This window comes from Vulpes lagopus, chromosome 1 (assembly GCF_018345385.1).
Source record: "Vulpes lagopus strain Blue_001 chromosome 1, ASM1834538v1, whole genome shotgun sequence".
Taxonomy (NCBI): Eukaryota; Metazoa; Chordata; class Mammalia; order Carnivora; family Canidae; genus Vulpes; species Vulpes lagopus.
The window spans coordinates 143,606,586-143,881,180 of record NC_054824.1 but is presented as its reverse complement, the minus strand read 5'-3'; the positions used below and the strand labels follow the sequence as shown (position 1 = coordinate 143,881,180).

General features: G+C 55.4%; 11 protein-coding genes and 3 long non-coding RNA genes across 27 annotated transcripts in view; 9 read left to right on the top strand and 5 right to left on the bottom strand.

Annotated features, from left to right (window-relative positions):
* Positions 1-3,832, top strand: part of LOC121485186 — a 7,561-nt gene extending 3,729 nt beyond the window's left edge. The window contains exon 3 of the long non-coding RNA XR_005986228.1: positions 3,698-3,832. This is a non-coding gene — a long non-coding RNA (uncharacterized LOC121485186). The remainder of the gene's footprint in view (positions 1-3,697) is intronic.
* DCST1 (DC-STAMP domain containing 1) overlaps positions 1-9,351 on the bottom strand; it is a 13,100-nt gene extending 3,749 nt beyond the window's left edge. The window contains exons 1-12 of one of the 3 annotated variants that reach the window (XM_041745258.1): positions 9,291-9,351; positions 8,814-8,939; positions 8,668-8,742; positions 5,144-5,272; positions 4,673-4,812; positions 3,815-4,031; positions 3,588-3,731; positions 2,942-3,063; positions 2,409-2,566; positions 545-644; positions 323-418; positions 64-190 (exon numbers count right to left, since the gene is read on the bottom strand). In XM_041745258.1, coding sequence (XP_041601192.1) covers positions 64-190; positions 323-418; positions 545-644; positions 2,409-2,566; positions 2,942-3,063; positions 3,588-3,731; positions 3,815-4,031; positions 4,673-4,812; positions 5,144-5,272; positions 8,668-8,742; positions 8,814-8,939; positions 9,291-9,351 — 1,495 coding nt within the window. Of the gene's footprint in view, positions 1-63; positions 191-322; positions 419-544; positions 645-2,408; positions 2,567-2,941; positions 3,064-3,587; positions 3,732-3,814; positions 4,032-4,672; positions 4,813-5,143; positions 5,273-5,703; positions 5,875-8,667; positions 8,766-8,813; positions 8,940-9,290 lie in introns of those variants that run through there. The other 2 variants (XM_041745251.1, XM_041745243.1) reach the window with 2 other exon arrangements.
* Positions 9,352-9,654: 303 nt separating this feature from the next.
* DCST2 (DC-STAMP domain containing 2) lies at positions 9,655-18,637 on the top strand. The gene is made up of 15 exons (XM_041745229.1): positions 9,655-9,922; positions 10,251-10,421; positions 10,707-10,808; positions 11,018-11,215; positions 11,433-11,498; positions 11,874-12,087; positions 12,244-12,401; positions 12,865-13,029; positions 13,806-13,973; positions 14,069-14,169; positions 14,847-14,977; positions 15,216-15,343; positions 15,643-15,736; positions 15,837-15,972; positions 18,452-18,637. The coding sequence occupies exons 1-15, from the start codon at positions 9,655-9,657 to the stop codon at positions 18,452-18,454; spliced, it is 2,103 nt and encodes a 700-aa protein (XP_041601163.1). The 3' UTR covers positions 18,455-18,637.
* Positions 18,638-18,665: 28 nt separating this feature from the next.
* ZBTB7B (zinc finger and BTB domain containing 7B) lies at positions 18,666-37,212 on the bottom strand. 3 transcript variants are annotated; one of them, XM_041745131.1, is made up of 5 exons: positions 36,534-37,212; positions 33,814-35,724; positions 33,557-33,656; positions 21,192-22,354; positions 18,666-20,807 (listed from the first exon to the last, which is right to left on the bottom strand). In XM_041745131.1, the coding sequence occupies exons 2-5, from the start codon at positions 33,855-33,857 to the stop codon at positions 20,342-20,344; spliced, it is 1,773 nt and encodes a 590-aa protein (XP_041601065.1). In that variant the 5' UTR covers positions 33,858-35,724; positions 36,534-37,212; the 3' UTR covers positions 18,666-20,341. The 3 variants fall into 3 exon arrangements, with proteins under 3 accessions (XP_041601065.1, XP_041601079.1, XP_041601071.1); XM_041745145.1 differs by lacking the exon at positions 36,534-37,212 and having other exon boundaries at positions 33,831-33,968; XM_041745137.1 differs by lacking the exons at positions 33,557-33,656; positions 33,814-35,724; positions 36,534-37,212 and adding an exon at positions 27,676-27,929.
* A 2,739-nt stretch (positions 37,213-39,951) lies between these two features.
* Positions 39,952-41,972, bottom strand: LOC121485090 (lens epithelial protein). The gene is made up of 2 exons (XM_041745121.1): positions 41,372-41,972; positions 39,952-41,290 (listed from the first exon to the last, which is right to left on the bottom strand). The coding sequence occupies exon 1, from the start codon at positions 41,598-41,600 to the stop codon at positions 41,415-41,417; it is 186 nt and encodes a 61-aa protein (XP_041601055.1). The 5' UTR covers positions 41,601-41,972; the 3' UTR covers positions 39,952-41,290; positions 41,372-41,414.
* Positions 41,973-42,095: 123 nt separating this feature from the next.
* Positions 42,096-47,088, bottom strand: FLAD1 (flavin adenine dinucleotide synthetase 1). 2 transcript variants are annotated; one of them, XM_041745086.1, is made up of 7 exons: positions 46,957-47,088; positions 44,690-45,434; positions 43,954-44,101; positions 43,450-43,548; positions 43,172-43,369; positions 42,396-42,469; positions 42,096-42,310 (listed from the first exon to the last, which is right to left on the bottom strand). In XM_041745086.1, exons 1-7 carry the CDS (start codon positions 47,035-47,037, stop codon positions 42,276-42,278), a joined length of 1,380 nt encoding a protein of 459 aa, XP_041601020.1. In that variant the 5' UTR covers positions 47,038-47,088; the 3' UTR covers positions 42,096-42,275. The 2 variants fall into 2 exon arrangements, with proteins under 2 accessions (XP_041601020.1, XP_041601014.1); XM_041745080.1 differs by having other exon boundaries at positions 43,180-43,369.
* Positions 47,089-48,023: 935 nt separating this feature from the next.
* CKS1B (CDC28 protein kinase regulatory subunit 1B) lies at positions 48,024-53,626 on the bottom strand. The gene is made up of 3 exons (XM_041745109.1): positions 53,097-53,626; positions 51,345-51,472; positions 48,024-50,499 (listed from the first exon to the last, which is right to left on the bottom strand). The coding sequence occupies exons 1-3, from the start codon at positions 53,153-53,155 to the stop codon at positions 50,447-50,449; spliced, it is 240 nt and encodes a 79-aa protein (XP_041601043.1). The 5' UTR covers positions 53,156-53,626; the 3' UTR covers positions 48,024-50,446.
* A 1,852-nt stretch (positions 53,627-55,478) lies between these two features.
* Positions 55,479-62,907, top strand: SHC1 (SHC adaptor protein 1). The gene is made up of 12 exons (XM_041745068.1): positions 55,479-56,967; positions 57,554-57,624; positions 58,185-58,248; positions 58,407-58,526; positions 58,770-58,823; positions 58,996-59,047; positions 59,211-59,337; positions 60,098-60,296; positions 60,384-60,453; positions 60,536-60,667; positions 60,826-61,064; positions 61,371-62,907. Exons 1-12 carry the CDS (start codon positions 56,473-56,475, stop codon positions 61,497-61,499), a joined length of 1,752 nt encoding a protein of 583 aa, XP_041601002.1. The 5' UTR covers positions 55,479-56,472; the 3' UTR covers positions 61,500-62,907.
* Positions 62,908-62,980: 73 nt separating this feature from the next.
* Positions 62,981-67,028, top strand: PYGO2 (pygopus family PHD finger 2). The gene is made up of 3 exons (XM_041745099.1): positions 62,981-63,371; positions 63,712-63,761; positions 64,332-67,028. The coding sequence occupies exons 1-3, from the start codon at positions 63,269-63,271 to the stop codon at positions 65,394-65,396; spliced, it is 1,218 nt and encodes a 405-aa protein (XP_041601033.1). The 5' UTR covers positions 62,981-63,268; the 3' UTR covers positions 65,397-67,028.
* A 586-nt stretch (positions 67,029-67,614) lies between these two features.
* Positions 67,615-77,505, top strand: PBXIP1 (PBX homeobox interacting protein 1). Its single transcript, XM_041745060.1, is given in 12 exon segments — positions 67,615-67,738; positions 69,782-69,867; positions 71,460-71,604; positions 71,859-71,923; positions 72,035-72,200; positions 73,645-73,878; positions 73,980-74,003; positions 74,243-74,319; positions 74,418-74,549; positions 75,050-75,550; positions 75,552-76,255; positions 76,703-77,505. Coding segments are annotated over 11 exon segments (2,145 nt in total). The 5' UTR covers positions 67,615-67,738; positions 69,782-69,816; the 3' UTR covers positions 76,749-77,505.
* A 9,246-nt stretch (positions 77,506-86,751) lies between these two features.
* Positions 86,752-94,319, top strand: PMVK (phosphomevalonate kinase). 3 transcript variants are annotated; one of them, XM_041767649.1, is made up of 5 exons: positions 86,752-86,897; positions 88,261-88,324; positions 90,935-91,087; positions 92,893-93,022; positions 93,858-94,319. In XM_041767649.1, the coding sequence occupies exons 1-5, from the start codon at positions 86,803-86,805 to the stop codon at positions 93,992-93,994; spliced, it is 579 nt and encodes a 192-aa protein (XP_041623583.1). In that variant the 5' UTR covers positions 86,752-86,802; the 3' UTR covers positions 93,995-94,319. The 3 variants fall into 3 exon arrangements, with proteins under 3 accessions (XP_041623583.1, XP_041623591.1, XP_041623598.1); XM_041767657.1 differs by lacking the exon at positions 88,261-88,324 and having other exon boundaries at positions 86,766-86,897; XM_041767664.1 differs by lacking the exon at positions 86,752-86,897 and having other exon boundaries at positions 91,054-91,087.
* A 4,844-nt stretch (positions 94,320-99,163) lies between these two features.
* Positions 99,164-112,522, top strand: LOC121501519. The gene is made up of 3 exons (XR_005990622.1): positions 99,164-103,118; positions 103,293-103,432; positions 111,341-112,522. It is a non-coding gene; the product is annotated as an uncharacterized LOC121501519 (long non-coding RNA).
* A 454-nt stretch (positions 112,523-112,976) lies between these two features.
* LOC121496656 lies at positions 112,977-125,397 on the top strand. Its single transcript, XR_005989307.1, has 5 exons — positions 112,977-114,365; positions 115,148-116,551; positions 123,476-123,733; positions 124,179-124,390; positions 124,481-125,397. It is a non-coding gene; the product is annotated as an uncharacterized LOC121496656 (long non-coding RNA).
* A 1,062-nt stretch (positions 125,398-126,459) lies between these two features.
* KCNN3 (potassium calcium-activated channel subfamily N member 3) lies at positions 126,460-252,386 on the top strand. Of its 7 annotated transcripts, none has more exons than XM_041760641.1 (9): positions 126,471-127,661; positions 162,459-162,554; positions 202,343-202,761; positions 232,325-232,466; positions 238,564-238,674; positions 246,324-246,451; positions 247,154-247,223; positions 251,501-251,740; positions 251,986-252,386. In XM_041760641.1, exons 1-9 carry the CDS (start codon positions 126,789-126,791, stop codon positions 252,016-252,018), a joined length of 2,112 nt encoding a protein of 703 aa, XP_041616575.1. In that variant the 5' UTR covers positions 126,471-126,788; the 3' UTR covers positions 252,019-252,386. The 7 variants fall into 7 exon arrangements, with proteins under 7 accessions (XP_041616584.1, XP_041616565.1, XP_041616575.1 ...); XM_041760656.1 differs by having other exon boundaries at positions 127,536-127,661; positions 202,343-202,451; positions 202,591-202,761; positions 251,501-252,386; XM_041760665.1 differs by lacking the exon at positions 126,471-127,661 and adding an exon at positions 142,936-142,957 and having other exon boundaries at positions 202,343-202,451; positions 202,591-202,761; positions 251,501-252,386.
* Positions 252,387-274,595: the final 22,209 nt, after the last annotated feature.

Genomic DNA, 274,595 nt, shown 5'->3' with positions numbered 1-274,595 from the left:
TGGGCCCCAGAAGGAGGTGCCAGAACTAGAAGAAGTGGCCACATGTGGATGGGCATCACTCACTGCGGAAGGAGTACTGTAGGAAGGAGTGGTGGCGGATGGTGTCAAAGATTGAGTAGAGAGCCCAGTCCAGGCCGCAGAGAAGCAGCAGCAGGAGCAGAACAGGCACTGTCTCCACGAGCTCTCTCACCTGTCAGAGGAGAGCAGGCCCTGAGCTGGGCAGCACCGCCCGCCCTGCACAGAGGCCTCCTGATGCCTCTGCCTTCACCCTGCATGTCCAGCCTACAGTTGGCTCCAGGGGCCTCCCCCACTCTATCCTCACCACATTTTTTGTTTCCAAGGCCTGCATGGTGGGATTATAGGGGAAGATGATGGTCTTCTCCTCGGCTTTGCGGAGTGGCAGTAAAGTCCGTTTGCCCTGGATAAAATGTCCACCCTGTGAGGGACACCAGGGCCCTCTCCCCTTGGCCCTCTGCCCTTCTGGAGCCTGAAGCCACAGAGGGCACACAGCAAGGTGCCTGTGGTCAGGGCTGTGCCCACTCACCAACTTCTTCCTGCGTTCATCAATCTGACAGAAGTAGGTGCTGATATAGATGTTGTCAAAGCGGATGTCGCCATTGTAGCTGTCCACATAGGAGAAGGACCTGTGCATGAAGACATCTCCATGTCCTCCAAGCTCTCTTCACCCACCCCCAACCACGGGCTTCCTGGATGCTCGGTCATTCCCCAGACCACTCAGCATGGCAGAGACACTCTGTCAGCAGCCTGCAGTCCGGTGCAAGGTGGTTGGTGGGTACCCATACAAGCGAGGAGACACAGGTGAAAAGGCAGGGAGGATCGTGTGCCCAGGCGAGAGGGGAGGTTTCCCAGGTGTGGATCCAGCTGGCGGGATCTCAAGCAGAGGAAGCAGCAGGAGCAAAGGCAGAGAGAGGCAGGGAGCCCCTCAAGGCTACAGAACCACCAGCCATTACGCTGGACTCCCACATCCACCTCTGGACCCAGCCGGCAGTACATCTGGAGGTCACTTCAAACAAAACTCATCCCCCACCTACATTTCCCTCCTTTCCCGTAAACCCTTGAGAAAGCAGTGTTTTCTGTTGTGTGCTGGTAAGGGGCTCTTCCGGGTGCACGTCCCAAAGTCCCACATGATGCTTCGGTTTCCTAAGGAAAAGATGTTAATTACTGGGGATGTGTTTCCCCAGTGAAAGTTGAAAGTTACTTCAAATACTCTCTGTAAACTGTGAAACATGAGTTCCAGCGCCAGTGGTACTAAACCCTGTAAAGCGCAGTAAATGCCGAGGCAGCCCGTGAGCGCCCCCGTGTGGCAGCCGTCCGCTCGCCCGCCCCGCCCTCTGGCCAGCTCGGGCCTCGCCGCCGCGCGGCCAGGGCCCTCGCCCAGGCTCAGAGCCTGGAAGCCGACTCTGCCTCCTCCCTCTCTCCCCACCTCGCTAAACTGGCTTTGAGACCTGCAGCACCTTTCCTCTTCCTGCCGCCATCTCAGGCCAGCTTCCTGCCACGCCCTGCTCCCCTCCAGGCTCTCTAACCCCTGACCCACCTTGGCCTCCTAGCCTGCAGCCTGCAGGGCTTTCCAGACTCTTCTGGCCACAACTGCTTCAGTCCCGTCCTTTAGCCCAGCCTCTGCCATCTACACCCCACAGAAGCAGTGATCTCTGCCCCAAAAGAACTCCTTCCTCTCCTTGACGTGTCTCCCCACCTGCAGCCTTTTGAACCCCAATGATGGCCGTTGCAGGGGCATGTCCTCAGCTCCCACCCCTGTTCCCAGAGCCAGGCGGTAGCCAAGCCCTCCAACCATCTGTGTTTCCTGGGTGCCTCTCTGGCCTCCCCTAGACCACCAACGTCTTGAGAGCAGGAAGACAGTGCCCTCATCTCTGTCTTCGCACTGGGCCCTCGGCACACACCTGCCCCACAGACGGGGCTCTGAGCAGGAGCCCCACCCTCCCCGCACTCCCCTTGCCCCGCATCTCAGGACTCTGGGGGTGGAGACAGGAAACAGGGTCCAGAGGTCAGCAGGGAGACCCAGTGAGGCCCAGGGCAGCCCAGCTGGACAACCGGCTGGGTGGGGTTGAGGACTTTGGTCCAAATGGAGGGAAAGTGGCTGCCAACACAGCAGGCGGCAGAAAATGAAAGCAGGGTTGGACGATAAAAATGGGCAAAGTTAGAGCCAAGGGGAATATGAAGGGCAAGAGAAAAATCAAAAGTTAGAGCTGAGAGTAAAAGAAGTCAGTGCTGCGATGAAGGCCGAAAGAGGCAGATGAAGGGAGGCCGTCTCCCTTTCAAGGTGGTGGGAGCACTGGCAGTGGGCAGCATGTCTCTGTGCTGCTAAGCCCCCTCGGTGGGGGCGGGGTCTTCTGTCAGGGACCCTGGGGCATCAGGAATGGAGGGCTCACGCGTGAAAAACCAGCAGGAAAGTGCAGGACAACAGTACTCGCAGCAGCCCCAGCGTCCACTCCAGCTGGGCCTCCTGCTGGAGGACATAGTCCTGCAGCTCCGCGCTCACGTGTTCCCAGCTCGTGTTGAGGCCCAGCATCCACGCCTGCTTTTCTTCCTGGTGGAGGGCACAGGTGCAGGCAGGACCCTCCTTGCCATCTGCGCCCAGCTGCTGCCCCACCCCATGTTGCCCTAGCTCTCCCCAGGACCTGCAGGACCCCCGTGTGCAGAGACCGAACACCCTGGGGCGCGGCACCCTCCTCCGCCCGGCCCCACTCCCAGGCTGACGCCTTCTCACACCTGGCTGACCTCCGGAACCCAGAGTCAGGCCCGGGCAGACCGCAGGCTGGCACTGCCCCCTTCCTGTCACCCAGCACCAGCCCCGTTCCGGCCTCGTTCGTTCACTCCCCTACCCCTTCATCTCCTCATCTGCTCTGGCCATGCCCTGTGCCCTCCACCCACTCCCTCGCTCATCCCAGCCCCTGCCTCCTACCTTGAGATCAATAGTGGCTGAAAACTCCCCACCCAGGTCATGGATAGACTGGTTGACAGAGTCATAGGTCTGCCCGAAGTTGCCTTCCACAGGGATGCGACTGCGGCACCACACCTCCATCGCTGTGGGGCGGGGGTACAGGTCAGAGTCTGGGGGCCTGTGCCCGCTTCCCACCGCCCACGTCCCCACCTGCGTTTCCTCTGTCCCGCTATGTGCCTGTCTGCCCATGACCTCCTTCCTCACTGAGGCTTTCCCCTTTCTGCTCTGCTTGGATCTTGGGTCCCGGGAACAAAGGCCAAATTTCCCTCACTTTTCTCACCTATTTGTAACCATGCCAACTATGAATAGTGATGGCAACATTTATAAGAGAATTCCTTTGTATGTTACTTGCTTCACATGTATTGCTCCCTTAAATCCTCAGAACCCCCTAAGGGGATAAGGACTATTATTATGCCCATCCTTCAGATGAACAGACAGATCTCAGAGCCTGCCTGAGCACAAGCTGGGGGGCAGAGCCAGCCAGCAGAAGGGTTGGGGGTGCTGGTGCCCTCAACATCTGTGCCCTGCCCATTTAGGGCTTTCCTACCCATATGCCCACCCAGCAGTCCCCGGCCTGGTGTCCCCACCCTCCCCTCACCCCACCGACCCCTGGCGATGCTGCAGAAAAATTTGAACTTCATGGGCAGGCAGAGCAGGTGGTTGAGCAGTGGAACCCAGATGCGCTGCATGCACTGTTTGTGTTTCTGGTCAAACCAGCGGCGGCAGCTGAGGATGGCCTGGTCCACCACATCTGCAGGAAGGGGCAAGGAGCAGGTGAGGACCCAGCCCCAACCTGGAGCCCCGGCCCCAGCCTGCGTCCCTCACGACCCTCACAGGAGCAGCGCAGCTTGGTCTTCAGCTCATACATCTTCTGTGTGGAGAGGTGGTACCTGGATGGCACAGCTCGGTACATCTCTCCACCTCGGGCTGTACCCTCCAAGCCCATGGAGTTCTCCAGTGTGTAGCCAGTCTCACTGTTCACCTGGTCATCCAGGTCCTCAAAGGACTTGGTGATGTTCTGGGTCTCGGCTTTCAGTGAGTCTTTGCTGGCCTGGGTTTGGAGGGCAAGGAAGGAGCTGTGGTCAGCGGGGCAGCCGAGGAGCCCAGGCCCCTGAGAGGCCTCTCACCCTGTGCTCCACTCTTCAGTCCTCAGGGACCCCCGCTTCCTGTCACCAGTGGCCCCAGGTTCTGCCCCTGCGCAGCTCCCAGCTTCTCGCAGGCCCCCGTCTCAGATCCCTGCTAGTGACAGAGGATTCCCAGACCCTTGGACTTCACACTAACCACCCAGACCCTATGCCATCTCCATGTCCCCAGTCTCCCCAACACCAGCCCGTCCCCCCAACTCTCCAACTCTCCAATTCTCCCACACCCCAGCCTCCAGTCCTCCCAGCTCAATTCTGTGATCCCTGGGGCCTCAGAGCTTCCTGGCTCCTCAGGCCAAGGCCCCCGGTTTCCAGCTGCCCAGAGTACTGCCTACCCAGGTGTTTGGAAACGAAGGGTGGGGATTGTGTGTCCCATGACTGGGGGTGGGGGCTTCCCGGCAGTTAGTGCCCAGGGCACATCCTGCAATGTTTAAGGACTGTCCTGCAAAAAATGCCAGTGGTGCCCCATTGGGAAACTGAGTCCAGGATCACAAATCATTCCGGGCCCCTGGGGAGTGGGGCCCAGGCCTTGCCCGTGCAAGGTCCTGACCAGCAGGTCCTTGAGCACTGCCCGCAGCGGGCCCACGGAGATGCGCCAGGCTTTGCGTGTGTTGTTGATCTGCAGCTGTACAGTGCAGCCCAGCGACGAGATCACCTCGTTGAGGTTGTTCCGCAGGTTGGCCGCCGGTCCTAGGGGAAGATGTCCTGGTGGGTCTCCCTCTGGAGCCAGCCACTTCCTGAAGGCCCCCTTTGTGCCTGCTCTGCATACATTGACTGCCTTCTAGAATTGTACCATGGTAGGACCCCAGAGCCTAGAAGCGGTCATGCCCTCATCTGCTGTTTGTGTTTACCTGGGTGAGGCATGGGGACCCAGAGATGCAGAGGCACTGTCTGGGGGCACACAGCGAATTGGAGCAGCTGGGATCAGACTCCCACTCTTCCTCCTTCCCTGGGTCTCACCGGATGGCCCCCTGGGATCCTTGCTCAGGTCACAGACTGCTACCCAGGGACACAGACTCACCCTCATAGATGGCAGCCAGGGCGTATCCCAGCACGAAGAGCCTGCCCTCTTTGCCCAGCATCTTAGGGACAAGCAGGAGGCTGGCACAGCGGATGTGCGGGGAGGTCCCCCAGCCCACGACCCCCAAGCCTGTTGGGAGAAACCAGCGGGTGCTGAGGCCAAGGGAAGGATGCTGCCTGACTCACCAGGCTTAGCAGAGCACCCACACCCTAACTTCTTTCTAGAACCATCACCACACTGCCTTTACCCCATTTACCCCAGCTCCACTCATCTGTGTACTGAGTGAACAGCCGTTTACAGAGCTGAGCTGTGTGGTGGCTCTGGAGGGGCTCAGAGAGACACCAGAGGTCCAAGAGCCCTGGTCAGTGACTGCGGGTGTGTGTGTGTGTGTGTGTGTGTGTGTGTGTGTGTACGAAGGAAGGGGAAGCCGTCCTCTGTGCCAGCGAGGTGCTGAGGGAGCAGAGAGAGCGAGAGAGTTCTGTAGACAGTCACTGGTACTCGGAGCCACCTTGTGGTTCCCGGTCCCCCCCCCCCCCCCCCCCGTTTCCCCGTGCTCTTACCCCTGCCCCGCTGGCAATCGCCCTCCCTAATGTCAGCCCTTAATCACGTCCCTCTCTGTAACACTCTGTGTTAGCAGTTTCATGTGTGTCTCCCTGTGATCTCTGCAAGGAGACACAGAGAGCTCCTTGGAGCTCGTAATGCAGGGAGAGAGACGGCGAATAAACAAATGACTACAACTCCGAGTGTTTCTCCTTCTCCGGGGCTGTGGGAGCAGAGGACACAGGCGGTTCTGCGGGGAGGGTGGGGCCAGGAAGGCTGGACAAAGCAGCTGACGTGTCAGCTAGGTCTGGAAGATGAGTAGTGAGGAGGCAGGACAGCATTCCAAGCCAAAGAGACAGCAGAGTTGGGCTTGCCCACTCTGGGATGGAGTGCTTGCCAGCACCCTCATCGCCTAAGCAAGGTCTGTCCATGCCCCTGGCCCTCGCACGGTCCCCGTCGCCTTTCAGGGGGGCTACCTGGCCCTCTGCTTCTGTTCTCTCACTAACTTGCAGCCAGAGTGACCTTGTAGACACAGAAATCTGACCCTGTCCCTTCTCTGCTCCAAATTATCACTGATGTTGGACCACACTTGGGGACCAGTCCAGGCTCCCTCAACATGGTACGCAGACCCCTGTGCTGGGGCGCCTGCCTAGCTGCTGCCAGGCTACTCAGCCCTTTGCCTACCCCGTCCTCCCACACAGGCCTGTTGCTGGGCCTGGAGTGTGCCAAGCTCATTGTGCTTCTCCGGCAGCTCCCTCTGCCAGGAGCGTGGCTCTTCACCTGGCCAGCTGTACCTCGTCATACAGGTTTGCTATGATCCCTGTCTGGTACCACCCGACAGCTTGTCTGCCTCCTTCCTTACTAATACAATTTGAGTTTAGTTCAAGGGCAACATCCTGTCCCTGCCCCACACCTAGGAGTGAATCTGGATCTGTCGAACCCAATCATGGTATAACCAGACATCAGAGGGGGTTTGTTCTACTGTCTCATCTTCTGGCCAAAGACTCAGGCTAAGGATGGAGTTGGCAATAGTTGCCCTATACTCTACAGAGAGCCCCGTGGGGCTAGGTACCCTCTCTGAGCTCACCCGAAGGACATAACTAGTCTCTGGGATTTTCTGGAAGAGGAGACGAGCAGTTGGAATAAGCAGACATGGCAGGAGAGTCTAAAGAGAGGACGGGTGTCCAGTTTCAGGCCCAGGGGGAGACCTCATGGGCACCCGGCCGAGACTAGAGCAGAGGGGGAGGTGGCCTCTGCTGAGCTGCACACCTAGAGCCCACAGTGGGAGGAGAGGTCACAGCAGTGCTGGCCAGGCCTCTGGGGATGGTGGGGGGAACGTGATCTAGAGCCTGCTTGCTCTCCATGGGGGTAGGGGGGTGGGCAGCTGCACATGCCTGCTTTCCCACTTTGGCAGGGCAAGGACGTGCACATCTTCCCTGGGACAAGTGGACGTTTTGGAGGTCAGCAGGCCTTAAGCCTTCTGTGAGGTTCTCTGTCCAAGAGGGCAGCCCATTTGCAGACAGCGACCTAAACATAAGGTCTGTGGGTGGCAGGAGCTACAAGACATGAACAAATAGAACTACTCTCCGCAGGAAACTGGACCTCAAGGTCCACACAGAGCCTCTAAAGAGAGACCACAAGAGACCCCGAGGCGGGACAGCTCTGCTGCCCAGAGGCAGTGGGGCTTTCCCAGGATTGAGGACTTTGGCTTTCTGTCCTTCTAATCCCTTCTGACATCAGAAGAACCAGAAGGATAAGGAAGAGGAGAAAGGAGGGTGGGCCATGTGGAGACCCCCCACCCTCCTGCCAGCAGCCAGGGGCCTGGGGATCGTGGTGCCAGGAGGGAAGATGCTGGCGAGTGCCATGAGGTGGGATTTGCATACACACAGCATGGGACCTTTCCAACCCTAGAAATAGTCATAATTATTGAAGCAGGACTGGGTCTTGTCAATGAAAACAAGCAGTAAGCAAAGGGTGCATGGGAAAGGCTGCCCGTGGGGGTAGGTTGTGGGTGGTTGGGTGTCCACACAGGTCAGTTCATTGAGTGAGCTAGCAAGGGCCCTACTAGGCAGGCGCGGGATGGACAGGATAGGCAGGCGCGGGATGGACAGGATGGGGAAGCTAGCTGGGGGTCTGGGAAAGTTTTCCTCCTTCTTAAAAGAGACCTAAGGAAGGAATGTTCCAGTCTTCCAACACTGGGTATGAAGATGAGATGCCTGGACTTGCTGCAGCCACTGCATGACCTGAAGACAAATGGTCACCAGGTCAAAGATGGCAGGGAAAAGAGGCTGGCCCCTGGGTCCTTGGGGGGTGAACTGAGTTGCTGAATTATCCAAATTCCAAAGACTGCTCAACCTTGAAACTTGTTGTTACATGAGATAATCAACTTTCTCTGTGGTTAAACCACTTTCAGGTGGGTTTTCTGTTCTCATAGCCTGACAACTGCTGACACCAGGTCCTCGGCCCAGTGTCACCTCCAAGAACCCTTTCCTGACTACGCAGCCCCTGCCTCCCCAGCCCCTTTCCCCTACGCCCTCAGCTTGCTCTCTTTGTGCCCAGGGGGCCTTTGTTCCTTTCCTGCCCAAGTCTCTCCACTGCCTCCTCTCCCTGTGACCCTATCGGCTGGTGAAGCCTTAGCTTGGTGCACACTGAATGAATGAGCAAATGAGAGAATGAATGGATGGAACCGGGAGGAGCAGGACACAAGGTCAGAGAGGTCAGCAGACTCCGGCCCTGGGGTTTGAGGGCATCACGTGGCTAACTCAGAGTCCTTCTCTGGGAAGGCTCCTGGAGGACAAAGACTGGGTTTCCTTCTGTAGACCGGGGGCCTCTTCTCCCTGGATCTCCCCTCAGAGCCCAAGAGGAGACTTGGGCCATGAGGGCCACTTGGGACAGAAGAGACAAGGCCAGATTCCTTCCTGGGCACCTAGACTCTTGCGGCCCCACAGGCCTCTGGAGAGTCCCTGTCTGTCGCCAGCACTCACCCACCAAGCTGTACAATGTCACCATCTTCTGGTCCTCATAGATGTTCATAGGGTTCACCAGGAGCTGGAAGAGACCTGAGAGTGCATGGTCAAGCCAGAGGTCGAAGGACAGGTCTCCCACCCACCAACCTCTGCCCCCCACTCACCCACAGCCAGGAGCCCTCCAGTGCTTGCCCCCAGCAGAAAAGCAGACACAGGGAACTCGCCCGGCTGGCGCTGCAGGAATCGGTTGCCCATGACAGGCAGCCCCCAGCTCAGGAGCTTCTGCAGTGCTGAGGGGTCAGACAGGTTAGCCCTGCAGGGCCAACTGCCCATCCCTCTGGTGGGGATGTGCTTCGTTAGGATCAGGGGCCTGCGGGGAGGGGGGGGAATGGCAGGAACAGGGTGGGGGAGGAACTGGATGGGGGGCATCCTGAAGGAGCATGAGGGACCCTGAGGACTCAAGGAAGGTGGGATGGAGAGAAGAGGAAAGGGCTTGGCTGGAGGGGGGCACTGCGTCAGAGGGCTGGATGCTGGGGACCCATGGTGCAGGGGGAGCGTGCAGGTGCAAGAGGAGAGACGGGGTGAGAGGCCCAGAGGGGCTGGGGCCCTGGGACAGAGAGGGATCTCTGTGACCCACTCACTGGTGTGGGGGACCTTCCCTCTTTGCCCGGTTGCTCTGTCCTGAAGAAGTCTGATGGCCATAAGTCTGCTCTGGGGACCCTCTGCTGTCCCACAAGTGTCCTCAAGGATGTCCTTGGGCACAGAGGTCTGCTTCTGTCCCCTCAGCCACCCCCACAGCCTGAGTGAGGTCTGTGTCTTCTGCCCTGAGTCTTGGGGAAGGAGATTAGAGTCTCCTGCCCCCTCCCCAGTCCTGAAGCTGGCTCAGGCACTCCAAGACAGAAACAGTCTGAGCCTCCGGAACTTTAGAATGTGGTGAGGAATTCCAGGACCCTGGAACCTGGTGGGCATCTCCTGGAGACAGGTCGACGTTTGGTCTCAGTAGCCATGCCCAAAGTCTCAAAGGACGTGGTGTACCCCCTGGGGGCAGAGGAGTCCAGCATGACGCGGGCTGCAGTCCGCAGCATGGGGGCATTTAGCCTGGGCTTGTCCTTGGCCACAGTCTACGGTCTCCTGGAGCTGCTGGTAGAAGGACATAGCCCCTGGGGCTGCCTGGTGGGCACCCTCACTCTGGCCACCTTCCTCAGCCTGGGCATGGGATTCTCCCGCCAGGTCCGGGTCACTGTCTTCCTGCTGCTGCCTCAGGCATTCTCCAGTGAGCCTGGTCCCAGGGGCAGGGTCTGGGGCAGGAGCAGGGGTAGGGTCTAGGGCAGGGGCAGGAGCAGGGACAGGGTCTAAGGTAGGGGCAGGGTCTGGGGCAGGGGCAGGGTATAAGGCAGGGGCAGGGTCTGGGGAAGGGACACGGTCTGGGGCAGGGACAAGGTCTGGGGCAGGGTCTAGGGCAGGAGCAGGGCCTGGGGCAGGAGGGATCTTGGGGGACAGGAGATTTGAGGGAAATATTCTGGAAGCTTCTGTGAGAGACTTGCAGATGTTACTGTGTGTGCGGGGCTGGGGTCCTGGTTCTGATAAGCTGTCCACCCCAGAGCACGGCCGGACACTGCTGTTGGTGGCTGCCTTTGGGTTGGTGCTGCAAGGACCTTGTGCCAACATGCTGCGCAACTTCACACAGGCCAGCGAGGCTGTGGCCTGTGGGGCCGAACTGGCCTTGAACCAGACTGCTGAAGTGCTGGAGCGGGCCAAGCAGCCTCTTGTCAGTAAGGCCTCCCAGCCCCAGCCAGCCCCCATGTCCCCCTGGCTTTTGCATCCTGCAGCTCTCTGGCTCCATTCCTCTCTGCTCTTGGCGCTGGGCCCTAACCTCAAAGAGTCCAGTTAGATACCCTGATCCTTGCTCACTGGTCTGCTCTGCTGCCAGCTTGTCCACTTCCCAGACACAGGTGTCCAGGTGTCCCAGCTTCTAAGTGTCAGCCTCCTCTCCACTTCCTACCCCAGGAGCAGTGGTGAGAACCAGCCCCATATGGGTCCTGCCCTTTGCCTCTCAGGTGCTCTGAGCAAGATTAAAGCCATTGCCCAGAAGACCAAAGCGGTGGCTGACCGGGTACGCAAGTTCTTTCGGTCAATCATGGATGGTGTGAAGCATATAGGTCAGCACAGTTAGCATGTCTATTGGGGGGTGTGGTGTCTCTTCACCTTGTCCCTGACCCGGGTGCTGACTAGTCCCCACTGGATACAGCACAGCCAGGCCTCTGCCCATAGGCCTCTCTGGCTCAGGGAGCTGTCCTGCTGTCCCCGAGTGCCCAAGAGGACACTGCAGGACTGCAGGCCTGGGTACCAGCCCCGCCACTGTCCCCAGCCAGGGCCCTGAGGAACGTGTGGTATTGGCTCCTGCATATCGGTGATGTGTGCAACTCAGAGCTAGGCAACCCGTACGTGAAGTGTGCACATGTCTTCGAAAATGCCAAGGACAACTGCATGATGCTTATACCACGTGCCCATCACCTGTGCTATGTGTTCATGCCCTTCAAGCTAGTGCTCTGTGGACTCGCCAGTGGTGAGACAGCCAGGACTTGGGCAGTACTGGGAAGACAAGGGGGGGGTTCAGAGGGCGGGGCCTGGGGGTGGTGGGGGTGGTGGGGGGACGGGGGGGGGGGAGTTCAAAGCCAGTGCAGAGGTGAGCGAGAAAAGTGAGAAGCCTCTGAGCGCTCAGTCTCAGAGGCAGGAGGGGCTGTGTCTCTTGGCCCTCCTGACACTCAGTCTCTGGGTGTCAGTGGTTCAGGTGTTCTGTGTCATCCCCAAGTACATCCAACCCTTCTTACGCAAGACCCTGGGCACCCGTGAGTGGCCCCCCAAGCTCCTCTGCTCCGGGCAATCTCCCCAAGTGCTCCTGGGACCCAGGGAGAAGGCGGGGTGGGGGCAGGGAAGGTGCCCAGGAAAGTGAGGCTCAGCCAGGGGGCAGTGTCTCAGCAAAAGTTGGACTTTAGAGGACAGAGGAGAGGGTGGAGGGGCTCCTGTGCCCCCCCTCCCAGCCCCCCAGTGTGAAGGGCCTTGGGGTCAGGCATGGGGCACTATAGACTGGGCGGTGTGGACCTCGTCCCCTCCTCAGTCCACAGCAGGTCCTGGCATGGGGTCTTGGCTGGTGGGCGAACTGTGCCAGGGCCCCCTCCCCTAAGTATCCTGGTTCTCGGCCCCCCTGCACCTGCTGGCCCCAGCCGTAATGAAGTTAATTAACCGAGTGCGACAGGAGTTTGAGTTCAACGTGACAGTTGCCCACCACTTCTCTGTGGATCTCAACGCCTCCCGGAGCTTGTCCCAGGTGGCTCTGGACCTCAAGGAAGCTGTCACCCTGAAGCTGTACCACATCCGAGAGGCTCTGGCTCTGATGGGCTACACCACACCTCTGCTGCTCACGATTCTCTACCTTCAGTGTGGGACTGGGGGACTCGGGCTGCGGGGGGCCAGCCCCTTCCCGGGCCTCCTGAAGGGCTGGAGTTTGGGGATGTGCCTGGAGGGTGGGGAGGGGGGTACCCTGTGGGTTGGTCTGGTCTGGGTGCTGAGGTTGCCACACGTGTCCTCCTTCAGAGCTCTGCTCTACCGGTACTGTTACCTGAACTGGATCAGTTATGACAACGTCTACATCACCAGCCGATTCCTGCACATGGAGGCTGTCCGCTCCAGGGCAGGACTGCCCACGGTGCTGCCACTCAGTGCCCATGAGGCCAGGCACTACATCCAGCCGGGTGAGTGCCCTGAGGCCTGAGGACAGAGGCCCTGATACCTCACAGGCCTGACCTGAGGTCCCAAGCTCAGGGGGAGCTGTCTTTGGGGGGTCCTCTTTCCACAAGGGGAAAGGAGAGCCCCACATGGCATGCACGCATACATGAATAAGGGCACATGATGCTTCCAGGAGCCCCGGACGTCCAGACAGAGGGAAGCATAGATGGGGAGTGGATGCCAACCAAGGGATGTGTGGACATGTTCACATGGAGAAGCAGCCTGGGGGACAGGGGGGCAGGATGCCCCAGGAGGGATGGTCCCTCCAGCCTCAGAGCTCCTGCCCACCCTTGCCCAGAAGTCCTCACAGCTTCCACAGCAGGTGGATAAGTAGGCCCCAGCTCAGTGGGAGGAGGGAGACCCCTCCAGGACCTAGAGTCTGGTGGGTGGGGGGTGGAGTAGCGTCCTCCTGACTCCCATCCCCTCCAGGTTCCATCTTCCTGTCCCGGTGGGAGCAGATATTTTATGTTTTGGCAATCTTCAACCTTGTCCGACACCTCCTCCTTGTGCTGCTCCTGGTCTTCCTGGATTATGCCGTCTTCTGGGTGCTGGACTTGGCACGGCACCAGTTGCAGGGGGAGATTGTGGCCCGCAGTGAGTGCCTAAACCTTCCTTGGCCCTCCCCCTTGCAGCCCCTTGGTTGGCGTCCTGCCTGGTCCTGGGAGAGTGCCTGATGTCCCAAGTCACTGTCACTCATCGGTCCTTGACTTTTCCCCTTGAACTCTGGGCTCTGCCAGGGGACCCCAGTGTCCGGTTCACGGTCATACCATACAGAGAAGTTAAAAACACAGAATCAGGAGTCGGACTGGCTGAGGCTCCATCCCTATCATGTCCTCTGGAGGTGGTAACTTCGGGCCTGTTCCTTAATCCTTCAGAGTTGGAGTACTAGCCTCAAGCCCCTTGGGTTGCTCCAAGGGGCACGTGAGGCCGTGTGGGTGAGTGCTGGGAGTCCAGTGGGTGGGAGCATGCAGTAAACCACAGGGTATAAGTAATCTCGTCTGTCCGTGTGCCCGAGGTTCAATATAAAAGTTTTGAAAAGGCCCCAAACAATCAATAAAGCACTGAGTCTAGTGCCTGCTACACAGTTGGTATTTAGCAAATGCTTTAAAACCAACGCTTCTGGGCCATTGTGGAAGCAGCGATGGACTCACTGACCACCAAGGCTGTCTGTAGTGGGGTAGCCAGGGCAATTCTGACCCCTGGAGCCAGTCCTGGGGGCCAAGGGCTGAGGTTAGATCCTGCGGCACTGCAGGTCCCCCTGGCTGGAGGTACAGGGCTGTCCACAAGAGCCACACTGCCCACCGGTGCCATTTGGCCCACATGGCTCTCCTGCTGCTGTCATAGTCCCTCACCGCGTGCCTTTACACCAGGCCCCGTGTTAGTATCCATAACCGTGGAAGGCACCGGCTATACTGGGAATGTTTACCGTGATCTGGTGTCGGCGTTCGACGTCCTGCAACAGAGCAATATCAGTATCTTGTCCCAGCACTGCCTCCTGCGCCCCTCTGAGCCCAGTAGCACCGGTTATGTCATCATTGGTAGGAACCACGCTGCCGGGAGGGTGGATAGACAGTGTGAGGGGCGTGAGGGATGCAGACCAAAGAGGGACTCCCTGCCACTGCTGTACCCGCAGGCATCATGTACGGCCTCTGCTTCTTCGTCACGCTCTTCGGCAGCTATGTCAGTAGGCTGCGGCGGGTCATCTGTGCCTCCTACTACCCATCCCAGGAGCAGGTGTCCCTGCTGACCTCGGCGCCCCCCGTGCCCACCCGTGAAGCTGGAGGCTGTCTGTCTCTGTCTTGGTTTGGGGAGCTGAGGGTCTCAGCAGCACCAGTCCTCTCTCTGGCTGAACTCTAAGCAAACCACCCAGTCTGCTGGTCTTGTGCCTGATGGGGCCGGGGGAAATGGCATCCCTTGGCGCAGGGTTTGCTGAGAGGATCTGGCCCCCAATGTTTTGTTGAAAGCTTGTGGGGTGGGGGCAGTGTCAGCATGTGCAGGTGTGAATGGAAACTCAGCACTTGTGGACTCATTCACTGAGCACTTGGCATAGGCCTGTAGCGGCACTGGCCAAGGGTGAACCAGACAGGCTGGGGTGCCAGGGGTGAACCAGACAGGCTGGGGCTCACAGCCTCAAGCCAGGCCAGATAGGCTTTTGACAAGGTATTACAATTAAAAAGTGTTTTTGTTAAGGAATGATTGAAGTGCTATGAACACCTGGAGGAGAAAATAGGTAATCCCGCCTAGGGGAGCCCAGAGGCTTCCCAAAGGAAGGGGCATTTGAGCCAAGCCTAGAGGGTTCCATAGGAGTTCAACAGAAGGCAAAGGTAGGGAGTGGGGATGCAGGCAGAGAGCATTCCAGGCAGATAAAATGGGATCAAGGGGGATCCCAGCCCCGATCTCCCCTCCACCAGGAGAGGATCTCCTACCTCTACGATTTACTTCTGAGCCGCCGGAGCAGTCCGCTGGCTGCTCTGCACCGAACCGTGAGGCGGCGGGCAGCTGACCAGGGCCACACAAGTGTCCTCCAGGAGCTGGCCACACGGTGAGCCCACTGTTCTCCCTAAGTGTCCAGAGGTTTGGTTGATGAGGGTGCCAATTGCATGAGATCCATGTCCTGAGAGGGAGAGTCTCAGATGAGAATTCCAGGGGTTGGGGAGTGAAGGGGGGATGAGGGCTGGAAGCAGAGGCTGCTGCTGCCCCACTCAGAGGAATGGAGGGGGCATGGGGTGTGGGGTCAGCTGGTGGGGCTGGCCAGCTCAGTGTCAGGGTCCCCTCTTCAGGTTCTCCTGCCTGAATCCGGTTGTCAGCCACTTTTGGCAGCACCAGGACTACTGCCTGGGCTGCGGGCAGCCCCACGCCCAGGAGGACATAGAGAACTTTGTGTCCTGCAGTACTCCAGGCTGCCAAGGTGAGACTCCCGGGCCTCAGGCCTCTCCCTGATGGGATGTGACAGTCACCCAGGGTCCTTCCTTTGTGGACTTCCGGGCCCGTCCCTTCATCACTGTGCATGTTCTCGTGGGCTCACCTTCACCCAGTTTGCCATAATTCCCCCGGTGGTAACAGAATTCATTCATGAATAGCCATTCATTGCGGCCGCCCCTGCGTGCCCCTGGACAAGGACAGTTTCTCCCAGGGCTGGGGGCAGGGGAGCTTGGTGGGTGGGTGGGCTAGTTCAGATTCCCCTCCTTCTCTCCTGGCATTTTGCAGGTCTCTTCTGCCCCACCTGCTTCCGTCTCCTGCACAACACCTGCTCGGTGTGTGCAGCTCCCCTCTCCCACCAGGGAGACCTGGACCTGGAGCTGTGAGTGTCCAGTGAGACAGGCTGGCTGCGGTGTGTGGGGGCGGGGGGTGGCCACCCTCCCCCAGGATCTCTGTGGGCCACCTGATGGGAGGCTTCCCAGGGACTCCAGTGATGAGGAAGGCCCCCGGCTATGGCTGGCAGCCGCCCGCAGAAAGGATCGGGAGCAGGAGCGGTTACTGCGCAGGCGGCTGCAGGAGGCCCTGGGCAGGACCATCTCTTCTGAACCTAGCCCCAAGGTAAGGTGAGCAGAAGCAGGACATGGAGCCTGGGAGGCCTGAGCCTGTTGTCACATGTGCCACGGGCTTCTGGGGTGCCTGGGCCTCTACCAGAGCTGGGCACAGAGGTGAAAGGCAGGGGCGGAAGATCTGTCTAGCGCCTGCCCTTGGCACAACAAAGCAAGGGTGATAGCAGTGCACAGGGGTTCCAGGAGGGTAGCCGGCAGGGCAGGCAGCAGGCAGAACGACAGGTTTGGGACGGGGCTGTGTTAACGAAGGCTTCAGTGAACAGGTGAAAAGAGAGGTGGGTTTGGGGGCTACCTGGGTGTCCGTTGGGCTGACGGGCAGTGGAGAGCCTTCCTGGGGAAGCCGGTGTGAGCTTGGAGAATGGGCAATGTTTGGGGGGGGCAGGGGGAGCCTAAGGGAGGACATGAGTGTCTGTCTGCTGAAGTCGGAGGGCATTGAGAGGAGCTTGGCAGTCAAGGGGCAGAGAGCTGGCTGAGTGCCCCACTTGCCACCTGAAGATCTCCAGGAAAGGGACACATTTATAGTTGTCTTCTAAGACAATGAGCTAAGAAGGCAGGGGGAAGCTGATGTGGCCTCAGGACGGAGGCCCTGAGGATGGGGGGGTGGTAGTCATTGGATAAGGTGGTGCTGGTGGAGAGGAAGAACAGGTGCCAGGGCGAGAGCAATTGCTCAGTTGGAGAGCTTTGGGGTATCTGTAGGAAAGCCTGCTGCCGATGCCCAGGGCCTCTGACGCTGTGGTTGACTTATTATTATAGGCTCTAGGGGAGAGGCAGGGAAGCAGAAGGCAAGGGGGAGGGGCAGGACCCTGGGGGGGCTCAGGCAAAACCAAACAAGGAAGAGGCTCCAGCAGGCAGCAGGTGGGAGCCAAGCACAGTAATGCTGTGAAATGGGGCAAGGAGGGGGCGGAAGCCTGGTCAGTGAATTTGGCGGCTGAGACATCACTGGAGTGGCTGTGGGAACATTTCTCGTGGTCCCAGGAAAGCCCAGACCAGACTGTAATGGGTTGAAGGCTGACAGGTAGAGAAGATGCAGAAAGAAATAGTATGTGGCTCTGTATCACAGCCACGAGAAGCTTGATCACTCTCTTTGCAAATAGAACTGTTGGTGTTAAAAAAGGAAGCTTTGCTGATGGAGAGGAGGGAGTTAGTGCAGCATAGCAGAGGCAGAGCTTGCCCTAGGCGCGCAAAAGGGCTTAGGGTTACCGAAGTGAGGGAGGGCTGGGCTTTAGAGGTGAAAGAGGGGCCCCAGAGGTGGGGTCCAGGGCCAGGCGGCCAGGGGACCCCTGCGCAGGGGGGAGCGGTGTTCCTCTGAGCAGAGCTGAGCCTGCTCTGGTCTGGCAGCCTTCCTCAACTCTGAGAGATGGGGGGAACCCCGCTGAGAGAGCAGAGAAGGGGCTGGGAGTGGAAGAGGTCAGAGGGAGGGGGTGGACAGCAGTCGTCCTTGGTCCTGTGAGAAGAAGCTGTCTGGAGGTGAAGGGATTGGCAGGTGGCTCTCAAGCCTCAGATGATGTACGAACCACAACCTGTAACGACTGACTCCTATATGCTCAAGATGCAGCTTTCTTCCGGAAAAGTGATCTCTTGAACAGGACTCGAGGGCTGAAGGCTTTTCTGGGTGGGTCGGGGGAGGGATGTGATGGGGAAAGAATTGAGGTATCTTCAGTAAGAATGATAGGACTGGCCTGGGGGCAGGAGAGGGACTGACACCAGTGGGGAGTCCCTGGGGAGTCCATGGCCTCTGTTTTGATGAAGCGTTAGAACAGGGTTCGTGGCCAGGAGGGACACAGAGAACAGATTGTGGTTAGGGAAGATTCTGGGATAGATGCAGAGGGCAACCAAGGTTGAAGGGGTGTCCCAGTAGGAACAGAGGCAGAGGCCTTGACAGCCACAGTGGTCAAGGATGGAAAGCCTGGAGAGGTGGGTGATGATGAGTGTCTGGTACTGGCACCCTAGGTGGTGTGGCAGGTGTCTGGGGAGATAGCTGTGGCTTCAGGGGGCGGGGGGCAGCTGCCTCCAGGGGCTGGGGGTGCAGCAGCTGGGCCTTTGCCGTATACCATGTACCAGCCAGGTACTTGGGCAGCCTACATACCAACTGCAGTGGGCATATGTGGTGTGAATGCCGCAAGGATTCGATGGGCTGAGAGGTTGGAGGGGATGTGAAGCTTTATTTTCAGAACTTCCTAAGGGCTCACTGAAGTTAAAAGTGGGGTGGTGGGGAAACTTGAGCCCTGAGCAGGTAGATGTACCACCCAGGTCACTGTCAGTTCTGCCCTTACTAGCCATGTGACCTTGAGCAAGTGACTGCCCACAGGTCCCTTGGCATCAGCCTAAAACTGCGGATCTCCAGCCATGGGCCGGTACCCCGAGGGGGTCTGTGAGAGCCACAGAGGCTGGCAGATCTGGGCAGGGCAGGGCAGGGATGTGCCTGTGGAAACAGCCTCGCTGACAGAGCACTCCCTCGCTGTCCTTACTAGTGACCTGGATGAGAAGGGCTGTTGGCAGAGGACACACAGGTGGCGCCCACCTGGGGTCCAGTCTCTCAGGATTCCCATGCCCCCTGGCCCCACAGATGACCTCAGAAATCCTCTGCTCCCAGTTCAGGAGCCCAGCCTCTCAGCTTCTAATCTCCCTGCTCCTGATCCCTCCCACCCACCCCTGAAATAAAGGAACCGAAGGCAGACACGACTGTGAATCTTAAATTATTATTATTTCTTCCTGTCGCTTACACCCAAGGTGGGGGCAGAGGAGAGGAGGGAAGAGGAGAGGGGGGAATCGCCTCTCCCCCTAAGGCACTGAGTGGAGAAGCCGCAAGGGGAGAGGGGGAGGTCACATTGTCCTCACTCTGTGGGGCTAGGCCCCTGGTCTCCCCAGCCCCAGGCTCCCCCAGCCCCTGAAATGCTAAGATGAGGCCCAGGGCAACTGGACCTCCCCCAACCCCAATATATTACATCATCACTTTTTAAATAGATACAGGGACTGGTCCCGCTACCCCCTCCCTGTGACGCCCCCCTCACTATTGGGGGCACCTGGGCAGCTGTGCAAATGGGCATGAGGGTGCATGGGAGGAAGGGAGAGCACCGGGCCCCTTAGCCTGCCCCTGCTAAGGAGGGGGAGGGGCCGCCAGGCCGGGGAGGGGGATAGTGCAAGGCAGAGCCCAGGCCACCACGGAGGGGGGGGGCAGCACCCAGCGAGGGAGGGGGGCAGATACCCCCACCCCCAGCAGAATTGGGTAGTTAAAAATCTGAAACTAGATTTCAACAAGACCGACAGAAGAGGCTATGTACAGAACCGGGGTGTACTCAGTCCTAAGGGAGGGGGGCGGATTCCTCTCCGGGCCCCAAGGGACGGCCGGGGGCCGGGCCAGGGCCGCGCTTCCCAGAGGGGCGCCCGCCGCTCGCCCGAGTGGCCGCCAGGGGGCGCCCGTCCGCCCTCGCCCCCTCCGCCCCTCACCCCGTCCCCCAGCCCGCGCCGCGCCAGCCCGGGGGCGGCGTGAGTCAGGGGCGGCCCGGCGGCGGCTGCGGCTCGCACCTGGGCGGGAGGAGAGCAGGGCAGGAGCCACCCGGCCCGCCCTGCCCTCTGGCCCCGGGGAGGGAGCGGCGGGAACAAGACATTCCCTGCCCGGGGACGCGGGAGGGGAGGGCAGGGACAGGGCGGGGAGCCGAGCGGAGCGGGCCCCTCCCGCTGCCCCCAGGGGCGGGCGAGCCGCTCAGGCCACCCCGCCCCCTCTCCGTCAGGACCCCGTGACTCAGCGCTCGGAGCCCGGCGGGGGGTGGGGAGGGGTGAGGTGGGGGGGCGAGGAGGGCTCCTTCCTGCGGGCCCAGTCCCCCAGGCTTTCCAGCTTCTCCCTCGCCTTCCCCCACCTACCCTTCCTTCACCGGTCCCCTTTGCATAATTCACTGCCAGGAAAAGAGAACAGAAACCAGGAAGGAGGGGTCTCGGAAGGGAAGGGAGGGGCGGCCCTTCACCCCCGACACAGCCAAAACCCCTGGGGGCGTGGGGGCGGGGTGAGGCTTTGGTCCCGAACCCCCCAACCCCTAGAAACCCGCATAGCCGAAGAGGGACACCACAAGTCAGAAATACATTATTGCTTCTACTCCCCAGGAGCAGTCGGGTACAGGGACCCCACCTTGACGATAGAGCTGTAAATAGGTACTATCCCGTATCACTCCTCGGGAGATCACCCCAATCTGGGGGGCCTGACCCCACAACATTTGCAGCTTGGAACTGGAATGAGGGCTCTGGGGGGAAGGGGTGGATTTCTGAGGCCAGGGAGGCCCAGCGCCCTGACCACAGCTCTGTGTCCCGCATGCTCCCACTGCTTGGCATGGGTGCCTCACTGCTCCAGCCGGGCCGCTCTGCCCTCTTTAAGAGGACTCCATGGCCCCTTCAGCCTGAGGCGTACTGGGTGCCCCCTCCTCTTCCTCCTCATCAGGGTGCCCCAGGGTGGAGACAGGGGGCCCAGTCGGAGCTGACTGCTCCCAGAATCGAGCCAGAGAGAGGCGGAAGGTGTCCAAGTGGCCATTGGAGAGGTCGAGGCCAGCAGGGGAGGGGGCGGTGGCAGAGGGCGGAGGGTAGTGGGGTGGCGCATCGTCCTTGCGGCGCCTCCGGGTGCGCACCTCCAGGCAGTTCTGGCCCTTGAGGTGGCGCTGCAGGTGGTCCTCCTTGGCGAAAGCCTTGTGGCACAGGTGGCACTCATAGGGCCGGTCCCCCGTGTGCAGGTGCATGTGGTTCTTGAGGTCATAGCTGTGCAGGAAGCGGGCTGGGCAGTGCGGGCACGAGTAGGGGCGCTCTCCCGTGTGCTTCCGCATGTGGATCTTCAGCTTGTCATTCCTGGCCGGTAGGGAGCAAGTCAGGATGGGACCACCCCACTCACTTTACTGGCCAGGTTCCCAGGTCTTGTCCCATTCCTGCTGCTCCCCCACCCCCGCCCATTTGTTCACCTCTTACTGCAGGATGCCCTGGTTGACTTCCCCAGCCTCCGTTGGCAGGGCCACCCTCTCCTCTGCCTCCAATACTGAAGTTTTCGTGCGCCAAACCCACCTCCCTTGCCTCTTTCTCCCAGACTCCCAATTTTGGTGTCTCTGGTCACTCTGGTGACCCCTGGGCCCCCCAGGCCTTCCAAGACCACCTGCTTCCCCAGCTCGGGTCTCGTAAGTCCTCTCTCCCTCCCGACCAACCTGGTCCCCTCTTGGCCCCTTCTCCCCTGGTGCTCACCGGGTGAAGCGGACACCGCACACTTCACAGGCGAAGGGCTTCTCCCCCGTGTGGGTCCTCATGTGGCGTGGCAGCTTCCCTGCCCCATGGATGATCTTGTGGCAGACTGGACACTCCTGGGGCATCTGGGAGCGGCGTTTGCGCACCAGCTTGTCCTGGCCGTCTAGGCCCGGTGCCAGGGCGTCCTGGTGCAGTGAGCTTAGGTAGGCCATTAGGTCAGGATCGATGGCATCCTCATCTGAGCCCAGCTCCTCGGGGGACAGCGGGGGCCCACCTCCCTGTGCCATCCCATAGGCAGAAGGGTACACCAGCTCCTCTTCTTCTTCCTCACCCTCATAGGCCTCGTAAGTCAGGGGCCCCTCCGGGGGGGAAGCAGTCCCTGCTGGGGGGCTGTAGCTCTCCCCCAGCCCGCTGCCCGTGTTGCTGCCCACTCTGCCAGCCACCTCGTCCTCCTCGTAGGTCAGGGGGTGGGGGGCGGGCACAGTGGGGGCTTCGGGCACTAAGTGGTTTGCCCGGGCCCCCTTGGTCTGCAGGAAAGCTTTTCGGGGCTTGCGGCTGCGGCGGGCCACTGGCCGGGGCAGGGGCGGGGGCGGGGGTGGGAGGGGCACCTGCGGCGGGCTGTCTTCACCATTGGGCACCCCCGAGGCTGTGGCCGTGGCGAAGGCCTCCAGGTACTGGCGGGCTCGCTCGCAGTCGTCCTCATCAGGGCTGGGAGCTTCTAGCCCACTGCCCTGCAGGATCTCCATGCAGGCTGCGATCACACACGGGATCTCCAGCAGCCGTGCGGCCTGCAGCACCGCGGGCATGTTGGCGCTGCTGGTGGTCAGCGTGGCCGTGTAGGCAAACTCGAGCAGGGCACCCAGCGCCTCCGGCCCCACAAAGTCTAGCTCGCACACGCCAGTGCCTGCTCCCCCAGCGGCTGTACCGCCGCCCCCAGCCCCCATGAGGGCTCCGCCACCGCCCTCAGTGAAGAGCTTCTTGAAGTAGTGGCTGCAGGCGGCCAGCACAGCACGGTGGGTGCGGTATTCAAGGCCCTGTGTCCGGATGGTGAGGTCGCAGAGGTGGCCCAGCTGGCGCTGTTCATTGAGGCAGCTCAGGAGCTCACTGCTGTGGTCTGGGAACGGGATCCCGATTAGGTCGTCCTCGGGGCTCCCCATCTTTTCCTGCAGGGTGGAGGGGGGAAGAGATTAAGAGCTCCCAGGAAGGAGCCCTGGTGTCAGCCAACACTTACTGACAGTCTTCTACGTGCTTTGTAGCCAGGTTACCTTCCACAACCCTCTGAGGGACTGGTTAGCATCCATTCCACAGACAGAAGTGCAGACAGAGGAAGTGTCCGGCCAAAGTTAAGTGCTGAACAGTGCTCAGACCTAGACCCCAGACCCTGGTCTCTGGGTCCCGGGCCCAGAGGCTGTTCCCACTGTGGTCCTGCCTGCCTCTGTGCTGGGAGGGCCCCCAGGGAGCTGAGCCTTTGCTAGAGACCCACTCCCCATGCCTTTGCAGGGAGTACTGGGCAGGGAGGTGGGTACCAGGGTCCTGGCCCAGGCTTCCTGAGGTGGCTGAAGGCATCAGGGCTCAATTGTCTGTGAGTAGGGTGACAGTCCATGCTGGAGCCTCCCCACAGCCAGAGAGGCCAAGGACAAGAGCTGGGATTCACACTGGACCTAGGTCTGCTCCAGGCATGGGTCAGGTACTTTCACTGTAGGGTCTGGTGCTCTGTAAGAGGCTATGCAGACTCACCAGGCAGCTTCCCAGCGCTTCACCTTCACCCTCCTCCTTCTCCCCTCCCCCACCTACTAAAAGTTCATCTCCCCTTTTAGATTCCAACCCCCCCCAGGCCAAAAGGGAAACACAGCTCCCAGCGTCTCTCCCCCCCCCCACATCCTCCCCTCCCCCAGGGGGCCAAGGAGCAGCCACCCTTTGCTGGGGTGTCGCTGGCTGGCTCGGGTGCTTCCTGCCCCGCACAGATAAGCATCATCCCCGCCCCATCCCCCACTGCCAATAGGCCCAGCTCCAGTTCCAGCCCTCCCCACTACAGTTACCACCACCAGCTCTCCCTCCCCATTCTTGGCTAATGGGGAGAGCCCCCCACCTTGCACTCACTGGCCCCTCCAAACAGCACCCCCTAGGCTGGTAGAGTGAGGAGGTCTGCTTGAGTCCCAGGTCTGCTGCTATCTTGCTGAATGACCTTGAGCCAGTCCCTTCTGTCTGTGCAAGGGTCTCCTCAGCTGTACAAGCCGTTGGATGGAAGTGGAAGTCCCAAGAGCTCAGCCCCTCAGCCCTAACATTGTGTGGGTGGGTCTGGAGCCAGTGGAGACAGACCAGGGTGGGCAAGAGCTGGGCTCTGGAGCCAGCCAGGCTCAACTTTGAGCCCGCACTCCCTGTGACTTCAAACATACCATCTCATCTCTGAGCCTCGTTCCTGGTCTACAGCACCTGGTCTATAGCAAGGGATAATCCCACGGCTGTGGTGACGGTGAATGAGAGCATGTGGGGCACAAGGGCTAACATGCAGTAGGGGCCCAATAAACATTTTGGCCTTGGGAGGGAGAGACAAGGCCTCGCCCAGGGGCAGATTCCACACCAGCGCAGATGGCCTCTACTGAGAACCTGCTTTGGGACAGCTGGGTCTCCCTCCCTCAAATCACCCCAGAGTCAGCTTACTACTGGCTAAGCGACCTTGGATAAGTGACTTCCTTACCCCAGGAGGCCACCTTCCTCCTCTGTAATATTAAAGGCTGACCTACATGGGTCCTTAGGGAGAGTCCCACTGACCCTAGTCAGTGTCTTTGACGCTCCCCAAAACTGCTCAGCCCTGAGGGGAAAAGGTTTTTTTCAGGGAGCTGGAGGAGTCAAGGGCCACAGCTTTGAAGTACAAGAATGGCATTGTCTCTGCCTGCCTCCAAGCCAGTCACCTTCAGTGGGACATGGGGGCTCCTGCTGGGTGTGTGTGGGGGAGGGGACTAGGGAGCAGCACCCACATGTCTCCCTTTTCCTGACAGGTGCCCCCAGGTGCTCCCAGCACCACCGCTTGCTCCCACCTGCAGTCCCTATATCACTTCTCTCCCAGGAGTGATCCCAGTTCCCTTTGGCTCTCCTGCCCGCACTTTACAAACAGAACAAGTGGCCAAAGGCCCAGGTCTTGGGAGCAAACAAAAACCGGGTGGGCAGCAGCAGTGGGCACCCTCCTGGGCCTAGGCAGGTCCTGGCCCTCCCTAAGGGGATGGGTGGGGCTGTCCTCGCTGTCCATTGGCCTGGAGCTGGGCACCCGCAGGCACGTGGCTTGCCCCATCCCTCTCCCTCCTTCCCTCCCCACCCCACCCATTCCTGCTGCTAAGCCCGCCTCCTTTCTCCCACCCCAGGGCTGGTCTCCGCGGCAACTTGGTGTGGCAGGGTGCTGATTGGCTGACCTGGCTGTCAGGTCACAGGCTCAGGCTGGTTCACCACGCAACTCACACAGGGCTTGGGCAAGGGTGGGTGTTTAACCCCTTAGGCCCAACTCCAGTGCCCATGGCCACGAGGTAGCAAGGAAGGAGGGGAGAAGCACAGGACACACGTAGGAAGGAGAGGTATTTGTGAGGTTCTCTAGCTTCTGGGAAACTCCCCCAACTCTTACCCAGGGCTCCAGCGCCCATGCCAACTGAGGTGCTGTCTGGAAATGATGCTGGTGCCAACCAGGCCAAGGGGGCACTCCTCCTGGTCCCATCATCTGGGGGTGGGGTGGGGCACCAGTGCCAGGATGCCCACCCCACCTTGGGCACCCTTCCCACATCTGCATCCCAGAGTGCCCAGCCCCCTGACGCCCCATGAGGGCGGCCCATCCCCACCCAGCCTGGCATGCCCCCTCTTGCTAAGGCCTTGTGGGCATGGGTGTGTGTGGTGGTTGGGGGGGCAGCTTGTGCCAGGGAACCAGGCAAGGTCTGTTTGCCTGGTAGGGGGAAGAACTGGGGGCCCCACCCCATCGCTCCCCCTTTCCTGCCACCCCCCCAGGCTCCCCTCACTGTCAGGCCTGCTAGACCGGCCAAGCAGGTGGGCAGCTCTCTTGAAACTGGGCCCTGAGTCAAGCCTGCCCCATCTTTGGTGGGGGGAAGACTTAGGGGTGAGAAAGGTAGGAGGGGGGCCAAGGTGGGAACTCCTATGGTGTACCTCAGTGCCCTAGGGCACCTGCCAGGGTGTGTCCAGCACTGTGGAGCACACTGGGCCTGAATTGGAAAGGAAGGGTCTGGAGCTCTTTTTCCAGGGGCTGACCTCAGGCAGTATCCAGTGAGGGCTGGGGGCACCAGCACCCCAGATGCAGAGGCTTCAAGCAGCCGGAGAGCAGGGACATAGCCCCCAAGGGGCAGATGAGTGAGGCTGGCCCCCCTTCCCCACACCCTGGGGATTAGGGGAGTGAGGCTTAGTGTGGGGGGCAGCGGGCGGAACCAGGATTAGCAGCAGAGAAAATAGATATGGGGCTGAGATGCAGGCACACAGACCCCCCCCCCCCCCAATCCCACCAAGGGCTTCTCCTTCTCCAGGTGCAGCAGCTCTGCGGAGGGAGGGTGAGGTCTGGCTGTGACATCCTCCTCCAGGGTGATGGAGGCCCGGGGCATGGCCTGGTGCCCACCCCCCACCTTGGCTAGCTACCCTCCCTCTTACTTCTTTCTCCTTTCTGCCCCCCACCCCCACCCCAACTCCAGCCTCAGGTTCTCTTCCTGTTTTTTTGGAGCTAAGTTTGCACGCAGCCAGGGTTTTGGCCTGTGGCTGGACCAGGGGGTGGGGAAGTAGGGCAGCCGGTCCAAAGTCCTCAGGGACCCAGGAATCCTAGCTCCTCAGCTTCTCCTACCCTTCCCAGGGCCCCTGGAGCCCAGGGGCTAGGGCCATCTGGACTACCCAGTTGGGAAGGCCAGACGAGGGGCTGACGGAGTCCCCTGGAGGACTACGTGGGTGGGCATGGAAGGCGGGCATGGAAGGCGAAGCCCCCTGGCCAAAGATGTAGGGCCTGGACACGCCCTCTATCTGCACCCCAGCCCCTCTCCGCACCCCAGCCCCTCTGGGCCAGTGCGTGGCCTACCCATCCCCCACACACCGCTTCCCCCTCCTAACCTCACCACCCCCAGCACTCACACTTCCTGGGGGCCAGGCGGGGAAGGGAGACCGCAAGCCACGAAGGGGGAAGGAGGGCAGGGGAGTTGGCTGCTTCCCGGTGCTGTGGGGGTTAAGCCTCTCCTCCCTGAAAATCCCCAATTCCTGATGCTCCTCAGTACTCTCCAGTGCTCCCCAAGATGAAGGAGATCTCAGTGCCCCTGCATGTTTCCTCTCCCTGACACCCGCCCTCAAGTGGCCAGCGGGCCACACTGGGGTGGGGGGGAGGTGGTAGAGGAGGGCATGGGCCACTTCCCTTCCCCAGCCTTGCCCCTTACCCCTTGGGGACTCCTGCCCACAGTCCCCCCATTCCTTGACCTCCTCTCCCTGTCCCCTCTCTGCCAGACATCCTATGCTTCCCTTCCTTCAGCCTCGGCCAGCCTCCAGCCTCTGGCCTCCGCTCTAGGAGTCTGTGGCTCATGGCCCCCAGGAGCCACCTCGCCCTCTCCTTTCTTTTTCTTCAGGTCTAGACTCCAGCCTCTCCCGCTTCCTCCATTCCACCCTGCTCGGAGCATCCCTTCCCTTCTCCCCAGGCAGGTGGGCAGGCAGGCAGAGAGAGAGGCCCAAGGAATCAGATCAAGGAGCCAGGCCTGCCTTTCGAGCCCTGGTCTTGCCATGGGATGGCCACATTCAGCACACCCATGCCACCCTTCTGGAAGAAGCACAGGATCAAAATTTGGGGGCCAGCTGGGGAGGATGGGTGGCGGGGGTGGGGGCAGTGCGGAGAGAGCGGATGTGGGGTGGGGTGGGGGGACAACCCAGGCCTCTCTGCCCGTCAGAATTTCCAGCCCTGGAGCCGCTGGGCTTTCCCCAGAGGGCACCCACCCTGGGCCAGGCGACAATGCACCTGGACAGACCCTGGACATTAGGGCTCCCAGCGGGATCTGCCTGGGCAGTGCCGGCTTCCCGTAGGCCAGAGGAGCCGGCACAAGGTGCCAGGGTCTGCCCGGTGCCCACCCCCTCCCCCCAGCCTAGCGTCTCAGGCTGGGTAACCGAGCTGGCTGGTAACCCCACACCCGCCAAGCCGCGGACAGAAACCTGAGCCCCCCAGCCCCAGAGGACACCCCAGCCCGATCCCCAGAGCCCGGCTCCCTGCCAGCCTGTCCAGCCTCCTGTCCTGGCCCAGCAATCCCTCAGCTCCTGTCAGCTCCTTCTGCTCCCCTGCCCTCTGGGTCCCCTGAGTCCTGAAGCTTCCACACACTCCAGCTCTCGGGACCCTCAGCTCCCTAAACCTTCCCCAGGGGGAAGCTTGGACACCCTCTTCCTGGCTTGTTTTGCAGTCCCTCTCTGACCCTTGGCCAATGCTAGGCCTCCAAGCCTCCCCTGAGGCCTGTTCTCCCAAGGCAGAGCAGGGCCTACTCACCTGAACGCGGAGGGGCCTTGCCGGCAACTCCTCTTGGCCCCTGGGGGGAGCAGGTTGGGAGGGTGGGGGAGGGCGGGCTGGGGGGGGGGAGGTGGGGTGGCTGTTCCCCGCTCCAGCTCCCTCCTTCAAAGGGGCCGCCCACGACCTGGCCCAGCCCCTCCCCCCTTCAGCCTTAACCCTCTGGGTGCTGTCCCCCTCCCCCAAGCCGGGAGGGAGGGGTTACCAGAGGGCTGGCAGCGTGGGAGAGGGCCTAAAGTTTTGCCTGTGGTGCCCGAAGCCCCAGCTGTACCCACCCCCGCTCGTCCTCACTCAGTCCTGAAAGGGGAAAAAGGTGAGCGTAGGCAAGGTAGGAGCTGGGACAGTCCAGGAGGACAGAGGTGAGGAGGAGCCACGGGAGAGGCTGCTGGAGGTGGGACCAGGAGAAGGAAGAAGGGAGGGGAGGGGACAGGAGGTGGCCATGGCCAGAAGAGGGAGGAGGGGAGCCCTTGGACAGTCAGTGCCAGGGGTGACAGGTACCCAGGCCCCTGCCCCCAGGAGTACACGGCACTACAGGGGGCCACAGGGAGGCCCTTCAGGCCCCTGTGGGCCCCCGAGACCCCTGGGAGCTGACCAAATCCTCCCCACCCTGTACTGGGCTGGGGCCCTCAGGGGCTGGGCAAGGCAGCACCCCGCCCTCCCCATGCCTCACCCCAAACCCACTCACATACCACAGTTCCTTGCCCGGGCGCCAGCCCCTGCCAACCAGGCCAGGGGGCAGCCCTTGTGCCAGCCCCCAATGGCCAGGGGGATCAAGGGGATGGAGCTGGCCCGAGAGGGGTGGACAGATGGGGGGGAGCTGTGGGCACGGAAAGAGGAAGGAGCCAGGAGGGGGCATTTGCTGGGAAGCCTGGCCCCACCCCTTGCGCAAGCTGCTGCCACCCTGGCCGGTTGGGTGGGACCCGCCTGGGCCTGAGGGGCAACTCAGGAGGGCTCTGAGCCCAGAGATGGGTGGGCCATGAAGTTCCACTGAAACACCTCCTAGGGTCTCTTATTCCTGGAATGAGAGGTGCCCAACGTGCCCTAGACACGAGGCCAGTCCAAGTCCTCCTGGGTTGAGGAGGACCATTGAAATGCCCCCTAAAACATCTCCTCCCCTTTCCCCCCAACAGCTGCTGGCTCTACGCCGCTGGCCTGCTGCCCCTCACCAGCTCCCGGCCCGGTTGGCACCTACCCACCAGGATGCTGGCAGTCCTGCCCTCCTCTCCCTCCTACCCTCCTGCTCCCAGCGCCCCATGCCAACTGTCGGCCTGGGGTGGGGGAGGGTTACCCCTGCGTCGTGGTGCCAGTCAGGCGGGTCCAGTCCCAGGTCCTACAGAGAAGGCCCAAGACACTGTTCTGAGCCATCTCCTCAGGAGGCTGCACACAAGTCAGGGCCTATACAGAGAGCCCAGAAGACGATGGCCAGCCCAGGAAGCACTTACTGAAAGCTCCATTCCCCAAGGTGGGTGCCAGCCTCCTAGCATTCCCTCTGCCTCAGCATTTGCTTGGGCACCAAAGTCCCCATGATTCCTGAGAGCCCTGGTGCCTGTAGCCTGTGAGGGCCTGGGGTGGGGCTGCTCTCTGCCCTTTGATCGCCATAAAGGCAGGGAACCAGCCTAGAGGGCAGGGAAGGGGTTCATGGGGCCCCTCCATTTTACTCCTGCCAGGGGCAGCAGGGTAGGATGGGGGCATCTCTTGGGTGGGGCTCTAAGGTAAGAATGGTAGCATGTCCTAGCAGAGGAGAAGAAGGCGGGTGGGCATGAGTACCTGGTGTCGCATGGACACAGGATGGTGAGAACAAGGTGGGGACTGGGGTGAGATGCAGAAGGTACCCATGTCCCAATTCATCCAATCCCATCCAGCAATGTTTCCAGACTTAACCCTATTGAGAGAGCAAGGAGGACTACAACTCCCAGTATGCACCACAATTGTTCTGCATGTACCCTGGGAGTTGTAGTTCCCAAGAGAAGTCGTGTGTTCTCCCTAGAGCCCTGCTGATGGGGTGGGGATGGCAGAGCAGTAGATTTGTTCAGAAATCTCCAAGGGGACTGCGTTTAGAAGAGGTAAAAAGCTAAGAGGTCCACGGTGGAGGGGGAGAGGACCCCTTCTCCCAGGCAAAGGGGAGGAAAGGAGGAAGGAAGGAGGAGAGGATGTCTGTTGAAAGGGGCATATGGGTGGGGAGGGGTGTAGGGGGGTGGAAACAGGAAGGAAACTGAAGCCAGAGACATGAGGTCGAAAGCAAAGGCCTGGTAGAGCCGTACTCTGAAGCCTGGCAGGGACTGGGAAGGCATAAGAGGAATTAGGGATGCCAACTGGTGGCAGATCAGTGCGTTTGTTGGGGTCCCGGGGCCCCTTCGGCCCCTGGATCTGGCACAGGTACTTGCTGGCTTGGCTCTGGGACACTAGCAGGCAGAGGAAGAGGTGGTAGGGAGAGGTCAGGCCAGGCCTAGTGGGCCACGTGCTGGAGGGAGGTAGGCAGGGGTTAGGCCCAGGTGTGAGGTCAAGGAATTATGCCCACAGAGGAGGGTGCTACCTTCAGGGCCAAGGCCATGGCATCTGGAGGCCTCAGCGAAGACAGAATGACATAGCCACAGGCACCAGCCTCCCACCCAGCCCTACAGAGGGGCAGGGGTGCAGTGAAGAGGGCAGCCCTCTTTGGTCTCCTTGTGGAATGTGTTAAAGGTAGCTCTCCCTTGGCCAGGGAGCCTGTGAACATTAGAGGCGGCAACTCGGCAGCCCAGACAGCACTGAGTGCCTTTCCTTGGAGGGGGGTGGGGTGGGGTGTGTGGAGGTCAGAAGTGGGCAGAGGCTGTGTTTTGAAGCAACTTTCCCTAGGCTTCCCAAGGCTCTGAGACAGATGCTTACAGGCCCCAACTGAGACTCCTGCCAAGACCTGAGTATGACGGGGTGTGCTTGGAGGGGGTGGGGGTCTTCCTCGCCCCTCCAAAGCCCTTGATAGTGGACGACAGTAGCTCTAACCCCTTTCCCCCAGCCCCCCAGGCCCGCCTTGGCGCTTGGCCTCCTGTGCGTTGGCAGGACTGGGGGTGGGGGGGCAGCAAGGCAACTTCAAACTGTCCGGGCAAAACGTCAAGTTTACTCACGAGTTTACTCAGCAGAAGGAGGGGGGAAGAGGCTCGAGAGGGCACACCCCATGCCAGGGTCCTATCCGTCTCCTGTCCCCACCTTCCTACCCCCATTCTCCTCTTCAGCCCTGGGCCAAAACAGCCATAGGCCCCAAGGCTTGGTGGCAGGAGAGTCTCAACTCTCAGAAGGTCACGGAACCAAGTAGGCCAGAGGCAGGAAGCCCCGAAGCAGAATCAGAGGCTCCTGTCGGAGGGCAGTACTATGTCCAGAGCCCAGTGACTGCCCATCTTAGGGCCTTGGCCTTGGACTAGAACTGGGTCTCTCAGCCACCAAGAAGGGGGCAGTACCAGGCCAGACTTACTGCATTTGAGTGGTCCCCTGAGCAGTGACTTCTGACCCCAGATGACCAGTCATAGGCAGTGCCCCAGGCAGCATGGTGCCATCTGGGAGGCCATAGGATCAGGGGCTCGTTCTCTCAGCCTTGGCTGGGAATGGGGGGCCAGCACCCTATCTGACCTACTTCCCTTTCCTCCCCACCTGCTTTCATTCTCTGCTGCTCTCCCCCAGCCTTCACTGTCCCCACCCGAGAGGCGCTCCACCCCCCATGCCCGCTGGCCCCCTCCCCCACCCTCCCCCAGGGTGCCAAGTGCAAGCACACAAAGGGCCCGATGGTGCATTGTTAGCCCAGCCCCCGCTGCCCGCCGCACCCTCCCGGGTCGGGCATGAGGCCAAGGAGGAGCTGGGGGCCCTGGGTGCCAGGGGGCACCACGGGGAAGGGGGAAGAGGTCAACACCTGTCTCCCAGCACTAGGGTCCATATCAGCCAGAGCTGTGTGGTGATGAGAGTGCCCTGGGAGAGCAGACCTCTGGCCTGACACCTGAGCCTGGTGGGCACTGCCTTCCTCCCTCCCCAGAGCCCCTCTGGAGGACAGTGACCCCTTTCTGACCCCTGTGCTAAGGCTGGGGGGTGTGGTACCCAAGGGAGGGGATAGCGCCTGGGGGTGCCAGCAGGCTGCATCGTGCCTGCAGCAACCATGTAACAGAAGCACGCTGGGGGAGCTGGGGTCCCGGGGGCCGGGGCCAGGACGCAGTGACAGAGATTTCTTCTTGTTTCATCAGCTACTCCGGGGGGAGCCCCCTGCCCTTCTCCCCAGTCACCACAGGCAAGGCGCAATGAGTGCTGCCCAGGCGCAGTCACAAATTTGGCCCTCCTGGGCCTTGCATGGCCCTCCAGGCGCCCACTCTCCCCCACAACCCAATGCCCACCCCATGCCAGCTCTGCTAGCAGTGCCAGGCAGGTACAGGGGTGACCAAACCAGTTGGTGTGTGGCGGGGGAGCAGGAGGCAACCCCATAATCCTCCAGGCCTCACCCTCCACAGCACAGACACCCTCAGGGAACAGTGAGTCCCCATCCTGGTTTAACCCCTCACTGCTGGGTCTGGCTCCCCCCCCCCCCCCCAGGAGCTGCCTCCCTCCTCCAGGGATAAGTTGGGGGAAGGGGGAGTCGCTACGCTGACTCACTCCCATTCTCAGCTGCAACTAGGGGTCTGCAAGGCGTTGGGGCGGGGGTCAGTTCAAGAACGCCCTCCACCTGGCCCGGAAGCCAGGACAGCCTGCTGGTCTCCCCCTCTCCTCGGCACCCACTTCCGGTGTCCCAAACTAGGTCAGCAGCGCTCGTTTCCTGTGGGTCAGCTAGCACCCGCGCCTCTGCCCCTCCCCTGCTCCGGACCCAGGCTCCCCGCCCCCCCCAGGGCGCCCCGAGGTCTCACCACGTCTCAGCCGCCCTTTGATACGTGGGGGTTGTGCGGGGCGGGGGGCAGGGGACCCGCCCTCTCTCCAAACAGCAGCAGGGCCGGGGCGCCTGGGCAGGCACGTGTCCGGGCACAACCCGCTGCCCACGCCGCCCCCCCACTCCTGCCCCCCCCCCGCCCCGCTCTGGCCGGGACACGTCGCTCTCTTACTTGGGGTGGGGTGGGAGGAGAGAGCGAAGGCTGGGAATGGAAAGCAGCCCCCCCACCCCTTTGAATGGCAGCCCTGTGCCAGCGGCGCTCCCAGTAGCTTCCACGACTAAACAGTAGCGACCCCCACTCTGGAGGGGCAGGTGCGCGGGCGCCGGCGGGGGGGCGGGGGTGGTGGTGTAGAAGTCCTCCCGGCCCCTCGCCCTTGCTCCGGCCCGGGGAGGGTGGCGGCGGAACCGGCGCCCGCGAGAAGGGACCGGGACCGAGGGCGAGCCCCACTACTGGACACGGAGCGCGGCTCCGGAGGCGCAGGAAACCGAATAGTCCAGCCGGTAACTTCCCCCCCCCACCCCGGGCCGCGGCGCCTCCTGCGCTCCCCCCGCCCCCCGCGCCCCTGGCCCAGGTCCAGCCCACCGCGCCAGGGGGCGCGGGGGAGGGCGCCTTGTCCCAGTTAGAGTCCGTCAGCGTTTCCATTCCCTCAGCCCGGGCGGATCGGGGGTCTCCCCGCAAGTCCCAAAGGAGACGGGGGAGCGCTCGGCGCCGCCTCACCCTCTCTCCATCCCGGAGCCGCCGGTCGGTCTGGTCCCAAAAGTGCAGAGAAAGTTTCTGGGGGCCCCTCCGCCCACCTTTCCTCGCACTTAAAATCGACTCCAAAGACGCGGGGTGCGGGGAAGGCGCCGGGAAGAGGAGTGGTGGGAGTCGGGTCTGCATGCGTGTGTGCGCGCGTGGGGGGGGTCCCACTCACAGGACAGACGAAGGACACTGCAGTAGTCTCGCGTCCGGGGGACCCCGAGCCGGGGACAAAAGTAGGGTCCACTCACCTCTCCGCCTTCGGGTCCGCTGGCCGGAGCCGCTGAAGCACGGGGTGTGGAGAGAAGCGCGTCCCCCGCCGGCCCGGGGGCTTGGGGCCCTGCTCCGGTCCTAGTCAGAAGGCCGCGGTCAGTCGCTCGCCGCTCTCTGCTGGGGGGCTCCTCCTCCGCAGCCCTCGGCCTCCTCCTGCCGCCCGCCCCCCCCTCGGCCGCCGAGAGCCGTACATTCACCTGGCTCCCACCCGCCCCCCCCTTAGGGCCCGCCTCACCTGTCCTGCTGTCTCACCTGTCCTCCCGCTGGCTTTCCCCCCATCCCTCCCCTCCCTCCCCCCGCCCCCTGCCACCCCCCAAACTCCCCCCCCAACCCTTAGCAACACCCTCTGTCACTTCCTGGTTTTTCACCCGCCCCCCAGGTCCCCCTCCCTCCGCCCAATAAGGATATAAACTTCAACCCCTCGGTCCAGCCAGTCCCTGCGGGGCGCAGATGGGTCCCTCCCTCCCCTGGCGCTCCCTTCCTCTGAGCTTCTACTCTGCTCTCCCAGCCTTGGCCACCCTCCTCGTTTTCCCTCCTTCTCTCCTGCGCTCTCTTTCTCCCTCCACCTGCCGCGGTCCCTCTCCCCCTCCCTCTCCCTCTTTCTCCCCTAGCCCCTATCTCTAGCAGTCCACCTTAACTCGGGCTCCACCCCCGACCCCCATCCAGCCCTCCGCGGCGGCCCCGCCCCGCCCCCTGCGCTCCGCCGCCCTACCCGCCCATTGGGCTGCGCACCCGCCCGTCTCAAGTGGGTCCCGCCCCGCGTTCCGCCAGGGAGGGGGCGGAGCCAAGGGGCTGGCCTGAAACCTGGAGGAGGGAAAGGGGGAGGGGCAGTGTCCGCAGTGGCCCGGGAACCCAGCGCCCCCATCGTGGGCTCTCGGTCTCCACGAGGGGCTTTGGTGCAGTCACCCAGTCGGGAGGGAAGGGTCTGAGAGGTTAAAGATAGGCCGGGTGGGGGTGAGGCGGGACTTAAGGGATTGAGGAAGGGGGGGTCCCGGGAGGGGCTATAATCAGGTCAGTGCCCCGGGAGGTAGGGGGAGGGGAGCCGCCAGGCCTTGGCTCCGGCTCCTACGCCCCTCCCCGACTCCGAGGGCGCGGGGGAGTGGGGGCTGCGGGCACTGTGCATCCCTCCCCACGCGTGACGGCGCCCCGCGGGGAGGGAGTGGCGCCCTGGGCAAGCAGCCTCTGCGCCCCAGCCGGTGCCCGCTGCGGCCTTGGCATTGTCGGAGGGGAGGGGCTGGGCCCGCAAAGGGGGAGGGGAGGCGCGCTCGCGCGGTTGCTCCCCGCCTCCATTCCGCCTGCTCCCTAAGTGGAGAAACTGAGTCTCCGCGAAGAAGGGACCTCTGGACCGGGATTCATTCGGAGACCCCGGTGGCCAGGGGAGCCTGGGCGTTTCCAGATGTGTGTGGGGGGCGGGGTACGTCCTCGACGCCCCCGCCGGTGAAGAAGGCAGCCTGGGGGAACGCGTCCAGCAGTGGACTCGTCCAGCGGCGCCCGCCGCGCTCTGTACCCGGACGGCCCCTCCCACTGGTGTAAAACGGAGTCAAATCCTGCTACCGCGAGCCAGGTTCCGTTCCCCGCAGCCGGCCGGGCCGAACCGGGGCCGACTCGCTCCCGCTTCCCCAGCCCCCTCCGCGGGGGGCCTCCCTCCCTTTCCAGCAGGTGGCTCCGCGCGACACCAGCTCAACCTGTTGGACCACAATGGGCGGCGCCAGGGGGCCCTGGCCCTCACCCGGGCTGACCCGGGATCCCCGCGCAGGGGGAGGGGCGGAGTCCCGGGTCCTCCCTCCCTCTCCGGCCGTGACTCAGCCTCGGGGCCGCTACCCTGCGCCCCAGCCAGGGGCGGAAAGTGTGAGGCGCTCCTGAGGGCCCGGGCCAAGCCAAACAGCCCCCCACCTCAGACATTATCTCACTGGAGAATTAGGGGGGCTGTAGGAAGGAGGGGGTAGCAGCAGGCCTAGGGCGCTCCCGCTCGCGAAGTCCGCTCCAGGTTTTTCTATCGTCCCTGTTCCCCTTGGGCCCTGCGGCCGGTCACTGCTCCGGGTTTTCTTCTCGGCCCCGCCGGACTGTCTAGTCGTTGAGCGCCGGGAGCGGCGGGGTCCAGGCCAGGGTTTCTCCCTCCCTCTCCTGCCGTCGGGATCGCGCTGGCCTAGGGAAGAGTCGTGCTGGGGGATAGGCGGCAGTGCCACGGAGAGGGGGCTGCTGCTCGGAGGAGGGGGCAAGGCCCAGGCAAAGGAGGGCGGGAAGGTGGCTCTGGCAGGGCAGAGCCTGGGTGTCCAGAGGCAGCCCAAGGGCGGACGCCTTGGCACCAGACCCTAGGTACGGAGAAACGAGGGGCGCCCCGGGCCTCTGGCCGCCCCGTCCACCCTCGCCTAGGGTCGTCTCCGGAGTCTTGCTGGACCCGGGCTGGACCTGCCAGCAGCGGGACCTAGAACCTCCTGTCTGTTCCTCCGCGACAGCCTGCCCCCGCTCCCGCCAGCACCCACGTTTCTCTTCTCGTCCATACAGCTTCCTTGCAGGCGCAGAAGTAGGAGGGGGGATCCCCGACTCGAAATTCCCGCCTTCCCTCTAGCTCCTGGCTCCTGGTTAGAGACTGCAGCAACCCAGAAAGCCCGACTGGGGGCTGCGCCCCCTTCCAGGAGCACTCCCCACCCCCTCACCCCCACCCCGCCCCCAGCGGGGCCCCAGGGGGCCTGCTGCCACCCCCGCCCTGCCACCAGGCCGGGACTGGCACCGAGGTCTGCAGGGCAGGTGTGGGGCCTACAGGGGCCTCCCGGGGAGGGGGCGGGCATCCCAGATTCGCACATGCAGACCTAAATCTCAGGCGACCAGCCAGCCCTTAATTTTGAGGGCAACGTCACAGGAGATGGGTAAATCCCGGAAAGTGAGACGTGCTTGACGGTGCGAAGGATGCCAGCCCGGGCTGGGAGTTCATCCCTCCTCGCGAGGGCTGTGTACCTGGGGCCGGGGGCGACGGCTCCGGTGACAGCCAGGTGTCGGACTGGCCACGTGCGCTCAGGGACAGCTGCAGGACAGTTAGGTGTTTGCAGAGCGCGCTTCTGGCGGAAGAAGGGCTGGGCTGTCTGGGCAGGGTCCTGAGTGAGTGGGTCTGGGGGCCTGTGTTGGAAGATGGGCGGGGGTTGCTGAACTAGAAGCCGAGCGTCAGCTTGCCCTGGGCGCCCACCTCTTCCCCGCTCCCCCCGCTGCCCCGGCTGCCTCCGCTTCCCTCGAAAAACCCGCCGCCCAGGAAACCGCTGGGGGCGCTCAGACCGCAGCACCCCCCCGCTCGCCGCCCCCCGGCGCCCCCACCGCGACCGCCCAACCCACCTGAAGGGGCCGTGGCTGCCAGGGTTGCCCCTCCCGCCGACTCCCCCCCACACCTGCGGGCGCACTATTTATAACCCAGCGCCTATTCCGGGCCTCTGGGCGGGAGCCGGCTGCGCCTCAGCGCTAATCGTCTCCGGGATCTCTGCGCCCCTCAGGGCCGGGGGAGATAAATTTAGCCTCAGGAAGCTCGGGGAACAATTTCCAAAACTCCACGTCCCGGAACAGGCGAAACAGAACCCCTGCGCCCTCGGCCTCGGAGGGGCGGCCAGCAGGCGGCGCAGGTGCCGCGGCCCCGCGAGCCCGGCGGAGAAGCCGGGGCTGGTGGAGGACGCGAGGGTCGGGGGGCGGCGGCTCCGGCCGGGAGGGGCCGGAAGGACGCGCAGGGCAGGCTGTACAAAGTCTTAGCTGGGAGTAACCGAGAAAGGGCTTGGGGACTTCTGCCCTTCGAAGGGGAAATGACTGCTATGCAAACGAGATGCAAATAGGAACGCCAGGAAGCGCTGGTGCCCTTGGGGGTCTGCGCTCCCGCGTGGGTGAAACCACGCCGCACCCCTCCATCCCTCGGCTTCGGGGCGTTGCAGGGAAAACGCGGGCCCCTACCAAGATCGTTAGTAAAATAGCTGGTTTAGTGCGCTCGGCTCACAGACCCTGTGGCCAGGACCCCTGTCCTCCACTTGCCTTTGGCACACCATGTCCGCCGGAATCCGCTGGGAATCCTGGCTGTCAGGCCGCTCCTCCCAGGGCTGTCGCGTTTAGGGGTCCCTTTCAGCTTCGCGGAGGCTCAGGCCCGGTTTTATCCCGCCCTTCCCCTACCTCCATGTGGCCACTAGAGGGCGCCCGGGCGCCCGGGGTAAGATCTTCCCTACCCCTCCCCTCTTCTGCCGCCCACGCCCTGCCCTGAGCTCCTGAGAGTGGTTTGGACACTCCAGACCTGAGCTTACCCTCGCTCTTTTTCCCATGGAGAGGAGTGGGCAGGTGTAGAGCAGGAAACCATCTCCTGGCTTGTGTGGACGCCCACAGGAGCTGGGGAAAGCAAGTACAGGAGCTGTGTGGAAGTGAAGTGGAAGTGGGGGTCACCAGGTGGGTGCAGATCATGGCACTGGTCCTCTTCATGCATGGCCTTCCTGGCCCCATCTCCCAGGCACCGGTTCAGAAGAGGAAGGCTGGACAGTGGAGAGAAACCCTGGACTTGAGATGAAGAAATCTAGGTTCACCGCCTGACCACCCCATTGCAGTGTGCCCTGGGCATGACCTTGACGGGTCGCTTCTCACCTCTCTGGGCCCATTTTCTTCAAGGTGGCAATGACTGACTGCCCTCGCCCTGCCACCTTGCAGAGTGGGCCTGCGTAAGTCTGCAAGTGTGTTGTGGAGTGAGGAGGGCTCTCAGAGGGTGCACAAGCTTTTCGTTATTCTCCCACCCTCTCCTCAGCCTCTCCACCTTCAGGACACTCTTGAAAGTTGACCCTGTCCGTGGACCACCTCTCGTCACTCCCCTTTGCCCTCTTTCAACGTCCCAGGCCCCGCCCCCTTCCATCCACCACTGCCAGGGTGCTCTTTCCTGGACGTCCCCACCCCTGGCAAATGCCCTTGGACTCAGGACCCTCAGACTCCAGGATCCACCTGCAGGTGCCATCCCAGCTGGTGGGTGTGGGGGCTAGAAAGGAAAAGGAGGCAGAAGGCCAGAGCTGGAATCAGGGTGGGGCTCACCAAGCAGGGTTCAGGCTACTGAGGGGGAGGTAGGAGCTCCATATTCATGTGGGAAGGTGAATTATGTGCCTCCTCCACTGCTAACTGCTCTGGTTGCATTGAGGACTTTACCCCTTCCCACTGCTGTGCTCTGGGGGTTAGGTGGGCTCAAGGGACCAGGAAAGAGCACTGACTTGATTTTGTGGGGGCCTAAGGAGGGTGGCTAAGCTGCTGGGGTGAAAAATCACCTTGAGGTACACCTGGCTGGCTCAGTTGGTTGAGTGTCAGGTTTTTGGTTTTGGCTTGGGTCATGATCTTGGAGGCGTGAGGTCGAGCCTGCGTTGGGGATACTTGGGATTCTCTCACTCTGCCTACCCACTGCCCCCCCCCCCTTACGTGCGTCCTCTCTCTCTCTCTGTCAAATAATCTTTTTTAAAATAAATGAAAAGTGGAGCACTGTGGAGTACTGTTCTATTGCCAGAAGGACGGAGGCAGGCTCCACGTATACTGATAGGAATCCTGTATGGGCCATGCAGAGGGAGGGATATGGGGCCATGTGGAGAGCGTGTTGTCAACTCACAGAGTACCAGTGGGTGGGGGTGCCTGGCTGGCTCAGTCTGGGGAGTGTGTGACTCTCTCACTCTCTTTTTAAGCAGGGTCCACACCCAGCATGGAGCCCAATGCAGAGCTTGAACTCAGAACCTGAGATTAAGATCAAGAATTGGACGCTTAATTGGGCCACCTAGATGCCCCAAGTGTGTGACTCTTGATCTTGGGATTGTGAGTTTGAGTCCCACACTGGGTGTAGAGATTACTTAAAAATTTTTTTTAAAAAAGATTTTATTTATTTATTCATGAGAGACACAAGAGAGAGAGAGAGGCAGAGACACAGGCAGAGGGAGAAGCAGGCTCCATGCAGCGAGCCTGATGTGGGACTCGATCTCAGGACTCCAGGATCATGCCCTGAGATGAAGGCAGATGCTTGAACGCAGATGCTTTAATTGTTGAGCCACCCAGGCATCACCCACCCCCCAAATAAAAGCTTAAAAAAAAAAAGAATGTGTATGCATTCAGGCCAGCCACTTCTCTCCACCACTATAGCTAAGATACCTGCTCTGAGCCCCTGACATGTTGGCCTCCTGATGGGGCTCTCCTGTCCTACCCTTGCTCCTTAACGTCTGTTCTCAACACAGTAGCCAGTGTGAACACCTTGCAGTGGCGTTTTCATTTCACTTGGCACAGAGTTCGGCCCTATGTCCCCTGGCTTAGAGGCCCTCAAGGACCTGGCCCACAATCTGGCCCATACCACCCCAGTCAACTTGTCCTTTTTTCCATACACCTATCACCTAATAACATCTCCACACTTATTTTATTTGTTTCTATTTTATTTTCTGTATCTGCCCACGAGAATATAAGCTCCGTGAGTACAGGGACCTATTGTGCTCCTGCTGCGTTCAGAGCGCCCAGACCAGTGTGCAGCGGATGCTCAATGACATTTGTTACATGAATGAACGCATGGAGATGCAGTATGTGTGCAGACTATCTCTGGAATGTTCTCCAGGAGCCTAGCAAAAGCTGACTAACTCCTGGGCAGAGAGCTGGGGGTGGGTGGGGGTGTGCACTTCTCACCAGCATAGCTCCTCACTCGTCTTTACAAAAGGAGGTGTATGTCATCTTTACAAAAGGAGACAAAACATGCCCAGAAAAACTGAGTTAACTCAGAAGTTGGGGGGGAACTGGTCTCTGGGAGTGGGGAAAGTGCCTGGTATAGCATCCCCAGGCCTGAGCCCCAGGAGAGGAGGGGGAAACAGCCAGCCCCAAGAGGGCCCGGGGCATGTGAGCTCAGGCTGGGGTGGGGGGTGTGCGTGGGCCATGAGGTCTGCTCAGCTGGTGTGTACTAGGATGTCCTTCAGGGAAGCATGTTGGTGGCTGCCTGGGGGAAGTGGAGCACCTCTGTGCATTCTGGCTGCTTGTGCCTGTGCTCTGTGCTAAGCCCGAGGCCACCCAGGTCCAGGTCTTTTCCCAAGATCTCCAGAGTCAGGCAGCAGGCCAGACTAGGTTTTGGATTTGGGTTCCCAGCCCCAGGCACAGGACTTCATAGACCCCACCCAAGCTGGATCCCTCCCTACCCACCAGGCCTTTCCACCCTCTACCTTCCCCACCCAGGTATCAGTGAGTCAGAAAACCTGGTTTTCAGTCTCAGCTCTGTCCAGGACAACCTCCTTCCCTCCCTGATCTGTACTCTGGCTCCAGACCCTTCCAGGACTGAGTTTTTCTGACATTTAGGACTTGAGGCCTCAAGGCCTATTTATTTTATATGTGTACACACACACACACACACACACACACACACACACACACTTCATTGATTCTCAAACACAGATATTAGGGGACAGGGGACAAGCCCATTCCTGGCACTGAGAGGATGGGAAAATCAACCATCTGGGCTGGTGGGCTCCCTGTGCCAGGCCTGGAGACGGGCCAGGTCCTGCAGCAGTCTTCCTGGGGTCGCAGCCAGCAGGCCAAGCTCCCGTGCCCCGGAGGTCTACTGGAGGTAGGTGCGGGGAGCGGAGGCCTAGGGACGCAGGACTGGCAGACAGACGGCACAAACTGGAAGCAGGACGCATATGTCACTCGATGCTGTGGCCCATCCTTGGCCAAGCAGCTGGTCCTGGGAGTCCTGCTGGGGGCCAGGCTGGGTGCTAGAAGAGAGAAGGGGAAGCTGAGGGGCAGGCTTCAACACAGTGGGGTAGCCAGGCCTCCTGTTTGCCCTGCCCCCCTACCTGAGCATTGCCAGCTGCCAGCCTCAGGGAGGTTGTCCCCCTGTCAATCCAGCAGCTCTTTGATACACCAGCAGCAGAGGATGATATAGGCAAGTTCCTTCAGGGTCTGCTGCAGGCCCTCCCACCCCGTGCCCAGCTTCATGACAGGTACCCGGAGACCAGTGTCTCCCAGGACTCGTCTGAAGGAGAAAGGCAGGGCGTGGGCCAGGGGCTGTGTCTGGGGCTGCATGTGGCCAGCAGCTCTGAGGCATGTGGGAGCCGCCTCTAGTGCCTTTTATCCATGGCATCCCCACCCCCCAGACCTCATGACTGTGGGGACAAAGGCCCCGGGGTCTAGCACAGGGAAAGTTCTGGGCCCCAGAATAGGCTGAGTCAGCCTCCCTGGACAGGGATGGAGGCTGGGCTGAGGAGGCGGAGGGACTGGCCACCCCATCTTCCAGCCCCCGCGCCAAGCTCACTTCCCTTCCTCCAGCCTGGGTCTGGAAACTGGGGCCCTGCCATTGCCGCCTCCTCCCCCAGTGGCTGCCAGGACTCCATGCTCCTGCCCTCTCCTGTCCTCGGCAGGCTCCTACTGGGGCTGGCCTTCAGAATCACCAATGGGAGTGCCTTTCCAGTCTGTTCTGCACACGCCCCCACCCCTGGCCCCACTGACCTGACAGGCAGAGCCTGGCCCATGTCTACTTCTCCCATCCCCAGAGCAGGAAGACACAGACACAACATCAGCCCAGGAGAGGCATGGTTTATTGACAGGTTACACCCCAGGAAGGCCTCCCTCCCAGCTCCTGGAGCGGATGAGTGCGAGGTCATGTGCGGGAGTTCCGCTCCTCCTCTTCGTTCTCAAGTAGGTAGGCAGGACGGTAGGTGGGCTGTCCCCCTGGGCTCAGGCACTTCAGGGCCGGGTTCCTCACCGTGTTCTCCTGGCCCCCCAGGGACGTGTAGCTGAACCGGGAGAATGGAAACAGGTGGTGGGTGGCTCTCCCTACCCCACGTCCCCCCCACACCCACACTCTCCCAGCACTCTTACCCTCGGTCATATAGGATGCAGTACGGGACAAAGAGCTGACGCAGGAAGTCCCAGATGTCTCTATAGGTCCAGTCCTGGGAGGTGAGAGTGTAATCACCCATACCCCCTTCCCACACTTAACCCCTGCCACCTGGGGAGGGGTCCTTCCTAGGGCTCTTCTGCCTCTCAGCCTGATTCTCTGCCACAGTTTGTTCCTATAAGCCACGCCACATGCAAGACCAAGCCTGCATCCTGGCCCCTCCAGCCCCAACCGACAGGTGTGTGTGTGTGCCAGGGCAGGGACGGGCTGTCTGTGCAAGCCAGTATGGTGCAGCACACATTGTGTGGTCATGGAAATGGTCTCTAACTGTGTTGTCTGACATGTGGACACCTGGAACATGGTTAGTGCAAGGGAAAAAGTGAATTTTGAATTGTACTTAATTTTTAAAATGAAGATTTAATTCACATGCCACAGAATTCTTCCTTCTAAAGTATACCATTCAGTGGTTTTTAGTAATTCCCTATTTTGTTCTAGTAAGTGACAGTCTGAGTATAGTAAGTGGCTAGTGGCCACCACACTGGACAGCACAGAGCTGGCAAAAGAAAGCACAAGCCTGCCTTTAAATCAGTGCTAAATAAGGCCTGGTCAGAAGGCTGACCCACCAAGCAGCACAGCCTCCCCTGGATGCTGGGGTTCTTTATCTGAGCACCCGGCTCCGACTTCTCCCACACCCAGAAGCCAGGGTGCATGACCCACAGGGATCAGGGGACTGGGCTGGAGGCACCACAGCCTCTACCCTGTTACCAGCAGCGGGTTGACACGCATGAAGGCAGGCCAGCCGGGGTCAGTGGGGCTGAAGGGGCAGAGGCTGCAGGAGTAGGGGTCCGTGCGGCGCGTGCCCATCAGGACAGCCTCCAGCTGGGGGTGCCGCGCCTGCAGCTCGCTCAGGGCTTGCTTCATGTCGCCCTCAGCCTCCAACACCTGCAGATTATACCTGTGGAACGAAGAGGGCTGGGGGTCAGAAGTGGGCACTGCCAAGCTCCCCTGGAGCCCCCATCCCCAGGCCCCTAGTACCTCTTGATGGTATCCTGGAGGAACTGCTCCAGCTCGGGGAAAGGGGAGATGCTGCGGATATACAGGATCTGCAGGGGTTCCTGAGCATCGGGGCATTTCCTGGGGGGGTGTGTGGAGGAAGGATGCATAGGCTTTTGGGGAAGGCAGGGAGATGCTTGCTTGAGCTTGCACTGTTCTCCTTGGTTCCCCGAAGGACCCTTATCTTTCTCATCCATGACAACCACTTCCTATGTAAAGCCCATCTTGATCTCTCACTCCTCGGTCCTGGAGCACACAGCCCATCTCAGGTATGTAAATCTCACCTCCTCAACAGGACTGTGAGCTCCCTTCACAGCCACACATCCAGGGCTGCACCATGGCAGCTGCTTGATAAATGTGGTGGGGGACCACAGCTGAGAGGTCACCAGGGCTGCTTCCTCCCAACCCCATTTGCTGGCCCCCTTCCCCTGCCTGCCTGGGGCCACCAGAGCACCTGTGAGGGCTCAGCCTGAGGTGCAGGCTCACCTCTGCACGGCCGCATGGAGGAGGTGCAGCAGTGCGGTGCAGTCCTTGCCGCCATTGAAGCCCACACAGAGGTGGGTGAGGCCATACTGAGCCAGGGCAGTCTCGATAGTCTGCAGGGCACCTGCCACCTTCTTCCCCAGGGAAGACTCTGCAAGCAGACACATGAGAGGCCATCACATAGATACACGTGGCTGGTGGAGGGCGGTGGGGGGCCACGCTGCCCTTGATTAGTCTTTCTTGACTTCCACTGTGCGTTGTGTAATGTCCAGACTCCTGCACGCCCCTTGGAGTGTGCCCCCCTGGGCTGTTCAGCTCACTCTTCACCCCAGTGTCTTCCCTCTGGGGGCCCTGGTTCCCTTCCCCAAGCCCCACACTATTTGCTCTCACCCAATCTGGCTGACCACCCCACATGTATGTTACTTGCCCAGTAGACTGTGTCTAGTAGATGCTCAGATCAGGGCTGCCCTACCCGCTGTGGAGGCCCCATGGCACCCCCATCTCCTGCCCAGGCACCTGTGTGACGCCCACCTCTCTCGTTATGCTGGGCCTCTGAAGGGCACGGCGTACAACTGTCTTGTTGGGGTACAACCCTCACACCCAGCATGGTGCTGGTGACAGTCGGCACTCAGTCTACACTTATAGGAGCCATCTTCCACCCGCTCCTGGACTTTGAGGAAGCCTCCAGCAGCCCCCACATTCCTAAGCCCAGGGAGGCCCCCCCAACCCAGGCCCCTACCTGACTCTGCCAGTTTGTATACGGCCTCACTGGCCTGCTGCACAGCATCGGGCACAAAGGGGACCAGCGACCCCGGGGGAAGATGGGTAGTCAGGTAGGCCAGGCATTCTTCCAGGGGCCCTTCCTCCTCCGAGTCCAGCATCAGCTTCACCTGATAGTAGTTGCTGCCCCAGTCAGGGTAGGAGCCCAGGCCAAGCTTGCGCCCAAAGTGGGCCTGGGCCTCAGCCAGGATGGGGGCGATAGAGGCCTCATCAGCGGCCACATAGAGCTCCCGAAGGTGGAACTGCACAGCTGTGTTTTGGAACAGCCCCTTCAGCCCCTCCAGCACCCTCTTCAGCAGCTCGGGAATGCCTGGGAAGAGGTAGACGTTTCGGACGGAGACCAGCGGGAATTTGAAGGGCTGGCCCGTTTGAGGATCTGTGCCGTAATGCAGGCGGGCAGAGGAGGGCACCAGAGACAGCTTCTCCCAGCCCTTCCCTCCTAGGGCTTTGATGGCTGCTTCCAGCTCGGGGTGTGGCTTAAGCTCATCCCCGAAGGCCTGTGCTACAGCCTCAAAGGTTACATCGTCATGAGTGGGGCCGATGCCCCCTGCTGTGAGGACGTGGGTGAAGCGGCTGGAGAAAGAAGTGATCTCGGCTGCAATCGTGGTGACCTCATCAGGGACAACAGAGACGCGGCACACCTGGACCCCCAGGGAGCGCAGTGTCCGGCACAAAAAGTACGTGTTGGTGTCCTGAGTGTGTCCCTGGGAGATGAGATGGTGACAGTGAGTATCAATGCGGTGGGGATGAAGGGCAAAGGGGAAAGGGTGACAGCTGCATTTTCCTGATGCTGGGGCACTGTGCTCTTTGGGGGGTACTGTCTTGGGCTGCCAAAAAGCCTGGACTGGGGGATCCTTGGGTGGCGCAGTGGTTTAGTGCCTGTCTTTGGCCCAGCGCACGATCCTGGAGACCCGGGATCGAATCCCACATTGGGCCCCCGGTGCATGGAGCCTGCTTCTCCCTCTGCCTGTGTCTCTGCCTCTCCCTCTCTCTCTGTCTCTGTGTGACTATCATAAAAAAAAACAAAACAAAACAAAAAAAGCCTGGACTGGGCACAGGAGTGAGAAAATCCAGCTGAACAGTCAGGGGTAGCATGATCCACCCTGGGCCTTCTTTGCATTTGAACCTTGACCTCAGATATGCTTATGGATTCCATGGTCAATTCTATTGTGGATGACTCATCCACTACCTCACCAGTCCTGCCAGTTTCAATCCCCTGGCTCCCCGCACTTACTAGGCATTTCTACCATATTCCTGGCTGTTGTCACTTTGGTTAGTGGCATCCCCAGACACTGTCCATAGCCAGTTGGGCACTTCTGTTGTCAACTCTACTGAAATGTCTCCGCACTTCTGCTCTCTGTCCTTACTACCACCATGCAGGTCTTTGGCACCTTTTATCTGGACAGTAGTGACAGTCCCTGGCCAGGCTCCCAGCCTCCAGCCACAGTGCTCTGCCCCAGGCCTCCTGACTAACCTTTCTAATGTGCTACTGTGATTGCACCACTCTTGGGCTCAAAAGCCATGTGTTGTTTCCAACCATATTCTGATTAAAGTTCAAATTCCTTTGCAGAATATTTGAGGCTGCCTGTCTATGGGTGTAGATCTGACGCTCTTCCCTGGCCCCATCTCCTTCTGCTTCTTTACAGGGGGCTTCGTAGGTAAGGGTTGCTCTGGAGGAAGAGAGAATGGGCTTGGAATCCCAGCTCTACCACTCCTGAGCTCTGTAATCTTGGGCAAACTTCTCAGTCTCATCATCTAAAAACTGAGATTTATAAAAGTATCAAATCTCATGGGAATGCTCTAAGGATTAGTTAAGACCGCGTATTGATATAATAAGCACACTGCCAGGCCCCAGTAAGCACTCAAAAAACGGGTCAATATTAGTTATTACAAGCCTGATGCCATGACCTCTCCTAAGACTTCCCTCATTGTTCTGAGGGATTTCCTCCATCTAGTCCTCTCCTGTTTTGCTTACTCATGCACTGCACCTCCTTCACGGGATGGACTCCCGCTGGTTCCTGTAAAGCCCTCCTACCGCTATGAAAATGCTTGGCAAATTGTAGCAACTTCGCTGCAAGTTTTCAACAGAGTAACTGGAAGAACATGTTGGACCCACTACAGGGACCTGGTGGGCAAGGGGGCGCCCCCGGTCGGCCTCCCTCAGCAAGGTGCAGCAGGCTCTAGAGGACGGGCGGCGCCCACCCCCCCTCTCCGTCCCAGACACACCTTGAGGATCTCATCTCCAACAATGATGATGCCCGCCGTCACGCTGCGCCCTGGGGGAGGTGCAAAGGCCCTAGATGCCATGGTCCTGCCTTCTCTGCCCCTCTGCACGGCCCTCCAGTAGCCACCCAGGGCCCCAAATAGGGGTCGGAAGCAGGGGAGTCGCGCCAGGTCTACAGGGCACTGGGGGCCATAGCCTGAAAACAGGGGGGTCTGGGGTCAAGGGAACCTGGAGGAGCCAGAAAGGACACGGGGAGGGCATGAGGGCACGCTCTTCCTCAGAGAAAGACCTCGCCAGGCCCCTGACAAGACTTTTATCCCTGCCTCTAAGAATTGCGTTCTCAAACCCCAGCCCCGGCCTCTTCCATGCCTTCTAAGCTCGGCTACAGTGTCCTTAAAATGTCCTGCTCTCCGAGCACCCACAGCCGAGCGCGGCCACCTGCACCTTTAAAGACCTCTTCTCTTCGGGGCACCTGTCCCTTTAAGCGTCTTGCCCCCTCCGCCCGGGACTGGAGCGCAGGCGCCCCTCCCTCAGGCGCCCGCACCCCTTCTGGCCGGAGTCCCGTCTCCCCGCCCCGCTGCAGCCCGCCCCGCTCTCCCAGGTCCGCACCTGCCTCTCGGGCCCTTCCCCGGCTCGTGCCCTCTGCTCCCGCACGTCCCGAGCGACATCCGCACGCAGAGTCCCACCCCAGACCCGCACCTTCTCACGGCGGTTGGTCACCGTGGCTGTCGCTCAGACGGCCTCCAAGGGCCCATTGGTGCAGCTGACTGTCGCTCGCCCGCCTTAGCCAGGGGGCGGGAGCAGCGCCGGTTGCTATCGGCGACAAGCACGTGGTCACCACCCGCCCGGAACTGCGGGGGCGGGACCAGCGGGCTTGGTGCGGGGGGCGGGGCCAGCGGCAGTGGTGCGAGGCGCTGCTAGGAGCTGCGAGCGGAGGCGTGATGCTCGCTTCCATCCCGTTAATACTTCCTCGCCCGCAAGTGCTATGGGGCGCCCACTCTAGTTCTAGGCACTGGGGCTGCCCAGGGCTTCGGTAGCGCGCACACGTTGGAGACACCAGCAAGGAGCACCTTGGAAGGTAGGAAGAACTTGGAGGTGAGCTTTTAGGGTGTGGAGCGCTCATACCCCTCTATAAAAACGACGCACCTACATACTGACCCCTGCCTTGCTCCACAAAGTGGTCTGAACACCACCTTTGCCCGATTATTGGTCTTACAGGTAAAGTGAGGGCAGTGACTAGGCAGTGCCTGTGTCCACTTTGGAGTCTCACATCATCCTGGATTATTCTCATTTCAGTTGCTTTTGGTCTAAAACTGCTTAAATTTTAATGTTTTGTCCGGGATCTTTTTATAAAAAATATAAGTCCTCCCTGTGCCCAAGGTGCAGCTTGAATTCACTACCCAGAGTTGCATGCTCCACGGACAGAGCAGGCCAGGTGTTCCTATCTGGGACCTTCCTAATATGCTGATTAAATTTCCCCTATTCAGTTGGGGTGGGAGCCTGAGATCTGCATTTAACAAGCTCTCGTGCCATGCTGATGCTGCTCCGGGTCCCTAGAGTATGTTTCCTGTAGTAAACATCTAAAATCCATCACTTGGAGAGCAGTTGAACCACATCCACCCTCATTTTACTCTTAAGCCCAAAATAGATGATGCCCATTTTACAGATGGGCAGCAGGCTAAGAAAGGTTAAGGGATGCCACATAGCAACTACAAAACACTAATGTGAAAGAGCCAGGCTTCTAGACCATTCTTTCTTAAGTAATAAACCCTGTGTGTGTGGTTTTTTCAACAACTGCCAAGAGTTGCATGCTCTTTGGACTGACCCAGCCAGATGCCCCTCAAAAAAAAAAAAAAAAAAAAAGGCAAAACAAAAGTTCCATTTGCCTAATGATGTAAGTCACATCATCTTTACTAGTAGTATTGGTAAAATCTGACTACCCCTCCCACAAAAAAGCTCTGGTCCAATTCTTTACCAGTGGGTTCTCAAGCTTGAGGGGTCGCCAGGATCATCTGGAGAGCTTGTTGAAACATCACTAGGTCCAACCCTGTTTCTGATTCAGTAGGTCTAGGGTGGAGTCCAATAATTTGCATTTCTAACAAGGTTCTGGTGACATCAAGCCTTCCGATTCAGGGACTGCAACTAAACTACTGCCGTAGGAATAAGTGGATGGAAGATAGGAAGATTCCTTTATTTAGTACTACTGTTCTCTCCACCCAACATAGGGCTTGAACTCATAACCCAGGGAACTGAGCTGCCTGCTCCACCAATGGAGCCAGCCAGGCGCCCCCTGGAGAAATGTTTTCTTAAAATATAGCTTACACCTGTTTTCTCAAAGGTTAATCTCTGGCTACCTGCATAAAAATTCTTGAAATTCCCACATCCAGGCCACACCCCCTACCAGTTAAGTATCTCTAAGGAATGACTTAGGTGCCAGTACTAGCCACTAAAAACAGCACAGGCTTCTGCCCACTGCCCTCCTCCCCTACCCCTCACAGGTAACAGGCCTCAGGTAGGCCCCAGACTTAGGCTGGGCAAGAAGTAGAGCACAGGAGTAGCCTCCTCCCTTCACCCTCGTGTGCCCTTCAAATATCAAGACTGTTAGGGGCAGCATCCCTGACTTTAGGAAACACTTTGTTTTGATGAGGTGATGTCTCTATATAACCTCTATCTCAGGCTAACAAGGCAACATATATTTCAGATGTTTGAAAGAAAGTCTGATTAAGGGATGCCTGGGTGGCTCAGTGGCTGGGCACCTGCCTTTGGCTCAGGTCATGATCCTGGGATCTGGGATTGAGTCCTGCATCAGGCTCCCTGAGAGGAGCCTGCTTCTCCTTCTGCCTGTGTCTCCCGTGAATAAATAAATAAATCTTAAAAAAAAAAAAAAAGCCTGATTAAAATAAATTAAAAGCCAGTTACCTGAATGTTGAAATAAACCTCATTATCAACAAAGAGCTGAACTTCTAACCCAAAGGAATATAATCAGAAACAGGATACTGAATGTAATGCTTACCTTGTGGGGGGAGGGGGGAACACTTTACAATTAAAGAATTAGATTATAAAAAACTTCCTCTTTAATCAAGGCTTTTAAACATGGAACAGATTCCTTGAATAAAACGAAAAGTCTCCAATATATTGAAACATAAACCACCAAACATACAACACCTGGCAGGAAAAAAAAAAAAAAACTGCAAGTTTACACAATCCCTGTGGCAGCCATGGCCTATCGTCAGATGCTTCCTCTATGTACCAAGTGTGCTCTGCTGGGTACACAGCTCAGCTGAGGCTGCAGCCCAAAGAGCGCTCATCTGGCCGGGCCATGGTGCTGTTGGCTCTGGTCAAGCAAAACAGTCAGCAGCACAAACAGTGTACTGAACATCCTTTAAATATCAAAGTGAGAAAACAAGAAGGCAACATAATGATGTTATCAGGAAGATGTTAGCAAGCGACGACAGCTGTGTAAAGCTTGAGGCTGGAAAGTGGCTGCCAGCTTCATTTCTTCGGCTTCTTGGGCAGTGGCCGTCGGAACAACAAGATGTGAGGTTCTGAAAGAGTGACATTGAAGAGACACGCTCACCCTGGTCTCTGCAGTGTGTAGTGCGTCCCCTTCCCATTTCCCAGATATTACCCCTCAGACCTTTAGAACTATATTAAGATGTAAGCAAATGGCCTCAGAAGCAGACCCTAAAGCTGGGCCTGTCTGCTAAGCAGAGAACTATTAGCATCAGTTCCTTTGCTGTGTTTGTATAGCCCCCCCATCCCCTGCCCACCTCCTTTGTTAGATTTGCCTGGCTGCTTGTGGGTCTGGTGTCTTATCAAGAAATATACTTCCCTTGGCTTATTTGGGACACATCTGAGAATTTGCTTTCTCATGGAGAATGATGCAGGATCCATAACCTCTACCAGGGTGTTTGTGGCCTTAAAAAGGGGGACGGGTGTGTGTGTGTGTGATGCTCAGACTGAATTAGAGATTGAAAGAGCTTTTTCAGGGACAGGTTGTCTTCTGAACTTCCCGGTACTTGACTCTTTTTTAGGTCACTCTGATTTTTAAAAATTTTTATTTATTTATTTATGATAGTCACACACACACACACACACACACACACAGAGAGAGAGAGAGAGAGAGAGAGAGAGAGGCAGAAGCAGGCTCCATGCACCGGGAGCCCAATGTGGGATTCGATCCCAGGTCTCCAGGATCGCGCCCTGGGCCAAAAGGCAGGCGCTAAACCGCTGCGCCACCTAGGGATCCCATCACTCTGATTTTTCTAGGTGGCTGGTGAGGAACCAATAGACCACCCTCACCTCCATTTCTTTGGGTTATACCATCTTATCATTCCTCTTTTCCTCAGCCAAGGAACCCTAAATGGTTGTTTTCAGCCATTGCACCGACCTGGTTCATGGATCATATAATGGACCCATCCCTGACTCTGCTGAACACCAAGATTCCTCCATTCAGATTCTGACATCAGATGGGTTTTAGGGACCAGCTTGGCTATGTCCTTGGGCAACATGACATGCCTGTAACAGAAACACGGAGGGATCACATCAGTACTGGGTGCAGTTGTGTTAGACAAATGCTTGTGTACAAAGCCAAGAGAGCAAAGAAAAGAAAAAATTGGTTCCCAATGGGAGAGTTTATGTACTCTTTTTTTTTTTTAATATTTATTTTTTTTTATTTTTATTTATCTATGATAGTCATACACACACAGAGAGAGAGGCAGAGACATAGGCAGAGGGAGAAGCAGGCTCCATGCACCAGGAGCCCGACGTGGGATTCAATCCCGGGTCTCCAGGATCGCGCCCTGGGCCAAAGGCAGGCGCCAAACCGCCGCGCCACCCAGGGATCCCAAGTTTATGTACTCTTATCATGGGGCAGAGGCAGCTAGAAATAAAGGCCAGATTATGCAAATCGTCCCCCCAAGTATGTTAAAAAGCACACGTTAGTGAGTAACTCAAGTGAACAGGCGCTGTGGACACCGCGCCCCTGCCTTCCTCGAGCTCAGTCAGCTAGCTGATTAGAATGATCTAAGGGCAGCCCCACGACACTCACAGCGTTAATTATTAAAGGTAGTTTTGAAAACGGCTGGTTTTGTGGAGAAGAAAGGCCTCTTGTGGAGCGCTGTGAGGAAGAGCCATCACAAGGATGAAATGTGAATATCTTCTCTTCTGAAATCTACCCTCCATTTCATTTTCCCAACTCTGAAGAGAGTTGCCATGAGACTCCTCTTGGGAAACCCCAGGTTTTCCTAACCAAGGATAAATCTCCTTTCATGGCAAAAAAAATCCTTACTCTCACCTGAGTTGGGCTACTCCAGATAGACCCCATCATGCTCAGTGAAAACACAGTAGGTGTGTACTAGTAGCAAATTCTTTCACAAACAGCGTCTTCGATCCCTAATCGGACCCGACCGACGCCCCCCAACGCCAGCGCCCGGACTTACAACTTCGGGGAGCTGAAACTAGCTCTGCAGAGGTGGCAGCGCACAGTCAGCGGCGGAAAGAAACCTAAGTGGCCTGGGTCCCCCAAGGGTCAGCACACGCCGAGTCCCCGGAGCCCCGCACTTGGCCGGGAAGGAAACGCAAGCCTGCCAAGTCTCCATCCCACGTTCTTCCAGGAAGAAGCCAAAACGGCACGCGGGCAACATCCTCGCTCTTCCCTGGTACTTCTCCTGGAGGCGCGGCGCTGCCTCCGTCACACCGCGCCCGGGCGCAACTCCCGAGCCTGCGGCGCTGCGTCGCCGGGTCAGACCTTCCCACGAGCCGCACGCCCGCGCCCCCTTTCCCCGATCGTTCAGCACCGCTGCGGCCACTTCTTTCCAGCACGCCCCAGCGGGCAACCTCCACGTGCCCGGGGAGCTCCCAGAACGATCCAGAACCCCGCATGGTGCGGGGTGCGGAAGCCTCGAGCTCTAGGCACGCCCCCTCCGCCCGCTCCCCCGCGCGGGACACACTGCGGTCCGTAGCTGTCCGCGCCCTCGCGCCGCCAGGCCCTCGCGCATGCGCCCTGCGACGCTTCGCGCCCGCGCCCCGGGAGTCCCCCGCGCATGCGCCGGTCTTGTTGCTTCAGCCCCGGTGACTAACTCCTCTTGCCCTCACTTGTCAAAGTTCACGACCTCGTTATGGCCCCCGCGGCGGCACTAACCGGTACTCGAACTCCTCGTCGTCGTATTTGTCCGAATAGTAAATCTGTTTGTGCGACATGATCACTCAGCCTGAAGACCGTCAGGCCCACTCCGGCAACCTCCAAACAACTCCCAGCAACACGCGCTCCCACCCACTTTGGCCTAGCTTTCAAACACGCCGCCCGCGCTTCCTATTGGCCCCCATGGTTTAAGGCGGGACTACTCCACCTTCAAGCCGCCGATTGGTTTAGATTTGCTTCTGTTCGAGTCCTTATTGGACCGCGCTGCTTACGTTAGTCAAGAATGAGCGTAGGAAAAAAATATGCCTCTAATTGGCTATTCCTGCTCCCGTGCGCGTTCTCGCATTGCCATTGGCTGATTCGGCAAAGTGGGACGGCTGAAGGAGGGACGCTGAGGTAGAGGGTCAGGGGTTAGTGAGGCCGGAAGTGAGTGCAATAAAGTTTCTTCAGGGAGGCCAGGCCGGGGAGAAAGTTGGAACGGCGACCTAAGGAGGCAGTGGCGTGATCCGGAACCAAATCGAGCCGCGGTGCGGTGCGGAGACTCCATGAGGCCCTGGTGAGTTAGGTCTTCTCCCTCTCCTAAGGTGACCCATTCCTCCACCCCGGAACCCCTCTCCCGGGACCCTACTTCCGGTCTTCATGTGCAAGTCCCGCCCCCTGAGACCCCCCTCCCCGGAAGTCCCACCCCCATCTTCAGGGGGCTCCCCGAACCCCGACTTGTTTTCTGTGTATTGTCCACGACCCCACCCTGCTGCCCAGCTTTCCTGGAAGCCCCACCCCCGAACATGCTTCCAAGTCCGACTGTGAGAAACCTGACGGTAGTTCTCTGAGTTCCCGATTCTTCGCCTTCTGGCGACGGGTCCCCCAGGAGGCCAGAGCCCCGCCCCTCCGAGGCCCGGCCGAGCGCCGGCAGCCCCGCCCCAGAGGCCACGCCTTCCGAGAGGTCCCGCCCCCCGCCTGATCGCAACGGGCAGTGCTGTAGCCTCGCCTCTTACAGTCCCCGGTACCCGTGATGTGGGGCCCATTCCCCCTGGGCAGCGTCCAGAGTGGGACGGGCTCCTCCCCTCGGAGCGCTGTGGTAGTCCCGAAGCCCCTTGCTGACACAGCTCCTCTTCTTGGACTTGGGGCTCAGCTCTGCGGAGCCAGTGCTTCTGCTCCGGCAGGTGGGGCGAGCCGGGCGAGGTCAGGGGCCGCCCTCTGCTTCCCTTGCCCCTCCCCCTGCCCCGCGGAGAGGGGCCTGGACTTGGGGTTTGGCGCCAAAGGGGCCGAGAGACTTGCTCCTGGGTTCCCAGCCCAGGACAGACTCCGCCCCAGAGACAGCTGTAGGGCTAGCACCCGCACCTCGGGAGCTGGTAGGGCCGTGAGGTTGGCGTGCGACCTGCGGGTGCACCAGGAGCTAGAGTGTCCTGCTGCCTGGAAACGGTGGCCTGGCCTGGGTGGAGGGGACAGTGGCCTTTTTGCTGTTTGAGTGTTTTTGTTTGTTTAGTTTTTTGGAAGGGACTCCCCAGCCCCCGCCGCTTCTTGGTCTCCCCCCCGCGCCAAGCAGAGCTCTTGTCTGGGCATTCCTCCTGGTCCCGCTTGCCCAGCCTTCCCTTCTGGAAACATTCCTGAGGCTTTCGCCATTTCCTGCTACTTGCCTCCTCCTCCCCGCTGGGCTGAGAAGCCTAGAGCAGCTCCTCCCCACACAGCCAGCCACACTGACTCCCTGTAGGCCATCTCCTTTCCTATGCAAATTTAAAGAGCCCGACTTCCTCCTTCTTTCCTTCCTAAGGCCCACACCTGTGGGCGGGTCCTGCTTCTGGATCGTGCAGACGCCTGCAGGGAAGGAGTCCTGGCCTGTGTGCTGGGGCTGCAGAGGCCAGGGTAGAAGCCTTTCCTCCGTCCCTCTAGGCCAGAGAGCTGAAGGCCTGGGGAGAGAGTTGAGCACAGTATCTAACACGATTTGAGTGTTAGTATTATTAGCTACTAGTTTGCATCTTTGTATCTTCTGCAGTTTAAGAATAGGTAATTCCAAGGTGAGCATAGAGGTTGTATTTATCTCTAGTGCTTTTTTGGTGACTTTGCCTCTTCCATCAAGGTCCCCTCAAGCAGAGCTGGAAGCTGTGCAGAAGGGATGGGCCCCAGCCGGTCCCTGGCACCCCGGCTCAGATTTGTCTTCCTCTCCCTCTGTGCTTTCATGGCCTGTCCTTTCCTCTCCCCATTTCTCTTGGAGAACTGTTGTACTCTCCCACCTCCTCCAGTCAGACTCTGCCCCTGGTGTTGGGTGCACTGTGCTCCCTGGGCACACCTAACCTTCTCCACTTAAGAGAAGGAGTATGAACATGCCTGGCAGGACCAGGAAGCCGACCCTTGTGTCAGTACCCTGTCACCGAATTGCCTGTGACAGCCTGCTTTGCTAACTAGACCTGTGGGACGGGGTACAGAAGAGTGCTTGGTTGTGGGCCGCTGCCCCTGGCATGGTAGGTGCCAGCCATGGAGGGCAGGACTCCATCAGCCCGTCCCAGGCTCCAGTTCCTGCCTGAAGGTTCCCTGGTGCACCACCCAGGTTGGACTTTGTTCCCGTTATGTCTCCAGCTTCGTGCTTCCTCTTGGGCCTTCCCTGCGTCCACTGGGACCACTTGGATCCTTTCCTTTTCCCTTCACCACCTGTTCCCAGCTGTGGTAGCAGAGGGCGCTAATGGCCCAGGCTCCCCAGAGCCACCACCCCACGGTGTGATAGGGCTGGAGGAGGGGGGGCATTCCAGCAGGACAGGAACGGAAGTGCTGAGCTCAGGGGTCCCCTCCTTTCCACTCCCAGCTCCCTCTGTTTCCTGTCCCAGTCCCCCTACCCTCCCGCAGCTTCCTGCTCCCTGTGGCCTGCCCTTGTCCTGTGTGGATGGATCTACACCTCCTCTTATTTCCCTCCTTTCCTTCTCTTTCCCACATCCTTCCTTCCCACTTCACTTTACTCCTCCCCAGATTACTGGTGGTTTGTCTGGGGGCGGGCACGGAGAGCTTTATCCCTGCTAGAGTTCTAGGCTGGGGCTGTGGTGGGGGCTTAGCCCCTTGGAGCCTGTGAGTCAGCACTGTCCTTGGGATTGGTCTCTGGCCTTCCCTCCCCGCCCCTGGGGAGGAGCCAGGCTGCTTCTGGTCCAGCCTGTTCTCTTCTCCGCCAGGGAAGAGGCTCCACGCTGGGCGGGGGATGGGGCCTGAAACTATCTGGGTCTGAGCCTGGGGCCGCTGGTGCCACTTGTCCCTCTCCCTCCCCAGGATCCTTGAGATCCCTGGGCCATAGAATCCGGGCAGACTAAAGGCCTGGGGATGCCCCTTGCCTGGCCCCCTTGCCCTGACTGGCAGGGGGGCCAGGCTGGGCAGCAGCCTCCCTCTCACTGCAGCCATGGATCTCCTGCCCCCCAAGCCCAAGTACAATCCACTTCGGAATGAGTCTCTGTCATCGCTGGAGGAAGGGGCTTCAGGGTCCACCCCACCGGAGGAACTGCCTTCCCCATCGGCCTCCTCCCTGGGGCCCATCCTGCCACCTCTGCCTGGGGATGAGAGTCCCACCACCCTGTGCTCCTTCTTCCCCCGGATGAGCAACCTGAAGCTGGCTAACCCAGCTGGGGAGCGCCTGGGGCCAAAAGGGGAGCCAGGAAGGGCCTCTGAGGATGGGGAGGGGACCGGAGGGGCTGCCGTGCTAGACTCAGCCCCCCTGCCCCTCCTCCAGGACATGAACAAGCTGAGTGGAGGAGGCGGGCGCAGGACGCGGGTGGAAGGGGGCCAGCTGGGGGGCGAGGAGTGGACCCGCCACGGGAGCTTCGTCAATAAGCCCACGCGGGGCTGGCTACATCCCAACGACAAAGTCATGGGACCTGGGGTTTCCTACTTGGTTCGGGTGAGTGAACGTCTCCCATTCTGTCCTCCCTGCTCCCTCCCAGACTCCTTCCTCTGCTCACTCCAGCTTTGCGGGAGCCTCTCGTTTTCTGCTCTTGCCAGCACCTCCCTTGGTTTCAGGATCGCTTCTCACATCTCTCTCGTCCCCTTTCTTATTCTGCGGCCCCTCCCATCCAGCTCTGCCTGGGTCCCTTCCTTCTGGTGACTCCCCCACCCTGCCATGCTTAGCACAAAGCCCAGCACGTTGCCACCCTTAGTAAGTGTGGGAATGAGCAGTCCTGATTGTATCCTGCAGCCTCCTCCCTCTGGGGATGTCATCTTCCCCACCCCCCACCCCAGTGCCCATCACTGCCCTCGAGATCCTCTTCCCAGATGTCCAGGCCCTCCTGGCTTGCCCGATCCTCTGCCCCTCATTTCCTGTGGTCTGGCACATTGTGGGTGTAGCCGCAGGCTGTGGGCAAAACTTGGTCTTCACTTTTCAGAGTCAGCCTTTTGGCTAAGATCAAGTGTAGGAAGCACTCAGGGGAAAGGCCTGGGACTCTTTGTGGAGGGGGTGTTGACTTGTTACCCTCCTTTCCTCCTTTCAGTACATGGGCTGTGTGGAGGTCCTGCAGTCGATGCGTGCCTTGGACTTCAACACCCGCACCCAAGTCACCAGGTTAGTGGGGAGGGGGCAGACTGGGGATTCCTGAATTAATGAGGGGAGAGGGGGTATATAGGGGAGTGGGCTCCTGGATCAGTGAGTAGAGGAGGGAGTGGGTCTTGGCCACTTGCTAGTGATGGCTTACCTTCAGGCAAAAAGGATTAAGAGAAAGTTACGGGAATGAGTCTAAGTCTGAATGAAAAGCAGCACCTCTCTGGTCTGGGACCTTCTTACTTATCCAGTTCTGTGCATGGTGGGAGAGGTGGCAGAGGCAGCTGGCAGCTGGAGCCTGAGTATAAAATGGGGTGGATGGAAGATTGCTGCTGCCTTTGGGATGGAATGGGACATTTGGTCGCTGGAAGTAGGTGGGGCCAGACTCACAGAGGCCCTAACCCAATCAGCCAGGAAGTGGCCTCTCCGTGTCATCAAATATTAAAGGCCTTTAATTCAATCCACCATGACAAAGAGCCTGGAGTGCCCCTGAAGTCTGGCCTGGTCTTCCCCTCCCCCTGCCCTGTGGCAGCCCCAGCTGAGTGGGAGGCAGGCTGTAGGTCTGAGGACCCCTTTCTCTCCAGGGAGGCCATCAGTCTGGTGTGTGAGGCTGTGCCCGGTGCCAAGGGGGCGACAAGAAGGAGAAAGGTACCTGGGGCCGATGGGGCTGGGGGCACTGCTGGGAAATGTGGAGGAGCAGGGGGAAGATAAGTCTGGGATCTGTGGGGGGAAGGCCAAAAGGCAGAGGAAGGGGGATTCGTGGTGTGGGGAGCCCCCAACTTCTGAGACTCTGGGCCCTTCCCTAGCCCTGTAGCCGCCCACTCAGTGCCATCCTGGGGAGGAGTAATCTGAAATTTGCGGGAATGCCAATCACTCTCACCGTCTCCACCAGCAGCCTCAACCTTATGGCCGCAGACTGCAAACAGGTTGGTGGGGTTGGGCAAGGGGGCCAGAAACACTGCTGGGAGAGTGGAGCGGGGACCTGGCCAAAGGGCCAGGAGCTAAGACAGGAAGGAAGGAGGAGCATAGGAGGACCTGGGCTAAGAAGCCGAAAGGGTGGGACTGACACTCCAGGGCTCCGGGCCCGGGCTGGGGGTGCCCAGGATGGCCCCAAGGCTGCCTGACCTGTGTTATTCCCTTCCTTCTCTGTACCCTGCCCTAACCCTCAGATCATCGCCAACCACCACATGCAGTCTATCTCATTTGCGTCCGGTGGGGACCCGGTGAGTTGGGGAACAGGGTGGAGGTGGGGGAGGAGTAGGGGCCATGCTGTCTGGAAAGAGGGTGTGCTGGGGTCCAAGTGGTGTCTGGAAAGGACCAGGATGTGTAGGGGTCAGAAATGAGATGAGCTGGAAACTGGAGCTAAGTGGCTTCTTCTGACCCTGCCCACCCCAGGACACAGCTGAGTACGTCGCCTATGTTGCCAAAGACCCGGTGAATCAGAGAGGTGAGGCGTGGTGGGGAGCGCTGGGTGGGGCCGGCTGTCCGTGAGGCAGGTGAGCAGGACCTGGGTAGCTAAGTAGGGCTTCGGCTGGGAAGATGAGGCCCCTGACCGCGCCTCCTCCCAGCAGTCCACCAGAACTCACTGACTGCCTCTACTGTGCCCCCAGCCTGCCACATTCTGGAATGTCCCGAAGGGCTTGCTCAGGATGTCATCAGCACCATCGGCCAGGCCTTCGAGTTGCGCTTCAAACAATACCTCAGGAACCCGCCCAAGCTGGTCACCCCTCATGACAGGTGAGCGGGTGCACAGGGTATGGGCAGCTCCTAGGCACTAGCTGGAACTGAGAAAGCAGGTCTGCTCCACTGCCCACGCTTGAGCTCAGAGAGGGTCAGGGGGAAATAACCTGTGTGCCTGTTTCCCACTTCCTGCTATTCTTATGTTTCCTGTGGCCGTCAGGAAAGTCTGGCCAGGTCCTGCCTGCTTCTGCAGGCCCGCTCTTCCTCTCATATGCCAGGCCACCGTGCTGCTGCTCTGCACTTCTGTCCTCAGCCACCTCACTGCTGGCCTGTCTCTCTTTCTTGACCATTTCTCCATCCTTATTTTTTCACTTTCCTGCCCATAGAGCCATCAGGAATTTGGGTGAGGGAGGGTGTCTTTTTTCCTGAGATCTCAACCTTTCTTTCCCACCTTAGATCAGTAGCTACTAAGTATTTAGAGGAGGTTAAAATATTCTGGAGTGCATCCCTTCTTTCTACTGTGTGCTTCCCCTTCCTCTTTGGAGATAGCATAATAACTGAGAACATGAACTTTAAATCAAATCTGATGTTACCATTCAGGTCTGCCACCGTTTAATTGTGAAACCATAAGCAAATGTCTCCACCTCTGCTCCTCATCTCACCTGTATCACTGGAGAAGGGGGTATAGCTACCTTGCAGGGCTGCCAGGGGGATAGAATGCCTGTGTGTAGGAAACGCCCAGACTCAGGCCCACCCTGCAGGAAGTACCCAGTCCATGGCCACTGTCTGCCCCCTTGTTCCCTCCTGTCCCTCTCAGGATGGCTGGTTTTGACGGCTCAGCTTGGGATGAGGAGGAGGAAGAGCCACCTGACCACCAGTACTATAATGACTTCCCGGGGAAGGAGCCCCCTCTTGGGGGAGTGGTGGATATGAGGCTTCGGGAAGCAGCCCCCCTGGGGGCTGTTCGGCCCACCCCACACGTTGTCCAGACCCCCAGCCACCTGGGAGCAACGCTGGTAAGTTATTTGGATGGAGGTGGGCTGGGCCTGGGATGGGAGTGGCCAATTTGGGTTTCTGGTCTCATTTCATTTTTGTTTCTGCAGCCTGTGGGGCAGCCTGTTGGGGGAGACCCAGAAATTCGCAAACAGATGCCACCTCCACCACCCTGCCCAGGTGTGAAGGGAGCTGGGAAGGGCAGAGTCAGGGGTGTGGAGGCAGGGCTGGGGTCACGGTGATGCCTCTGTTTCCTTATCAGGTAAAGAGCTCTTTGATGATCCATCCTACGTCAATGTCCAGAACCTAGACAGGGCCCGGCAAGCAGGGGGTGGGGCTGGGCCCCCCAATCCTGCCATCAATGGCAGCGTGCCCCGAGACCTCTTTGACATGAGTGAGTGCTTCTCTCTCCACTCTGCATCTCTGTCTTCCTAATCCCTGGGTTCCTCCCCTTTTGTCCTGCTCTTTCCTTCCCGGCCTCCCCTCCCTGAAAGTTTGGGTCTGGGTGTGTGTTGTGCCAGTTGCCTCTCAGGCCTCTCTCTGAACCCCCAGAGCCCTTCGAAGATGCGCTTCGGGTGCCTCCACCTCCCCAGGCGGTGGCCATGGCTGAGCAGCTCCGAGGGGAGCCCTGGTTCCATGGGAAGCTGAGCCGGCGGGAGGCCGAGGCCCTGCTGCAGCTCAATGGGGACTTCCTGGTGCGGGAGAGCACGACCACACCCGGCCAGTACGTGCTCACTGGCTTGCAGAGTGGGCAGCCCAAACACCTGCTGCTGGTGGACCCAGAGGGTGTGGTGAGTGTATCAGAAGTTGGGGGGTGGCGTGGCAGAAAGGAGGGTGCAGCACGCTCCATGCAGCTATGCGTCTTTCCTCCCTGCTTACCGCTTTTCCTGCTTGGCAGGTAGATGCAGGCATTCTTCCCTTCTCAGACTCCTGAACCTGAGCTCTGTTCCTTTCAGTCCTCAAATGCCCAGCCCTGAAGTGCATTTGAGCTGGGTGTTCATTTTGCCTGAGCCCCTCTTTTGACAAAGGAGGAAACCATCCTGGAGAGGTGGCAATGCCCTTCGCCTGAATTGACCCCCTCCCTTCCCACTCCTCAGGTTCGAACAAAGGATCACCGCTTTGAGAGTGTCAGCCACCTCATCAGCTACCACGTGGACAATCACTTGCCTATCATCTCTGCGGGCAGTGAACTCTGTCTCCAACAGCCTGTGGAACGGAAGCTGTGATCCATCTCAGTGCTTTCTCCCCGAAGGGGTCCTTCCACCGCTTCCACTCTATTCCTTGAGTCTCAGGACCTCATTTGAGGGTGTTCTGTGTGCTTGGCCTTGTTGTTTTGGAGCTGGGGATAGTGTGGACATGGTTCAGCATCCAGCTGAATGAGAGGTTTTGTCAGAAGCCTGGGGTAGAATTTTGTTTCTCCCCAAACCTTACCAAAGTATTAATGTACAGAGTGGCCCCCTTCCCTGGGCCCTTCCTGTGCCAATCTGATACCCCCTTCCCCAAGAAGGTGGGTGCTTGAGGCCTAGGCAGTGTGCCTCCTTGAAGTGAGAAAGGCCTAATGGGGCAATCACCTTCCCAGGGAAGGGGACTGAATCACACCTTTGGTCTACTCCTGGGCTCAGGGTATCCCAGACCCCTCTCAACAACTCTCCCTCCCAGTGGTTAAACTTTGTGCCTTTGACCATCTTCTAGGTCTGAAGACATTTTATGCAAAGAATTCTTGAGCCCCTGAAGTGGAGGGTGGGAGTGCTGACACTTTCTTGGCTTCTGGAACCCTGTCCTCTCCTTGCTCAGCAACCCCTCTGCTTTAAGTTGGGAGACCAGAGGCAGGAATTGCAGCTGTCCCCTCTCCGGAGGATAGGCAACCCTTAGAGATTGCCTCAGAGTCCCTCCTTCCTGGCCAGAGGGGAGATGGACCCCTCCCTTGCTCAGTGCCTCCTGGCCAGAGGGGCCCCTCACCCAAGGGGTCTGTATATACATTTCGTATGTCGACCCATCACCCCCCTCACCCCTCCCATATTGCCTGCATGTTATGCTCTACAGCCAAAGCATAGTCCTTGGTCCTGCAGCCTCTACCCCTGCCTCCTCCTGCTGGGGTGGGTGTGGGGGGCGGGCAACTGGACTCTGGCTTCCTGAACTGGTAACTGCCAGGTGAATTTGTGGAGGCAGGAATAGGGGCATTGAGACTAAAGCAGTAGACAATCCCCAAATACCGTCGTAGATTTGGGACTGCATTTATTTTTATTTTATATGCATATATTTTAGGGCTGTAGATTTCCTTATCTGTTTTCCATGGCTTACCTTGAGCACAAAATGATAATCGACAACGTGTACACATCACCTCTGTGACTTTTCAAAGCCCCCTTCCAGTGATTGGTATTTTACTCCTCCCAGCCTTTGAGGCAGGGGGAGCCCCCCTCAGCATTATCTCTAATGGCAGAGACCTGGGGCACCGCGGACGGGGAGGCCCCCCGGGGCGCACCAAGCCTCACCCCTGAAGTGACAGCCCCCTGGGCAGCCCGCCCTGCCCCCGCACTTAGTCTCAGCCCTGGGTTTTTCATTTCCTCCGATGCGTCCATGGCGCTCACTTATACCAAAGGGAAATTCTCTTCATTAAAGTCCCTATTTCTTGTACCCGCGGCCTCGTGTCCCTGTTGCTGCCCTCCGGGGAGTTGGTGGGGGGGCCCCTTACCGCCTGGACGTGTCCCCGCCCTGCCGGGTGGTCCGGCCCAGGCCCCGCCCCCTTGCCCGCGGTGGTAGCGGCGGCGCCGACTTCCGGTTCCGGCTGCTGCTGGTGCTGCTGTTGCTGGTGCTGCCGCTGCTGCTGCTGCCGTTGCTGCTGCGGCCGCGGGCGGGCGGCTGACGCTCCGCTGGTCCCTAGCCTCGCCGCCCGGCCTGGCCGCTCCTCGCGGGCGCCCCGACTCCCCTTCCCGCCATGGTGCCGCCCGAGGGCGCGTCCGTCCTCCGCCGCCGCTGACTCCGGTCCCTCCGCCCCATGGCCGCCTCGGCGCCGCCCCCACCGGACAAGCTGGAGGGAGGTGGCGGCCCCGCACCGCCCCCTGCGCCGCCCGGCACCGGGAGGAAGCAGGGCAAGGCCGGTGAGAGCGCCGAGGGCCTGGGCCGGCCGGGCTGGCGAGGGGTCGGGGGTGGGCGGGGGGGATGGGGGGCAGGGGCTCGAAGGGACGCTGGGGCTGTAGGAGTAGGGGTCGTGTGTCACCGATGGAGGACCCCGGGTCTGGGAGACACTCGGACTGCAGGAGCCCCTGGGGGAGCGGAGGGGTGGGAAGAGGCGGCCGACGTGCGGTCGTGCGGTGCGGCTGTAGGGAACCTTTGTTCGTGCTCGTTAAGTAGATGAGCAAGCGCGTGTCCAAGTTAGAGGGGCTCCTCCGGGCGCGTCCATAGGGAAACGTGTGTGTACCCCTTGTGCTGCGCTTCCAGGTTTGCAGATGAAGAGCCCAGAAAAGAAGCGGAGGAAGTCCAACACTCAGGTGAGTGGTGCCCGGTGCTGGGGGCACTGCTGGCTCCCGCTCCGGGACATTTGTGTCTTGTCTCCGGCGCACGGACCAGAGAAGGCTACTCTGCTTCTGGCCGCTTCCCTCCACTTTCTAACGAGGGGGGGGGGGGGGGGGCGTGGTGAGGCCGTGGGACCACAGACCCCATCCGTCAAGGGTAGAGTTTTTCTTGTCCTGGTTTCCTCTTGGTGACGACACCTAGCACTTCCCGAGTTTTGTCTAGAGACTTCTCCAGCACTTGGTGTGAACCGTGATTTAACAGGTTTGGAGGAGATGGGCATTGTCCGTTTTTACAGGCGAGCAATCTGAGGGCTTAGTGCAGTACCTGCTTAGGGGTCTTGAGGGTATTGGCTGTCAGCTGGGGTTCCAGCACAGTTCTGCCTGCTTTGTCCACCCTCTGTTTCTCTGTGACAGTCCAAGGTCTGTCTTGATTTAGATCTGAGCTGGCTGCTACCAGTGTCCGGAACACGTGTCTCCTCTGCTTTCCTGGTTTATAGCTGTGTGTTTCCTTCCGTGACCCTCCTTCCCTCATCTGTTCTCCACTAGGGCCCTGCATACTCACATCTGACGGAGTTTGCACCACCCCCGACTCCCATGGTGGATCACCTGGTTGCATCCAACCCTTTTGAGGATGACTTCGGAGCCCCTAAAGTTGGGGGTGCAGCCCCTCCATTCCTTGGTAGTCCCGTCCCCTTTGGAGGCTTCCGTGTACAGGGGGGCATGGCAGGCCAGGTACCCCCAGGCTACGGCACTGGGGGTGGAGGGGGTCCCCAGCCTCTTCGTCGACAGCCACCCCCTTTCCCTCCCAACCCTATGGGCCCTGCTTTCAACATGCCGCCCCAGGGCCCTGGGTACCCACCCCCAGGCAACATGAACTTTCCTAGCCAACCCTTCAACCAGCCTCTGGGTCAGAACTTCAGCCCTCCCGGTGGACAGATGATGCCAGGCCCAGTGGGGGGATTTGGCCCCATGATCTCACCCACCATGGGACAACCTCCCAGAGGGGAGCTGGGCCCCCATTCTCTCCCCCAGCGCTTTGCCCAGCCAGGAGCACCTTTTGGCCCTTCTCTCCAGAGACCTGGTCAGGGGCTCCCCAGCCTGCCCCCCAACACAAGTCCCTTCCCTGGTCCGGACCCTGGCTTTCCTGGTCCTGGTGGTGAGGATGGGGGAAAGCCCTTGAATCCGCCTGCTCCCACTGCTTTTCCCCAGGAGCCTCACTCAGGCTCCCCAGCTGCTGCTGTTAATGGGAATCAGCCCAGTTTCCCCCCAAACAGCAGTGGGCGGGGTGGAGGGACTCCGGATACCAACAGCCTGGCACCCCCCAGCAAGGTGGGCGGGGGCTCAGGCCCTCAGCCTCCCCCAGGCCTGGTGTACCCATGTGGCGCCTGTCGCAGTGAGGTGAATGATGACCAGGATGCCATCCTGTGTGAGGCCTCCTGCCAGAAGTGGTTCCACCGAGAATGCACAGGCATGACGGAGAGCGCGTACGGGCTGCTGACCACCGAGGCCTCTGCTGTCTGGGCTTGTGATCTCTGCCTCAAGACCAAGGAAATCCAGTCTGTGTACATCCGGGAGGGTGTGGGGCAGCTGGTGGCTGCTAATGATGGGTGACGCTGGCCAGGGCGATGGTTTCCAAGTCTGGCTCTTGGCCCTTGTTTCCACTGGCTTCTCGTCCCTGTTGGGCAGAAACATGGTGGCTCCTGGGGGCAGAGAAGGAACCGAGGTGGGCAGGCAGAAGAGCCTGGATTGCTCACTTTTCTGGAAACTTACACATACACGTTGAGATCAACAGAGATCCAGGAAATCAACCCTGCCCAGCATTGTAGTGGCTCCAATCTTCAAAGGCCGAGGGATGAGGCTGCCAGAGAAGAGAGGCTGTGGGGAGATCTGGAGGGCAGGGGTCTCTGTGCAGATGATGGACGCCCTAGCACCTGTGCCTAACACTCCCATCTAGCCCCGCAGCTGCAGCCTTAGTTTTTGGAGTGAAGTGTTAAAGGTTTCTGGCCAGAGGAGTGGGGGTCCCATCCCTGAAGTAGCCTCATCATGGGCTTTAGTAGGAGACAGCTTTAGGGAATAAATGGGGAGTTTCCCTATTTCTCACCCTCCTGTGGCTTCCTCCCAAGACCTACCCAGTTCCTCCCCCCTCGAGAACCAAATAGCTTGAAGAAGCAGGAGAGCTCTTGGCTGGGGCAGTTTCTTGGTGATTTGGGGCTTCAAGAGATGCTGTCCGACGCGTGTCCCTCATACCAAAGCCAGTGGCCCTTTCTCAGCCTCTTGGGCTTTTCTCCTAATGACCACATTTTTGCCAAAAATTGGGATACTCGGCCTGACAAACCAGAATATTTGAAGTTCAGACTGTCCTGGAACATGGACTCTGGCTTACCAACCTTCCTGCCTCCCCTGGTTGTTGCACAGTAGTGTCCACTCTGGTCTAGAGCTTTTGGCACCTGTATTCTGCATCCCTGGCTCGATTGAAGGAAAGCCTGGAAAGGCACAGAGCTCTTATACCTCATCTGATAGAAGGATCCCTTCTCCAGCCTGTGGGTGAGGGAGGCAGCGGGACGGTCATTGCTGTGGTTCTGAAATGCAGTCCAGAGTCTGGATGTATTTTGCTTCTCTTTCCCTACCTTTCTGTGTATCTTCTTGGGCCAGGTGATCTAGGAGCTCTTATTCCCCTAAGCCAGAGGCCTGAACTGGGCTTCGTGTGTTAGTATTTTATTTTATAGGCTCTGCATGCCAGAGATGGGCCAGGGGCTGGTAGGAAACTTGAACTGCAGCTGGCTCTCTTGCTTCTCATGCACACATTCCTCAGTGGGGTGGAAGGCAGGCAGCCACGTGGCCCAGAGAGTTGCTAGTGGTCGGTCCCCTGCCCCCTTCTCTTGGACCCTAGCATGTGAAGAGAAGACTTACACAGGCATACTGCAGACTCTTCTGCCTGCCCAGCTGGAGCCAGCAAGCCAGCAAGTTTTGAGGCTGTGGGAAAGAAGTGAGGGGGATCTGGGCTTCTCTCCGCACCCAGTTTTGTGTTGTGTCCTGGTTCTGTTGCCCTTCTATCTGTTGCTATTTTTGTGATGTCTTCCTCCCCACCGCCATCTCCGCCTTTTTGTAAGTGGCTCCTGGGAAAGGGAGTCTGTCAATCCTTCTCTTCCTCTCACTCCACTATTTGGAAGAAAGTGGGGGTGGCAGAGATGTGGGGGTGGGGGTCTTTTGTACGGTTGGATAAATAAAATGACTTGAAAACCCAGACAAGGACTCCCGGCTGTTTGTGCGCACGAAGGTCACCTGTGGGAAGGATGCGCGAGTGCTGAGGCTCCGTACGTGCCCGGGGGTTCTGGAAGCCCCGGAGCGGTCCCGGGAAAGCCGGGGGGCACCCCTCCCCGAGAAAGCCTTTCCTTTCTGGCACATTCCCGGGCCGGGCCGGCGGCCAGGGCCTCAGGGACAATGCAGCTGGTGCTTGCTGCTGGGATTGGCGCCCCCCTCCCCCCGTTGTTCGGCTGGCGGTCAGGTGTAGGGGGTCGGAGGTAGGGGCCGGGGAGCACCGCCCGAGGGCTATTTTAGCAGCTCAGCGCTCGCCCTGTTCCCTCCCCCGCGCAGCTGCGTCAGTCCCGTCTGTCTGTCCGAGGGCCGACCTTGCCCCTTGGTCCTGCTGTCTCGGGAGGTGACCCCGTGCCTTCCGTGTCGGGTCTTCCCCCCAGGAAAGTAGGGGCAGTGTCCGCCGGCGCCGTACAGGGGCCGGTGGGTAGGCGAGCTCCGGTCCCACCCTGCGAGGCCCTCGCGCCCCCGGCTCTCGACTCGTCTCTTATTGGCCAAAAGTTTCCGCCCCCCCTCAGGAAGTCGGCTTTCCATTGGCCAGTCCCGGTCACGTGAGCCCCTCCCTCCCCGCTCCCTCCCTCTGGGGGCTGGAAACCCCGGGAGGCAGGAACAAGTCTGGCGAAGGCCCGGGGCGCGATCAGGTGAGGCCCTGCGGGGCGGCGGGGGGGGCGCTCCGGGACCCCGGTGGGGAGGGGCAGCCGGGCGTGCATTCCTCCGGGGACCCGGGGCGCGTCCCGGGACGGGAGCCGGCGCTCTGGCCCTGGGCGGGCGCTGCTGCAGAGGTTTGGGGGCCCCCCTACGGGGCGGAGGGTGGCTGGTCGGAGGGCACGGTGCCCCCTACGGCTGCCTAGTGGGAGCAGCAGAAGGGCCCGGCAGGCCCGAAAGCGTGTTTCTGTTGGCTCCTGCCTAGATGTGCGTGGGGAGGGGTGAGAACCGGCGAGAGGGCAGAGGTTGGGCTGAGGAGGAACTTCCTAATAAGGCGAAGAGACGCTGGCTGGGGGGCCGGGGCTGGCTTTTGAGAAATGGGACCCACCCATCGGGAGAGTCGGGGACCCTGAGGGCTGGGATTACAGACGGCCTCCTGTTTGGGTCTCAGAAGTGTGGGTCCTGCTGACCCAGATACCGTGGCTAGTTTCCATGGAGACGGTGGGTCTGACATCACCCTGGTTGCCATGGTGCCTGGTTCTGGAGGACCAGAGTAGGCTGTACATGGCCAGAGATAAACAGGGACTTCAGCCTGAGCTGCTGCCACTTCCTTCCTGCCACCACCTGTTAACAGCCAGGCAACCACTGGGGATGGGGAGAGGGTGGCCAGAGGGCTCTGGGGAGGTCTCGGGGGAGGTCCTGTTGGGTGTGCTATGGGGAGGCCCTGCAGTCATTCTCCCATCTCCTTGTGGAATGGCTGCTGGTGTCCGGGAGGCAGGTGCATTGGGGAAGACACCGTGAGGGCTCTGTCCCAGCTGTGGATCTGGAAAGGCCAAGGTTATTAGGGCCCTGTGCAGGACTTGCACCAGGTCAAACAGAACGAGGCCGCGGAGGGGGTCCCCAAGAACTGCCTCTTCCCAAGCCTCACTTCCCTTCCTGGGGTTTGCTCACAGAGTCCTTTCCACTTGCTACCCTTTTGGCACCATAGGAAACAGTCCCTTATCATCTGAAGGACCACAGTCCAAGGCTGAGGGGGTCAGCTCATCTGTCCCTCCTGCCTTGTGCCAGGTCCCAGCTGAGGGGACAGTCCTGGCCTTGACTGACAGGACAGGTCTCCCTCTTCCTACCCTGCTTTGTGTCAGGCTCTGGAAGCTAGAGTGACTTCCCACTGCTGTCCTGCCAAGTCAGAGATCCTGCCAGGTCAGAGTGGATTAGCAAGGGGCATGACCACAGCTCTGTTGTCTGTGGTTTTGCAAACTTTAAAGTTTATAACTGATAGCTGCCATTAAAGCCTTTCCCACTGGGCTTCAAGTTCCCTGAGATGAAACTCTGCAGATCATAAAGAAAGGAAACAGATTTTAGACCGGAGAGTCTGCATGACAAGGAGATTTACTGAGGGTACAGCGAATGGATCTAAGCTCTGCCAGCTGTTCTCAGGCCTGGCTGCACATGAGGACTGCCTGGGAGGTTTTAAAAAAGACCCAGGCCTGAATCTGACCCTGAAACCAGTCGAATCAGAATCTTAGGTGATTGGTGTGCAGCCAGTGTTGAGAATCCTGAACCAGGGCTGACAGTGTGTGGAAGGGTGGGTGGACATTCTAGTCTGAAGCAGGCCACCGGGTCCTATCTTCTGAGCCCTGGCATAGGAGGTGGTGACTTTGGGAGAGTCTGGGTGATTCTCGCTCTTCTCATCAGCTGTTCATGCTTGGCACAGTCAAGTTAGCCAGCCTATATGGCCTTTGTGTTCTTTGACTCTAACCTGAGGGGGCTGGCCTGCATGGTCCCCAGAACCTGTCCAGCCCTGGGCTTTGACCTTTCAAGGTCAGTCCAGAGTCCCCAGGCCCCGCTGGTCCCCAGAGAGGTAAACTTCTCTGTGACTGTTGGCGGGTTTTGATTTGCTGAGAAGAGGTGGGGTGTTAGGGTTCGAGGGGTTGGTTCTGGAAGCTGCAGCCCAGCCTTGGGGACCCAAACAAGGCTGCTCTCTGCATCCTGCCTTTGCTGAAGGAAACTGGGGTCTTAAAGAGCATGTTTCTCTACAGGTGGCAGTGACACAGCTTCTGGGACCTCTGCAACTATGGCTTCCTACCCAGGTTCTGACAATAGCTGGGTGTTTGCCAGCTCCGAGGTAGGAAGAGCAGGCCTGGGAACCCCGTGGAAGAGAGGTTCCTGCAGGCCTGGGCTGCCTTCAGGGTGTGTCCCCTTCCTTGGTTCTGATGGTCACTGAATCACCTCATGCTGGCTGCAGGGGAGCCCCAGGGGCCGGAGGAGGGAGATTAGGCCCCAGGAATCAGGTGGTAGGACTTGGACCATACCCTGAAAGAAGGGTACCCCTGGGGTCTGCTTCGAGAAGTAGGGACCAGCATGAGCAGAAGACCCAAGGCAATGATAGGAAAGCCATTTTGGGGGAAACTGAGGCAGCCCATGGGATGAGGTGGTGACGTGGGTTAGAAAGTGTTGGAGTATCCTAGTGGGGCCTCTAAAAAAAAAAAAAAGAATGTGTTGGAGTGAAGCTGGGGGCAGAACTTGGGGACCCCTGAAGACCCAGGCACGCAGACCTCTTCCTGAGGGAGAATCACAGGAGGGCTTTGGGTCACAGGGACTCAGTACAGTGATTGCCTTGGGCGGAGGGTGAGCTACCCTCTGTGTGGCCTGAAGAGGGGAGTATTTGGAAGGTCCTGCAGTGCAATTGGTGGTGGGCAGGGCAGGAAGCCAGTGGACTCCTGTGTCCCCACAGCCAGGGAGAAGGGAGAAGGGGTCTGGAGAATGTTTGTGAAGGCACCCAAGCCCTGGTGACCTGGTGTGTGAGAACTGCAGGAGGGGAGGAGGTGGGGAAGAGTGGGGAGGAGTGGGAGTGGGGATGCTGGCCTCGGGGAGGGTGCTGGGGCAGGACACAGGGACTAGGGTACATGGGCAGTGGAGGACAGACAGCGTGCTCCAGAGCCCTGGTCTGTTTTTGGCTGCCTTTGCTGACCTCTGGGCGTTGGACCTTCCTCCTCCCCTGTGTGAGGGGTCATGATTCTTGGCTTATAGGGGTGGCCAGGAGAAAACGGTGGTTTGAAAATTGCAAAGGAATGTACTCAGGCAGAGAACGATTCTTAGAGGGGTGGTGGGAACCCTGGGCAGGGGAGTGGGTGGTGGGCCTGCTGAGCAGGAGTGTCCAAGGATGGAGAGCCCAGTGTTGGTGGGGGAGGGGCCAGGGTGAGCTGTCTGCAGGGAGAGGGGGTGTGGGGGACAGTGGAAAGGCTGGAGAAGCCTGGAAGATGCAAGTGAAGTGAGCTGTCCACAGTATAGACAGCTACACAGAAGCCCACGGGCCACAACAGTGGCCTTGAGGCCCTGGGGGTCTTTGACCTCCACCTTCCCACTCATCAGCAGGTTTCTTTGATGGGGAAATGGGACACCCAGGCTTCAACCAGCTTCTTTGGTGGGGGCGAGGGTTGGGGGCACCAGGTTGGTATGTGATATTGGTCCAGTGGCATGTTTTCACTGAATAGAAGCAGCCTCTGGAAGGTTCCTCACAGCAGTAGTGAGACTAAGAACAGCCAGACACTGTGTCGGCCAACACCCCCCACCCAGCTTGCATGGGCTCACTCCTGGGTGTAGGAGATTTTTGTGAACTGGGGGTGGAGGTTCTGAGCAGACCCCCTCCCTGTGATCTTGGCTCCATCCTGCTGTGCTTCCCCTGGAGCAGCCTTCTGCTTGCACCTCTTCCTCCAGAGCCTGCCCGTGGAGACCCTGGGCCCAGAGTCCACGACGGGCCTGGAGTCCATGATGGACCCAGAATCGGACAGAGCGTCCCAGGCCCTTGGGAGCCCCTCCAGGGCAGCTGCGGAGGAGTTAGCTGGGGCTGAGGATGGAGGAGGTAGCGGGCCCTCCTGGAGGTGGGGGGTGGCCACCTTCCTCTGTGCTGCGGGGTGCCCCAGTGTCCTCGGGGACCAGGGTTTTGCTGCCTCTTATCTCTGGAGCTAGTCCGGGTCTAAAGTCTTCTTGCCTCCACCTGCCCTGGTTTTTTCCTGCCCCTTACAACCTGGTAGGGCCTGCCAGAGTCAGAGGGCTGTGTGGGAAGTTCATTTGGGGGGCAGTGGTGTTTTTCCTGGATCTTTTCTTCCACCACAGAGACCCTCTTGCAGAGCGAAGGCTCCCAGTCTGGTCCCATTCTGCCAGAGAAGACTGAGGCCGAGGTGGGTGGGGGCGGGGTGGTGGGGAGTGGGGAGGTACTGGGGAGTGGGTGGGGCCGGAGGGGGGTGTGCAGCAGGGAGGGCCTGGGCCTGGTCATGGCTGTGTCTGCTCAGGCTGTCCTGGAAGATGATGGCTGCACCAGGGAGCCCGCTGGCCCGGGAGACACGCTGGTGCAGGGAGACGCAGAGGAGGCCCCTGTGGTGACAGGCCTGGGACCAGACACAGAGGACCTGGAGGGTCAGAGCCCCCCACAGAGCCAGGCTTCATCTCCTGATGCATGTAAGAACCACCCCTGTGTCCCTCTTCATTCTCCTCCTGGAAGGAGTGGGGGTCCGAGCGCTTGGTGCCCAGCACGGCTCTGGTCCAGGCCCTAGGACTTAGCAGCTTGGTGGTCCCCTTACACTGTGTCTGAATCCTCACCACTACCCCTGAGGACACTGAGGCTCAGAGAGGTTAAGTGACGTGACCAAGGTCAAGTAGTGGGTAGGTGGCAGGGCCTGGGGCTGCTGGGATCTTTCTCCTCTGCCTTGGGGCTTCTTCTTTTCTTGCCTCTAGATTCAGGGGTCAGCTCTGGGCTCCGGAGATGAGGAAGGGCAGGCAGTGCATGGCCTCTATGGGAGGCAGTCCTGTCTGAGCCAAAATGCTGGTCAGACCAAGAGAGTGGGTAGAGCAGGTGCCCCCTTGGAGGGGGCAGTTCCATCAGGGGACAGGTTGAGGGAAGGGTCACGTTGGAGGTGATACTGAGAGATAGTGGGTTCTTGGTCAGTAGGGTCAGAGGATGAGGACATTCCAGGTCAGGACTATCACATCAGCAAAGGGATGGGGGCCACCTGTCCTGTGCTAAGGAGGTTGTGCCCCAGGCTTGTGGCAGCAAAGCATAGGAAACCATTTCTGTTGAAGGGGAACCAAGTGCAGGGAAAGGCTGAGGCCTGAGGCCATTTAGGGGACCACTGCAGTGCTCATAAAAAGCTGCTGAAGGCCCCAGGCGGGCAGATCCGAGGCATGTGCTGTGGAATCGTCTGGGTGTGAGGCGAACAGGGAGGGCGTACATAGCCACATGGTGGTTGGGGTGCCTTTCTCTGAGTCGGGGGATGAATACCAGAAGAGAATGGAGGACCGGGATCCCTGGGTGGCGCAGCGGTTTGGCGCCTGCCTTTGGCCCAGGGCGCGATCTTGGAGACCCGGGATCGAATCCCACATCAGGCTCCCGGTGCATGGAGCCTGCTTCTCCCTCCACCTGTGTCTCTGCCTCTCTCTCTCTCTGTGACTATCATAAATAAATAAAAATTAAAAAAAAAATTAAAAAAAAAAAAAAGAGAATGGAGGACAGGGCATTGGGAGTTTGGTGCCCAGGTGATACCAGGTAGGAGTGGCTGGTGTACAGTCTGTTGTTCAGGTCAGGAACTAAAGATGGGGAGCTCGTCTGCTATGGAGGGAAATCTGTGCTGTGGGTGATGGTGTGTGGTGAGATGGCCAGCCCCTGAGCCCCCCAGCCCAGAGGTGCTGAGAGGCAGTGGCCAGTTGGGACAGGAACTGCCAGAGGAGCTTGGGGTGAGGCACTTGTGGAGGAAGGATGGTGCTCGTAGGGTAGAGCTACTCCTTGAGCTCACAGGTTGGAAGGCTGGGCAGGGCAGTCACAGATGCCCAGGCGGACGTGGGCAGCATCTCTGCTTGTGTCCTGCTTCTGGTCGTCTCACTGCCTTGTCCCTCTCCCTTCCCCCAGCTTGGCCCATGGAGGAGGCCGGCTGCTCCAGCAGTGAGGATGACACCGATGTGGACGTGGAGGGTCTGCGGAGACGGCGGGGCCTAGAGCCTAGTGCTCCCCAGCCTGTGAGGCCCCTGGGTCTCGATGGCCTGGCCAGAGGCGAGGGTGCAGGCGGGGAGCTGAGCATCTCCGTCAACATGTGCCTCCTTGGGGCCCTGGTTCTGCTGGGTCTGGGGATCCTCCTCTTCTCCAGTGAGTGGTGCCTCCCCTACAGGGGCCTGGGCCTCCCACCCCTCCCGACCCCTGCCCCATTGTCGGTGAGCCTCACCACATTCCTCTGTCTCTATCCTCAGGCGGGCTCTCAGAGTCGGACAGTGGTGAGTGGGGAGGGGCCCTGGCTGGTCCCTGTCCAGCCCGGAGGGAGGTTGCTGGGAGCGGTTCTCTGGGGGGGCAGTGGGGATGATGCTGGGGCTGTCCACCCATTACTCAGTTACTGGCCTTTTTGCCAGCCAGGGCTGGCGCAGGAGGGCGACTGGGTGTGTGTGGAGGTCAGGGAATGGGTGGGAGAGTGGTTTTTGTGTGCTGGGGCCAGTTTCAGGACCTGGCTTTCCCACAGGGCCCACAGAGGAATTGCGGGTCCTCCCGGATTCCCAGCTGGACACCGAGGTGCCGGTTGCTGTGGGGGACAGGCAGGTACGTTTGGGTGTGCCCAGAGCTGTGTGGGGCCTGGTGGGCAGGCTCATGCCTTGCCTGGGCTGTGGCACAGTGGGTGACTGGCTCCTTTGCCCCAGGATGAGCTGAGGCAGCATCTGCAGGCTGCTGCACCCTCTGCTGGCGTCCCCAGCCTGCAGAACATGGCCCTCTTGTTGGACAGGCTGGCCAAGGAGAACCAGGATATCCGGTTGCTACAGGCCCAACTGCAGGTGGGCACACGTGGGAGGGTGGTGGCTAGGTTGGCCCTCTTTCAGCCAGGCGTCTATCCCCTGTCCTCCCCAAGAGAGGTTGTCTTTGCTAATCCCCCAGCTCAGCCCTCTCCCGTTCTCTGGTGTTGGGTCATCTTCCTAAGCCCCAGGCCCAGAGCCATGTGCCTGTTGCACGAGGCATGCCACCTCTGATGGATGGTTCTGGTTTGCCTGAACATGGGCATGGGAGCATGGGACAAACAGGCCAAGGCCCAACAGACAAGCAGTGCGGCGATCTGCAAATGATATCTGCTCCGGGCCTGGGAGGTCGAGAGGGCAGTGAGAGCCACGTTGGGCTAATCTTAGGACACAGAAGCCAAAGTCTGTGAGGGAATTTCGGGGTCCCAGGTCTGGTGCAGGTTGTGGATGGCAAAGAGAATAAGAACCACTTTCTCTGAGCGGTGCAAGTCCTGCCTGCTATCCTGGAGTGGACATCCCTGACCGGGCACCCTCCACCCCAGGCCCAGAAGGAAGAGCTGCAGAGCCTGATGCAGCAGCCCAGGGCCCTAGAAGAGGAGAATGCCCGCCTCCGGGGGGCTCTGCAGGACGGCGAGGCCTCTCAGCGTGCCCTTGAGTCAGAGCTGCAGCGGCTTCGGGCCCGGCTTCAGGGGCTGGAGGCTGACTGCACCCGGGGCCCAGATGGTGTGTGCCTTGATGGGGATAGAGGCTCCCAGGGCAGTGGGCTCACTGGGGAGCTGAGCCCTGGCCTCCTGGAGCAGAAGGAGCGGCTGGAGGCCGAGGCCCAGGCCTTACGGCAGGAGCTGGAGAAGCAGCGCCGGCTGCTGGGGTCGGTGCAGCAGGACCTGGAGCGGAGCTTGAGGGGTGTGGGCCGAGGGGACTCCGCTCGTGCCAGCCTGACTGAGCTGGGCCACAGGCTGGTCCAGAAGCTACAGGGCATGGAGAAATGGAGTCAACACCCTTGGGTCAGTGCCAACACCTCAGAGGCCAGGCCCCAGGAGTCCCTGCTTCCAGAGTGCCAGGGAGTGGAGTGGGAAGGAGAAGTGGCAGGATGGGCAGGGGGGCTGGAGTGCTGATCACTGGAAGCAGAAGGAGGGGTCTGGCCGGGAGAGAAAGAAGAGCTGGCGGGGTGAGGAGGACAGGGAGCTGGCAGGGAGGTGGAAGGAAGGCAGGCTGAGGCTGGCGGGTTGGGGCGGCAAGAAGGACGGCAGGCAGCAGGGCCCCAAGGAGCCCTCTAGGAAAAGTGGGGGCCCTCACTCCTCTGTGGGGAGGCAGAAGCACCCTCAGTGGAAGGAAGGGGCTGATGACGGGCATGACCTTCCGCCACTGTGGGCAGAGCTGTCGCGGCACAAGTACCGGGCACCCCAGGGCTGCTCAGGTGTGCGCGAGTGTGCCCGGCAGGAGGGTCTGGCCTTTGGTGTGGAGCTGGCCCCCGTGCAGCGACAGGAGCTGGCCTCTTTGCTAAGGACTTACCTGGCACGGCTGCCCTGGGCTGGGCAGCTGACAAAGGACTTGCCCCTCTTGCCTGCTTACTTTGGCGAGGATGGCATCTTCCGCCATGACCGCCTCCGCTTCCGGGACTTCGTGGATGCCTTGGAGGACAGCCTGGAAGAGGTGGCTGTGAGACAGACTGGTGATGACGATGAGGTGGATGATTTTGAGGGCTTCATCTTCAGCCACTTCTTTGGAGACAAGTCACGGAAGAAGAGGTGGGCAGCTGTGTTCCTGGGGAGGACGTGCGGGGGAGGTTTGTAGGGCCATGGGCCCTGGGTCAGGATCTTTAGTTTGAGCCACTGTTAATCAACAGCTGGTTGCCCTTGGAGCAGCGTCCATCTCTATCTTCCTGGAGGTCGGAGAGCTGCCTGTGCTCACCCTGTAGTAGTTCTGGGCAGTTCCCTTTTGGGCTGGGGGGATTTTTCCCCAAATTGTTCTGCCCTGTGAATACCTGCAGTGCCCGGGGTGAGGAAGGTCATTCCATTGCCCTATTGCCCTGACAGGGGATGTAATCCTGGGGTAGCGGGTCTGGCCCCTCCATGTGATTGCTGGTGGCTGCCTTGGAGGAACAGGCTCCCCTGCCCTCCAGGAGCCCCTTCTCACTGTGTGGCATTGTCCTCTGAAGACTGTTTCCTTCCCCGCCTCCCCGTGTCTCTCCACAGGTCAGGAAAGAAGGACAGACACTTGCAGAGCCCAGGGAGGGGCTGAGGCCTGGTGTCCCCTCACCCTGGGAACCACTGAATGGTCCTCTCCTCTGGCTCCTATGAGTGCAGAATCTCTCAGTGATGCACTGATGCCGCTTTTGCTAGAGAAAGGCCTTAGCTGGATCTGCCTTGCTGGTTACTGCATGCAGGCTCTGATCCTGTCCTTGCGGGCGGGAATTGTGATTCTTCAGCCTCACAGCTTCCGTCCTCCTGTGTGTATGCCCCACAGTGCCCCCCTGGTTTCATGCACTGACCCATGCCCCCTGGAATGAGCCTAGACCTGCTGGCTGGATGCCCAGCACCATTGCTTTCCCAGGGGTTTTCTTAGATTTGGACACAGCCACCCCCCAGGGGTGAAGTCCCCCTTTTACCACTGCTTCTCCCAGGGCCCCCCTCCCTGTGTGAATAGTAGGCTCCCACCCCTGTAAGAAGGTGTTGGAGTTTTGGTGTGGGGCGTGGGCTCTCTCACCGGGGGGGGAGAGCTGTATCTAAGCGTGGGACCCCTACACCCTCTTTGTCCTCCACATCCCTCTCCCAGCCACCCTTGGGCCCTTGGGGCTGGAACTCCCCATTTGCTGGCGGCCACCTTGGGGCCCCTGGGAGAAGTAGAAAACGAACACGGGTTTTGGAGTGGGAGCCTCGGGCTCACGGCAGGCCGAGTGATGTTGGGCAGGTTAATCCCTGGGAACTTTAGGTTTCTGATCCTCAAAATGGGGGATTGGACGGCTGGGAAGAGCTAAAATAAAGCCCAGTGAGCACAATGTCTACTCTGTATTTGGCACTGCCTGCAGGGTGCAGAGGAGGGAGGGGAGGATCTCCACCAGGCTTCTGGACAGGCCCGCGGGAGGCCACTAGGTGGCGCCCCGGCTCCACGTTTCGTGCAGATCTCGCCTCCCCGCTTGGTGTGCACTGACTGGGCCCCTGCCCCGCCCACCTGCGCGCTGCCAGGACCTGGACCCCGCTGGCCCCTCCTCCGAAAGTCCTTCCTGGATTGCCCTGGACGTCCCCCGCCAGTGTAGGTGGAATGACGCGTGGTGTGACATCAGGAAGGGGGGTGCACCAGCAGGCTCCAGGAGGGGGCTGTGGTGGGTGGCAGGTACTTGGGGCGCCGCTGGCTGCTAAAGGGCTTTAAGCCCATGAGCTCATCTGAGTGGGCTGGGGAGGGCTGGAGGGCAGGGGGGGATGGGACTGGAGGCCGCGAGGCTGGGTACCCAACCAGCAGCACACCAGTCCACCGTGGGAAGGTCTGTTGGGTATGAGGAGGCATTAAAGAGCCTTCCTCCATGGGGAGATCCCTGGATGGCTCAGCGGTTTAGCGCCGCCTTCGGCCCAGGGCGTGGTCCTGGAGACCCGGGATCTAGTCCCACATCGGGCTCCCTGCATGGAGCCTGCCTCTCTCTGCTGGTGTCTCTGCCTCTCTCTCTCTCTCTCTGTGTCTCTCATGAATAAACAGATAAAATCTTTAAAAGAAAAAAAAAAAGAGCCTGCGTCCAGTGGAGCTGCTTTCTGCAGCAGGAAGGACCACAGTTAGGCCTGAGGAGGAATTTCCTCTGGGTAGAGGGTCAGTGATGGGGGCTGGGGGTCTTCTGGGGGAGAGCCAGGGCGGCAGGGACACTGGCCATGGATTACCCTGTGTCTGGGCTGACCTGGCTAGGTGATGCTCATGCCCCCATCACAGGTCAGGAGGCCCCTATCTCTGTCACCCCCAGCAGCAGTGGTGACAAGCGAGTCCCTGGCTCCAGCTTACAGGACGCTATCTTGGCGCCAGCATGTGAAGATGAGCCCTGGCCAGGGCTATGGGGCAACACTCCCCCCGCCCCCAACCCCAGAGCTGGTCTGTCCTGATGGCGGGGGTGGGGGGCCCTGGGAGCGGATGCACTGGACTCTGCCACCCAGCTCTGCTTGGCCTCCCAGGGTCTGGCCTGGACCCTTCCAGTTTAAGTACTTAGCTTTTCTGCCTTTTCTCTGAGAACTCCCTAGCTGAGGGCTCAGCTCCAGGGGTGTCCCTCTGAGGATACTCAAGTCAGGAGTGTATCCCTCTACTCGCAATGGGAAAAGTCTGCTTCCTTTGACATGTCCCCACTTGCATCTGTGCCTCAGTCTGCTGTCCCTCCCTGGCATCCCTGCTCCTCACCTAGCCTCCCTCCTTCCCTGGCTCCCCACTGCCCTGACCCCAGTGCCCTCAGCTTAGCTTTCCCTCGCCCATGCCCCCCCCACAGGCCCTTACACCCCTTACATCCCCAAGACGCCCCCCAGTCTCTCCCAGGCCCAGTCTTTCCCCACTCATCCTAGGGGATGGGGCACGTGTTGAGAGTGCAGTGGGGGTGAATTTCTCCCATTAGCTCCTTAAGGTCAGAGGCGTGTGTTCCTCTTGAGAACTCCCAGCCCCTTCTGCTGGGCTCCAAGCTGGACTGGCTGGCTGGTGCCTTGGGAGCCTCCCATGGCTACCCTGATGCCCGGATGGCTGCCCATCTGGGCTTGTGCTGGACCACAGGCGCTCCTGGTCCCTTCACATGGCACATGCTCACTGCAGATCAAGGAGGGACCCTGCAGGGTGTGGGCTGGGCTCTGTGGCTCTAGGTTCAGACAATAACAGGCTGTTACTTCTCAGCCCCCTTGTTGCCAATGCCACCCCTCACAGAGTAGCCTTCCCTGAAGGTGTCTCTGTAAGCTTTGGCTTCCAGAAGACGCCCAGCCCAGGTCTCTCCTCACAAGGCTTGGCCTGAGCAAGTTCGAGGCCAGAAGACCCAGTCTCTGGTGCCCAGCACTGCCCACCTGTGGGCCCCAAATAAGGCACCCCTCCTCACTTCTGGGCCCAGCATGGCCATCAGGAGTCCCCACAGGTTGTTGCGAGGATGAAATCAGTCTCTTCAAATAGTAGAGCATGGTCACAGAGAGTAGTTGTCATTACCTAACCTCTAAGCAGGGAGCTAGGCCCTCTGAGCTCTGGTGTGTTTCCCAAACCTCACGGTAGGGGGCTGGCAGAGGAAGGACGCCATTGTGCATTTAACTCTGAGGGGTGCGTGCAGACCCTGCTCCTTGCAGAGCCTGCTCCTTGCCTTGAGGCTAACTGGGTTAGTCTAACACGGCACAATTTTACCTGTACTCTCTTAATGGTGCTCTCTTAATGGGAGGAGTCCGCCTGGCAGTTGAGAGGAACTTTGAAGGGTAATAGGATTTGTGACAGGGGAGGGGGCTTCAGACATGGCAGAGGGGAGGCCCAAGGCAGGGAAAATAGCCTTGTGGCCAGATGGTTAAGGTGACATTCTCGATTCTCCCACGGGCCCACTTGCAAAGCTAGGGAGGAGCTATGGTGTGCCGAAGGAGTAGATTGCCACCAAAGGCATTTCAGCGGGGACACCTGTGTGAGGGGAAGTGCACACGGGTGCTCTGTACCTGGCAGCTAGGGTGGAAGAGACTGGATGTGAAGTTGGGGTAGTTAGGAGGTGTCAGCCAATGGCCCAGGAGAGAGGTCACATGGGCCTCACTTGGAGCATGTGTCAGAGTGGGCCAGCCTTGGATGGTACTAGGCCCTGGGGCAGGGGGGTTGTCAAAGACTCAGCCTCTCAGCCCTGGGACAGGTGGGTGAGCACCCCCCTCCCCACCTCTGTCCCAGTCCCAGCAGTGCTGGGCAAGGAGGAGCTGATGATGCAGGGGCAGGGTGAGAGGGGGAAGTGGCTGGGCTTGATTTTGCAGGATATGGGGGAGGAGGAGAGCCAGCCTCCCAGCAGGTCACCCACTGTGCCACCCCTCTCCCCATTCCCTCCCAGATAGGGCCCCTTTGGAGAAGTTCTTTTTTTTTTTTTTTTAAGATTTTATTTCTTTATTCATGAGAAACAGAGACACAGAGAGAGGCAGAGACAAAGGCAGAGGGAGAAGCAGGCTCCATGCAGGGAACCCAATGCAGGACTTGATCCCAGGTCTCCAGGATCATGCCCTGGGCCAAAGAAGGCGCTAAACCGCTGAGCCACCTAGGCTGCGCACCCCCCCCCTTTTTCCCCTTTGGAGAAGTTCTAACTGGCATCGGTCAGCTTACTGAGCCTTCACTTCAGCTTACTGAGTCTGCAGGCAACCACCGCCCGCAGAGGTCTTCAAGGAAACCCTGTCCCCAGTCGGAGGGCTGGCAGTCACCAGGCTGGGGCAGGGAAGGTAGGAACGGAAGCCATGTACTGTGGAGAGGAAAGTGTCAGCCCCCTTGGGAAGGTCAGTCCACCGTGGGCCAAACAAACCTCACATGCCTGCTGCTCTGGACCACAGTCCCCAGCCCTCACAGAGGCAGCCTGTGGGCATGGGCAGGTGCAGAGACTGTGGCATGAGCCTGGCCCAGACACACGGGCTGCCCTTCTCATCCACTTGGGCCGAAAACTTTTCAGGGCTCCGCTATGGTGCTGAGAGGTAGGCCTTAGAGAAGGTAAGACCATCAGGAGGGCAGCCCCGGTGGCTCAGCGGTTTAGTGCCGCCTTCAGCCCAGACTTGTTTCTCCCTCTGCCTGTGTCTCTGCCTCTCTCTCTCTCTCTCTCTCTCTCTGTGTGTGTGTGTCTCTCATGAATAAATAAATAAAATCTTAAAAAAGAAAAGACCATTAGGAACTGTTCACAGATGATGAGACTGCGAGAAAGGAGGTGTCTTGCCTGAGGGTCCCATCAGAGTTGGACTGTGACAGGGGAGGGAGACTGACCCTTAGGTGGGCCCCAGGATACCAGTTGGTGCTTGAAACGTTGGGTAGTGCTGCTTGCCTGCCCTGTCCCCACCCAGTTGGCTCTGGGCTTGAAAGCAGTGTCTGAGCTCTACCTGTGCATCTCCATCTGGGCTGGTGCACCCCCACTCAGCCACTGGGCACCTGCTGCCGCTAGCGCCCCTGCTTGTGGGCAGGAGGAGGCCAGCCTGGAAGAGCCCTTTGTGGGCAGGAAGCCCGTCTCTTTGGTCCAGAGGCGTGTGAGAATGGAGGCGCAAAGAAGAAAGTGACTTGTCCAAGGTCACAAAGCTTGCTCGGGCAGGGTGGGGACCAGAGCCCCTGGCTCCTGGCCTCTACGAGTCTCCTGTCCCTTCTCCCTCCTCTTCTGTCTCCACTTTTTCAAGCTTGGGACTCAGGCTCTAAGGTGAGCTCTGGAGGAGCTGGTCCTTCCTCATGCTGCCTTGGAGCTTTGACTGCATTCTGGCTCCTGGCACAGATGTCTGGCCGTGGCCACTCAGAGGGGCGGCTGGATGGCTGGATGACAGGAAGCTGGGCCTGTGGAGGGCTGGGGCGAGAGGGAGGGATCCTTGGAGCCTCGGAACCACCCCTGGAACCTCAGCAACTGGGTTTGGGGTTGTGAGGGCTCAGGCCCGAGCATGTCCACAAAGGGCCCTGTTGGCCTGGGGCGGGCGTGAGGTCCTCGCCTCCAGACTGTCTCCTCGAGGGCCTTCCCTCACCTGCTCATTTATGCGTCAGCCAGGTGTTCACTCAGCAGTTCCCCAGGCCCTGCTGCCAAGCTGGCCAGCAGTCTCAGAACACGGAAGCGCAGGCTTGGGGGCAGCTCCGGGCACCTGCCATCGTGGCCTGGGGTCCTGGAGGCTCTACCTGGGCTGGGAAACAGCAACCTCTGAGCTATGGAGGCCCCGCTCCTCTGCTTACAGCTCCTGATTTGAAAGAAGTCGGTCCATCTCCTTTGGGGAATAAAAGCCAACCTCTGTCACTAAGAGAATTAAAAAACTGTGAAGTGAAATCAGCGGATTAGTCTGTGAGTGGCAGCAGTGTGGGGTCAGTCCCCAGCCATGACGTGGACATTCAGTGCATGGTAATATAAGAGAACAAAGATATTTCTCTAAACCGTGAATCTTTTTTTTAAAAAATGTTTTACTTATTCATGAGACACACACACACACACACACACACACAGAGGCAGAGACACAGGCAGAGAGAGAAGCAGGCTTCATGCAGGAACCCGATGTGGGACCTGATCCTGGGACTCCAGGACCACGCCCTGGGCCAAAGGCAGGCAACCAAACCGCTGAGCCATCCAGGGATCCCCTAAACTATGCATCTTTATTGGAGAAAATCTTACTGAAAGGTGCCCAGCTGGTCTCAATCTCCATCTCAGGTTGTGAGTTCCAGCCCCACGTTGGGGGTGGGGATTATGTTAAAAAGAAATCTCATTTGTGCTTAACACCATATTCCAGATGGAGGTGTAGCCACCATCTGTGGGTATACTGGTTAAATTTTTGGAGCTTGTTTTTTTTTTGAAAGTGGGAGGATCCTTGGTTGGCCTAACATTCTGGCCATCCTCAGACTCTAGTATGTACTCTACGGATGCAAAAGGTGCATCTCCACAAGCGGATGCTCCTTTACAGATTGCCCGGATTTGACCTCGGCGGCACGATGCTCATGAACTGTGCCCTGGCTGCCTCAGTCACAAAACTGAGGTCCCATATCTACCACACAGTGATGGAAATGATTTGTAGACCAAGGACTGAGCAGGAGAACCCAACTTTATGCCGCTCTGCTGGAGGAGCACGCTTAGGGGGAGAGGTTGGGTGCCATGCTGGCACCACATCCCACAAGCAGTTTCTCCTCTCTAGGGCTGTCTTCTGCCTGTGGCATTTCTTTAACCCTACAAAGTTGGAGCTGGCCAGCACCTTATACATTTCCGGGTTCACCCTCAATGGGCACTTAGCGACTGGAAACGGGAGGTCATGAGAGGACATGGACCCTAAGTCTGACTTTTAGTTGTCTGTTTGGAAGTGTTTGCCCTTCTCTCTGGAGAGGGATCTCTGGGGGCTGGGTGCTATGTATAGTAGGTTACTGCCAGAGATCCCAGGCAAATTTCTCAATTATAATGAGCCTCAGTTGTCTCATCTGTAAGTAGGGATAGTAGTGTTTATGTCATAAGATTGAGAAAAGATCAGGATGCCTGGGTGGCTCAGTGGTTGAGCACCTGCCCTGGGCTCAGGGTGTGATCCGTGGTCTCAGGATTGAGTCCCACATCAGGCTCCCTGCCTGGAGCCTGCTTCTCCTTCTGCCTATGTCTGTGTCTTTCTCTCTGTGTATCTTTAATGAATAAATAAAATCTAAAAAAAAAAATTGAGAAAAGTTCTGGCACATAGTAAATGCTCAGTAAACATTACCTATTAAACTCTCTGGAGGACAGATGAATGAGAGTTGATGAGTGTAGTGGAGTGCAAGGTGCTATGATGTGGGTGAGCTCGGCATATGTCAGGAGTATAGAAAACAGGAATCTAAGTCAGAGGAGTGGGGGGTCAGGAAGGAGGCAACACAAACTAAGTGCGGAAGTACAAGTCAGAGTGGGTTTCACAGAAAAAGGATGGGAAGGGGGCGCCTGGAGGCTCAGTTAGTTAAGTGTCCGACTCTTTTTTTTTTTTTTTTTATAGACAATGCCCATCACAGTTTTCTTTTTATTTTGGCTGGTATACTTCCTGGAAAAATGGTTATGCAAGTTTATTTTTTAAAGATTCCATTTATTTATTCATGAGAGACACACAGAGAGAGGCAGAGACACAGGCAGAGGGAGAAACAGGCTCCATGCAGGGAGCCCGACGTGGGACTCGATCGAGTTGATCCAGCGTCTCCAGGATCATGCCCTGGGCCGAAGGCAGGCACTAAACCGCTGAGCCACCTAAGGATCCCCCATGTCCGACTCTTGATTTCAGCTCAGGTTGTAGTCTCAGGGTTGTGGGCTTGAGCATCGCGTGGGGCTCCATGCTGGGTGGGAAGTCTGCTTAAGATTCTCTCAAAAAAAAATTTCTATTTATCCAAGTCCAGATTTATTAAAAAAAAAAAAAAAAAAGGTGGGAAGGGTATTCCAGGCAAGGGGAACAACATAATGGGGTGTGGTTAGAACCATTACAGCTTCTATTAGAGCATCATGGAATTGTTAATTTATGTCAGTTTTCCCTAATTTTGGGGTGAAACTTCACATGCTCCATTTTTAAGCTCCTTTATAATCCTGTCTCTCAGAATACATGCTTTTTGAGAGCAGGCTCTGGTTTGTTTACTGTTGCATTGTACTTGGTGTGTTTTAGACCTTTAAATATATGTTGAATGAATGAATGAACTTCATCAGCTCCCCGAAGACTCAGACTCCCTGTCTCTTTCCCTGTTGTACTACTTCTTTACACCTCACTCCATCCTGCACCTCATCTGCCAGGCTCCATGGCCTGCAAAGCAATAGTCATCAAGCACAGAAGCACTGATTCACAAGCCCTTGGGTCAGCTGGACAGTGGCCATGAGAAGAGAAGCTGGAACAGAGCAAGGAGCTGAAGTAAGGGTAACTGGAGGTGTCACTGAGCCAGGATGGCATCTGGTTCAGGTATCTATGGGTCAGGCTTGCCTGGGAGGGGCAGACCTTGGTATCTCTGCTCAGGGCTCCCTCTGCCTGGGCAGGGCTGGAGCGGCACTGACAAGGCCCACCTCCTCCCTCTTCTAGGCTCTGCAGGGCTGTGTGGCCTGGTCCTCTGCGGGCTCAAACTGTCTCAGAGTATGAGGAGTCCCTGCGAGAGAAGCATGGCTCTGGGGAGTATGTAAGCAAGTGGCCTTGGAGAGCAGGTCGAATGGCTTCAGGTGACAACAAGGTTCAGGTATCCCCATAGGAGCTGGTGTCTGTGGAGGAGGACGAAAAACCCTTTGGCCGTCTGAGGCCAAAAGATGGAGCAATCACCATGAGGTCAATGAGTCCACTCAGAGTGGACATGAGCCAGTGGCTAAGCTGTGGTGCATGAGAATGAGCCTTGGGATTGCTACCTGTAAGCACTGAAAAGGGGAAAGGCCACCCAGCCAGGTGGTGAGGAGCCTTGCAGGAGCCAGGGATTTCCAGGGGGAGGAATGGAAGGAGGGAGGCCACAGACACAAGGTGTGTGCTAAGGTGTGAGGGCTGGTGTCCCTCCATGTGAGGGGGCCGTAGGGGACAGTGGGATTCAGCTAAGGCAGGGAGCAGGAGGATATCTCTGATCATCAGTTGGGAATTCCAGGAGGTCAAGTGAAGGGGCGGGGTGGGGGTCCTTTCTAGTGACAGGAGGTGGGATCTGAGCTCTCCTTGGGAGTCCAAGGAAACGGTTACTGCAGCTGTGCTGAATTTCAAACCACAGAGTGCTCAGAATAGACAACTGCACGTTTGGACGATGCTGGAGGATTCACAGTGTTCCCACCGTACACCTTGTACTTCCCGTACTCTCTTCTCCCCGCAGCCCTGTGACCCGGTTGTTGTCAGCGATGCACCCGGAGGGGCGCGCTGAAGGTCCCGGGAAGCATTCGAGCGGGTTCAAGCCCCGCTGCGCACAGGTGACAGACTGTAGGGGCCTTCCGGAGCAGGTTCATTCCGCACCCGGGCCGTGCCGTGCCGTGCCCGAGCTCCCCAGGCCTCCGACGCTTGGGAGTTGCACTCCTCCGCAGCAGGTGCCCTTCTCTTGCACGCGGCCCGCAGAAACAGCTAACAAGCTCCTCACAGGTAAGCTCAGACATGCAGGCCAGCGAGTCCCCGCCGAGGACAACGTACTCCTCGCCCTGGGCCGGCCTGTCCCAGCTGCGGGCTGGCGGGGAGCGAACAGGCCACGCACCTGCTGGGAAACACCCAGCAATCTGGGGCGTCGGCTCCCAAGCCCCTCCAGCGCCCTCCGAAGACGCCAGCGCGACGGCCCCTCCCGCGTGACGTCATAGACACGCCTCCTCCGGGAGGACCCACGTTCACCGCGGGGCGCGAACGGCGTCGCTTGAGCACGTGCGCTTCAGTGCGCACACGGCGGGGCAGGCTTGAAGACCTATTCAGCATGGTCCCCCTAATGTTTGCAGGGTTGGGTGGCACGCAGCGTGAGGCTCACCTCGGGGCATTTCAAGACGTCACCCCCCCAGAAGGAGAATGGTTCTGTCCGGGTGACGTCAGGCTCTGGGCGGGGCCGGGCCGTTCCCTGCCCGCTGCCTTGGGCGGCGACCCACGGGCGGAGCCACGTTCCCCGTCGGCGTGCGGAGGCGGCGGGCGTGACCGCGGAGGACCCTTCTGCGGCTGCGCGGGTGTGGTCGCAGTGCCAACGCGGGCGGGTGTGGGGTCTGCGGCTGGGTGGCTGACGCATGGCCCCGCGGGGAGGCGCCCCGTGCCTGGTGCTGCTGGTCAGCGGGAAGAGGAAGTCCGGGAAGGACTTCGTGGCCGAGGCGCTGCGGAGCAGGTGTCCGCGGGGCGGGGCGCGCGCGGCTCGGGGTGGGGTCCGCGGGCGTCCGGAGCGCGGACTGCTGCGGGGCGGCCGACTTCCGGGGAGGAGGCGGGGAGGGACGTGCCGCCGGGAGCCCACCGGGTCCCAGAGCTCCCTCGCCAGGTGCCGGGTAGGGGGGCTGGGCAGGAGCGCCTTTTCAGTTGAGGAAACCAGATTCCGCTTTTGTCTGGCTCCCCGAAGTGAGTCCGCTGCGCCCTACTCCGCCATGTCCCTGGCCTCAGCGAGGTGCTGTGGGGGGAGTAGCTCTGCCGGGCTGGGGCGAGGGGCTGGACGAGCTGGGCGGCCCAGGCTGAGGTCTCCCTGAACTCACCCCAGGGACCCGCCACCTTGTGCCCCCAAACACGGGAGCCAGATAGTGGCCAGAGGCACGGCCCGTGCAGTTGCACCTGGGGTCACAGCCTGACCCCCCCACCTACTCGTTTTTGATCTTGCGCAAGATTCTTACCCAAGGGCATCTCAGTTTTGTCATCTGTGAAATTAGGGGAATGATAGGCTGCTTGTAGGGATTGCAGGAGTCATGCACCTTAAGCGCTTAGAACAGTTCTTGCCTAGTAAAGATACAGGAGCTAAACGGTGGCTGTTATTTGCATTTTACCCAAATTGGCGTCAATACCTGCAGTGTTTTGTGAGCGTCAGTTCTCAACCTCCGGTTCTTGTCTGAATGGTGGAGTGCCTGTCTCATGGGTCAGGATTGAGGAGCATCTGGGAGCATCTCAAAGGCAGGGCAGGAGCCCTGTGTCTTAGGACTGTGTTACCCACATTTACATGCAGCACCCCACTTGTGGCTGGGCTACACTGAACAGGGGAACAGATGGATGATTTATGTGTGATGATCATGTCCATTGAGACCCAGATGCTCTGGCTGTGAGAGGTTTAGTCCAGGGTCCCAGCAGTAACTACTCCGTCCAGAACATGGTCTGGGACGGACGTGTACTACTGTAATCCTAATTTTATTGGTTTTACTTGTTGATTTCAGGAGTCTTTCACATTCCAGTTTTGTAATAATCTTGTAGGAGAGAGGACAGAAAGTACTCTCCCCACTTTCTAGGTGAGGAATTAGAATCAGGAAGGATGAGTGTGATGAAGTTCCATGGATACCCCTAGCAGAGGCAGGACTTCATTGGGGTGCCTGGCTGGTTCAGTCATTAGCGCCTGGGATTCTGACTTCATCTCAGGATCATGAGTTCAAGGCTTGTGGGAGGCATGGAACCTAGGAAAGGAAAAAAAAAAAAAGAAAGAAAGGGGACTTCAGTTCCCTGTATGTCAACCAGGGGCGTGAAAACTGGGCTAAGTGGGTTTGGCTCTCCCTGTCGTGTAGACTTGGCGCCGATGTCTGTGCTGTCCTCCGGCTCTCTGGTCCACTCAAGGAACAGTATGCTAAGGTAGGTGGTGCTCTGGTGCATCTGGTGGGTGAGGAGCCAGCTTACAGGCTGCAGGGTCTTTACGACCACTGTTGGCAGGGGGTGGACAGCTCTCCATATTCTGTGGCTCCACCTTTGGGGGGCATTTTCACTCTAAGCTGGTTTCCCATTGTCATCACTCACTTCAGGCCACTCCCCTAGAGTGTGTACAAGAAATCATGTCCAGGAAAGGGTGTAGATGTGAGTTGTCAGCTCTGAGGTCAAGTTATTAGTAACAGTCTGGAATTCTTCCTTTAGAAATGTAATCACTTGGGTTGTCAGTGTACGTTGTTAAGTGGAAAAAGCAAGATGTAGAAAGGTGCACATGGAATGCTACATTTGTATAAAAATGGAGAAAAACTGTAAATATATTTGCTTATCTATTCAGCCATATAGTAAGAATTTGTGGGGGTACTGGCATGTTGTTCACTATTCCTGGTGCTCGGGATGTGTGAAGCCAGGGCAGGATAGCAGGACTGTGTCCTTGGATGCCTCCAGGGAGCAGTGGTGGGAGAGAGCTTTTTCACTGTCAACAATATGTATCTTGAATTTTGAACCATGCAGATTTAAAAAAAGGATTATAGAAAAATAAACGGGAGCTCTTAAAGCCCTGGCTTTCAGATAGAGAGCCTGGAGGGTGAGACCAGCTTCCCATACTGTGTGGAGCATTCATTGCTTACATTTCTGTCCTTGCTTCTGGGTGCATCGGTTTCGGGTACCTGTGCTCATGGCCCCTTGGTCAGTTGGCCTGGATCTGGCCTTCTAGGGCCACACAGAATGAATTTGTTTTCCCCCTTCCATGCGTCAGTCCCATATCCATGGGCAGTATGCTGCTATACCAGTCTTCTCCCACCAGCTAAACAGACCCATTTGTAGCATGGCAGCCGGGGCGGGTCCTGGGGATAACAGGTGCAGTCATTTAAAAAATTTTTTAGTAGGAACGTTTCCCCAGTGAAGTTGGATGGAGAAGTTCCTTGTATCCAGTAGACAGACTGGGAGGGACTCTGATGGAAGGAGGGGTGGAGGGGGAGGTGCTCAGCCTACCCATTGGGGCCTGGGGCCTTCCAAGAACCCCAGGGCTCCAAGGAGCAGTTAGAAAATCTCTGATCTACCTGCAGAATTCCTAGATCAGCCCCCACTCCAAACTGATGAGCCAGGCTGGTGTGGGAGTTGGGTAGGAATTTGCATTTTTTGTTTCAAAGATTTTTAAAATTTATTTGAGATAGAGTAAGAGGGAGAGAATGCACACAAGTGGATGGTGGGGGGCAAAGGGAGAGGGAGAAGCGGACTTCTCACTGAGTAGGGAGCCCAAAATGGGGCTCCATCCCTGGATCCCAGGATCATGACCTGAGCCACCCAGATGCCCCAGGAGTTTGCATTTTTAAAACCTCAATAGGTAACTCTGATAGGCCAGCCTACCACTACATCTCCCACTCCCACTTTAAAAACAAATCCTGGATGCCTGGCTGGCTTAGTGGATAGAGCCTGCGACTCTTGATGTCAGGGTTGTGAGTTCAAGCCCCACGTTGGGCGTGGAGCCTTTTTAAAAACAAAACAAAACATCGGGCAGCCTGGGTGGTTCAGTGGTTTAGTGCCACCTTCAGTCCAAGGCCTGATCCTGGAGGCCTGGGATCGAGTCCTGCATCAGGCTCCCTGCATGGAGCCTGCTTCTCCCTCTGCCTGTGTCTCTGCTGTTCTCTCTCTTTCTCTCTCTGTCTCTCATTAATAAATAAATAAAATAAAAAAAAAAAACCCACCAAAAACAAAAAATCATGATGGAAAATATAATTGAAAAGCAGAACGTAATGCTCCTGGTGGCTGCTTTTCACCTGTGTTAAGAGTAGGTGGAAACTAGTTTACAAACGAAGTGGCTGCTGGCCTCACCCTAGGAGCAGGGCACAGGAAGGTGACTTGACCTGTGTGGTCTGGCCCTTCAGTTTGCAGATGAAGAAACAGTCCAAGAAGGTCTACCTGCAGTGAATTAGTAGAGGAGCTGGAACCTGCCCCCTTCTTGCCCCGGGGTTCCCGTTGAGGGCCTGTCTTGCAGCCAGTGTCCCTGGTGGAGGGAAGGCCAGCCAGGGTGGTCTGAGCAGTCCCTTGTGTCCAGATGGATGGAGTGATTCTGTTTCCAGAGGTGCCAGGGACTTAGGGGTGGGGGGTGGAGGGAGCCTGGGACAGATGATGCCCGGGGGTTGGGGAGGACACAGCCTGCCCTGCTTTTAGGTTTCCCACTTTGGTTAAAGGCTAAGCCTGTGCCCAGGGGATGCAAACTAATTTCAGGATTAGTTTAAGCCAGAAATAATTTGGGAGGTAAGGCTGTTGCAAAGGAGAAAAACCACATCACAAGTTTTCAAGATAAACCGAAGCAATTTCTGGATTACCCCAGTCTTTACTTCCATCTCCTGCCATTTGGGATTTTTTTAGTTTCTAGCCCCGTTTCCCTACAGACATGGTCCTGGTGGCAGCCTCTTGGTCCTTGCATTGGGACCCCCTGCCCTGGGGGTGGGCTGGGTGGGGGCGGAGAAGGCCTTCTGTTTCAGGAGAGACCCGAGGTTGGCTGCTGGTGGTGCAGACTCTGTGTGCTTTGGGCAGGAGCACGACCTGGATTTCCAGAGACTCCTGGATGCCAGCGCCTACAAGGAGGCCTTTCGGAGGGACATGATCCGCTGGGGGGAGGAGAAGCGCCAGGCCGACCCCGGCTTCTTCTGCAGGAAGGTTGTAGAGGGCATCTTCCACCCTGTCTGGGTGAGTGGGCTCTGTGGCAGCTCTCTCCATCCACATCTCCACTGCCTTCCTGTCCTGCTGGATCTCACCGACATCTCCTGCTCTGGCCGGGGTGTCGGCTCTCCGCCCCTGTGGTCCCTTCACTACAGGTAGCCAGAACGACCTTTGAAGAACAAGACGAGTTACTCCTCCATGGAGCACCTTTGTCCCTTGTTCTGTTGGACCACATTGAAATGCTTAGTGCAAACCTCTAGGCCTGAACAATCTGGTCCTGCTGCCCCGTTGGCCTCCCTAGTCCTCAGACTGTAGCGACATCAGCCTCCTCTCTGTGCCCCAAGGTACGCTCCTTCTGGAGTCAGGGCGGGCCTGCATGTTCCGCCTGCCAGAGATGTCCCTTCTCTCCCTCTACTGGGTGCACTCCAGGCTGCCTGGCTTATTTACGTGGTGCCTTCACAAGGAAGCCTTCCCTGATACCCGAGCTCTAAGTGATGGTTGCTGTCTGTTGCTCCCATGGCACCTACTCCTCTCCTACCTCCTCGAGGCAGCTGGTGTTCTCTCCTTGCACCTGGCCTGGCTCCCAGTGATTTGGGCGCACCCCAGTGCAAACATTGTAATCAGGGTGATTACATTATAACTGGCTGGAGGGAATTAGGCCCTAAACAATAGCCCCTTGGGGCTTATAGCTCCATGACCTTGGCCTGGGGCCCTTCCCTTGTGGGTGGGGATCACTACCAAGTTGCAAAACAGACAAGGGCTCTGGGGAGGGCGGGGGTGCTGTCTGGTGTGGGTATCAGGACCAACTGTGTCTGGGCAAGAGGAGAGGCTGTTGCTAGCAGGCCAGCTCATTGGAGGGGACAGATGTGGCTGGGGGAAGCGGGGGGAAGGCACAGGAGAGAGAGCAGAGGCCAGGGCGCAGGTCTTCCCGGAGGTGAAGGGGATGCAGGGACATGGTGGGATCTGCACAGGCTGCAGGGGCTGCACAGAGACAGGAAGGGGTTGGGGTGGGAGGGAAGGCCTCCCTTAGGAGGAACACCAGAGGAGATGGCACCCAATCAGAGAGCCTGGCCTGTGCCTGTCCCTGAGAAGGCCAGCTGGCTGAGGGGGAGTGAACGTGGGAATCTGGTGGGAAGTAGGTGCTAGATCATGCAGGACCTTGTAAACTGGGGGTGGGCTTTGGGTTGTCTTAGAATGATGGGAGGCCTTTGAGAAGTTTAGGGCAGTGACCTGACAAAATCAGACTTAAATTTTAAAAAGTGCTGGGGAGGGCAGCACCGGTGGCGCAGCGGTTTGGTGCCACCTGCAGCCCAGGGTGTGATCCTGGAGACCCGGGATCGAGTCCCACATCGGGCTTCCTGCATGGAGCCTGCTTCTCCCTCTGTCTGTGTCTCTGCCTCTCTCTCTCTCTCGTTCTCTCTGAATGAATAAATAAATAAATTAAAAAAAAATAAATTCTAAAAAAAAAAAAAGTGCTGGGGAGCAGGGACCAGTTAGAGCATCTTTGTTTCGGGCCTCGGTTTGTTCATCTGTAAAATAATTATGTTGGACCCGCTGATTTGACCCCAGATCCTGCGACCTCTTCAGCTCAGCAGTGACCCCAGAACATGGCATGCCTATGGCGGAGAATGTGTGGGCCAAGTGGGCTGCCTGCAAGGGGCAGGGACAGTGGGTGAAAGTGGGGAAGGGGTGACACCTGTCTGGGTTCTGTAGCCCCTCCCAACCCTGTGTCCCTGCTTATTTGGAGTGGGGCCGGGTCTCCTACCATCCCCACGACCCTGTCCCCCAGCACTGTGTCCTATTGGTCACCTGCCTGTGTCTCTCCCCTGCAGCTGGTGAGTGACACACGGAGGGTGTCGGACATCCAGTGGTTCCGGGAGGCCTATGGGGCTCTGACACAGACCGTCCGTGTGGTAGCCTCGGAGCAGAGCCGACAGCAGCGGGGCTGGGTGTTCACCACAGGTGAGCTGGGCGTGGCCTTTGTCCTTGAGGCTTGGCACTTGGGCCGGCCACCCGATGGTAGACCAAGGCCACCCACTCCCACGCTTCAAGTCCTCTATTTTTTTCCTAGCTGGCTCTGGGGCAGTGAGTGAGGGGTTATAGAAGGGAATTTGCGGCCGGGGGCTCCAGACTGCCCCCACGTCAGGGACGAGTGGGATGGGGTGGGTGTCCTTGGGGCTTATAGCTCCATGACCTTGGCCTGGGGCCCTTCCCTGGGCTATCGTCTCTAGGCCGATGGGACCTACCCCTGTGTCCTTCACCTCTGCTTGCCAGCCTGGTGGGTCAGAGGGCAGGCCTGTTTGATGAACAGAATGACTGTGTGCAGCATCCGTGGTGCAAGCCTGGGACTTGCCCTATGGCTTCTCTCATGCCTGAGGTCCTGGGACCTGGGGAAGTGCAGGTCCAGCAGGCACCCCTCTGTCCAGCTGCCCCTGGGGATTTGCTGCAGGGCGAATGATCTCACCCTATGGTCAGTGAACCTGCTCCGCAGACAGGTGGGTGGAATAGCTCATGCTGTATCCCCAGAGGATTGAGTCAGAGATGTGGGCGTGGAGTCCACACCCCAGCTTCACATAAAATGGAGATAGGTGGCCCTGCTGGGTTCTCTGTGGTTTCCAAAGAGCCAACCACTCTCTATAGCCAGTGGCCAAGGAAGAGCAAAGTCGGTAGACACTCTGGGGGGTCTCAGGTGGCTCTCTGGGGGCAAAGGGGGCAAGCTCATGTGGGGCCAGCAGGCCTCCATGCCCAGTGTCTGCCCAGATGGACGGGCCCTGACCTTCCCATGCTTCCTGTACAGGGGTGGACGATGCTGAGTCCGAGTGTGGTCTGGACAACTTTGGGGCCTTTGACTGGGTCATTGAGAACCATGGGGATGAGCAGCGCCTGGAAGAGCAGTTGGAGAAGCTGGTAGTGTTTGTCCGCTCCAGACTGTAGCTCCAGGTCCTGTGAGCACTGGGGCCTCCCTGCCTCTGCTGGACTTGGTCTCTAAGGTGGGGGAAAGACAGAGGGCCTGGGTCTAGGTTTCTGGGGGCCTGGCAGACATCAGACAAGTCAAGACACCCCCAGGGACCTCATTTCTTTGTACAGAGGACAGTCCCGCCTCTTTAGGAGGAGACTGGAGGGCAAAAGGGGGGTGAACTGGCTGTGCTTGACCTTTGTCCATGGTGCCAGGCCTGTGAGCTTGTGCAGCCTGGCTTCCCTGTCTGGATGCGCTCAGCCCAGGGCTCCTTTGTGTACTAATAAACCACCTTGGAGCACACGCTCAGAGCTGGTCTCTCATTTCCCGGATGCCAGCATAGCCAGCGTGTGTTCAGAAGAGCTGGGGCTGTCTCCACCTAAGCTTGGGCCATGCAAGAAAAGGGTCTGTGTGGGAGGCAGAATGGGGGTCTGAGAGTCTCGTCTTCTTGGAGGGCTCCACCAGAGGCTCTGTGTTCCACAGAGAGTGCCACCAGCAAGCACCCAGAGGGAGCGAGTTATCATAGACGCCAGGGACCTAGAGATCAATGGACTCCTCATAGCCGTTGTGTGGCCCTGGGCAGGTCATATTAGTGCATCCAGCCTCAGCGTTCCCATAGGGGGCTTTGGATTTGATCCCTTTTATTTATTTTATTTTATTGTTTTAAAATTTTTTAGAATTTTATTTTAGAGAGCGAATGTGGAGAGGGGCAGAGGGAGAGAGAGAGAATCTCAAGCAGACTCCGTGCTGGGTGCCGAGTCCAACACAGGGCTCAATGTCATGACCCTGAGATCATGACCTGAGTGGAAACCAAGAGTCGGTCGCTTGACTAGCTGCATCACCCTGGCTTCCTGAGGAGAGTCCTTTCATCTGCACTTAGTAGGTGCCAAGAGCTCAGAAAGGGAAGGCCACCTGCTCAGGATTAGAGGGTGTGTTGGTGCCACCTGACTGCTGACCGTCCCAGACCTCGCTGAGCACCCAGCTCTCTGCCCTCTTCCTCCTCACTCCTATGTCCCTGCTAACTGACCTGTGATGTTCCCGCCCAGACCTCCTCCCTGGCTCTTGTAGGCGCCCGGCACCATGGGCTCCTCCCTGTCCCCTTCTATTTCTCCCTGGAAGGTGAACTCCCTGATGGCTGGCTGTGTCTGTCTGGCAGTTGTGACCGTGGCTCCCAGAGGTGTGCTGGCTCAGTGGGTGCTGGGAGAGGGCATGCTCGCACGCATGTTGATGTGTGCATAATCATGGTCTGCAGGATGCGATTCTCATGCCCCAGGAAGCTCTGTTGCCTATCTGGTGCTGAGCTGGCACCAGCTTGGATGCTCCTGGGGCTTGTTCCACATGGAGACTCAGCTCTTAGGGGCTCCTCTCAGTGGTGCTGGCAGAGGTCACAAGCCACCCCTGCCCCGACCCTGACTGCTTTCCACTCGATCCAGGTTGTGACCTAAAGAGTTTACTGCCGTGATCACCAGACGTGGCCCCAGTGATTTTGGTCATTTCTGTGATGGCACTGTTCAGAGGCAGGTGCAGCGGGTCCAGCTCCAGGGGTGTGGTTTCCATGCAGCAGTGGCTGTGCCTGGGGGTGCGTGGGCGGTACTCACCTGTATATGCCAGCCCTGGGGTGTTATGAAGTCCCAGCCTTCTCTCTCTCTCTCTCTCTTTTTTTTTTTTTTTTTAAGATTTTATTTATTTATTCATGAGAGACACACAGAGAGAGAGAGGCAGAGACACAGGCAGAGGGAGAAGCAGGCTCCATCCAGGGAGCCCGATGTGGGACTCGATCCCAGGTCTCCAGGATCACGCCCCAGGCCGAAGGCGGCGCCAAACTGCTGAGCCACCCGGGCTGCCCCCAGCCTTCTCTTGAAGGTCCAAGGTGTCCCTTGACATGGCCTTCAGGTTCTCTGGCACCTTGTGGTACATGTCTGTCTGTCCCATAGAGTAACGGCTCCTGAGGATTGAGCCTGTGTCCTCACCTGGTGTCCCCACTGCCTGGCCTGGTGACAGCAGGAATGAGTTACCATTACTAAGTGCCTGTCAGGCCCTGGATACCATGTGATATGCTTTAAATACATATTCTATTTAAAAATTAAAGTTATTTATCTATTTATTTATTTATTTATTGGTTTTATTTGTTAGAGAGAAGGAGCTCCTAGGGAAGGAAAGGGAAAAGCAGACTCCCTGCTGAACAGGGACCGCCTCCACCCCCAACCTCAGACCTGGGGCTGGATCCCAGGACCCCAGGATCGCAACCTGAGTGAAGGCAGTGCTTCACCCACTGAGCCACCCAGGCACTTTAAGAATTTTGAGAATTAATAAAGAATGGGTCAGAAAGTATTGACTGGACTTGGAGCCCTCACGTGCTGGTCCAGCAACCACAGCCCAGGTGGTAGTTCAAGCCCCATGTTTTCAGGGTTGCTGTTTGCCACATGGCAGTGGGTGTTCTCATTCACACTGACCCGGGGACAACCTGAGGGCCTGTGGGTACTCCAGAGGTGGTAGAGCCAGCATGGGGCCCGTAGATGTGCACGGGAGCCCTGTGTCTTGGCACCTTCCCCAGCAAGTGTCTCCTTGGACCAGAGAGTGGCCATCCCTGCCCACGCCTGAGCTCAGAGCTGAGCTCTGAGTGAGCCTGTTGAGGGATCGCTCATGTTCTTCCTTCTTCCCAGCTTGATAAGATGGGATCCACACATAACACTGTGCAAGTGTACAGTGATTTGAGGCACATATGTCCTGTGAAATCACAAAATAATAAAATTATCCCTGTCACCACACATAGTTGTCATGTGTGCATGCCAGGGTGTGATGGGGGTATGTGTGTGAATGAACCACATTTTATTTATCTGTCTGTGTGTGGATGTTTTGCTGTTTTCATGTCTTGGCTGCAGTGAGTGTGGGGATGCGACTGTGTCCTTGTCGTCTTGTTTTCCTCTCCTAAAGATGCGTGCCTAGTGGTGGGATTGCTGGGTGACCACCAGTGCACAGTGAAGGAGGCAGGGATGGAGCAGAGAAGAGGAGGAGGGGCTGCTGGGCCTGACACATCCCTCTTCCCTGTCCCTACGAGCCCTGCTCACCTGGCTCCTGGCTCCGGGGATTTGGAAAGCCTCTGACAGGTTGGCAGTGATGCCTCCGAAAATGGGGGGTCCCAGTGGCTAACCAGAGTCACTTCTGCTGTAGTTGAAGTTCTTCTGTACTTAAAAAAATCTGCTCTTTGTCTAAGTATCAAAATCAAGAATAACTCCAACTTTTGATTCTGTGATGATGAGGGCTTTAGCTGCTTTTTAGAAATTTTTTTAATTTTATAATTTTTAAAATTTAAATTCAATTTGCCAACATAGCATAATACCCAGTGGCTTTTGCTGCTTTTATTTCGAGGCATTCTCCACACCCTGCTAGACTTTGCTGATTGTGTGGTTATGGTATAACAGCATTGCTATGAAGTTGTTTCTTCTATCATGTGTGTATTATTTTAACTATGTTTTGTGGCATTAACATTCTCCTAAAATTTTTATGCCATTTCTAAACAGCTTTATTGATATATAGTTGATATGTAGTAACTGCATATTTAAAACGTATAGGTTGATAAGTTTTGACATTTGCCTACACTGACAAAATGATGCCCATGGTCACGGTGGATACCCACCCGTCATCTTCATCCCCAGGCCACCACTGATCTGCTTTCTGCCTCCATAGATCACTTTGCATTTTCAGTAATTTTACATAAATGCATTATCCAGTATATATCTTTTTTTGTCTCATTTCTTTCACTCAGCATAATTATTTTGAGGTCCATCCTCATTATTGCAGGTTTCAGTAGTTCATTCTGGTTTGTTACTGGTATTGGGATGAATATCCTGCAATAGATCCATTCACCTGTTGATGAACATCTGGGTTGTTTCCAGTGTTCGGAGGTAACAAATAAAGCAACTATGAATAGTCATGTACAGACTTTTGTGTGGATCTGTGCTTTCATTTCTCTGGGGTACATGCTTCCTTACCTGTGCATGGAGCAAGGGTGCGCCCCCCCGCTCCATGGAGGAGGAGGAGGGGCGCAATGTCCCCATGCAGGTTCCAGTCTGTATGGTACCGGACAAAGAGGGAATAAGAGGCATTTGGGTTGGAAGGGAAGCAGCAAAACTGCCTGTTCTTAGGTGACCTGTCATCAATGTGGCAGGTCGGGTGGAATCTCCAGGAAAGCTGCTAGAGCTGGTAGGTAAATTCAACAAGATAGGGTACAAGGTCACTTTATACGAGTCCGTGGTATTACTATTCACTTGTAATGAACAATCAGAAATTGGAATAATGCAATTACAAAAGAATAAAATGTGAAATCGGAGTGAGTCTGATAAAAGACATGCGTATTGGAAACTAAAGTGCTGCTGGAAGACAAGACCTTCATGGACAGATGACACCAAGTCCATAGGATTCAATGTGAAGATACTCCTTTCCCCTCCCCTCTCCCCTCCTCCCTTCCCCCCACATACCCCCTCCTACCAGGTCCCCCCTACCCCTGGTTCCCCCATCCCCCTCTTCCCCCCCAAGGTGTCCCCTCCTGCCAGGTGCCCCCTCCCCCCAGGTCTCCCCCAGATGCTCCCTCCCCTCCCCCACCCTGCAACCACCAGCTTGTTCCCTGCATTTCTGGGTCTGTTTCTGCCTTTTTTTTTTTTTTTAATACTCTTTTTTTTTTTTTTTTTTTTAAAGATTTTTATTTATTCGTGAGAGACAGAGAGAGGCAGGCTCCATGCAGGGAGGCCAACACGGGACTCCAGGATCACATCCTGAGCCAAAGGCAGACGCTCAACCACTGAGCCACCCAGGCATCCCTTTTTTTAAATATTCTACCAGGTGAAACCACCTGATACCTGTCTGAAATGTGCTGACCTCAGGTGTATATTTCCACCACTTCCTAGTCAGTCCCCACCCTCTTGGAAGCACAGATTAGTTTTGCCTGTTCTAGAATTTTGCATAAATGGTTAACATCTAATTTTAAAACATGTTTATTTTTTTAATTTTAATTTTTAAAGTTTTCTTTTTTCATTTCAGAGAGAGAGTGCATGTGCATGAGTGTTGGGAGGAACGGTGGGGGGAGGGGCAGAGGGAGAGGCAGGCTCCCCCTAAGCAGGGAGCCCCACATGGGGCTCCATCCCGGGACCCCGAGATCATGACCTGAGTCTAAGGCAGAGGCTTAACCGACTGAGCCACCTAGGCACTTCTTGAAACATGTTTATAATAATAATTTATTTAAAATATTTAACTGGTTTACTGCACTTTGGTCCTTTCATGGAAGTTGAGAAACTTCTCCATTTTTGAATTTTGTATTTTAATTCCTCTCCAGACAGTTGATGTGCCTTCAGATATTTTTTTAAATAAAAAGTGTCTGGTCAATCTCTTTTCTGAGCCCCCATGAATGACAGGATGACATTCGGTTACCAGTACACCTGGACACTGCCTTGGCTGGCATGGGATCATGACCTGGTTCCATTGTCTGCCACAGTCAATGTCGCCAAGTCTGAGGCCACCTTGAGTTTTGTTCCTTGGCAGGTAATCTCCTTTCTCCATCTGGATGCTTGTGGACATTTTTTTGTTTCACCTTCATTTTTGAAATTCACATTCTGGCATCCAAGGCAGAATGTGGATATATCTTAGGAGGAAAACATTGGTGCTCATTGTTTCCTATAAAGCGATTCTGAGTAATGAGATGGACATTGGCCTCATACATCCATGTGCCTGCCACCACCAGCAGTCAACTTGGGTGACAGAGCAGGTTTTTCGGGGGTGTGGCCTCTACCAGGTGTCTGGGGGCTCTTTGCATTGAGGAGCTGATCCTAGATGGTGAATTCTCACCCCCTACGACTGGATTTGGATTTTAGAAACAGCCAAGGAAATTTGGTGCTAAATTCTGGTGAAGGGGGCCAGGTGAGGCATGTACTTTTCAGCAAGAATAAATGGTGCCTGTAATGTAACAGTGCAAAAGCTTCCTCCACGCCAGTTTTTAGAGAGGAGTTTTATTTATTTATTTATTTTAAAGATTTTATTTATTCATGAGAGAGAGAGGCAGAGATACAGGCAGAGGGAGAAGCAGGCTCCATGCATAGAGCCAGATGTGGGACTCAATTCTGGAACTCCAGGATCACGCCGTGGGCTGAAGGCAGGCGCTAAACCCCTGAGCCACCCAGGGATCCCCAGAGAGGAGTTTTAAAAAGTTGTTTCAGCATCCATGTCTCTGTGCCTTTGTGTATGCTGTTCCTGCCCGGAGTGCCCTTCCTGGGGCTCAGGCTTGCACCTGTCACCTCCCAAGGGTCCCTAGAATGCGTTTCCTCCCTGCCTCGCTGCTCCATGAGTAACACAGGAAATGGTTTTCTGCTTTTTGAATCTAGTGCTAGTAAATTCAGTGAAAATGGAGAATTTGGGAAGTGTTGGGAAACAGAGTGGCATTCTGAGCTCACCACCTTGAAGTAGTCAACACTCCCTGTGGCTGAATTTTAGCGTTTAACCGTCTGTATGATGTAAATACTCCTGCTGCTGATTGCAGGCCACGGACAAATGGAGTCTTGCAGGAGGGCGTGAGCATACTACTATGACAGTCATCCCCCCACCCCCCCACTTTCCCAGCATGCAGGTGCTGTGCTGTCTCTGCTGCACTGTCCATGTGCTGTGTGTGTGTCCTGTGCACTCATCGGGTCACACTCCTTGTCCCACAGCATGTCCAAGGAGGCCCAGACCAAGGGGCTTCTCCAAGGGGGCAGAGCTTTCTTGTCTATTCGTGGGTCGTTCTGTCTGGAGCTCGCTGCCACCCCTGCGAGGAGCCACACAGGGCTGTGCCTCCCGGTCTTCTGTTCACTGGTGTTGGGGCAAGGCTGCCTGGAGGGACCTGAAGACTGTGCTTGGCCCAGGACATCCCTGTGGGCACCAGAGCCATGACTGGTGCTGGCTGCTGTCATGTTCGTGTGTGACCTGATGAACGGGTGACAGGGAGCTGAGCAGCCTTCGTTGTAGGGGGTCAAAGGCTGCTTCCTGCATGGCCCAGTCCAGGACCTGGAAGGGCCCTGCTGCCTGACAGCCACGTGCAGTGATGAGCCCCTCTGTACATCTCAGGGGTTTAGCCTTTTCCTTCTAGGTGGGTCCAGAGCACATCCAGACCAAGCTGAGTTCCTCAGGAGCCCAGGTGAGGGCAGTGAGGGCCCCCCAGGAGGTGAGAAGTATGCCTGCTGCCGGCCTCTGTTTGCCTGTCATAAATGACTTCCAGTTTCAGGGGTGGTGGAAGGGTCTGTGTCAGGTCTGTGTGGCAGCTTTCCGAGGGGCCACCAAGATGTGCGATGTCACAGATGCAAGTATCATGACAGGCCTTGAGATCTTGCTCCAAATCCTTCACTTGCCGATGAGGAAGCTGAGGCCAAGGGAGGGGAACTGGTGCGCTCAGGGTCATAGAGCAACGGGTGGCGATGCTGAGACAAAGTCCCAGGACTCCCACCTGGAGCTTGTCTCCTGTTCTTCATGTCCCCGAGAGAGCAGGAGGCCTGTGCCCTCTACTGGAGGCTGGCAGAGGACGTGCAGTTTGAGCGCTTTGGAGCATGACCTACTTTCTGGGCTTTTCCAGACTTCCCTGAGGAAGCCAAGGCCACCTGGCATGTCCTGTTCAGGTAAATCAAGCCATACCAGGGTAGGGGGGCCACAGGGTCACTTCCCAGGAGGGAACACGCCTGGTGTGCTGGGGGACGAGGAGCAAAGAGACCGGTGCATGTCCAGGGCTGTTGGTCAGGGCTGGGACCCGGGAGGTGGAGGCCCGGCCTTGCACGAGGCCTCTGTTCATCTGGGCGTTGAGGCTGTCTGCTAGCAGTGTCCCTTGTCATAACAGCTCTGGTGAATTTGCAGACACATCCAGCCCTGAGCCGGCGGCACATGGGTCCCTGGGGGCTCCTGCAGCAGGGGCTGGCCGGTCCTGAAGAGGACTGCAGGCCTGGGCCAGGTGCTGTTCCAGCATCCGTGCTTAGCGCCTGCCCTGTCACCACTAGCGCCACAGTGGGGAGCTCACACCTTGCTTTTGCCATGCGGGCATTGCACTTTACTGCGCACGCTCATGGGGATGATTTCATTTCATTCTCATGATAGCGCTGTCCTTGTTCCCATTTTTTAAAATTTATTTATGATAGTCACACAGAGAGAGAGAGAGAGAGAGGCAGAGAGATAGGCAGAGGGAGAAGCAGGCTCCATGCACCGAGAGCCCGACGTGGGATTCGATCCCGGGACTCCAGGATCGCGCCCTGGGCCAAAGGCAGGCGCTAAACCGCTGGGCCACCCAGGGATCCCCCTTGTTCCCATTTGAAACGAAGATACAGGGGCACGGAAAGGTGAAGGGTCTCTGCAGAGTGGGGGGTCCTGCTCCTCACCTGCTTGTCCTGCAGGGGTCTAGGGACTGTGACTGTCTTCCCCCAGGTCCCAGACCGTGCAGCCAGAAACGGGGGTGGGGCTGGAATTAAGCCTCTATTCCAGTTTTTGTGTTCCCCCCTCCCCTGCCTCCTAACCTGTGGGCATGTGTGGGGAAATGAATTCTACTAAGAAGTCAAGGAAAACATAGAAATAGAGAAATGGATATGAGCACAGGGCAGATGGCTGATGCCAGTCTGGGATGCTGAACCTTGAGTGGGCTTGCCTGGCTCCCCACACCTGCCTCTACTCCTTGGTACCCTCTTGGCATGTCCGGCTGACCTCGACTCTTCCACCCCTCGCCCCCCGCAGGTCTTCTGCCACCTAATCTGGGAGGAGGTCCTGACTACGGCCCCTGATGCGCTGTCTGAGCCCATCTTGAGCTGGGAGTGTGCAGCCATCCGGAGTCAGCCCTGGAGCGGGCTCTGCTGCGCCCTTTGGTGGCCCTGGGCCCAGAGCAGCTTCTCCACACACTTTGGAACTTGAATGCCTGCCTACTGTGTCATACCTGTGGTTTTCTAAAATCCAGTGAGCTTGGGAGGTCCACACGGTGTGTGCTGGACGTGCAAGCTCCAGGCAGGTGCACATCGAGGTTTGCTCATCCTGGGTTTCCTTCCATCATCTGTCTCCACAGGCCTCACTTTGGTGACCAGCTCAGCAAACCATCTGTTACCTGAGCTCCCGGTAAGCCATGCTAGAGCCCCTCTTGCCCTCCTCTCTCCGTGTTTCTCAGGGTCACTGGTGGCGGTGGCAGCTATCTCCCTGCAAGGGTTAGGGTTCTGTTCAGTGGGTACCTTATGGTCACGCTCCCGTGCCATCTCCCGCTCTGCTTATGTTGTCCCCTGTGTCCCTCTCCAGGGCAAGATGTCCCACAGAACCCTTTGTCCAGTGCCGCAGCCCCACCACTCTGCTCAGCAGTGCTCCCTGCCACCATCTGCAGCCCGCAAAGCTGGGCCTGGGCTCCCTCACGGTATGCCCAGCATCTAGCACAGTGCCAGGTGGGCAAGATGCACTGTCATACACGTGAACCAGACTGTGAACCTGAGGTGGGCCTCTGTACATGCTGACAGGTGTTTTGTGGGGGAGGAGAAATTAATGATGCAAGAGAAGGCAGGCAGGGGCAGGAGCTGAGTCCCTGAGAGGGAGAAGGGGGGTCAGACCCTGAGACTGGTGCAAGGACACCACTCCCACAGGAGTGGGGCACAGAGGGCAGCCTGGGTGGGGGGAAGCTGGTGGTCTGCTCACAGAGGGATGCTTGGGCTCCTGCCAGGTCGCACCAGGTCTCTTCCCAGGAAGCAAGAGTGAGGTCCCGGGGGAGGTGGTGCTGGCGTGGGTCGTGGGCGGGTGGGGGGCGCGGTGAGGGGTGAGGGATGACAGCCATCCTTCCAGGGAAGTGTGCTGGGCCCATGGGGCATGGGGGCACCCCCTCCCACACACTGACTTCCCATTGGCCCTGGCTATTTATTCCACGGCTAAAGCTTTGTTCCTTCCCTTCATCGGTGGGGTGTCTGCAGTGGAAATCTGGGGGAGGGCCTGAACCAGAGGGATGGAAGGAGGAGGGAGGCCAGGGCTGGGTGCCCTCAGTGGGATAAAACCAGGCCACTTTGTGGGCCCAGGACAGCAGCAGGAGCCCTGGATGGGCACCCCCCCACCCCCTGCAACAGGCAGGGCTGGAGGCAGAGCTGGCTGTCTGGTTCTACTGCTCTGGATGAGCTTGGCGTGGGAGAGGGCAAGTCTCAGGTGGTGACTCCCATGTGGGATTCCTGAGTGAGAAAGGAAGCAGGGCTGCTGGAGCTGTGTGTCAGAAGGCGGGGGGCGGGGGGGACCCTGAACTCCTGCTCTCCCTCAGTCCCCCAATCCCTTTCTGCCACCAGCATCTCTTCCATTGTCCCTGCGGAGCATGGGGTCGGCTAGAACCCAGGGTCCTGTGCCCATGCTGCCCGCGCCAGCTGGGGGGCCAATTCCCCAGCCGGCTCTCACCAGCCCCGGAGCCTGACAGCCTGTCAGAGGAGCAGAGACCCCACCTGATTCTCCCACTGGCAGGGGGGCCACTGGGGGATCTGAGGCTCAGGCCCACCAGTGACTTGCCCCAGGCTTCACTTTGGTAGCTGAGCCCCGGCAGGGTACACGGGCTGGGGGCTGGGGGTCCCAGATTCCAGAAGGACAGAATACTTTGCTGTTCTGCTGAGGCTTCCTGCTGTTTGCCTGGCAGACTGGGTAGGCAGGAAAGATTATTTTCAGAGAATTTGTGTAAGAAGAGAGAAGTAGGCTCCATGCAGGGAGCCCGATGCCGGACTCGATCCCGGTCTCCAGGATCACACCCCAGGCTGCAGGCGGTGCCAAACTGCTGGGCCACCGGGGCTATCCTGTTTATTTCAATTTTTTGAGGGTTTATTGCTAATGCATAGAAATGCAACTGAGTTTTCTTTTTAAGATTTTATTTATTTATTCATGAGAGACACAGAGAGAGGCAGAGACACCAGCAGAGGGAGAAGCAGGCTCCCTGCGGGGAGCCCGATGCAGGACTCGATTCCAGGACCCTGGGATCACAACCTGAGCCAAAGGCAGACGCTCAACCACCGAGCCACCCAGGTGCCCCCTAAGCTTTGTATATTGATCTTATATCCTGCAAACTGGTTGAACTCACTTATCATTTCTAGTAGCTTTTTTGGAGACTTTCATCAAATTTTCTCCATAGGTTATTATCATGACATCTCTGAATAAGACCGTTTCACATCTTCCTTTCTATTTTAGTTGCTTTTAATTTCTCTTTCTTGTCTTGCTGCACTGGCTGGAGCCTCACGTTGACCTGGCTGGTTGTGAGAGTGGACGTGGATCATTTTCCACCTGAGGGCGAAGCTCTTACGTCAAGTGTTGAGTATGCTGTGAGCTGGAGGCTTTTTGTAGACGTCCTTTACCAGGTTGAGATGGTTTGCTCCATTCCTAGTTTTCTGAAGGTTTTTGTTAACCAGGAATTTGTGTTGAATTTTTTTCAAACAAATATGTCTTCCACAACTATAATATCTTATTATTTTTTTCTGTTTTAGTTTGTTAATTAGGTGAGTTATATATTGATTGATTATCAAATCTTGAAAAAACCTTGCTTTCCTTGGCTAAATACCACTTGATCATGTGTTGTTATCATTTTTATATATTGTTGGATTTAATTTGCTATATTTTGATTTAGGCTTGTGGCTATGTTTATTTTTTTATTTTTTATTTTTATTTAATTAAAAAAAATTTTTTTCTTGGAGTTCAATTTGCCAACATATAGCATAACACCCAGTGTTCATCCCAGCAAGTACTCTCCTCAGTGCTCATCACCCAGTCACCCCAACCCCCTGCCCACCTCCCTTTCCACTACCCCTCGTTCATTTCCCAGAGTTAGGTGTCTCTCATGTTTTGTAACCCTCACTGATATTTTCATTCATTTCTCTCCTTTCCCTTTATTCCCTTTCATTAATTTTTATATTCCCCAAATGAATGAGACCATATAATGTTTGTCCTCTGATTGACTCATTTCACTCAGCATAATACCTTCCTGTTCCATCCACTCTTGTGGCTATATTTATGAGGAATTTTGATCTGCATTTTTTTAAAAGATTTTATTTATTTATTTATTCATGAGAGACCAGAGAGAGGCAGAGACACAGGCAGAGGGAGAAGCAGGCTCCATGCAGGGAGCCTGATGTGGGACTCAATCCCGGGTCTCCAGGATCACACCCTGGGCCAAAGGCAGCGCTAAACCACTGAGCCACCCAGGCTGCCCTGATCTGCATTTTCTTTTCTCATAATGTCTCTGTCGAGTTTTGGTGTCATGATAATTCCAGCCTCACACAGTGAACAGGCAATATCCCCTCCTCCTCAATTTTTTGGAAGTGTCTATAGGACACTTTTAAATGCTGGGAAGGATTGGCTGCTGAATTTGCCTGGGGCTGGGCTTTCCTTGTGGGAAGACTTTAGACTAGAAATCCAACTTCTTTGCTAGATGTAGGATTATTCATGCTATTTATTTCCTCCCACGTGAACTTCAGTAGTTTGTGCCTTTTTTTTTTTTTATTTTTATTTATTTATTTTTATTTATTTATGATAGTCACAGAGAGAGAGAGAGAGGCAGAGACACAGGCGGAGGGAGAAGCAGGCTCCATGCACCGGGAGCCTGATGTGGGATTCGATCCCGGGTCTCCAGGATCGCGCCCTGGGCCAAAGGCAGGCGCCAAACCGCTGCGCCACCCAGGGATCCCAGTTTGTGCCTTTCAAACTAAGGTAGTTGTCAAGCTGGTTGGCAGAGTTGTTTGCAGCATTTCCTCAAGGTCCTCTTGGTATCTGAGCATCCATAGGGATGTTACCTTTTCAAACCTGAGATCAACAAATTTTTGTCTTTTCTCTTTTTTTCTAGTTGGTCTAGCTAGAGAGTCATCAAAAAAATTTTTTTTTTAAAAAAAAATTTCTCAAAGATCCAGCTTTTGGTTGCATGGAGTTTTTCCTAATGCTTTTATGCTTTCTGTTTCAGAGTTTTGTACCTGATACTCCTTGTTTTCATTTACTTAGGGTTATTTCCCCCTTCCCCCATCTAATTTCTTAGCATAAAAGCTGAAGTTGTTGCTTGGAGACCTTCATTCTCCTGTGATACTGGTGATGACGTTTTGGAATATAGGTGAAGTTTGGTGGGGTGAGGTCCGGAGCTGACGACCAGGAAAGAAATCTTGAGACGTCTTTGGTGCAAAATGTGGTTTTATTAAAGGCCTGGGATGGGACCCATGGGCAGTAAGAGCTGCTGCCCCGGGCCTGTGAAGTGTGGCTGATTATATACCCGGGAGTTGGAGGGGTTTGGCGATAGCGTACTCTCTGAGGAATTTTGGAAGCAAGGTTTCCAGGACCTTGAGGGGCTAGCTGTGGTTGGGGAAAGGTCACTTATTACCGTCTACTAAACGCTGAGTCATGAGACCCTTCAGATGGATATGGGTGGGCCATGTGTTTGGCGGATGACTGCTAACATATATCTTGGGGGGTGGAGATAAAGGAAATTTCTGAAGGAATTTTATTTATTTATTTATTTATTTATAGGATTAAAAAAATTTCTAGCTGTGGTTGGGGAAAGGTCACTTATTACCGTCTACTAAACGCTGAGTCATGAGGACCCTTCAGATGGATATGGGTGGGCCATGTGTTTGGCGGATGACTGCTAACATATATCTTGGGGGGTGGAGATAAAGGAAATTTCTGAAGGGAATTTTATTTATTTATTTATTTATTTATAGGATTAAAAAATAATTTTTTTTAATTTTTATTTATTTATGATAGTCACACACAGAGAGGCAGAGACACAGTCAGAGGGAGAAACAGGCTCCATGCACCGGGAGCCCGACGTGGGATGTGGGATTCGATCCCGGGTCTCCGGGATCGCGCCCTGGGCCAAAGGCAGGCGCCAAACCGCCGCGCCACCCAGGGATCCCTATTTATAGGAATTTTTATATGTTAAGGTAGACTTCCAGCCTCCTGGGGGTCGGGCTAAGATTGCCTTTGCCCTTAGCAAAGTATGAACATCGAGGCAGTGGAGTCTGTAGAGGAATGTCCCTTTGCCTGTTTCAAGGACTTGTCAATGTGCTGTCCCAGGCTCGTGCTTTGTCCTCAGCTAGCCCCGTGTTCCTCCGTCACTAGTATTTGGTGTGATCAGTTCTGAGTGCAGTTTCTGTGCAAATTACAATTTATTGTGTTTTTTTTCATTCAAAATACTTTCTGTTGTCTCATTTGATTTCTGACCCTTGGATCCTTAGGAAGTGAGTCATTAGTTTGCAAATGTTGGAGGCTTTTGTGATCTTTCTGCTACTGATTTCTGATTGAGTTTTGTCATCATCAGAGAATACTTTAAAAAAAAGATTTTATTTTTTATTTGAGAGAGAGCCCGTGTGTGCGCATAAGCAGGGGGAGGGGCAGAGGGAGAAGTAGGCTCCCCGCTGCGCAGAGGGCCCTACATGGAACTTGATCCCAGGATCCTAGGATCATGACCTCAGTTGAAGGCAGACGCCTAATGGACTGAGCCACTTAGGTGCCCCCAGGGAATACTTTTATGTAACTTAAATTCTTTAATATTCTTTGAGATTTATTCTGTGGCTCTGGATGAAGACTGTGTGAGTGAACGTGTCAGGTGTGAACAGTGTGTGTTGTGCTGCTGAGTGGACAGACCTGTCATGGTCACCTGGGCTGACGGTGTCCTGTAAGACACAGCCTTACCTGCTTCTCTATCCTTTCTGACTTTTTCTTTGCTTCATGCTTATTCCCTTCTCACTCCCTTGGCTTCACGTCCCTGTGAAGGGGAACAGCGTCACCGTGGTGGCATTCCACCAGTTGTGGCTCACCCCCTGCCCTGGAGGTGTGGCTGTCCTTTCCCGAGACATCTGGCCACACAGGAAGCTCCTGAGAAAAGGTTGGATTCTGTTATAAGAAAGTAGGAGTGGTGGCTGTTGGGGTCTGTTTCCCGGTGCTCAGCGGGGAGCCTGCTTCTCCCTTCCGGTGCTCAGATGTCTGACCGTGTCAATGCTTTGGCCAACCCCCCCAGTGGCTACCCAGTGACTCCTGACAGGATCCCGAGTCCCTAGAACAGCTCCACAGCCACCGGTGACCTGCCCTCCACCCAGCTGTCTGGCCTCATCCCTGCTTCTCCCGGGCTCACACCCTTCCGGCCCATGCAGGGCATCCGGGAACCTGTCTGGGGTCTGCCCGGCACCCACATGCCCCTCTCCTGGGCCTCTGTGCTCAGCGTGAGCCTCTTATGCTTGGGGCAGATGAGCATCTTCCGAAGAGAGCTATAGCCCTGCTGGCATAGCCCTGAGGGTGTCCCCGGACACCCCAGGCCCAACACGCTGGACAAGTGCTGTGCAATCAGGCCTTTCCCATGTTTCTCCTGTGTTCCTGGTCTGGGGACCTTCACTGAGCCACTCAAGGCAGGATTCAGGGGAGACCCTGGATCTCGTAACTGTGGCCACCTGGTCACCCAGCCCTGTCATTCCTACCTTCAGATGCCTCTCAGATTTCCCTCGTTCCCTCCTCACTGGCTGAGTGCAGCCCCTGCCCCCGCAACGGCTGCTGCAGCATCCAGTGGCCTCCCTCTGTCCATGCTGCCCTCTGTCTACACTGCCCTCCATCCACACTTCCCTCTCTCCACACTGTCCTCTGTCCACTCTGCCCTCCGTCCACACTGCCCTCCATCCACACTGTCCTCCGTCCACACTGTCCTCTGTCCACACTGTCCTCTGCCCACTCTGCCCTCCATCCACACTGCCTTCTGTCCACACTGCCCTTCCAGCCCATGCAGGGCATCCGGGAACCTGTCTGGGGTCTGCCTGGCACCCACGTGCCCCTCTGCTGGGCCTCTGTGCTCAGCATGAGCCTCTTATGCTCAGGGCAGATGAGCATCTTCTGAAGGGAGCTATAGCCCTGCTGGCATAGCCCTGAGGGTGTCCCCCGACACCCCAGGCCCAACACACTGGACACATGGCTGCCAGACTGTGTGGGCAGCACCAAGTGAAGCTCTTGTGATGTCCTGTGCTCCCGCTCTGACCAACCCTCCCAGCCACGAGGCCCTTGCACCTGCCTTCTCCTCATCCCTGGGCCCCTGTCTTGAGGAGTGTCCTCACCCTCACGTGAGCCTGTCTCCAGCGTGACCGGGGCCAGAAGCTTGCTTTAAATGGGACTCTCGTGTCTTCTGCCCCCGCTGGCTCCCAGGGTGCTGCCGCTCACGCTCTCTGCCCCTGGAAAGGCCCCCCCCACCATCTGCTTCCCAGGCTGGGCACAGCCCCCAGCTCCGTTCTGTTTGTCACTTACTGTCCTGTGGCTCCTCTGTGCTCCAGGCTCCAGGGTACTGGGGGCCCACGCTCGGGAGCTCCTGTTCAGGGGCGGGCTGGAGGGCTCCTGGGCTCAGCACACACTCTGATTACTACAGACAGCGAGCCAGGGTGGGGGCAGGTGGGGTATCAGTGGAGTGGACATCAGAGGCCCTGCCATAGCTGGCATGGCTTTCCTGAGGGTGATGGTTTCATGGGGACTTGGTGGCCAGGTCAAGAGGGCGGTAGGGTTGGTGAGGCCGTCAGGCTCTTTGAGCCACCAGAGGAGCCAGTGTGGCAGCTGGGGTGGGGAGGGTGCCCCCGGGGGTACAGGTGCCCCAAGGAGGACTTTGGCTTTTATCCTGAGAGCTCTGGGAAGCCTTAAAGGTCCAGTTGGGTTGGGTCAGGTTGGATAGGAAGCGGAGGAGGAGCAACATGACCAGATTTGCATTTTCTAAAGATTTCTCTGCTGCCAGAGGGGTGGCCATGGGGCCCATGGGGTGAGGGATGTGACTTGGACCCGAGGGGTAGGGAGACAGGGAGGGGGATGTTGCAGGCTGTCACGAGGCTGGGTCACCAAGACCAGGAGATGCAGGTGCTGGGACTCTGCCTGAAGGGGATGCTGGGCCCTGGAGGGGTGTGGGGAGCAGGTTGAGAACCTCTGGGGGACACAGAGGTGACCCCTCATGGAGGCACATGCGTGGGCGCAGCAGGGGGGAGTGAACAGCTGGATAGGTGCTTTTGGGCTTGTGGAGCTCTCCTCAGGTGACCATGGGAAGGCCCTTGATGCTCTTTCTCGCCTGGCAGGCCACCTGCCCAGCTGGTTGCCCAGATGAGAGTGGGTGTGAGGTGGGTGGGATGTGGGGGCCTTGCTGTTTCTCAGTCTTTGTTGCTGAGCTGGGGCTGTGGCCTGGCTGCTGGCAATGCTCTGGCTCACGGGCTTGGAACACCATCCCACCACTGACACACAACCTGTGGAGGCCCAGGTTTGTGTTTTCATTCGAGCGGTACAACCCGCAGAAGGCTCAGCTCACCCACCTCTTGGCTGGGCCCCACTCATTCATTCATTCATTCCCCCACCAGGTGCTGGGCTCCATGGAGGGCTCCAGGTAGGTCATGGCCAGGAGACCGGCTGGTCCTGCCCCTTGAGCTCACTTCATGTGCATCAGGACACCAGCGTTGCTGCCTTCAGGTGGTGGGTCCAGAGCACAGGATCTTCCCTTCCACCTGAGCTGGTGGAGGTCGGGGGTCTGTGGGTGGTGCTGCTGGTGGGAGTTTCCTCTCCAGCCACACACACCTGATGGAGGCTCAGAGCTCTAACACGCAGAATGGCCAGAAGCTGGCCAGGGCCGGAGGGTGGTGGGTGGCTGAGTGCAGTGTACACCTGTGAAGGGCAGCTTGGCGCTCCCCAATAAGAACGCCAAACAGGTGGAAGTATTGTTGATGTGTTATCAATTGCTATTGATTATGTTGATGTGGTAATGAGAAGAGACAATGTATCTGTGAGGTTTCCTTTAACGAAGTGAGCAAAACACCTCACCTCAGGAGCACACTCATGTTTGTAAACTGTGGTCAACAGTTGTGTGGGGAAAGCACCACGCAAAGACTGAATTATGCTGCGTGTTAGCAATACTTAATTTAGGTAGATGTACTATACATGATTTTTCTGCTCCTTTATTGTTTTCTATTGTTTCCACATTTTTCCACACCAGCAAGCATTACTATGAAAATTCAGAAAAGCAAATAAAACATGGAAACCCTCTTATGTTTGCAAACTGGCATAGATTAGGAAAGTATTTTCTGGGATGTAAGCAGAGCTTGTCCGGCCTGTAGGATGACACACGCTTAAGAAGCTAAGCGGGATGTGGGCTGGTTGGCATTGAGTGCTCTCTGGCTCCAGTGCTCTGGGATTCAGTTGAACTCCATATGAGTTGAGAAGTTCACAATCTAGTCAGGAAATCAGACTTACTTATCAACTTGTTCATTAATTCACAAATGTGCATGGAGTTCCTATCTGTTCCTGGTGTCCTGCATGCCGGGGCACACACATGTGATTACAATGCCACGTGAGGCTTGGCAGTGGGAAAATACAGATCAAAAGCATGATGAGATACCCCCTCATGCTGGGCAGAACGGCTGACAGTAACAAGTCAGGAAATGACAGATGTCAGCGAAGATGTGGAGAAAGGGGAACCTTGTACACTGTTGTTGGGAATGTAAGCTGGTGCAGCCGCTCTGGAAAGCAATACGAATGTTCCTCAGAAAGTTGAAAATAGGGGTACCCTACGACTCAGCAATTGCACTACTAGGTATTTACCTCAAAGATACAAATATAGTGATCCAAAGGGGCACCTACACCACAATGTTTATAGCAGCAATGTCCACAACAGCCCAACTATGGAAAGAGCCCAGATGTCCATCAATGGATGAGTGGATAAAGAAGATGTGGTATATATACACAATGGAATATCCCTCAGCCATCAGAAAGAATACCTACCATTTGCACTGACATGGATGGAACTAGAGGGTATTATGCTGAGTGAAATAAGTTCATCAGAGAAAGACAGTTATAGGATTTCACTCATATGTGGAATTTAAGAAGCAAAACGGGATCATAGGGGAAGAGAGGGGAAAAAAAAGATGAAATCAGAGAGGAAGACAAACCCCAAGAGACTCTTAATCATAGGAAACAAACTGAGGGTTGCAGGAGGGGAAGGGGGATGGGGGACAGGGTCACTGGGGAACGGGCATGAAGGAGGGCACGTGATGGGATGAGCACTGGGTATTGTGTAGACAGATGAATCCCGACCTCTACCTCTGAAACCAATAATACACTAAATTAAAAGAACAAACAATACCAGAGAGAAATGCCTTGGTGGGTGTTGCTACAAAGAGTAGGAGGCACTTGGCAGAGGAAGCAGCTGACCCAGTTTGGGGCTGTGGGGATCAGGGAAGGCCTCACAGCGGAGGCTTATTTGAACAGGGCCTTGAGGGATGAGTAAGAATTCTCTTGGCAGCTTATAGAGGGAAACAGAGCTGATACCATGTTGGGAGTTACTTTTGGAGACGCTACGGGTGCTGTGGGGGAGGATGGGACTGTTGTCCCCATGCCAGCCTTGAAGCACAGGAAAAGGGTCAAAGGTCTGAGTGCACAGGTCACTGCAACCTCAGGAGCCCCTGCTGCTTCTCCCCTCACCTCTGAGATCTTGTCTCCTCAGGACTGCCTGGTCCAGTAACTGGAAACATCTGGATCCTGCTGGCCTGGAAAAAACAGTATGACCCCCTGGATTTCTGTCCTTGCTGCAAGTTCCCACAGTGAACAGTAGTGATAATGGGTCCCTGAGAAGGTGGTGGCCACGTGGTTAGCCAAGCTCTGCTGTGCTTTCTCCTTTTTCTCATTGCCTCTCCCCTCTGCCATCTCCTTCCCCTGCCCTCCCCCTCAGGGTTCCCCTTCCCCTGCCCCCCCCTCGGGGTTCCCCTTCTCCTGCCCTCCCCCTTGGGGGTCCCCTTCCCCTGGCCATCTTTGCCTGTCCCCATTGTGGGGCCCTCGGCCTCCTTGCCTCCTCCTGCTCTGTCCCCTTGGCTCCCCACAGTTCTTTTCCTTGTCTCCCTGTCTCTGGGTCATCCCTTCAGCTTTCTCCAGGAAGGGAGTCTGAATGTGACCTGTGGGGAGGGCAGCCTTGGTGGGGGAGGGGCCTGAACCTGTCTGCTTCCCTCAATAAGCATCTGTCTGAGGAGTCAGGATTCATGGTGTGAAAATATAAAGGCTCTTTCGTTGGGCCTCCTGTCCCCCTGCTTGAGCAGAAACATCTCCAGACAGATCACTGTCAGGGCTCCCACAGGAAATTAGAGACCTCACACCATGCAGCTGCTCCCGTCACCTGCGTGGCCCGCAGGGTTTCAGGATGGGCTTCGCTGTCCTGCTTGTATAGGATCATCTCTTCCGCAAATCTAATGACATTGGACGTGTGTGTCTTCTAGATAAGCAAGCTCACAATAAGGCCAGCCATTCTCATCTCAATGTGAGCCAGCGTGTCACCCTTCCTGAGTCCTGAGGACCCTGAGCTGGCACAGTTCTTGCGGTCTACACTAGGGAGTTGTCCTGGAGGTACAATCCTTGTGGTGCAGCTGGGCTGCTGGCTGGTCTTGGGGGACGCGGTGCTGGGCTCACTTCTTCCTTGAATGCTCTTTGTTAACACTTGTCCCATCAACATCTGCTCTGGAGGAAGATGGGCCCCCATGTAGCCAACACGGCCATCCCACTCCCCCTTGGCCAGGGATCAGCCTAGCTCTGAGCATGTAACCCGTTTTTGACCATTGAGAAGGGGAGGACAGTTTTCTGGGAAAGTTTTCCTCACTATTGAAATCCAAGACAGGGGTGTGTCTCTTTATTGGTTCTGGATGTTGAAGGGTGGTGATGGGATGCCTGGAAGCGCTGCCAGCCATTTTGTGATCACGAGGGAGTGGCCAACATGCTGAGGACAGTGGGGCAGAAAGAAACAACCTATGTGCATGGTGACACTGCCCCCAGAACAGTCTTACCTGCCAAGTTCTTATTGTGGGAAAATAAATGTCCTTGTTTTTAAACTCTTTCAAGTTGGGTTTTCTTTACCAGCGGCGACTGAGAGCATCTCAGCCCATGGAGACAGAGAGGTCCTAGGTGGCCCACCATGGTTCAGGGGAGTATGAGTTCCTAGAAGCAGGGGTGAGGAGGGGAAGTGAGCCTTGGAATTGGGAGGCTCCACGATGGAGCGCCAGCCTTGCTGTCCCATGGTGTGACAAGTCAGCCCCTCTGAGCTGACGCTCCCTTGGCTCAAAATGAGTAGCAAGAGCCAGACAGATGCTCAACAATGGTCTGCTCCCCACCCCCACAATATGTTTCTCTTTCAGCTGTTTTTAAAGGGACCTAGAGGGGCCAGGTGCGGAGAGCGTGCAATGACATTTGAACACTGTGGAGATTGAGTCCCTTACCCACCATGGCTCCGAGCACCAATCATGCCTGTATGCCAGCACCAGCGCTGAGGGGGAGGCAGATACACCCGACTCCCAGTTCTCCATGGTGACGAGGGCCTTGACGGTTGGCAACAGCAGATGATCCCCAACATGCTTCACATGCTTTGAGTCACTGGCTTCCGCCGCCCCCCCACCATCACTTTGCTGGTGTGGCTGACAAACTGCCACAGGGATTCACATCTCTCTTCTCTCTTCACCCAGCGGAGCTGGAGCTGCTCTGAAATGGCCAAGGCTGGGTCGGTGGAGGAGGAGCAGAGGGCAAATGCAGCCCCCTCCCCGCGGAGCTGGGTCCTATACCCCTGGGATAGTCTGACTTGGCTTTCTGCAAGCCCCTTTAGGGGGTGGAAGAGGGGAAGGTGTGGCCTCCCCTGGCAGGACCCCCAGACCCTAGGGGCACAAGTTGCCTCCCGGTGCCCACAGGGCCTCCCCTCATGACAGACTCCATGCAAACCAGCAGCGGGCCTGCCCCACCCCCTCTCCTTAGCCACGCCTTAACCAAACTTGATGGTGCTCATTGAGGTCAGAGCTTCTGCACTGAACTGGGCAACGGAGGCCCCCTCACTTCCCCATGCTCCCCTCCCCTCCCCCTGCTAAACCCCTTCCCAGAAGAGGGATGGAAAGCAGGAGAGAGAGAAGCGAATGTGTGTTGAGGACCTACTACCTGCTGTCCACTGCCTCGAGGAGACCACAGCTTTCCAGGTAGAGCTGAGCCAGGCTTCCATAGCAGGACTGGCTGCTTGCTTGTCTCTGGAGGTCTCTTCTGGGGAATGGCTGCCTTGGCGCCAACAATGCACACCTCAATCTCCTGCAGTCCAAACCCTGGGGGGTCAGGTCTCTGCAGATCTCTCGTGAATGTGTCCTCTACAATGGAAGTTCCATCAGCCAAGATTGGGGGACTGAGTGCGCTTGGCCCCCTAAACATTCTTTGCTGGGCATGGAGGAGCTGGCAGTGTTGGGAGCCTTGGTCAGGAAATGTAGAAGGGCCCCACTGACGGGGTCAGAGTGCAGGTTTGGAAGCCTCCGGTCTCGGGGTTGCTGGGCAGGGGCTCATCCTATCTCCCTTCCTTCCCGTCTTGCCTCCTGACCGGTTCAGAAGTGTCTCTACTGGAAGTGGATGCCAGAAGGAGGTCCAAAGCCACTGGAGGATGAGCCCTCAAGGACTCCCCAGGAGTCTCCCTGACGGCCACAGGGGAAGTTGAGTGACTTCATGTAAATTTGCTCTGGATGCAACTTCAGAAGCAAGCAGAGGAGGCAAGCTTTCCTTGTGGGACATCCCCCCAGGTACAATAATGGCAGAGTGTTGGCACATAGTCTTTCTGGGATAGGTGGCCTTATTGCACTCCCATCCTGGAGCTCAACTTTCACACTTGGCCAACATGAGGGGCCCAGGCCTTCGGAGTCTGAGGCTCAGCTGTTGAATCTCGGGCAAGGCCACGGGCCTCCATGTGCCCCAGTTTCTCTTCATAAAATGGGGACTCCGGAACATGCCACCCAGAGCCCTCAGGATCCCCGTGAAGTGGTGGCATGATGCTGGGTGAATGGCTGCAGCTCTGATTCTGAGCTGTATGGTCTGGGTCTGGTACCAGGGCAGCGGAGGAAGTGTTCCTTTCTCCGTATCCAGTGACAGGCAGCCTGGAAATTCAGAGTAAAAATGTCCTCTCTTCCCTTGACTCTCCAGGGTCTCCTGGGCTGGTGAGTGGGAAGAGAGGGTGCCCTGGGTGGAGGGCAGGACCAGGCCTAGAAGGCCCCTTGGCCTCACCTTCACTGAGGTCCCAGCCTCCTCCCACCTGCCCTGGGGCTGCACTGGTGGGCGCTCTCCCGGCCAGAGCACCCCTTGCTGAATTTGGCCGTGTGCCAGGGGCTTGGCTGCAGCTCTGCGCAAACAGCAGACCGGGGTGGCTGGGGTCCTCCTGTCCAGCATGGCAGGCTCTGCGCTTTGGGGCCCAACATTGGCCATAGGCACTGTCCTGGAGTGGCCTCACGGTCCAGGATGAGCAGTAATTTGCGGGTTTTCTGAGTGTGGGCTAGAGCTGTGCTTGTTATAAAGTGCTGGAGTGAGTTAGTCTAATGCTTGAGCCTCACAGCTGCCCTGTGCACGCTCGTTGTGGTCTTTGCAGCCCCTCTTTCCAAGGTGAGCCCTGGAATAGCCCTTACAGTCTGGAGAAGAAACAAACAAGCAAAACTTCTGTTTTGCTTCCCTGTATCTAATGGCAGAAATAAAAACACAGGAGAAATAAATGTGGGGATTTGGCAAAATCTATCCCACTTACCTGTGCATGTGTGTGTGCACGTGTCCACAGACATGTGCTGGAGTGTGTGTGTGCATCCTTATCTTTGTGTGTGTGTCCAGGGCTCTCGGGACAGAGATGGGCTCCCTGGTCCATTTATGTCCTTCCTCTGGAGTTGACACGTGCAGGAACGGGGGTCTTATGGTGGCAGTCGGGGCAAAGCAAAGCTAACTGTCCTTATGGCTGCAGCTGAGTGAGACAAGGGCATCTGCAAGTTCACTCCGGCCACCGGGCTTGTGTTCGATGACATTGGGCCCTCTCTTTAGAGGCTCATTGTGGTTGCCAGGGCTCTGGAGGGTGAGGCCAGCCATGCCCTGCCCAGGGGAAGGCTGCTCCACCTGGAGTGCTGTGGTTGTGGCGCGTAGGCAGCAGCTGTGGGACATGTGTGGAGGCGACGGTGTGGTGACTTCATGGTGGACGGCTTGGTGGTGGGAAGGAGCTTGGGCCCTGTGGACAGACAAGATGAGAACAGCAGTGACAGTGACCAGATCTCTCTATGGGACATTCCTGAAGGTATTACACTCTGGCCCACAGGGCAGAGATGGCATTAGAGGTGTTAGATTTCTGGCCAGTGGTTGGAGCTGAATGGGGGGTGCCTGCTGTGTCCTCACACTGGGGGTGCTGGTGGGTCCCCTGGGGGGATGCAGCAGGGGCTGGGAGCTTCCACAGGGTAGCAGAGAGGCCAGGATGAACACCTGGACCCACATTGGCTTTCTTGTGGGGCAAAGGGCTGTCCAGGGCTTCCCTGCAGACTCTACTCCATACCCCTGCCTGAACAGCCCTGGCCAAGCGATTGATGTCTGATTTGATGGGGAGCCTGTTAGGACACAATAGCTTTGCTAATTCTGGCTAAATCAACATTGGTTTTGTCCATATCTCTGCACAGGTTGGGGTTGTTGCTTCCAATTTCCAGCGATTTCCATCTTGTCACTCCTCCTTTCCCTCAGCCCATCTGATTCTGCTTCTCCTGCTGCTGGGGCCTGAGCTGCCCATGAGGCCTCCCGCTGCCTGCAGGCCTGGCAGCCAGGCGCCCTGACTCCAGCAGAGAGGGTTAAGGACAGTGTCCATAGCAACCCTCTGGCTTCTACTCCACTGGAGACAGGGGGGCAGGGGAGGGAGGGGAGCCAGATGCCTGCCCTTTTGCATTATTCATGTCCAAGCTGCTGGCTGTTGCTGCTGGGCCTGGGCTTGGGAGGCTCACGGGGAGCTGGTGTGGAGCAGTGGGTAGGGTGCGTGCCTGATGTCCTCTGGCAACTGAGAGAGGAGAGGCCCTTGGAGGGGCCACTTCTCATCCTGGGGAGGACTTCTCCTGCTGGGAGGGACAGCCTGGAGGCATCTCTGTGACCCCTCCACTTCCTCACGTGGAGGCTTCATTCTGCCTCCCCTGGGATGGTGACAGGGGGGATTTCTTCTTCCCCAAATGCTGGAAAAACTCAAGGAACCTGCCAATAGGAACCACCTTGAAAATGTTCACCAGGGTCAATCCTGGCACCAGCGAGTCCCAGGGCCTTGGCAGAGGAGGCAGCAGGTAGGGTGGGCAGGTGATGCTTGGGGTGCCCCGGCCTCCTCCCAGTGCTGGCTGCAGGGCGGTGAGCACCTGCTGCCAGCAGAGGGCACCACACTCCTCACAAACCAGCAAAGGTTGCTGCACCAGGTGGGCAAGCGTCTGCCAGCTGGGGCCTCAGAGCCAGAGCTGGGCGGGGAGCCCCCAGGGCTGTACTGCTTTAGCTGCCCACCGCCCCCCCCCCCCACGCCAACGGGAGTCTGGGGCCCCTAGCGCTGGCTGGCTCAGAGGGTTCAGGCCCAAGCTGCCAGCTAGGCCCCGGGGCGCTGTCAATCATGCCTTACCTCACTCAGGAGGGTGTGTCAGCCTGTGCTGCCGGGGCTCACTGCCTCCCTCCCTGCCAGAGGCGGAGGGGCGCCTGGGTTCTGGGCCCTCCCTTGGGCAGCTCAGGTGCCTGCTCTGGGCTTGTGAAACTGCTAGAGGTAATTTTTTTCTCTGAGCCTTTGGGACTAGGGCCAGGAACATGCTCTGCACCAGGCACTGTTCCAGGCATAGGGGATTCAGCAGCAAACACAATCGACAAAAATCCTGCCCTACGAAGCTGAGTCTCTGGTGGGTGGGAAGGTGCCAACGCCTGCACTGCAGAGGGGCCTGGGAGTGGACGTGCCCCGCTGTCTCTACAGTGTAATCTGGAGCATACCAGCCTTCACACCTGTTCAGACCCTAGCGAGGAGGCTCCGATGCTGTGCGCTGGCTGGACAGAGACCTAGGTGGGCCAGCTCTCAGCCTCCAGAGCCTAGTACGGTCCTTGCCCAGGCCCACAGTTCACATGGGCGGCACTTCCTAGTTTGCAAAGCATGCACACCTCTACCAGCTCATGGTGAGCCTGGCTGAACATGGTGGTGACAGAGCATTGACACCCTGTACCTACGCCCTGTGCTTCCTTTCCACACTTGGTATCAGTGCCTGTCACTTGACCCTTGACCCCTCAAGTACATGAACGAGGCTAGATGGACTCATCTGGCCAGAACAGCAAGTTTTCACTCCAAAGCTGCAGAGGAGGGGGCAGGAGAAGCATTTAAAAGTGTATCTCGGTTTTCACAAACCATTGTGGAGGGAGGCGTGGACGCCGGGCCCATGGGCACAGAGTGCCATGCTTGCTCGTGTTCCTGGGAAGGAACCAGAGGGGGTCAAGCTCCTGGCCCGAGGTCATGCCCGGCGGCTCCTCAGCCCACAGCCGGGTGGAAGCCAGGCTTGTTAGCCTCTCCAAAGAGGTATCCACGGGGCTATGAAACCTTCCCCACGCTTTTATCCAAGGGAGTTTCACAGAGAACATGGACCAGAAGCGGAGCAGGAGACAGACTTTCTCTGGAAGGGGAAGTGGCTCAGTGGCGGTGACTGCATGGATGGGGTGACCTGTGAGTGGGCTGGGGGGCATTGGCCTCCTCTGAGAATGGAACAAGCCAGCTACCTTCTCAGAAGCCTTGCTCAGTTTGCTCACCTATAAGTAGAAGGGGGATGCTAACCTGACCCCACTGGCTTGTTGAAACACACACACACACACACACACACACACACACACACACACACAGGGTAGGCCCCCATAGATGCACCAGGACGCAGGTCATCAGGCCATGTATCCCCACTATGGTCAGGCAAGTGGCAGTAGGGAAGCACCCAGGCAAGGGTTCAGGTTTTCTCCAGCAGAGCATGATGCTGGAGAAGACAGTGAGAGTGGGAAGGTGGGGGTGAGGTGAGAGTGGGGAGGGAGGGGAGCCCTGCCTCACCTGTTCTGTCCTGGCTCAGGGAGAGGTGACAGGAGATTTTTCCTTGCTGGTCGGTGCCTCTTGCGGGGAGTATCAGGTAAGGGGCAAGCCACATGTCCTGGCCGAAGCACCCTGAGTGCTTGCACCTGCAGACCCCTGCTTCAGCCTGCAAGGGTGTGAGGGGTGGCATTGTGTGCGTGCGAGCTTTATAAATCTTACCACAAGCTTTCTGTCACTGAGGGGCCTAGGGTGTGAATTAAAACACAGACAACTCTCATACAAGACAAGAGGTGAAATGCGTCCCCAAAAAGATCCAAGGAAAAGTGCTAAGGGGATTCAGAAGATAGCAATGATGTCACACTGGGGGAAGGGGCAGGGGGATGGGGGTGTTGGGAAGGCTTTGAGTGGCTCCTTAAATTCTAGTAGAAATGGCGTTCCTGGCAGCATGGGTGGGAAACAGCAGGAGTCTAGGGTCCGTGGGATCTGGGTTCAAATCCACAACTAACTAGTGACCAAAATGAGTCACTTAAATCTTTCTAAACTTTAATTTACAGGGGTGAGGGTGTAAAGGATGAAGTCGTAGAACTTTCCTGGTCTGCCTCCCAGGGCTGCTGGGAGGTGGAGATGGAGTATTTTATGTGAAAGTGCTGTGCAAACACTGCCCATAACACACGGGTTTTATTATTAAAGCATGAATGGGAGGCTCAGTTGGTTGGGCATCTGACTCTTATCCCTTAAGTACCACAGGCTTTTCTAAAAACCCACTATTACCTATCACTGTATCTAAATTCTATCCATCTAGCCATCCATGCATTTATCCATCCATTCATCCACCCACCTATCCACTCATTTACCTGTCCATCATCTACCCATCTGTTTATTTATCCACCTACCCATTTATCCACCCACCTACCCATCTATCATCCATCCATCCATCCACCTATCTACTCATCCATCTACTTATCCATCCATCCACAAACCCACCTATCTACCCATTTACCCATATATCATTCATTCATCCACCCATCTATCCACCCATCCACCTGTCCATCATTTACCCATCTATCTATCTACCCACTTATCCACCCATCCACCCATCTATCACCCATCCATCATCCATCCATTCATCCATCCATCCATCCATCCATCCATCCATTTATCCACTCATCCAATAAACCTTTAATGAGCATATCCATGGTCAGGCACCTTGCTTAGTTCTGGTGAGACAGAAAAAAAATTAGACCCCTTTTCTGTGCTCATTGAGTTCACAGTTTAGCGGAAAGACAGCCATATAAACCTATTGGGAGTAACAATTTTCACAGACTATGGGATTTAAAGTTAGTGATTTTAAGTATTATCTCTTCTATTTCATTCATTCATTTTACTGATGGGGAAACTGTGGTCATTATTTGTTGTGGGCAACAACTTCCTTTTATTTGCCTCCAAATGACCTCTCCTGGGTTTCTATCTCAGTTTAGTTCAATGAATATCTATTAAGCATCTATTATGTGTAAGACCCAGGGGCAAGAGCTGCAGATCCAGTGCTGGAGAAGACATCATTCCTGTCCTTGAGAAAGTCATAACCAAGGGGGAAAGGACACACAAAGAGATAGCCAAAATTCTTGGTAAAGACAGGGATAGAGGTGAGCACAGGGCATGAAAATATGGAGGAAGGGTCCCTGATCTGGATTTGGGGAGCTCAGGGAAGGCTTCCTAGAAGCAGGACCCATGAGTCATCTCTTGAAGGACAAAAATAAATGTGTTAGATGAAGATGTAGGGAAGGGCATGCCAGGCAGAAGGAAGCATGGCTTGTTGGAGGAGCTAGAAGATGGTGTTATTAGGCTTTAAGGAGGGAGGTGGTGAGGGGTGAGTGGAGAGGACGTGGGGTGAGTGGCAGCGTGCCTGAGGTGCCACTTGTGGCCAAAGGCCATGTCTTCCTTTCTGGGTTTGATGGGCACATCCTCACATTCCTTGTACTTCCTGAGCTAGAAGCCCCGCCACACACGCTTGCTTTCATCTTATACAGGTGCACCTGGATTTACTGCTCATTGCTTTATTGTACCTTGCAGATACAGTTTTTTTTTAATTTAAATAAATGGAAGGTTTGTAGCAAGCCTGCATCGAGCAAGTCTATTGGTATCATTTTTTTCCCATAGCATTTGGTTACTCTGTGTCGCTGTGTCATATTTTGGTAATTTTTGCAATATTTCAAACTTTATAATATTTGTTATGGTGATCTGTGATCAGTGAGTATGACTTGCTGAAAGCTCAAAGGATGCATTTTTTAGCAATAAAGTATTTTTTAAAAGATTTTAAGTAATTTCTACACCCAACGTGGGGCTTGAACTTACAACCCCGAGATCAAGAGTCACATGCTCCTCTGAGCCAGCCAGGTGCCCCATCATAAAATATTTCTTAGTTAAGATATATCTATATATCTATATATCTATATATCTATATATCTATATCTATATCTATATCTATATCTATATCTATATCTATATCTATATCTAATCTATCTATATCTATATATATTGGGGTTTTTGGGACATAATGCAATTGCACATTTAATAGACTACAGTATAGTGTACTGGGAAACCAAAAAACTTATTTGACTTCCTTATTGTGGTCCTTGCTTTATTGCAGTGGTCTGGGACTGAGCCCACGATGTCTCTGAGGTGAGCCGCTACACTAAGGAGGCCTCACTTGTTTGGAGGAAGAGCCCATCCTTCAAGGTGTGGCTTAAGACCCACCACCTCCATGAAACTTCTGTCAATCACCTTCTGCCTTCAATGAACTCTATTGTCCAGACCATGCTTTGGATCTCCGTTGTGGTTCTTTATCACCCCATGCAAGTGTAGCTTGCCTTTATAGTGAAACCATAAGCATCTGACGGCTGATTATGTGAGTCATATGGTAAAGTTTAGCTTAATAAATACCAATAAGACTGAATCCCATTGATATAGATTTCAGGACGGATGGAAAGTGCTGGGGTTTTAGGGTTGTACAGATCTGGGTTTGATTCTAGCTATGCCACTAGTTACTGGTTAGTAACTGTAGGCAAGTTTCAAAACCTGCCTAATGCCTCGGTTTCCTCATTTGTAAAATGGTTGATGGCTCCAACTCCAGGGTTGTTTTGGAGACATGGTTATAGGTGGGGGCAAGGGGATATGCTGGGGTTTCCCGACAGGGAGGGTTTGGACATGCAGCAGTGGTAGGAAGAGAACTGCAGGCCAGGATGGAAGAGCTGCTGTGGTCAGGCCCTGAGGCAGAGCAGTTGCCCGTGTGGTCTGGGGGGATGGCCCACTCAACACTGACCTGCATCAACCCCTCCTCCAAACCCTTTAAGACAGGAACTCTCGTCTTATAGAGTGGGACGCTGAAGATCAGAAGGTAGTTACCCTGCCCGAGGTCACGTGGTCACTGTGTGGCAAAAGGACTCCAGCCTGGGCTGTCTGCCACAAAGCTCAGGCTCTGCTCTCCCCACTCCAAACAGGGAGGCTGCATGGGGGGTGTGAGCTGCTTCAGTATCTTAGCTGTCCAGCTCCAGCCCATTTCCAGGTGAGTCTGTGGGTGATCTTCGGTTGTAGCACTGTTTGATTTTCCCCCTGCCCCCAGGCTATTTCTCATCCCCTCCTACTGTGACAGCAGGACCACTCTAACAGTTCCTGTGTGGATCCAGATGGCACAGCCAGGAGAGCCAGAGGCAGGAGGCTGGCCCAGAAAGGTCAGCTGAAGAAGAAGGCATGTCACGGTGGTGGCGTGGGCACAAAAATGCCCAGGACTGGAGTCTGTTCCTGAAACCTGATTTTTTCACAGCCCAGATGCTGTATCTGGCACCGAGGACCAGTACTAATGGCACGTGCTGTCACTAACAACATAGTAATGATAACTTATTAGGAAATCATTAAGCCCAAGTATGTACTCTGGAGCCTTAAACAAAACAGGTGCTCTGTTTGGGATGTGTGTGTGGGAAAACAGGAAGACAGAGGGGAAGCGGCAAGTAGGCAGGGCATGCTGCAGGGTGGGTGGGCTCTGAAGGGCCTGCAAGTTTGTGTCTGACCCTGGCACTATGATTTGTAGGGGCAGTGAGGGTGCAGGAGGATGATCAGGGAGCTGGCAATAATAACAACAATCAGGGTTATTCTGTGTAATTGTAATTATTCAGGTTTTTGGGGTTGTAGCTTAGATTACAAGTAATATTTAGCTCTTAGCAGGGCCAATAAGGGATTGGAGAGGTGAGACTGGCATACATAGGGACCATTTTTGGGAGCTCTGCCCACTTAATGCTCACCATTCAAGAGAGCTGCTCTAAAACCCACTGTGCATGTGTGCATGGCTCTCCTGCTCTTTTCCCTTCCTACTTAGGGAAGCAGGTGGACAGGAGACAGCATTCCTCCCTCTTAAAACCCCAGGTGTGCCTGGGGAATCCCATAATGACCCCTTCCTCATTGACTCCTAAATCTGCTGTGGTTAGGGACGCCTGGGTGTCTCAGTGGTTGAGCGTCTGCCATGGATTGAGTCCCGCATCTGTTTCCCCGCAGGGAGCCTGTTTCTCTCTCTGCCTATGTCTCTGCCTCTCTGTGTGTCTCTCATGAATAAATAAATCTTTTTTAAAAAAGTCTGCTGTGGTTAGAAGTAGAAATGCATGCAGTGCTGGTCGCTGGTCCTATCTCTTTGGAACTCTCTTTGCACACGGTGGAAGCTTAATAAATACTTGATGATGGCTCTGAACCCAGGAAGCCAGCAGCTGCCCCCAGCTCTGACTCTCAGAGCCCCAGGGGGCAGATCCCGGGGGAGTGACCCCGAGGGTCTTCTGCCTTCCTGCCAGGCTGTCTTCTGAGTCCGTGATGCCCGGCTGGAGCCATGGTCCACGTCACACGAAGGCCAGTTCTGCTTCCACGCGTTGCTCTCCGGTTCTTTCCCACCATCTCTTGAGAATATTCCTGGAGCCCAGCGCCACGGTGGAAAGGCATCCCGGGAGAGGTACCGAGCCGTGGGTCAGCGCTCCTCAATGACCAGCTGGGTCACATCTGCCGAGTGACTTATCGCTGCTTGTGTGATTTTTTTTTCCTTCAGTTTTCATCCGTAAAAGGAGAACCATGACATCATGTGCACAGGGTTGAAGTGCCGGCTGGAAATGACAAAGAGCGCCCTGCACCGGCACCGCGGCGCTCAGTAGGTGAGCTCACGCACCTGGGGTCGCACGCTGACCCTGACGCAGGCGCTCCACGTGTCAGGGCATCATCCGTGAGCTGGGAACACGAGGCCCACCTCCCCGCGTTTACAGGTCCATCTGGGGCCGACCCGGCTGGTCTTCCCGCGTGCCGCCCGCGCATCGGGGTGCGTCCCCCCCGGAGGCCGCGCTCCCCCTCCCAGCGCCCCGCGGGCGCGCACGGCCGGGTCGCCAAGACTCAAGGGCTCCTGCAGCACCTGTCGCCGGGGGGAGGGCGGCCCGGGTGGGCCGCGGAAACTACAGCTCCCAGCCCTCGCTGCGCGGCCCGGGTTGGGGGTGGGGGGGCAGGAGAGGCGGGCGGCAGGCCCCGCCTCTGGGGCGGGGCCAGGAGGCGGTGGACACCTGGGCCGGGCCAATGAGGGCCGCGGCCTCGGAGTGGGCTGGGCTTGCAGCGGAGCGCTGGCCGCAGGAGGGGAGCAAAGCTGTTGAGCCCGCGAGGAGTGAGGCTGAGCCCGGCCCTGCGCGCTCCCAGAGGGCCACCTCCTGAGACGGAGTTCCTCCTCAGCTGCTTCTGGCTCCGGGCTCCTCCTGCCCAGTGCAATGCATCCTTGAGTGGCGGCGTCTGGACCCCGGGCAGCCCCAGGCAACCGAAACCAAGAAGAAGACTGGGGCCAAGACACGCGGTGGGGGCTTGGAAGCCTGGTTCCCTCTGAGCACATCTCTGGAGCGAGGGTGGCTTTGGGGTGGGGAGTTGTGCTGCAGGGAATCCAGCCAGGCCCCAAGATGGACACTTCTGGGCACTTCCATGACTCGGGGGTGGGAGACCTGGATGAAGACCCCAAGTGTCCCTGTCCATCCTCCGGGGACGAGCAGCAGCAGCAGCAGCCAGCCGCGGCCCCCCAGCAGTCCCCGGGACCCCTGGTGCCGCCTCAGCCTGCGCAGCTCCAGCAGCAGCCGCCACCACCACCGCATCCCTTGTCTCTGCTTGCCCAACTCCAGAGCCAGCCTGTCCAGCCCGGCCTGCTGCACTCCTCTCCCACGACGCTCAGGGGCCCCCCTTCGGCCAACTCCACTGCCGTCCTCCACCCTTCCTCCAGGCAGGGCAGCCAGCTCAATCTCAATGACCACTTGCTTGGCCACTCTCCAAGCTCCACAGCCACAAGTGGGCCTGGTGGAGGCAGCCGGCACCGGCAGGCCAGCCCCCTGGTGCACCGTCGGGACAGCAACCCCTTCACGGAGATCGCCATGAGCTCCTGCAAGTACAGTGGTGGGGTCATGAAGCCTCTGAGCCGGCTCAGTGCCTCCCGGAGGAACCTCATTGAGGCCGAGCCCGAAGGCCAAGCCCTCCAGCTCGTCAGCCCTAGCAACCCCCCAGAGATCATCATCTCCTCCCGGGAGGACAACCATGCCCACCAGACCCTGCTCCACCACCCCAACGCCACCCACAACCACCAGCACGCCGGCACCACCGCCAGCAGCACCACCTTCCCCAAAGCCAACAAGCGGAAAAACCAAAACATTGGTTATAAGCTGGGGCACAGGAGGGCCCTGTTTGAAAAGAGGAAGCGGCTCAGTGACTATGCTCTGATTTTTGGGATGTTTGGAATTGTTGTTATGGTGATAGAGACCGAGCTCTCTTGGGGTTTGTACTCAAAGGTAGGGGCTGTGGTTTCTCTTTATACCTTGAACAAAAGGAATATGTAGGTAGCAACAGAGAGAGAGAGAGAGAGAGAGAGAGAGAGAGAGAGAGATTGATGGAGGGGAGAGGCGGTGGTGGGAGAGGCATTTGCTCAATTATATGGAACACTCTAACTTCCCATGGTTTTCTTTCTGAATCCGGGGAGAATTCATTCCTTGCTTTCTTTGGGGGGGGGGGGTGGGCATCCCTGTTCACTGTGTCTGTTGCAGACTCTGTGTTAGGGAGGATGAAAGATTCCCTTCTGAGAAATCGTTTTTCTCCTGGCTCACTCGTACCAAAGCGGAGCCCAGCGGCTTAACGCACCAATTAATTACACTCTGCCTTGATGTGCCTGCCAGTTCCTGCGCCTTCCTCCTCTACTGCACTCCATTTTCCCGAGGATAGGAGAGAAATAAATGTCTGGGTGGGGGGTGGGGACTCTCTGCCTATCCCTTCTCTCTCTGGCTTCTCCTTCTCTTCTCAAGTTTCTGTTTTCCTCCTCATCCCTGACAGACTTTGGGCAAAATAGAAAAGCACCAGTGACCCAAGTCCCTTGGGGGCACAGGAGAAAACACGGGCAGAGGGAGCCCACCATCCTTTCCCCCAGGAAAGAGCACTCAGGATAGAGCTGCTGCCTGTAAACAGCCCCTGCTGAAACCGGCTACAGGTGTCCCTGGCAGAGCAGGTGGGCACCGCCTTGGCCTTAGCCCCGGGGAGCACCTCTCCTTTGGATGGGTGGGATGACAGGGCTCCCAGTGGCTGGTGGCTGGGAGCCCACGCCCCGTGCCCGCCTCTCAGGATATAAGGTGGAGTATGTGCACACCGGCCGAGGCTGGCAGCTTGGCTTAGCCTCAGCCTGGGCTTGGAAACCACAGCCTCCAGGGGCGTGGGCATGGAGGCAGGTGGGTTTCTGCCAGCACTCTGCCTGCTGGGGGCCCTTGCATTGCGGGCTGGAGGGCTAGGGGACCTGGGCATTCATCGGGCAGGTGGATTTCTTCCTACTCTACCCCTCACTCCCAGTGTGTTGTGGGGGGAGGGTGTATGGGAGTGTGTGTGTGCGTGCTGGCTTGTCCCTTGGATTTTTCTTATTTGTCATTTTGGGCAGGGGGTGGCTGGGAGGGGTTCAGCTGTTGGAGGTTTCAAATAGAGCTTGTTTCAGGCTGGGCACAGCTGCTGTGGGACTGCCACATTCCTTGTCGAAATCCAGCCGCAAAGACCTAGGAGGTGCTGATCGGATTTCCCTCATTACTAGCCTCTCTCTCTAGCAGGGCACGGGTAGACCTGTCAGGCCACCTGAGTGGTCAGCACCAAGACTTCCTTCTGAGCGGAGAGGGTCCCCCAAGGGCCCGGCTGCTCAGAGGAGGCTGCCCCAGCAGAGGATAGCCCCTGGAAGCCTCTTGCATCTGAATAGTGCCAGGATTTGAGCCCCTCAGAGAGCAGAAGTGAGCGGGGTTTCCCCGGGAATAGCAGCTCACTTAGTCATCCCTGAAGCCAGCCTCTGAGCCTGCTGCTGCTCCCTTGGGCTGCCTCTCCTGCTGGCGCTTGGGGGGGGGGGCATGGAGGGGCTGGCACCCTCAGCATAGCCCTGGCACCCTCCGGCCACCCATGGGGACCAGGAGCTCACAGCCAGGGAGACTGAGAAAGGCGCAAGTGCTAGGGGGCAAGGGGAAGGGGGGGCCAGCACCCCAGTGGCTCCCATGGTCAGAGCTCTTGAGGGAATGGCTTCTTCTGGGGATGGGCCCCAGCATGGGGTGGGTCAGTGTACCTTGGTCATGATGCCAGGGGAGGGTTGTTGCTGGCAGGGAAGGGTCTGGAGCAGGTGCTATTCCTATGGAGTATTCCGGGAGGGGACCTGACCTGGAGCCAGGGAAAGCAGACTGCAGTGTAAAGGAAGAATGACGTGGTCCTCAGGGCTGGGTGTCCGAGTGTCTAGGTTGCTGAGCCCCATGGTAGCCTGAGGGGTCATGATCAGGAAGGTTCTGCTTGCCCCTGAGATGGCATGGTTTGTGATCAGCAGGGCTCGCTGTGACCTCCCCCCAGCCTTTCCGTCAGCCTACCTGTGCATTGAGTCCCTCAGGGACTGGCACTTTTGGGGTTTCTCCTATGTCAGGCCCTCAGGACTCAGAAGGGGTAAGGCAGCTCTCCCTCTCTGCTCCCACACAAACGGGATCATTTTTAAAAATCAGAGTGGAGTTTGAATCCCAGCTCTGCTGCTTCCAGAGCTGTGATCGTGGACAAGCCGGGTAACTTCTGTGAGCCTGTCTCCCCAGCTGTCAGTGGGGCGAGCAAATCTGATAAGTGTAAGGCTCCAACATGGGCCCATTGTCATTGTTATTAATAGTGGTGATGAGAGGAGAGACGTCTTCCTCCAGCTCTGGCTCCTCCACCAGCTGGGCCCTCACAGGTTGGGACTAACACTTGTTGCCTGCGGGAGAAATTGCATCCTCTTGGGGAGAAGTTCTGACAAGGGTGGGTCTTCTGCTTGGAAATGGTCTCTAATCTCGGTCCCATTTTCTGGGAGAGTACATCAGGCTCTACCGTGGTGAGAGGGTTTCAGTGAGGACGGAGGATCGTCTACCGGGCCCTGGGCTGGCAGCACAGTCTTCTGCTGAACTCTGTGTGTCGGGTTGGCTTTGCGACCTGCATGGAGGTGGCTCTGGTGGATTGGGTAGCTCTGCGTTGATGACGGTGTGTCCCACACAGAGGCCCTTGGGACGGGGGCATGCTTTCTCCGCAAGCAATGGAAGGCCACTGGCTCATGCCAGAGCATCTGCTTTCTGGAATTCTCTGCTTTCTTCCACGGGGCTGCGGACTCCTGTTGGCATCTTTGGCTGATATCTGTTGCCAGGGAGGAACTGGATGTGTGGGCCTGGTTCCCCTGAGAAGGAACAGAACATGCCCTGAGCCTGTTCAGAGTTCATGCATGAGGCAGTCAGTGCGAGGAGGTAAGAAGTTGGCGAGAAGCCAGGAAGAGTGGCTCTTGGTTCCCTCCTCACAAGCCCCAGGGGGTGGCAGGGGAGGCAGCTGGGCTGAACCTGGGCCTGGATGCCAGGAGAGCCCAGGCCATGAGGCTCCTTGCAGAGAAGGGCCACAGGTGGCCCTTGCGGGCACCCACTGGTACAGGGCTGCCCCTGACCCGAACAGGGAGAGCATCTTTGGGGAGTCCTCCCTGGCCTTCCATGTCTCTCCAAAGCTGCTTGGAGGTATACCCACTTTGTTGCCTTGAGCTGCCTGCTGCACTCATTCACTGGGTCAAGGGGAAGCTGGGGCCGGTCTCCCTCCTCCCCGGCCTGCAGACTCCCCAGGCCCAGCCTGCCACCTCACGGTGGCTCAGTTTCTCTGACTCCCTGTGGGCCTATTTCTCAGGGACCTCTGGTGTCAGTCTGGAAATTACTGGAACAGGGAAGCTCTCTTTTACCTGGTTTGTGCTCAGCCTCACAGTACCCCAGGCTCATTCTCTGACTGAGTCTCAGGTCCCTCTGCCCCTACTGTCCACACCAGCCCGCCTCACCAGCTTCTCCTGCAAGGGGACCCTCCACCCCTCTGCTCGTCCCACTAGCCTGGCCTTGTTGCTGGGCTTGCCCTGGCCATGGGTGGGAGTTGGAGGGACGGTGCTTCTTCCCTCACCCCAGATGCTCTTTCTTGAACAGAACAGCTCACGGGAGGCTGCCTTGCAAATGGCAGGCCCTTCAGCATGCTCAGCAGATCCTGGTCATTTTCTGTTCAAAGAAAATGGGGTCTCTTAGGGTAACTTGTTGTGTGTCTTTGCTGACCTCACAGGGGTCAGGGAGTCCACCCTCAGCCTCCAGCCTGAGTGATGGAGTCTCAGCTGTCCATGCCCTTGCCCTCCCTGGTCATGAGGACCTTGTGTGCAGAGGGGCAGAGCAGCAGGTGGGCTTGGTTAGGAGACTGGGCTGCACCTCCTGCCAGACCTGGGAGCCCTCTGGGGTAGGTGGGTGGCTGTCGGGACGACCTGATGTTTGGGAGGAGATACATCAGGGTACCCGTGTCAGTGGTTGTAATGTCAGCCACTGGCTCATGCCAGAGCATCTGCTTTCTGGAATTCTCTGCTTTCTTCCACGGAGAATGAAAGGGACTGACCCCATGTGGACTGTCCCTGAATGAGGACCTAGAGGACAGGGTTGCAGGAGGTGGGAGAGTCTGAGTGTCCTGAGGTCACACTGTCACCTGGAGTGTCCTGGCCCAGGGAGGGCAAGAGAGGCCCTGAGAGTGTGGAGGCCAGGTTGTGCTCCCATACCAGGTGCTGGTGACCCTGTTTACAACATTTGCGGATAGCCCACATGTGAGTCAAATGTGTGTAACTGCAGAGGGGCGATTCAGCAGTGCATGCTTGTCCTCGGTGCATCATCACCCTGTTTATAGTGGTCCAGGGTGCTTGCCGACACCCCTTCCTCCTGGCATGGCGTGGCCCTGGGTGTGTGGCCCCGGCGGGCTGATTGGGAGGCTGGGAGACTGCCTCGTGCGGCCCTTACTGGGCTTTCAGGGAGGGGCACTGGCTAGGCCATGGGCCAAAGATCTGCTTTGAAAAATAGAAGGTAAAGAAACATAAAATGAAAAGAAATTCGAGTCACCTCTGTAGAGACACTGCAGCCTGGCTAGAGCTGCAGAATCAGCAGAGAGCATTGGTTTTGTGGCCGTTATTTGTACCGCACGTTTGGGGGAGAATGTGTGATGGAGCCAGGGTGTGAGGGTGTCGGAGCTCAGTGCCAGTCAGCCCTGCCGCTCTGTCGGACCTGTTTTTCTCCTCTTTCTTTTAAAACCCCAAAAGGAGAGAGAGAAACAAGAAAATCAGCTATTCCTCTTTAAATAATGAGGGTGGGGTATTCTGAGACCACACTGTTCTCAGGAGCCACAGGGAGGAAGTTCTGTGCCTTTTCTTCTACTGAACAAAGTCCGGAGGAGGCTGATGGGTTCTGAGGGGCCCTGGGCACCCCCTGCCCCCCAGGAGCTCAGCTGGAGCTGCTGGAGGAGGGAAGTGGGGAGGAGGATTGGGGGGAAGGATGGCTGGCAGGTGGGGCAGGGGGAGGAGGGCAGGGGGGGAAGCACTGCCTGTGAGCACCAAGACAGGAGAGGGGCTGCTCTGCAGTGTGGGGGTGGGGGGGTGTCAAGGTTGTGGGAGGGGGCTTGCCCTGGGAGCGGGTGGGGTCTTATACCCTTGTCCCCTGTCCCCAGGCCAAGCTGCACTGTGAGCGGCTGGGGTGAGAACCTAACTCCCAGTGGAGGCCTCTTCCCTTTCCTGCTGCTGCCTGAGAAGCTGCTTGTGGTTCCTAGAAGAGGCAGATGGAGGCTGATGGGCTGGAGCCCCAGGATGCTGGATACTGGGCCAAATACTGAGGATGCTGGGCTAGGAGGGACTTTATCCAGGATGACAGGAAGGTGGGAGCCCATGCAGGTACCCCAAGTGCTGTGTCCTGGGAGGGGCCAGTGCAGGGTGCTGGGGTAGCCTGGGTCCAGGGCGAGATGGTACCCAGACCCAGGGGCAGTGCTGGAGGGCTGCCAATGCTGACCTGGGGCCCTGCTGGTGGCACTGGGGGGGATGGTGTCCAACGCCTTCAGCCTGCCTGATGCCTGCCCTCTGTAGCTGGCAGAACTCCCTCCTTCCATGGGGTGCCTCTCCTGCCCCTGTACTGGCTGCAGGGCTCCTCCTGGGGCAACCCGCTGGGCTCAGCACATAGGGCACATGTGGAATTTCCATGCTTGCCAATCCTTGCGACCCCAGCATGGCCACAGGGTTCCTGCAAGCAGCTGTGGCTCCCAGGTGGAAAGCTGAGCTGCAGAGGGGTGTGTGGTTGCACCCGCTGCCCCCTCAGGAGCAATGGTTCTAAAGCCAGAGCCTGAGTCTCTAGCGCCTGCTTGTTCCAAACCCTGCCATGGATGATTTGAATGAGGGAAGCTCTAAATGTTTCTCCGTCCCTGGTTCTAGAGTTTTCTTCTTCATCCACAAGTCCTCACTGCCTCCTTCCTGGTGTGAGGCTGTGTTTGGCTCTGTCAGGCATAATGTTAAAGACCTATCTGCTTCCCCTCTTGCTTCTGTCTTGCTGTGTGGCCATTGTCGAGGCCCTTTGTGGTTCCTTTGCCTCTCTGGGCCTCTGTTTCTTTGGATCAAAAATGACGGCAGGGCTTTCACTCATTTCCCCCCCACCCTGCTCCAGCACCCTCTGGCCTACCACATGTGTTTGCTGTACTGCAGAGACCACAGGCCGCAGTCCTCACGCTCTGTCTTGGGGAACGGGGGCAGGCCTGAACCCAGGTGCCACCCACATGGGTTGCCTGCAGCATCTGCTGATGGTGTTGGGGGCACGGAAGAGAGAGGCAGCACGTCGTGGTGTTGGGGGCTCCTTGTAGACAGTGGTTGCCCCCCGCAACTCCCCAGGATTAACCAGAATGGAATGGGAGGATTAAAGGCAGGGACCTTTCTGAGAGTGAGGACGTCAGACAGGAGTGGGGCCATGTGGCAGAGCAGTGGAAGGGGTCTGGAGCCAGGTCTCACCCTGGAGGTTCTCCGAAGGGTGTAGGGTGCTCGTGCCAAGGACGAGGGCACAAAGGCGATTTAAGGTTCAGTTGGTATCTATAGATTGCAGGAACTCAGCATCCCACATTAAAGACCCACTGCTTTTCTTTTCTGAGAGTTGATATGACCTGGCGCAGCCAAGCTGGCATGGTGGTCAGTTAAGGACGTGGGCTCTGGGTTTAGTTCAGACTCGGTGGCAATAGGGGGTGGGTCTCCTCTGGGCCTCTGAGGGAGTGTCTTGAATTTGAAGCCCATTTCTCAGACGTCAAGAGGGAATCAGAGCCTCTGGCTGCAGCCTAGCACCTGGCACAGAGTCAGGCACACGCTGAGCCTTGACATCTACCAGTTGTTGCTTTTAGGAGCCCACTGCTCAGAAGATTCTCTTGTTAACCCACAACCACCCAGGGGACCGTGGAGGGGCATGAGTGCACATGTCGCCCTCCACCCTGGAAGAGGCGAGCATATGTGGTTGGTGCTCCCTCCTCATCTAACCGATGGCCTCCCCTTGGATGACAGGCCACCCCATCATGGTCTGGATGGGTCCCCATGGGTGTGTCTAGACAAGCGAGGGGAAGCAGGATGTTCCCGGAAAGCAAGGCTGTAGTGATGGCTTGGCCTGGGCTTCTGGAGCCTTCTTGCCTCAGGGGACCTGGCTGTCCTAACTCATGGTCAGCAATCTGTGGCCTGGGCACAGCTAACTGGGTGTGTCCACACAAACAGGACAGGTGGAGAGAGAACAAAAATAAGCCCATGGAGTCAAGCCAGGCCAGAGACTGAGAGTCCAGGAGGAAGGTCAGGGGGATGCATGATGACTGGGCAGAATGAAGTGGAGAACATGGGGTGGCAGGGGCAGGGCCAGCCAGTAGGCTGTCCTGGGATAGAACCAGGGGGCCCAGGAAACTCGGGGGCTTTCTCATATGTCTTCAAGATGACAGGCTTTCCTTGGAGACATGTGATAGGGAATGCAGGGTAGTGGGGCTGCTGGACCAAGTCCTTTCTTGGCTTCCTGTGGCGGCCACTGGTAGCACTCCTAGCCTGGGTGGTGAGGGACATGCCAGGGGTCAGGGCCTGCCCTGTGTGGAGGACACTTCTTCTACAGGGCCTGCCTGGCTGCAAGGTAACGAGAGTTGTGTTCTGAGCAGAGCCGTGGTGGCACTAAATGAACAACATGCAAATGATGTGTGAAATAATATGCAAATTGGCATCTGTTGTGTTTGAGTCAGCTCATTGGGCATTTTCCTTAAGGGACAGGCATGATGTCAGTGTCAGATGAGCAGGAAAGCTGTCCTAAGGCCAGTCCCACAGGGGCTGAGCTGCTGACATCTACCCCTGAGAGCTCGCGGGCCCCAGACCTGCCAGTGGCATCTCTAGGAACCGTGCTTTGCTGAACTTATGGATAGAGAAACCCACAAAGGTGGGAGCCTGCCAGGGGCAGAAGGGAAGGAGTCCCTGTGTGCGGAGCCAGTCTGGTTGTGGGGGCCTGTAAGGCCAGTGGCGCCGGCACCCCAAGTCTCAATTTCCCGCTTGTGTGTGGAGGGAGGGCTGCTCGGCAGCCTGGCAAGAACTGAATGTGCTGTGGTGGGTAAGTGGCCAGCTGCTGGCAGGCACACCCCCGGGCTGCCAAGAAGGGGAGTCCTTCCCAGCGCCTTTGCCTGACTTGGCAACTGCCGGCGTCCACACAGGGATTTTGCAGAGCTCTTCTCCTTTTTAAGAAGATTCCTGATTTTCACAGATTGGGGCTTAGCCATTTTCTCACTTTTCTGGCTTCCACTGGGTCAGACGCTGGCTTGCTCTGCCAGGGTCCTCATAGCTCCTACACGTGGGAGCACTGGGAGTCACTGCCATAGGTGATGTCACCTTCCTCCAAGACGAGGGCTTGGGCTGCGTGTGTCAGTCAGTTGGGCTCCTGCCTTTGGAGGGGCTCAGAGCTGGTGGCCTGAAGGGGTGGCCTTCTCTAGGGGAGCTGGTGGCACACCTGGCCAGGCATGGAATCACACCTCTGCACTGAGCTGCCAGGTCCCATGGGCCCAGCAGGTGTGAGGAAGGCAGGGCAGTGGCTCGGAGAGGTTATGTGACTTGTTCAGGGCCACTCAGCATCGCGAGTGGCAAGTACAGCGGGAATCTGGGAAATCCAGGTGTTGTCCCACTGAACACGTCCACATGGTGGGCCATATGCCGGTTCTAGGCCTGTAAAAGTCTGTGTCCTTAAGAACGCGAGTCAGCCACAAGGGTCTCTCCTTGATGGGATGTGTGGCTCCCTGCAGACTCTTCCTAAGACAGCTCAGGCTTTTGACACAGACCAGGATTAGATCCTGACTGTCCTATTTAGCTGTGGGGCCTTGAGCAGGGGCCTCTTTGTCTGGAAATGGGACCATCGTCCCTGTGGCTAAGGGTGAGGATGGAGGATTGTGTGTGGCACAGACCTGGCCCCGGGGGCTCCGTGGTCCATGCCCATCTCCAAGGCTTTTCCTCCCAGAGCCCAGTGGCCATGGGATCCCAGGGGCTCCTTCAGCAGGTTCTGTGACTCCTGCCCGTCTGGCTCTGGGCAGGACCTAATGTTTTCCCTGTTCCTAGGGGGATGATGGTGCTGAGCTGGGCGGGACAGCGTCTGGCACAAGACACTGACTGTCTGCCAGCGAGGGAGGATCCGTCATGCGTGAGATGACACAGGGGCAGGGTGGAGGTGGGGCTGTGAGGGTGTCCTCCGTGGGTGGACAGGTCGTATATAATGCTCCTGTCCTCAGCTGCTGGGAGAAGGCACTATTTGCATAAAATGGAAATGTCTTCGCCTTCCATAAAAGTGGCTTCAGAGCAACAGGGAATCTTATTCAGGAGTGAAGATAAGGATAGATCGGGGAGAAGAAAGTGAACGTGACCAAGGGCGTCCCTCATCTGCACGGGTGTCCCTGCCTGAGGCTCAGAGAAGTCAGGGAGTGTGCCCAGGGCCTCACAGCATGGAGGAGCGGAGTTGTGATTTGAACCCAGGCATGTCCCCAAAGCCTGTGCCTTCTGTGGCCATCTCCTGGCCTGGCCCTTTGAAGCCCCAGAGCTGTACTTGCTCCTTGAAGCTGCCCACCCAGCCCGTCAATCCCCTTACTCTGCCTGCCTTGTGGCCTCAGCAGGGGATTGGAGTTCCGTGGGGTGGGAGGGCTGCAGAGGTTTGTGGGTCCTCCAGGAAGCTCGGTGTGCAAAATGACGGGCTGGGCTCTGGGCGGAGGTCCCCTGAGGCTCCATGGGGTCAGCCAGGCTGCCACAGCCTTGTATGAGGTGTTCTTGCCCTTGCCCTGCAGGATCCTGACTACGCAACCCCGGTGAGAAAATCAGCCTCCAGCCCTGTGACCCCGGACATCACAGTTCTGCCCCCAGCTTCGCAGGGATGTGGGGATGCAGGCACACGGTCACATGGGGACAGGCTGTCCGTGCCTGCTGCTGCCCTTGTAGTTTGCCCCAGTATCACCTGAAGACTCCACTCACAGATGTACCCACCCAAACCCAAAGGACCAGCCTTAGCCCTGACCGTGTGCCCCGGCTGCTGCCGGGCCATGAAGCCTATCCTACAGTGACCCCTCCCCACGGTGGGTCCTGCCTGCATCACCCTGGGGACCCACCCACTCCACCTCCTCAGCACCTCTCTGCTCAGGAGGTTGGCAGGTGCCAGGTGCCCTGCTTTGCTCTGGGGTCCAACACCGAGTGAGACTTGGGCTCGTGTGGAAGAGGTGACCGCATTGAGGGGACAGAAGCGGGCACATGCAGCCCGGTTCTGACCTACAGCTGGAGGCTGGGGCTTCCACTCACCCAACTCCCTCTCTGTCCAGATCCCTGCCTGTTCCCCCTCTGTCCATGTCCTTGCCTGTCCCCCCTCTGTCCACATCCTTGCCTATACCCCCCTCTGTCCATGTCCTTGCTTGTCCCCTGTCTCTGTCCGTGCCTGGCGTCCACCCCCAGCCAGCTCTGCTGCTCCCACACCCCCAGGAGAGCCCAGCCTTGGCCTCTGCAAACACAGCTGATTTGGGTCCAGATCCGGCCTCCGTCACTTACTGCCTGAGTGGCGTGGGGTGAGCAGCCTTAATGCTTCTGTTCTGTCTCCTTGGGGGTTAATGATAACCCTATTTCCAGGGCAGCTGTGGGGGTTGAACCAGCCACTGCTGCGGGCAAAGCATGTGATGCAGTTCTCGGCTCATGCTGAGCACGGCAGAGATGCAGGTGCAGAGTGAGGCCTTGGACTAGGGTGTGGAGGCTTGGCTTCTGGCCTCAGTTTTGTCATCTGGAAAATGGGAGAAGTGAGGTTGTGGATGGAAGAGCTCCCCCAGGAGGGAGGCGAGGGCCAGAGGGGGCCAGGGCGTCAGGGTGGGGGGCGGCTGGGGAGGGTTAGCCTCTTGTCCTGGGAGGAGAGACTGCCCAGGCATTGAGGCTAAGTGGGTTTCGTCACACTCAGGCCCTTCTGGCCAGCCTCCCTCCCCGCAGGCCAGCCCTTGGCATGTGGCCTGTGCACTCCTGAGCCCTCCTAGCAGCAGGGATTTAATTACTATAATGTAAGTAGCTGTGGCTTGAGGCCTTTTGGCGGAAGGGAAACAGATTTGTCTTCTTCTCACTGGGAGAATAAAAATCGATGGGAAGGAAAGGAAATGTCCCTTCCCCTAAAGTATCCAAGGCTGCCACTGGGCAGCTTTCCTGGGGGCATGGGGAGGAGGTGCTGTGTCCGATGGAAAGACCCTTGGTACTTGCTTTTGCCTTCCATGTTGTGACTCAGTGAGGCTGCCTCTGTTTCCCCAGTGATCATGGTGACAGGCCAACCTACCATACAAGTGCCCACTATGTGCCTGGCACTGCCCCTGAGGCATTTCTAGCTGTGTAGAGAGCCCAGGCGGGAAAGTCAGTGACTGCCAACGGTTTGTAGGACATCTATTATGACCCACGTTTTTCAAGGTACTGCCAGGATCATAGGAAGAATCCCGGCAGACAGAAACCCCAGCCCCCAGGACAGGGTTGCAGGTACACCTGACACTAACTGTGATGCTGTTATACACTCTGCTGGAAGATATTAAATGCTATCAAGAGAAACAAAGCTAGGTGGGAAGGCAGGGGAGGGTCCTGATTTTGACCACATTGCTGGGCAAGAGCTCCCGGGAGGTGGCATGTGTTGAAGGGTCATGGGGAGGTGATGGAGAAGGAAGTAGGGGAGGGGGGGCCGGGTTGGAAGGTGCTGGAAGATGCCAGCATCCCCGGTGGCTCTGCCCCAACACATGGAATGCATGCGCGGGGCCTTATGTTCCCAAGAAGTGAGAGTGTTAATATGGAAGTGAAAAGAGAGATGTGAAATTTCTGTTAATGATATTTTTTATTGAACCCAATATAGTAAAAATATTCCATTTCAACATGTCTTCAATGGAGGGAATTATGGAGAGCTTACATTCTGTTTTTCATACTGAGTCCTTGAAAACCAGTGTGCACCTTACGGCACCCCACAGTCAGATACCAGATCTTCAGTGGAAATACCAGATCAGTGTTAGGGTTCAGAATTTGTGGTGAAAGAAGCAGACTCACGCGCCTGAGCGGTTGCAGATATATCTAAAAGTTTTCCAATAAGTACATGGATTATCAATTTTTAAAATATTTTTTTTGATTTGGAGAGAGAGAGAGAGAGAGAGAGAGAGAGAGCATGCAAACAGGGGAAGGGGCAGAGGGAGAGACTCCCAAGCAGACCCCCTGCCGAGTGGGGAGCCCAATGTCATGACAGGTACCCCCAACTATCAATTTTTAAATGTAAATTATTGGAAATGAAATACATGTAAAAATCCTGTTGTACTGTCTACATTGCAGGGCCGGTGGTCACGTAGCCAGTGCCCACTGTATTGGGCAATGAGGTCTCAGGCTTCAAGAGTCTGTAAGGCCAACTCACTAAGGGTGCATGGAAGGCACTGTGGGCTCTGTGGGGTGTTTGAGGAATCCGGCTTTTACTGGATGAAGCAGTTGGAGGCCTCTGAGGGGAGTCACAAGGTCTAACTTAAGTTTTATTTATTTTTATTTTTTATTTTTTAAAGATTTTATTTATTCATAGAGACAGAGAAAGAGAGAGAGAGGCAGAGACACAGGCAGAAGCAGAATCAGGTTCCGTGCAGGGAGCCTGACGTAGGACTCGATACCCCGACTCCAGGATCACACCCTGGGCTGAAGGCAGGCACTCAACTGCTGAGCCACCCAGGTATCCCCCAGCAACTTAGGTTTTATTTTTAATTTTTATTTTTTTTTAAAATTTTATTTATTTATGATAGGCACACAGTGAGAGAGAGAAGCAGAGACATAGGCAGAGGGAGAAGCAGGCTCCATGCACCGGGAGCCCGACGTGGGATTCGATCCCGGGTCTCCAGGATCGCGCCCCGGGCCAAAGGCAGGCGCCAAACCGCTGCGCCACCCAGGGATCCCTAATTTTTAATTTTTTAATGAAGTATTTTCTTATTTTGTGCTGTATTTATTTATTTATTTTTAAATTTATTTATTCATGATAGACACACACACACACACACACACAGAGGCAGAAGCAGGCTCCATGCAGGGAGCCTGATGTGGGACTCCATCCCGGGACTCCAGGATCACGCCCTAGGCCAAAGGCAGGCATTAAACCACTGAGCCAACGGACCCCTGGAGCATTTTTTTTTTTTTTTAATTTCCCTGTTCTATATAAAAACAAACTACCACCTGCAAGTAAATAAAATAAAAATTTTATAACATGGTAAAAAAAACAAAACAAAAACAAAAACAAAAAAAACCACTGAGCCACCCAGGGATCCCCGCAACTTAGGTTTTAATAGGACCTCTCTGGCTGCAGAGTTGGGAAGGAGTGTTGGGGCCAAGGAGCCCCAGTAAGCTGACTGGCCAGGTGAGGGCTGGGTGGTTGGGCCTGGAGGGGCATGGTGGGACAGTGACTAGTGGTTAGATACTTGGGATACTAGGGAGGACGTCATCCCTGGCAGACAGATGTGGGGTGATAGTGCTGGGGAGGTGGGGAGGGAAGGCAGGAGTTGGGAGGATGCCGAGTGAGTGCGAGGATGGGGTTTCCATTACCCAGCATGGAGAAGACTGTGGGAGAGAGTTCTGGGGGGAAGGTGGAATTCGGGGTTGGACTGTGGTGGAGGTGTGTTGGGGGTAGCATGTGCCCCAGGGACAGTGGGAGGTCAGCGGACAGTGCCTGGGGCATGGGAGGCTCTGCCCAGGCCCCTGCCCTGATGGATTGCCACCCCCCTCACCCCCCACTGCCTCCATTCTAGAGGACAGTTTGTGGCATCTCTGCCTCCAGCACCACCAGGCTCATTCCTCCGACGCCACTGGAGGTTGCCGAGGTCTTTCTGGGTCAGAGCCGCATTTTAGGGTCAGGTTTTCCTGCTCCAGGCTGACTCCAGAGCAGGTGGATGAATGAGGGTTGAAAGCTCCCCCAGCATGACTGGGAGGCCTGACTTTATGAGCAGTTACCGAAACAATACAAAACCCTAGAGACCTGTGTTCCTAATTTCCCAGCGTGTCCATGCTGGGCGTGGGGCAGGAGCAAGGGGAGGCGGTGCCAGCTCCCCAGGGTCTGCCAGCCTCATGCTCGCCCGCTGCATAGCTGAGGGTCCAGGGCTCAGCAGTCACGCCTGGCCCCTCATGGCCAGGAGGGGAGGCAGGAAAGGGCCCATGATGAGGGGCTCCATCTGTCTCCTGATGTTGGTTCCTGGGCCTGGAGGGCACGTGTCTCGGGACCTGTGGACCATGGCCCCTGGTTCTGACAGCCCAGGCCCGCAGGCCAGATCTGCATGTTGACCCTCACTGGCCATGGCACTTTGGTGATTTAATGTTTGAGCCCACTTGCCCGTCTGGTGAAGGGTGTGGTGGTGCCTGCTGTGCAGTTTTGCGAATTGGTGTTAATGCAGGGGCTTGGCCCAGTGACTGGACACTTAGTCAGCTGGCTCATGGCACCTGTGGATTCCCCTTCTTTGTCCCTGGGCCCAAGGATGGCCTGTGGGCAGGGGGGGATGGAGCAGAGGAGGCCATCTGATGTGGTGCAAGAAAGGCGGAGAGAGAATATGGGGATCCCCGCACCGTGACACCGGGGACCTGACTCTGTGCCTCTAGATCAGGGCTTCTCAGCTGGGGCGACTCTGGTCCACAGGGGAACACTTAGCGATGCCCACCCACATTGCTGGCCCTCACAGGAGGCCGATGTTGTGGAGGGGGGGTGCCGGTGCTGGTACACAGCCCGCAGGGCATTCCCAGTGTGAAGAATCACCTGGCCCCCAGTGTCCCTGAGGTTGGGAGACCCTGTGCTGGAGGACTCACCGTCACAGGCACTCGGGTAAGTAAGAGCTGGTCAGTGCTTTCTCAGCCCAGCTCCCCCGCTTTGCTCAGGAGCAGCCCTTGTCACCAGTCTCTGGGCCAGGAGTGCAAGGCCTAGGTCAAGACCGGACTTGGACATTTCCTTGTTTCTCTGGTCTGTGTCTGCCTCCCTGCTGGGCTAGTTGGTCTGTCAGTCATTGGTGATCCGTGATGTGTGGCACCATCTCTGCAGCCACTCAAGGCCTGGGGGCTGCCCAGGGGGCTGTGCCCTGCTGACAGTGACAGCCAGTGGGATCCTAGACTTTCTATTGCAGCCCTGATGAGACTTCTGGGGGAGGGAGAGCCCAGGACACCCTCTGCCCCTGCAAGGTCACCCACCTGGTGCCCTCCCAGATCTGTCCCATCTGGCCTCTTACACTGTGTCTCCTGGAACAGGTAGAGCTGGTCTCCAAGTGGGGGAGATGGGATTTTTAGGACAATGCAGGACTGTTCTTTCTGCTGCGTGAGTGGGGACAGAACTGGGTGAGCAGCAGTGGGTGTGGACCCCCCCTGTTTCCTGGCAGGGGGAACAGCTGAGTGTGCCAGCCTGGGCATTGCTAGGATCCATCTGGGGTGAGTGGGCCAGAGTTCCTCAGTGGCCACCTCAGGAACTCAGTGTTTGTTCTGAGCTCAAGACTGGCCCTGGGGATGACAGGACCCACTGTTGGCGAAGGGTCTACACCAGGGTGCTGAGGCTCTGAGGATACTCTGTTGGACAGATGTTCGCTGATGCCTCTTCTCTGCTAGGCGCTGGCCTGGAATTGGGGGGCACGGAGGTGGACAATTCATGGTAGAGAGGGGTCAGGCTGCCACCTGTCCTGGGGTGAAGCAGCCTGGGGCAGGTGCAGCATGGTGTTGAGGGCACGCCTGTGACTCTTCATGTCTGGAGGCTTCTCGTAGGAGGTAACACTGGGAGGAGGTTGCACTGGCCTGTGAAGGATGGTAGGGCTTTGTGAGGCAAAAGAGAAGAGTGTTCCAAGCTGAAAGGACTGTCTGGCCAAGGCCCAAGGTTGGACAGTGCCAGGTGTTCTCAGGGAGAGATGGAGGAGAAAGGCTTTCCTGGAAGTGTTGAGAACACAAGATGGTCATGGGGGCCTTGCCAGGCAGGGCAAGAGTTGGCATTTGGGTATAAGGACACAGAGGGATGGGAGGCCTGTGAGCAGTGCAGCGGTCAGGCCACTGCAGGGGCCAAGTTGTGGGGAGGTTGAGGCAGGGAGGCTGGCTGGAAGGGTATTGTGGTAGTGCCAGAGAAGGGGGGGAGAGAGGGGTGCGGTGGGCGCCAGTCGTGTCTGCCCTGGGTAGCCAGGCTGTGTGTGAGGGTTGAGGCTGGGCCTGTGGTCTGACTCCCTCCCTGCTCTGCCCAAAGCCCGGCCTTTTCTTGGAGGAGCTGTGAGGCCCCCGCAGCCTGCCTGACCCAGAGATTGGCTACGCCAGCTCAGGGCCCCTCAGGATGGGGTCACTCCTCTCCTGCTGGTGTGCAGAGACCGGGAGGAGTCCCAGCAGGCTGTGTGTCGGAGCCGGCTCTGGTGCTGGTGGGCCAGCCGCCAGTCCCCCTGAAGCTCAGTCTCCGTGTGTGAACTGCGGTCGGATGCTTGGCCAACAGGGGGGCTGTGTGAGGGAGTTAATGAGAACATAGGTGAGCTGTTCTTCACTCCCCCAATGAGCAGTTATCTTTTCCTGATGAGAACGGCTGGGGGGTGGGGGGTAGGGGGTGACTGGGGCAGGGCCCTGCTGCCTTTTGAAGAGACAGAGATTGGGAAGTGGTGGCGATACTGAGTTTGGGCATGGATGTGTTGGCTTTGAGGGGCTCGGGCTCCCAGGAGAATGCCCTGTGGGCGTCCGGCCACACTAGAGTCTTCCACTAGTGTGTTCATATGACTGACTGACCCTTCCTAGGTCCCCAGGACACCCAGCGTGCTCTCAGGAGTGAGGGCAGTGTGGCAGCCCAGCCTCGGTCCAGAGGTTGCCTCAGCTCAGGCTCCAGAGGGGCAGGAGGCCTGGATTTGGGATCCATGACCTATATTCCTGCTGGCTCTGCCCCTTTCTATCAGGAGGATCGGGGCAGGTGCCTGGGTTCCTTGAAGGGCAGTGTCTCTTATGAGGTGAGGGGTGTGGGTCCCCCCAGTGCCAGGCACTGAGGGGGCTCTGGGCATATGTCTGTGAAGGGATGAAAGAGGGGAGGCAGGTGGGCAAGGCGAGCCCAGGCACAGGGCAGGCAGTGAGGGTATCTGCCTCAGTAGCTATGTGTGTGGGCAGTTGTGGGGTTGGGGCTGGGGCTGGGGGCTGCTGTGGTGCCTGCCTCATGGCCCCGCGACGGGTCTAAATAGATAGGCAGCACTAGGGACAGCAGAGCATCTAACTTACACACATCTCTTCTCTGTTAGCACAGTAAGCTGATGGGAGAATTGCCCCGAAGGGCTCTCTGCAGAGAGCTGGGCTTCCTCTCAGGTCTGTGGCCTGGCAAGCCCTCCTCGGCCGCCTCTCCACCTGGTGCCTGGCTGTATGTGGAGAGGTAGCTGCCACCTGCAGGCAGGGGTGCCCGGGGTGGGGTGGGACTGCGGTCTGCTTGGGGGGCGACACAAGGGGCACGTTGTATGCAGAGAGTGTAGAAAAATAAATACAACTGAGTAAAAAAGTCAGTCTGCTTCTCATTATCAGCCTGCAGCAGCTCTTCTCAGTAAGTCTGAGATAAGATTCTCCTGAGCAGGTGCTAACCCTGGGCCTGGGGTGTGGAGAGGTCTTTCCCGTAGTGGAGGCAACAGGGGATGTGGGGAGGGACCTTTTAGGCTTGCGGAGCCTGGGGGTCTGAGGCCGGAGACCCTTACAGGGAAGGGGAAAGAGGGCAGGGTAGGGGTGAGGCATGTGGGTAGTGGCTGTGGAGGCTTGGCCAGGCCCTTAGGATGTGGGCAGGAAGAGGGCATGTCCTGTGTTGGCAGACTGGCCCTCCCCTTCCAGAAGGAAAGCCCTTGGCCTGGGGGGCTGGTGTGGGGGGCTCCCCAGGGTGCATGGTACGAGATGGACTGTGATTCACATTTCTCCACGTTGCATGGCAAGGATGTGCATGAGGATCAAAACGAGCATTTTCAGGGTTTTATTACTGAGATTGAAGCAGGTGGTGGGAGGGCCCACATGGAGGATTGTGGGAGCATCTCTCTCTGGGCTGGAAGGCTCAGCAGTGGCCAAGGCGGGCAGTGTACCCGGGGCTCGGTGAGGCTCTGTGCCCAGGATGGCGTTTTGGGCCCCCTTCCCACCTGACCCCTTGGAGGGCTATTTGCCCGAGGACAGCAAGGTCCAGGCCTGCTCTGGAGCCAGACACCTGTGGTCGGCTGTCTGTGAAGGGATGAGTGCTTGTCAGCACAGGCCTCGGTGTACCTGGGTGGGGACCCCCAAAGGCAGGGGAACAGAGACCTTGGGAAGTCTGGGGGTGGCATCCCTCTTGTGATCTGCTCCCCAAGGCAGGTGCGTCTGCTTCCAACCAGGGGCGGGCTGGCATGTGGCTGGGCTGAGCCCTGGGGAGCCCTGGGGCCCTTCCCGGAAGCTAGGGGCACATGGCGGCGTCAGTGGGATGTGGGGTGTTGGCAGGGCGCAATGCCAGAAGGAGCAGGCAGTTTTTGTCTGGGTGTGTGTCAACCCTGAACAGCTGGTTCTGACCACCAGGAGGATTCCCAGGTACAGTCTGGGCCTGATGGGGAGAGTGGGGACAGTGCCGAGGCTGACCCGTGACGCCTGCCCTGGGCACGGAGAGCTCTTTGCCTGCCAGCCCTGACTACGCTGTGGTGGAAGGCATGTGAGGACCCACGCTTGATGCCCTGTGGGCAGCTTGCTGCCCTCTGCCCTGGGGCCTCATCTCTATTTTTTTTTAAATTTTTATTTATTTACAATAGTCACACACACAGAGAGAGAGAGAGAGAGAGAGGCAGAGACATAGGCAGAGGGAGAAGCAGGCTCCATGCACCGGGAACTCAATGTGGGATTCGATCCCGGGTCTCCAGTATCGTGCCCTGAGCCAAAGGCAGGCGCTAAACCGCTGTGCCACCCAGGGATCCCGGGCCTCATCTCTAGAATGAGGCTAAGGATGTTGCCTTCCGACGGGACTGGCTTATTGTGGGGCCAAGGGAGGGGGGGTGAGAACACTTCGAACAATATGAGAAGCTACAAGCATGGACAGAGGACCTCGGACCCGCCAGCCAGGGACCCAGAGTGCCCTGAAGGTGTCCTGCCTGCAGCCTCTGCCTCCACTGACCCCTAGGGACTGGCCTGCCTGCTACCAGGCTCTCCCCACCTCGGCCAACTGCCCCCACACAGCACGTCCCAGGGTCCTGTCACCTGCACTGTCCCTGACCCAACATTCTGGGACTATCTTTGTGTTGAATGAGGAAAGGACAGGAGATGACTCTCCTCTTGGGTCTTACTCTCCATTAAAGAGAAAAAAATTGCTTTATGAAGTCTTGTCAGAACACGTTTAATAACGCATGGATCACGCAAACCTGTGCAGTCCCCAGGGTTCATCCTGGGGGGCCTGGAGGAGTGTGTGGGGTGCCTCCTCTCTCCTGGCCAGCCTTGCTGGCCTACTGTCTGACCCCTGCCATCGGCTGAGAGCTGCCTTCGTCTGGGAGCTGACCTCACAGGTGGAACTGGGAGTCCTCAATGGCCATGGCGCTTGAGAGCGTGTCTGTCTTATGGGGAGCCATCTGGAATGTCCTTAGGTGCCACAGGAAGTGTGGCCTCCCCGGCTGCCCTCTGCCCACTCCGGGCATTGCTTGCCAGGATCTCAGCCTCTGGCTGCCAAGCAGGCCCCACGCTCTGCAGGTCCCTCCCTGCCTCCCTGGCCCCTCACCTACTGAGAGCTTCCGACCTCATGGGGGCTGAGGTTGAGAGAAGGGAGTGTGAGGCCTGATGCCTGGAAAGCTGGGGACACGTCTCTGTACAAGGGGGGGGAGCAGTGGGCTGCATGGTGGCTGCAGGGGTGAGCCCAGGTCTGGGGGAGGCATCCAACCCCATGGAGGCTGAGCGGACCACCAGGACTGCAGGTGGGTAGGCAGGCCTTCAGTGGAGTTCCTCCTGGAGATTGGGGGCCGCGCTGAAGGCCAGGACTCACGGGGGCTGTGGATGGTTCAGATGGAGCAGCATGCAGGGCTGTTGGTTACTGAGCCCCCCGCCCCCAAGGGCAGGCCCCGTGCTGAGCCACTTGACACACGCATCTCATTCCATGTTCATGGCACTTTGTGAGGCTAGTGCTCAAAAGTATACATCTGTGAGTGTAGGCTTGGTGTCCCTGCTCCCGAGTAGCCAGGTGGGGCTAAGCCAGACCTCCTGACCATCATGCTTTGTGCCTCTGCTGACACCAACCCAGGCCCTTAGCTCAAGGGTCTTATGGTAACAGGGGTGAGAACAGATGGTGTGTGAGGTGATGGTGGGTGAGGGAGGTGTGGACCAGGAACAAGGTAATTACGGGAGGGCAGGAAGGCTCACAGAGGGGTGGCCCTGACCATCCCCCAGGCCAGATTCTGTGTGGCACCTGGGAAGACACCAGCATGGGCTTTCATGAGGCTTTCATGGTCTTTCATGGGCTTTCATGCTGGTGTCAGCTCCATCCTGTCCTCCTCGAGGGGTGGTCCTGGGTGGGGTACTGGTCCTGCTCCAGGGGTTGTGGTTGGGATGGGCAGGTGTGGCAGGTGTGGCTGTGATTTCAGAAGCTAGGAGATGAGCCCACTGACATCTCCAGCCTGGCCAGGCTCCCTGTGTGTTCCCACACCCACACTTGCTCAGACCCAAGGGTAGGAGGTCTGGGGTTCAGAGAGGGGAAGGGACTCACTGCCACATGTGGACTTCTGAGTGTTTCCCTTGTGCCTCACCATGCTCTCAGGGTCCTCTCAGGCCAGGGCTTTGTTTTGGAGAGAACTGAAATGGGGTCATCAGAGGAGGAAGGCACCAAGCTCACAGGGTTCTTGTCTGGGGGTGCTTGGATAGGTGTGGGGGGGGCCAAGTGGGAGAGCAGGACCTGGTAGATCAAAAAGATTTTTCTGGGACTCACAGGTGTGGACCGGGATGCTGACCCCATGGCTTCTGTGCAGTATGACTAGAGGCAAGGACTTGGCTGCTCTGAGGATCGGTTTCCTTGGTCACAATAGCACATACCTCGGTGATTCCCAAACTTTGCTACATTTTGGGATCACCTGGGGATCTCTAAGCTGCTGCCACCTGGCTCCCGGCTCCTGCCCCCTGCTGTCAAAGGCCCACGGGCCACCCAGGTGTCAGGGTCTTTAGAAACTCCCCAGGGGACACCGATGATCAGCACAGTTTGGAGCCGCCATCATGGGTCTGTGGGATGAAGGGGGGACCTGGGCTGGGGACTTGGGCAGGGTGTCCATGGGGACACAGTGCCAGAAGGGTCTGGGCGGCTTGAGGCTCTGCAGACCTGAGCTGTCCGGTGGAGGTCGTGCGTCGGCTGGGCTGACCTGCAGGAGGAGAGGGTTCTGCCGCCAGTCTGGGGTCTTTCTCCCTCAGGCAGTCGCTCCTCGCTCATTTTCCTTGAATGACAGAGATTAGATTTAGCAGATGGGTGCAATGAGGGGAAACAAGAAGGGGTCCCCGCTCCAGGCAGGGGGCTGGGTAGCTTTCTGTGAGTCATACACCACTTTTCCACTTTCTCCTCCATCCACAAATCCTTCCTGGGCAAAGGTCTTTGACTTCTTTTTACTGCCCCCAAAACACAGTGGATCTTCTAATAGCACAGGCTCTTTGGATCTCTAACCAGCCGGTCACCAAATCCTACCCAAAGTGTACTCAGAACAGATGCCTTTAATAAAATATATTACCTTTAAGCCAGTGTAAACCTGTGGAATTTGTACATTTCTTTTAGAGCATCTCTACAAATTTTACAGTATTGAAATCGCCACCCAGTGACCTTTTGGGAAATACTAGATAAATTACAAGAGACAAATAGATAAACCAAACAGGGAAGTACAGTTTCTAATGCTGGTCCTGCTCGGTTCTTAAGCTGCGTCTAGAAACCCCCGACTACCCAGGAGCCCTCCACAGCCTCTGCCGGTGCTGGCAGGAGCAGGTGGCCGCTGACAGGTCTGTGAGGCAGCTCCAGACGGCTCCCTGCTCCGAGTCCTGTCTGCTTCTGTTCTCCATCAGCCCAAACACTTCCTCTGGTAGCCAGGGCCCTGCAAATGCTCTCGGGGTGGTCAGGACTGCTTTGTCTGCTGTGGGTCTGCCCCGGGCATGTGGCCAGGACCCCTTGGCCTTGTAGGTGACAGCTGAGCCTGGCTGAGCCCAGTGACCCTCCGTGGAACATTCTTGAGGTCTGGGCCAGCCCTCGGTCGCCCATGTGTGGACTGCCCACTTTGTGTGCATCCTTCCCCCTGCGGGTTAGGTCCTGGGACCCTCTTGCCCATGGGGCACCTTGCTCCCTACCAGCTGGCGACCGTCAGGTGTAATATCCTATTCATACTCTGGGTGGGGAAAAGAAATTTTGAAGGGAAATGATCTATAAAACCACATCTCTGAGAGCATGGGGGTCTTCCGGGGACTCACTGCTCCTTCCCATCATGGGAGCTGCTCATCTTGCAAGTGCACACGCAGAGCCTTGGATGGGGTGGGGGCAGTGGGCAATGCATCACCCTGCTTCCCCAGGGCTGCTAATTGCACTTCCTTGCTGGCAGCGGCCATGTGTGGATAGGCTCATTTCACGGGTAGGTGAGCTCAGTGGCCAGCTCAGCTGTGTTGCTGTCGCCATTCTGTGACCTGCACCTACATTGACCAGAGGCACTGCCCACGTCTGCGGGGCCTCTGCTGCCATATTCCCCACACAGACCCCACCACACCGACCCTTGGCTGTGGTCCAAGACCCCTCATGTTAGGGGAGGAAGTGAGGGGAGAAAGAAAATTGGGGGTTGAAGGGTGTCCTGAGGCTACAGGCCCTTCTGTAGGTGGGCAGCTCTGTTAGGAACGGAAAGAAGCCCTTCCCATGCTGCCCAGGGGCTACTCAGATCTCCATGACTATCAACTCCACGTGCATTAATGGAGGTTTTTCTCACATATGGGGCAGGTTGCTAGGTGCTAAGGGTTGAGGAGAAGCCCCAGGATGACCTGGTTCCTACACTCCAGGAGCTCAGAGCCTGGTAAACAGACTGCACTCTGATGCTCTCCTGGGGGGCTGCCACTCTGCTCCAGCTCCCAGTGGAGGAAGCAGAGGGCCACTGTGGGGGCTGCTGGCAGCCACAGGCCCACAGATGGGTCTGGTATGCTGCCTGCGGAACATCGGGCCAGGAGGGCTGTGCTGTGAGCGGGGTTGGGCGGTGAGCAGGTGCCTTGCTTGGGGGTCCGGCTCAATCCTGCAGACCCTGGAGCCCCAGGGGGATTTAGGCCATTGGGAGGCACACTTTGCACCTTCTGTGACCTGGGGTGGAATCCACATGGCTTTCAGGAGTGCAGGGTGAGGGTCCATGTTCGGACCCACAGCTGGCTGATTGCACCAATCCGGGCTCATCTGATGGGCAGACCATAGCACTGACGTCCTCCAGACCTGAGACCACCACTCCATGAGGCCCCCACACCCTCTATTCCCTACTTGTTTGTGCACCTCTGGCCACCTGACCCATGTTTCCAGCTATCCCCCCACGTTCACAGCTGGTGGCAGCTGGAGGGAGCAGGGTGAGTTCCTCAGGAAGGATGTGTCCTCCTGACCCTGGGGCTCAGGCTGCCTGGCCTCCTCCAGCCCTGCAGGAACGCCCACCTGGCTCAGCCCAAGGCCAGCCGGGCCCCATCAGGGAGACAAGTCTCCTGGGGCCCCCTGTCTCCCTGACCCCAAGTGACACAAACAGCTAACGTGGAGTGGCTGCCTGGAGGTGTGGACACTGCTGCTTCTCTGTGCTAATGGGGTTCAGGCTCGGGGTGCCACTGTCTGTGCTGGGTGCTCAGGAGCTTGGCACCCCCCACCCCACCCCAGCCTCTGGCACCTGCAGGGAATGGCTAGGGGTGGGAGGGACAGGCTCTCCTCCATGAGCACCACTTCTCCCGCTGCCTTGTCGGCCTTAGTGCTGGGTCCCAGAGCTTCTCCAGGGTGGGGAACCTGGTGGGGCTGCTTGGGATTTCTGTTTTCCTAGTCTTTGCTCACAGCTGTTATATGTAAAGGCTTAAACAATGTGTTCTAAGCAAGGAAACAATCGTTTAGTCGGTGGGATGAGGAAGGTGATGGTGGCACTGCCCACCTGCCCACGCACCCTTTGTGCAGTTCACTGCCCAGAGGGCGAACCTACCCATTTGTTTGTTCACCATGTACTTGTCGAGTACCAGGTAATGGGGACAGAGACACAAGTAGGATCCAGACCCTGCACAGAGTAGCCTGGAGTCTGGGGTGACTACCCATGGAGTCCAGGGGCTGCGGGGTCTCAGCTATTGCCAGCCCTGTTCTTGGGAAACAAGGAGGTACCTATGGTGCAGGAAGGAAGTTATGTGGGTGAGGAGCGCGAGGCGGGGCGGGAGAGGGGGCACAGCAGAGGGGAGGCAGCCAGCACCCCAGCCCCTGGCTCCCTGCTGTAGCTCCAGCCAAGGCCAGTGAGGCCCCCATGGCGGTGGAGGTGGGCTCTGCCCTGGCAAGCTGTGTCCCCCAGTGCCTTGTGTCCCATCTGTGTGGTGAGGCTTGGGGCTACGGGAAGATTTTTTTTTTGCTACGGGAGGATCTTGGTGATTGGCTCTGAGCTACGGTTCTATGTCCAGCACAGGGCACAGTAGAGCTGGGGCATGAGCTCCTCGGGTGGCAGGTGTCCCTGTCTCACCCAGATGGGGCCCTAGGGGTCCTGTGGTGGCCTTGCCAGCACAGGGCTTCTGGGTCTCCTCCTGCCATGGACTCAGGCAGCCTGAGCCCCAGGGTCAGGAGGACACATCCTTCCTGTGCTCTCCTGGGGGTTCCTGGGAAAGGGTCAGGTATAGGCTGACTCTTCGTGGACTGAGTCCATGGCAGGCCTCAGAGGCTGTCCCTTCTGTTCTGCCCCAAAACCTGAGGTCACTTTCAGGGGTCACATTCACAGGTCTGTGAAGAAGACAGTACTTTGGCAGCACGGTGTTAGAAGATTTGGGGTCCTGAGCTGTGTGACCCTGGGTCATTGTGGGAGTACCCCAAGTCTCAGTTTTCCTATCTGTGAGATGGGAATGCCTGTCCCTATCTCCCAGAAATGCTTTGTAAACAGGAAGACCCTCAGCTAATATCTGGGACACAGTGATCCAGTAGCAAATATATTCTGATATTTGGGCCTCTCCATCACCATGGCCTCTTCTGTGCTGAGAAGGTTGGCGAGGGAAGGCAGGAGAGGCATGTGATTGTCCACGACAGACATAACAGGAAAGCATGATGGAGAATCACTCTGAACACAGGCACTGCACCCATGAGCGCCGGGTCCACTCATGAGGCTTGTCTAGAAGATGATGCCTGTCCACGAGCCTGGGAGCAGGAACTGTGGCCAGGGGTCTGCTCACGGCCACCAGGAAGCCTGCCCTTCCATTGCTGGTGGTGGGTGTGGACACTGGGGCGTGTGGGGCAGAAGGGCAGGGCTGGGCCCTCTGGCCTCTTAGACCCTCTGGCTGCAGATGCTCTGTACGTATGTAGTGAAATGGTACAAATCACGGTCTAGGCCAGGAAACTCTGAGGAGTAGTTACTATTCATATTGATAGTTATGCCAGGCAGCAAGTGTACACTGGCCTCCGGGGCCACTGGGGGGCACGGCCACCCCTTTAGATGCCTGGACCCAGTGGTAGAGCATGTCCGTGTCCACTGTCTGGTCTTCCTCACAGGAACTCTGGAAGCAAGAGAGGATGCTTCCTCTGTGCTGGTGAACGTTAGCAACAGGGACGGAGCAGGGCCAGCCTGCTCTGGGCTTTGGCCTGGCTTCCCTGTGGCCGGCTGGGGACAAGTGGGACTCAGGGGGAGGGCCTGCATGCTTGGGGAGCACGGGGCATGGGCCTCCACTTACCTTGTGACTTCACCAAATTGTACAGTCATTCCATGCCTCAGTTTCCTTATTTGTCAGATGGGGACAGGAGTTCCTTGTGAGGCTTGAGATCCTATGTGAAAATGGGTGAAAATGGGTGTGAGAGGCCACAGGTCTCAGGAAATCCTGGTGGGCTTTGCATCTGGAGGCTGTCTGTCCCCAGAGGAGCATCCTGTCAGAGCCATGGGGTCTTGCCTTGGAGCAGCTCCAATGTGAGCGCACTTGGGGGGTGAGCACCTGCCGTAAGGTTGGGGCCACGTCATGTTCTTACAGGAAAGAAGCAGGTAGAATAAACTCCTGGTGGAATTGGGACTGGTGTGGACGAGTTCTGTCCATGCTGCATGAGGTGGGGCTGCACCCCGGGGACCCTCAGGCCATGCCTGAGGCTTGATGCTCTGCACAGACAGGCAGCCCGGGACCTTGCTCAGACAGGGGCTGGGATGTGGCTCTGGGGTGCCGCTGCTGGAAGGCCGAACCTGCAGCCACGGTTCGGTGCCAGAGTTGGGAGGGAGGAGGTCAGGAAAGGACGTATTCATGGTCGGCACCACTTCCCCTGATGTGGCCCTGCACTCGCACATGGTTGAGGGGCTGGTGCCAAAGGTGAGGAGGCCACGGAGCTGGGTCTCCGCACAGCAGCCCTTCCAGTGCTGGGCTGCACCCAAGTGCCTGCTCTTCTCTGCCCATGGGTTATTTTTCCAGAACATTTCCCTTTGTTTAGGTTTGAGCTCTGATACTTTTGAGCAAAAATAAGATGGAGAACCTATAGTACGTTGGGACTGTGTCCCCTGTGTTGCCCTGAACCATGGAGGAAGGGCCCAGGTCCCAGACCTGGTGGAGTGGTGCAGGGGCAGCCTGTCCTGATAGGCGGCCAGGACAGGGATGGGGGACTCAGGGCAGGGTTGGCCTCATGTACTGCTGCTGTATGGCCTGGAGCCGGATGCAAGGACACAGCCCCTCTTTGGGCCTCATCTCCTTGCCAGGAAGGCAGGTGCATGGGGCTAGCTGGCCCTTCCAAGGACGTCTGGGAGGCTCTGGTCAGCCTCGGGGACACCTGTGGAGCCAGCCTGGCTGCAGTTTTCCCACATATGGGATTCTTGGGCATCCTAAGATTTTCATTTGGCCCAACATTGCCAGGCTCAGGGGACGATGTTGCCCTGTGCAGGGAGAGAAAGGGGCCTGGCTCTGGGCACCAGGCTGGGGTGGGCTGAGAACCCCACAGTGGAGTCTCTGTTGAGGCTGGAAGTACAGATGTCCTTGCATTGCTTCTGCCATCCTGTCCCTGTCGGGGTAGCAGAGATGGGGCTGTGGGCCCAAGAGGGAAGGGAAGGGGAGGGTGAGGGGTGAGGGGCGGGGATGGTCTGCAGGCCCTACCTGGCATCTCTGGAACCAGCATGGGCTTCTCTGCCCCTCAGGAGATGCCAAGTTACATCTGTCCGAGGGTAAAACTACCAGATCTGGGCATATGGAGAACACACAAATAGGGAAGACAGGGTGGGTGGGAATGCCCCAGCGCTCAGGTTTGAAGCTTTATTTTGACTGAGGCTGGTCTGGGCAGGTGCTAAGCAGCCTCACTGGGCCTCTGTGTCCTCACACATAGCCTAGCATGTGTGGCTAGCTGATCTCAGGAGGCCTCCAGGCCTGGCATTCTGTGCTGCTGTGAGTGTTTGTCTCGGGGAGCGTCTCACTGATCAAGGACTCTGGCACCAGCGTCTCCGATGCCACAGTCAGAGTGAGGCTTTACAGAAGCATGTGTTTGTTTAGCTTTACTGTGTGCTGCATACCCAAGAAGGCGAATCCAGGTCTTTGAGAAAGTCAGGGCCTTCCAAAGTAGAGATGGGCTGTCTTGATAGGAAGGGAGTTCCCCGTCCCTGGAGGTAATCAAGCAGACTGGGTGACTGCATGCCAGGACTCTCCTAGAGTCATGGGGTATTTAACTCATTCCCTTTTCACGCTGAGATTCTGGGGCTCCACAAAGGTGCATGATTGCCTGTTTGACAGTGGCTCCCGGAGGCTGTGGTGGTGATCCCAGCTTTCCAGGATTTTCTTGTGAGCCTGGAGCAGCAGTCCCCATCCTGGCCTGCACATGAGAGTCTCTAAAGTATTTATTTAATTTTTTTTTAATTTTTTATTTATTTATGATAGTCACACACACAGAGAGAGAGAGGCAGAGACACAGGCAGAGGGAGAAGCAGGCTCCATGCACCGGGAGCCCGATGTGGGATTCGATCCCGGGTCTCCAGGATCGAGCCCCGGGCCAAAGGCAGGCGCCAAACCACTGCGCCACCCAGGGATCCCTCTCTAAAGTATTTAAAACCTTGGTGCCTGCGTCTCCCCGCAGATTCCGACTGAACTGCTCTGGAGTGGGGCCAAGGTCCCTCCATTCTGGAATGGCCTGGGCTGGAGGTGCCTGGCGGGCTTCCCTTGCACTGCCAGCCACCTGCTGGGCTTGGGGGACAGACGCCCCCGGATTCATGGCGTGGAGCTCGAGCCAGAGGCCTTCTCACACCCGCTCCCCCAGCGCACGTTTGTAAAGTGCTGCCTTCACGTCCAGAAGAGTCCTTGGTGGGCCAGCTTTTGGTGCTGTGGGAGGGCAAACAGCAAACTGCCGTCTGAAAGACCTCATCGTGCCTATCCTACCTGCCACGTGGCAGGCATGTAATAAAAACTGATTGAATTGCAGGGAGTCTTTGCCAATGTTGAAGTGAGGCAGGAAAGTAAACTATAAATAAGCACGTAGTCGAGAATTCATGATGTGCCAGCTCCCCTCTGCTCAGACCTTGTAAAGGAAACCATCTCCTTAATTGGAATTACATGTGTGGCCTTGGGGGTGCCCTATCTGACTTGATATTTTGGTACCACAGTCTCCCCAGTGACCTTTTTTACTTCCTTGGGGCATCAGGCAGCAGGAGAGCCAGGGCTTGTGGTGGGTTGTGTCCTCCTAATTGGTGTCCTGGCCGTCACGCCAGCCTCACTGAGCATCACATGGTCCCCTCTGCTTAGACCCGAGTGTCCTTGTTATTAACTGTGTGGTGTCCCTCAGACATCAGGTTCTGTCTCCTTCTGGGAATGACAAAGGGGAGGCCACAGAGAAATGCCCCAGGCCAATTTAGCTTGATGTTTTTTTTTTTTTTTTTTGGGGGGGGGAAACCACTGGATTCCTTCACTCCACACACATCTCCGCCTGCCCTCCCCACAGTGGGCCTGGCCCTGGCTGCGCATGTGTGGGGATGATACAGACCCCAGCCCTGACCTGAGGCTCTTTCTGGTCTGTGGTGTCAGTGACAGAGCTTCAGCGGTGACATGATGGGAGCCTTGTCAGGGGGCAGGTGATACACGGGATTGGTCCCACTGGGGAGGCTGGCCTGGGACCCACTGGGTGGAGGGAGCACAGACCTGTGGGTCCAGCTCCCCTTAGGGCCTGGAATCCAGTCCCTGGCTTCTCATCGCTCAGGATTGGTGGGCACGTGACTGAGCATCCTCAGGCCCCATGGGGTTGCTGGGAGGGTTGAGAGCAGTGGCCACAGTGCCTGGCCACAGTGAGCACACAGTCCGTGTAGGCTGCTGCCTTCACTCTACCCTCTAGTTTCCACATCTGGAAAGTCAAGATGGAAGTGTCCACCTGCTTCACACTTCTCAAAAACGCACCAACTGCATTCAAATAGGTAACATTTAACTAGTATTTGTTGACCTACTATGTGCCTGATGACACCCTATGTACGGGGATGTGGAAGTGGAAGGATTGGAAACCCCTGTCCTTCTGGGGCTTCCACCATGCCACTTGAGCCAGTGCAAATAGTGGGCAGATCTGGCACCCGTGGTGGTGGGAGCTGGCCATCCTGGCAGAGGTGCGGCTGCCCTGGCGAGGTGGGGAGGTCTGCTGCTCCATGTAAGGCCACCCTGCAGAGCATCCAGGTCAGGATCAGAGCTCCCAGCTCAGCACCCAGAGACTGGGGAAGGGGTGAGTGGCTGTCTTCCCATGGGCATAGGTCAGGGCCCTTCTCCTGGCCCCTGTCAGGTAGCTCTCATGGTGTTCCTGCCGGCATTTGGGCCAGAGAGGAGGGTGGCCACTTAGCCTCACTCTGTGCTGAGAATATGCCTCACGCACTGCAGGCTCAGTGGGGCAGTGAGTGGAGCAGGAACTTGTCTAGGGAGAGGTGCTGTCTGCATCCCTATCTCACATTCGGGATGGACAGTCAGGAGCCCCTCCTCTGGTACACATCATGCCTGGTCACCTAAGGGCTGCCTATAGGCCTTCTCTCTCCACTGGGCTTCTTAGCCATTTCTGACCATCCCAGCCCAGCTTCTCCAGGCCCTGCTCACCTGCCCCTTCATCTGCCTGGTGGGATTCAGGCTCAGCAGGCAGGGTGGGGGGTTGGGGGGGTGGAGGAGGTGAGGAATCCTTGGTATTGCACGAGTACTCGGCACAGGGCCTGGCCACGGCTATGTGCGCAATAAACACGCATAGGGTGAATGGGTCAGTGAATGAATGACCCACTGCGGGCAGCCACAGGTGCTTTTCTGAAATATCTGGGGAGCATCTTTGTAAATTGCTGCAACCTTAAACCACTGGTATGGGAAGCATGGGAGAGTCGGTGGTGTGGTGGGGGCAGAGAGCAGCACCAAGGAAGGCCTCCTTCCTGTGTGGAGTCCATTAGCAAGCGTCTGGTTAGGATGGCCATTCTGGAGCTGGAGGATTAGGCTGAGGCTGAATATCAGCCAAGTTTGGAGCCTCTCCATGAAATAAGGAAAAGTTGACCTTATCTGATAGAAAACATTTCTAAATCTATGATCTCCCAGATTGCATGCACAACATGCAGATCTTAGTTCAGGAAATGAAGACTTTGGGTAACATCGTCTCTTCCCTCCCAGGAGTTCAGGCCCGTGGCGGAGACCACGAATGGAGCACAGGTGCATGCATGTGTGCAGGTACACACCTGGGGGGCATTGCTTGGTTGGGGGGCACCCACACACCCCTACCTTGGTTAAACTTCTCTTCATCCCCACAGGCCTAATGTCCCAATGAGCCAAACATGTTTTGGACTTGGGCATCTCTGGGAAGATCTACCGTAATCATTACAAGTCAGGCCTGTCTTTGGAAGCTACAAGTCTGGTGCAGAAGCAGGGAACACACTTCTCCGTGCTCCACACAGCCTCGGGGAAGTACAGCCTCAGGGGAGGACATATCTGCGCCCCTGAGTCCTCACAGCAGGGCAGGGTGGGCAGGGGTGCTTGTGCATGACCGCGGCTCGGGATCTGGAGTAATCCTGGGTTCCCGAGTCCTGCCTTGCTGGATTGGGTAACGTCTTGGATCTTCTGCTTCCTCCTCTGTAAAAGTGGCTTAACTATGCCCACCTTACACGGCAGGCCCCTATGTGGTGCTGTAGTACAGGTGGATGTTGACCCTGGGAGGTCAGCCCCAGGGGACGGCTGTGGCCACCTCTGCCAGGATGACTGTACAGTCTCAGTCAGCGGGGGAGGAATGGCATATAGGAAAATTCTGGTATATAGCTGAAATCAGGGTTAGCTGTGTGACTTGGAAAAGTCACTTTGTCTCTCTGATTCTTGGCTTCTTTATCAGTAAAATGGAGACATTGTGGACTTGTATGTAGGATGAGCATGTGAGAAGCCTCGTCTGGGACCTGGTACACAGTCGGTACTCAATAAACGTCGGGTAAAAGCAATTTGTTATTAAGTAATTTCAAGAAGCACCTATGAAGCACCTGTTGTACACAGAGCTTGGATGTAGCACAGTGTCACATAGTGTCTGTGGGGCTACAGCTTTCCCTGGCTGGTTATACAGCCACATGCTGCAGGTTGTGTGCTAGGACGCTTTAAATAGTATGATACTATATTCTCAGTCTTTTTTATGTTAAAAAAGTACAACATTTAAAAATAATTGGAAATACTGTATATGCAGCTTTGGTGTCTGGGCATTTCAGTTGATATTATATCATAAGTCTTTTCTCTTCACGTATTCTCTACAGAAATGGTTTTAAGTGGCTGCCTAGTGCTCCATCACTGGCTATTCTCAAATTTACTTAAGCACTCTCATAGTGTCGGGCATTTAGGAATAAATGGCTTTTAAAAATGACTCATCTGCGGGGATGTAGTTCCTAAGCATTCCTGCATATTAAGGTCACTACTCTGTTGTTGATCCTTTGACTGGAGCACCCCCCACCCCTCAGTCTTTCTGCCCCTCTGGCCCTTCGGATCAAGGTGGCAGGTACCCCCATGTGTTGTTTGGCGGCTAATTAGTGGGCTTCTGTTCCCCAGATGAACCATCTCAATTTCAAGCTTCTTTGGAGCTGAGGCAGCAAGGAAAAGATGATAATTCAACATTTTAACAAATAGAAAACATTTCTAGCCCAGCCAGACTTGTGATGTGTTTTCCAGCTCTTAAAAATTGTTAATGGTTTATTTTTCATTGACATGTAGTAGAATGCAAGGAAGTCTGCAAGGAGGCAAGTGTCCTGCTGCTCCAGGGCAGAGCTTGTCTCCCTGTGGGCTGGAGCTGACCCAAACCAAGAAGCAGGTGGAAGTTGCCTCTTATGTAAAAGCTTTGAGTTTTAGAACAAAAGGAAGAGGCTCAAAGGAGGGGAGACAGCACCTGGCCCCTTTCCCTTTACCTCTTCCTCTAAAATGTTGGAAATAGACTTGGATTCTGATTTTAGTTCATTTCTGCCAAAAGAAACAAATTAGAGGTTGAAATGTGTAGCTGATCCCAAGCCCTTCCCAGGGGAGGTGTGATGCTCCCCAGATGCCTTCAGCTCCCTTGGCGGGAGAAGTTAGGGTCATTTCTGCCTCAAGAACAGTGTGAGCTGTCCCCATTGGCTCCTGGAGGGAGGTTTGTCTTGTTCTGAGATAGTGTGAGTTCAGAGCTTGCTGTCTTCAGCCCTCTGTCGGTCAAACCTCTAGGTCAGGTGGTGTCTCAGGCACGCAGTTGTGCTTCCAAAGACAGAACCTGCATGAAGTCTGCATGTCTGCTCTGTGTGCTCAGTGCCCACAGCCAGAGCTCTGGACACCTCCACATGGGTGTGTGGGGCCAGCAACCACAGGCTGTGCTTCATCACCTGGTGGACTATGGAGGCTCAGCAAAAGCTGGCTCAGGTATAGACTGTTGTGTGCAGAATGGAGACCTCCCTCCCTGCCTTGGATGAACCCGCACACGGGCTTGGGGCTTGTGCGTGAGCCAGGTGGGAAGCTCCTGGCAGGCAGGGCACTCTCCAAACATCCTGTAGCTCTAGCACATCCCATTGGTGCTCAAGCAGTGAGAAGGCCTTGAAACTTCATGAAAACAATTTCATCCATTGCCCCTTGGGCCCCAGCACAATTTTGTCTGGCACAAAGGGGACCCCGCCCAGGAATTGTATCATATAAATGAATGTTGGATTGACAGACCCCAGGGAGAGGCTCTTCCTTGTCTCCACCAGGGGTGGGGGGTGGGGGGTGTGGGGGGGGTGGGGGGTGGGGTAGGGGGTGGAGCATGGGGTTGGGTATCTGCAGGTCCAAGCCCTCCCCTCACTCCAGAGCTAGCTTCGCTGGATCCCACCACCTAACCCTGCTGACCTGAGCCACCTATCGCTCTGCCCTGAGTGCTTTCGGGGACTCCTTCCATCCAGCCCTCCCCCGCCCTGCTGTTGGCCGTCACTTGGCAATTCATCGCATCCTGCCTTGGAAATACTTTCCATTACTGTCCTGAGCTGTCATTCAGATCTGCTTAAGTGGGTACGACCTTTGCAGAGCAAGCCTGAGGGCTTCTGGGCAAGGCTCGCATCAGAGACCTTGGCTTTGAACTCTGGCACAGGCCACCTGCCCCAGAGCCTTGTCCCGTAAAGTCTGTGAGGTTGGGATAGAGGCCAAGGGCTGTTGTGAGGGTGGATGAGAGCAACTATGTGAAACCTCGTAAGCTATAAGGTGCTTTACAGAAATCAGGTGTGATTATGAGCAGCAGTGCGTGAGCACGGGGTGTTGCTTGTATGAGTGAGTGCTCAGGAGTTCAGGCTGCATTCTCATCTTCCCTTGGGTCCTGAGTCGTCCCAACTTCCTGGCTTCCAAATGCCCAGCAGGGCACCGTGTCCTGGTCTGGACACCCTGAACCTGCAGAGGATGCCAAGTGAGTGACGGAAGCAGCCATGCCTCCCATGGCCAAGCCCTGGTCTAGGGACTTGGCCTTGATTTTTCCCAGCAACCCTCTGAGGCAGGCACTGGTGTTACCCGCCCTGGACACATTAGACAGTTGAGGCAGAGAGAGAGAGAGATGTGGAGTGAGCAGCCTAAGGTCATATAGCCAGGAGCCCTGGAGGTTCTCTGTGCTGCACTGGGGCTGGAAGATGCAGGGAACCCTGGGGGCTCCCCCGCCTGCCCTCCCTCCACAGGGGGGACCCCCTTGCTCCCTAGCAGCTCTTCTGCCGCCCTGATCCCTCCCTGTTCTTGACCTAAAATGGGGGATGAGTGCACCTGCCAGGACGTTCGAATTCATGCTTAAGAAAACCCTGTGCTGGCAGAGATGGGAGGATCCGCTGGGTCAGGTCTGTTCAGGGAAAGACAGGCCCATGCTGGCGCGATACTGATGCCCTAACCATAAAATAGCAGCACAAAAAGGAATTATGTTCATATGATGTATGAGCACGGAGGCAAAGTCCTATACGCTCCATCAACAAATAGCCACGGAGAGTGAATGCGAGGTGTCCTGCCCAGCAGCCTCCATCCCAGGAACGCAAATAAGCTTTAACTCTAGAAAACAGAGGCTGAGGGGGCTGCTTGGGTCCAGGCCCAGCCCAAAAGAGGGCCGGTGACCCCAAGGGAGGGCTGGTAACTGCGCCCATGTCCCCCTCCCCCTTGGCAGAGCCCCTTGCTGGCCCCATTCCTGGCTGTCCTAATTCCCTTTCTGTTTCTCCTGCAGGATTCCATGTTTTCCTTGGCCCTGAAATGCCTTATCAGTCTGTCTACCATCATCCTTCTGGGTTTGATCATTGCCTACCACACACGGGAAGTCCAGGTAGGTGCTGGCCCCTCCCCTCCTGGTGCAGTGCCCATGCTTGCCCCTGGGAGGTGGCTTGCATGAGTGTGCAGGAGGGCTGGTCATGGCTCTTCCCTTCCAGTTTGGACCCTCATGAAGGGGGGATCTGGGGCTGCCCTGTGGCTTTAGAACGGCTGTGACAGCCTCTTTGTTTGGAGGTCGCAGAAGCAAACATGGCTTTGTGATTTGGCGGGCAGTCCTCGCCAGGATCCTTACCCAGCACCCCTGCACTATGAGAAGGCCTCAGGAGTTCCTTTGCCTTTCCTGCCTCTTGCTGGACCTTTTCAGAGCTTGAGCCACTGACCCCCACTGAGGCAGACCTGTCCCATGTCCCCTTGCATGCACCTATACTCTCAAAATGCACCAAATCCTACCAGCAGTCTGTAGTTCTGACTTTACCCCCATTGAACCCTGAAGGCGGGGAAGGAGTCATTTTCTAGGTAGAATACAAGTCTGATGTGGGCGAGGGGGCTGCCATTTCCTCCGCTCAGAGGTGACTCAGCTCCCAGAGAGATTTTGGGTGCCCTTCCAGTCTGGTGGACGGGGGCAGGGGCCCTCTGGGCCGGGAAGGGCAGGCAGGAGTCCATAGATCTGCATCCTCTTCCTGGGACACCGGGGTCCCCCCATTGCCCTGCCCTGCTGACTGACCTGCTCCAGATGCTTTTCCTCACATGCATGTGAGTCTGGATATAATCCCGGTCCCTTGGCTGGAGGAGGGCTGCTAGATCCACATCTGGGCCACAGGCGACACATTGACAAAGACCAGAGCTTGGTCAGAAAAACTGGGTTGAGTCTCAGCCAGGACCTCTTCCCACAGCATGTCTTTGGCCAGCCCTGCAACCTTTCTCTGTCTGGAGCACCTTTGCTGGGAGGACAAGATGGGGAGTGCTCTGTGAGCCGGAAACACTAATCTCCTCTCTGTTGTTATGGGGCTTTCTGGGGCTTTCTGGGTGGGGTGGCTGCAGAGGCAGGGGTGGAGGTGTCAGGGGCCCTGGGGTGGGCCTGGATGGCTCCAGGCTGTCGATGACCAGAGCACTCTCTAGTCTCCAGGGGTTGCAGGCTTTCAGACAGAATGTGTACTCAGAGGGCTGTGTCAGACTCTACCAGAGAGCTTCCTTCACAGGGCTGGATCTACGTGGAACTGGTGGCTTTTGATCCAGACTGCTGTCCAGCCAGCCCCAGGCAGGACCCAGCACAGGCAGGAGGGACAGGCTTAGGAACCGACGGAGGCCAAGAGTCACCATCCAGGCCCCAGGCCAGGTCCCACCCTGCCCCAAACCAGCCATGGGGCCTGGGATGCCCTCCATCCCTCTGCAGCCCTACATCCTCATCTGGAGGGAGCCCATTTGCTATGTATGCCCCTGCCCTGGGGGAAGATGTCGCCCAGGCCCAAGAGGAAAGGCAGGACCTGGCCTGGCCCAGCCCAGCCTGGGGCAGTGCCACCATGTCCTTCAGCACCCTTGGGGCCCGGCTCACACCCAGTATCTATGGCGCCCTAGTTACAGGTAGCAGAGGACACTGCTTCCTTTGGCCACTCATCATGGCCCGGAACTCACAGTTTAGAGAAACTATGTGAAAGCAATGGCATCGAGTCCTGGCTCAGACCCTTCAGCCTGCATGACCCTGGGTTAGTGACAGCTTCTCCAGGCTCAGTCCCCATGTGAAGGATGGAAGTCACATCACCCACTTTGCTGGACTCTGAGAGTCCAGGGTAGGTGTTTGAGAAATGGAAACTGGTGGCCTCCCTGTGACCTCTGCTCCCCCCACTTCCAGCTGGGCTCATCCGTGCACCAGGTGGGTCCACCAGGTGGGCACCTAGTCCTGCAGGAGGCTGGACCCCCCTTGCCCTGCCCTGGCTTGGGGTTTGCCTGCACCCTCAGCCTGCTGGAGCTGTGCCTTGTGGCCTTGGGGCCCTGTCACGCGGGGAGTCAGTGGTCCCTGGCTCCCACTGTCCCCTTACCTTTCCAGTAGGGCTATTTCCACCCAGAGCTGGGCCTTCTCCTGCCTGAGGGACGTGGGAACAGCTTAGGTCCCCATAGTCAGTGTGGGAGGCTTGTTCCTACAGGCAGGTCCCTCGGATGTATCCGGCCCAGCTATATTGCCGTTCTTGGTTCTGTGTCTTTCTCCTGAAACTTAGGGAAGGCAATATCATTAACCTTTGCAGTGTCATTAACCCCAGACCCGCAGTGTCTGACAGAGAGCAGGGGACTGTGGTGCCCATTTGCCCATTTTGAATATAAGGGTGCTGATTCAAGATGTCCAGTGTCCAAGCACTTGGGACTGCTCCTTGGCCCTGTGATCTTGGCCTCGGTTCCTCGGGGATCCTAAGCTTCCCAAGTTCTAACCTCCTGGTTTAGTTCTGGGCCTGCAGCAACTGGGGACCTGCTGGTGAGTGTCTAGAGGGCAGTGCTGGGGCACCTGCAGGGGTGAGGCCGGGCAGCCAGCTTCTTCTCATCTGGGGGGACCGGGGTGGGGTACATCTGCTCCATGGGCTTGGTGGCAGGGTCTTGTGTGGAGGATGCACTTACCACTGACTTGGCTCAGTTTTTTTTTTTTTTTAATATTTTTATTTATTTATGATAGTCACAGAGAGAGAGAGAGAGAGAGAGAGAGAGAGAGGCAGAGACACAGGCAGAGGGAGAAGCAGGCTCCATGCACCGGGAGCCCGATGTGGGATTCGATCCCGGGTCTCCAGGATCGAGCCCTGGGCCAAAGGCAGGTGCCAAACCGCTGCGCCACCCAGGGATCCCGCTTGGCTCAGTTTTAGCAGAGACCCAATTAACTGTGTCTGCACCTCTTATCTGCCCCCCCCCCCCCCACTCTCACACACCTGAGGCTGGGTATCTTTTGGAATAGTATTCTTACTGTCATTTTGGATGGCTTATGTTCTTGAGGCAGAATCCTGAAATTGGGTAGCTCTTCAGCAAACTCTAGCTTCCTGTAGTAGGGCCTCAGGCTTGGAAGGCTCCCAAAGGTGCCTTCACCTTCTCAGGCTTGGAAGGTCCAGAGGTGACCTGTGCTGGATCACCTGTAGCTCTGAGGACATTGCTTGTGACAGGGAGCCACTGCCTCTTAAGGGGCCTCCTTCCCTGGTTGAGGGGGGCTCCTCCCTTGGTCGAGGTGGGGGTCCTTCCCGGGTCGAGGGGGGCTCTCCTTTGATGAACAGCATGGGTTTTTGGAAAGTCTGCCCTCCCTTGAAAGGAAGTGGGCCTCCCCAGAACGCCCACCCAGCCCTGGTGCCCACACCCCCTACAAGGCGGCCTCTGTCGTTTGAAGATGGCTGCCCCATTTCTCCTCAGGTTTTCCTGCTTGGGTCTTTGTAGCATGGAGATTTCAAAGGCTCAGGCATCTGTTGTCCCCAGGCCAGTGTGACCTGGAAAGAAATGAAACCACAAAAACAATGCATTTCATTTATTTTCCAAAACTTCGAAAATGGTGTTCTTCCTAGGAGAGTCCCAGTAACCATGCAGTCTAGCGTCACCACCCACCCTGGTGGTCAGGCTGGCCTCCTGTCCCTAGGCTGCAGAGCCTCATGTTGGAAGCTGCTAACCAGGACACAAGGTTGAGCTCCTTGTCCCTCGCTCTTGCACTGGCCACACCTGTGGTGAAGTCCACGGTGTGTGGAACTGGCCTGGGAGCCCTCTGCTCTGCCCTGGAAACCCGAAATCACCTGTGCTTCCCCATGGTTGCCACCCTTGAGCGAAGGTGGCTCTGACTCATGTCTGTGGTTCCATCCCAGAAGGCAGGATAGCAGGGGGTGGAGAATGAGGACTTCAGGGTAGCTGGGTTTGGGTTCAGATCATGCTCTTTGTGCATTTCAGTGCCTCTGGTGGTCTTTAGCAAGTTACTTAATCCCCCTTAGTCAACTTCCTCCCTGCAAAATGGGGCTGGTCATGGTCCCTACCACAAAGGGTTGTCGTGTGTTAGAGAATTCACACAAAACACCTGAACTTAACCAAGGACGTGTTCCATGGCAGGCAGGGTGATTAAGACACCTCAAAAGAAAGCAAGACCCTGAGCTGGGAGTCTGCAGAGTGTGTCCCAGCTGTACTCTGCACATGGTCCTGGGCAAGAGGACACGGATCTATGGAGTATGGGCAGCAGCAGTGGGAACTGTGGAAGAATTTCAAGCTTGGTGATGCTTTGAATGAGGGTAAGACAAGAGCCAGGACAGGAGGGGCTGTGCAACAAGGGATGTTGAACAAATGAAATGGACTAGACTTGGTCATCTATTAGGATGGAGGTCCTGTGTGTAGAAGCGGAGGGGTCTCCTTGCTGCTTGGGTAGCTTGGGGGTTGGGACTGCCATTCAGATTGAAGCCACAGAAGGAGGGTCAGTGGAAGTGATAACCAGCGTGAGGCGGCTGAGTCTGAAGTCTGGCAGGGTGGGGCAGGGAGGAACCTAGCCATCTCCAGGCTGGGGCTGCAGAGGCCGGGAGAGGGGGTTGTGAGAGGAGAGACAGGGCCAACCCCTGCAGGACAAGGGACAGTCAGGGAGGCCAGAGGAGACCCAGGAGGTAGAAGTGTTGGTTATGCCACAGGGAGGTCAAGGTGCTGGGGACACTGGTCATTTGCATTGGGTGTGGCAGGGTCCATGTGCCCCTCATCTGTGCAGCCACTGGGAATGGCAGTCACGGGGCAGTGGTAGGAGGCTAGACAGTGAATGCAAGCCAGTTTTCTAAGAGGTTTGGCTGTGAGTGTAGGGAAGCCAGAGTGGCAGCTGGAGAGGACACAGTGCTAAGGGAGGGGTGTTTGATCCATTTTTATAGAGACTGCATGTGTCCATCAGCTGCCAGGAAGGGGCCAGTTGGCAGTGAGAGGAAATAATGGGCCAGGTTCTGGTCCAGGAGCCTGCAGGAGGGGGAGGGGCTCTCTCACTGGGGAGGAGCCTGCAGGAGGGGGTGTTCGTGCCCACCCCAGGGAGGAGGTGCCTGTGGCTCAGAGCCTGGCGCCATCCCAGAGCAGCATACCTTCTGGAGGCAGGAGTGGAGCCTGGTGAAGCCTGGATGCAGGAGCTGCAGGGCACAGAACAGGGCAGAAAGTTCACCCTGCCCAGTGGTGCAGGGGAGCTTCAGAGATGGTTCATGGGTTTGCAATGACTGGTCATATTCAAAGTAAAAATGGGGAGGTAGCCACTCTTGTGTGTGGGGGTTGATCTTCTCAAGACCTGATGCTGGTTTCCAGAGGCTTCTCCCAATGCTACCGAGATCTGGGCCTCCCAGCACGTGGACTGAAACATGGGTGCCGAGGACTTGGGACACTTGTGACGTATTCAGTGTGTATAAGTGGGTGTTTTTATTAAATGCCAGTGAGTTCTCAGCCGATAGAGAGATGGCTTCAAACTCTAGGACATAAATTATGTTCCTGAGGGCTCACCTCCCATAGCAGGATGGGCCACAGGCTGGAGCATGTGTGTGTGTAACACACGGCTACAAGGATGCAGGCATCTTGGGGGCAGGAGGTGTTCCTGTCCAGATGACTCGAGGCCCCGCTGCTGAATGCATTGCTGATGTCTTCCCACTGGGGAGTGACAGGACAGCTCAGGCGGAGTCTGGCTCTGGGCCTCGCCCTCCCTACTTCTGGGGAACTAGGTCCCCCTGAACTGCACCCTCCAGGACTACCTGGTGTCAGGCACTGGGGACCCAGAAATAATTCAGGCCAATCCCTGCCTTGGGGGCCACTTGTCCTTGACCTTGATGCCCTGGGACCAGGCTGAGAAGTGGCCACAGGGGTCAGGGCAAGTGTCACAGGGGACGAGGCTCCAGCTGAGCCCTGTGTTCACTGGGAGCAGAGACCTTGTATGTTTGGATGAAACTGGCCCAGAGTATTTGGGGCTGTGGAGAAAGAAGAGAAAGAAGAGATATCTGTCTTCCAAGGGAGCTGGGGCCAGGTCTCTGTCCTTGAAGGCCTCTAGTAGACGTTTCCTCAGGTAGGTGTCCCTGGCTGGCTGGCTGATGGACTTCACCTGCCTTCACTGGCTCAGAGCTGGGGTGGTGGCCCAGGCATGCTCTGGACAGATAGATCAGGGACCCCTGTGATCCCAAGACCTCCAGGAGCGTCCCTGGCTTCCCCACTCCGCCGGTTGGGAGCTGGCCTGGCACTGGCTCAGACCCCTGCATCGAGTGTCTGATGTCGAACTGTAACCTGCATTTCTGGCCCACATTGGCTCCCTGCTGTGTGTCTGTGCGGTGGGGACGACGTGATGCTGTTGTGTCCCGGAGCGCCTAACAGAGCAGGTGTCCAGTGAGAATAGACAAAGGAATGAGGACAAGCGTGGGGGCGGGTGGGCAGACGTATACTCCCCTCACTCAGTAGGGGAGGCAAGAGCCTCTGTGTGGCTGGCTGACCTCATGGCCACGGCCCCGTTCTGGCCTCTGGGGTGGCAGCATGTGGTGCCTGGGGCCTCCTGGCCGCCCTTGCAAGCTGGCCTGCCTGGGAGCCTCCTTCCCTGCCACCCTCACGTGTGTCTGCCTCTTCCTGGTGCTGCCGGCCATTGATTGCCATGGTTACCACACTAGCCCTGGCAGTCTCTGTGTGACATTTTGGGTTTATTTGCTAAATATTTAAACATTTGGGTTTAACCCTTTCTGCCCCAAAGAGGGCTTTCCTGCCCTGCTGCCCTCCCAGAGACCGTGGGCCTGCGCAGGGTTTCTCAGATGCCTGAACTGACTTTCTATTTTGTCACTTGGAAATGTCACCCTGTCTCGTGCTCCTTGATGAGGGGTGTGCAGCGTCTGTTAGCAGGTAGAAAAACGGCAGCACTGGGCATGTTAGGACTTGCTTGGCCAGGACAGACGGTGCTGACCTGCAGAGTCAGCCCGCCCGAGCTCTGCAGACTTCCTCTTGCCCAGGCGTCTGAGGTGGCAGGGGTATCCTCCGCCCTTGAGCCCTGGCAGGGAGCCAGGGGAAGCTGGTTTGGGGAGGAGGCAGTGTTTGTGAATGGGAAGCTGGCTCCCAGCTGGCTTGGGACCTGGTGGCACTGCCCGCCCCCCAGGCCCTGTGTTGCCTTGGGAACCACACAGTGTCTGTGCTCTGGGCCCATGAAGTGAGGGGCAGAGGCACGCTCCTGCTGAAATTCCAGGGTGTGAGACGTCGCCGTCTGTCCCAACACAGGCAGCTGAATGAATGGCAGGTCTGAGGACAGAGTCCACCTGTCTGCTCCCTGTCCAGGGCTTCCCTACCATAGACCTTTGTCCCTTGTCCATGGCACGAGGGGCCTGATCTGTGTGTGAGCTCAGATGAGAGCCTAAGGCAGCACCTTTGTCAACTGTAGCACTGTTCTCTGGGGAGTGAGCAGACTGGATAGGTGACCTCTGGGGCCTCTGATGGCATCCAGGATTCCATGACCAAGGCTGCCCAGCAGCCAGGAGAGAAAGATCAGGGCAAGGGGCTGTGAGTGGGTCTGGTAACAGGTAGGCCCAGGTGCGGGGCTGTCTGGGCAGCCTTGCCCTTCACCTGACCGCCTGGCCTCTGCCCAGAAAGGGAGCTGGCTCTCCTCAGAAGAGCCTCCAACCTGAAATAAGAATCTCAGACAGTTCTTTGGCACGAAGGTCTTAGAGTTTAAAGGTGACTCCTCTTATGTCTCTTACAAGTATGAACTGGTCAGACATCTGAAAGCTTTTAGGATAATTGAAGTCAGTGACCAACCTCCCTCCCCAGTGCCAAGTCCCAGTCTCCTTCCATGAGGACGGACGCCCTCCTTCCATGAGGATGGCGTCCCTGGGCGCCAGCACTGGGTGGCACAGAATATCTCACATCCCTGTGGGGGCGCTTGTGTGCCACCCATGCCTTTTCCAGAGTTAATCTATCCCATTTCGTGTCGTGGTTGCTTCTGTCTTCAAATGATGGTCTCCCCACCCCACCCCCCAACATGGCCATTGTCCATCAGGCATGGGTGTGGAGCCCCTGTGCTCTGCCTGGGCCCCCAAGGCCAGTGAGCCCCACTGCCTGGGGCTGTGTGTTTTGAGAACCCCTGCCTTCTCCTAGCCACCCCTGTGGCTGTTCCTGCTGTGCCAGTCAGTGTGTGGGACATTGTAGAGATGCAATGATTCTAAAGGTAGCTGACTCTCTAAGGATTTGGGGAGTTGAGGGCACCGTGGAATTTCTAGTGTTCTTTACAATTGTCACTGCATTGGACCACCAAGAAAATAATGAGAATTCTAGTGCCCCAAGCAGCAGGACACTAGAAAAAGATGGTAAAATCACCACTGATCAAATTCTCCAAAACCCAATAACTAGAGAAGACATGAAGTGTGCTTGGTTTATCTTTGAATTAAAGATTCAGGACAATCGAGTCAAGCAGAGCTCTGCTTCCTCTGAACATGTGGCTGATATAGACGTGCTGGGCCTATGGTCAGTACACCCAGGGTCATGTTGTGACTCTGTCATTTCAGTGCGTTTTTAAAAACTTGGTAAAGCGTACATAACATTTACCACTTTAACGGTTTCTAAGTGTGTATACAGTTCTGTGGCAGCAAGTCCCCAGCGTCTACTGCCCCCCAGGCTGACTTATGCCACTCGATGGCCCACTGACGTGGGTGCCCCTCCAAGGCAGGAGGTGCACCTTCTCTGGCACCTGCTTCCTGCCAGCTTGGCCTGTGTCCCAACGCCCTCAGGTCACAAGCCTGGGTTTTGATCCCACGTTTAGGTTAGGAAGATGGTTTATAAACCATCTTTTTAGTATAGTAGCAGCTCACCATTTGCTGATCTCTTGTGTGCTGGGATCTGTACGACCTCAGGGAGTCCCTGTGACAGCCCTGGAGGCAGGTTCTGTTAGCCTCCCTGTTGGTAGGTAAGGCGCTGAAGCCTAGTGGTGGGTGATACGCCCAGCGTCCTATGGCAGGGAGAGGCCAGGCTTCAGGCCTTGGGGAGAGAGCCCCATCCTGGCTGTGTTTACTGTCCCTGCTCCCACCAGGCCCCAAAGCATCCTGGAAGGTGGGCTGAGCCATGTGGACTCCCCTCCAAAACAGAGCAAGTGTTACCATGACAAAGCCTAGGGCAGGACAGGGAGCAGACCAGCTGGGGTGGCAACATAGGTGGGCCTATGCCCCCGACACCCCTCCAGGAGGGACCCTAGCCACCATTCTGCTCCACAGAGGCTCCTCTGCTATTAGAAACCCTTTCCTTATCCCCTTGGGCCCAGACCTGCCTCAGGGTGAGGTCTAGCACCCTCGCAGTAGCAGTCCCAGCCACCTGAGCTGGGATGCTGCCTCCCGCCTCCCCTCCTGGAAGTCCTGGCTGCCTGGCTGGGATGTGCTGGGTCTTATCCTTTCCTGCCCCTGCCTTCTGAGGGCCCGCTTGCTGCCCGCCTGGAGCCACCATGTCCCCGCCTATCCCTGGCCCTCAGAATCACACCGGGCACTGCCCCTGAGCCCGGGCCTGCTTGGGGTGCATCTGGCCATCCCTTCAGACCCCAAGCCTTGGCTTATCAGTGGCCTGGGAGTCAGGTTCCAGTAGTTTTGTCTTTCCCACCCATACTTCTGTCCTCCTAGTTGTCCCATGCTAAGGGGTCAGCAGCCTCAGGCCCCCTGCCCTCCCGGCCTCCTTGGTTACACTTCTTGGGTCTTCTCCTCCCAGAGGAAACATTCCCCACATTCCCGGTGCGGTTAGGGGCCTGTCTTTGCTGTGATCTTGCTGCTCTGCCCCTGCCAAGGTGTGTGACCTGGTCAGTACAGAGGGCCCCACACCCGCTTTCTTACTCTGCTCCTGATGCCAAAGACAGTTGGCACTGGTGACTTGCATCCAGCCGGTCAGTGGACGTCAAATCTCACGTTTGTGAACATACTGTCGGTCACAGAGCTGCTACACCACGGGCTCCACACCCCTGGCTCTGGGCCCCTTCCCTTGTTTGTATAATTGGCTTTTTGGGGCAAAAGCTTCATCTTTGGTTTGCTGGTTAGACAACTGCTCCCTTTGCCCAGCTTGTCCCTCTAGTTGTCAGTGTCTTGTCCACGTGTTCTGGGCTCTTCCCATTTCTGTCCTCTTATATCCTGCGGGCCTGATCTGATTGCTTCATCCATGCCATTGGGACAAAGGTGGAACCAGAAATGGAACCTGAGGAGATAATCTTCCTTGTGTTGCATTAAAAACAGAAGGAATGGAGAAAAAGGAATTCGAATGTTTGCAGGTCTTTCTTGTCCTCTCATCTGTAGGCTCCCCTCAGGCTGTGGTTTTATGCTCCTCCTTGGCCTACCCTCCCAAATAAGGTCTGCTCTGGGCACTGAGCTGAGCCACAGGCTGGATGCCACCTCTGTGCCGCCCCCGTGCATGGACCCAGCCACCAATAGAACTGGGTGGTCATGGTGTGGCCCAGACTGGCTGTGGCACAGCCTCCAGTCCCCAACGGTCCCGAAGCCATGTTCAGCCACAGCAACTGGGCTGTGCTGTGCTGTGCCTGCTGACATGCTTCTGCTGGCCCTGGCCCCACACTGGAGGTCAGCACCAGCCATGGCAGATCCACCTGCCAGGCACAGGGCAGCCACAGCCTCTGGACTGGTCACCGTGAGGCTGCTCCCAGGCCCCGCCCTGCCCTCAGCCCCTCATTTGTGTGGCCGGGGTGGGGGCTACCTTCTCCCCGAGTTGCTCCTGGCCGTCTCTGTGACTCTTGCTAGAACATGCTAGAAGCCTTATTGGTTTGAGAGCAGAGAGAAGTGACCGCCACTTCGTGGGGACTGGGGGGAGGTGGTGGGCAGGGCACTATTTGTCTTCCTGCTGCTGTTAGAAATAGCAACTGTTCTCTGCCTCCCCTGAGGCCTGGACAAAAGGTGATTATTTTATTTAACACAGAGCTATTGAAGGTCTGTTGTGAGCCAGGCACCATGGGACGGCAAGGGCCCTGCCTGAAACAGGCTTGTGATCTAACGGGGAGATAAGCACTCAACTCTCACCCTTGCCATGCTGCCAGGCGCCAGGACTACTGCTGACAGAGGGTGTGGGGGGCACAGCAAGGACCCTAGCTGCCATGGGGCCATCTGCCAGGGACCTGTGGAGCCGGGCGGGGCTCCCAGGGCCCGTGAAGTGAGGGTGCTCCAGGGAAGGGGCTGCTCAGGCAGGTGTGTGCAGGGAATGGGGGGTGTGGGTGCCGTGTGGCAGGAGTGAGAAGTGGGGGTGCGAGGGGCAGGTGAGCAGGCGTGGTTGCCTTCAGGCACCCAGGTGCCAGGCCACAGCAGCCCCTGTCTGTCAGGAGGGGCTCAGGGACAGGAAGCTCAACCCCCAGCTGCATCAGCAAAGCATTTTGTGTGAGATTGGGAACCTCACTCCCAGTGCCGAGGCCCAGGAGTGGGAGGATTGGTGATTGGTGGAGCCCCCTCCCCGGGACCCCTGGCAGCAAGCCGGACCCTGCACCAACACACACAGGCCAGAGGACACAGTGATGAATCTTCCTCTTGAGGAATACAGGTGGCAGCTCCCTGGTGCTCAGGCTCCCAGGAGAAAGCAGTGGGGAAGTGCCTCAGAATCCTCCCTGGGAGCCAAGGCCTCTTGGGGCTTTTGCTCCATAGGACCCTCTTTTGTGTGGAGCAGGGACTGAGTGGGTGAGGCTTTGTGAGAACCTTAGGGTTTTGCGATGTTACTCTTCCCTTGTTCCTAACCTCAGCTGCTGCCTCAGCAGACAGCGTTCCGTGTGACTCGGACACTGAGCTCCCCTAAGGCCGACGCTCGCATCCTTGCTTTCTCCGCAGCATCGCACCTGCAGGCTTGAGGATGTGCTGGGGCCATGGGCCACCCTCCCAGAGAGCTGGCTGATAGGGCTCTGTCCCTGAGGACTGGCCGTCGCCCACCGGGTCAGTGACATCACCCAAACTGATGTGGGGGCTTCTCAGTTTGTAGTGGAGTGAACGCAGGAGATAGCTTGTAAAGGAACTTTTTCCCGCTGGTGGCAGCTGCCCAGACACAGGCTTCCTCTCCTTCCTCCCCTCTAACCCTCTTGTGGGCATTGTCTACACCTACACTATTCCAGTCCTGCCCTCTCCTGCTGGCTCTCCCTTGAGCTGTACCCCTCTTTCCTGTCTGAACACGTGGTATCTGTTGCTGTGGCCTGGCTTCATGCGTGTGCTTTTCAAGCCCAATTGAAAGGGCTAAGCTCTACAGCCGACACTGCCTGGCTCTGGAATCAGAACGAGGAGGACACCCAGGGCAGGATTGTGTAGCATAGAACATTCTGATCTGGGTATCCCTTCGGGGTAAATTTAGTTCCCGGGGCTGGTGCAACATTCCCGTGCGGTGAGAGTCCATGTGCGTGGGGCGGGGAGGGAACGCATCTTCCCTTGCCTGCTGGTTGGCGCAGGGGCCACGGGAAGCCCGAGGCATCTGATTGGTGCACAGACCTGGGATTATTGCCACTGGAAGCTGTGTAAAGTTTCCTCATCTGGCCCCAAATTTCCCTTGGGCTTGTCTCTAGTCTGGTTGTGTGTGGTTCTTAAGGCTTCCCTGTTTTCATGGCCAGTGCATTTCGAGGTAGAAATAAAGATTAATAGTCTGTGCTAGCTGTGTCCTCATGCTGCCAGGATCAAATCAATAATGGCTGAAATATTAATTGGATCTTTGTGAACAGAAATGAAATATGGGAGAGCAGGGCATTTTGGGTCTGGAATTGAGTTTGAACCTCAGCTCTGTTGCTAACGACACGGTGGGCAAGGTGCTGAGCTGCCCCGTGTCCATGTCCCTCTATGGAATGGGATCATAGTGGCCACACAGGAGGGTGGAGAGCACCAGCTACAGAACTGGGCGAAATGGTGCCAGCGAGCCTGGCCCAGATGGGGTGATGAACGTGTAGCTTTGGGTCCTCCTTGCCACAAGATTATGATGGCAGACCCGGGCCCTCTGCATGCAGGATGGGGGTCCAGTTCCTGCCTGCCCTTGGCAGCTCCTGAGTCCTGGCCCATTGGATGGAGTCTCTGAGGCTATTGCTGATTGTTCCCGGGGCTTCCTCAGCTGGTGGTTGAGACTGCTCCCTGGGGCCTCTTTCTGCACCCCTGGCCCCTTCTCCTTGGTTCCCAGGACTGGAATCAGGAAGCAGAAACCAGTCCATGGCGTGTTAACAGGCCTCATGGGGCTCGAGGAAGCTGCTCACCCTCTCCCAGAAGGATGGCCCCATCAGAAAGCCAAGCTCAGTGCTGACACCAGGGCCTCTTGGCCTGCACAGGAGCTGGGGTGCAGCATGGGGGAACCCCCTGATAGTTTGGAAGCACTGAGAGCAGAGCTATGTGTTTTTTAGACTTTATCTCACTTAATCTTCACACTGGGTCCAGTTTGTTGTCACTTGTCCTGGGTCAGCCTCCTGTGGCTTCTGTAAACAAATTAGTATCAGTTTGGTGGCTGAAAACATGGATTTATAGTTGTGTAGTTGTGGAGGTCTTGCTGGGCTAAGTCCAAGGTCGTGATAGGGCGGCAGGCCTCCCGGGGGCTCAAAGGGGCTCTGTCTGCTTGCCTCTTGCCACTCCCAGAGGCCGGGCCTTTCCATCAGATCCCTGAGCGATGCCTCTTGCCTCTCTTTTCAGGATCCCCACCTTTATATTGTGCCCACCCGGATAATCCAGGATAGTCTCCTGATTTTGTAGTCAACAGATGACCATGCCAATTCCATCCACGTCCGTGATTCCTCTTTGCCTGTGGTATTAACAAATTCTGGGGATTAGGATGTGGACGTTTAGGGGCCTTTATCCTTCTCTTGTTGGATGACACGCCCAAAGCCTCCAGGCTGGAGTTGGGACTGGAGCAGCAGGGTCTTCAACCTGCCAGCTCTCTTTGAGGCTCCCAGAAAACTAGAGGAAACACATTCCCCTGGCATGGCCCCAAATGTCCGGGGCAAGAAGATGGAAGGAGCTTTCCCAGGTTGAGTGTCCACACTCCAGTTAATCCCCAGCGGGAGAGCTGCTTCTCTGCTGAGTCACGGTGCAGGCTCTGGACCAGTGGTCCTCAAATTTGGCTGTATCACCAAGCAGTCACCTTTTACTTAATTATTTTTAAAATATTTATTTATAGGGGATCCCTGGGTGGCTCAGCAGTTTCGCACCTGCCTTTGGCCCAGGGCGCGATCCTGGAGTCCCGGGATCGTGTCCCGCGTCGGGCTCCTGAATTGGAGCCTGCTTCTCCCTCTGCCTGTGTCTCTGCCTCTCTCTCTCTGTGTGTCTATCATAAATAAATAAAAAATAAATCTTTAAAAAAGTTTTATTTATTTACTTAGAGAGGAAAAGATAGAGAAACCATGTCATGGGGGCAGGGGCAGAGGGAGAGACAACCCTAGGTAGACTGCCCCTGAGCAGGGCTCACGTGGGGCTCAATCCTATGACCCTGATATCCTGGCCTGAGGTGAAATCAGGACTTGAATGCTTAATCACTGAGCAACCCGGGGGGCCCTGAGCAGTCACCCTTTAACACAATGCTGGGGCCCGAGTCCTGTCCCCAGAGACTGGATTTAACCTCTGGGGAGACACCGAACGTAGGGATTTCCACACTCCCCAGGTGATTCCAAAGTGCAGCAGAATGTGGGTGATTGCCCCAAGCTAGTCCATGGCCTGCCCGCCCTGCAGGTGCTGTCTTAGCTGACCATGTGGAGACTTGTTCTCACCTGGACTGTGCTCTGGGGCTGTGTCTGCCCAGCTGCATCCTTGTAGCCTGGCTCTGCGCAGAGGACCCTCCCTGCGAGACCCTGTGTCCCTCTGGTCCCTCTCAGATCCCCTCTGCGGGGTTGTCTGCAGAATTGAGGTTTATTAATTTCTCCTTTGCTCATTGTATTTCTACGAAGGGTCTCTCCTAGAAAATATAATAAACTGGTTTTTAGGGCATCCTCACTGATGTGGAAATGCTGGGGTTTGGAGCCGATGGCCAAGAAAGAATTCTTGAGACATCTTTGATGCAAAAGTGTGGTTTTATTAAAGCCTAGGGATGGGACCATGGGCAGGACAGCAGCACCGGGGTCACAAGGAGTCACCAGGGTCACAAGGAGTGGCCCATTGCATACTTTCAAGTTGGGAGGGGGTCAGGGAGCGCATCAGCCTCCCAGGTGTTTTGGAAACAGGGTTTCCAGGATCCTGAGGGGGCTAGCTGTTGTTGGGAAATGTCATTTATTACTGTTTTGTAAAAACTCAGTCATGAGACCCTTTGGACGTTCATCCGTGGGTCATATGCTTGGGGGATGATCACCAACATGTATCTTGAGGGGTAGAGATAAAGCAGGTTTCTAAAGGAATTTTTATATGTTAGTATAGACTTACAAGGTCCTGGGGGTCAGGCTAAGACTACCCGTCGCCCTCAGCAATGTATTAACATCCAGGCAGCTGAGTTCCTAGAGGAAGGTCACTCTGCCTGTTTCAAGGACTTGTCAATGGGCTATAGATAGAAAGGAAATTTAATATTTTTTTTTCTGCCTTTGTTTGCCATGTCGCTTGCCCACTCAACTTGAGAGGCGACATGTGTGCTGTCTGCCTGGGGGTCAGACTCTGAGCAGGCGGCCAGGGCTCAGATCCCAGCCTCACCTGTGAACTTAGGACAAGTTACTACACCTCTCCGGGTGCTTGCCAATGGTTGTGGGACAATTAATGGTTTTGTCCATGTAGAAGGGATGAGACTGTGTGTGAATATCGCTACTATTTCTTCTCTTAACTAAGCTCTGTTGGATTCAGTTGAACATGGCAAACCCTGGTTACTTCCTTGGTGCCAGGATAGGGATGAGCATACTGTGCCCCCAGCCCTCAAACAACCTATGGTCCTGGGAGGGGCATTGAGAAGGGGAAGGAGGGGAGCCAGCAGGTACCTAGTAGCAGCAGTGTGGACAGTTTGAACCCCACTGCTATGGGGTTGTGACCCGAGGGACACCCATGATGTGAGTGTGGATAAGAAGGCACATCATGAATCCTAAGCACCAATAAAATCTTCCTGGTTTCCTGTCCACACTTCCGACTAGTTCTATGAACTGTAGGCTCAGGTGGACCAAGCTAGCGCTTGCTGGCTAGCACATCGATATGCACGGTGTGAGTGGTGCCCACTTTGTGCCGGAAATGCCCCAGCATGGAAGCAGAGCTGGCTCCCTGCAAGGACAGGCTCACAGCCACCTTGCAGCATGTCCCTGGCTGCAGCGCGGGTCCAAAGCCTTGGGAGGGAGGACAGGCTGTGCAGGTGAGGGGCCATCGCAGCAATTAGCAGGCAGGGTGGTAGGCCTTAATCACTGCCAGGGACAGGGCCAGCCATGGCCACGTGGGGAGTTTGGCTGTGAGGTGGGTGGGGGGAGAGGGCCCACCCCTAGTGGGGGAGGTGCCACAGGGTGGAGTCCTTCTGTCCCTTCCACTATGGGGCTCCTGTGCCCAGCGCTGGCCTGTGTGGCCAGCAGTTGTAGCAGATCGGCCTGCTGTGGGTGCAGCTGTGCACTGCCGAGGGCCCTGTTCCCCCTGGCACACTTCCCAGCCTGCTCAGTCGAGCACATTTAACAACAGACTTAATACTGTAAAACATGAGCTCAGAGAACGAAACTCCTGTCGGCCCCCAGGAGGACAGTGGGGCAGACACTGGACAGGGTTGTAGGTTTTCTGGTGTTGAAGAAAATCACCTGTGTGAAGATGGACAGACATTGATGAGTGGGTTATAAGGGCTGTTGTGGGAGCCAAGAATAGTACCAGGTCATTACCGAAATGACAGGTGTGGATTCTGGCCTGTGGCTCAGAGGGTTTTACTGTCAGAAACATTCAGGTGCATGTCTGTTGGAGCAGCCCGGCTTTTCAGCTGCATCCCTGCTGTGACTTGTGACCACATGTGTGCAGTCTCCTGGGGCCTGTCTGGAGGCTCCACCTACCTCCTAATTGCACCTTGCAGGTGGACGCAAGTGTCTCCCTTCTTCTCTGAACTCTGCATGGGGACAGAGAGCTCTCAGGCTTATGGGCGGGAACGGCTTCAGCGGATGGGCTGAGCAACCTCACAGGCCCAGGGGAGACCAAAGCCCAGTGCCCACAGCTGGAGCAGAGGCAGGGTGACCCAGAGCTCCATCCCCAGCAAAGGGCACTGGGCGTGGCCCGGGTGAGCCTTGGCAGCCCCAACCTGTCATGTGCAGCAAGGAAGGGGCTGTCACAGTGCAGGGGGGTGGGGGGCTAGGGGGCTCTCCCTCACAACCAGCAGAACTACGCCTGCTCCAGAGGGCAAAGGCACTGGAGAGGAAGGCCCAAGAGCAAGGAGGCGCCCCCCAGTAACAGTTGGGGGCCTGGGTGCTGGGTCCAGCAAGTAGGCCAAGTGGGTAGAGTCAGGTTTCCTTGGGTTGAATCTGGTGCCTGGCTCTGGCTGCAGGGTTTCAGTAAACGGATACCTTTTTTTCTATCATATTCTAGGTATTATGTTTTGCCTTCTGTGCTTGGGTCATAAATATTCATCTGTGGCTGACAGTCTTCTGGAAATATGACTGTCCCCACACTGTCACCTCTGGTGACGTCTAGGTGAAGCCACTTCCCTGAGCCTGGACTGTGGGCCCTGTGGTCACTAAACACAGACTAGCACTTAGCCACGCCCTCCCTGCATCTCTGCAAAGTCTTGCCCCCCTAGCCCGGAGCCAGCCTGGACACGGACAGTGTGCAGGCTCCTCTGGGTGGGTGTGCCTGAGTGGAGGGCAGTATTTGCCTGTAAAGCAGGGTCACGTCAGGTCCTTCTTTTTTTTTTTTTTAAGATTTTATTTATTTATTCATGAGAGACAGAGAGAGAGAGAGAGAGAGAGAGAGAGAGAGAGAGGCAGAGACACAGGCAGAGGGAGAAGCAGGCTCCATGCAAGGAGCCTGACATGGGACTCAATCCTGGGTCTCCAGGATCAGGTGCTGGGTTGAAGGCTGCGCTAAACCACTGAGCCACCCAGGCTGCCCACGTCAGGTCCTTCTGTGCGGTCACTGCCCCCCCAGGATGCCGTGGTGCACAGAGCATCTGGCCCAGCACCTGTCGGATCACTACCATGTGCACCCCTGCAGCACCCACATGTGGCGGGGCAGGTGCTGGTTCTGGAAGCCACCAGGGACAGGGGAGCTGATGCTGAGCTCTGCCCCTGCCCTGCTCTGGCAGGTGTGGCCCCTTCCTCTCCAGACACCTGTGCGTCACCCTCCCCATGCCCACAGGGCCCTAGGGGCTAACGGCTGAGGTCGCATACCCTTGTGTGTGTGGGGGCTAGCCCTTAGACCTTCCAGGAGGCCCTCTCCCCCACCACCCTGGGTTCACATGGAGGCCACCAGCAGCTGTGCCTCAGGCATCCCATCCCTGTCCCCATGTTTGCTCCCGTGCACGCAGGCAGGTGTACTTGAAAATGTCACGAAAGTGGCACTCGTTTGAAGCAGAAGAGATGTCGCTCAGAAAGAGGTTTTGTGCTTCCTGTATAAAAGATAAGAAATAGCTATTGAGTTAAAGAACTTTTTTGGTCAGCTCCTCTTTCAGGGAGTGGGAGCGGGTGTCCTCTGTCCTTTTGGCGGGGCTTCGGGGAAGAATGACCGTGAGCTTCAGAGCCTCCATGGGCTGGGCTTTCTCATTGATCTATTTCCCTCGAGTGAATGGGCTCCACAGAAGCTGCAGAGAGATTTCCCCTAATGATCAAGGGTAGAACAGAATAAAACGTGACTCTGGGGGTATCTTGGGACCTTAGGTACCACCACATGCTGACACTTCATTTCAGAACACAAAGGGCCTTCCCTTTCTCCCAAGATGAACGGATGTCTTTAGTTGGGAATCATGAGGGAAGAAGCAAGGCTTCCACATGAAACTGAGGGGCTGCCCCTGGGTATGGGGAGAGTCTTCCCCTACCCTGTCCCCGGCTCCCCCAGAGTCTCAAGCTGAGGAGGCTGGAGTCCCCTTGCCAGCTCAGTAGATGGAGTTGTCATCTGGTCCTTGGGGAAGCCTGGAGTCTCAGGGAGGAATTCCTACTTCCTGGGCCCCTGGGAAGACCTCCTTCTCAGACCGGCTGGCACCAGAACTGGTGCCTGGGGATGAGGTGCTGGCGGTGGTCCTTGAAGGGCTGGGTGATGTTTGCTTTCCCTGTGGGTCCTGAATCCCGGCCAGCTGTTGACAGGCCCACTCCAGAATCTGTGCCCAATCCCACAGCAAGCTCTGGCCCTTGGCATTCATCTCCTGATTGAGGGTTTGGTTCAGAACATGCCCTGGCCCAGCTCTGGCTTTCTCCTGCGTCCTGTGGTAGAGCCATAGCTCCTGAGGACAGCGCTGCCATAGTGTGCCAGTGTTGGCACACAGGGCCTGCCCCAATCGGGCCCCATGGTTCCCACCTACAGTGAGTGGAGGATGGATGCAAGGACCCACATCTTGTCCTGCAGGGCTGGGTGGTTCCTCATGGCTCCAGGCTGTGGCCTGGTTGCTGGGCTGGGTCAGGGCCATGGGGAGGGACAGGCCCTCCTTTTATTTCAGAGTGAGCTGTGTATGTGATCCGTTCTGTAAGAGACAGCCAATGAAACCATCCCAGATAGCCCAGCAACAAACTCCCTATGGCCACAGTTCTGCTGCTTCCCACTTAAGAGTCGCATGACCAGACTGGGTATTGGCCTCTGAGGTAGCTGAGGGGCCAAGGGGTCAAGGGACATGCCCAGGACTGTCCAGACGGTAAAAGGCAGGGTGGCTGTGTCCTGAACTGGGGTGAAGAGCCCTAGACAGCCCAACACTCAGAGCTGTTTCAAGTCTAGTTGTACAAGGGACCTTGGGGACCTTCCCGGGGTCCTGTGCCCTGTCCAGCTTGCTGTCTCCAGGGTACTTATGTGTTCCAGAGGGGGCCTTGGGGGCTCTCCTGGACCTCCTGGTTGCTAAGCCCTTCCACCTGTCACTCTTCAGGGCATTTCCAGCTGAATCCCTAGGCGACCCTGTGCAAGGAAGGGGACAGGCTCCCTGGTAGCATCACTGTGTGGGCCTGGAGTCTCTGGTGGCTCTGACCCCTGGTTCACAGGAGCTGTCTGCAGTGGGGCCCTGACCAGGAGAGGGCAGATTCCTAGCCCCGCTGGGCAATCACCTAATGAGTAGCAGTGACCTTGAGCCTTTGACCCTATCACAGAGAAAGACCCAGGCTGTCTGGTGAAAGTGCTAAGTGCAAAACATGTGCCTCTTTTCATCTCTTGAATGGTATGCAACGTCCTGTGATGGTAAAAACCAGTGTGTACCGTATGCTTTGTGCATGTGTATGTGAAGTTGTATATTAATGGCACAGAAATACGGTGTGTGTGGGAGTCACATACTTCAGCGCTGGTCTGCTGAGCACCTGCAGGAGGACACCAGGATTTGAGCTCTGGCTCTGCCCCATCCATCTGTGTGGCCTCAGACAAGGATGGTGCCCTGGGCTCCTGGCCTCTGCTTGCTATTTTTTTTGGCAGCGGTGGCAGCCGCAGCGGGTGTTCAGGCAGGGGCTCCATCCCTTCCTCATGGGGATGACACCACCTCCAGAGGTGGCTCCCGAACTAGCTGTGTTTCTGTGCTTTGATTTACACTTGGGGTGAATCCTGAGTACGGGGCCCATGGGTCAAATGCCTGCTGGTCTTGTGCGTGCGAGGCATCCAGCAGAAGGCTCCGCCTTGTATCCTGGTCTGTGACCTGCTGCTTCTCGGTATTACTAGCGCCCTCCTGTCTGTGAATGGGGATGATGACCCCGCCAGGCTGCGGTCAGGACCCACCCAGCCAGGCCATGCTTAGGACCTGGCCTAGCCCATGCCCACCTGTCTCCTTCCTCCCCTTACCTCCCTCTCTCCCTCCCTTCCTCATCTTTTCCCTTCCTTCCTGGGTTTTTCCAGCCAGGTCCAAGGCTAAGAGCTGAGCTCCCCAAACCCAGTAGGTGTTGGTGAGTCCCCCAGGTCTGGTGCTGGGCAGCAAGGCTGAGGGAACAGGGGCGTGGGGCTCTGGGTGGCTGCTGGCTGCTCCCACACCCACCTCTTCCCAGCGCTTGTACCCGGGCCTCTGGTTTCTTTTGCATGGAGATTGTGGTGCTGAGGGTTACACATGTAGGTCCTGTCCGGCAGTCCTGTCTGGTACAGAGCCCAGGTGGAACAGAGAATGCCAGAGAGGGCCTCAGGGATCATCTTCAGACCATCTTCCTCACTAAACAGAGGAGGGGACTGAGGCCTCACGCGGAGGACCCTCACCCAAGTCCACATGATTACAAAGTTACAAAGACACGACCCAGGCCACACAATCCAGGCTTCTGGCTCTGAGTATGAGGCCTCTAGGTGTCCAGGGGGACTGACCACCCGTGAGCATCTGCTGCGTGCCAGGTGGCCTGTCCCCATTTAGCTCATTTACCAAACATGGACAGGGTACACACTCATTTGCAGGCACCGTGGATATGGTACTGAACATGCAGGTGCAAGCCCAGCCCTCAAGCTTCCAGCCTCAGGGGAGGGTCAGGGACAGGGACAGGCCACTGCGAGAGTCAGGGGAGGACAGTGAGTGAAATTGGGTAGTGGTGGAGAGCAGAGGACAGGTCTGGGCCTCTCTGAGACGCTGATTTGGTTGTGAGACTTCTTTCTATCCACAAACCTCCTTGCCTGTGTACGGCAATGCCACCTCCTTGGGAGATTGAGGCTTAGGCGAGTTTGTTAACATTCCCAGATCACCCGCCAGTTCGTGGAGGAGCCTTGCTCTGGGCACCTCAGAGCCTGAGCTCTTCTCGTTGCCTCTGAGGGACCCCAGGACTCGGCGCAGCCCTGCTGCCTGTGCCTGCTAACATGTGACCATTCATATGAGTGTTAGAGGCCCCAAGGTGAGGCTGTCTCTGCCTCTGGTTCTTGGGGGAAGGATGTGGTGGACCCTTGGGGGGGCCTCTCCCTCTTCTCTGCAGCCTGGCCTCCTTGGGGTGAGAAAACCCTGTGCACAGAGCAGGTTTTTCAGGTCACAGCTTGTCCCAGGCTGTTCACGGAGCCAGGCCCAGCAGCCCTGGCTTGGCCCACACACCAGCTTGATGCGTGCATCCCCAGCTCCCAGATGCCTCTTTCATATCCTGGTTTAGTCACTGTTTCGACTCCACCAGCTTCGTCTGAAAAATGCTTTCATTCATCGCAAAAGCAAACCAGTCAGAAAAGCTGCATCCTGTCCTCTGGGTGCCACTTCCTTTCCTGCCTGTGACCAATAAGCACCTCGAGTGGCCTGCATGCCTGGGCTGATCAGTATAGTGGCCATGGGCAGGGGTCTCGTCTGCTCCCTGGGGCACCCCTGTTTGGACATGGCTGACGCTGTTGGTTTACGGCAGCAGTTCTTGAAACAGGAGCGGTCGTCCAGATTGCACACTTGTCACTTGTTCACCAGGAGTCCTTGTGGATGAATAATTAGAGCCTGGGCATGAGTGCACCTGAATTTTCCCCTCAGTTAAAAATTATATCGAAACATCTCTGTGCACATGAACACATGTGGATGCGGTGGGGTGTCAGACATGGGATAGGGCTAGGCTGGTGGAGGGAGCACAGAGATGTGGGGAAGGCCTACTTGGCCCTCTGCCTGCCCACACACAGGACACATGGTGCTCTGGACTGTGGTTTCAGGGACACAGGCTGATGACAGAGCCATAGAGGCCCAGGTGGGCTGAGATTCAGATGGGAGGTGAGACCAACAGGGTCCCAGAACTCTCCAGAATGTATGATTCCCTGGGCTGCTTAGCAAGTAGCTTCAGGACAGGACACCTGGTGTCCCCGCAGTGGGCCTCGGCTCAGGCTGCCTGTCCTCACCTTGCCCTCCTCATCTTGCCCTCCTTACCTTGCCTGTCCTTGCCTTGGCCTCCTCACCTTGCCCCTCCTCTTGCCCTCCTTGCCCTGTTCTCCTCACCTTGCCCATCTTCACCTTGCCCATCTTCACCTTGCCCTCCTTACCTTGCCCTCCCCACCTGCCCAGCTGGTGAACACCTGCTCTTGCTCAGCCTCAGTGCCCTCAGGTCCACAGCCCTGACTTGCTGTACCCTTCTGCAGCTGTAAAGCCGTTCATCCTGGGGAGCTCCTTGGGCCTTTGAGGCTCCTGCTTCCCTGGCACCTGCCTCGGTCACTGAAGTGAGGGCTACAGCTGCAGACATCTAGCTGTGGGGACCAGCTGTGACCACTAACCAGGGGGCGGCCTCTCCTGTGGCCCCAGCACATGCCAGCAGAAACTGGGTAGGAAGCAGCCCTCTAGATCCTGGGCAGCTCTCCTGTGTCCTCAGGGCAAATCTGGCCCACCCTGGACAGGCCTGCCTCCAGGATAGGCTCCACATCCACAGCAGACATGACTAATGGATCCCAGCATTCTTTCTAGATGAGCTCAGACATTTTCCCAGAGTTCCTGTCACAGAGTCCTGGGGACAGTGGCCTTGCCTGGTCGGGGGCCAGCAGGAGACAGGAGTTGGCGGTCAGCTCTCAAGCTGGTGCTCCCTCGTCCTGCTGCCTCTCCTTGCCCAGCGCCCAGCCTCCTGCCCACCGCCCCTAGCTGGCTCAGAGCTGGCCCAAGTGCCCACCCCGTATGGGCCTCCATGCTGCAGAGTGGCCTGAGGTCTGGATGGATGGCCAGACGGCCCCCCTCCACCATCAGAGCCTTTCCTGTCAGCAGGCCAGACCTGCTTCCTCACTCGACAAATGGGTTGTGCAGGGGAGGCCTGATGGCCAGAGTCACTGATAAGGAGGGCCATGGAGGCCCCACCTGGGCGTGAGCTCTGGGAGGTGTGCTGCCCTGTTCCGGGCATCGGTTTCTTATGAAGCTCCTGGTATTGTGGGCAGGCTCTGGCGGCGGTGGGGGGCAGCCGATGTGGCCTCCGCCCTCCTACCGGGCCAACCTTGGTGGGGTAACTGCATACGTGACTATAGGACCACATGCATAGGAAGTGCCACAGGGGACCCAGGGGGATGCTGGGAGAGTGGGTGAGCAGAGCACCGGGAGGAGCGTTCTAAGCTGAGGGACAACATGCACAGAAGCCAAGTGTCAATGTGCCAGGAAGGGGAGGTGTACAGCCTGAAGGCTGATCAGTGTGGCTGGGAATTTTATGTGGGAATTCTGCTTCTCCCCACCATTCCCCCGAACAGTTCAGGTAAGAGTTCCCAAGCTCTTGAGTAAGTCACAAGACTTAGCACTGATTTGGCGCTTATTTTAAGTATTATTGATGTATTATTGGTCTTTATTTTAAGTATTATTGATGATTTATTAAAAATTTCTAGTTTGGGGCAGCCCCGGTGGCGTAGCGGTTTGGTGCCGCCTGCAGCCCAGGGCGTGATCCTGGAGTCCCGGGATCGAGTTCCACATCGGGCTCTCTGCTTGGAGCCTGCTTCTCCCTCTGCCTGTGTCTCTGCCTCTCTCTCTCTCTCTGCATCTCTATGAATAAATAAATAAAATCTTAAAAAAAAAATTCTAGTTTGCATTAGCAGCCATCGTTGATGGTAATCCTTTTACCACATGGGGTCTGCCTGTGGGTTGCCTGCCTCATCTCATGCCCCACAGCCTCCTCCCCCTCTGCTGTAGGTGCAGGGACAGAAATCCAGGGGTGACCTTAGTGATGCGCCCTCTCTCTGGGTAGAAGACATCAAGGCCCCCTGGCCCTGGACCTTGGCCATGGGCAGAAAGAACCAGGCCACTGCCAGCTGCCGAAAACCTCACTCTGTTTGCAATTCTAACTTTTCATTCACTGGTTTGCATGTCTGACACCTCCACTGGCACGTGATTTACTGTAGCTTTTTAAATAGCCCCTTGTTTCTGGATTGGATTGGACTGTCCGGATCCGTTTGGGACAGGCAGGCTGCTTCTAGGTGCTTGTACTGACTCTGTTCCTGTGTGGGGTGTTTCTGGGGTGGGGGTTCCCTGCTCCTGCAGCAGAGCCCAGGACTGCACTTGGGAACAGATTGGGGGCAGGGGACACGGAGGTCTCCTGAGACCCAGCTGGTGGGGGAGGGGCATCAGAGAAGCCTTTTAGCTTTGCCAACACATTCAGGGACAGAGAAGCATCAAAATTCTACCTGGATCACAGGCAAGGAAAAGGCTTTCTTTCCCAGCTGGATGGGGGGGGGGGGGGGGGGGTGGGTTGGGGGGGAGGGATGGGGGCAGGGTCTGGATTCTATTTAGAAAATACTTCCCTGGAGGGACTGTCTCTAGTGTTGCTCCCTCCCTCTCCTCTCCCTCTGTTCAGTTTGGCCATGTCTGTAACCAAAATCTTACTGTGGTTGAAGCCTCTCAGGGATCAGTTAAACTGGAATAAAGGATGGATATAACAAAACATGCAAATTTCCTTTCCTTTTAAAGAGAACTGTGTCTCATGGATATTACCTGAATAAACTCATCAGTTTGCTATTGCCGTTCTGGGATTGTAATTGGGAAGGATGCTTGCAGAAATCCCTGTGAAAATCTTCCATGCTCTGTGTGGGGAGGGCAGGTCCTGCCGGTTTCCTGTGGAACATTCTGGTTCCTATTGTTACCTTGTATTTATAGACTGGGCTCCTCTAAGAACCTACCTCCTTCTGTCGCTGGATGAAAGGCTATTTAATACAATTCCCTGGTAAGGCAAGAGGATCTGGCTGTAGAAGCAGGACAGGGACAAGAGGGATGTGCCAGCCGACCCTCCACCAAGGGACACCTGTTAGCGACATCAGGGGAGTCCCCTTTCCTGGTCCCCATGGTGGAGTCAGGACCTATGCTTGTCTGCCTGCACCTCATTCTCAGTTCTGAACCCCCCGTGGCCCACCTGCATTGATCGCACCCTCCACCTGCTGCTCTGGCCTGGATTTTCTTGCAGTCTCGTGGTTCCCTTTGCTACCTGGCCCCAGCCTCACAGAGGATGCTTTTAGGGACAGGATGTTCTTAGATGGGTTGGTATGTTTCTGAGAGGCTGGCACAGTGCCCAGAGGAATGTGAGCTGAGTCTTGGAGTAGATTTGATTCCTCCTGCTGAATTCCTGCAAACAGCAGAAAAGTTTAAAAAATCCTCAGGTAAAGCAGTGCCTGCGTGGCTCCATAGGTGAAGCATCTGCCTGCAGCTCAGGTCACGGTCTTGGGGACCTGGGGTCGAGCCCAACATCGGGCTCCCTGCTCAGGGGGGGGAGTCTGCTGCTTCTTCTGCCCCCCTCTCACTCATTCTCTCTCTCCACCCCCCTCTCAAATAAATAAATAAATCTTAAAAAAAAATCCTCAAGTATCTTATAATCCCCCTCACTTGGCAACAAGGAAACACAACTGTCAGAGGGCGGAGTGCTTTAAGCCAGGGGAGAGGCATGGTTCTCGGATATGACCCTGCCCTGCCTGGACTCTCAGATAAAGCAAGAGTTCCTTTTTAAAAATTTTTGGGGGCAGCCCTGGTAGCTCAGCGGTTTGGTGCCGCCTTCAGCCCAGGGCCTGATCCTGGAGACCCGGGATCAAGTCCCATGTCGGGCTCCCTGCATGGAGCCTGCTTCTCCCTCTGCTTGTGTCTCTGACTCTCTCTCTCTCTTTCTCTCTCTCTCTCTCTCTCAGGAATAAATAAATAAAATATTTAAAAAAATTTTTTGTAAAATATACAACATAACATTTAGCATCTTAACCATTTTAAGTGCTCACTTCAGTGGTACTAAATGCATCCACACCATTGTACAACTACCACCGCCACCCGCCTCCAAACAAACTGTCCCATTAAAGCCAAGTTGGGGCATCTGGGTGGCTCAGTCAGTTGAGTGTCTGCTTTTGGCTTGGGTTGTGACCCCTAGGTCCTGGGATTGGGCACATTGGGCTCCCTGCTCTGTGGGAAGCCTGTTCCTCCCTCTGCCTGCCACTCTCTCTGCTTGTGCTCATAAGCTCGCTCTCTCTGTCAAATCAATCAATCAATCAATCAATCAATCAATCTTTATAAAAAACAACAACAACAACAAAACTCTGAGTCTCGGTTCCTCTTATCCCTAACACCAGTAACCAGCCCTACTTCTGTCTCCACCAGTCAGAGCCTCCAGGGACTTCATGAGTGGCACTGCTGGCCTGCTGTGTCTTTGTGATGGCTTGGTTCCCTCCACATTGAATTTCCCAGACCCGTCCATGCTGCAGCATGTAATAGAAGTTCCTTGCTTTTCAAGGCTGAGTCCTATTCTACGGGACATACATCCTCTGTTTCACTCACCCATCTGTCTGTAGTAATAGGCACTTGGGCTGCGTGGATAAAGCTGCCATGAACACAGGGGCATAAGTACCTCTTCAAGATTTTGCCTTCAAGAGTAAGCATTCTGGATTTTCTGCAGCCGGTCGTATTTCACACGGGGGTTGAGAGCAAGCATTCTTAACTTGCCGTTGGAGAACTCCCCAGAAGGGTCTGCAAGGGCGGGTGTGTCCGTGAACCTTGCAGGGGAGGCATATCCAGGGCCCTCGTCAGGTTTTCTGGGGGGCAGGGGTGCCAGAGGTCTCATCTGCAGTATGACAAAGAAGCACCTATTTCAAACCCCTGATGTCCCAGCCCCGACCCCCTCCAGCCATGGATGCAGGGGCTCAGGAAGGAGCAAGTCCTCCACATCTGTCCTAGCCATGCCATCTGCCACCTGGGTGACCTCTCAGGGATTTGGCCTTCCAATCTGTAGGATGACAACACTTTCCCATATTCAGAAAATTAAGCTCATATAAACAAGGGGGTTCAAAGCATGACGTGATGGCTGAATAATGGCCCCCAAAATATCCTGGCACGGTCCCTGAACTCAGTGAATATGACCTTATATGACAAAAGGGACTTTGCAGACGTGGTCAAATTTAGGATCCTGAGACCTGGAAATAATGCTGGATTTTCCAGGTGGATCCTAAACGTAATCACATGTTCTTATGAAAAGGAGTTGGAGGCGATCTGGTGATGGGGAGGAAGTGAGAGGTGTGAGAAGTCACCAGGAAGCCAGTATGTGGGCAGGGCAGGAAAGGGCCCGAAGCACAACCCCAGGAGGAGCTGGCCCTGCCCATGGCCTCCATGTCCATCCAGTAAGGCTGATTTCAGACTTCTGACCTCCAGAACTGGAAGAGCAAAGCTTGGGTTGTTTTAAGTCATTAATTTTGTGCTCATTTGTTACAGCAGCAGTGGAGAGCTAACCAACGTGGACTCTGGAGCCAGACAGCCTGGGTTTGGCCCAGTGTCTATCATAACCCAGCTTCATGACCTTGGGTGACCTTGTGCAAGTCACTAGCTCATCCTGCCTCAGTCTCCTCATCTTTAAATGGATAATACTTGGGTCCACCATGTCGGGTTGTTTTGGGGATTGAAGGAGTTGGTATTTGTGGAGCATTGAGAGCCATGCCTGTGACCTAGTAAGGACTGTGCACTATTGGTTATGGAAACTTCCTACCAAGCATGTGGATGTGCGTGGCTGACAGGAGGCTGGTGCTCAGAACTGCAGTGGCCTGGTCGGCGGGTCCTGTGCATGCACAGCGCCTGCTGAGTGAGGCCGAGTGCATGGCCGCTGCAGGAAGAGCGCTACTATCCTCGTCCATGGGGATACCGGGGCCTGATGGCACCCCCCGGCATCTGTTTCAGGGGCACCCCGCACTTCCAAGTCTGCCTTGAATCATGACACCTGTGACCCCAAACAAGAGTCATGGTCACATAGGTAGGAAACTGCGTCTCAATGGTAAGCAGGTTTCTTTGCTTTGGGAATTCTCAAGCGAGCCCCACGAATCTCCAGGAGACATTCCCAGACGTTGGCCCCTGGCCCTTCCTTTCATGGCTAGTGTCTGCAGAACCCCCTCAGAGCAAGTCTGGAAGCCTGGGGCAGCCACAGAAGGTGGGCAGACATAAGACAGGCCATATGAGAGGGAGGGGCAGAGTCCTGTTCCCTACCCTGGGAACAATCTAGAGAACACAGCTGCTACTACTGTATATCTGCCCCCAAACAGTCAGGAAGGATTATGGACAGACCCACATCTCCAGGGCCCGGGGCCAGCCTCAGTGGAAGCCCCCAAGTCCCTAGCCCCGATGCCCTTGCATGCCCACCCCTGCCACCTCGGCTCATGCATCACCCTGAAGACTCCCAGGGCTGCCTCAGCCCTCAGGCCCGAGTGCCACCAGCCCTGCCCACTGCCCCTTGGCCAGCTCTTGGGCTTAGAGCCATGTGTACGTGCAGCTGTCTGCCTATGGAGAACAGCTGAGGAAGGGGCATAAAGGCTCTGGAAGCAGGCTCAGATAGGGAATTCAGGTCCTGGGTATTTGAAGGGTGGCCTACAAGGTGGGGAGGACACAGCTCCATGGACCAGAGGAGGAACAGAGTCTGGCTGTCTTTTTGGGGTCCCAGAGTAGGAGCCTCAGAGGTCTAGATCCAGTGTGGTGCCAAGAATGGACACTCAGCTAATAGTGCCCTTTGCCCCTCAATGTCTGGCTGGTCACCTCCGTGACCTGTCTTTGTTTATCCCTGCTGACTTCCGAGCTCCTGGCTGGGTGGGAATGTCCATCCTCACAGCCTCCAAGCCCCAGCACGTGGTGGCCAAACCCCCACCGGCAGCCCCCTTGGTGCCTGAGGCCTCTGTGCCTGTCCCTGCCCTGCCCTCCTGAGTGTGGCTGTGGTGGAGTGAGGTTTATGTCACTGACAGTCCTTCCCAGGAGCCCAGGCTTCTGGCCTTGTGGGGCTGGCAAACAGGTGGGCTGCTGACTAATGTGGCCTTTGTGCCTATGGCCTGAATGTGCATGAGAACTGAGCCTCAAAAAGGTTTTGTGGAATTCCTTTCCATGGAGTGGCTTTTGGCCAGAAGAGCTATGGGACCAGTGCTGGCTATGGGGGGTGGCCTTCAGAGGGGAGCCCAGCAGGGCTTTGTTCACAGCCTCCTGGAGCCTCAGTGCCCTCTGTGGAGGATGACAGGGAGGGAAAGGCTCTGGGGACCAACGTCCCTCCAGGTACTGCCAGGAATCGTCCCCGTTGGGCTCAACTAGAGCTTCCCTGGGACAGTTCTTCGGAAAAAATACTTCATTGGGTTTTCAAGATTACAAAAGTCCTATGAGACTGTTTTACTCCAAATGTGTTCCAGGGAAATAAGCAGTAGCTTCCCTGGTTCTCACCCTACGTCCTTGGAGGCACCGCATTAACAGCTCAGACAGGCTGGACCTGGGGGCCCGCACCACCCCCTGCATGTGTGGATGTGTGCAGACAGGCTCAGGGAAGCATCACTTCTATCTGCCGGTGTTTGCTTTTTTTTTTTTTTTTAAAGAGAAACAACACTATACCCACTACACTGAGATTTTCACTTTCTACGTAATAATCCGTCATGACTATTTCTGAAGTTGGTACACATAGATCCGCTTCTAAACACATTTCTAAATACAGCTGCCTGTGGGTCCTTGCTGCGAGCACCGCACTCACTCTGCCCCCCACCACCCCGAGGTGTGTTCGGGTTGTTTCCACGTTGGCTTCCTCCTTCTTTTTAATTATTAGCAGTTGTTATTAGCAATTCTCTTTCAAGTACTCTGGTTTCTTTATCTTATGCTGTGCCTACGTTGCAGAGGACAATCTTGCCTCAGGACAATTATAGAAATGATCCATTAAAACGTTTTCCTTTAGAGTCACCCTGATGTGGTCTGGAGACTCTAGCCCGCCCCATTTCAGAGACTCTGCCACCACGTCCATGTTCCCTGGGGTGGCCTGTGTTCCCTGAGCCATGTGTGAGCCCAGGTGCCAGGCCTCAGGTACGGCAGCTCAGCCAATTCTCTTATAGGTGAGAGTATGGACTCTGGGTTTGAATCCTATCTCTACTTGCTGAGCGGTCTTTGGGTAGTCAGCTCTTTAAGCGGGGGGGCCTCTGTGAGGATGAAGGTGGACTTGGGCCTTGCCCAGCACCATCTCTGTGCCCAGCCAGACTATCCCACTGCACCAAGTGGGACTGCCCCCCTGCACCCAGCCAGATTGCTCCCCTGTGCGCCCTGCCTGTGGGAGGAGAGACTTGATCTGCATCTTGGGGGGGTGAGAGGAGTTCCCTGGGGAGGAAGTTGACATGAGGGACCTGCTTCCACAGAACTCAGAGGGACAGAGGTTCTAGGATCAGGAGTGACATGGTTTGGCTGGAATGAGATGCCAGGGTGGCAGTGGAGCCACATGGTGCCACGTGGGGCCATGGGGGTAGGGGACCCTTTGCCAAGTACAACTGGAGGTGGACTGGATCCTGACTGTTCTGGGGAGCCACTGAGAGGCTCTCTAAGAAGGGAAATGACTCAGTCTGGGCTTCATTTTAGGTTTAGCAGCAATGGAAGGTGGATGGGGCAAGGTCTATGTGTTAGGGTACCAGGCTATGGCCACTTTAACTCAGGTGTTGGCCGGGTCCCCTTGCTCTTCAAGTAGAATTGGGCACAAACCTCCACCCCACAGAAGGATGTCCCTAGTATCTCTCCAAAGGTCCCTGGTGTCAGACTCCTGCTCCTGCTGAATTCTGCAGCTCCGTTCTGGGCACAGGGACCCCTGAGGGCACGGTCACCTCCTGGCCCTTCCCCACAGGACCAGTGGGCAGGGCCCTCTCTGTGGCTCCAGAGCAAAGGTGCAGGCTGATGTTGCTGGTAGTACAACAAACAACATGGCATTGAGCTCATGACTGTTTCTGCCTCCAGGCAGTGACAGCTGCTTCTGAGTGGGCTCTGTCTTCCCATGGCCTCAGGTGCTCCTCAGCGCCCCCGGCTCTCTCTTCCTGACCCCTCAGCCTGCAACCCCCAAATTCACGTTCTCCTGTCCATTTCTGGGGCAGGTAGGCCTGGTGCAGGTCTGCTCTGAGCCACTCCAGCTGTGCCCAAGAGGAATCCCTTTCATCAGCAAACATACTGGGGGAGGGGGTTCCTCACAAAGATGGTCTCTTCCCATTGGTGGCTCCGCCATCAGATCTACTCACTGGAGGGGCTGAGGAGTCAAGAAAGGTGACATGAGCACATCCTGTGGAAATGAAAGCACCTATCTTAACTCTACAAACGGAGGGAGACCAGTCTGGACTGCTAATCAGCACATGGGTTTCCCAGCATCGTGCTGACCCTAGCCTACTTTAATTGGTCACTGATGATTCTCTTTAAAGAAGTGGCCTTGAACTTTCTTTTTTTTTTTTTAAAGATTTTATTTATTTATTTATGAGACACACACACACACACACACACACACACACACACACACGAGGCAGAGACAGAGGGAGAAGCAGGCTCCATGCAGAAAGCCCGATGTGGGACTCGATCCTGGGTCTCCAGGATCACGCCCTGGGCTGAAGGTGGCACTGGGCCACTGGGGCTGCCCTGAATTTTCTTCACAAGAAACAAGGTAGAGCCCAAGCTGGCTGGTCTCTTACCTGGAGGGCTCTGTTTGGTGGTTGGCGGATGGGGAAGGGAGGGCCCGGGGTGACTGGCTCAGGCTCCGTGGGCTCTAGTTTCTCCCTCTGCTCTGTGGGCATGACATTGCTTCCTTACAGATTATTGCAAGGTTGCGGTAAGGCAACACGTGCTTCTGGGTAATCTGAACATATGAGAACGTTGGTGTGGGCTGCATTGTGTCCCCCCCCAGTCCGTATGTTGAAGTCCTAGCCCACAATATGACCGATGTGGGGATGGGGCCTTCAGGACATAGCTGAGTTCAAATGAAGTCTTAAGAGTGGCCCAAGCTGATAGGACGGCCTGGTGAAAAGGGTGAGCAAGAGCACCTCCTCCTGGTCTCTGCCACCTGAGGACACCATCTGTGGGACAGGGGCTGCTCACTGAAGCCTGGCCGGGCTGCTGCTCCAGTCAGGGACACCCAGCTCCCAGGGCTGGGACAGGGCCCAGTCTGTTAGGGCTGCCCGGGCTAACACAGACACGTGCTCCAGCCACAAGCAGTCTGTATTCAAGGAGCAGCTTCAGAGTGCCCACCGCCCTGCTGGGCGTGGGCTCGTGGCCTTCTGCCCCTCAATGCAGCTCCTTCCGTGGCTTCTGGGCCCTCATCTACTGATGCCTGTGCTTATTTTCCTCGTTGGCCTTCTTTCTTTTTCTCTCAACCTCTCCTGACCCCACTGTGCCTTTGCACATGCTGTCCCCTCCCTGTGACTCATGTCTTTGCAGGCTCACCTTTCATAGGTGTGCTCCTCCGAGAGCTTGTCAAGGACGGGCCCCACCTCCACCCCCTTCCCATCCCACCCGGCTTCTCTCTTGCCTCTGCCCTGAGTCTCCTCCCACCAGGCATCATGCCCTGAAATTCAATGTGTACCTATTTATTATCTATTTGTTCTTCACTGGAATGTAAATGCCCTGAGGAAAGAGGCCTTTTCTCTTGTTCCTGCTCTATCCCTACAGCTTAGCAGAGAGGCTGTCAACCACACTGAATGATCAAATGAATGAATAAGTGAATGAACTGATCTGTGTGAAGTTTCATGCCCAAGCATCCAGCATCTTGTGAACTAGACCCTGAGCACCTTGATTTCCAGCACCGCATGTTATCCCTCATTTTAGCTAGAGGCGAGCTGGCCCTGCCAATGGATTTCCCACAGAAAGGTTGTCACAGGCGAATGGGGTCGCCACTGGGGCTAGGCTGTGGAACGGCTGGCCTCACAGTGCTTTCCCCTACCCTTTCAACTGGAACAGCTCTGAATTGATCTGTTCCCTATGTTGGGTTTCTATGATAAGCCCCATTAGAAGAAACGGCTCTACAGCTAAGAGAAGACAGAAAGCTATAAGCAGAACCACCTTCCCCATCCCACATGAGGGACAGGAACTTGCCCACATGTGGACGGTCAGTGGCAAGATGCTCACCTGGTATGTTATGGCCAGAGATCCAGGAATTCTTGTTATATGTGTGGAACATACTTGCTTTCTCAGATGCCATAAGTGACTTTCATTCTCCAAGGCCTGGGGACAGGGAAGGATTAGTGGTCACCCCTGGTCTCTGGCAGTTCCAAACAAACCCCGGGTGCAGATGTCCCCCGGCTCTCATGCTGCAGGAGCCCTGGGGAGGACCCGAGAGCCCCAGTGAGACACTATGCAGGGCACAGTACTTTCCCATGGGGATGGTTTCTGAGAAGGACACAGAGCTACCCCTCCCCCATGTCCCCAGCATCCTGACAGTCCAGGTGGCAGTGGAATCACTTTTCTGAAGGCTCATTTGCTGCCATCTTCTCAGAGGGACATTTTGTGTACCTTTGCTTTTTCTCCCCTTTCCTCCCTTTCTTCAGAGGATTCTGTGGCACATTTCCTGACTGGAAATTTTGTTAGCCATTGCTGCAAATCCAGATGTACATTTCATCCCTGGCAATCAGCTCTTATCCTTGGGGAAACCTAATTAGGTATTACAGGACTTGTGATGTTGTTTCCATGGAAACCCCCATAGTAATGGTGTACATGCATAATATATGCTCCAGGATTTAAATTGTAATATATATAATATATATATATTATTATTACTGGATTTTAAGAAAATCTTTAATTTTTTTCTTTTGCTTTTTTTCTGCATATATTTTTTTAAATGATGAGAATCTTCCCTGGAGTTCTTCTCCCACAGAGAGAGAACAGTAGCGAACACAAAAGGCCCTTTTCACTTCCTCTCCTTTAATTTAAAAAAAATCATAGTTGCATGAGAATTAAAGTTTTCAGGTTACTCAGAAAATGTCTAGGCAGGATCTCCCATAACAGCTGAGAACATTTGATGAAAGATGTTGCTTATGTAAAGAACCTGAAAGACCTCAGGCTTTCAAAATTGAACAGGGAAGTTAGTGAATCCAATGAATCAACTCCAAACTTATTTTGCCTAAAAGGAACAAAAAAAAAAAGAAAAGAAAAGAAAAGAAAAAGGCTGGTTTCCTGGGTGCCTCCAAGAGACATGCAGGCACTCTGCTATTGTGACCTGGGGGTTGGAGGACTGGCTCCTGTCCGCCTGTCTGGGCCCCATAGCTGATCCCTGTGGGCGTGAGATGCTTTGCACTGATGGGGTGCCAGGGGAACCAGGTGGCCTTTGGGTGCCGGGGGTCTCGCGGGGCTGATTTTGGGAGAAGCTCAGATACCTGCGTGTAGGCTGCCTGGCTGAGGCAGGGCCGCAGAAGGAAGGACCCGCCGGCTCCTGGGAGAGAAGCCACTCTGTGCCACGTGCCACAGCTATGATGCAACGGTTTCTGGAGAATTCATAAGTAACTAAATTTTTTTTAAATATATATATATATATACCTCTAATTGGCCATTTGACGAAAGAATGCTCATACTGACCTCTTTGCTAGCTGCCAGCTAATCAATTGACCGCCCCCCCCAAACTCACCAGCAAGTCACAGTCCCCAAACCCCGTGCAGTTCTCCCTCCACACGTGGCAAATTCTGTCTTGCCTTTGTTCTTTGATTCTAAGGGCTGACTTCTCACCAGTGATAGGCACTTAGCATGTGAAATAACCAAACTGCTTGCAAAATAGCTTTGTAAAGGCATCAAGTCATCCTCAGATAAATGAAATGGTATGTTCCCGGAGGGGGCGGGGTGGAAAGGAGCCCGTGTGCCCTTGTCATGGGCCCTCCTTGATGGTTGCTGACCCACCATGCCTGGGGAGCCCTGCCGGAGCCTCATGGTGGGGGTGGCCGTGCCTCTGGGGGGCTCTGGTGGAGAAGCTACTGGGAAATGTTGGGCTCGGCAGGCAAATTACCCAACTCTCCTAACACGTGCGCTAAGTGCATGAGCTAGTTTTGTACTGTGTTACTTTTGTTGCATAAGAAAGCACCCCCAAAATTAATGTCTTGCAATGATACTCACTCATGACTGGGTCAGTCGTCTGGCTAGGGCTTCCCCGGGGCGAGCGTCTGTCACATGCAGCTGGTGCTGGCTGAAGGCAGGGGCATAGGACAAGTGGGGCCACGTGTCCACAGCAGCCCCATTGCACGACCCTTCCTGGCCTCTGCGACATCACAATTTCTATGTCCCACTGGCCCAAGCAGGGCACACGGCCAAGGTCAGATTCCAGGGGCTGAGCAGTGGATGGCAGCTCTTGCTGGGAAGAGAGGCGAAGCGCTGTGTGAGGAAGCGAGCGAACAGGGTGGAAGCTGCTTGCATGAGCTGCCACACTACGTGTGTCTGATACAGGCCTTCCCAGGCTGCCAAGCCCCGCCGAGCCCCAGAAGCCTCCCAACGTGCCCTTTCCTGTGAAAGCGACTTGAGGTCGCAAGCTGATTCCTGGACATGTATTGGATTCATACTTATGTCCCCACCGTGCTCACCTAGCTGGTTCTTTTTTATGAGGAATAATTGACAACTGCGTACATTCCAAGTCTACATGTGGGTGACTTGGATGGGGCAGTTCGTGAACACACCCATCACCCCACATTACTTCCTTCTTTCTGGGAGAGAGTGCTTAAGATCTACTCTTTGAGCAACTTTCCAGAGCTGCATGTGGTGTCTGACTGGCGATGGTCAGATTTACAATTTTTTTACTTTATGATGCCAGGAAAGTGATAAAAGCATACTTTGAATTTTGTTTTTTTTATTTTTTTTTCATACTTTGAATTTTGAATACAGGCCTCTTCCTGGGCTAGGAATTAGGAGATGGTCATCCGTCATGATACATGTTACTGGCCGTTGCTCCCACGTAGCCTTGTGGTCACTAGGGTCAGCCACCCACACGCTATCCTCCAGTCTGTCCCCACACAGACATCCTGTTTGTCACTTCCAGTCCAGCATTCAAAACATTGTAAAATAGGCTTTGTGGGAGATGATTTTGCCCAACTGTAGGCTAGCATGGGTACACTGAGTCTGGTCCAGGTTGGCCAGGCTGATGTTTGGGAGCTTAGGAACTCTGTTTTAAGTCGAGGAACATCTGTAGTCAGTTGTTACCAATTAATTGATCTGTTGAACTGAGTGGAATAACGTTGAGTTTGTCCTTTCTCTCTAATCACAAGTTCCGTGAAGGAGTGTGGGATTGCTCTGTTGCATTAACCCCCCTCCTGAAGCTCCCAGAATGACACCAATAGACGGAGAACCTGACAGGCTCCCAGGACCACTAGCTGAGTGGCAGAAGGATCAGGTGCAGAGCCAGCTAGGTTCAGGGCACCGTCTGAGGAAGGTGAGGCCCTGGCTGGTAGGCCTGGCACTGGGTGCTGCTCCTTTGGGCTGGCCAGACCCACATGAGTGAGATCACCTCTGGAGACTCAGGAGGCTGCAACTCTCAGCAACAGGGACAGCGTGGCCTTCCTTCCCCACTGGGGGAGGCCCGCGTTTGAGGGGTGATAGTAGGTAGAGACCTGCTGGTCCACCCAGGCCTGCAGACTTTTGTGAACAGAGGCTTGTGGGCTCCCTGTGCTCCCTGCTCCAGGCCAGGCCCATATCACATCAGCGTGCTCCTGCTGTTCTCATGGCAAACGGCTGTTCCAGAACCCAGGCTTCAAGGCTGGGGCCAACGCACTGGGGAGGACAGTCCTTTGTTGTGGTTGCTTCCTCTCTGCCCTCGCCCCTCTGCCCAGCGCTGCTTGAGATCCTGGTTCCAGATTAGCTCCAGAACTTTCTGAGACTTGAAGTCACCTGGGACAATGTATTCCAGATCGGACCAGCCCCTGGGAATGGAGGGCACCCTGCCACACGGAAGGTGAATCCTTAGGTACTTCATTAGTCACAGGCTCAGAAACGAGTTTTCCATGGGAATTTCCATCCCGGGTGGTGGACAGGGGTGTGACATGGTCATCCAGCTACACCTGTTTATTCACTAAACTTCCTTGACTCCCCACTGTGTGCCTGCCGCCGTCCCAGGAGCTGGAGAGAGAGCACACATGCCAGGAGAACACCAGGAAGGGGGAGGCGCCCACCAGACAGTCCAGGGGGATGGCGGTTTGGGGACCACCTGACCTGCTCCTGGCTCCTTCTCTGAGGAGGACACAGCCCCTGTCCCTCTGGAGTTCGGGCTAGGACCAGTGGCTCCCAGTCTGGGAGACTCTTTATAGTCAGCTGGGAGCTCAAAGAAAAGTCCCAGTGCCAGGGTCTCACACTCAGAGTTGCAAACCTGCCTGGTCCGTGTGGGCCCGGGGACGGTGTTTTCAGCAAACTCTCCAAGTGACTGTAGCGTGCCTGGGGGAGCAAGAACACGGTGGGTACGCACTGAGCTCTGCCACGGGTAAGGGACGCACAAGGCATGGACAAGAAAATGGCAGGCTGGGTCCTGCCTGAGTCTGAGAGGGCGGGGCTGCCCTGTGACTCCCAAGGGTGCAGGGCGTCCTCATGCAGGACAGCGGCAGGATCCCTGGGCATATTGGGCCCCCTTTAGACCCACAGTTCCCTGTGCTAGAGCCCCATCTGGCAGAGGCTCCCAGTAGGGCAGCCTGAAATGGTCACCTGCCCATCCCTTGGCCTGCCCCAGACACCCCGCAGACACATTATGTGATTGCCCCCAGGCCAGCCAGTTTAATAATCCCTCACATTTTTCTAGCAGTTGGTAAAGACAGGCAGGTTCAGGAAGAATAGTTCCATGACAGAGAGGTAGAAGCAGGCCCAGAGAGATGCATGACCCACCTACGGTCATACAGCTAGTGCCTGCGTGTGAGGATCCCCATGGTGCTCACCAGCCTGGACTCTGCTGCCTCCTGCCCCACCCCACACCAGGACACGAGGCAGGCAGTGTCACCGCCCAGGGACCAGCATCTTCTGTAATGCTGGGCAGAGCCATGAGGTGCCCCCTCTTTAACATGGACAGTGTACAGTGTCCATCCCCAGCAGGGAGTCAGCGAGGTCTGTGATTTGTTGCTTAGGTTCTTGCCCACAGTGAACCCAGTTATTATAGTAACCTGATGCAATTCTTTATTATAGGATGGATGGTTTTCATTTTGTGTTTGAAGAGTCTGGTCAGTAGTCACATTGCCATGGCTTGGCCCCGTCGGTGGCAGTTAGGAGCAGAGGGGATCCACCCAGCAGCCATTAGGGCTTTTTGTATCTGCAGAGGTAGAAAGCTGTATCTGAAAGTTGTCCCCCACCCCCGCAGCTCAGCAGCACTGCAGAAGGCAGGATGGGAGTCCTGGCTGGGTACTGGGCTGAGTACCTTTCCTGGCTAGGTATCACACCTTCCTAATTAGAGCCATTGGGCCAGGACTGTTTGCACAGTGCCTCCTAGCTCCCCTCGAGGAGGCTGTGCTCAGGGCTGGTTTGTTTAACCTTGAATCCTCAGGCAGATGTCTTTGAGAACGAGGCCTGGGCTTTCCCGATGTGTGAGTACTAGCACCAGCCAGGGCTGAGCACCCAGCAGGTGCTCACCTTCATGGCAATGTAGCAGGGACATCCACTGCAAGGAGGGCCTTCCATCATCCCTGAGCCCATCCCCTCCTAGCTCGGAGTAGTAGCAGCTGGGACTTCCAGGCTGACAGGCAGGATTCTGATCCCCTGTGCACCCGAGTCCAGGGCAGCCTCACAGTCCTGGACACCAGCAGAAGTAGCCTGAGAGACAGGAAGGCTCATAGTATAGCCAGGATCACAGAGCTAGTAGTGTTGGGGTCCTGACCCTGACTTACCCAGGATCATGGAGCTAGTTAGTGTTGTGGTCAGGATCCTGACTTACCTGGAATCCCAGAGCTAGTTAGTCTTAGGGTCAGAGTCCTGACCTGCACACCCTGGCTCCTGGGACCCCACTGTTAACACTCTGGCTTGTGTGGGGTCAAAGTCCTGCCAGCACACGGATATCCCTTTTCTGCTTGGGGAGAGGAACCTGCACTAGCACTGGGGACTTCGCTCATGTGGGAACATGACTCTTTCACCTCCACATCCCCATCCGGGGCCTGGCAGGGGGTGCAGGATGGTGTTTTAACCAGAACGAGCGGCTCTTCCTCCTCTTCATAGAATGGCTAGTTAGGGGCGCCTTGAGGCAGGAAGGGGCCTGGGAAGTAGTCTGGAGTCTCTCGAACAGGGCCCTGAGCACACAAGGCAGACCTCCCTGGAGGGCCCTGAGGCGAGCTCTGGCCCCTCTAACAGGCTCTCTGCTCCCGCCAGCTCTTTGTGATCGACAACGGCGCAGACGACTGGCGTATTGCCATGACCTACGAGCGCATCCTTCACATCAGCCTGGAGATGCTGGTGTGTGCCATCCACCCTATCCCCGGTGAGTACAAGTTCTTCTGGACAGCCCGCCTGGCCTTCTCCTACACTCCGTCTCGGGCAGAGGCCGACGTGGACATCATCCTGTCTATCCCCATGTTCCTGCGCCTGTACCTGATTGCCCGTGTCATGCTGCTGCACAGCAAGCTATTCACTGATGCCTCATCCCGAAGCATCGGGGCACTCAACAAGATCAACTTCAACACCCGCTTCGTCATGAAGACCCTCATGACCATCTGCCCTGGCACCGTGCTGCTTGTGTTCAGCATCTCGCTGTGGATCATCGCTGCCTGGACGGTCCGTGTCTGTGAAAGGTAGGGCTGCGTCTGCACTCCCAGCGGCTGGGGGGGGGGGGCACAGCTGCAGGAGGAGGGGCAGGTGCCTGTACACCTGGGGGAGGGCTGGAAGGGGCATGCGGCCGGGTGTGCTGGGAGCCTGCACCACCATCCTCGGTGGGCGGGTCGTCTGTAAGCCAGTGTGTGCTCACATTCTGTGCCATCCCTCGCCTTTCTCATGGGTGAGACTTTGCAATTCTGTATTATCTTTTTGTCTTGGGCATTAACGATGCTCACCAACATTTTCAAGGCTTTGGGAAGTTCTGCAGTGAGGAAACTGGTTTAATTTTGTTTAATATAGATTTTCTCAAAAGTGTTCACCCAGAAATCCTTTTTGTTGTATGCTACTGATGCCTCACTGCCTGCCATGTGGTACACACAACCAGCAGCAGTGTAGCTAGGAACTCATTAGAATGTGGAACCTCAGGTCTCATCCCAGGGCTGCTGAGTACACATGCATTTCAACAAGTGTACCTGGTGACTGGCAGGCACCTAAAAACTTGAGAAGCATGGTGTGGAGGGAACATACTTTGGGAAATATTGTTTCAGGAGCTGGTGCTGAGCAAAGAGGAGGATGTGGCCTCACAGAGAGACCCACCTGCAAGGCAGAGTGCCAGCCCCTCTGAACTGCCATCACTGAGACTTGAGGGCCAGACAGTGCCACTTCCTCCCGCTGTCACCTCAAGCTGCCTGCGAGGACTCCTGTCCCTTTCAGGCTAGCTCTTGATATTCCTTCCAATCTGAGTTCCCATGTGGAGTCTGAACACCTCTGTTAGAAACCTAGATTCTCGAAGTTGCTGTGAGACCTTGGGCAAGTCACTTGACCTCTCTGGGCCTCAGCATTCTTGCTTTATTTTTAATTTATTTTTAAAGATTTTATTTATTTATTCGTGAGAGACACAGAGAGAGAGGCAGAGACACAGGCAGAGGGAGAAGCAGGATCCATGCAGGGAGCCTGATGTGGGACTCGATCCCGGGACTCCAAGATAACGCCCTGGGCCAGAGGCAGGCGCTAAACCGCTGAGCCACCCAGGGATCCCCAGCATTCTTGTTTTAAAATGAGGATCTTTTCATTTTTTAAAAAAATGATTTTATTTATTTATTCGTGAGAGACACAGATAGAAAGAGAGGCAGAGACACAGGCAGAGGGAGAAGCAGGCTCCATGCAGGGAGCCCGACGTGGGACTCGATCCTGGGTCTCCAGGATCATGCCCTGGGCCGAAGGTGGTACTAAATCACTAAGCCACCGGAGCTGCCCAAGGATCTCTTCAGAAGGAAGGAAGAGAAGTTCACTTGAGAGACGTTATTTTTATTACATGGGGAGGCCCGGGCAGGCACCCTACATAGTCATGTGGACCCTGGCAGTCTCCTTTAACTTGCTCATTGCTGCATCACCAATCTTCCATGCACCTGTGTCCCAGCAGAGACAAGAGGGATGAAGGAGAGTTAGCTGAAAACATCTCACGTGGGTACATTGAACCAGATTTCCCACCTATTTTGAGATGTTCTGTTTGCAGATATTTCTTCCAGATATTTGGCCAGTAGACTCACTGTCAAGGGCGTTCTTCTGCTGCAGGACAAGGGCCCCCAAGCATGACAGGGTCAGTCCCTGCTGGCAGTGCAGGGTTGGGAGACACTTCTTGTGCACAGAGCCCTGGGGACTCAGAACCCCACCTCAGGGCAGCTGGTGCTGCAGCACCTACTCTAGGAGGGGCTGCATCTCACGCCGCCTGGTGAGCCCTTCCTGGTGAGCACTCTTTGCAGTGGGGAAAGCCTATGCTTGGATCTCAGCCCCACATCCTCTACATGCTCCTGGCTGAGCCACATCCGGCTGGTCATGGCACCTCTCTGGGCCTCAGTTTTATTACCTGCAAGCTGGGGTAGTGACACCTACTTTCCAGGATTTGTCATTGGAACAAAGCGAGTAGTGTGTGGCCCTGCCAGCTGTAGTGCAGCAATGGTGGGAATCCACCGTAACAGTGGAGCGCTCTGGGGAACCCTTGAGAATTCTTTGGCTGCTTTGGATAATGAGAAGCAGCCAGTTCCCACCCCAGGTGGGCCCCTACTTTCCTGTTCTCCTTTCCAAACGGTTGGAGCTGAGTCTATAACAACCGTGACTGAATTTGCAAAGCCCTTTCCGACATTTAAAATGCTCCGCAGCCTGACACCCGGCCCCCTCGGCATGTATGCTCACCTGTGCTCACCCGTGCTCACCCGTGCTCACTTGTTCAGATGAACGAGTGAACTGGGCTCAAAGTGTCTGCAAGTGAGATTCATTGTTTATTGAACCTGCCACAAGTCGGTGACTATTTTTACTACCATGCTCCCAAAGTACTCTGTTGCCTTGTACTTCGCGTGGAAGGGCCTGCAAGGCTCCCGAGTAGCCCGCCAGGCCTCTGCCCAAAGACACAGCTGGCCCAGCTGAAGGCCACAAAGAACAAGTCAGAGCCCTCCTGGAGCTGCCCCTTCCCCAGCCGCCCCTTGACCAATGGTTTCTGTTCCGATAGACCTGGGGCACACCACAGCCTTGTCCCTTGTGTCCCAGCTGGCTGCCGGTCCTGTATGACATGCCAGCTGGGTATCACTTCTGTGGCCTTCCAGTAGGCCTGTGGTGGAGGGGCCACCAACATCCCCATTTGAGAGCTGAGGAAACTGCTGGCACCACCGGCCTGAGGTTGCAGAGCCAGAGCTGGAACTCCTGGCTATCTGTCCCTGACCCTAGGCTGGGGCTCGAGCTCATGGGGAGGCTGTGGCCTGGACTCCCCGGGGACGCCCCAACATGAAGGGCTCACAGCCACACAGGCTGGTGCTTAGATGCCAGGACTCCGCCGTTTGTGCACTTGCCCTTTCATCACTGTCCTCGGAGCCAATTTCATGGTGAATTCCAGGGTCGCCGCCCTCTGCCCCTGCATGCCTGCCTCGCGCCGGCCCCCTTCCCTCCAGCCCCCTTCCCTCTGCGGGGGTTGTGGCCAGTGGTTGAGAGCTGCCCAGGCAGAGGGAGGCTGGTCAGCGTAGGATTGGAAAGGCCCCTCACCTCGGCTGCCCTGCTTGCTGCACATGCCCGGGCACTAATGCTGAGAGTGGCCCCAGTAGAGCTCCTGCTTGAGACTCTTGCTCAGAAGTCTGGCCTCCGTGAACACATGTACATATCAGCAGGTTTTCTCCTGCTCCAAGGAAGCACTTCTCTTACGGTGGCTGAGGAGTTCCCTTTAGAATGTGGTGTAGATGACCACTATCCTTTCGCAGCGTCCAGCACTAGGCAAGACAGGCAGAGCCCCTGAGACCGGAGCCTGTCGATCACAGACTGGCAAGTGGACACAGGGCTGCTTGGGGGCACATGTGCAAGATGACCTCAGTCTCGCTTAGCTGACCCTACGATGGCTCTGTTGCCCCAGACGGCGGAGAGGGCACATGACTCGCCTGGGGTCACATAGCAGTGTGGCAGGAGAAACCACAGGTTCTGGAGAAACCACCGTCTGCCAACGCCTAGAACGGGGCGGCTCTTGCAGGCCAGGCTTATCTCCGCTTGTATACACACACTCCTCGAGTTGCCATGGAAATCCCTCTTCAGCAAGACGCAATTTAGAAGACATTTCTCATTTCTTAGGTGACTTTTATGTGACAGGAAAGGTTTCTTGTGTTTCCTCCTTCCGAGGAAGGGGAAGTTAGCAGCCCGCCAGCGCAGTGCGCTCCGGTTGCTGGGAGGGCAGGGACAACAGCAGGCTTGTTTTCCTTGGACTCGGCATGGCCTTACATCACGGGCAGCAGGCCTGACAGCCCGGCACTCCCGTTCCCCAGGATTCTCCTGGCCGCCTGCCCGCCTGCCCGCCTGCCCGCCTCCCACAGGCCTCCCGGAGCCCATTGGAGGAAGCTCCTCACTAAACACTGTTACACGCACACACAAGCAGCCGAGCAGGTGGAGGGCCCTGGTCCTCGGGCCGCAGCTGGACACGCGTGGACAATGGGCTTTCCTGGCCCGCCCCCCACAGATATCTGCCAGCTTACCCCCGGGTTCATGTCCCTGCAGGCGGCCCCAGGGCCTGCAGAGCGCAGACATAGTAGACTGTTTTGTGATCCCAAGCCAGGGTTTGTAAACCACCTCCAGCCTCCTGAATGGAATCCCTTTGGACATTTCCTCCTGAAGCTCCAGGCTCTGCAGGCAGCCAGCCTGTCAACAGGTCTTTGTGGGTGATGCTGTGAATTTTTGTCTATTTCTACATATTCGTATTTTTATGAGGAATTTGATTTTGGAGGCCCTGGAACTAGAGAAAACAACTCCTGGCCCAATCTTTCTCTTGTTTGAAGCCACCCTTCCCATGGGAAGATCAGGAGAGGCTTCCTCCTCTACCCTCTGCCTTGTCAGCCACCTGCCCCAGTCTGGTCTGCACCAGAGAACAGCCCCCCCACCTGTGTCTCCTTCCCCCAGATTCCTACCTTGAGCTCCATGAAAGGAGTAGGGACATGGTCTACTGTGAGACCCACACTATGGGCTTGATACCAGCCCTTGTGGGCCGGGCGGAGCTGAGAGCAGGGCCGTGGGTTCTCATGGGCCCCTCGAGTTTGGGGCCCAGCCACCAGCATGGAACACGCACCCAGAGCCCCACTGGGACAGTCAGAACTACTAGTAATAGTTATTGTTATTATAAAACTGCAGTTTTTTTTAAAGAAAAGATTTATTTTTTTATGAGAGAGAGAGTGTGAGCGAGGGGAAGGGCAGAGGGAGAGGGAGCAGGAGACAAGCAGAGTTAGGAGTCTCTCATGTTTTGTCACCCTCTCTAATTTTTCCCACTCATTTTCTCTCCTTTCCCCTATAATCCCTTTCATTATGTTTTATCTTCCCCATATGAGTGCCTGGTTTTAAAAGCTTGCAAACTGCTGGTGTGGTGAGGACAGGAAAGAACCCACGCATCAGGTGAAGCCTGCCCTCTAGCTGAAGGAAGCAGTCAGTGCCCCTGGGAAAAGCAGGGAGCCCAGGGGGCTCACGTGCCAGGGTGTGCCAGGTCGAAGCTGATCCCCCTGGGCCATGGGGAGTTCCTGGGCAGGGCGACGGGGGAGGGTGCAGATCCTCCTGGGGGCCCTGCAAACACACTCGCTAATTAAGAAAGAGGAAGGTCATGGTAGATCATCCTGAGAGCGGCTGAGAGGGAAGAGAGCCTTAGGAGGCTCTCAGGCTCCCCTAATGGTGCAGGAGGCTATGATTTCTGCACAGAGGGTGAGGGAGCAGACATGACGGAACTGTGTGTAGTTCATATAAGCACAGAGTTCCAGAAAGCTAAAATTGTTTTAGTACAAAGAATGTTCACATTGGAGGCTACTGGATTTTTTTAAATGTGGAATGTGGAGGGCGAGCTTAAAAGTCCTTTTAGAATGTAGGACAGAACAGAGTGATGAGAAGGTGGATGGCAAGTCAACATTGGAGGCTCTAGACTCAAGGCTAAGCCCAAGGACCAGAGGAAGAAACCAGAACAATCTGGACAACAGCATAATCAAAGACATACACCAAGAAAACTTTCCTAGAACTGGTGGCCTGAGGGGAAGGGGTGGAGGGACTGGGGTGAGGCAGGTGGGAACAGGCTGTTCTCAGAACCGGACACAGTCAGGTCCAGAGATATCCTAATCAACTCATTTTCTGGAAAGTTTACTGAAACCTAAAGTTTCAGCAATCCTGGCCGCGTGGGCAGCACCGAGCAGACTTTCCTCAGGAGCCCTGAATTGCAGACATGAGTGTTGTTCCTGTGGGAGGCAAGAACGGGTCATCCTTGGAGTTTTGTGGGTTCAGAAGGTAAACAAGCTGTGTGTTTTGGGGAAATGAATCACAATTAAGGTCTTAATGCAAGGATGTAAAGTCGGACAGGTAGACACCACACAAGCCAGGGAACCATGAACTCCAGGTACATTTAACCATGACTGCAAAACCATGTTCTAAAGGAGGTTCTGGAAAGAGTAGATTTATGATAAAAGATTCCATGACATTTAAGACCCTCAGATTATAAAATCTAGAGAAGCCTAAAAAGAATTAATAAAAGCATGCTAAATTCATCATCTTAGGTGGAGAAGAGAACTCTAAAAGCCTTATCACTCGATTTAATAATTAGAGAAATATAGTTTAAATCATTTTTTAAACCTAAAGTTAACCACAGGTAGAATTTTGACAATAGCATACAACAGCATCAACCCAGTATTCAAGTCACCCTCACCCCAGCTCCGTGAGGTGTGGGGGCCACTGTGGTTGCCAATCTCTGTGGGAGGAAACTGAGGCACAGAGAGGTCAAAGCAGTGTGCTGGGTCCCAGACCCAGGGAGTGGTGGACCCAAGACCTCAGGACCCTGCCCGAGAGCCCCACTTTTCCCTACCTTGAGGATGTGCACTCTCCACATCCCTGGGTGAGTCATATACATGTCAGAAACAGAAAGACCAAAGAAGTAGGAAGAATTTAAAAACAGAGAAAGCATGAAAAAACAAACTTACAATCTATAACATCTAACATAATTGAGTTTCCCTCCCCTGTTAGGAGGCAGTGTCTCTTAGGATAGGATTTAAAAGCAAAATTTGATTTCATGCTGTTTACAGAAGACGTTCCTAAAGCGTAAAGACCTAGAAAAATAAATGAATAACAGAGATTTATTAGGGAGTACAAACCAAAGGGTGATTGAGAAGAAGTCCTCATTTTAAACCAACTTAAATTCAAAGCAAAAAGCATTAAATGCTTTAGAAGGACTGTTTAATAAGAATAAAAGTACCATACACAGTAAACTGTGAACTTTTATGCAAAAACAAACAAGGAGATCAAGACCTGAATTAACTGTTTTAATAACCTAAATGTTGAATACAAAATACAATACAAGAATACATCTTCTTTTTAAACTTTCATGGAACATTTACAAAAAAATCAATCAACTTCTTGGCCACATGTTTCAAAATATCAGAAAAAATCTTCAGACATGTTCTCTAACCACAAGGCCATAAAAATTCAATTAAAAGAAAACTTTTTAGGGGAACTTTTGAAGTAATCTCCTCAGCTACAACTTGGCCAAAAGAGAATTATTCAAACTACCATTAAAGACTATTTGAAAAATTACAACGATGACTCTGAATAGCCAGACTCAAAGTGTGACCAAAGTTGTACACGCAGGAAAAATATCCTGGAAGTTTTTTATTAAAAAAATAAAGCATGAAAATAAATAGAATAAATTGAAATGCATTAGGAGACTAAAGCCTTGGGAGAACAGATTATAAGACAGGAATTAATAAAGTGAAAAACAGAATTTATATATCCAAAAGATACCAGCTTCTAATAAATCTAATCAAGAAAAGCTGGAAAACACAAAAAGGAATTTTAAGGGGTAATAAGTACTGATTCTGAAGATGTTTTAATAAATAAATGAGAATAGCTTAACTTATTTTGAAAAAGAAGACCATTGAGGGACTTTGCTGGATATTAAAATATATTATAAAACAAGTAAGTCCTTATGGCATTACTGAAAAATGAATAATGACAGATCAGTGAAACCTAGTGGAAAACCCTGAAATAAACCCTAGAATGTAAGAACTCAATGATGAGAAGGAAAACCAGTTAGGAAGCCATAGGTTTTCTAGTAAATGTTCATGGAGAGATTGGAGGTTAGATACCTGGATGAAAAACCAAATCAGAGCCCACTCCTCACCAGCCACCAGCAAAATTCCAGGTGGATTAAAGAGTCAGATGTGAAGAAGAAACCACAAGCAAGCTCCAAAAAACAAAGTGAACATTTAATCAGTCCTGCGATGGGAAAGAACTATCATGCCTAAAATCTCAGAAGAAACATGGAGAAGACTGTTGTATCTGCTTACATCCTACATATAATTTTAGATTTCTGTCCTCCAAAAAATACACACTTATTTTAAAAGCAAATGTTACACTAGGGAAAATATTTGCAGCAAACATGAGGAGAAGTAAATATCCCTCTTATGCAAAGAAGTCTCAGAAGCTAATCAGAAAAAAATCATCTCAGTTAAAAAAAAAAAAAGGCTATACATAACACCAGACAACCACCTTGGAAGAAACACATACATCCAGCTTCACTGGTCACAGAACCACAAATGAAAACTACATAGTGATGGTATCTCCTCTGGAATTGACACAAATTTAAATGAATATGATGCAGTGCTGGATAAAGCTGCTATTGCTGGGGGGGGGGGGGTCCCTCCCACAAGGAGTAGGGTGCAGGAGGAGAAGCTGCCTGGGGAAGACAGACAGCAGGTCTGGTGGAGGGGAGGGTGCTTTTGTGGAGTTTAGAACTTCAATCAGTAATTCCCTTCCAGGAAGCTGTTCTTTTTTTTTTTTTTAATTAATTTTTATTGGTGTTCAATTTACCAGCATACAGAGAAACACCCAGTGCTCATCCCGTCAAGTGTCCACCTCAGTGCCCGTCACCCATTCCCCTCCACCCCCCGCCCTCCTCCCCTTCCACCACCCCTAGTTCGTTTCCCAGAGTTAGGAGTCATTATGTTCTGTCTCCCTTCCAGGAAGCTGTTCTAACAGAATAATCAATTGATATTAATGTTCTTTACTATGTCACCTTCTCTGATAGTGGAGAATAAGAAACCACATAAATGGCCAGGATTTGAGTAGTTAAAGGAATGATAGCACATCTGTGAGATGCACAGTTAGGCAACAATGTAAAAATCAGCCTTTTGAAGTCCATAAGGCAGGAAAGTAGTCATTGTATAGTATTTGAAAAAGGAGGACAGAAATAGTATTACATAGGGTATCTCCAATTTAAAATCAATACCAGATCCATAGAAAATGCTTGGAAACACATAATACTACAGTTTTTCTGTGGGATGTTACATGTGATTGATTTACCCATTACATGTATTTTCTACAGTGAAAACGCATGACGTTGTGCTCGTGTTTATGTTTTGTGGAAAGAGGTAGCAGTTGCTTTTTTCTCCCTCTGTAAAATCCCTCTTCATCTTCCATAGGAACTCAAGTTTCATGTCAACAGGGCTTGGAAAGTAAACTAGAATGGCTCAGGTTTTACATATAATTTTTCTCAGAAGAGAGTGAAGTTCTTCTGAAGGCTCCCTGCCTGCCTGGCAGCCAGCAGCCTTAGTGGGCAGGGTGGCCTCCGTGAGCCACCTGAGTCCTCTCTCCCTGGCAGGTGTGGTGCTTACAGCACCTTGGTGCTTGTGGAACGTTCCTGGAAGGACCTAGAGCTGGTGTCCAGGCAGGTGGAGTCTGCAGGTGAGGTGTGACCAACACATGGCTCCAGGGGCTCTTCAGCATTGGCTAGGGGGCTAGGGGCCGGCCAGACTCAGGGCCGCCAACGTGGACAGGTGGTTCCCATGGGGAGGAGCTGCTGTCGGGACGCACACAGGCAAGGGCCGGAGGGCAGGTGTCTATGCACTCAGGATTCAGGAAGTCAGCAGTGGCTTGGGGCTGGGCCTCTGCTCCAGGGCTGCTCCCCTATACTCGCCCCCGCAGGCTGCCTTCTAGTGCCAGGTGCTCCTCTGACATTCCCCCACCTTTACTCTCCTACAACCCACTTTCTCTTTCCCAGTGACTGTGATTCAGCAAGTCTTTCCTCTTCTGTATTTGCAGTGATTTATGCTCTTTGACATTTAAGCATGAAATGGTTCATCTGTGACCAGTGTATTCATACTTTCATATTAAATAATAATAGGTTACTTATATAATAGGGATGACAGTGCTTAGGAGAATGAAGAACTGGGGAAATGATGAGTGTCCTTAAAGTCAGTGTCCTGAAGCAGGAAGTTTGGGATGCGCAGGTGCCAAGTGAACTCCCTGTTGCCTGAGGTGTGACTTCTCCATCCTTCCCGTCAAGTCAATCCCCGAATTACCCCAGCCTGGGTCCTGCTAAACCCTGGGTTTCCCTAACCTCCCTGCTAGGATGGGGCCAGGGTCCGTTTGCCTTCTAGATGTTGCCTTTGGTGGAGCAGTCTAAGGACCAGCCTTCTTTTTCCAGCTGGGTCATTCCAGCCCTTCCTCACTGGGATCTGAGAGAGAACAGAGCCCGCAGAAATGGCTGGAATGACCATGTTCTCGGTTCTGCCAGGGGCAGCACCCCGCTGTGGGTGCGTGTGTCCCAGGGAAGCCCAAGGGCCTGGGGCCAGCGGGGCAGGGTCACAGTCCCAGGGGACAACAGGACCACACATCCTGTTAGGGCTGGAGTGGTCTGAGTGAGCTAAGGTGAGGAAAGGGAGGAGTTCCTGGAGGCTGCATTAGTTCAGTTACGTGGGGGCTGGCATGAGTCAAGACAGGAAAACAGCATTCTGTCAACTTTTCCACTTCCAGTTGTTTTTTTGGTCCCTGGTGACCCACTGCACCCTGTGTTGCTGGGCAGGTACCCAGTGGGAGGGACTGGGCCCTCAGCCACAGGCCTTCTCCATGTGTTGCATGGCCCAGATTGGGCCGGGGTGCTCCCTCACCACCCCGGGCTCTGTGTCCCCTCCATGCCACCACCCACCTCGTGGGGCCTACAACCCCGGTTCTCCCAGCACCATGGGGATGGTTTCATGAGATTTTCTCCCTCCATTTAATACAGACTCCACTGCCCCACAGACCCTGGGGGCTGAGCTGGGAAACGATGTGGGCAAGAACAGGTCATGCTCCAAATGGCTCCTGACGGCACCCTCCCCCCAACTCTCCAGTACCTGCCCCCACACTGCCTAAGAGTTTAGGACTAAGTAGTGTCGCTGGGAATCCACAAGCCCTAACACATATGGTCATGTTCTCTCAGGAGGCTCATGGGAGCTGCCTGCCGACAAGGACCCTGCAGGCCGACCCCAGAATGGGGGCACAAAGTGAGTTAGTAATACTCCTTTTGGAAATTTAAACATGTTTTAACTGAGCCCCACACACAGCAGTGTCAGTGTTCAGAGGTTGAGTCTATAATGGATGTGGCCTGAACTCAGGGCAGGAGACAGTTCGGTTCCTGACAGTTCGGTTCCTGGTCGTCATGTACTTAACTGACCAGAATCGTACAGCTTCCACTGAACACACCCTGGGACGGGGAGCTCACCACTTCAAAAGACCATTCAGTCCATCTACAGACAGCTCTGACATAGAAATATCTTTCTAATATTGGTTGAAATTAAACTCCGTGTTGTGACTTAGGTCCTAACTCTGTTTTCTGTTATCAACACCAAAGAGATTCAGGCAACAGGCTGGTAGTTAAGCCATTGCCCTCTGGGCAGGTACGGGCTTGGGCCCTACTTGGGCTCTTAGTGACAGGTGACCATGGACAAGCTAGCCTCAGGACATCTGAGAAATGGGATAATTCATGGGAAGCCCCCAGTGGGGTGCACAATGAGTAGCACACCATGAGCCTCCAGTGAAGCAGGCTGGGGTCCCCCTTCTACCCAAGGCCCTCGGTGTTGGAGAACCAGTCTCATCTTCCTGAAATGAATGGTCTCTGCTCCTTGGACAGGTCCTCATGGGACTCTGTTCTGACCAGACTCCCGCTCCTGCTCCTCTCCTCCCTGCTCATGTGTCCCCGCAGAGTGGGCCCCAGACTGAATCCAGTGCCCACGATGGTAGCAGCCTCTCATTTTCTGGATGTTATCCTCCATAACTATGTTTAATGCAGCTTGAGGGCAGCCTGCGGGGATGGCCCGGCCCGTGGAATAGGCACAATGTCCTGGGGATGGTGAACGGGTCCCGGGGCCTCTGCTCACGCTTGCTTGGCCTGAGCCCTGTGGCCCGGCATGGCCCACCACCTGATGGGAGCCGCGGGGGAGGCTGAGGCCAGAGGCTGCTCAGAAATCATGTGGGGGTCAGGCAGGGCTCTAAGGTCCAGATGCTCCTGTCCCGCTGCCAGCTTTAGCAAGGGGTGGAGGCCTTTTCTCTGCCTTGGCCCTCCCTCTGATAGGATGGAGCACTGAGTGTTGAGGTCCCCTCCCTGGCTCTCTGCACCATCCTTCCAGGCTGTCGTCTACCAACTGCGCTTCCCTGAACTGGGCATGCTGCGCCGTCTATCATCCCTGTCATCACGCCCGACCCCAGACAACCATCCACGGACACATGAGTGTGCCATGCCTCCTAAGCCTCTCCCCTGAGGGGCAATGTTCTATGACAAATAGTTTGCTAAATCATGATGTTATTAATCCTATGGAGTCTAACTATCCAGCAGGCACTGTGTTAGGACATAAATACACCTTAGAAAATAAAACATGACTTCTCCCTCATGGAGCTTATAGTCCACCAGGGAAAACTGATAATGAGAAACAAATAAGTGATTTCAGATCTATCATGCAGCCTGTGAAGGAGTTAAAACACATGGTTGCAATGACTTTTTTTTTTAAGGAATGGGGTTGGAGAGCAATCCTACTGAGTGGGAACCTGTTCGGAAGGTTGTTCCAGGGAGCATGTGTGTCAGCTGAGACCTGATAAGCCATTTACAGACCAAGGGGGTGAGCTTTCCAGGAAGAGGGAACAACATGACATGTACACCAAAGGTGGCGAAGAGCAAAGAGCGTGGTGAGGAGTAAGCAGGAGGTCGGGGGGCTGAGGGCACGTGGCTGTGGCAGAGCCTGGGCTGCATGGAGGGGGTGGTGCCAAGGGCAGCAGGAAGCCTCCAAAGGTGTACAACTAGAAGAGCCATATACAGTCTGGCTCATTCTAAGCATGTGGCAAAGGACCCATGTGGAGAATCCACTGGGAGCAGGGAAGAAGCCACTGGGGCAAGGAGATGGGTGGCCACTGCAACCTCTGGGGAGGGGGCAGGAGGTGAGACTGGCCAGCACTCTGAGAGCCGCAGGCTGAATCACGTGCATTTTCTCACACGTTGAGTATCTTGGACATTGAGTTTCTGTTCAGAGTCAGGCCACCTCTAGTTTCTCTCCATCTCTGTTTTCTTTTTTCAGGAGCTTTCTTCCTTAGGGCTAGCTTTTGGCTGCAAGTGACAGGAAACCCCCCAAATAATAGTAGCTTAAGCAAAGAGAGGTTTCTTTATTATGCAAAAGAAGCCTGGAAATGGTCAGTCATGAGCAGGTATGGAGCTCCAGAGCATCAGGGACCCAGCTCCTTCTCTCTTGTTGCCCTGCCAGCTTTGGGTCATGGTTTCTTCCTCTTACTTCAAAAAGGCTGCAGGAGCTCCAGCCATCCCATTTTTACCTTCTGTCATGCAGGAGGGACGAAGGGAGAAAGTCAGATATGCTTTCTCTCTAAAGACATTTCCTGGAAATAACACATGTCATTTTCATTTGCATTCGTTGGTCGATTACATGGTATGTATCATGGAGAGCCTTGCTCACTCCTAGGTTCTTTTGCTGGGGACAAAAGGGAGAAGGGCTGTTGGGCCATAAGTTGGGCCATAAGATCTCAGGCTCGAAACCACACACAATCTTGCACCTGTGCCCACCTCCCTCCAGCTCTATTCAGGCATCAAGCCCTGCGGTTCTCACTCTGTAATCTCTCTCAAACGCATCTCTTCCTGCCACCTCACACAGGCCTGGCGAAGTAGGTTCTCTGGCTTCAAATCCTACCCCTAGGTATGACCTGCTCCCCTAAAACCTCTCACTGCACCCCTAGGAGATCAGTCCGTATTCCCCATGTTAACGTCCGGGCCCTTGGCAGTCCGAGGCAGTCCTTGTCCACCCCTGATAAAACCAGTTTGGTTCCATTTCAGTAACATTTGCAGCAATTATAACACAACCTCACCTTTCTAAACGTGAGGCTTATTGTGTGTGGAGTCGGAAGCAGTGGCGCTGAAGTCAGAAAGCCCAGACTCACAGCCTCGCGTATCATGGGCCAGGCTGTGTGGCCTTGGCCAAGTCACTTACCTTCCATCACCTGAGACCGGTGCCTGGGTCTGTGGCTGGATCCTGGCGGGCAGTGGGTCCTTTCTGTCCCTGGGTCTCATTCTTCTGATATCTGAGATTGGAGCTACAAGCTGTCTTATCCATGTCCTGGGGCGGGGTGGGAAGGTGGCGGCAGGTGTTATGAAGCTCCAACAAGAGACGGCGTGAAAAGCCAGGAAGGCCATAAACCACAGGGCTCCTGCTCTTCTCCGGCCCTGGGACAGGCGCAGACAGGGAGAGGTTGAGGCCCATTCAGGAGGAGCGGGCCTGGCAGCTCAGCCATGCTCAGGGACTTGTCCTGTCCCCCGGCTGGCAGGGCAGTGGAGACCTGGCACCTGGGGGCCTGCCTGCCTGCTGCACAGCTCTCAGGGTGTTTGCCAAACTGGAAGGTTGTCTCATGTGACTGTGTTGGGGCCAAGGGAGAAAGAGCAAAATGTGCAAAGAAAATGTAAGGGTTTTTTGTTGTTGTTGTATTTTTTTTTTTTCTTTTCAGTTTGGGCTATGAAGTCACTTTACAGTTTGTGTGAGGGCATCTCTCTGGTACCTAGACGGAAACTGTGATTGGTACTGGTTTTTAGTGGAAGCCACTTCCTGTTAGCGGGTGCAGGTAATAAAGCCCATTGTGTTGAATGCCACACATCGGAGTGGGGGTGGGGGAGTGTTGGAGACTGGCTAGACGGTTTTTGGAAAGTATATGTCAGAATTAATAAAGTAAACACTTATATTGTCAAACCTACAGAGTTAAGTAAATGTGAATATAGTTAACTGGATATGGCTTTATAATTATTTTGTCAAGTTTAACACATGAAAATGTTCCCACTTAGTTACCAGCATCCTTAATTTGTTTTGTTCCTGTTTATAATTTAAACTGTGGGTTTTATTTAGGGATAAATGCGTCTTGAGGCTTTTCATGATTTTAGAAATTAGACTGTACCCTCCTGAGGTTGCCCGACTGTCTCTGTGGCCAACTCTGGTGAAGCACAAGGGCTGGCAGGGCTGTGGCAGGGCCCCGGGAGCTGGAGGAGGGGGGAGCCATCATATGTTAAGTGCTGCATTCTCTGTACAGCATTCTGCTAAACCCTTGCAGGAACCTTTTATAGTATTTTCTCCATGTCACTAATGGAAAGACAGGCCCAGGGCAGTGCAGGCCTCGCTCACTGTGGCGTGAGGTCGCTCATTTGATTGTTTCTCCCCCAGCAGACGGTGAGTCCGTTAGGAAATGCCCACCGGAGTGCCCAGCGCCTGCAGGAGGTGAGTAAGGAAGGAAAACCATCTGTTGCTCACAGGTGGCGCAGGCTGCTGCCCACTTAGGGTGACCCTCCTGCAGGCCCTCCTCTGTGGCCCCTGGCTGCTGGGCACCACCAGCCTGGCCCTCCTGACCCACGCAGGGCTCTGAAGTTTCAGAGCCCTAGGCCACTGGACTAACAAGCAAATGAACCTGTGCTGGGATGAGCAGGTGACCACGAAGGCCATGGAGATCCTTGTTTCAGGGTAGTTGTGTTTCCTGGAGGGTCTGTGGAGAATTGTGTCGTCGCTCAGGCTGCATTTATTAAAATCACTTACCAGGTAAAAATAGGAACCAAGAGATGTGTGTTTGCCATGGAACTGTCACTATCAGTGGCCCCGACGCTAATCATGACTAATTTGACCCAAAAATAAATAAAGGAGGCTTCCCTCCATGTCTCCTGCTCTGTCTCCCTCATGCCAGTGAGCAGGTTTTCCTCCCTTTCTGTTTGCTTCCTGGCATGTAGACAACCGTCTGGCTGCACCTTCGCTCTCCGAAGCTCCGCGCTCCCTCCTTTGCGGGTTTTGTCCAGAGAAGGGTCAGAGGTGGGTTGTAGTTTCCAGGCAGTGTCTGTTGCCTGGCAACGTGTAGAGAGCATCTTTGTGACGCTGCTTCCTGTAAAGCAGAGGGAGGCCGGCGTCCAGATGAAGGAGCCCAGGCCTTGCTGAGCTGCCAGGGGGCAGGAGGGCATAGAGGCAGCCACTGGTATGGTGGCCTGAGCTCAGTCGCCGCACCTGCTCACTGTCCCCTGCCCTGTTGCAGGACTCATGCGTGTTCAAGGGCCAACGGTCTCCTCCAGGGGCCAGGAGAGGCTCCATGTAACATGGAAGTCACCTGCTGCAGCTCCTGGCAGCGGGGGGCAAGGGAGGCTGGGTCAAGGCCAGTCCTCCCTGAAGGTATCATGCTCCCCCCCAGGACACCAAAGGCCACCTATCTGTGGAGACCCCTGGTGTCTGTGTCTGTGGTCAGGACCCAGCCACAAGCTCTCCAGAGACAGGGCAGGGGATGTGAGGCAGAGCGTGATCAAAGGAACCTCCACCATGGGGCTGGAAGGGACTCTAGAGCTCATGTAGCCAAATTCTCCTGTTTTACGGATAAGGGAACCCATGACCAGAGGAGAGAAGTGGTAGAGAGTCTGAGCCCCTGGTGGAGGGTCTTGGTCCTGGGCCCAGCCGCTGGCACACGTGGCTGGTGCCTCGGGCAGAAGGGGCGGCTGGGTGGCAAGGGGCACAGAGTGCTGGGCCTGCCACTCCCTCTGCAGCCTCACCTCTATCTAGAAGGAGTGAGGCTTGCTGTGCTAGAGGCAGCCCAAGACTCAGTGACTCCTAGGGACAAAGATGACTCAACAGGCAAGGTGCCTCCTGCCATCTCAAGCGTGTGTCCATGTCTTTCCATCCCTGAGAAAGTCCTAGGCCTCTGCGCCAACAGTCCCTGGGAGGAGCCCATCCTATGGGCAGAGACCCTTGGCACAGCCACTCCTGTGTTCACAGGACATGGTCACCGGTGGACCGACTCAGGACAGGCCTCCTGGGAATCCATGTCTTCACAGATGCAGCCCCTGAAGGCAGCTGGGGTGGGAGCCACAGTGACAAGGGGTGACCTGACCCGTGCCTTCAGGCCCTGCAATGAGAAGAGGCCTCCAGGGGCCACATCCCCTCATTCTGCCCCTTGCCGTCCTCTAGCTCGAGAGGTGGAGGGCAGTCCTGCCCAGCTGCATCCTCTCACGGCTCCCAAGGCCGCAGAAACAGCGGGGAGGGGGGGCGTCTGAGCCCCTTGGCCCGCACCCCAGCACATGAGCCTCTCCTCCCAGCTGTTCTCTGAGATCTCAGGGCACGCCAGGAAACTCCAGGGATCTACGAGTTCCTCCTGGTAGACCCCTTCCCCTGGCGGGAGAGCCGGGTGTGCTGGCCAGCTCCAGTCCTCTCTCCATGATGCTGAGCTTAAGGATCACATGATTCTGATGCATCCCAGGACTTCCCACATGAGGTTTGGCAGTGGAGCTGGTGGGCCTGGGCCAGCCCTGGGCTGAGCTTCCTCCAGACTCATCCCCCTGTAGGCAAAGCCCAGCTCCAGAAGGCCAGGGCCTGTGGCACCTACATGCCTAGGCCTGTGGAAAGAGGTCAGAGATGGCCACACCCTGCATGTCGGCAGCAGGTACCCAGGAAGCATCCTGCAGCCCAGGCCATGTGGCCTGGTCCCCTTCTTCCAGGCACCTACTCTCCCCTCTGCAGGTGAGGCTATGCAAGTAGGGCTTGTGTTCCTGACCTGGAAGCCCCACTGCTCTGGGAAACAGCAGCAACAGAACTTCCCAGGGCATTTCTTCTACCCTCCTCTTTGTTCCTGCCCCCAGGATGGTCCCTGCCTCCCTTCCACACTCACACTGCCCAGGCAAGCCTGCAGCTCTGTGCCCTCCTCAACACTGGCTTGCCTGAGGAGCTGCCTGCCCTTAATTCCCTTTGGAAAGTATAACTGAGTGGGGAAAGACCCCCTTTTCTTCCTTTGAGGCTCCAACCAGGACCACTGCCTATGCAGCATTGCCCTCCAGGAGGCAGTGTTCACATGGACATCTCCGTGAATGGCACTCCCTGGAGTTGCACACTGCACAACCTACACTGCAGAACAGGGCAGCCCTGGCTCTGGCTTGCTCCCTTGTAAGGCCAGCTCATTGATATACAAATCCAGGATCAGGTGCCCAAGAAAGACAGGCACCCCAGCAGCTTCTGCTGTGGACCTCTCTGGGCCTCCACTTCCTCAAAGGCAGGATCAATGTGGTCGATGATGGGGCTGTGAAATCAGCCAAAGCCAAACTCTCACTTAGGCTCTACCACGTGGTAGATGTTTTATTCTGTGCAAGTTCCCTAATATGGCTGAGCATGAGTTTCCAATTCAAGAAAACAGGAAATGATGATCCAAAACTCATTATCATGAAGGTTAACTGAGATAATGTTGCACGTGGCCCACACTTGACAAACAGTAATGATTATTCCTATCTTGTAAGATAGAGCTATATATGCAGTCCTACCTACCTCATAGAAAGTGTCCCAGAAATAAAATGAGATGAGAAACAGACCACCTCTAAGTTCTTGGAGGAAATGCCTTACGAGAATCCCAACCATTGGGATTCTTGTCTCTGTGAGTGAAGAAGTCAGAACTTTGCTTCCAAGTTAGCGCTGATGGATGGTAGATGTCGGGGCAAGCCTTGACCAGGAGTGGACGCTCACATGTGGCCACCCAGGTCGGCAGAGCTGAATGAGGGCCTGGGGCCCACAGTAGGAGGGCAGCAAGGCTGGGTTGGAGTGTCACTCCCCAAGACCCTGGCCTCCTGGGCTGGCTCAGGCCATGCAGAAGGGTGAACCCAGGAGCACATGCACCATGAGAGCCCATGGTGGGAGGTGATGGAGAAGAGAGAGGATGAGGGAGAAGCTGGAGCGCAGAGTCTCCAGAGGAACCTCAAACCTTGAACCTCAGAAGCAGTGGGGAGGGAAAGAGGGAAACAGGGCCCGGGCTGCAGGTGGCCCAGCAGACAGGCCAGAGGTGCCAGCACCTCACGGGCTCCACTCCTCCACGTCCAGGCTGGTGACTATCTGCCCTGCCTCTTCTCTACCTGAAGGCCCCTCCCACCTCACCTCCCCCCTACTCACCCCGGGTGGCCTCAGGGTCCTGTCCTAGAGAGTCCCCGCCAGGCGCACCATGCCGTGCCATCCCCAGTGCTTGCCTCACTTGCTACTTGGCCTTTTTTGCTTTAGTGTCAGCCTTATTCATGGGAAAGTATGTTTCATGAAGCAGGTGCCCAGCCTGGCACGTGGAAGGGGCTCATTTGTAGCCGTCGGCTACAGGGACTCACTCAGGAAGCCCCAGACATGCACCAGGCACCGAGCAGAGCCTTGCACTCCATTAACGTGACCCCTTGAGAGAGGTTTGTGTTACAGAAGGGAGCCAGAGATGTGGCTGGGATGTGCACCCTGCGCTCTCTCCGCGCTCCACCTCCAGCCACCCTGCAAGACGTGCTTCCCATGCTACAGTGCTCCTTCCAAGCATATTGTTTTTCTCCATTTTCATGCATTTTTATTAAACATTTCCAAATCAGGAAACATGGAAATATTTTTTAATAAGAAAGAAAACATTGCAAATAGAGAAACTGACTCCAAAGGATCTGCCAGATGAGCCATCTGGTTTTTAATTTAATAGCTATTCAGAGAGGCTGACAGTGCTCCCCTTTGTGAAGGAAGCAGCCTGTGGAAGGAATGCTGCCTCCATTTGCATACTGGAGAAGCTGGACAAACAGAATGCGGGGAGGAAGAGACCCAAGGGATGAGAAATGCACATGGAAGAAAGCTGAGCTGGGTGTCCTTGCTCAGATGTCCCACCACGGCTTGTCAAGAGAAGTTGCATCCACATGTGACACCAGCCTGATGTCCTGAGTCTTCCACGTTTGGTGAAAGTCTGCACAGAAAACTACCAGAGGAGACATGCGTGCCCACACATCTGTGAGAAAATCCACACCAAACTGTGTCCACAGAGGGGAAACAAGCCCTGTCTGTGTGGTGGTACATTGTAGCTGGTTTGTTGCAGCTGTCGTGCTTTGGGCTGGTGGTGGGTTTCTCCCATTTTATTTTATTTTTATTTTTATTTTTTAAAAGATTTTATTTATTTATTTATCCACGAGAGACACACAGAAAGAGAGGCAGAGGGAGAAGCAGGCTCCATGCAGGAAGCCCGATGTGGGACTCGATCCTGAGTCTCCAGGATCACGCCCTGGGCTGAAGGCAGCCGCTTAACCGCTGAGCCACCCAGGCATCCCTCTCCCATTTTAAAAATAAGTGGAGGCCTTGCACCCAATGCTGGTAGCTCTTGGGGCTAGAAAGAAAAGATTAGATTTGCCTTGGAAAGATCCAGAGCTGCTGCCCTGAATTACCAGGTAGAAGGAAGCACCCTTCCTTTCCTAAATTCAAGCCAACTCTTAAAAACTAGGACAGTAGCCACATTGATAAAGCAGAGTGACTAGTGCACACACCACCCTGGGCATGAGGGCTGGCAGGCTCTGGACAGCCTGTGTCCCCAAGGCCATTCATTTCACATTTCAAGATGTTTATTGGGGAAATTGTTTCTAAGAAAAGAAAGAACTTTATTATTTTTTTTCTTTGCTTGGATGTGAATTCACCTGCAGCCACAACAAGTAGCATGGCCCATCAGCCACTCACTGCTTACCTGACTTCATGTCAGTGGCTCTGTCCCACCCTGCAAGCATGTCTCAGAGCCTCCGAACCAAGGCTCGTGGAGTACCCTTAGAACACGGCGGGGATTCCCCCGAAGCTGGATCACACCCCTAGCCTTCTGAGGGTGCTGGATAGTGTGGACAGTCTGGACAGAGGCAGAGGCAGGGGTAGGAGTGAAGCCCAGAGTTCATGAGAGCTCCTCCTCAGAGTCAGAGAGCATGAGGGCTTGCTCACAGTGGCTGCTATGTGCCAAGTGCAGAGCCTCCTGGCCACCCTCCCACTGGCGGGGCTGAGCAGGTGCTGTGCTGCCAGAGCTGGAGGCCCAGCCCAGGCACCCAGATACTGCCACCTACCCCACCCTGCCCCTGCTCACTGCAGCTGCCATTCTTAGGGTCAGCTTTTCACTGTCTTCTCTGAGAAGCTGTTTTGGCCAGTTGCTCTCTTGGGTTCCTCACTGCTTTGCAATCACATCGGGGTAGGAGCCCCTGTCCTGCAACCTTGTCCTGCTGGCTTGTGATAAAGACAAAGTGGGATCGTTTATTCATTCATTCATGAGTGCTAGAAACACAGCAGCAAAGTACAGAACGTCCTGTCCCTGAGGTTTCTGTTCTTATGGGGCCGACGGTTAATAAATACAAGAATTAGCCCAATATGTATGAGGTGGGGGCGGGGAAGAGTTTGTGCATGGGGATGGGGAGGGGCAGGGCAGTAGTGCAGTCATGCAGAGGGTGGACAGGGAAGCCCTGCTGAGAGGCTGACCTGAAACCATTGAGGCAGCACCTTCTGGGGAAGAGGGATGGGGAGGACCAAAGCTGGAGGCAGGAGTAAAGCTGCGTCCTTGAGCATTGGTGCAGACACCAGGTGGCAAGAGCCCAGTGATGATGAGGTGGCTCCTGGACTCTGGGGTCAGACAGGTCGTCCTGGGCCCCAGAAGGACTCTGGCTTTTGTTCTGAGAGATTTGGGAATTTCTGAGCAGAGAGGTGACGGGGTCTGTCTTACTTTCTGAAGGGACTCCCTGGCTGCTTAGTGGGGTGGTGGGTGGGGGTCGCGTAGGCCGAAGCAGATCAGTTGGGGGATGGCTGTGATAGTCCTGGTGAGAGGATAAGCCTGGACCAGGTGAGGGGCAGCTGTAGGGACAGAGGGACTGGCCGATTCCGGGCATATTTTGCAGATGGAGCAGATGGGATTGATAAGAGATAAGGAGTCCAAACTGCAAATCACCCCAGAGCGAAGGGGCAGTGATCCATCCAGAGCAGTGGGGCAGCGGCGAATAGAACCTGGGAGGGGCACCTTTGTCTGGCGGGGCAGTGCACCTGTTCTCCTGGATGCCCCAATCCCCTCCCCCCCCCCAGTCCCAGGTGGGAGGGGCCCCGGTGGGAGGGGCCAGAGTAGGAGGAACTCAGAGTGGGAGGGGCCCAGGTGGGAGGAGCTTAGGGTGGGACGGGTCCCCCGGTGGGAGGGGCAGGGTGGGAGGAGCTCAGGGTGGGCGGCTGGAAAGTGAGGTCTCTGTGGGAGAAGTTCTGGGGGAAGGGACCAGGGTGCAATGAGCCCAGAGCGGGATGGGTCCCGGTGGGATTAGCCTGGGTAGCAGGGGTCCCGGATGGGAAGGGGGGTGGGGGGAATCTGATGGGAAGAGATGGGGTGGGGGGTGCTCATCAACAGGCAATGTCACACCTGTATGGGATGGGACATGTATCCTATGTCTGAGTTTGACAAAGCCCTTCCGTACTGACGCCTCCCCACAGCCCGTGAGATGGTCAGGGACACATGACACTCCGCTTCCCTGAAGACCAAACTGATTCTGAGATAGTAAAGTGCTTTGTTCCAGGTCAAGAACAAGTCTTACTTTCTGAGGGAGGAAAGTAGAAAAGGAAACCCATAGGACAGGAGTTGAAAGGCAGGCATCCTGCTCCAGATCTTGCGTTCTTCCCTGTGATAAGGCTGGACTTACACAAGATGGTAATAGCTCAATAGCCAACACTTTTAGTGTGACTGGGTGCCAGGTGCTGTTCCATTTGGAAATATCCGCTCATTCAGCCTCAACAATAACTCTGTATGCATTGTACAGTTATCCCCTTTTACAGAGAGGAAAACTGAGGACAAGGTCATGCAGAAACTAAGGGGCAAAACCCAGATTCAAACCCCGGCAGCCTGGCTGCCCAGCCAGTGCATTCCTGCCATGACAACCTGGGGTGTCCTACACAGGCTGCCTGCAGGCAGTGTGCAGACAGTGCAAACACCAGGTGGTGTGGGATTAGAGGCAAAGGCTCACTCTGGCTGGGTGGGGCTGGTGAGATTTGAGCTGGGTCTTGAAGGGTCCCTGAGAAGGGTCAGTGAGGATAGTGGTGGGCCTGGCGGGAGCACAAGGTGAGCATGCAGCAGAGAACGCTGGAGAGGAGGCCAGATGGAGGAGCCAAGAAGGATGGGCAGAGGGAGAGCAGGAGGAAACCAGGACAGCCAGCCCTGCCAATGCCAAAGAGCAGGCTTCTGAGAAGGGAGGCACCAAAGGTCTCCAAGCCCATCAGTGGGTCAGTTCAAGGGGTTGACGGGTACATGTTGTTGGCGTTTTTGTTGGAGAGCTTAACAAGCCAGGGTCCGCAGCTCAGTGGGCTGGGGTCTGACTGTGTGAAGCTGGCCAATGACTGGGAGGTGAGGACAAGGCAACGTACTTAGCTTGATCCCTAAAAATCTCCAGCAAACAAACCAGACCCAGGATGAATGGCTAGAGCCATCAGATCACTAAGATCCCTGTGGAAAGAGTCAATTCACAGCCATTGCCATGGAGCTGAGCTCTCTATAATGGTGAGAACTGACTCTGAGCCCAAGGAATTCAGCAGATGACAAAACTTTACCTGCTGAAGAGAACAGCTAGAGTCTCCGTAACATGCTTCACTGAACTCATAGAGCAAGCACCACTTCCCCATGGAGACAGAAAAGTAACAAGCCAGCTACAGTCATTCCACAGATACGTACTGAGCACCTGTTCTGCGTGAAGCTCCAAGAACATGTGCAGAACGGGCTGCAAAGAGGTGTATAAAGGAACCACAGGGATGAAATGCAGGCTGATGGAACAGAATAGAGAGCTCAGAAGCTGCGTTACTTCTGTGTTGAACCCATAGGACAGAGGTGGGGGGGCCAGGATGGGCCCAGGATGATTGGCTACCCTCAGGAGAGGAAGGAAAGCATATCCCTACCTCACACCATATGCAAAATCAATTCCAGGTGAATTAAAGACTTAAAGTGTGGAAGGCAATATTCAGAAACATTTAAACATCTCATAACTGCACATAGGGAAGTATTTCTTTAAAAATTATATGTCACTGGCTATAAGTGAACAGGATGATAAATTCAGCTGCGGTACAATTTAAAACTTCTAGTCATCAAAAGTACTACAAAGAAAATAAAAAGACAGACACAAACTGAAAAAAGAATTTTCAATAAATAAAAACTGATACAGTTCTCATCTGGAATATAAAAGAAACAAAAAAAAAAACAGACAAAAACAAAGCAATAGAAAAATGGGCAAAAGTCAGGAATGATACTCCATAGAAGAGGAAAAATGACCCATAAACAAATTAAAGGATACTCAAGGTTTCACCAGAAAAATGCTGAGTAAAAGCATGGTAAGGGACCAGTTTACTCACTAGTTTAGCAAAACTTAACTCAGATGATGGTGAGTATTAATGAGGACATGGAGCAACAGGACTTGTAGTCTACAGCTGGCAGCAGCTTCATGGTGCTGCCATTTTGGAAAGTCATGTGGCCTTTCCTAATGAAGTTATGGATGTACGTTCCCTAAAAGCCAGCAAACCCAGTGCTGGGTGCATGTCCCATAGATTCTCTAAGACGATGCTCCAGGAGCTATGGTTGAGGATGGCAATAGCAGTAGTGCTCACCAGAGGACAAACCTGGAGAGTACCCATTGTTTGTCAGTAGGTGACTGAGCATACTGCATCGCGGACGGGACAGGAAGCATGGTGGCCACACAGATCACACATATGCTGTGTGCAAGAGCACAGTTCACAGAAGAGCCCCCAATGCCAGTCACCTGTTGCTGTGTGACAAGTTGTCCTGTAAGTGAGCAGCTGCCAATGGCAGATGTTTCCTATCTCACGGTTGCTAAAGGTCGGGAATTCAGGGGCAGCCTGAAAGGGCGCCCTGGCTCTGGGTCTCTCTTGAGGTTGTAGTCAGCTGTGGGCTGGGCTGTGGCTTCCTCTTTAGCCTCAAGGGTGGAGGGGGGCGGCCTCTGCTTCCAGGCCCACGCTGTGGGCGGGTTGTGGCTCCTTGTCACCCAGGCCTCTTCGCCAGGTCACCTCCTGGCAGGGCAAGCGGCTTCTCCCGAGGTAGGGACCACCTGAGACAGAGGCTGTGGTCTTTTTATCATCTGTCACCTCCACCACCTTCCATTTGTTAGAAACAAGCTGCAGGCCCAGCCTGTGCTCAGAAGGAGGGGATGACACACGCACGTGAAGGAGGAGGAAGGGGACTGCCCTCTTGGAGTGTGACTTGGAGCAGACAAGGCCAAACTGTGTGCTGTGTGGGTGGTTGCGCCTGTGGGGACACAGGGCTAAGAATGCAGAGGAGGCACCCAGCTTTCCCACAGGCCGCCTGCACAGTGAGCTCGGTGACACCTGTTCCTTCCGATGTTTCATAGTTAATTTCACGTTATGTGCATATTTGTTTTTTTTTCTCTTAGGTTTGGTTTTATGTTTGATATCATGGAAGTTTTAGAAGGATGCGTTTTAGGGTCAGTTGTTCTGGGCTATTTGTTGCCCTCCTCCAGAGTGGGTACTCCGATGGCCTGGTGATTGTTAATTTTCGCATACACCTCCCCGTCTCTCAGTGGCACAAGTCTCTTATCCGCTTGTTTTCCATGTGGGAGGTGAGGATGTGGCCCCTGCCCTCCCTGTGCCCCTCCTGGCCCCCTAGACCTCCTCGGTCACCCTCACCAGCCTCTCCTGATCCTGGTCTGAGATCACCGGCCAACACTCTCTTTACTCTGCTCATATGTGTGCCTTCGGTAAAGCACGGGGACGCCTCTCCTGCAGAACCTCCTGTTTCTCCTGGTTGGTGACCTGGTCTGTTCATCTGCTCAGTCTCTGCGTATTTCTCACTAATTCATCTCCACGTTCTGGCAGCTCTCCAACCTTTTCTCAGGACCTTCAGACACATTCGACTTTTTGTCACTTTTGTCTTCTTGGAGAAATGTCTCCCAGGGCCTCTGACCTGCTCCAGCCTGGCATGCAGCTAGGATCCAAGGACCACCAGGCCCTGTCCCCCTGGGCCCCGTGCCCCTGCCCACTGTTCCCTGGGGCCTCCTGCCGGGTCTCCCTCCCTCCATCCATCTCAAAACTCCCTACTTCTTGGATCACTCCTTCATTCTGCTGACACAGCTTCCTGTGGCTTCGTGTGAAAAGTGCAGAGGAGGCAAATCCCTGAGAGTCCTGCACATCTGAAAATGTGCTCACTTTGCCTTCACATTTAACTGATACCCCAGCTGGTTTGGGAAGGATTTCCCTCCAGAATTTTGAGACCTTTCTTCCATGGCGCTGCTGGCTTCCAGCATTGCTGTCAGCTGGTCCAGTTACCCGAGTTCTGATTCATTGTGTTTGACCTCCCCCTCCCTCCCTTTACTCCCCTCCCTCCCTCACTGGCTCTGGAAGCCCCATGGCTCCTTTCCTTTCCCCTCAGTGCTCTGAAATTTCGCAATACTGTACCTCAGTGTGAGTCTTTCCATCCACTCTGCTGACAGGGGGCCCTCGATCTAGATACTTAGGTCCTTCAGTTCTGGAAAATTTTTTTTTTAAGATTTATTTATTCATGATAGACCGGGGGTGGGGGGGCAGAGACACAGGCAGAGGGAAAAGCAGGCTCCATGCCAGGAGCCCGATGTGGGACTCGATCCCGGGACCCCAGGATCGTGCCCTGGGCCAAAGGCAGGTGCCAAACCGCTAAGCCACTCAGGGATCCCCTCTGGAAAAATTTTTAAATGACTTATTTAATGATTACTTCTCTCCTCTTCCTTGTTTCTTCCAATTCTCTTTCTGAAACTATTATTATTTGAATTAGTAGATGGGTTCAGTGATTTTCTCATATTTCCATCTCTGCCTTTTGGGAGGCCCTCCGTTGACCACCTCCCCAGCCCTTCCAGAAAGGCCACCTTGTGCAGCATTGCCTCACGTCTCCTGGGGTTCCCATGAGCTGCTCCTTTCCAACAGTCTGCATGGGATCAAAAGGACTGTTTCTTGGTTTCACTGCCTTGGTCTTTGTCTTTCACAGTAGAGACCCTCAGGTTTCTGGGGACACTTGCTTGTCTGCCATGGGGAAGGGTCTGAGGAGCATGTGTGTTTAATTTGCCATCAAGTGTCACATGGTTGCCTGTATAATTTCTTTCATAATATTAAAAAGTGAAAAAAAATAGTCCACACCCTAATAATAAATTAATACTAAAAAAAAGACACTTTTCCTCCTTGTCCCTTGAAAAGAACATGGTTCTCCAAAAAATTCTCTGTGACAAAAAGTAGCATGACACGAATATATGGATTTGTAACCAGGGTAAACTGCTGTAAAACGGTGAAAAGTTTTGGAAACTGCTTCTGCCCACCCTCCTGGCCCTCAGTCCCTGGGTTCCCGGGCCTGCAGAGGTTCCCGAATGCCTGCCTGCTGGGCTGCATGCGGGGCAGTGGGTGATTTCATGCCCCCCAGAGAAGACTGCACTCACGTGTGACAAGCCATGAGTGAATGGCATCCTTGAGGGCTGCTTCAACCCCAGCACACACTGTTAGCACCCATAGGGCTGTATGTGTGAATGAAAAAGAAACCCATGAGAATTTAAAGGGAATCTGGAGAAAAATAAAACAGTAAGTGGAATATTAAGGTGATGACAAGACAGCTAGCTGCCTTCTGCTGATACCCTCTCGGAGCTCTGTTTCTTCCTCTTGGAGGCCACTCCTGCATGAGCAGGAGACCCAGGTCCCGAGGGCTGCCGAGCAGCTAGCAACACTGGATTAAGCCTTGGGTTTGCAAGTAGAGGGAGACCATGAAGACCCACGTGCATGGCAATGCCAGTAACATCAGCAGAAGACAGGCTGCAAATTAAATCCAGACCCCACAGTCGGTATCCTGGGCTCTTCACTGCACATCCTTGGGCCTCTCAGACCTTCACTCTTGTAGGCGGCTGCTGGAAGAGTCTGTCAGACATTCAGCGCCTGTGTCCCTTCTGCATCCAAGGATTCAGCCCTTCGGTACCTTCCTTCAGCCCTGCATCAAAGAGTGCTGCAGCCCAGACTTGTGGATGGCTCATCACTCCTTGGTTGGCACTCCGCCCCTGAACTTGTAATCTCTCCCTCTGATCTTTCAGTAGCTGTTTCTCAGACTGACAACACCTGCCCCTCGACGATGACCACTACCAGCACTGGGCTGGTGCTGCTGGTGGGCGACGCCCTCCCATCGGCAGATCAGGAAGCTGAGGTCCACAGTTTGGTCACTTGCCCGCAGCTTGGAGCCACTTGAGGTGGAGCTGGAGCCGGAGGCCACAGGCTCACATCCCCTCTGCCCTGCGCCCTAGCCTCGCTGTTCTCAGACTCGACTTGAAACTTCAGGACCATCTGGTGACCTTGACTCTGTACAAGTGCACAACATTTGTGTATGCATTGTGGGCTTGCAACGCGGCGCTGTTTTTAAGCATGCCCCACATGCAGTCTGTCACTGGGTCCGGCTGCTCCACAGACTCCGAAGTCTACCACCCTCCTGGAAGACTTCCCCACTGCCAGCCCAGCACTGGCCCTAGCTCAGGGCCTGCCACCATGGCAACTGTCGAGCAGCATGCAGGAGGGGGTACGCCTGGGCAGGAGCAGGGCATGCTCTGTCTTGGGCATCCAAGTGGGCACACCTGCCCGTCCCAGTCCTGCGTGGCCTGATGATCAGACACAGAAGGAGAAGGCAGGAACCAGAGTGCCTGCAGGAGAGGGCAGGTGGGGCAGACAGGAGGGGGCAGGCGGGGCATCTTACAGCAGAGCTCTGGAGGGGACACCTGTTCTCCCCTGGAGTTCTGGGTTCACCTGGCCTTGTGCACACAGCTTTCCAAGGCTAATGCACCCACATCTGGTTGCTGATACAGGCCTCAGGCTGGGGTTGGACAGCCCACCACCGACGTGCTCCCTGGACTCTGCTCGGGCTGGGCTCCAGTGGTAATGGAGGCTGCCCCTGCACCTCCCTCCTAACACCTTCTGGCCTCTTCCCACCTGGCAATCTCACCTCCACACTCTAGCTGTTATAGAATCCTGCAGAGTCCCTGGTGTGTGGTTCAGGTGGATCCTGTGAGTGAACATGCTGAGGAAGGACACACCTTCATCAGCCCTGCCACCCCAAGTGTAACCAGGCCCACTGCCACACGCCCGCTGAGCCCCAGCCTTTCATAAGGATGTTTCCTCTGCCCGAACACCCTTCCTCCTGGCCTGCCTGGAGACCAGTCTCTGACTAACCTGCCCACATTTGGGTCAAGGTCACTGCCCTTTCTTTCCAGTTAGAGAAGCGCCTCATCCACCTACTTGTGCAAATGTGTGCATACTCACCAGCCCTCTCCCAAGCTGTGGGCAGGGGCCATGTCCTATCAGTCTTTGTATGTCAGCACTTGGCACAGAGCCTGGCACACAGTGGGCTTGGAGTGTGGGGATGAGAGGAGGCAGGGAAAGGATGGGCACAATTGCCCCCAGGCAGAGGGGACAGGGCAGCAGCAGTCCAGCTGGCCCCTCATACGGCAGGGAACCCATCCAGCTCAGAAGGGAGACCATCCCTCTGCAGAGAGGCCAGCACCCCCTGGAAAGAGCTCCAAGAGAGCAACACTGCTGCCACCTCCATCTATGCCCTGGGGACCACTTGGCCGTCTTATAGGAATGGTCAGGAGCCTGTGATTTCAGATCAGTCACATCCACAGACGCTCGGGCCGTCACTGGGCAGGGAACATCTAAACTTTATTCCTGTATCATCTCATCCAAAGCCGTTTTTCTCATGCTCAAAGAGCGTCTAGAGTATGCTGTGCCTCTGGGAGCAGCTGGCCGCGTCTGACGCCAGGGCCGCCTCAGGCTCAGGCCTGGCAGAGTTCTGACACCTTGGTCACCGGCACCTGCTGTCTACACTGCAGCAAAGACCCGTCTCCTTCTTTGTCCGGGTTCGCCTACCGCCTTCACCCCCGCAGGCCTTAGTTCCTGCGACTAAGTCCTGTCTCCCCCTCGGCAGGTACCACGACCAGCAGGACGTCACCAGCAACTTCCTGGGCGCCATGTGGCTCATCTCCATCACATTCCTGTCCATTGGTTACGGGGACATGGTGCCCCACACGTACTGCGGGAAGGGCGTCTGTCTGCTCACGGGCATCATGGTGAGTACCTGCCTTCGCCTGCCCCCCCCGCCCTCCCTCTGATGCTGCGAGGAGTGGAGCCTTTGCGGAGGTGCCCAGGGGTCTGCCAGGCCAGGCGCCCGCACAGGGGAGGGCATATGCTGCTCACAGGCCTAGTTTCCTTCTCTAACACAGGAATACGTTCCGGTGCCGGATACGTAAGGGCCTCTTCAGGGCCCCCCAAGATGGGCCAGGACATGACCCTGCACCCCCAACATGTACCCCCCGCCAGCGTTTGCTTGCCCCCAGGAAGCATCAGGGCTGGCAGTTAACCATCCTCCTTTCTGCCCTGGGACCCCACAGATTTGGCACCATGTCTGAGAAGGTTTTGCTGGAGGTCACAGAGGGGGACCCCCGGGCCCTGTGCTCTCCCTTGGCTGTGGTGGGGCCAGAGGGCAGGGCTGGCAGCAGGGAGGGGCCACAGGCCCCAGTGCCCCAACTCCGTGCACTGGCCAGATGCCCGTGGGGCTGGGCCTTGCTGCTCGCCAGACAGTCCCCTGGAACCACTTTTCGGGAAAGGAACCTGAGGCTCAGAGGGGAGAGCGTGCTGTGAAGCCAGGGTGGCTGCTGTGGGGTGTGGGCATGCGCAGCCCTGCAGCTCTGCTCCAGGTCCTGAGGGCACCTCCCCGGGGGAGGCTCTTACACCCATGCACGTGGGTGACCATTCTTTCCTTCTGGTGCCCCTCAGACTTTTCCCTCTGAAAGAGAATGATTCCTTCCTGCAGCAAAAAGGGCATTAAATCCTTTCCAGGAGTGGGGGGTGCCCCCCCCATAGCCCAGTGGCCCTTCTGGCACTGATCTTGGTGACAAAGAGGCTGAGTGCGAGTGTGGACCCCTCAGAACAGAGCAGGAGAACCAGCACAGTCATTTCCTACTTGGACATAGCCCTGGGCTCTTCTACCTGGAGCCCTCCCCACTAAAGCTCCTCCCCCTGGAGCCCTCTCCCTGAAGCCCTCTACCCCGTAGCCCCTCCCCCCTGCAGCCCTTTCCCCTGGAGTCCCTCCCCCTGCAGCCCTCTAACCCCTGAAGCCCTCCCCCTAGGCAGCCTCTACCCCCTGCAGCCCTCCCCTTGCACCCCCTTCCCCCCAGAGCCTGGTACAGGTGCATGGTAGCAAGCCGGCCCGGAGCAGCAGTTAAGCAGAAGACTGAGCAGGGCCTGGGAAACCCTGGGCAAGTGGAGGCCTTAGAACACACACCTCCCTTCCGCAGTGGGAGTCTGTCTGGTTCCAGTCCAGCTGCCAACACACACTAGGCAATGATCCTTCCTTCGAGAGAGGAGTGAGATGCTGCAGAAGGCCAGTACCTCCCCATCCTAGAGGCTCCCGGGCCTGGGCTGTGCCTCAGGACCAGCTCTTAGCCAGGCGAGCAAAGACCCCTGGGGGACCTGTTACCATAGATGCCCCCCACCCTCCGGCCCCTGCACTTGGAGCAGTGCCCCATCCAGGAAGGCCCCAGATGGGCAGTGCCCAGGATCCTTCCCTCCCTAGCCTGCCCCTTATGGGGGGAGGGGTCTGCGGCACCTGCTGGGAGAGCTGTGTTCTAGAGGGAGGAGTGATGGGGGCAGGAGGGCAGGTGAGGAGGGGCCAACCCTCCCATATCAAAACCACTGCCCAGGCCCTTCCACGGTGCATGCGTAAATCTGTGTGCATCTTTGTAGGCGCTTCACCCCAGGATCACATCAGTGGCAGCCCTCAGGTCAGTCAGCTCAGGAAGAACCCCGCTGGCAATTTTCTAACAGATGTGACTTTTCTAGCTGAGTCATTCTTGTGAGGGTTTCTCTGCCAGCCACCCTCCTGCCCCTCCTCTGTCACCCTCTCTCCTCTCCCCTGCTTCCTTCCCTTCCCCTCCCCTCCCCTCCTCTCCTTTGCCTCCTGACCTACCCCTCAAGGTCAGTGCCCCCCAATACAGGTAGGGCTCCCCATGCCCCAACCCTGTGGTTGCCATGGACACCTGACACCCAGAGGGGCCAAGGGGGGAGGAGCTGTAAATAGTCTTAATCATTGTTTTCTCCTGGTAGTCCCAGAAACCGTGTAATTATCAACCATTAAGCAGTGTGTGTAATTGTCTGAACAACGTGCAGGTTATTGGGCCAGACCCAGTGCATTCAGGGGTTGGGCCGCAGCAGCAGCTCTCTCTGTCCGCTCCTTTCCCTAAAGACCAGGAGAGGGTCACAATCAGAGTCTCCAGAGCTAGAAGGGGCAGCGCCTGCAGGGCTTGAGAGCTTGGGGCCCCCAGGGCAGGGTAGGAGCCCCATCTCAGGATGCTGGGCAGCACTGGCCCTGTGCTCCAAACCCTTCCTGAGTTTGGAGATGAAAACAGATAAAAGCTGGGGACGCTGAGCTGGGCCTGGGGAGATGCTCTGCGACTGCAAAGGGAAGGTGAGGGAGAGGTGACCATGGCTCTGCCAGGAGGCTCAGCAGGACATCAGCTTGGGAAGAGGAGCTGCTCCCTGAAACACCGTTTGCTTTCACACCAGCGGTTACATGGAGTCTGCTGCAGGAGCAGAATCCAGCCTCCAGGCCTCCCTCCTCCATTTGTCACCATCATTTATGCCTTATTTTATTTTATGCCTCTTTAGTTAAGAACGCCTCATCCCTCCCGCCTTGGGATACTTGTTTTTCCAGATTCCAAGGTCTTCCCCACTGGAAAATGTTTCTGGAAATCAAAAAGAGGGAGGACCAAAGCTGTAGATGATTTGGCAGTTTCTTGGCCCTGGGCCGCTCCCTTCTCCTGCTCCCCATGGGCCCCTTCCTTGCAAGGAGCTGGCCCGGGGCAGACCAGGAGCACAGCAGGTGTCATCTGTGACTCAGGATGGGGCACATTTTAAGGCAAAAGTCTGAATCATGGCTTTGCTCTGTAGTGTGACCCCACGGGGGTCATGCCAGCAGCTGCTTGCCCCTGTCTGCTCCACGAGGTCTCCCTCACGTGCCCCTCTGCCCTGTCTCAGCTGTGACACAGCCCTGCCCACTGGTACCTCACCTGGAGAGAGGGCCACTGTCCCAGAGGAACACAGGTGATCATCAGACCACCTATGGAAGCACACGGCAGGGGAACTGGCTTCCTTAGTGCATCCTTCATCTCCACCAAAGAGTCAAAATTGACCATTACCTTCTTTAAAAAAAAAAAGATTTATTTATTGGGGCCCCTGGGGGGCTCAGTCAGTAAATTGTCTGCCTTCAGCTTAGGTCATGATCTCAGGGTCCTGGGATTGAGCCCCATGTTGGGCTCCCTGCTCAGGGAGGAGCCTGCTTCTCCCTCTCCCTCTGCCTCTCCCACTGCTTGTGCATGCTCTCACTATCTCTGTCTCTCTCTGTCTCTCTCAATTTATTTATTTATTTGAGACAGAGAGAGAGAGAGAAAATCTCAAGCAGACACCCCACTGAGCACAGATCCCACGACCTGAGCCAAAATTAAGAGGTGGGCCATTCAATGAACTGAGCTGCCCAGATGCCCCTTGACCATGACCTTCTGCCTCAAGTCTTGCCTGCTCCTCCCTGAACCCTGTCACCGAGTCTTTCCCTCCTCCCTGGCTCCACCCTGGCTGTTCAGGCTACAGCTGGAGCGTGTGCCCTGTCTGCTCTCTGTGCCCTCTTGTGTTCTCGATATGTGCCCCTTCTACTCCCAACCCACCCCCATCCCCCGTCTCTCCTACTTTCTCACATGCACACTGTACCAGCAGTCTGGACTGCAGCACGCTGCCCACTACTTTCTGACCCCATCTTCACAAGGTTGCTTCTTAATGGAAATGACCAACTGAGGCTTTATTGTTGGCGACTTCCCTAATTACATCCAGATGATGGATTTTTCTAAAAGAAAATAAAGTTGAGAGTATTCAGTGCTATCTATTCAAGTTAGACTTAGTGGTTAAGAGCCCAACATCCTCCAGAGAAATATCCACAAGGGAGTCTTGGCATCTTTAAGTCAAAAGAAATTGAAAATGTAATCTAGTCCACCCTCCTGCCTCCATGCAGAAGTTTATCTTTATCTTATAAAATAGATGGTTCCTTAGCAAAAACACTGGCTTCTGATTAGAAGTTCCCTGCATTCAAACAGTGGGGCTGTGAGCCACGGCGAGAGCCAGTGACACTCCATCTGGACCCTGGCCATCCAAGATGGTACATGAGTGACCTTTGGTGGGATCCCCAGTGTGATGAGTGGGGGACCCCCTCCTCTACTCCCCTCACACACTCCCTTTCAGGGGTGACAGGAATGGAGCTCTCCAGGCCCTGGGGAGGTGATGGAGAACAGAGCCTGGGGATGGCCCCTGCTTCTCATGCCCCATTTTTAGCACTGTGATATGTCCCTCTGTTTGGGCTTTGAGCCAAAGTACATTCAGAACTCCCTGTGAGGGAGAGGGATCATACTAGGTCTGGTTGAGGGGAAATGGAACACACCTCTTCCCTCCAGGATAGCTTCTTTTAAGCTATTTTTTGCTTGAGGAGGCTTGATTGAATCAATGACAGCTATAGACCAAGGGTCCAACATTCCGTACATATCCCTTGAAAATTGGGCACAGTCTTCTGCCAGTCACAGATGCCAAGAAAACACAGCCCACCTCTGAACAAGAGGGGAAGGTGAGGTCAGAGAAGTTCACAGACTCAGTCCTTCCAGCTCGTGCTAGAGATGGAGTATACTGCAGTATAGATTGTGTGCCTTTGAAAACACCAATTTCTGTTTCTAACCCATTCTGTTAGACTGATGAGCCAAAGACATCACTGATGGAGCCCTTTAGTCCTGGGACCTAAAGTGCAAACCCAGGCTTTTGGCAACTGCAGTTACAGTTTGGCATCTAGAGTCTTAGACTATTCCTCTCTTCTGTGAGGGAGGGCAGGGCCATCCAGTCCAGTGTGCAGGGCAGAGCAAGGGCAGGGTGAAGGCAAGGCGAGGGTGAGGCAGGGGGAGGGCAAGAGCAGGGTGGGGTGGGGCAGGGCAAAGGGAGACAGGAAGGAGGCAGGACAGGGTGAGGGCAGGGGCAGAGCAGGGCAAGGCAGGGGTGGGGCAGGGCGAGGCAGGGGCGGGGCAGGGTGAGGGCAGGGGCAGGGCAGGGTGAGGGCAGGGGCGAGGCAGGGCAGGGTGAGGGCAGGGGCAGGGTGATGGCAGGGGCAGGGCAAGGTGAGGCAGGGGCAAGGCAAGGCAAGGTGAGGGCAGAGCAGGGTGAGGCAGGGGTGAGGCAGGGCAGGGTGAGGGCAGGACTAACTTCTGCCCCAGCAGAGGGATGAGCAGAGCACAGACCTCTGGGTCCCTGAGCTCACCAGCAGAAGGGAAGCAGGATGTGCAGGGCTGTGCAGGGTTCTGTTTGGGGGGAGGTGGGAACATGTGGTGCTGCGCTCATTTCCCCGATGGTCAGGCTTGCAGCCAGCCCATGGAGAAGCTTCTGTGGGACCCGTGTGGGACCCCTGTATGCCCCGCAGAATCAGGACAGGGCCTCGGGGAAATGCTGGGGCTCTGCAGGCTCCCATAAGCTGTGGTGTAAGGTGGGAGCCTTGTGTCCCCAAGGTGTCTGCAGGGGGAGTCCCTGCAGGAGCTGAGGAGGAGCTGGCTCCTGGTGCTGAGTCACAGCCCAGACTTCTGGTTACAAAGACCCGGGTGTGGAACAAGTGCTGTCCCAGAGCTCATGACCCCCGTGTTCCCCTGGGGTGCAAGTCAGGGTGGACTGTGCCTCGGTTAGATAATTCCAGGAAAACTCTGCGTGGCAGGAGCTGTGTCTGCCCTGCTCTGGTGCCACCGAGCTCTGCCCTCTTCCTGGCCCAGGTCTGGAGCCCCCAGTGGGCTCGGCTTCTCAAGGGGGCAAGAGGGCCCGCTGCCCAGACCCGCCTGTGTGGCCCTGTGGTGCCCGTGGGGCTGTCTACTAGTTTCAAGTCCCCAGAAACACAGCCCCACCTGCCCCATGAGCCACCAGCTGATCCTGGGGAGACTCGGTCCCTGAGGGAGATCAGTCCCAGAACTAAGACCCCGCAGCTCCTCCCAGGGCAGTGGGGATTGGGGGCGGGGGGCGGCAATCAGGGTGAGCATCCACTCCTGGAGCCCCCCAGTCTTCTGCTCACCTTGCCCTGTACTCACATGTGCTGTCTCCCCTCAGGGTGCAGGCTGCACTGCCCTCGTGGTGGCGGTGGTGGCCCGGAAGCTGGAACTCACCAAAGCAGAGAAGCACGTTCACAACTTCATGATGGACACTCAGCTCACCAAACGGGTAAAACACCACTGTTTTAACGTGGGAGCCGATGATAAGGAAACAGCCCCCTGGTTCTCACTGGGGGCGGGAGGGGGGCCAAGGGAGCCCAGGCGCTTGTGAATGGCTTGCATCCAGGGGGCGCAATGTCTCCGCATCCTGGGCTCCCATCCTCTACCAAATCACCATGTGGTTCAGGCAACCAAATAATTTTCCTGATAATTGAATCAATAGCTTTGGGTGGTGTAACCCACCCTCTCCCCTAAGGGCACTGAACCAATCACCCAGCGAGAGGCAGCGTTTTTGTTTAGGCTCAGACATTAGGAAGGGCAGTAGAGTCTGGTCTTTTTTTTTTTTTTTTTAAGTTTGATTTAAGTCATCTCTGCACCCAATGTGGAACTTGAACTCACAACCCTGAGATTGAGAGTCGCTTGCTCTTCTAACAGAGCCAGCCAGGTGCCCCAGGAAGGCCAGTAGAGTCTTAAAAATGGTATTATGTCTAAATCCAATTCTTTAAAAAAAAACCATTAAAGATGATCATCACAGCAGAGCCCACATTTTTAAATGATGTTCATCAAAGTGTCATCATCCAATCCCCCTTTGAGGCTTCCGGATAATGGTTCTCACTTGTGGTAAAGGAGGAGGAACAGGGGAGACGTGCTAGAATGGGGAGAGGGGTCAGCTGCTGGATGTCTGCCGCCCGCTGAACTGTCCGGGATGAAAAGGCTGCCGGAGAAGAGACAGAAACAGGTCCTTCCAGGGGTAGAGCCAGAAGAGCAGAGCAGGAGCTGCTCCTTAATGACTGGCTGTATGGAGAATGCTCTAGAGCTGCAAGCCAAACAAAGGTCAGCAAGAGGATTTCTTGCAAGACTCCTCTTTCTGAGAGGAGCATCAACCCTATGCTGGGGTCTGGGCTGCTGAGGCCAGTCTTCCTCATTTGGGACTGAAGTGTTCGGGGACTCACGAGCAACCAGATGCTGGTTTTTGAACACTGGAGAAAATATTCTGTGGTAACTGTTGCAGGAAAATGGTGTTGGCAACAGAGTCAGGGGCAGGAGGAGAGCCAGCGGCAGGCGGGCAGCCCGGGTGGCCAGCAGTTGTCGAGGCTCTGCACTTCTCAGCAGAATTATTTATGGGGTTTGATTGTCTGGTCTTTGATTACACATACTGGATTCTTTGAAGAGGCTCCACAGACGTGAAAAGGAATGGGCCCAGGCAAATATCCTAGCCTTGTTGGTGTTCAGGAGGCTGGACATGGCACATTGTGGCCCAGCTGTCTGCTGTCCAACAGACAGTGTCATTTAGCATCAAGGTGGCAGAACTGAGGATGTTCCTACAGCTTTCCGTGTGGGATTTACCCAGAACACTGTGACCCAACAGTTCTCATCAGCCCCCTGATATGCATGCAAGTCCAGCTCAGCACTGAGCAAATTATTAAAGTGGCAGGGACACCTGTGGGCACCAACGCAGAGGTGAGGGCGCACGGCTCTGCCTTTAGCACCTTCCCGGAAGCTGCTTCCTTACAGCAGACACATGAATACTTGTTCGGCCCTGCTTTGTGAAACCAAGATATACTTTATATTTCATGCCATTCCCACGCTTCCTCCATTTTCCACCCATGAGTCAGATTGTAGAGGGAAACAAAGCCAAGGAAAGCTGGTTCTCTTACAGGACAGGAAAATAAACGGTGTCTGTAGTCTGATTGTGGAAGGAGTGCACCCCGTGGTCACCAGTTTCCATCGTTCAAAAATAATCCTATAAATCCTGCTCAAGGCCACTTACTTTTTGAAAAGTAGGCCTGAAAACCAAATCAACAAATATCTTTGGCTCATCTGTGAGTGCCAGGTATCTTTTCAACTCATATATCTCACTTTTCTGAGAACACATAAATCTCCCAAAATGTCCCTTTAATGTCTTTTCCCCGAGACCAATGATGCAACGCGGCTTTTACAGAGCGAGGATTCTCAAAGCTTCCAGAGGTTCTTCTCCAGAACCTTGGTTGGAAGGAAGGTGCTGGTGAATTCGTGAGCGCTGGGCTCAGCCCTCCTGAGGGAGTTGCTCCCTGGGGCCCACAGCTCGGTCCCCATCCCCTCCGTGCCTGGGGCCCAGCAGTGGTGAGCACTGCCTCTTGTGACAGCTTAGTGAAGCACCAGAGAAAGACCCAGTCACGCAGGAACTCACTGTGGCATCGTCGCCAACTTCTCAGGAGCTGACATTAGTGTATCTCAAGAGAAAAGCATTCTGTTAGGACAAATTTTTGCAAACTTAATTCTTTAAACACATAAGCAAAGAGAGAGAGAGAGGATTGTAATTATTCATCATAAAAACTCTCAGACTTCTGGTGTTTGTCTGTCCTGCTGGTCGGATGCTGCCGTAAAGGCTGCAGCCCTGCTTTGGCCGTTAGAGTCACATGGGTTTGTGTGTTTCCTGTGTGAGCAGAGAGGGGCTGGTGTTGCAGGGCAGGGATCAGTTTCTGGTTTTCCTGGGTCCACAGCTTTCCTTCTGTACCTCGGTTGGCTTGTCAAGTCCAGGGCAATGTCTTCCTGCATTCACAGCAGTCAGACAATCACCCAGGAGCTTTTACTCCAGAACGGTCCCCTTTGGCTGCCCGCTGGGCTGCAGAAGCCACACACAGGAGCCATAAAAGAGATATTGGACCTTGTTTTTGCCCCCACACGATACTCCATGTCCCCATCCCTCTGTTTTATGTGACTAAACATACCCATCCCCAGATCACTGCTGGATGCCATGTTCTGCTCCAGGGACACCACGGTGGGTGCTGGTGGTTCCTGCCCTCGGGGAGCACCTCTTCTTTCCAGAAGGCAGGGCGGGATGCCCACAGACACGTGGCCCACAGAACAGCACGGACAGGAGGGTTCTATTTCCTGGGTTGGCTCTCCATGTGGGACCTCAGGTGGCACCACATGCACCGCCAGCTGGGGGTCGTGTCTTCTTATCATTGCCATAAGGGGTTCTTGCCCCAAATACTTTATCTGAGCACATTTCCCCACGAGGTCAATGAGTGAAACCAAAAGCAAACCCTGTCTTTCCTACCCCTGTTTCTTCCCTCTGACTTCCCTGGTCTCCAGGCTGGAAACTTACTGCCTTGGGGACTCTTGTGTGCTCTGGACCCACAGGGCCTGAGCAGCTCCCGAGCCTGCTCTCCAACCCTGTCCTGCCTGTCCCCACACACCAGCTTCTCTGGGTCTCTGCTCACCACACTGAATGCTGTCACATGTCCTGTCATGGCCTCCTGACCCCAGTCTTCCTGTGCTTTGCTTCCTTCCCTGTGGGGCCCCTTAGGCTCCAAGACTTAGCTGTGAACATATCACCCACCACCCACTCACACCCTTACCCTTCCTTGGACCTACTGATCAGGGCTAAAGAAACCTTTTCTTTAATTTATGAGCATATGTGAAAGTTTTATCAAATCCTGCTGGAAAAAAACCCTTTTCTTCCAGCAGCAAATTCAAGGATTTACTCATCACTGGTCTTAATCTCTTCAAAACTTACCCAGTAATCGATTGACCAGTTACCAAATACTAATCCTCCCCAGAGAGTGCCCATAAATGGTCTCGGTCACAGAGCTCTGGACAGATTGGGGACAGGTTCTCTTTAGTAAGAGTCCTACAAACACTGAGCTTCTGAGCTGGAGGGAAATCTCAGGGACGAGTCTCAGATCCAGAGACGGGCAAGTGTGGGTGTGCAGCAGCAAACTGTGTCCAAGCTAGGGTGGCTGCACATTCTCAGGCCTGCATATGGACCAGCCACCACCCTGAGGGTTTCCTAGAGCGATCAGCTCCTGAGAACTGGGCATGGTGGTGAGGGTCCCAGGCCTGTGTGTGGGAAAGCCAGTCTGCCTCCACACCAGCTGGATATCATATGGATGGCCCCGGACAACTGAGTACCACCCTTCACCAGGTTGCACGGGGCAAGGAGCTGTAAACGCCAGAGACCACCCCCAGAAACCCACTCTGCCTCAGGGCCCAGCCCAGGCTCCTGCTGGCCATGGGGCAGAAGCCAGTTCCAAGCATTGAGGTGGCTTCCAGGTGCAGGCACAGAAAGCTGAGTGGGGCGTGGACAGGACTGCACTGGACGGAGAGAGGAAAGGAAGCCAGCAGGAAGTCTGTGGGTTGGGGTGAGGGGGCAGTGGAGCTGGCAGGGAAGAGAGAGGCCCCACCCAGTTCTATCCCTAACAGACTCCAGACAGGACGGACCCACAGGGTTTTGGACCGTGATGCTCACCAGCCTTCAGCTCCTCTAAATCCAAGCTGGGAGGCTCCTGGGACTTATTCCTGTCACAGCCACTCCCCAGGCCTGCTCTGTGTCCTCTCCCGTCCCCTTCCCAGGGAGCTTTCTGGCAGCTACTGGGGATACTGGTGACTTCTTCCCTGGAGGGTCGCCAGGGGGCTCCCTGAGGCTTCACAAGGGGGCACGAGGGGGAACAGGGCAGGCAGGCTCCTGTTGTAGGCTGTCCCATGTCCTCCTGCAGCTGACCGCCCTTGGCAATACTGGGCAGGAGCTCACACTGGCAGAGGGATGGCCAGAGCAGGCTGCAGCATGGTGACTGAGTCAGGAGCTCCGGTGACAGACAAGTATGTTCTGTGCTGTTTTCTTTGGAGGGAGCAGGGGACACTCACATGCAACCAGGGACACCCATGGAGCGGCCGTGAGGTACAGGGCCCGTGGGCAGGCTCTGTGCCAAAGAGGAGATAACAATTCCACCCCTTTTGAGCGGCTTCTCTGAGGACTAATGAGACTGTAAACACGGAGCCCAGCACATTGTAGCCCCTCAGCAGGTGTCAGCTGCCACAGCTGCTACCTGCCAGACAGAGATGGAGGTTGGGCCGCTTCCTTGCCCAGGACCTGGGAACCTCAGAGCAGCTCCTAAAGTGTGAGGGTCACCGAGCCCATTCTCTGGCCCCTGCCAGGCTGGAAGCACACAGGTTTAGGGTAGAGAACATGGGGACCCTGGCAAGCCATCAGCTGTGTGCACATCTGCTTGGGGAACAGAAGAGCAGACAGGACCGTGTGAAGAGTCCTCAGGCTCCTGAGCCCTCCTGCCCACCCCACCGCCTCAGGAGCTCAGCGAACCCCAGGAGGGGTACACGACCTCACCCACTCCCACCTGGACTGTGGTCAAAGCCCTCAGCCCCATGACCAGAGGAAGCCCTGGTTGCAGCATGTACTGTCAGCATCAGAGGGCATACTGCGGCTATAGGGCTGTTTCCTTTCCTCCTGCAGACACTGATTCACTTAGCTTTGTGCCAGGCGGTTAGCTGTCAGTCCTGAAGCGGCACCAAGCCTCGTGCCTTCCCGAAGACATGGGCCTCCTGCCCAAACCCACAAAGTCGCTGCGGCTACCCGGCTGTGCCGTGACTTCCCAGCCTCCCACTCGGGCTGAGGGCGCCGTGGGGCCTGGACTCCTTGCCTCCGTTACGTGGCCAAGTGTGGGCCCTGATGAGTGAAAACGAATTGTGAATGTTTTTCCAATTCCTTGACCCTTGATCCTGGGAAACAGAAAACGGTATTTGTGTGGAGATGAAGCCTAGTCAGGAGGAGCTGCAGACCACACGGAAACCGTATGTTCTTCTTGGCCCTGGCTCCCGTTCGGACTTTGCCCTCAGCCAGCTGCGGGACTCTGGCGCTCACGACCTGTCCTGGACACCGTGTCCTCCTATTTTACACAGGGGTCTGGACTGTGTGATGGGAATTCGTGTGTGTGTGCATGGTTTATGGAGCACGGAAATCCACTTTGGCTCAGTTTACCGTTCATAATGTCACGGTGTCACTCTGTGTCTCGGTTTGTTCGTCTGTAAAATGGGGATCATCCTAGCTGCTGCCTGGTGAGTTTATGGGGAGGAGGACCTGAGAGGTGCGGGAGGAACCCAGATCATGGCCGGCACACCATCCGCATCAGGGATCTCCTCCTTCACGCCTCCGGACAACAACTGTAGGGGATGGATTTCTCTCTCTCTCTTGATAGCTATGCATTTATCCCTAACCTACTCAGTAACTGCAATAATGAGCATGACCTGCAGGCTTTCCAGTTTCACCCATTTGCTACCCACCAGCACCACCTTGCGCAGCTCTGCCAGCCTCCCGGAGCAGACATGTGGGCAGTAGGGGCTCTGTGGGCAGCGGGGGCTCTGCCAATCGTCCTAAAAGCTGAGAGGGGTTTTCTTCCATTTTTCTGTGAGGCCGTCCTTGCAGGCTAAGCACCCGGGAAAACCAAAGCTGAGGTGGGAACCTCAGGGGACATGGGCAGAGAGAGTGGGGCAGTGGGGGGCCGTCCTGAGCGTCCCTTGTCTGGGAGGATCCTGTCCAGTCTGGCTGTGGTCAGACCCCACCTGCCCCGCCTCCGCTGCTCACCTGGACCCACCACGGCTTCCTGCCGGGTGAGGAAGCACCAGAAGTGAGCCATTAAGGGATCGAAAACTATTTTCACAGCGGATTTTTACTGAACAAAAAAAGCAGTGTTTATGTCACTTAGACATTTCTGAGAAGACTTAGCTGGCTGTTCTTTTAAAAACATCACTTCAGCGCCAGTGAAAAATATAATCCAGCCTTGGTAATAAATTTTTAAAACACACACACACAAAAGTTATCAGCCTGTGAAACAATGCTTCCTAGCTTCCCACACGCCTCCGCATTTTAACAATGTCCCATCTGTGATGTCAGCCTGACGAAGTGGGCCTGTACTCCCCAGGTTCACTAAAATCTTTTCTGGCTAGGAACCCGGTCTCTCCTGGGCTGTCCCACGGACACCAGGCCCTGGGCCTGTGGGCCTGTGCCAGTTTGCATGGTGTGCAGAAACGGGAACAGTTCATCAAAAATCTGTTCGGCTTGTGCTTAATAAGAAACGTTTCCTCTGGCTCTTGTTACTAATTGCCAAAGACGTCTGTGTTTGGATTAAAACTCTGTCCTGTGCCATCTGGATGCCATCGATACGGCCCCACTCAGCCGGGAGCCCGTGAGATCAGCGGTTTCCATGTCGACGGCAGTTAGCGTCACATGGCATAGAGCGTGGTGGCTGCGCGCACAGAGGCGCCAGCCTTGGCGAGGACACAGCTTTGGCTTCACACCTAAGTATCTTCACTGATTTTCAGACACTGCTTTGAAATCATTTCAGTTTTAAGCCAATTACATTTATGGGTAAAATTACAGTGTAAATGTTTTTGGCCATTTGGGAAAGGACACGATGGGCTGGCTGAGGCCTCTGAGCTCCATTTGTGGGAAAGACGTGTCCTCAAAGAGGCCTTTGAAAATCTCCAGCTGATGGGAAATCTGTTTGGGCTCCAAATCCAAGCAAGGATCCAGGTGTAGTATGTGGCCGTGTCGGGTGAGTGCAGAAGAGTGCAGGTGCACGGGTGGCCTGGCCTCTGAGTCTAGGGCCACAGCTCATCTAGATCTAGCCCAGAAACAGCAGTCAAGGGAAGCAAAACCCTCAAGAAAGAAACGAGAGCAGCTCTCTGGTCTGGCCTGCTGCCGTGTGCAGAACAGGACTCAGAGGAGACGGGTCATAATCATCTTTCTAAGGGTTCATGCGTCAGCGGAGGACGCAGAACCATGTCCTTATAAGGCAGACGGTAGCAGCAAACTTGGAGACACGGTGTGTGAAACACAGAAAATGAGCCTGTTAGCAACTCACCGTATTTGTTCTTCCTCAGATCAAGAATGCAGCGGCCAATGTCCTGCGGGAAACGTGGCTCATCTACAAACACACAAAGCTGCTAAAGAAGATTGACCATGCCAAGGTTAGGAAGCACCAGAGAAAGTTCCTCCAGGCCATTCACCAGTGAGTACGCTGCGCATTCCCCTGCCAGGGCCCTGCACCTGCTCCACCGAACTACAGGGGGAAACCCGCTGCCCACCCCCCAGTACTGGGGCGGGAACTGGGCCCATGTCACTCTGTTCCTCCCACTATTGCACCCACACTGGCCGGCACCATGCATGGGCTGTGGCAGGTGGAGGAGTAAGAGCCTCCAATATCTCCCATCACTCTGACACCCCCCTGTGTCACCATCACGCTGACACCCCCCCATGTTCCCATCACACTGACACACCCCCCATCCCCATCACGCTGAGACACACCCCGTGTCCCCATCACACTGACACACCCATGTCCCTATCACGCTGACACACACACACACACACACCCTGCATGAGTGAACTGCGGTCTGTTGTCTCCAGAAAACAGGGATGTAAAGTGCAGTAGCAGGGATGGGGTTTGGGAGGTGCTGGGGGTGGGAGGGGGGCTTTCCAGAGGCAGGGAGATGATCTGAGAGGAGGAGGCGAGAGGCCAGAAGGCATGCTGCCTGGGGACAGGAGTTTGCTCTCCTGGGACCTGAGCTACACACCATCCTGGTCCATTGTCACAGGTGTGGAGGTCCCCAGTCTGGGGTTCCAAAATCAGGTGAACCGGTACAGCTGCAAATCCACATGCCGGGCTCCACTGTCCGCGCACGTGGAGCGTGGCTGTCACAACTCTTTCCCACAGACTGAGGAGCGTCAAGATGGAGCAGAGGAAGCTGAGTGATCAAGCCAACACCCTGGTGGACCTTTCCAAGGTGAGTGGCAGAGGCTGAGGGGTTCTCAGATGTGGCTGTAGGGACCTGGCCATCCCAGCTCTGTGGTGCAGGCCCAGGAAAGCGAGGCCCAGGCCCCCTTGAGTGGATCCCTGATGGGAAACCTGGTGTGTGGCCTTAGTGTGGGTGATTCCTGAGCCTACAGATCTCTGCAGCGTGCTGCTCATGCTGCTTGGCGGAGTGAGGCCCAAGAATGAGCTGAAGCTGTGCAAGGAGCACCCACAGGGCTCCTGGGGATGGCAGTGGCCAGGCTGCCTGGTCACATGATTATGACTGGAAGCTCGGTTTCTTGCCTCCTCCAATCCTTACACATCAGCTTTTCTGGCCCCAAATCAGTGGTGGGGGCAGGGAGTGCATTTCCAGGCACGAGGCAGTTCATGGTGATGAGTGTGAAGGTACCAAAAAAGAGAACCCTCCCCTGAGAGCCCCAGGACGTGACTGCCACAGGGCCATTCCGCATTTCTGACACTGACCTGCCATAAGTACCAGAGAGAAACTTGGGGCTCCTTCTGTGAACCCTAGAACTGAAGGACTGAAGGCCACGCCACTGGCAGAGCTACGGCTGCTCCTCCCATCCTCAGCCCGGCTGCTCCTCCCATCCTCAGCCCCTCAGGCCTCTCGGTAAAGATTGCACATCAAATGTTCAGCCCAGGGCCAGGCTGGCAGGACATTCCAACAGATGTCGATTATCATAATGGAATTCCTTCGTTCCCTGGGTGAGCAAGAGAAAGTCCCTCAGGCAGATTAGCACCCTTTGAAAAGAGGTGCAATCAGAGAAATTGGGTTTTTGGCCTCGTGCAGGTGCCTGGTTCAACAAAGGATCAGGCCAGAGAGGGGCCTCCCAAGCTCAGGGACTTGTGCTGGCGGCCGGGGGAGGGGGGGGGGGGCGGGGGCACAGGGCTGAGGCGGAGCCAGGGCCCCAGAGCAGGGGAGGGAACCCCCAGGTCTTGGGTGTGGTGTTAACATCCTCAGGTAGGGGAAAGTACTAAAAGGTTTACAAATGGAGGCGTTGATCAGCAGGACAGAAGGAAGCCTCGCTCCAGGCAGAACACGGCCAGACTCCAGGGAGAGGCTACAAGAACAGGGCGCCGGTGGCCTCCATGCCAGAGGGGTCCCCTCACCTCTCTGTGCTGTGCAGGGGCCTGAAGCACCCGCCCACCTCCCACCCCCACTCCACGGTGGCTTCTAAGCTCCTGTCTCCCTGGTGGCCCCAGAGACTGCGTGTTGTTGCTCTGGCCACAGGCAAGCATGAATTGGCGTCTGGTGGTCTGAATTCTCAATTCTCTGAGATGAGGTGACCGGTCAGTCTGCTCCCATGAGTCTGCGCTCTGATGGCTCAGCTGTGGCCTGGAAGGGGGTGGTGCCGGGCCCGCCTGCCCATGTAAGAATGGGCTGGCACCGCACCCCAAGAGTTTCTCTTATGGTAGCAAGCTTTCCCACCTCCCCTCTCACCTGGCAGGACACCCTGTGGCTGATGTCCTCTGGGAACATCAGGCACACGGACTTTCAAGCCTGGGCTGGTTCAGTACCACCCACAGCGTCTCACAGACTTGAGGCCCAGGGAGAAGCAGGCTCGCTGAGGGTCCACATCACTGAGTCACGTGGGGAACTAAACCCCACCAGTAATGGCAGCAGGCTGCCTGGCAGGAAAGGTGTGCAGGGAAGGGCTAAGGGGGCCTCTGCAGGGCTGCCGTGGGGACAGGTGCGAGCCCAGAAGAGGGGGACTTTGGAGTCCACCTGCTCTTCCCTCCCAGAGACTCGCCTAAGTCCTGCCCCCTGCCCCGCCATGCCTTGTCAGCAAGCACAGGGCAGGGGACCCAATACTGACTCCATACAGCCCTCCAAACCCGCCACCTGCCCACCCCTGCTCTCTGGTCCTTGCTAGATTAAGAAAATGGCATGTGGCCTCCAATATTATTTGCTAGATTAAATGGCTATCCCACAGGGTGGCCTCGCTGGGAGGACCTGGGTCTTATTTGCTAGCTTCAATTCCTTTAATTGAAATGTAAAAATAATTCCTAATATCTGAGACTCTAAGTGATAAGATGGTATCTGTGAAAATGCTTTGTAAACTATATGGAGACTTTGCAAATGGTGGTTCTCATTATGAATGTAGATGAGGAAGCCAAGATCTAGAGGAATGAAGTGGCCACCCTAAGGTTGGGCAGCTGACCAGTGGCCACACAGGGACCCAGGTCAAGGGGCCTAGGCTCAGTCCATAGCTCATAGGGCCCTACAGGCTCATCAATGTGTAGTCTGGACATTCCAGGGACAGTGGCCACCTTGATGAGGTTCTGGATTGTTAATTAGTGAAGGCAGCACGATCACTTCCAAAGTCTAGTCCTGGGAACGTTGGGGTGTCGGGGGTATCCTGCACTCCCAGGCAGAGCTGCCTTCATCCTGCCTCTGCAGTGGCTCCTTGGGGGGCCCATCATCGGCCCCTTTCCCACCTCCGCTCTGGCCCTCACACTTTGCCACCTTCCTTTACTCTGCTTTTCCGTCTCTCCTTGGTCCCTGATCCCATGGGTGCCAGGGGTTTCTGCATCTTGCTGGCATAACTCAGACTTTCAGGCAAACAGGGTCAGGATGCTATGGGCAGATGACCAGAAGCCCCAAGGGCCTCATTACCTGGGAGGGGGCAGAGGGGGCATGCAGGACTCACATGGCTCTCGTTCCCAAGGCTGTTGTCACCTGTTAACGTACAGAGGAGGGTAGCTGTCGCATAGATGAGCGCTCTCCAGGCCAACTCGGGAAGCCAGATTATATCCAGAAAGTGTCCTGATAAGAGAGAAGTCAGAGCCATGGACAAGACTGGGAGTGCACCTGTGGAAGGGGCTCAGTGGGGCTTTGTGCTGAAGTCATGCGGGGCTCTCAGCCTGTGGTCCGGTGGCCAGAGGGAATGGCGCCCTGGCCTGAGCCCCTCTGTTAGCTTTCCTCTGATCCAATTTGATGACTTAACTCTCAGAAGGCAAGTTTACTGGATACTTTTAAGTTTCATTTGATTGTCAGGTCTCCAGGGGCTTCCCTGATTGCGCCCCAGCCCCAGGCACCCCCGGGCTCTACTTTCCTTCAGACACAGGGCCTTGTTGGTAAACAGGAAGAAACCTAGGCACCTGGAATAACTTGTGGTGTGAAAGGTCTCTCCCCATCAGTGGATTCCTCCCTGGGGCAGAGGATGGAGGGGACCTGTGCCAGCCTCACTCACCCATCATCCAGCCAATAGCTTTCAGGGACAGTCATGTGACAAACCCTCTGTGAAGCGGATTTGTGTCCATTCATTAGTTGAGCATCTCCTATGTGCCAGGTGCTGTTTTAAGCCCTAGAGACACACCCATGAGCACAGGCAAAGACCCCTGCCTGGACAGCATCCCTCCCTGTGGGTGGTGGTGGATGGTGATACCCAGGTGGAGCAGTTAGCTAGCACAGCAGAAGGTGGTATAAAGGAGGAGAGGTAAGCAGGGAAGCAGGATGGGGAGCAGGGATGAGGATAGGGTACAGTGTTAATCAGGGCACGGGAGACAGGGCAGGTCACCAGGATTCAGGGAGACAGCATGAGGTGGGAGGTTTACGGAGTTGGGGGCAGCATCTGAGAGTGAAGGTGGCAGGACATGGTGGGAGGGGGGCTTAGAACTACCACAGTAGGACAGAGTCCTTAGCCAGCCCACGGGAGCTCTGCAGGTGGACTGGGCCTGCGGGGATGGCCCGATGGGGCAGTGTCTCTCCTTACCAACCAGGCAGGAGAGGGGCTGTGACCCCACAAGGCCACTCCGAGGGGCTGCAGACCAAGGTGAGCAGGGGTGTCTGGCGTCTCTTCCGGCCACTGTGCTAAGAGCAGCCCAGGGGCAATAATGTTATGACCGTGGGTGGTTATTATTAACCCGTTTTGTAAGAAAACTGCGTTTTAGACTCGAACTTGAACCACGGCTGGCCCCCCAAGTCCCTGACCCCATCCACTCCCCAGCATGGTGCCTTTTTGTCAACGAGCGGGCTTGTACAGCCTCTGAGCCAAGAGGTTGGGCTGTCAAGGACCCCAGGAGGGCCAAGACTCACCCATCTAAGAAGTAATACTGCTTATGCATGTTTTCTGATGGGTCACTACCACCCCTATGTACCCCGCACCTCCGGGTCTTTTCCTGGGTCGGCAGGCTGGACACTCCGGTGTGGATGCTGTCCGTTTGTGATTTGGGAGCACTTTGTTTCTCCAGCCACCGGTCCCCATGTGATGACCTGTAGTATACTGTCCCCATCTCTCCCTACAGATGCAGAATGTCATGTATGACCTGATCTCAGAGCTCAACGACCGGAGTGAAGACCTGGAGAAACAGATCGGCAGCCTGGAGTCCAAGCTGGAGCACCTGGCAGCTGGCTTCAGTTCCTTGCCACTCCTCATTGCCGACGCCCTGCGCCAGCAGCAGCAGCTCCTGTCTGCCATTGCCGAGGCCAGGGGCGGCGCGGCGGGCACCACCCACACACCCCCGGCCTCTGACAGCCCCCTCGGGGTCAGCTCCACCTCCTTCCCTACCCCATACACAAGTTCAAGCAGTTGCTAAATAAACCCCCCACTCCAGAAGCATTACCCATAGGTCTTAAGATGCAAATCAACTCTCTCCTGGTCACTTTGCCATCAAGGAACAATCAGACCAGGGAACCTAAAGAGGAGAGACCAAGCTAATTAACTAACTCGGGTTCATTCAGTGTGCTTGGTTCGATATGCCTTGAAACCAGAAATCTAATCTCTGTTTAGGTGCCTCTACTTGGGAGCAGGAAGAGGAGGTGACAGGAAGCGGTGCCTCTGGCAGGGCCGTGGCTGCAGAACTGGTGCAGAACAGAAATCCACGTCAATCTCAGGTCTCGCGTCGGGGGTGGGGGGGGGCGGGGGCACCGAAGCCGCCGATGGAGAAGCAGCCCAGAAGCGGGTACCCCTGGGGGGGGGTGTCAGGCTTAGACATGGGCTCCTCACCACTGGGGTCCCGTGGACTCCCTCTCCCTGCCATTTGTCTTGGGAAGCCTCCGGAAGACAAAAGGCAGGGAGAGCTACACAGCCGCCAGAACTGACATTCTTTCCTCCCAGACCTTAACCAGTCATAAAGCCCAATCCAGACTAAAAACAAAAAAGACAAATAAAAAGCCAGATTTTCTATCCAATATTGACATCCATATAAAGCTGTGTGTCTGCAGGTATATGCACATGCATACTCATCTCCCACGTTCATCCCAGGTCTTTCCTTGCTTGAACTTGACCCGAATAAAAGGGACCTGGTTCCTCACCTGCACGCAGTGGGCACTCCATGCAGGTGCATTGGTTCAAATGTGAAGGTGGGTGCTTTCAGCTCAGGTAGTTTGCTGGTGTTGGGCACGTTCTGAGCTTCACCAAAGGCGCAGGTCCCTTCAGACAGGACACAGCACCCCTGCTTGCTTTGAGATGGATGCCAGGCCACTTGCTGGCACTCTGGAGGGGCACGCAGCCTTCTGAAAGTGGTGGCTGCACAGAAATTCCTTCTTACCTGCAAACTGGCTGTGTTCTGGTGGAGCACGGGAGCTGTGCACATGTGCAAGGGTAGGTGATGTGCAGGCACAGCCCAGGGGTGCCCCAGGGAGGAGGGGTGCTGTCTGGGGATTCGCTTAGCGGTGTGCATCCAGAACAGCCTTCCAGCCTGGGTGTTAGGAGCGCAAAGGGGTCCAGGGCCTCACCTGGACTGCAACAGGTGGTGGTAAGTGGCCCGTGTGGCCCCTTCTACCTGAGGTGAAACCACCTCAGAATGAAAGATTCTGAGGCTAAAGGATCCCCTAGGGAGCCTTGTAGGTGAGATGACAGATCTGTCAGTAGCCTGTTCCTCTTGTGCCATGTTAATCTTGGTGCCAAAACTGTTCAAATACGTCTCAAACTCCAAGAAACTTGAGAAACATCCTGACCCAGTGTGGCAGCCGGTGTCGTGAGGTGAGGCACGTGGATGCCATCTTTCATTGCTCTGTGTCTGACCACATACCACACTCATGTGTGAAGTGACCAGGCCATCATTGTGTCTCCACCGCTCTCCTCATCATGAGGTCTTTGACTTCAGCTCGTGGGGAGCTAAACCGTACTGTACAGAGTGTCTCATCTGTCGAGGGTAAGGCGACAGGGCAATACTTGCGAAGGGCTGTTCTGCTAGGCTTCCCTTTGCACAGGACATTGTCACTTGTCTGAGGCTTGTGTCCAGGTGAGCTGGGTCTTCTAGGGACAAGGGGGTCACTAGACTGCAAAAGGTAGATGACCTTGGAACGCAGTACTCTTTCCAGAAGATTGGGTCTCTTGCTAAACTTCCTCTTTTGTCTCTTCTTACTGCTGTTCCCCCCCTAAACAGTCTTGTTTTCATCTTGGTAACAACCCCTTTAACATCTCCATTGGTGGTTTACACACCACAGATGCCACACTTGATGCTGGCTTTTTTTTTTTTTTTTTTACTTATTCTTTTGAGAAAGTTCACCTTCCTTTCTTATGTCCCAAGAATGGTGCTCCTGTTGCCATGACAGTGTGGCTGCACTGATAAACAGATGTCTACACAGATGAAATTCCGTGCAGTGTCTTTGTGGCATGAATTCCATCTCACAAGTGGAGACCACAGACAGGTCACCCTGCGTGTGCCGATCCTGGTCGCTGACCCATAGCCCTCACCTGTCACCTGTTCACACTTTCCATTCCACGCACACATGTATAGGGACTTAGTCTTAATTTCAAATAAATGATACACAAGACTGCATTGCTACCCCCTGTGCAGACGGTCAACCTGTCAAGGTCTGTGGATAATGCTGTGCACCTAAGTGACCCCTGAAGAACAAGCAGATAACCTTGGGAGGGGGCTGGAGTTACCTCCAGCAGCAGCAGCCACTGGCATCCCAGAAACACACGGGCACTGGTGGCATGACCCAACCTACTGGTAGTGCAATAGCTGTGTGTGGTTTCTTTCCTTGGCGAAAGAATGCTTAGTCCTCAAAAACAGGTGATCAAACCTGCTTACTGACTTGCAGTGGTAAAGGGGAGGCTGCTTCTCTGTACCATGTTTCAGCTTCATGTGGGAAGTTACCCATTCTCCTGTGAACACATTCAACCCTGATGATCCCAGGATGGATCACCAAAGTGCAGGTCCCTCCAGGTTTCCTCTCTGCAGCCCATCTTTTGGCTAATTCCTCAGTGCCTCAGCATCACAGTCAGACAGGAAAGGTGCAGGTTGACTGTCATGCCAGGCCTTCTTCTTCCTTATTCTTGTTTGGTGGTGGAGGAGGTTTAATTAGCTTCTCGAGAATTGGCTCTATGTAAACATGATTCATCACAATAACTTAGCTCTAGTGCTGAACTCATTGCATTCTGCTCACTCCTGGAAGGCGGACCCAGCATCAGAACCCTACTGTCACTTGTCTGATGACTTAGTGACAGGTGAAATACCACAATAGTCCCCCAAAATATCTAGACACTTGAATCAAAACTACAGAGCCACCCCTCATCACATAAGCCATATTCTAGCCTCATGTACTGTAAAGTCAGGGAGGTACTGTGATACTTTAAGACCACTGGTGTCAGTGGAATTTCAGGACATAGCACCAGGTGGTAAATCATGCCAGTCTAGGGGCTCGCTCCTCCTCAGGCTGAAGTCCAAATATCAATCTGTACCTTTGGATCAAAGGACACATGTGCCTGCTCATCATCAATAAACTGCCATAAAGTGTCTGAACTGCTCTTGCCCTGCTTGTAATACGCAGCTTCATGACATCATATCTCTAAAAATGTTAATGCAATGCAAGGGAACAATAGAGGTGAGGCCCTGGGGCACCTTGGGCTTCTGGCCTCCGTGAGTGCCAGTGGCACAGCGGCAAACTCTGAGAATGAGGCGCCAGCAAAGTCCCAGTGGGCATGCATAGGTCTCCTTGCTTATTAAAGGCTGAGAAGGAGCAGCATCAAAGAAATCATTATTTCAATACATTTGAGGACCTCCCCCTTATATTCCTAGTGATTTCTGTGTGAGTAGAGGAAGGAAAAAGGAAGAAAGCTAGAGATACAGAATCAGAGTAAATAAGCTCTAATGCTGGACCCACATCTTTGGCCAATTAGTGTAACCACCTCACCCCTCGGTTTCCATGTGGTGAGAATGAAGATGATAGTTAACATCCTTCAACACAAAGTACTCAGTAGGTTTTACGTGGAGTCACGATCGTCTTCAACAGCAGCCAGACTGCGTTCCCGTCCAGCCCACACTCAGATGTGGCATCTGAATGTCCTCAAGGGTTAGTGGAAGTGACTATGATGTGTCAACTGTGTAGGGAGGAATGTGAGACCGGCACACGGGCCCTCTCTCCTCCCTTACAGTGTCCCCTCCACCATCCATGCACCTCAAATTAGGAATCAGCGTTTCATCCCAGAATTAATGTGTGGCTCTCACAGTACCACAGCATATACACTAGGAAGTCATCGCACTACCAGTAGGTTCTACACTCTTTAAGTTACTGCTTTTAAATCCTAAAATGTGTCCCCAGTTCCACACAGCCATGCTACTTCCCTGAAAGTTGCTTCAAAGCAGAGTAAGGATCTGCTAGTCGTCGTGCTGCCTGTATGAACTTGGCAGCACTGGGTTTCAGTACGTAGACTGCTGTCCTGGGGTCTCCTGGTTGGTGTGGGTCAGCCCCCACCCCATAGTGACCACGCCCTGGACACTGTCCCTACACTGTCCCTTCCTTCTCTGCTGCCACCAAAGTAAGCATGGAATGGGAATGGGGCCATTGATGCCATCAAAAAGGGATGTCCCAGGGACTGCGGCATGAACTGCCTGCTCCTGGTAGTTGAATATAGATGGGTGCCTGTCATCCTGAAAGCTTGTGCCAGGCTGCATAAGTAGAGGTTAACATTAAACTCCTGTCAGATGAGTAATGCGTAGATTTTGTACTGAAATAGATGGAAACTTTTTAAGAAGCACTCAGTGCAGTGGTGTATGAACAGACAGAGAAAACCAGTAGCTGTGACCTACTTTCCTTACACCATTACTGGAAACACCCAAACATCAACTGGAGTTCCTTCTGAACAAAACCATTATCAAAGCTTCAACATGTGACCTCCAAATCTAGGTGCCAAGTGCCGTGCGACAGTTGTTTACACGCCTGAGAAGCAGGCTCAGGAAGCTATATATCTTGGGCCTGGACCATGTGTTGAAACAAAAGAAATGTGCCCAGCGAAGCTGTTGGAGGAAAAGCACAAAATTCAACACCAACCTGTAGTTAGGATCCCAAAGAAATGCTGAATTTATAGCCAAAAACAAAAATCAGTGACTAATCAAACATGAATCTGACTGGAACAGCCAACATCCAGGTTCCCAGAGGAAGGAGAGGGAATAAATGACATTCTCTAGCTGTGTCCCATGGTCTCAACCAGGACCAATCCACCTTCGTCAGACATTTTAATGGCGCAACAACTCACTTTGGTCCCGGACTCCGTGGCCCGCGCTGAGCAGAAGAGAAGAGGAGAGAGCACATTTTCATTGATGAACTCGGAAACTGAAGTGTTTGTGTTCAGAATCATGTGAGCTTCAATAGGAATTTGCATCTAGCCTCTGTACTGCTTGCTATTTTTTAATGATAGGAGAAAGCATAACAGTTTATTTTAAATATGAAATATATTGCTATATTATAAAATATATTGTAACTTTGAACTAACATTTTGTATCACACTAGTGTTTGGCAGGCCCAGTGGCAGCCTGCTCTCCCAACGACTGTTTCTGAGTACACATCACCCAGACTGAGGGGCTTAGCCTCGGGAACTGCCGTCTTGTAATTCCCTAAGACCTGCCCATTAGAGACAAGAATAATGTTCCAGGCTTAGAAGAATAACTCTACCCAAAGCTCTATCAAGCCATTTCAGATGAGATTCTAAAAGCCATGACTACCTTAGTAGCTGTGCAGAGCCAGTTTCATCATGGGCAGGTTCTCCCCATGTAAATGCAAAGTTTCAATATGAAAGTGATAGGAGTCTCAAGCTGAGCCACTGGCTCTTCCTTTGGGAATGTTAGAATTGGGCGAAAGGGAGAGTTCTCCTGTGACACGAAAGACTCAAAATTCTAGGCGCGTGTGTATCTAAGCCAGAGTCAAGCCACTGGGAGCTTCACTTACACAGGCCCAGGGAAACCCCGGATATGATGTGCAGATGTGCGGAGGAGCTCCTCTGAGCCCTCAGGACCCTGCATTTATTCACAGCTGCCAGGGGGAGTAAGGCAGGAAACAGGACACGCACAGCAATACCTGGCAAAGTGCCGGGCTTCCCTTTCTGCTCCTTTAATTCAGCCCTTTAGTGGCAGGAAAGGAGCTTCAAAGGAGGTGTTGTCTTCATTGGCAGAATTGGGGAAATTCTCTACTCGAGCAACTCCTGAACTCCATTCCCTTCCTTGGCTGAGTCGAAATTGAGACTCATGTAGAATTTCTCACTTCCATCCTCTGAGTGATGGAGGGACTATTTCTAGGTGAAAACAGGATGTGTTTAGTTGTAGAACAAAGGTTTTCTAGAATCAGTGGGGCCCTCTTGTTTGTTAGCATCACCCTGGGCTGACACTGCACCCATGGAAACCAAGCAGCATCGGGGCACCTGAGCTCCTGTCTTTTCCCTTCTCAACCTGAAAATTTACACAGACAGAGTGCAAGACAACAGGTTTTTTCCTGGGGAAAAGCTGGTACTGGTAACCTGAAAGAAAAAGATGCCAACGCCCGCTCCAAGCTGCTTGTGTGGCTGAGAGCTCACTTGCACACACAGCTTATTTTTATTGAACGAACTGCTCACAGTGTCTGCTACACCCCCAATTACATGTAAGGGTGGGTTCCACTAAGGACTCCCAGGGCACCAGAACTCCAGGGCACCTGCTTTTAGCAGGTTACTCACTTGCTGGCTAATGGAAATTAGTTTATTCTCAATTTTATATAACTGATGAATGTACTGGTGGTAATTGATTTGTCTTTTAATACTTTTCTGCTACTAAATAGAACTGTCTCTTTTGGCTTTTTCTTCTAGCACTCCTCAGACTCAGACTTTTACATTTATAGAGAGCAAATATATTCTGACTTTCCCCTCAAAGTTATTATTCAGTCTAGACCAAGAAAAACAATGCAAATTCCTGATTTGGGGAAAGCAGACCTCCTGACATTAATTCAGGTATATGGCTGTACACTAATCCTTGCTACTCAAAGTGTGGTCCACAGACCAGCAGTGTCAGCATCACCTAGGAACTTAGAAATGCAGACTCTAGGGCCCCACACCAGATCTGCTTAATCCAATTTGGCATTTTAACGAGATCCCTAAGTGATCTGTATACACATTAAATATTGAAAAGCTCTGGCCTCACCACACAGCAACAGTAACCAACACCATTAATAGCTAGAAAATTAAACCATTTGTTCTTTGACCCTCATTTACAGAATTACTTGATGAAGTAAAGTCCTGTATGATCATAAGGATAAAAACAGATGCATCTCACAATTTCATTTGAGGTCATGTAATGTGGCTGGTGTACAAATAGGAGCAGCCTTTAAAAAAAAAAAAAAGCTTGCTTTGTAACCTTGAGCCCCTTCAAAGTCCCTTTTTAGGTTTCTGGTTTTAGCCTGTGCTGGCAGGGCCATTGGAATATCAAGTGGCCCCCAGGGGAGGTCCCCCTGGAAGGGTACCCAGTCCCTGCTCAGCACAGTACAGAAATAGCTGCATCTGTGCTTCTTCCTTGAGAAATTCAGCAACCTACCAATGAGGACTCTCCTCCCCAGAGGAAACCTAGCAAGAGAAGTTAGTTTAAACTTCTAGAGACATTCCTAATCTCTTTTCAAGCCGGTTCTTTTAATCATTACCCCAACCAGAGACACTCTAAGGTGATCAAGGAAAAATGTGGATTATATTGGCACCACAAATCGATATGTACCCAGAAACAGTTATGTTCTAAATTAATGGCTTTAACCTGTTCATTGTAAAAAGTGCCTTGGACTTCGATCTAAAGAGGTCAGTATAAATATGTGTGTGTGTGTGACATATGTAGGCAAATATTTACATATTTATACATACATAGGTGCACACACATGTACCCGCACATTCATATACAATATACACATACATATATAAACGCTTCATGATATGTCATATTGCTATTCTCAGTTCCATTTATTTTGTCTGGTCCTATGTTATTTGTTTAGTGACACCTTTACACAGAGAGGATCTATTCAGGACATTGATGTATTTTTTTTTGTTTGTTTTTTACTTTTTATTAAAAAGGTAAAGGATATTAAAAAAAAAAAAAAAAGTCAAGTGCCTGAAGGTTTTGAATGGAATTGTGGTAAATTTTCTCAGGTCACCAAAAAGGAAACTGATCTTTCCTTTGGAAAATACTTTTCTGTTGCAGTGACTTTTGTTTTCCCTTGGTGGGAGTTGATAAATACCAACGGTTACAGTAATTTGGTAATTTTGTTGTGATTAACTTTGTGGTCTCCATAAAGCAACAGCAACAATTGCTCAGGCCAGCGCCCACTCTCCTTCACGCATTAGTGTCAGAAGGGATTGGTCTTTCTGTGCCGTGGACAGCGTGGGCATCGGGCCAACTAAATCACAGGGGTGGGGGTTCCAGCAGTTCTAAGTACTGGGTGCTTTCAGTGGCGCTCACAGAAGGACAGGTGGGAACTCCTTTCTGGACCAGGTGGGAACCTGTCCTAGAGGCTGGCAGAAGGGCCCCGGGAAACTTTTGAGGCTCCTGTACCCTTCCTACAACAAAACAACCACCTGGACCAGTCAGGTTCTCTATCTTAGCCAAAGGTCTCATCTTTCTACAGTGTGACAGCTTGTAATGGACCAACTTCCCTGGTTAGAAGCCCCCAGGGATCCAAGGAGAGTCACCAGGTTGTCATTGCTCTGCTCTTGTGCTAGAGGGATTTTACTTCTTGAAGCCAAGAAATAGCTCTAACTCCCTGCCCAGGTGATAACAGCCTCATGACAGCCAGGGCCACTCCAGAGAGGTGATGTCCCCCTCATAGGGGCCAGAAAGACAAAATGTTTCTGCAGCTGCCCCTACAGATGCCCCCCCAGATACCCCACAGCTGTCCTCACAGATGCCCTCCAGATATCCCCATAGCTGTCCCCACAGATGCCCCCACAGCTGCCCCACAGATGTCCCCACAGATATTCCCACAGATGCCCCATAGTTGCCCCACAGATGTACCTACAGATGCCCCCACAGCTGTGCCACAGATGTCCCCACAGATGACCCTACAGATGCGTCCACAGCTGCACCAACCACAGATGCCCCCACAGCTGTTCTACAGCTGTCCTCACAGATGTCCCCACAGATCCCCCACAGCTGCCTCACAGATGCCCCCTCAATAGTTGGCACCCTGGAGGGGATGATAAATAGCACTCCCTGTGCTGTGCTGGGAGTCTGAGCTACAGAAAACCAGCTGTGAGTTGCTGCTCTAAATCAGGGACCAACCATGACCACCCCCCGGAAGCTCTCAGCGCAGCAGGGAGAAGGGACACTTGGCGGCTGGGAGCCTCCCATGGCCACTGTGGGTCCCACGTGGAGACCAGGCTGCGGTGTTCTGACGCTGGGTTGCGGATTCCGAGGCCCGGGTGGGAGTGCACCAGGGAGGCCGGCCTGGGTCTGTGACTCTTGCTCCTTTCTGTCACACTGAGGTGGAGGAACAGGGCATGGAAAGGTTCCAGAAGGCTGGGATGTGAGGGCACTAAACAAACACAAGGGAGCAGCCTCAATTCAACACCAAACGTGCTCACCACGGAGTTCCTCCAATTGTGTCTTCTTCCTGCCCTAGGACGGCAGTTGTGAAAACAGGGATTTTTAAAAGAGGAAATCTTAATTTAGGTGGGAAACAGAGCCCCCTGGCAACACTGCCTCTGCAGGGCCAGGATTGCCCCAGTGTTGACAGAGACGGCCTGCCGGCGTGGACACCCCCAGCTCCACCGCCCTCCGACAGTGCCTGCACAGGCCCTGGGGCAGCAAGCCTGCCCGCGCTGTGTCTACACAGGGGACCCTGCAGGTCAGCGCCCCACTTGTTCCACGGACATGACAAAGCTTTTCAAACTTTGCTTCCCGCTGGGACCCACCCCTCCCAGAAGCTTCTGGAAACGCCAAGGTCAGTCAGTGCCCCCAACCCCTGGTGCTTCAGAAGCCCAGGGGTTCTGAGAGGCACCCCGAGTTGAGTACCGCCCCCAGGCCTGTGAATGAGAGCACCCAGCCTGGCCAGTGCCCCCTGGGATCTCTGAGCCCCGAGCTGGCGAGGAGGTCTGGGGGGCAATCGATACAAAAGGGGGGGTTGCCTGCACCTCCTTCCTTCTCAGGTCCCTACGTGTGTCCCACGCAGAACCCACTGACCTCTGCTGCTCCGCATTCGGACTCTGCAACGCTGCCGGCTGCGTGTGGGCCTGGTTGCCCAGCCTCTGCTTCCTGTGGGCACACAGCCCACCCAGGCAGGCACAGAGTCTTTCCTGGGCCTCTGCCCTGGGCAAGGATGGGGGCATCCCGACATTCTCATTAGGCAAAAAAGGGTTCCGATTCAAAGGAAAGGTCCTAGCTAGCAGGTGTCTCACTAAATCCAACACAAAAATAGGGTCACCTGCCTGCGACCCTCGTCGATCTCTTCCTGACTGCATTTAATTATTAAAGCATTGTCTCCTGTCTTAAAGGAAATTTGATGCATCATTACATCATACATCTCTGTGGAAGCTGGAAACTCAAAGCTGGGCCCAGTTCCCCAAACTAGAGGATTCCCCTAAATCCCGGACCCTCTGAGTAAGACTGCCCCCTGCTGGTCAGACAGCAACACGCGTCCCCTGGCTTGTCTGGGGAAAGGCTTCTTCAGAGCCTACTGCCCTTACCTTACACACAGGAAGTGAAGACAAGTGATCCACCCCGAATCAGAGGATGAGGGCAGACACTGCACTGGAGGGTGGCCACGCCGTGGCAACAATGCTTCTGTGCCAGGTGGAGCACTCAGGCTGCCCAGCACCTCTCCAGTGTCATCTTGGCCTTACCTCAGCACCAGTATTGATTTTGCAAATGTCAGATAAAAATAAAAGGCCCCTGATTCCCCCCAGCACATGTTCACACCACACATAACCCCAAACACACATCATCCATCTCCTAAAAACAAGGATATGCACATTTCTCCTGGCTAAATTAGTTCATCATGTATTTTATGCTCCAGAAGCATTGATCGTTTTCAAATTTATCTGCCTTTCATTTAAAGAATTTAGAGCTAATACTTACAAATCTACAAGACCACCCTCTGGTTAGGAAACATTAAATGAGATTATTAAAATGATGCAATTCTATATCCTGCATTACAGTAGGTTATGCTAATGTGGTCCAGGTCATTAATCTTTATTTCAGCCAGTTCTACAAATAGAATATGAAGATTAGCCAGAATTAGCTTAATCTTTTTTTGTTTGTTTATAGCATGAATTTGAAATTTACACTTTATTTTTCCCAGGGACAAGTCATAACAAATGGCATTTCTTTTTTTTAAGTAGGCTCCATGCCCAGCGTGGAGCCTAGTATGGGGCTTAAACTCATAACCCTGAGATCAAGACCTGAGCTGAGATCCACAGTCCAACACTTAACCAACTGAGCCACCTGGGCGCTTCCTGCAACTCTTGATATGCAATTCTGTCCCCTGGGAAACCAAAGGTTGGAAACATGAACATATTATGTTACCACTGCTTATGGGCAATGTCATCTTAGATGAAGCTTCTTTCTGAAACTATCTTGCCTCCTACTCTGCAACACTGGTGTATCTCTTAGAAGCCATCAAGTGTTTCTTGAGAAGGAATACATACAGCAGGGGGCACCCGCACCTAAGCACTCCTGGGGGGAAATCTCAGGTCCCCTGCAGCTCCTGTAAGCTCCAGTTCAATTGCTCTTTCTTCAAACACCCTACCCTTCTCACCTTCTACCTCTCAGAAGAAGGTAGATACATAATTTTGCCTGAACTTCAGAGTTTAGAAATCCTGTTGTATTTATACCTAGGATTTCTTAGAGAATTTTTTCTAAGAATGGCAATGCAATGTCACTTGACTCACAAGTTTGGGAAAATAGGCCCCTGTTTGGTTTTGGGTTAAATGAGAAAATAATCCTCTGGGATGGTGTGAGCATGAGCAGGAGCTGACATCCTCAGTTCTCTCATCAGGAACATGATGAGGAAAAGCCATGAAAGACATTCACTTACTGCCTTCTGGCTACCCATTCCCCCACCACCTCCACTATGCATTTGGGTGGGATTAATCCCAATTTCAGATCATGGTGGGCTTTGGCAGGCTCAAGTACACACTGCTAAGGGATGGGCAGTTAGCCCAAATCAGGCCAATAGATAAATGGGTCCCAGAGCCAGGGCTCAGGGAGGAGCGACCAGAAAAGATAGTCTGGCCCAGGAACTGCTATGACTGTTTGTGTCATGAGGTGGGAGGTAGGGTTGACAGGGGGCCAATGTACAGAGCACAAGGATGCACCAAGGCTCCAGACGGCAGAGGTAGGGAGCAATGGGTACCTTGGAGCCACTGACTGAATCTTCAAATCACCTGGGCTTTACAGCAAAGCCATTTGGAGGTGGATTTTTTTTCGCCACATCCAACATAACGAGTCCTGGTGGAGAAGAACCAACCTCCTGTGCTCATGTCTGATTTCCCAGAGCAACAATCAGGATGAGAATTAAAGAGAGATGCCTATTCTGCAGTTCCCGCATTTAAAACGCATGGGCGCCCAGCTGGCTCAGCCAGAGGCACTTGTGATGCTCTATCTTGGGGTCATGGGTTTGAGCCCCATGGTGGGCAAAGAGCTTACTTAAAACACAAAAAGTTTAAAACATAAAAGTTAAATCAGATAACAAGAAAACTTGGGATGTCAAAACTGATTCTGGGGTGCCTCTTAACCAGCAAGGTGGACGGATGTTGGAGGAAGGGGAGCCACAGAGAAGCTGGTGAAACAAACCCGCTGGAGTCCACAAGAGACCAAAGCAGGCAACAACAGACTATCACATCATGGCATGTCATATCACATCATGTCATGCCATGCCGTGGAGTGTCACATCACGTCACATCATGCCAGATCAGTTTGTGTTGTGTCATGTCATCATCATGTCATGTCATCATATTGTTGTGTCACGGTGTGTCATAGCTGGAATGAAGAGTGCAATAAAAGTCATTTGATATGATTTGAAAGGAAAGTAAATACTGGTAACTTTAGGATTTTATAATAAAAATTATAAAGTGACAGAAAGAGTTTATATTGAAATAAAGTTATGGGGTGCCTTGCTGGCTCAGTGGGTGCAGTACATGACTCTTGATTTTGGAGTTGTGAGTTTGAGCCCAACACCAGGTGTTAAGAAACAAAAATTTTTTAAAAAATGAAAGAATGTTTATGACTTTCAAATTACCAGAGGTTGAAAAAAATGAGGAAAAATCAATTCAAAAGGAGGAAGAAAAAAACACCAAAAAGGTGGAGAAAAACAAAAGGACAAAATAAAATGGAATAAACATATCCAAATATTTCCATAATCACAATAAGATATTGATCCAGGTACTCCACGTAAAAGGAAAGGATTGTCAGACCAAGCATTGTAAATTTTTGAAATAAATGCTATTTACCAGGGATATGTCTAAATAATAAGGAAAAATTAAAAGTACAGATTTTTTAAGATACACCAAGTATATTATAACCAAAAGAAAGTGGATGCAGCTATATAAATATCAGGGGAGAAACAAAATTTAATATACAAAGCACAGAGTTCACCATGAAAATATAACAATTCTAAATTTATATAATATGTTTAATCATTTGGCCTCAAAATACATGAAATAAACATTTCTGGACTACAGCACAACACAGATAAACATAATAGGAAATTATAACATATCTCTGAATAAGTAGTAGATCAAGCAGACAGAAAAAAGTTGAAAGGACATAATTAATAACCATAAAAGCTAGAGAACACACATTTTCCTAGTATATGGACCATTAATGAAAATTAACCCCTTATAGGACTGGTACCATGCAAATAACACTCTCTGACTACTAGGTAATATATACCAAAAAAACAGTAAAACAAAAAAAAAATCATAACCAAAAAAACTTTCTTTGGAAATTAAGAAACACAAATAATTCACAAATCAAAGAATAAATCACAATGGAAATTTTAAAATATGAAAATACATTTCAAAATGAGTTGAAAGCAATTTTAAGGAAAGCAGAATAAACAAATAGAGACCAGAGAAGAAGTTAATTAAACAGGAAATAAACCTATATTAGAAAAGATTTTTTAAAAGCCAAAAATTGGTCCTCTGAAAACACTGTAATAAAATCTATATACCTCTAGCAAGACTGAACAGAAAGAAAGAAAAAAAAGACTGAACAGAAAGAGACAAAGGAAGGGAGGAGGGGGAGAAAGGGAAAACAAAATAATATTAGGAATGATACCACAAACACTATAAATAAAATAGGAGATTGGGAAATAAATGAAAAAGATTCCTAGAAAAAGATCACTTACCAAAACTGACTCAAGAGGAAATAGAGAAATGGAAGCCATCAAATCAATCAACTAATGGCTCAGCATTTTCCCACAAAGAGAACTCCTGGTCTGGATGGTTTTACCAGCAAATTCCACCAAACTTTCAAGGAGGAAAATAATTCCAATTTTACACATTTTCCCCCCAAAGCACAAGAAGAAAAAAAAGTCTTTCCCCAACTCATTTTATGAGCCTAGCATAACATTGGTATCAGAATACAAGAGAGGAAAGCCACAGACCAGTTTTACTTATGACTCTAGGCACAAACATACTGTTACCACACCACATCTAGAAATGGGTCGGGGAGAAAACAACATGATTAAGCTAGGCTTATACCCAAAAATATGATTGTTTAATATTAGAAAAATAATAAAGTTCACCATGCTAACAGATCAAAAGTGAAAAAATAATAGTAACAGATTTTTATTTATTTATTTATTTATTTATTTTAATTTTTAAAAATATTTTATTTATTTATTCATGACAGACAGACACACACACAGAGAGAGGCAGAGACACAGGCTCCATGCAGGGAGTCCGATGTGGGACTCGATTCCGGGTCTCCAGGATCACTCCCTGGGCCGAAGGCGGTGCTAAACCGCTGAGCCACCGGGGCTGCCCAGTTACACATTTTTAAAGAAGAAGTAAAATCAATATAGGTTAATTTATAAAACACTGAGCAAACTAGGCAGACACTGTGTAGAACCACCCAGTGACTCACACTTTTTAATAACCCCCTCCTGTAGAGCTCAGGCAGGACTCTCTTCTAGCCAACGGAATATGGCAAAGGTGATGGGAAGTCATTCCTGTGTTTAGATCTTATTACAGAAGATGCCTTCTGAGCCGACAAAAGAGATTCTCCTGCTGACAGAGATAAGCTGCAAGCTGCCCACAGAGGGGCGTGTGGCAGGAAGTGCCAACAGCCAGGAAGATGCCGGGGATGGATTCTGTCAACAATCTCAAGGAGTGTGGAGAAAAGAGCCACCCTCCTGGAGCCTCCAGGGGGCAGCAGCCTGGCCATACAATGTGGGGCTCTGAGCAAACCACCCAGCAGGGCAGATCCATGGAAACTGAGGTATGTACGAGATGCATGCTGATGCTGTGGATCACAGGGTGTATGGTAATCTGTTCAGCAGCGATAAGAAATTAATACAAAAGAGCTTCCTTAACCCAAGGCATGACATCTACAAGAGGACGTCTTCCTAAAACACACATCACACTTAATGTGACATCAAGACACCAGCTCTTACCACCTCCCCAGTGGAGGTCCTGGCATTGCAATATGGATAGAAAAATAGAAGGAAAAGGATCAGAAAGGAAGAAAACATCATTATTCACAGTATCACTTGTCTGTCTACCCAAAGCCATCTAAAGAGAAATTATTAGAATTATGACTCTCTGTAAACAAAGTTAGCATAGTTGCTGGATGCAAAGTCAATAGATAAAAATTACATTTTTATATCTTATTAATATGAAACTAAGAAGTGAAATCTTAAAAAAGAAACCAAAAATATTTAAAATGTAGCAATAAACTAACAGCAGGCATACTGGAGTTTTACAAGGAAATTATGGGACAGTATTAACAACAATGGAGAAAACATAAACAAACAGGGAAAATTCGATGTTCAGGTTTTTACATACATTTCTTTCCCCCAAAATTCGTCTATAAACTTAATGTAGTGACAGTCAAAATCCAAATAGGGCTTTTGTGTATGGACCATTACAAGCTGATTGTAAAACTGATACCAAAAAAAAGGGGGCTCAGCACATATCAAGAACGCATGTCACGTAGCTCTAGTAATTAAGGTGATGTGGTCTTTGAACAACGCATGCAACAGAGCTGACAAACAGCCTCACCATTCACGGAAACTTGATTTATTAGAGGGCTGGCTCTGCAAATAAGTTGGGGGGAAAATGGACTTTTCAATCACCAGCATTGAGACAATGATTATCTACATTCATACACAAAAATTAATTCTGGTTGGGTTAAAAACGTAAATGCAAAGAAAACCTGTGACACTCAGAAGACGACAGAAATCACTTCTTAAACAACTCCAAAAACCCAGACCATAGAGGGAATGACTGACAAGTTTGAATACAGGAAGATTAAAACCATCTACTCCATTTTTTTTTTAAGTGAGAAGATGAGCCACAAGTTGGGAGATGTTTACAACCTGTCTAACTTAGAAAATCCAGGAAGCTGGGACGCCTGGGTGGCTCAGTGGTTGAGTGTCTGCTCAGGGCGTGATTCTGGAATTCTGGGATCGAGTCTCACATCGGGCTCCCCACCGGGAGCCTGCTTCTCCCTATGCCTGTGTCTCTGCCTCTGTGTGTGTGTGTGTGTATCTCTCATGAATAAATAAATAAAATATAAAAAGAAAGAAAATCCAGGAAGCCAATTGGGGGGAAACAAGCATAAGATAGGAACAGGAATTTCACAGATAAGGGATCACAAACCGCCATAAACGTGAAAAGATGGTCCGCTTCACTGGTGATGAAGGACATGCAAATGGAAATCCAACTTACTATTTCACACCCACTAGAGTGACAGAAAAAAGTCTGAAAATCGGGGAATGCCAAGTGTTGGGAGTATGCGAGGCAGCTGGCGCTCTTGCCCACTGCCAGTGGGGCTGTGACAGGCACGGCTATTTGGGAAACCATTTGGCATTATTTAGAAAAGTTGAGTATGTGCATATACCCAGCACTATTCGTAAAACAAACAAAATAGCACTAGAACTGACCCAGAAGGAGAGAAGGAGGAGATAAACAGGCCCCATCACACGCGGGGGCCGGAACGCAGAGGGAAGAAGCCAGCCCAGGGAGACCCCGCCCGGTGTGTGCCCGCACTGTGCGGTCGGCCAGAGCTCCACACTCTGGGCTCACGCGGACATGGGTGTGGCGTGGGGAACCAAGGGGTGGGGGACGGCCGCCCTCCAATGCTGAGCTCCTCCTGAACAGTTTCTAAATTTCAGTGTGGGCAGGTAAGACGCGGGTGTTCACCTCCTTCTTCTGCAACCCGTACAAAGACGAGTACACTCGTGCACCTGCCATGGGCACCTGGCCCCCAGGGCTGGCCCAGCCGGCCGCCGGAAAGAGCGGCAGCAACATCTAAGGTGGGCAGGGAGAGTCACCAATGTGTGGACCGCCACAAAGCCACACACACACCATTGTGACGTTGTCTGGGGCTCCAGAATACATAGATGCCCACAGACAACTGTACACCTGCACTTAGGAGCCTGGTGAGCCCCCTGCCACGTGTGCCCCGTCAGGTGTGAAAGTCCTTTTTCTTCTACTCACAGAGAACTCGGGGCCCATGGCAGAATAGCCAGGAAACTGAGACGCCCACTCCCCCAGAGCAGCAAGAGCCCTGCAGAGCTCAGCTCACTTGATCTAGAACAAACCTGGGAGCCCAACACCCAGATCTGGAGCCAGTTCCACGGCAGGTCTGCCGCCGACTTGGGTGTTTCCTAGCTGGTGCCCTCCGATGAGTGGGAACCCTGCACCTCCGCTTTCCCATCTGTAAAATGGGGACAGTGATAGTGTTGTGGTGGGGAGATGGCCGTGAAGATGGGTGCAGTGACGAGTGGGGCCTCCGCCCGCCTCCAGGTACAGGACTCCCGAGTGTCCTCTGCTGGGGTGGAGCCTCTCACACCTCTGGGTGAAGCTTTCTGCTTCACCCAGAGGGAGCAGGCTCATTCCACCATTGTTCCTGTTCATCCGAATGGTGGTGCTTTTTGGTCTCCACCACCTCCATTCGACTGATTCTATCAGCACAAAATAAAGAGGGCTGGGAATCCCAATACCGTGTCCCGGGAGCCCCAAATCAAGTGTGTGGCTCACACAGCTCACACGGCAGCCTGGAGTCTAGAAAGCAGATCCTGCACTGTGATTAAAAACAAGCTTTACTGCCTCAAAAGCACAATCCTGACAATCTTCCCATCACCAAGAATTTGTGGGAGCTGACAAGTACTTCCTCCAAATCTAATTTTACAGAGGTTTGCATTGCTGAGACTGTAGCTTTTCTCGTCCCTGCAGAGGACATGCTGGGAGGTGTCCCACCTCATCCCCAGGCCAGCAGCCCCCCACCCCCCTCCCCAGCAGCTCCAGGCTCATCCCCAGCCTGCAATTGAGGCCCTCCTTGCTGCCCTCTATGGGGTAAGGCCTGGTGTGCCCCCTGTCAGGTGTGAACTTCCTTTTTCTTCCAAAATGAATTCAGAGAAATAACACTTCACAATGCATCCAATTTTCAACAATCTACTCTCTTCTCTCACCAAAAGTGCTGTGATGCAGACTTCTGGCTGAATTAATTATAAATCGCTGTCTTCCTATTCTTGCTCTTTCTCTTCAGTATGCCAAAACTCTTGGAATCAAGAAGACAAGATGCTGCTTTTTTTTTTTTTAGATTTTATTTATTTATCCATGAGAGACACATGGTAGGGGGGGAGGTTGCAGAGACATGGGCAGAGGGAGAAGCAGGCTCCACGCAGGGAGCCCAATGTGGGACTCGATCCTGGGACTCCAGGATCATGCCCTGACCCAAAGGCAGGCACTAAATTGCTGAGCCACCCAGGCGTCCCAAGAAGACAAGCTTCTAAATAAAGACCATCTACAGATCAAACCATGCTATGCCCCACAAGACTGCTGGTCAGGTGCTGCCTGTCAGTGGGACAAAGCCCACATGCTTCACTGTGATCCCTAATTCTGCCCTGGGAGGGGGCAATCCTCTCCACAACCTCCCCTCAGTGCAATTCCCAGCTCACACTTACACACACACTCCTGGGGCCCACTAGCTTGAGTTTCGCTGACCTAAGTTCCCCATGGGCTCATGTGCTCCTTCAGCCTAGAGAGCCCTCACCCACGTTTTGCCGAGGAAACCCCGCCATATCCTTCAAGAGTAGCTTTTGGTCTCCATGTTCCTGACTCCAATGATAATGACCACCCTGAATTCAAACACCTGCCTGTCAGGATCACCCAAAGAGCTCTCTCAAACTACATATTCCTGGACCTCACCCAGACCTACTGAGTTAGAATCTCTCAGGGTGAGCACGTTCTCAAGGCCCCACAGATGGCACTGAGAAGTCGAGTGGGGCCGCAAGGGAGACCACAGGATGGGATCCAAATACTCTAGATTTGGAGCCCAGCTCTGCTGCAAGCTAGCTGCCTGGTCCTGCCTGGTCAGTCTGCTCAGCATCTCTGGGTCTCTGGACGCAGGGGCCACGGTGGTAGTAGTACCTGCCTCACAGGGTTGTTGTGAGTTTTAACTGAGTGGGTATAGAAAACCTGCCCAGCACACAAAGTCAGCGTTCAGTAAGTGTTAACTGCTGTTGCGTCCTTCTGGCACACATTTCCAGTAAACTTCACCAGACAGTTACCACTAATCGCAGTAATGAGACTCGGGTAGCCCAAGCAGAGCAGCACGTGTGCCCACATGTGCCGGCCCTCAGAGCTCATGTCTGCTCCTGTAAACCAAGCTGGGCTTTATTTCTGTGGCGGGTGGGCCATGCTGAGGCCGCCCTTGGGGAGGGCTGCCTTGACACTGGGAGCCAAGTGGCAGCAAGTAGGGCCCACGTTTTGGGCCTCTCTGTATCCCCTTGGGGAGGGCTGCCTGACACTGGGAGCCAAGTGGCAGCAAGTAGGGCCAACGTTTTGGGCCTCTCTGTATCCCCAACACCTAGCACAATGCACACTGTCTGGCAGGCCCCGGACAAATACTGGCAGAAATAGGAGTCAGTCAAGAAGAGATGGAAGGCAGGATGGACCAGAAGCCACCAGGCAGCGGTTCAGAGTCTGTGAGCTGCTCCCAGGGCTGTGAGCTGTCCCCCGCTGTCCACAAAGGGGGCAAGGACAGCAACGACACCAATGTGACCTTCTCTACTCACCAGGCCGTTGCACAATCATGGAATCCACCTGATTTTAAAGATAACAATATGGCTATGGCTCCTAATTCACCTGATCTCCTACCTACATTTTATACATTCTATGTGTATTTTTAATTAATTTTTATGAAGGTATAATTGACATACAACATATCAGTTTGAGGTGTTCAGCATAGTAATTCAGTATTTGTGTACAATGTGAAATAGACACATGTCGTTACAGTTTTGTTTCTTGAGATGCGAACTTTCCAGATCGGCTCTCTCCACGACTCTCACATCTGAAAGTGCTGCCACCAGCCATGGCCGCCATGCTGGCCCTCACGTGCCCAGGGCTGGCTTACTTCCTAACTGAGGATGTGTTTCCTTTGACTGTCTTGACCCATTCCACTCACCCCCAAACCATACCTCTGCCACCACCAATCTGTTCTCTGTATCTCTGAGCTTGGTGGTTTGGGGTTTGGCTTGGTTTTTGTTTCAATTCCATATGTGAGACCATGGGGTATTTGCCTTTCCCTGACTTCCTTCGCCGAGTGTGGTGGCCTCAGGATCTAACCATGTGGTCGCAAATGGTAGGGGTAGGACTTCCTTCTTTTCGATGTCTGAACAACATTCCATTGTGTCTAGAATTTTCTTTATCCAGTCTTCCACCAGTGGACACTTGGGTTATTTCAAAGTCTTGGCTATGATAAGTAATGCTGCAGTGAACACAAGGGTGCAGATATCTTTTCCAGGTAATATTTTTGTTTCCTGTGGGTAAATATCCAGAAGTGAAGTTACTGGGTTGTATGGTAATTCTTTTTTTTTCCCTAAAGATTGATTTATTTATTTTAGAGAGAGAGAGCACAAGCTCAGGGGGAGGGGCAGAGTCTGGAGGCAGACTCTCCACTGAGCAGGGAGCCTGACGCAGGACTGGATCCCAGGACCTCATGACCTCATGACCTCAGCTGAAGGCCAGTGCTTCACCAACCAAGCCACTCAGGTGCCCCTGGCTTTTTTTTTTTTTTTTTTTAAGGCAGACGTGTCCAATAGAGGCAGGTGGGGGAGTCCTGGAGTCTTTGCTCACCCAGGGGAGTCTGGGGAGGCAATGGTCAAGGCAACAGCAGCACAAATGGAATTTATTGAAGAAGAACCATCCCCCAGTACTTGGAAGTGATAGAACTGCAGCTCTCTCACCTTGGAGGGGAAACCTGGAAGGAGCTCGGAGTCCCTGGCCTCACCCAGCAGAGCCCCTGAGCTCTGAGCTCCTGAGAACTGGCAGACCAGAGGGGGAGCTCAGCTGATCGGAAAGGAAAATCAGGAGTCAGGATCACACCCCATTGTCGCAGCCCATGAAGCCATGGCTCCCAACCTCCAGACAGAAGAATACTTTCATACGTTATTTTTGCTTTGTCTGTTATGAGGAGCTCCTCAGTTGACAGTCTTCCTTTATGGCGTCTTTTCTCCAAAGCCTCCGTGTTTCCCTGTGAGCTCATAGTCCCTGGGAAGTGCAGTGCGTAAGGGCGAAAGCCTGAGGCCCAGCCCCAGACCTGTGCCCCGGGTGAGCTGCAGTGGGAGATGCTCTTTGTCATCCCTGTGACACTGCTCCTTGGGGGACTGCTCTGTGCCGTGTGCTTCATTGTGACTCTTTGCAAGGAACATTCAGAAGCCCTCAGACCTGGGGCACGCTCTGGAAGTGCAGAACACACAGGTTGTAATAACCAAGTTCCTCTGTAGAGACAGCTATCTGAGGGAGCAGGTGACACTCACCTGGGGCTGGGCGGCACGATGGTATCCTCTCTAAATGTAAAAGTTCCCAGAGGCCCCACCTCTGCCCCTCCACAAACCATTAGGAAGGCCTCTTTGGCTGCATTTAAAAGCCCAGGGTGAGCAAGCCTGTTGGATTTGGACCAGACAGGTGAGACCCTACTGCAGAGAAGAAACAGGCCAAGCAGGAGCCTGGCCAAAGTGAGGAGGCCAGGCTGGAAACCTAGCCAAGAGCATCTCTCTCCTTCCTTTTCCTCTGTGTCCCAGCCCTCTTCACATTTAGAATAAAACCCATCCCTGCCTCTGAGAGGTCAGATTTAATTTTTTAAACCTAATTAAACCGTATGGTGGGGAGGAGAGGGCGAGTTAGAGACCATTGTGCCTAATAAATATAGAACAGGTTCTCGTAAACCATGGGCGGACACACCCAAGACTCAACTGCCAGAGCCTGGAGCTGAGTCGTGGATTTGCTGATTCACTCCTAGAGAAAGCTGACCAGCTTTTCTTTTTTTATTTCCATGGACAAACTGTGTCTTCTCTCTCCATGGCAAGCTAATAGATTTTATAATTACTTACTTGTGCCTTTTTTTTTCATGTCCTATTCTAGTTTCAAAGTTGGAGTTTGGTGATTAAAATACCTATAACATGGATATTTTGTTTCCAAAGACATTTTAATTTTAAATGAGTTAGTGCAAAGCATCATGTCCCTTCATGCACAAGCGCATCTGCCTATTCTGCTTCGACAGCCTCCTTCATCCCTTGAGCATGAGGAATCACAAAGATTGACTGCTGTGGCTAAACTCTTAAAAATTAAATGCATCACTGGAATGGGGGCATTGTTACCATATATTTGGAGCCATAGGATTCCAAAAATCCCCCAAGTACAGATTTATTCCCTTTTCCCTAGAGAATGGTGCAGTGGACATAGCCAGGGCTTGGGGTGGCGCTGAACAGGGTCTTCGTGTCAGGTCCCCCTTCCTGGGTTAGGGCCAGTAGCTAAGCTTCTGTGCCTGTTTGCTTGTCTGAAAAACAGAGACAGTAATGCCTATGTCAAAGGGCTGCTTAAAACAGCATCAGGGGCACCTGGGAACTTGACAAAATGCAAATTCTCAGGCCCCATCCTACCACACCTACTGAGTCAGAAGCTGTGGGGATGGGCCAGTAGCATGAGATAAACCAGTCCTC

Bases quoted from the DNA above. Each gene is read 5' to 3' on its own strand.
- DCST2 (XM_041745229.1), top strand. From the start codon at position 9,655: ATGCCCAAAGTCTCAAAGGACGTGGTGTACCCCCTGGGGGCAGAGGAG. The intron at 14,978-15,215 runs GTGAGCCCACTG...TCCCCTCTTCAG, and splicing joins CTCCAGGAGCTGGCCACACG to GTTCTCCTGCCTGAATCCGG. The intron at 15,344-15,642 runs GTGAGACTCCCG...GGCATTTTGCAG, and splicing joins CAGTACTCCAGGCTGCCAAG to GTCTCTTCTGCCCCACCTGC.
- ZBTB7B (XM_041745131.1), bottom strand. From the start codon at position 33,857: ATGGGGGGAAAGCCAGCGGGAGGACAGGTGAGACAGCAGGACAG. The intron at 22,355-33,556 runs GTGAGTGGACCC...TCCACCCTGCAG, and splicing joins GCGGACCCGAAGGCGGAGAG to GAAAAGATGGGGAGCCCCGA. The intron at 20,808-21,191 runs GTGAGCACCAGG...CCTACCGGCCAG, and splicing joins TGCGGTGTCCGCTTCACCCG to GAATGACAAGCTGAAGATCC.
- LOC121485090 (XM_041745121.1), bottom strand. From the start codon at position 41,600: ATGCAGCCCCAGACACAGCCCCTGGCCCACGCCCTGCCTTTCTCCTTC.
- FLAD1 (XM_041745080.1), bottom strand. From the start codon at position 47,037: ATGGCATCTAGGGCCTTTGCACCTCCCCCAGGGCGCAGCGTGACGGCG. The intron at 44,102-44,689 runs GTAGGGGCCTGG...GTCTGCTTGCAG, and splicing joins ATACAAACTGGCAGAGTCAG to AGTCTTCCCTGGGGAAGAAG. The intron at 42,470-43,179 runs GTAACAGGGTAG...CTCACCTCCCAG, and splicing joins TGCGTGTCAACCCGCTGCTG to GACTGGACCTATAGAGACAT.
- CKS1B (XM_041745109.1), bottom strand. From the start codon at position 53,155: ATGTCGCACAAACAGATTTACTATTCGGACAAATACGACGACGAGGAG. The intron at 51,473-53,096 runs GTTAGTGCCGCC...TTTCTGTTACAG, and splicing joins GACGAGGAGTTCGAGTACCG to GCATGTCATGTTGCCCAAGG. The intron at 50,500-51,344 runs GTCGGTGCAATG...TCACTCTTTCAG, and splicing joins TTATATGATCCATGAACCAG to AACCTCACATCTTGTTGTTC.
- SHC1 (XM_041745068.1), top strand. From the start codon at position 56,473: ATGGATCTCCTGCCCCCCAAGCCCAAGTACAATCCACTTCGGAATGAG. The intron at 56,968-57,553 runs GTGAGTGAACGT...TCCTCCTTTCAG, and splicing joins GGGTTTCCTACTTGGTTCGG to TACATGGGCTGTGTGGAGGT. The intron at 58,527-58,769 runs GTTGGTGGGGTT...CCTAACCCTCAG, and splicing joins TGGCCGCAGACTGCAAACAG to ATCATCGCCAACCACCACAT.
- PYGO2 (XM_041745099.1), top strand. From the start codon at position 63,269: ATGGCCGCCTCGGCGCCGCCCCCACCGGACAAGCTGGAGGGAGGTGGC. The intron at 63,372-63,711 runs GTGAGAGCGCCG...CTGCGCTTCCAG, and splicing joins GAGGAAGCAGGGCAAGGCCG to GTTTGCAGATGAAGAGCCCA. The intron at 63,762-64,331 runs GTGAGTGGTGCC...GTTCTCCACTAG, and splicing joins GGAGGAAGTCCAACACTCAG to GGCCCTGCATACTCACATCT.
- PMVK (XM_041767649.1), top strand. From the start codon at position 86,803: ATGGCCCCGCGGGGAGGCGCCCCGTGCCTGGTGCTGCTGGTCAGCGGG. The intron at 88,325-90,934 runs GTAGGTGGTGCT...TGCTTTGGGCAG, and splicing joins TCAAGGAACAGTATGCTAAG to GAGCACGACCTGGATTTCCA. The intron at 93,023-93,857 runs GTGAGCTGGGCG...CTTCCTGTACAG, and splicing joins GGGCTGGGTGTTCACCACAG to GGGTGGACGATGCTGAGTCC.
- KCNN3 (XM_041760631.1), top strand. From the start codon at position 126,789: ATGGACACTTCTGGGCACTTCCATGACTCGGGGGTGGGAGACCTGGAT. The intron at 202,762-232,324 runs GTAGGGCTGCGT...CCCCCTCGGCAG, and splicing joins ACGGTCCGTGTCTGTGAAAG to GTACCACGACCAGCAGGACG. The intron at 238,675-246,323 runs GTAAAACACCAC...GTTCTTCCTCAG, and splicing joins ACACTCAGCTCACCAAACGG to ATCAAGAATGCAGCGGCCAA.